The 288,358-nt window shown below is 43.3% G+C and overlaps 5 protein-coding genes across 10 annotated transcripts in view; 2 read left to right on the forward strand and 3 right to left on the reverse strand.

Moving 5' to 3' along the window:
- The first annotated feature begins 10,151 nt into the window (after positions 1 to 10,151).
- Positions 10,152 to 132,974, forward strand: LOC129812577 (ribosomal protein S6 kinase 2 alpha). Of its 3 annotated transcripts, XM_055864246.1 has the most exons (22): positions 10,152 to 10,872; positions 25,038 to 25,085; positions 96,084 to 96,200; positions 99,297 to 99,378; positions 104,000 to 104,080; positions 104,308 to 104,387; positions 108,452 to 108,558; positions 109,526 to 109,563; positions 110,499 to 110,641; positions 114,783 to 114,853; positions 115,733 to 115,821; positions 116,004 to 116,068; positions 116,876 to 116,978; positions 117,220 to 117,350; positions 122,334 to 122,459; positions 122,887 to 122,976; positions 123,120 to 123,278; positions 123,611 to 123,772; positions 125,124 to 125,200; positions 125,362 to 125,479; positions 126,073 to 126,210; positions 131,017 to 132,974. In XM_055864246.1, the coding sequence occupies exons 1-22, from the start codon at positions 10,810 to 10,812 to the stop codon at positions 131,137 to 131,139; spliced, it is 2,211 nt and encodes a 736-aa protein (XP_055720221.1). In that variant the 5' UTR covers positions 10,152 to 10,809; the 3' UTR covers positions 131,140 to 132,974. The 3 variants fall into 3 exon arrangements, with proteins under 3 accessions (XP_055720221.1, XP_055720220.1, XP_055720219.1); XM_055864245.1 differs by lacking the exons at positions 10,152 to 10,872; positions 25,038 to 25,085 and adding an exon at positions 90,179 to 90,326; XM_055864244.1 differs by lacking the exons at positions 10,152 to 10,872; positions 25,038 to 25,085 and adding an exon at positions 91,588 to 92,004.
- A 7,605-nt stretch (positions 132,975 to 140,579) lies between these two features.
- LOC129812580 (TMF-regulated nuclear protein 1-like) lies at positions 140,580 to 177,449 on the forward strand. Of its 2 annotated transcripts, XR_008753030.1 has the most exons (2): positions 140,580 to 142,599; positions 177,015 to 177,449. XR_008753030.1 is itself a non-coding variant. In XM_055864251.1 (1 exon), the coding sequence occupies exon 1, from the start codon at positions 141,096 to 141,098 to the stop codon at positions 141,648 to 141,650; it is 555 nt and encodes a 184-aa protein (XP_055720226.1). In that variant the 5' UTR covers positions 140,580 to 141,095; the 3' UTR covers positions 141,651 to 148,441. The 2 variants fall into 2 exon arrangements, 1 of the variants encoding a protein (XP_055720226.1); XM_055864251.1 differs by lacking the exon at positions 177,015 to 177,449 and having other exon boundaries at positions 140,580 to 148,441.
- On the reverse strand, positions 158,757 to 213,001 carry LOC129812579 (arf-GAP with SH3 domain, ANK repeat and PH domain-containing protein 3-like). 3 transcript variants are annotated; one of them, XM_055864248.1, is made up of 26 exons: positions 212,648 to 213,001; positions 206,392 to 206,464; positions 194,992 to 195,137; positions 189,294 to 189,368; positions 188,411 to 188,460; positions 185,858 to 185,981; positions 184,459 to 184,544; positions 183,915 to 183,990; positions 181,317 to 181,403; positions 180,965 to 181,074; positions 180,116 to 180,185; positions 179,507 to 179,594; positions 177,506 to 177,554; positions 176,469 to 176,635; positions 175,944 to 176,077; positions 175,699 to 175,790; positions 175,408 to 175,594; positions 174,549 to 174,634; positions 173,657 to 173,772; positions 165,541 to 165,608; positions 164,633 to 164,740; positions 163,601 to 163,805; positions 163,030 to 163,315; positions 162,280 to 162,496; positions 161,370 to 161,497; positions 158,757 to 161,034 (listed from the first exon to the last, which is right to left on the reverse strand). In XM_055864248.1, exons 1-26 carry the CDS (start codon positions 212,807 to 212,809, stop codon positions 160,986 to 160,988), a joined length of 3,039 nt encoding a protein of 1,012 aa, XP_055720223.1. In that variant the 5' UTR covers positions 212,810 to 213,001; the 3' UTR covers positions 158,757 to 160,985. The 3 variants fall into 3 exon arrangements, with proteins under 3 accessions (XP_055720223.1, XP_055720222.1, XP_055720224.1); XM_055864247.1 differs by having other exon boundaries at positions 161,366 to 161,497; XM_055864249.1 differs by lacking the exons at positions 158,757 to 161,034; positions 161,370 to 161,497 and having other exon boundaries at positions 162,370 to 162,496; positions 163,149 to 163,315.
- Positions 213,002 to 227,983: 14,982 nt separating this feature from the next.
- LOC129812581 (transcription factor E2F2-like) lies at positions 227,984 to 249,766 on the reverse strand. Its single transcript, XM_055864252.1, has 6 exons — positions 245,362 to 249,766; positions 233,163 to 233,265; positions 232,711 to 232,930; positions 232,073 to 232,352; positions 231,009 to 231,243; positions 227,984 to 230,739 (listed from the first exon to the last, which is right to left on the reverse strand). The coding sequence occupies exons 1-6, from the start codon at positions 245,623 to 245,625 to the stop codon at positions 230,468 to 230,470; spliced, it is 1,374 nt and encodes a 457-aa protein (XP_055720227.1). The 5' UTR covers positions 245,626 to 249,766; the 3' UTR covers positions 227,984 to 230,467.
- Positions 249,767 to 278,838: 29,072 nt separating this feature from the next.
- Positions 278,839 to 288,358, reverse strand: part of LOC129812582 (saccharopine dehydrogenase-like oxidoreductase) — a 17,548-nt gene continuing 8,028 nt past the window's right edge. The window contains exons 3-12 of the mRNA XM_055864253.1: positions 285,574 to 285,654; positions 285,256 to 285,385; positions 282,980 to 283,029; positions 282,707 to 282,837; positions 282,515 to 282,632; positions 280,241 to 280,360; positions 280,084 to 280,140; positions 279,859 to 279,970; positions 279,692 to 279,773; positions 278,839 to 279,604 (exon numbers count right to left, since the gene is read on the reverse strand). Coding sequence (XP_055720228.1) covers positions 279,514 to 279,604; positions 279,692 to 279,773; positions 279,859 to 279,970; positions 280,084 to 280,140; positions 280,241 to 280,360; positions 282,515 to 282,632; positions 282,707 to 282,837; positions 282,980 to 283,029; positions 285,256 to 285,385; positions 285,574 to 285,654 — 972 coding nt within the window. The 3' untranslated portion in view covers positions 278,839 to 279,513. The remainder of the gene's footprint in view (positions 279,605 to 279,691; positions 279,774 to 279,858; positions 279,971 to 280,083; positions 280,141 to 280,240; positions 280,361 to 282,514; positions 282,633 to 282,706; positions 282,838 to 282,979; positions 283,030 to 285,255; positions 285,386 to 285,573; positions 285,655 to 288,358) is intronic.

Consider the following 288,358-nt stretch of genomic DNA (forward strand, 5'->3'; position numbering starts at 1 on the left):
AAGTTGTCCTCGGTAACGTAATTTCCAAAAAATCAGCAATGGAATTTCTGCAATTGAATTTGGCTACAATGGGAAATCACAGTGGTCACAAACCACAGTTGGGTTCACAAGTTTGGACAGCAGAGTACAGTACAGTAAATAAAAGTAGAGTATAGTACAGTAATGTAGAGTAGAGCACACTATAGTTGAGTACACTAATGTACTGTACTGAACTCTACTGTACTGAACTATACTCTACTTTACTGTACTTGACTGTACTGTACAGTTGTGGCCAAAAGTTTTGAGAATGACACAAATATACATTTTCACAAAGTCTGCTGCCTCAGATTGTATGATGGCAATTTGCATATACTCCAGAATGTTTTGAAGAGTGATCAGATGAATTGCAATTAATTCCAAAGTCCCTCTTTGCCATGCAAGGATCTGAATCCCCAAAAAACATTTCCACTGCATTTCAGCCATGCCACAAAAGGACCAGCTGAAATCATGTCAGTGATTCTCTCGTTAACACAGGTGTGAGTGTTGACGAGGACAAGGAGGCTGGAGATCACTCTGTCATGCTGATTGAGTTCAAATAACAGACTGGAAGCTTCAAAAGGAGAGTGGTGCTTGGAATCATTGTTCTTCCTCTGTCAACCATGGTTACCTGCAAGGAAACACGTGCCGTCATCATTGCTTTGCACAAAAAGGGCTTCACAGGCAAGGACATTGCTGCCAGTAAGATTGCACCTAAATCAACCATTTATCGGATCATCAAGAACTTCAAGGAGAGCGGTTCAATTGTTGTGAAGAAGACTTCAGGGCGCCCAAGAAAGTCCAGCTAGCGCCAGGACCGTCTCCTAAAGTTGATTCAGCTGCGTGAAAGGGGCACCACCAGTACAGAGCTTGCTCAGGAATGGCAGCAGGCAGGTGTGAGTGCATCTCCACGCACAGTGAGGCGAAGACTTTTGGAGAATGGCCTGGTGTCAAGAAGGGCAGCAAAGAAGCCACTTCTCTCCAGGAAAACATCAGGGACAGACGGATATTCTGCAAAAGGTACAGATATTGGACTGCTGAGGACTGGGGTAAAGTCATTTTCTTTGATGAATCCCTTTTCCGATTGTTTGGGGCATCCGGAAAAAAGCTTGTCCGGAGAAGACAAGGTGAGCGCTACCATCAGTCCTGTGTCATGCCAACAGTAAAGCATCCTGAGACCATTCATGTGTGGGGTTGCTTCACAGCCAAGGGAGTGGGCTCACTCACAATTTTGCCTAAGAACACAGCCATGAATAAAGAATGGTACCAACACATCCTCCGAGAGCAACTTCTCCCAACCATCCAGGAACAGTTTGGTGACGAACAATGCCTTTTCCAGCATGTTGGAGCACCTTGCCATAAGGCAAAAGTGATAACTAAGTGGCTCGGGGAACAAAACATCGATATTTTGGGTCCATGGCCAGGAAACTCCCCAGACCTTAATCCCATTGAGAACTTGTGGTTCAGAAGTTATTAATTGACAGCATGCCAGGGCGGATTGCAGAGGTCTTGAAAAAGAAGGGTCAACACTGCAAATATTGACTCTTTGCATCAACTTCATGTAATTGTCAATAAAAGCCTTTGACACTTATGAAATGCTTGTAATTATTCCTCAGTGTTCAATAGTAATGTAATGGATTTGAAATGGCTAGCTAGTTAGCGGTGGTGCGCACTAATGGCCTTTCAATCGGTGACGTCACTTGCTCTGAGACCTTGAAGTAGTGGTTCCCCTTGCTCTGCAAGGCCCGCGGCTTTTGTGGAGCGATGGGTAACGATGCTTCGTGGGTGACTGTTGTTGATTTGTGCAGAGGGTCCCTGGTTCGCGCCCGGGTCGGGGCGAGGGGACGGACGTAAAGTTAAACTGTTAAATTGATGCTGTTGACCCGGATCACTGGTTGCTGCAGAAAAGGAGGAGGTCGAAAGGGGGGTGAGTGTAACGGAGGTGAAATGGCTAGCTAGTTAGCGGTGGTGCGCGCTAATGGCCTTTCAATCGGTGACGTCACTTGCTCTGAGACCTTGAAGTAGTGGTTCCCCTTGCTCTGCAAGGGTCGCGGCTTTTGTGGAGCGATGGGTAACGATGCTTCGTGGGTGACTGTTGTTGATGTGTGCAGAGGGTCCCTAGTTCGCGCCCGGGTCGGGGCGAGGGGACGTACTAAAGTTAGACTGTTACAGTAACATCTGACAAAAAATATCTAAAGACACTGAAGCAGCACACTTTGTGGAAATTAATATTTGTGTCATTCTCAAAACTTTTGGCCACGGCTATACTGTACTGAACTCTACTGTAATGTATGTACTAAACTATACTGTGCTGTGCTGCACAGAACAATGTATTTTTATTTTACTAGGTAAGTTGACTGAGAACACTTAGTTACAGGGGTGAGGATGGGGGATGAATGAGCCAGTTGGAAGCTGGGGATAATGTACTGTACTGAGCTCGCTCTATTGTGCTGTACATTGATGTCCAAACGTGAAACATAGATGTCTATGATTGGTTCAGATTTGGTCATTCAAATAATACCCAGTGTGTAGAATAATACCCAAGTATGCAAAGGAGGATATTGCATATTTATACCTTTATGTACTTATTTAGGATACATCACTATGAAGAGAATAACGTTCATATCCATAATTATGCATTTCTGTGTAGTACAGATCAGGGACCCATGATGAAATTCGGTTACCGCAATTCCGTTACCAGGTGTAAAAAGAACTTCACTTACTGTAGTTTAATATCCAAAAGTGTTTTGTTTTTTGTCAAAGTCAATGTGTCATGTCGTAGAAGTCACTCCATTCTTTCTGTATACATCATTGAATCTTAATTTGGAGCAGATATTTAACAGAGCTTTTGGAAAATGTGGACACAAAACATTTAGGGAGATTTTAGTGAAATTCTGTTACCAAACTTTGCATCTGAACAGTTCTTCCAGAAAAATTGTCAGTGCAAATTGATACAAGTAGTTCTTGTGCATAGAGTTGTATGGTTTGTTAAACTTTGAAATTAATGGTTTTTTTGGGCATTTATTTTAAGTGAAAATTCTGTTACCATGGAATTGCCCCTCTCTGCTCCTTTCTCTTGCTATTCTACCCATCACTGTGTCTCTATCCACCATGCTTTTCATCAATGTCAACTCCAATTGAAAATGAAGTTAAATAACAATGTCAGCTTTTTTCCGGTTACCATTCTATCTAATTTGCAGACCGCTGTTTTTAGACTCAAACCTGCCACTTAGTCTGTCTCAGTACTCAGTCCAGACATCACGCACTAGTCCCCTGTCTCAGAGAATCTGGGCTTAAGGCAGCCACACTCTCTCACACACACACACACACACACACACACAAACACACTCTATCTCAAACACAAACACACACACGCCACCACATACACTCTCTCGCTGTTTCACACACACATACACAGCAACACACACAGGCGCACACACGCACACAACCCCCGCTCCCTTCTACCAGGGTTTCCCCTGAGCTGCCACAACTGGCCTTCACCTTGTGATGTCACCACCACTATGCAGAGACAGAAATCCCAACGGGGGGGCGGGGGGGGGGGGGGGAATACAGACCTGAGTTGTGTGAGTAAATGGAACTTAATTCCATTTTTTTGCAGTTTTCTTTCTATGCGTATTCTGACCGTGAACCGTAAGCATGTGAAGACGTTTGGGGTGGAGATCACAGAAATGGAGTCGAGGCAGAGGCGTCTACAGATACGCTGTATTCTGACCTTGACTTAATTCCGCCACCTTTACACATGAGGGAACTAGGAATAAGGTTGAGCTAGCTATTTTCTCCGATAAGAATGACACCATTATTCATACACTAGAATTTATCATTTAATAAGAGCTATTAGGTAAATGGTTAGTTCTAATCAGTTTGGCGACGGGGATGATGATACTCAAACGCTGAGAAAGGTTGGTGATTGCGTTAGATTATTTTATCTTATGATCACGTTTTTTACCTTTATCTTTCGCATTCATGGAGATGAATGTGAAACCAGTCAAATGGAAGCAAACTGAACATTTGATCAAAACATGACAGGTAAATATTTCGGCCTCTCTTCCACTGTGAAATAGGCTATAAATAGCTGTGCCATTAATCTGAATTGTAATTGTATGGCCTTCTAAATTTGAGGGGATGGAATTTGAAGACCCAAGCTAAATTTGCTACTGTGGAAAGCCTTGCGCAATGATCATCCGAACCTACTGAGTTGATTTGTGCGCTCTAGAAGGTTTTAATTATATACAGTTGAAGTCGGAAGTTTACATACACCTTAGCCAAATTCCCTCTCTTAGGTCAGTTAGGATCACCACTTTATTTTAAGAATGTGAAATGTCAGAATAATAGAGAGAATGATTTATTTAAGCTTTTAGTTCTTTCATCACATTCCCAGTGGGTCAGAAGTTTACATACACTCAATTAGTATTTGGTAGCATTGCCTTTAAATAGTTTAACTTGGGTCAAATGTTTCGGGTAGCCTTCCACAAGCTTCCCACAATAAGTTGGGTTAATTTTGGCCCATTCCTCCTGACAGAGCTGGTGTAACTGAGTCAGGATTGTAGGCCTCCTTGCTCGCATACACTTTTTCAGTTCTGCCCACAAAAATTTCTATAGGATTGAGGTCAGGCCTTTGTGATGGCCACTCCAATACCTTGACTTTGTTGTCTTTAAGCCATTTTGCCACAACTTTGGAAGTATGCTTGGGGTCATTGTCCATTTGGAAGACCCATTTGCGACCAAGCTTTAACTTCCTGACTGATGTCTTGAGATGTTGCTTTAATATATCCACATCATTTTCCCCCTAATGATGCCATCTATTTTGTGAAGTGCACCAGTCCCTCCTGCAGCAAAGCACCCCCACAACATGATGCTGCCACCCCCGTGCTTCACAGTTGGGATGGTGTTCTACTGCTTGCAAGCCTCCCCCTGTCACGTTCCTGACCTGTTTTCTGTTGTTTTTGTATTTGTTTAGTATGGTCAGGGCGTGAGTTGGGGTGGGCAGTCTATGTTATTTGTTTCTTGTTTAGGTTCATGGTTAATTAGCCTTATATGGTTCTCAATCAGGGGCAGGTGTTTGACGTTTCCTCTGATTGAGATCCATATTAAGGTAGGCTGTTCTCACTGTTTGTTTGTGGGTGATTGTCTTCCGTGTCAGTGTTTGTACCACACAGGACTGTTTCGTTTGTCTAGTCTGTTCCTGTTCGTGCGTTCTTCGTTTTTTGTAAGTTCTCATGTTCAGGTCGGTCTACGTCGTTTTTGTTATTTTGTAATTTATTCAAGTGTACTTCGTGTTTCGTCTTGTCTAAATAAATTCATCATGTATTCATCACCCGCTGCATTTTGGTCCGATCCTTGCTCCTCCTCGTACGAGGAGGAGAACGATTTAGACGCCCGTTACACCCCCTTTTTCATCCAAACATAAGGATGGTCATTATGGCCAAACAGTTCTAATTTTTGTTTCATCAGACCAGAGGACATTTCTCCAAATAGTACAATCTTTGTCCCCATGTGCAGTTGCAAACCGTAGTCAGGCTTTTTTATGGCGGTTTTGGAGCAGTGGCTTCTTCCTTGCTGTGCGGCCTTTCAGGTTATGTCGATTATAGGACTTGTTTTACTGTGGAAATAGATACTTTTGTACCTGTTTCCTCCAGCATCTTCACGAGATCCTTTGCTGTTGTTCTGGGATTGATTTGCACTTTTCGCACCAAAGAACTCATCTCCTTCCTGAGCGGTATGACGGCTGCGGGATCCCATGGTGTTTATACTTGCGTACTATTGTTTGTACAGATGAACGTGGTACCTTCAGGCGTTTGGAAATTGCTCCCAAGGATGAACCAGACTTTTTTCTGAGGTCTTGGTTGATTTCTTTTGATTTTCCCAACTCTCAATTGACTCAAATGATGTCAATTAGCCTATCAGAAGCTTCTAAAGCCATGACATCATTTTCTGGAATTTTCCAAGCTGTTTAAAGGCACAGTCTAGTGTATGTAAACTTCTGACACACTGGAGTTGTGATACAGTGAATTATAAGTAAAATAATCTGTCTGTAAACAATTGTTGGAAAAATGACTTGTGTCATGCACAAAGTAGATGTCCTAACCGACTTGCCAAAACTATAGTTTGTTAACAAGAAATTTGTGGAGTGGTTGAAAAACGAGTTTTAATGACTCCAACCTAAGTGTATGTAAACTTCCGACTTCAACTGTATATGCCCGTACTTTTCTCTATTTTTTACAATTTGTATCATGTTTAATGTTAGCCACTATTGGTAGCCACCCTCAGAAATACCCACACACATTTATAACTGTCACTTTAGTCATGGTTTCTTTCAATTTGTAGCCTACATTTTGCATCCTTCCATTTCATTGTTTGTGGAACTTTCTTTCCTTTGACTTGTCCGTGTGGTTGTTGCTGAGGGTCGGTAGCAATATTGGATAATATTTAATTGCAAGTTGTGCAATAATTTGGGACGTGGAGCTCATTTGAATCATTATGGAACACAGACCAAACCCAGCAGTTTAAACCTGGAGCCTGGCGCACTGCTCACGACGACTGGAGTGTTGTCATCACAGTTCCATAATCAGACCAGATTAGGGTAGATTTATAGGACTATTGTTCAACCACTATTGTACACTTTTCTCCCCTTCCAAAATGTAATGGATTGAACAGCTGAATATGGCAACTTTCAGGACGAATTAAACCACTTTATTTATTATTTGCCAATATATTTCATGCGTAATGGCTCTCCAAACCTGTTATTTTTATTATGTAGGTTCATAAATACTTTCCTAACCCTAAATAATCTACAATATCAGATCATTTTTTGATCGAAGAAAAAGAGACGAATATGCATATTTTTATGGCTTTCTTTCATTGATCCCTAATATTCAGAACCTGTTCTCTCGATATACTGTAGGCTATTCTTGTGAATCTGTCAAGAAAATTACAAATAAAGATACACCGTATTTAAAGGGATGGGTTAAGATGTACTGAAACCCCTATTGAATGAAAACTCCATGAGGAAATCTGTTGGCCAACAAGTGGGAAGGTTTTCTTTGTGTGAATCGGCCCCATAGACCCTTATGGCTACCACTGTACACAGATATGCTGCTTTAAAACAAACCATGACCTTCATCGAGCTGTTATACAAAAATGTATAATTGGACAGAATTGAATCGAGAAAATGATTTGCATTTTTTTATTAGGATTAGCTCTGAGATTGAAAGCCATAGTCTCTGCTGGTTCATACTGTAAAGACTGATAGTCCTTCTCTATACATACAGTAGCATGCAGCATCAAAGAATCAAAACGACTTATTTTTCGTTACAAAGTGTGCTTCTCAATGCACAACCACACTGACACTTTATTTGATTAGATTAGCGGGTGTTAACTGGCATGTTGTCATAGAGCAAGACATGACATTCAGCTTCACATCGCTTTAGGCAGGTGTGTGCGCGTGTGTTGCACTTTGGATGCCAGACCAGGGGGAAATAAAGACCGATACAGTAACCGTTTCAACAGAGTTGTGTAGTGAGGGAAAGGTAGACCACTGAGGGAGTGCCTGTGGGATTCCCTTGGCGTCTGTTTCTGCTCTGTGTCAATAATCACTGGGACAAATTGGTTCATTCGAGTTTGGGGAAAAAATTGAATGCGACACAGCCTGTGTGATGGATGACACCCCCTAAGTGGCGTTAGTGTGTCCTAATCCGGCTAAGAGCAATTTGTAATGGATCTGTCTTGTTGGAAGAAAAACAATCACCAAAGATGTTGGATAAAGGAAGATGTCTTACTTATTGAAAGAAATGGTCACAGTTCTGGTCTACTGTAAGGGGTAGCTCTCCCACAGACACCAATGCGACAGCAGCTGGGTCTGATCCACTTAGTTCATTGACTGTATATGAACCAGAAAAAGGGGGCCAGTGAGATGTCTTGCTACCTTTTCAATCTCTGATGTGCACCCCTTTGGGGTCCCAAGGACCGAGTTTGGGAAACCCTGGAGGGGATTGTCATATTTAGGAGGCCTTGACAAATGATTGAATAATTCGTACCATGCTGTATCAATTGTTGTGATTTTTTTTCTTCCAAAGCTCTCCGACACATCTTGGAGGAAAAAGAGTTGAATATAATAAAATCCTTTGGAAACTATAGTTCAATGGTTTTGTACATTTAGGCTGCCACTTGAGACATAACAGAACTGTACAATCTGCACTAAATAGATGTTTGTGGTCAGAGATGCAGGAACATGCCATACAATATACAGCATATTGTAATTTTATTTTAACTAGGCAAGTCGGTTAAGAACAAATTGTTATTTTCAATTACGGCCTAGGGACAGTGAGTTAACGGCCTTGTTCAGGGGCAGAACGACAGATTTTTACCTTGGGGATTCGATCTTGCAACCTTTCGTTTACTAGTCCAACACTCTAACCACTAGGCTACTTGCCGCCCCAATTTGGTGTGATACTTGAGGGTTTCGCTTCCATGGTAGTTATGCTATGAAAGCTTAATATGCAATTACAGCAGACCGATATCTTGATACAGCACATTCAGCACATGTAATAATTTGTCCTTTGTCCTGTCTTGTATCAGTGTAAAGAACTCAATGCATATACAGCCACATTGCGTAGCAACAGTTGAGCATGAGAATAATTATTTCAGCTCAAGGCTGGTACAACGTTTTATTACATAATGGCTAGTGTGTGTGTGTACGTGCGTGGACATGTTTAATTATACTTGTAAATTCCCCACAAGAATAGTAAACAAACAAAAATGTAACCAACTGGGGATGAAAAAGGCTATTTCTAGAGGGTTTAGGGTTAGGGGTTCAAGGTTAGGTTTATGGTTAGGTTTAGGATTAAGGTTAGGTTTTGGGGTTAACTTTTTGGGCGACCCAACCAAATTCACATAGAAATGTGATTTATAGATCTCTCATTGAAAGCAAGTCTAAGAAGCGATAGATCTGTTCTATGTGCGAAATGTCTATGCTTCCTGTTTTATAAGATTTGTTTTTGTGTCTTTTACTTTTGGTTTTGTACACCAGCTTCAAACTGCTGAAAATACAATATTTTTGGTTATGGTAAATATATTCACAGCAGTTTAGATGGTTAAATTATTCTCTACACTATACTTCCTTGTTTTTTCACATAAACTTTAATTAGGCAAGCTAGCATTTTAGGATTTTGAAAGGGAATTCATTGTGTGTACCCACAAGGTTAGTTAAACAAGACTGTGTGCGTGAATGGCTTAAATTGAGAATACATTAATAGTGAAAGTATCCATCCTAATTTTTGTCATACTGTAGATCTAGCCAGCACCTGCCTCTATGGTGGATGCTGTCTTATTGCCAATAGTAATCAAATTCAACCTGGAACAATATCCACTCAGCCCAGTCAATGGAGTAGATGGAGAGGGAAACAAAGCAGAGCACTATTCTCTCCAACCTGCCCTCTGTATGAAAACACTTTGTGGCAAATGTTGGTGGTTTCCAAAGAACCCACTGGGCACAGACGTCAAGTCAACATCTATTCCACGTTGGTTCAACGTAATTTCATTGAATTGACGTGGAAACAACATTGACTCAACCAGTGTGCCCAGTGGGAAAAAAAGACCTAAACAAATGCACATAGGCCTATACATTAACACAATGGCCCTCGACTATGCACAGATCAATTGATACACCACACTCAAAGAAATTGTATTGAATTCTTATGCTTAAACGTAAAGTATCAATCTGGTTTCCTTCAAACCCAAATGCAACATGTACCATGTCTTTTTGAAGGGACATTGATAGACAAATTCAATATCTTTAACGTCATTATATGACACTATAAATGAGTAAAATTGAGGGGAAACGTTTAGGGTTAGAATTAGGGTTAGGTTTAGGATTAAGGTTAGGTTTTGGGGTTAACTTTTTGGCATGATACCTCTGTGCTCTTCTTCTTGTTCTCTTTCCCTTCTTTTTTTAGCATCATACTGAACAAAATTATCTTCAAAGTCTACCAACATTTTATTTGATTAACGTATACAAGCGCAAATGGTGGGCTTTTGGCGCATTACGTAGGCCTATGCATAATTTGCAGTTCAACCAGCCTCCAGGGGATGGCGAAAATACGGTTGGGCGGACCGACCAAGAAGGGGCTGGATGAAATCCGTCTGGAGTCTGACAATAATTGGTCGAGTTGATACGCTCCATTCTGGAGGATGAACCAGCGGACAGAACGAAGTCCCGCTCCGAGGAATCTCTCAGAAATACAGAGGAAAAGAGAAGCTGTATGCCTATAATATAATAGGCTGCATCGTCGGTTAATTAGGTTACATGGACACAAGAGAAGGCTAATTATTTCGGCGGAGGAATATAATTGCATAGCGATAGCCTATTAAGCGGCTTGGAAGCGCACAGTCGCAGCCAGCACCTCTCTTCTCGTCAAATCTGAACGTAGGCTACCCATGTAAAGGGGTTCGTTTTTGCTCAAAGCCTCCAGTTGTTATTATCAATTGTGTTGTCGTGCTTATTGCTGTTGGAATTGCATGTTTCTGAAGAGGTGGTCATTATACGACGTCATTTTGAAGGGATTATATTAGTTTGTAGTCAACGGCTGCGGAGTGCGACTGGATGCACGTCTTGCATCGGGGATTGAAGTGATAGGCTACATCTCAACGGACCGGACTTCAAATTGTGAATAAACAAGACCTTGTCCAGGGCAACGCAACCTCAATCTAAAACCCAATAAATCTGGGCAAAGTCAACTTGTATTTCGGCCGCAGAGGGAGAAACTAAAAACCTGCAGAATGCCTCTTGCACACCTTGCGGAACCCTGGCCCCAAATGGAGCTAGTTACACTGGACTCAGAGGTAAGGACACCATTGAACAGTTTGTTAAAATTACTATTTTCATTCCGCGTGCCAAAAATATCCGTCGGCTAAACTTTTCCATTCTGATTATTGTTGCTCGTGTAAATACATTTGCCAAATGAATTCCCAAAATGCAATAGGTTTTTGACAGGCAATGCAAAACCGGTTGTTCTTTAATCTGGTTGTTAAATTGGGGATGGTGTAATTGCTTGCAAAGCCTGTCGCATGCTTCGTAGTATAAACAGTTCACGCATATATTATGACGATGGTTTGGAGTTCGGCAGGGTTTTTTGTCCTGTGAGTTTGCACACTACATTTTTTTGTTGAGACAAGTCGAAGTTCTGTAGTGCCCCGTCGTCGGTGATTGGTCAACAGTACTAGTAGAAGTGGGAACTATGGATGGGACTCTTCAATTAAGTGTTTGTCATTAAACAAGAGATGACTAGTTTATAGGCAAAAAAAATAAACACTTGAGAACTACTGCACCAAACATTGCTGAAGACCAAAAACGTCAAATCAAGAAATCTGTAATGTTATCTTCGATTAATTCAGACTTTAGAGGAAGTGTTTGCCGCCTGTGTTATTGTTATGTCTCAAGAGGGACACACAGTAATATTGCTGCTTTTCTCTAGTTTCAAGTGAATATATTTTAAGGGCGTATGCGAGGCACGGACGTTCACTAGTATGTGGGCGCCTTTATTGCATTCGCTCTGGAACCGGTTTGCCTTTCTGGGTGTGAGCCAGGTGCCCCGTTTTGGCCGAGGGCGCAATCGGCTAAAGGTGGTGAATAGATGTCTCACTCAGGACTTTAATCGTTTAAAAAAATGGCTGGCTCTCCCATAGGCACCAATGCCATAACAGCTGTGTCTCATCTGCTTAGTTTATTGACTGTATATGAACCAGAAAACATGTCTCTCTTCCGTCTCTTGAGTCGCTCAAAACGAAATGTGACGTAGGTTAAGCACGTGGAGTAATAGGATTCTGTTTTCACATGCAAAAGTGGTTGCTTTTGATAAAGGCATTATCTGCCTTCCAATAAATTTGTTAGAACATTCAAACATATATTTTAGGTAAAATAAATGTTGTACATTTCTTAACAATGCGTAACAGGCTGACCACACAACGCGAGCGTTGCAAAAATAAATTTAGAAATCTTATGTTATTCTATTATTGCACCCACTGCTCGTGCGTGCCAACGAGCGTCTGCGTTGCCAAGGGCTAAAATAGTTATATTTCTGACGCAGATCGCACTGCAAGTCCTGCCTCTCCCATCTCCTCATTGGTTTATAGAAGCAGGTGCCCACGTGCCATCTCCTCATTGGTTATATCCCCTTGGGTGACTGAAAGACGAACGAGGTCAGTGGAGGTAATGCACCTAATTTATGAAAGTTTCCAATCGCAATATAAAGTCAAGAGAAGAAAAAGCCTGGAAGGGAGATGACTAGAAACAATTCGGTTGACTGTTTTATGTGTGGATTAATTGTCAGAGTAGAGGACCTTGTGCATTTCAGGTAAAATAACAACTCAATGTTTATATCCCAGGACAAATTAGCTAGCAACAGCGAGCTAGCTAGCTAAATAGGACACATTAGCTAGCAAGTACAAGCTAGCTAGCTAAATTGCCATAAATGTTTCATGCTTTTTGACCTGTTCCCTAATTAATATAATTGGTTTAGTTTGTTTTGATATTTTAACCTGGGTGTCATGATTGCGTTTGGTGATGGGGGACATAATACATTTATGCACGATTGCGCACGATGGCGCACGTGCACAGCCGGTTTGGGTCCCGTGTAATGCTGCTTTGTTGACGTAGTGGCCGAGCAGTGCAGATTACTGTTCAACTTGAGATTGCGCTCCTCCCTCATCTCTTTTGCGCATTCACGTCACAGGCCATAGCCCGGCGCACTTAATCGAACTCTTTCAATGTAGCCATGTGAATGATACGTAGCTGAAGTGGGATGTGCTGAGTAGCTTATAATTTTGTGTAACTGATTACAATGTTGTATCATGGATTAGTTTGTGTCCCATTTTAACTTTTAAAAGTGTTCCAACTAGCAGTTTATGGGGGGGTGAGAGTCTGGCCATCTTTCCTCGTTGCATGTCCTGGCTTTTGAGTGCATAGTATTTTCAAATTATTTAAATTTTTACCCCTTTCTCCTTAATTTCGTGATATCCAATTAGTTAGTCTCGTCAGCCCATCGCTGCAACTCCCGTATGGACTCGGGAGAGGCGACGGTCGAGGGCCGCGCGTCCTTCGAAACACGACCCTGCCAAGCCACACTGCTTCTTGACACACTGCTCGCTTAAACCGGAAGCCAGTCGCACCAATGTGTCGGAGGAAACACGTCCAACTGGCGACCGTGTCAGCGTGCACTGCGCCTGACCTGCCACAAGGAGTTGCTAGAGCGCAATGGGACAAGGACATCCCGGCCGGGCAAATCCTCCCCTAACCAGGACGACGCTGTGCCAATTGTGCACTGCCTCATGGTTCTCCGTTGCGGCCGGCTGCGACACGACCCGGGATCGAACCTGGATCTGTAGTGACGCCACTGTGCCACTCGGCACCTGAATGTAATTATGTACTATACCACCACAGCATGTCTTCCCTGCACCACGGATCAGGGCAATTTAAATTCGAGTTTTGCTTCTTTACAATTAAATCTCTATTTGCGATGTAAATGGAATGGTCCAGACACTCTTTGCTATTTTACTGGTCTTTGACAAATTTACCCCAACCTGTGATTCACTTAATCCTCTTTGTGCAGTACGGGGACTCGGGCAAAAAACATGATACATTGTGGAAAACCCCCCCACCTAAAATATGTCCTTTTTTAGAACTAATTTAAAAAAAGCTCTCAGTATAGTGTTGCAGGTATGTTGAACACATGAAATTGTCATTCCGAACTTTATCCGCAGTGTTATATTCTATTTGGTTGCGACTTGAGCGATACCTCTCCATCCAGTCTAACAGCAGAAATAGAGATGTGGTTATGAACATAACACAATTCTGCTTTAATTAATGCCTCCTCCCAAGGAGGCTTCACCGGCTAGAGATCATTCAGAAAAAGTCTGCTCCCTTGACAAAGCTGAAATGTCTGTTCTGTTTCTCCAACAAAACATGTTTGTATACAGTTCGTTCGAGAGGAGCAGGAATTGTCAATGTGTGTTAATGTAGAGCTAGATGACTAATGCCTTTTGAATGCATCACACTGGGACCTTTCTCATCTTAGCTTGAGGCTGTAAGTCACTACTGTCACAGCACAGCTCTCATTGGCACCTGGCCCCACTCCAACCTTGCACCGACAGACAGACGAGGCCATGGTAGATTGATTGAGATGTAAAAGGGAGAGCGCTGCCCCTGATAGACGGTCACGGCTGGGTTTGGAGAGCTGGGGGTTTTATTGATTGAACAGTTGTGCTCGGGTTACTTTCCGATGGGACAAGCCAAGGTCAGATTCATGAACAGCTTTATGGCAGAGTTTGTCACGGCACTGACTGTCAAAGTACGAACTCTGTTCAGATTCTACCATTGGCCCTTTGCTATACTATAGCTGACGACGATGTCAGTTGTTTACTGTTGACAACGGATGTGCACACTATACCACTGCAGTTCTAAATAGTAGGATGTTAAATCTGCAAGCCTATTGTTATGAATGTCTAATCAGAATAGAAAGGTGATAAGCACAACATACACTGAACACATCCACTCAGAGAGTAGCTCCTCTCACCATCAGATAACAGCTGATGAGCTGCTTGTTTCCTGTCAATCAGTGTTTTGAAACCGGAGACTGTGCGACAGCTACTGATTCAGCCCAGGGTTTGTCACATAGCGCTTACTGTATGTTACCCCCTCAATTCCTATCTCCCTCCCTTCCTGTCTCTCCATTCCCATCCCTCCGCTCGTCTCCCGTTCCATGTGCCGTCACTGGATCACCACCAGGCTTCTTTAGGTCCCAGTTTGCTCCCTTCTCATCTTTGGAGCAACGCAAAACATGTACTGTATATTTACAGTATAACTTCATCTCAATATGCTGTATCTGTGTTCACACTTTCCCAGCAACTTTAATATTTTTTGTTGTTGCTGCGGAGTCATTTAAACACTAGCGCTAGCAACAAGCTCCTCACATCCACTGCAGTACACAGCTAACATGACATAGGGAAATGCGTAGTTCATTAATGGAAATGGACATTTCATGTACATTGGCTAGGACACCGAAGATGGTATAACTTTGGTCAAAACTGCTTTCAATTGTGGCAGCCCGGGCTGTCCCATGCCTCTATCAGCCATTTCTGTCATTGATGGAAAAAGGACATTTGGATATGTGGCTAAACTAAAACACAACGTCAACCTGCATTTGAAACATGAAATAAATACATCAATATATTACATGTGAGCTAATACCAAACATCTTTATACTTTAGCAATCAAAACTATTTTACAAATTACAGGTGGTCAACTCATTACAAGCCATATGGACTTACACTGAGTATAAAATAAATAAAACAACTTTCCACGATGTAGACTGACCAGGTGAAAGCTAAGCTTTTTGATGTCGCTTGCAAAACAATGTCCAACAGATTGGTTAGTGAAATGCACACTTGGCCCTCCGATTGGACCAGCAAATAGGCCTACTGGTCTTTAGGTATGTCAAAATTGCTTGAAATTGATAATTTACTTATGAAGCTTGCATTTAGACATCTTTGTTAAAATAAATGATTACTGTGGCGCAGACTCACCATCGGCACGTTTCTCCACTTGCACTCTCCCGCCAGTGGAGAGCTCTGTTCTTTTGTTGACATGTTTGTCCCTTTCAAATGTTTATATGCAAATGTGGTAAATGCTAGTGTTCGATTATTCGATCTCTGTACCGTATTGCAACACTTAGACATTTCTGTTTGATACGATACATTTTCATTTCCCATTTCTTACCCTCTGATTGGGCGCGATGTTTATTGTGCACATAAACGTTAGCAACACTCAAGAGGTAGAAATTCTGTTTATCTAATTCAATGTCTGGTTTCCTTTGTTCGTATTTCGCGGTTATGTTGGAGTTCCGTGTGTCTTTGACATGTCTGTCATTCTGGTTGTGCGTAATCAGAGCGCACCCACCTTGGTGCACATAGAAATATGGTAGCTTTGGTATCAACATGTTGAATTAGAGAGCATTATTGTTCCATGTAAAGATTATATTTCATCACCATTCATACGTCTGATTTTAAGACATGTAACAACGGATGTGGAAATTGCCTTTTACATTGAAGAAAGTTTTTATTGGTTATAATTACCAATTGGGTAGCCTAATTGTATGGTCCTCAGAGGGGCCAAGTGCTTATTATGTACCTTTTTGAGCTCCTGTTACAGATTTTGATTTTGTTTCTCAAGGGGAAGCTGTGCAGTCTTGTCCTCTACCTGTATCTGTTCAGATAGGTTCCTTTTGGGCTCTCCAAGTTGGTTTATGAATTATCAACTGATTTAAAACTGTTGCCAAATCGGTAAGGGAATTACTGCAATTGAATTGGCTGCAATGGGAAACCATAGTAGGCTGGGCGGTATCATATTAATTTGAATGTATGTTTTTGCACGATATTCCAATTGCCATATCGTTTGTCCGCTTATTCTCATGTCTTTTTGGTCTCGTCGTCTTCGCTCCTTCTGTGCTGTGTGCAACTTCACATTTTATACCGGAGATCTGTATCTCCCAGAGATGCACATGTCTCCACCCCAACAATGGGAGTTGTTGTCCCGAAGGCGGGAATGCAGGAGACAAGCTTAGGTTCAAAATGAGACCATAGAAACGCATTGGTCTTATTTTGGGCAGATTTTAGCCCTTCGCCTCTTCCTCTGGTTTACAAACACCAAGCCACTCTCCCTGCCACTCACAACAACAACAATCGATCATAAGGAAACCGAAACACATTGAGACATTTTACCGTAATATCAAATGTTATTGGTCACATACACATGGTTAGCAGATGTTAATGCGAGTGTAGCGAAATGCTTGTGCTTCTAGTTCCGACAGTACAAGTAATCTAACAATTCCACAACAGTTATCTAATACACACAAATCTAAGGAGATGGAATATGTACGCTACCGTCCAAAAGTTTGGGGTCACTTAGAAATGTCCTTGTTTCTGAAAGAAAAGCAACATTTTTTTTGTCCATTTTTAAAATAACATCAAATTGATCAGAAATACAGACTTCCGGCGCCGACCGAGATGGCCGCCTCGCTTCGCGTTCCTTGGAAAATATGCAGTATTTTGTTTTTTTGTGTTTTTTCTTACATTGGTACCCCAGGTGATCTTAGGTTTCATTACATACAGTCGGTAGGAACTACTGAATATACGATTAACGTCAACTAACCATCGTTCCTACCAGGAATATGACTTTCCCGAAACGGATCCAGTGTTTTGCCTTCCACCCAATACAATGGATCTGATCCCAGCCGGCGACCCTACGCGACGCCGTAAAAGGGGCAAACGTAGCGGTCTCCTGGTCAGGCTTCGGAGACGGGCACATCGCGCTCCGCTCCCTAGCATACTACTCGCCAATGTCCAGTCTCTTGACAATAAGGTTGATGAAATCCGAGCACGGGTAACATTCCAGAGAGACATCAGGGATTGCAACGTGCTCTGCTTCACGGAAACATGGCTAACTCAAGAGACGCTAACGGAGTCGGTGCAGCCAGCTGGTTTCTTCACGCATCGCGCCGACAGAAACAAACATCTTTCTGGTAAGAAGAGGGGCGGGGGGGTATGCCTTATGATTAACGAGACGTGGTGTGATCATCATAACAACACACAGGAACTCAAGTCATTCTGTTCACCTGATCTAGAACTCCTCACAATCAAATGTCGACCGCATTATCTACCAAGGGAATTCTCTTCGATCATAATCACAGCCGTATATATTCCCCCCCAAGCAGACACATCGATGGCCCTGAACGAACTCTATCTGACTCTTTGTAAACTGGAAACCACACACCCTGAGGCTGCATTCATCGTAGCTGGGGATTTTAACAAGGCTAATCTAAAAACAAAACTCCCTAAATTCTATCAGCATATCGATTGTGCTACCAGGGCTGGTAAAACCCTGGATCATTGTTATACTAACTTCCGCGACGCATATAAGGCCCTCCCCCGCCCTCCTTTCGGAAAAGCTGACCACGACTCCATTTTGTTGATTCCAGCCTACAAACAGAAACTAAAACAACAAGCTCCCGCGCTCAGGTCTGTTCAACGCTGGTCCGACCAATCTGATTCCACGCTTCAAGACTGCTTCGATCACGCGGATTGGAATATGTTCCGCATTGCGTCCAACAACAACATTGAAGAATATGCTGATTCGGTGAGCGAGTTCATTAGGAAGTGCATTGACGATGTCGTACCCACAGCAACGATTAAAACATTCCCAAACCAGAAACCGTGGATTGACGGCAGCATTCGCGTGAAACTGAAAGCGCGAACCACTGCTTTTAACCAGGGCAAGGTGACCGGAAACATGACCGAATACACACAGTGTAGCTATTCTCTCCGCAAGGCTATCAAACAGGCTAAGTCCCAGTACAGAGACAAAATAGAGTCTCAATTCAACAGCTCAGACACAAGAGGTATGTGGCAGGGTCTACAGTCTATCACGAATTACAAAAAGAAAACCAGCCCCGTCGCGGACCAGGATGTCTTGCTCCCAGACAGGCTAAATAACTTTTTTTGCCCGCTTTGAGGACAATACAGTGCCACTGACACGGCCCGCTACCAAAACCTGCGGGCTCTCCTTCACTGCAGCCGAGGTGAGTAAAACATTTAAACGTGTTAACCCTCGCAAGGCTGCAGGCCCAGACGGCATTCCCAGCCGCGTCCTCAGAGCATGCGCAGACCAGCTGGCTGGTGTGTTTACGGACATATTCAATCAATCCTTATCCCAGTCTGCTGTTCCCACATGCTTCAAGAGGGCCACCATTGTTCCTGTTCCCAAGAAAGCTAAGGTAATTGAGCTAAACGACTACCGCCCCGTAGCACTCACTTCCGTCATCATGAAGTGCTTTGAGAGACTAGTCAAGGACCATATCACCTCCACCCTACCGGACACCCTAGACCCACTCCAATTTGCTTACCGACCCAATAGGTCCACAGACGACGCAATCGCAACCACACTGCACACTGCCCTAACCCATCTGGACAAGAGGAATACCTATGTGAGAATGCTGTTCATCGACTACAGCTCAGCATTTAACACCATAGTACCCTCCAAACTCGTCATCAAGCTCGAGACCCTGGGTCTCGACCCCGCCCTGTGCAACTGGGTCCTGGACTTCCTGACGGGCCGCCCCCAGGTGGTGAGGGTAGGTAACAACATCTCCACCCCACTGATCCTCAACACTGGGGCCCCACAAGGGTGCGTTCTGAGCCCTCTCCTGTACTCCCTGTTCACCCACGACTGCGTGGCCATGCACGCCTCCAACTCAATCATCAAGTTTGCGGATGACACTACAGTGGTAGGCTTGATTACCAACAACGACGAGACGGCCTACAGGGAGGAGGTGAGGGCCCTCGGAGTGTGGTGTCAGGAAAATAACCTCACACTCAACGTCAACAAAACAAAGGAGATGATTGTGGACTTCAGGAAACAGCAGAGGGAGCACCCCCCTATCCACATCGACGGGTCAGTAGTGGAGAAGGTGGAAAGTTTTAAGTTCCTCGGTGTACACATCACGGACAAACTGAATTGGTCCACCCACACAGACAGCGTTGTGAAGAAGGCGCAGCAGCGCCTCTTCAACCTCAGGAGGCTGAAGAAATTCGGCTTGTCACCAAAAGCACTCACAAACTTCTACAGATGCACAATCGAGAGCATCCTGTCGGGCTGTATCACCGCCTGGTACGGCAACTGCTCCGCCCACAACCGTAAGGCTCTCCAGAGGGTAGTGAGGTCTGCAGAACGCATCACCGGGGGCAAACTACCTGCCCTCCAGGACACCTACACCACCCGATGTCACAGGAAGGCCATAAAGCTCATCAAGGACAACAACCACCCAAGCCACTGCCTGTTCACCCCGCTATCATCCAGAAGGCGAGGTCAGTACAGGTGCATCAAAGCAGGGACCGAGAGACTGAAAAACAGCCTCTATCTCAAGGCCATCAGACTGTTAAACAGCCACCACTAACATTTAGCGGCCGCTGCCAACATACTGACTCAACTCCAGCCACTTTAAAAATGGGAATTGATGGAAATTATGTAAAAATGTACCACTAGCCACTTTAAACAATGCCACTTAATATAATGTTTACATACCCTACATTACCCATCTCATATGTATATACTGTACTCTATATCATCTACTGCATCTTGCCATCTTTATGTAATACATGTACCACTAGCCACTTTAAACTAAGCCACTTTATGTTTACATACCCTACAGTACCCATCTCATGTATATACCGTACTCTATACCATCTACTGCATCTTGCCTATGCTGTTCTGTACCATCACTCATTCATATATCTTTATGTACATATTCTTTATCCCTTTACACTTGCGTGTATAAGGTAGTAGTTGTGGAATTGTTAGGTTAGATTACTTGTTATTACTGCATTGTCGGAACTAGAAGCACAAGCATTTCGCTACACTCGCATTAACATCTGCTAACCATGTGTATGTGACTAATAAAATTTGATTTGATTTTTGAAATACAGTGTAGACATGGTTAATGTAAATGACTACTGTAGTTGGAAACGGCAGATTTTGAATTGTGCTGATTAAATAAGCAATAAAATTGGCCTCCTTTAGGCTAGTTGAGTATGTGGAGCATCAGCATATGTGGGTTCGATTACAGGTGTGAATCGCCCATACATTTGAAAAAATGTATATGATTTTTTAGGCCATATCGCCCAGCCCTTGTCACAACCCACAGTTGGGTCCCCTGCTGGTGTCCTTCCTTTCACTGGCATACTGTTATGTTCAGCTCATCATTTTTATTTGTCTTTCTGTTGTCTGATGGTTATAGCAAGGCTGAACCATTTTTGGACAACCTCTCGCTCTCTCTGCCGCTCTCTCTCTCCAGTTAATGTTGCCTCTCCCGGCTCGTTATGACGCCTACCATGACACCTACCCTCTTTCCATTTACTGTAACAAGCATCCTCACCCACTGAACACTGACTTTTACGTTCAAATCTGAACCAATCATAGACATCTGTTTCACAAGTTTGGACAGCACCGTTTTGAACAGTAAAGAAAAGTAACGCACAGTAGAGAACACTAGAGTCCATATAATGTACTGTACTCAGACCCATAGACCTTTTACAAATTTTGTTAGGTTATAGCCTTATTCTAAAATTGCTTAAATTGTATTTTCCCCCTCATTACTCTACACACAATACCACAATGATAAAGCAAAAATATTTTTTTGGACTGAATATCCGAAACATATAATATACTTGCAGTGAAGCCGCTCAAAAACTACATCGTACCAGTCATCCAACAGACTCCCATTCAGAGCGACACACAGAAGCATCCAGGTTCAATGCCCGGCTCAAGGGCACGTTGACAGATCTCCCACCAGGCCAAAAAACGTGTACCCGAACTCTCCAAGATCCCCCCCCCCCCCCAGTTCTCCAATAACTGTCCCTCAACCATTCGAGATCCCTCCCACAGTCTCCCCGAAAGAAGAAAAATAATAGTAATAAAAAATACAATTAATTCCATTCCCCACCCCCAAGAACCCCCCCCAATGCACAAACCAAGAGAATGAACTAAAGACAAAACAGCAAACAACAATGCAAAAAAATAAACAAACAAAATTAAACAAAAACAAGGGACACAAAGTACAACTAAAATCATAACAGTAATGCCAACTGAATATGTTTGCATCTGGCACTATTACATGTATGCGTTTATTTGAATGAGAGAGTGTGTGTATATGCATGTGTACAAACACCTGCACGGCATCAGCCTCAGGCAAACCGGTATTAGTTGTAAAAACACTGACATTTTTCCTAATTTATTAAAATTAAGAAACATATCACATTTACATAAGTATTCAGACCCTTTACTCAGTACTTCGTAATTGCTGCCAAAGGTGCTTAAACAGTCAGTCTCGAGTCTTTGGTATGACGCTACAAGCTTGGCACACCTGTATTTGGGGATTTTTGTCCCTTTTTTTTTTTTTTTCTCAGCAGATCCTCTCATGCTCTCAGGTTGGATGGGGAGCGTTGCTGCACAGCTGTTTTTAGGTGTCTCCAGAGACGTTAGATCGGCTTCAAGTCCGGACTCTAGCTGGGCCACTCAAGGTCATTCATAGACCTGGCTGTGTGCTTAGGGTCATTGTCCTGTTGGAAAGTGAACCTTCGTCCCAGTCTGAGGTCCTGAGCGCTCTGGAGCAGGTTTTCATCAAGGATCTCTCTGTACTATGCCCTGTTAATCTTTGCCTCGATCCTGACTAGTCTCCCAGTCCCTGCTGCTGAAAAACACCCCCACAGCATAATGCTGCCCCCACCATGCTTCACGGTAGGGATGGTGCCAGGTTTCCTCCAGGCTTGGCATTCAGGCCAAAGAGTCAAATCTTGGTTTCTTCAGACCAGAGAATTTTGTTTCTCATTTGTCTGAGGGTCTTTAGGTGCCTTTTGGCAAACTCTAAGTGGGCTGTCATGTGCCTTTTTTACTGAGGAGTGTCTTCTGTCTGGACATTCTGCCATAAAGGACTGATGGGTGGAGTGCTGCAGAGATGGGAGAACCTTCCAGAAGGACAACCATCTCCACAGAGCTCTGTCAGTGACTATCGGGTTCTTTGTCATCTCCTTGACCAACGCCTTTCTCACAGACACCCATACAGTGTGACTCACAGACAGGCAGGCTCACAGACCGATAGGCAAGCGTGCGCTCTGATGGGAGCGGGCGGGCACAGGCAGATGGGCGTGCAGGCGGGCGCATGCGCAGGTAGAAAGGCACGCAGGCGAGGGGGGGCACAATACCCCATAATCGGAATGGCCGATTTTGAAAAAATATATATTTTTTTAATTAGGGCCGATTTCAAGTTTTCATAACAATCGGAAATCAGTATTTTTTTGGACACCAATTTAAATTTATTCACTTTTTTTTTTTTTTTTTTTATTTAACTAGGCAAGTCAGTTAAGAACACATTCTTATTTTCAATGACGGCCTAGGAACGGTGGGTTAACTGTCTTGTTCAGGGGCAGAACGACAGATTTTTACCTTGTCAGCTCGGGGATTCAATCTTGCAACCTTACGGTTAACTAGTCCAACGCTATAACCACCTGCCTTACATTGCACTTCACGAGGAGACTGCCTGTTACGCGAATGCAGTAAGAAGCCAAGGTAAGTTGCTAGCTAGCATTAAACTTATCTTATAAAAAACAATCAATCATAATCACTAGTTAACTATACATGGTTGATGATATTACTAGTTTATCTAGCGTGTCCTGCGTTGCATATAATCGATGCGGTGCGCATTCGCGAAAAAGGACTGTCGTTGCTCCAACATGTAACTAACCATAAACATCAATGCCTTTCTTAAAATCAATACACAGAAGTATATATTTTTTAAACCTGCATATTTAGCTAAAAGAAATCCAGGTTAGCAGGCAATATTAACCAGGTGAAATTGTCACATCCTAGAATCTCATTGTCTAGATAAAATACATTTGGAGTTGAACTGCACTCAGTGTTTTTTAAAAGTCTGATAAAATATCGATCTGCCTTCTGCACTCATAAAACCTCAGGCTGGTTTTGAGAAGCTCATTATTGTGTTTCCTAGACTTGATAGCATAACAGGTTTTCATGTTACTGTAATCCTACTTCTATCTTGAGCTCCTGATTTGTAGCAGCAGCCACAGCAATAATGTCTCACTCTTGGTCCTTTTGGCTGCCATTACACATGCAGCCCAATTCTGGTCTCTTGCCCAATTATTGGCAAAAGAGCTCATTTTGATTTGTCAAATACCAATTCATGGAATATATCAGAATCGGGCTGCCTGTGTAAACGCAGCCTTTGAGACTGACTCAACAAAACATTTCCATGGCATTTTCATTTATTGTGTAGCCCAACACACCAATCGATCTGTGAGGAAATGACTATCGTGGACAAGTAAAGATCTTTTTCTACCCTGAGACCAAGGGAAGTGCCTCGGAAAAGCCGTTTTCCATTTCCCCCCTCTTTCTTCCCAACCTCTTTATCACCACTCAAAGCCAATCGATGTCCTGGCTGGCTCTGCCGCCTGCCTGCCGTTTTGTGAGTGTTAGAAGAAAATAACTGTGTTTTGTCGTCAAGGGAAAAGAGTAGGAGAGGAAGTCTGACTTCAGCATCGCCTCGCTCTCCATTGTGACATGACCGGGAGGAAGGAGGTGTGGGGGGGGGGGGGGGGGGGGGGGGGGGGGGGGATCTGTTAGTGCGAGTCCAAACCCCTCTCTGTGTGTTTGACTGTTCTGTTTTATCAACGCAATATACTGTATAGCGAAGTCAATTCTGACTGCTATGGTAAGAGCGAGGTTGTTTAGCTTAAGAAGAAACCGGATCCTCTTTATTTTGTTTTTAGATTGAACTTCTCCAGGGATACTCTTTTAATCACCTGTGGCAGTTGGATCTTGCACAACTCCGTACTGTTGCACCATATATTCTGCTAAGGGCAAAACATTTAGTCAATTACACGTCAACCCCAGCTACCTGAAGTTTTTAAACACGGCTACTATTGGTTATTAGCCTTAATGACAGTGTGATTTCACTAGAAAGTGGCGAGGCTCAAGTAATGGTCTTCAAATGCCCTGATTCTCTTCTCGTCATGACATTTGAAGATTGTCTGCTCTTGTGAAACTACACAGCAATTATCTCATCTGGTGTTTTATCCTCTGGTCCATCCTGTGCATTGTGGGAAATAATGTGCAGACTGATAATACTATGGCTGGTAACACATGGATGTTTCCTTTTTTTAAAGGGCTCTTAGCAATGGTTCCGCTAGATGCATTGTTGGACGATAACAGTGGTTGGCCTTTTCAACAGGCGAAACCCACTGGGAAAGTGTGTTTGCAATAGATTATTGGGTTAGTCCGCTTAGGAACAAAGTAGCAGTAATGACTATGGATGCTCCAGGTTGCTATTTGTCTCACACACAGCAACTATCTTGGCACTGAAACTGTGTTTTGTCTTGTTTCTTTTCAGAATGGACAAAGCGTCACGGAGGATGGGGTCACACCTGCTGGGCACAAGGTAAGAGGGATCTTCTGATCACATCTTGTACTCGCACACACTCTCGCACATGCCCACCAATTAAACTATGCAGTGCTGAAAAGATGAAGTGCGAACTAACGCCTCTCACAAATAATAACCAATCTGCCGATTCAACGAAACCAGTAAAGAAGAGACAACTCTTGAAGACCACTTTGTTTTAGTATTTTGGTCATTTTATTTGTCTACTTTCCCCACTGGGAGAATGTTTTGCGTGAACATGCGTGCACGTTGTATGTGGCATTGGAAATCCTAAAAGAAGATCAATTGACAATGTGCTGAAGACTAAGTCAGAATGAGGCTGGGTGGGTTGACAATATTTTGTTGAGGTCTATATAATAGGGGCTCTCAGGGAAATGGAACATTGCACATTCCATATTCTTTACATGTCAGCCCACTGCTTGATGAATAAACCCTTTTCTACTTTCCTGCACATTGAGTAATCACATTTCAGTGAGAAAATAAACTCTGAAGCACACCATTCTTCTCCAGTCCTGTACTAGAGGAAAATGTAGAGCTCTGGTTTCTTTGAGTCGTTCCCCCATTTCTTTTTTCATGCAGAGAACCAAGCATTTCTCTTTCATCTCAGAAGAATATGATGGCACTCGTGATTGAGCTGAACTTCTCAATGTGTTTTTGTGACGTTCAACAGAACTCCTGTGGATTGACGGACGGCAATCTATTGTTCAAATTCTACTGTTTATCGACAGGAAAACGTGCAGATAATTACGTCCTATTACGTACGAAACATGCTGCATGAAATAGTGGATTTAATTGATTGCAAGGAATCTTAATATTGACATTATGAAATTAATTTAGCGTTCTTCTAACAGCATGGATTTCATGGCTGACTATGACAGCCTGCCAAGATGTCATGCACCAGTGGTTTTCAGTCAGTGCCAGTTGTATTGTGAAATTCAGTGCCGTGTGTGCAGTATGCTAATAAGGATGCAGACACCTCACAAGTTCTCAACTGGCAGCTTCATTAAATAGTACCCGCAAAACACCAGTCTCATCGTCAACAGTGAAGAGACGACTCCGGGATGCTGGGCTTCCAGGCAGAGTTGCAAATAAAAAGCCATATCTGACTGGCCAATCAAAATACCAGTTTAAGATTGTCAAAAGCCCACAGACACTGGACAGAGGAACTCTGCCTAGAAGGCCAGCATCCCGGAGTTGCCTCTTCACTGTTGACGTTGAGACTGGTGTTTTGCAGGCACTATTTAATGAAGTTTCCAGTTGAGAACTTGTGAGGCGTCTGTTTCTCAAACTAGACACACTAATGTACTTGTCCTCTTGCTCAGTTGTGCACCAGGGCCTCCCACTCCTCTTTCTATTCTGGTTAGAGACAGTTTGCGCTGTTCTGTGAAGGGAGTAGTACACAGCGTTGTACGAGATCTTCAGTTTCTTGGCAATATCTCGCATGGAATAGTCTTCATTTCTCAGAACAAGAGTAGACTGATGAATTTCAGAAGAAAGTGCTTTATTTCTGGCCATTTTGAGCCTGTAATCGAACCCACAAATGCTGATGCTCCAGATACTCAACTTGTCTAAAGGCCAGTTTTATTGCTTCTTTCATCAAGACAACAGTTTTCATCTGTGCTAACATGATTGCAAAAGGGTTTTCTAATGATCAGTTAGCCTTTTAAAATGATAATCTTGGATTAGCTAACACAACGTGCCATTGGAACACAGGAGTGATGGTTGCTGATAATGGGCCTCTGTACACCTATGTAGATATTCCATAAAAAATCTGCCATTTCCAGCTACAATAGTCATTTACAACATTAACAATGTCTACACTGTATTTCTGATCAATTTGATGTTATTTTAATGTACAAAAAATGTGCTTTTATTTTTTTCCAAAGTGACCCCAAACGTTTGAACGGTAGTGTAGATTGGGCAGTCAATAGAATTGAGCGATTTTTTTTTTTTTTTTTTTTTTTTTTTTTTTTTTTAATGGAGTATCAATTGACATACAGGTAGAATAGTATTGATGGATATGGCTATTTCCATGCAAAAGGACCCATAAGCGCCAATGTGAAATTCATAGGTAGGTGTATGTCAAATTTGGTGTCAAATGGAAGCTTATTGTATGTTTCCAGAAATCAAGGCATATATAGAATAAGCAAAGGCTTTCCTTTCTGATCGAACAGATGGAAATGGGTCTTAAAAGGTGTTAGAAATACATAAACACACTAATGTTGAAGTAAAGACCCCTGCCAACTAACATCAACACTTATATTTGGAGAAATGATTTGCCTTGTGTAAGTTCAAGAAACATTTCCCTGTGTCGTGAAATTCCGTTATTGGAAACCCAATGACCCCTTTTTCCACATTTTGTTGCGTCACAGCTTTGTTCTAAAATGCATTAAATAAATGTTCCTCATCAATTACCCCGTAATGACAAAGCACAACTACAGGTTTTTAGAAATGTTTGCAAATGTATTAAAAATAAAAAACTTTATTTACATATGAGAGCTCAGATGCATCCTGTTTCCATTGATCATCCTTGATGCTTCTGCAACGTGATTGAAAGCCACCTGTGGTAAATTCAATCGATTTGACATGTTTGGAAAGGCACACACCTGTCTGTATATAAGTTCCCACAGTTGACAGTGCATGTCGGCGCAAAAACCAAGCCATAAGGTCGAAGGAATTCTCCGTAGAGCTCCGAGACAAGATTGTGTCGATGCACAGAACTGGGGAAAGCTACCAAAAAATGTCTGCAGCATTGACGGTCCCCAAGAATACAGTGGTTTCCATCATTCTTAAATGGAAGACGTTTGGAACCACCAAGACTCTTCCTAGAGCTGTCTGCCTGGCCAAACTGAGCAATTGGGGGAGAAGGGCCTTGGTCAGGGAGTTGACCAAGACCCGATGGTCACTCTGACAGAGATCCTCTGTGGCGATGGGAATACCTTCCAGAAGGACAACCATCTCTGCAGCACTGCACCAATCAGGCATTTATGGTAGAGTGGTCATAGGGAAGCCAGTCCTCAGTAAAAGGCAAGACAGCCCGCTTGGCGTTTGCCAAAAGGTACCTAAAGACTCTCAGACCATGATAAACAAGATTCTCTGGTCTGATGAAACCGAGATGTGACGCTTGGCCTTCAGGCCAAAGAGTTCAATCTGGAGGAAGTCTGGCACCATCCCTACGGTGAAGCATGGTGCTGGCAGCATCATGCTGTGGGGATGTTTTTTAGGGACTGGGAGACTAGTCAGGATCGAAGGAAAGATGAACGGAGCACAGTACAGAGATCCTTGATGAAAACCTGCTCCAGAGGACTCAGACTTGGGGTGAAGGTTCACCTTCCAACAGGACAGTGACCCTACGCACACAGCCAAGACGATGCAGGAGTGGTTTCGGGACAAGTCTCTGAATCTCCTTGAGTGGTCCAGCCAGTGCCCTGACTTGAACCCGATTTAACATCTCTGGAGAGACCTGAAAATAACTGCAGCAACGCTCTCCATCCAACCTGATAGTTTGAGAGGATCTGCGGAGAAGAAAGGGTGAAACTCTCCAAATACAGGTGTGCCAAGCTTGTAGCGTCATACCCAAGAAGACTTGATGCTGTAATTGCTGCGAATCGTGCTTCAACAAAGTACAGAGTAAAGGGTCTGACTACTTATGTAAATGTAATATAAAAAATAAATAAATGTCATTGTGGTTTTGTGTGTAGATTGATGAGGAGAAAAAAAACAATTTAATAAAGTTTAGGATAAGGCTGTAAAGTAACAAAATGTGGCAATGGTCAAGGGGTCTGAATACTTTCCGAATGCGCAGTATAGTATGTGGACTCGCCTTCAGCTATTTTGGCCACACCTGTTGTTGTCAGTAGAATGGCCTTACTGAAGAGTTCAGTGAGTTTCAATGTGGCACCGTCATAGGATGCCACCTTTCCAACAAGTCAGTTCTACAAATTTCTGCCCTGCTAGAGCTGCCCTGGTCAACTATAAGTGCTGTTATTGTGATGTGGATATGTCTAGGAGCAGCAACGGCTCACCAGCGAAGTGGTAAGCCACACAAACTCTCAGAATGGGACAGCATAGTGCTCAAGCTCGCACCACAAAAAAATTAAATATCCTCAGTTGCAACACTCACTACCGAGTTCCAAACTGCCTCTGGAAGCCACATCAGCACAATAACTGTTTGTCGGGAGCTTCATGAAATGGGTTTCCGTGGCCGAGCAGCCGCACACAAGCTTAAGATCACCATGCACAATGCCGTGCGTCGGCTGGAGTGGTTTAACCTGTCTAGGATGAGGGTGCCGCTAGCGGCACTCCCCCCCCCCACCCCCACTGAAAAACCAGTGCCGCGAAATTCAAAAAAAATATTTGTTTAAAATATTTAACTTTCACACATTAAAGTCCAATACAGCTAATGAAAGACACAGATCTTGTGAATCCAGCCAACATGTCCGATTTTTAAAATGTTTTACAGGGAAGACACAATATGTAAAGATGTACATCTATTACCTAAAAACACATTAGCATAATCCACCATCTTTTATTTGTCCACCAACACCAGTAGCTATCACCAATTCGGCTAAACTAAGATATTTATAGCCCCTAACCAAGAAAAAAACTCATCAGATGAGTCTGATAACATATTTATGGTATGGGATAGGTTTTGTTAGAAAAAAGTGCATATTTCAGGTAGATGGCATAGGTTACAATTGCACCCACCGTCACAAATGGACTAGAATAACTACATAGAGCAACGTGTTTACCTACTTACTAATCATCAAACATTTCGTAAAAATACACAGCATACACTAATCGAAAGACACAGATCCTGTGAATACAGACAATATTTCAGATTTTCTAAGTGTCTTACAGCGAAAACACAATAAATCGTTATATTAGCATAGCACATAGCACATAGCAGCCCAGCATTGATTCTAGCCAAAGTGAGCGATAACGTCAACATCGCCAAAATATATTAATTTTTTCACTAACCTTCTCAGAATTCTTCAGATGACACTCCTGTAACATCATATTACACAATCCATATAGAGTTTGATCGAAAATGTTTATATTTAGCCACCAAAATCATGGTTAGACAATGTGAAATGTAGCCCAGCTGGTGAGAAAATGTCCTTGCGCCACTTAGACAGTGATCTACTCTTATACATAAATACTCATAAACGTGACTAAAAAATATAGGGTGGACAGGGATTGATAGACAATTTAATTCTTAATACAATCGCGGAATTACATTTTTTAAATTATCCTTACTTTTCAATACAGTTTGCGCCAAGCGAAGCTACGTCAAAAAACATGGCGTCCTAAGCCACTAACATTTTTCGACAAACACGATTTATCATAATAAAAATGTCCTACCTTGAGCTGTTCTTCCATCAGTATCTTGGGCAAAGGATCCTTTCTTGGGTCTAATCGTCTTTTGGTGGAAAGCTGTCCTCTTGCCATGTGGAAATGCCAACTGCGTTCGGGATGAACTGGAAGCGTGCCCAGCAATTCACAGCGTTTCAGAAATAAATGTCCCAAAATCGCACTAAACGGATATAAATTGCTATAAAACGCTTTAAATTAACTACCTTATGTTTTTAACTCCCATAACGAGTAGAAACATGACCAGAGTAATATTACTCCCTCCACTAATGCTTGGAACGAGTGCGGGTCGATGTCCTCCAGGCGCATTACGCAGCAAGAAAAGACTTGCTAGCTACAGGGTTTTTTAATTTATAGTGCCTGTGAACGCGCAATCGACCCCATTCAAATCGTCATCACGTAAAGGCATCCAGGGGAAGACGTAAGCAGTGTCCGTATACTCATAGCAATAACAGTGCCCTTTTAACTGACTCCAGATCAGGGGCCAACATTTCTGAAATCTGACTCCATGTCAGGGAAATTGCTGTAGAATGGGTTCTGTTCCACTTAGAGACAAAATTTCAACTCCTATAGAAACTATAGACTGTTTTCTATCCAATAATAATAATAATATGCATATTGTACGATCAAGAATTTTGTGGGAAGCCGTTTCAAAAATTACACGATTAGCATAAATAGTGACAACAGCGCCCCCATCCTCAACAGGTTAAAGCTCGCCGCCATTGGACTCTGGAGCAGTGAAAATGCGTTCTTTGGAGTGATGAATCACGCTTCACTATCTGGCAGTCCGACGGACAAATCTTGGTTTAGCGGATGCTAGGATATTTTTTCAAATAACTTTTTTTAATAAACTCAAGTCGGTTAAGAACAAATTCTAATTTACAATGATGGCCTACCCCGGCCAAACCCGGACGATGCTGGGCCAATTGTGTGCCGCTCTATGGGACTCCCAATCACGGCCGGATGTGATACAGCCTGGAGAATGCTACCTGCCCCGATGCGTAGTGCCAACTGTGAAGTTTGGTGGTTGAGGAATAGCGGTCTGGGGCTGTTTTCCATGGTATGGGCTTGGCGTTACAGCATACAATGACGCTACAGCATACCTTATAGGTGACTGTGTTCTTCCAACTTTGTGGCAACTGTTCGAGGAAGGCCCTTTTCTGTTTCAGCATGACAAAGCCCCCGTGCACAAAGCAAGGTCCACACGGAATTGGTTTGTTGAACGGTGTGGAAGATCTTGACTGGCCTGCACAGAGCCTTGACCTCAACCCCATCGAACACCTTTGGGATGAATTGGAACGCTGACTGCAAGCCAGGCCTAATCAGCCAGCATCAGTGCCCAACCTCCGTAATGCTCTTGTGGCTGACTGGAAGCAGGTCCCTGCAGCAATGTTCCACAACATCTAGTGGAATGCCTTGCCAGAAGAGTGGAGGCTGTTATAGAAGCAAAGGGGGGACCAACACCATATTAATGCCCATGATTTTGGATTGAGATGTTCGACAGGAGGTATCCCCATCCTTTTGGTCATGTAGTGTATCTTGAAGAGGGAGGATAATGTAAGTTCAGAACTAAGAAGTAGGTAGACCTACCAATTTAGTTCGTGTTTTTACTGAGATCTATTTGGTTTGAATTAAGTGATTTTAAAACTCAATTCTGTTTCCATATTTAACAATTTCAGAAAAAACGAACTATTACTGAAGTTGTATGAACTACAATGGGAAATAGTAGTCGCAAACCAGTTGGGTCACCTCCTACAGTCCTCCCTTCCACCTCCATACTGTTATGTTTAGCCCATTACAGTTTTCATACTCTTTTATCTGGTGGTCAAAGCAAGTGTTAAAACATTCTGGACAACCCCTCCCTCCCTTTCTCTCTCTTTCCAGTTAATGTCACCTCTCCCGGCTCTTACTGACATCTACCCATGAGCCCCCTCGCTTTCCATTTACTGTAACCAGCATCCTACCCTCTGTGCGCAGACCGATCCCGGACCTCCGTGGACGTTCAAAAGTAGTGGGAATTTGGTCAGTCTGCACTGGCCTCGATTTTAACCGTCCACAGACATAATTATTTGGTACGGTCCGGACCAGCTTTAATTGCAAGGTCCACAGATGTTGATTTTGACTGGCCTTGATTTGGCCCAAACATAGACGTCTATGATTGGTTCAGATTTGGTCTAGACCGAACCAGATCTGAACCAATCTTTGACGTCTATGTGCAGAGCACAGGTGAGTTAAGTATACTGTACTGAACTCTACTGTAGTGAACTATATTCTATTTTACTTTACTAAGCACTACTGTGCTGTCCAAACCTGCGAAACAGAGACGTCTATGATTGGCCAGGACCGGACTAAATCTGAACCTATCAAATTTGGTCTTGTTTCGGGGCAGAGCTCATTAAAATAATAGCCAGTTTGTAGAATAATACCCAAGTTTGCAAAGGAGGATATTGTCTATTCATACCTTTTTTTGTTTACTAATTTAGGATACGTCACCATGAAGAGTAATATCCATCATTATGCCTTTCTTTTTAGTACAGATCAGGGACCCATGATGAAATTCTGTTACTGCAATTCTGTAAATGGTTGTAAATCAAATTCACTTAGTGTAGTTCAATAACCAAAAAAGAGGGGACTCCATATTAAGGTTGACTCTCTACGGCAGGATGAAAATGACTACATCAACCATGATACTTTGCTAGTTACGGCATCTTTCACTATGATCCTTCGTGATTTTTTTTTTTGTTGGTCCCATTCAGATCCATTCAGAAATATGGCACACTTTAATGTCTGGTCTCAGCACAATTCCGTTACCATGGAATTGCCCATATCAAGACACATGGATGAAAAATCCAATCTTGATGTCAGGGACAGATAATCCTCCAGACTAAAGGCACCATCCTGTAACGGGAGCGTGGGCGAGATCAATGGGAAACCTGTTAGAATGAACCAGTCCGATAATGCATCCCGTTAAGCATACCTGGCTCCCTCTTGCCTGGCCCTCCCCAGGGACAACATAGGGAATAAATAGCTCTAGATCCAGGAATCCCAGGCAGCTATACTTTTTACAATACTGAGCCAAGCTTAGCTCTACTGGGCTGGCCTGGTTACGCACCCACCATAGTTGCTAGAACCATGCCCTCAAAAGACAATATGAAAAGAAATGATCCAAGACAGCCCAGTATTGTTGCGGTTGGCCCTAGTGCGAATTAGGCTCGGGAAAGGAAGACTGGGTAATTATCCCTAGGCCTAGAGTAGTGGTAAGTGAAAGGTCTATAATGACTCGTCTACACTCTTTCACACCATCACACTTAGCCATGCCGTCCCATTTTCATAACTAATTGGCCCTCCGTTGTCTCTACCACGCCTCCCCAGCCTGTTATTGGAACAAAGGGCTCACAGGAAAGCTGGGCTTAAGGTTGATTCCTGTTGGTGGCCTACACTATGGTAAGGAGTCGTTGGTGGCATGTTAACATGGATATAGAGCTCTTTGATAGCTGAAAGTGAAATGCATGGAAACATGCAAAGCTACCATTTTAGGTGTTAGTTTTGTCATTTAACAGACACAATTATCCATGTGAGGACATGACAGAATCAAGAGACTATGTCCAAAACAGATCAAGAGGGAACCGAGCACCGAGCCCTGAGGGACACCAGTAAAGAGACCACATGTTGCAGACGGGGAACCTCTCCACCACCTGGTAGGAGAGTCCTGCCAAGTCGAGCAGTAATCCAAGAGAGTGCAGACCCTGAGATGCCCAGCCATAAGAGGTTGGTGAGGAGGATATGTTTCTCATGGTGTCAAAGGCAGTGGACAGTAGAGATGCATTGTTCTAAAATAACTCCTCTCTAGATCTGTGCTGCCTCGTGCCCATGTTGCCAATTTGTTGGTTGGCTAATGATGGGCATATAACTTAGGGCACAATTAGAGCAAGGGTACTTTACTGACCATATATTGTGACCAGGAAAAACTCCTGGTCTGGACAATGGGTCAGGAAAAACTCCTGGTCTGGACAATGGGTCAGGAAAAATTCCTGGCCTAGTCCTTTCCTCTCTATGCAAATTGCGCCGAAGAAGCTTTGGAAGGATTTAAAATGTCTCTCTCCTGTAACTTAAAGATTTAAGGAGCTTTTATTCTAGTGCAATAGAGGCAATTAAGACATGACATCTGATGGGAGATTGGGAAATGAGCAGTCTATGAGGTCTGGGCTACTCAAGTGAAAAGCCCTATCTGAGCAGCAAATTGTATTACCTAGCAATTTTCTCTGTAGCAGGACTGAAGGGGTGTGAAATAAGCTTGAGTCATGTATTTTTGTGCATGAAGAGACAGCGTTCTGTTATGACAATGGCTTAGAAGTGTTGATTGTGTAATTTGATGTAAAGTTGGCATATCGAGTGATATTTACTACAGATTAAAAAAAAGCTTTAAACAAAAAAATCAATATAATTTCGTGTTTGTAAAAATATATATTTTTTTTACAATGAAGTGTGAATGCAACAATATGTAATGGCAACAATATCATTATTTTGAGAAAATAAATCTTAACACAGCTGCACCGTGTGTTTAGCTGCAGGGTTGGTCTGTTGCTTGGTACAGCTGGCTGGCTTTTTTCATGGTATTCAATAAAAGACGGTGCCAATGACAACCCAGGCTGTGCTGAAATGGGCTCATAATTGAATTATTCAGGATTTTATTTGATTAGTTGTTTAGCAGACACTGTTATCCAGAGCGACTTACAGGAGCAATTGGGGTTAAGTTCCCTGCTCAAGGGCACATCAACATATTTTTAATCTAGTTGGCTCAGGGATTCAAACCAGGGACCTTCCTATAAAACGCGCGCACACACACACACTTGTTTATTACTATACTTTTTGGCGACCAACAATTGATTCCCATTTAAAATCCTATTTTCCCTAAACCCTAACTTTAACTCCTAGTTCTAACCCTAAACATAACCCTAAGCCTAAAATATTATTTTTCATTTTTTTAATACCAGCCAAACGTCCTCACTTGGCTCCGTGGCTTACTATATTTTGAAGACTTCTGGTCTTCACAAGTATAGTAAAACAAAAACGCACACGCCCTCAGAGAGTCGAGAGGAAATACTTCTGTGACAAGGCAGTTTTAAATATGTCACCATGTCTGGCTGGTGCTATAAAGGTGGTCCTAAGGTGCTATAAAGAACTGTCGTCTTGTGGGTTCAAAATGAACCCATCGACTGGAATGTGTTTGGGATTAGGTATTGCTAGATTAAAAGGGCCAGTTTCCCGGACTCAGATTAATCCTAGTCCTGAACGACAAAGCACCAGTGTGCATGCTTTTTAAAATTCAGCAATAAACTTAATCTGTGTCAAGGTGACCCGTGGGGTTTCCCCTAAGATTTGTCTCACTACTAAAGTTTCTATCTCACCCCTAAGGTGTCTGTCTCGGGTTATCTTTACAGTGGATGAACCCGAGAGAACAGGAAATCTTTTTTGTATCGATGCGGTTGTATTAATATTTGATCAGGTCTGTAAGGGGTCAAGAAGATGGGAAAAGTTTCTTTCTCAATTGAATAATGCAATGTAGCTGATATTGTGGCTCAGGAACACGAGCATCCTGTTCTATTGTCGAAGGAAAATGAACAACGGGCTGTACTTTACTTCAAGGCTGTTCAACTCGTATAAGACACAAGTTATAGGCGAATTGCTTACCACCTTGTTGGTAGAATCTAAGGACAAATATACCAAGCAGTTTATTTTTATTTGTTGTTTAACCTTTCTTTAACTAGGAAAGTCAGTTAAGAACAAATTCTTATTTACAATGACGGCCTACACCGGCCATATCCTAACCAGGACGACGCTGGGCCAATTGTGCACCACCCTATGGGGTCTCTTATGACCGAAAATAACTTCTAGACATCAGGACTGCGATTACTCACCACGGACAAGCAGAATCCTCTTTTTCCTTTCATGACTCTGACGAGCCCGACGCGGAGGATACACTGCTTCCTCGGTAACAGGCCCCGATCCCCGTGATCTGCGTTAAGAGGCGGAGAAAGAGGGGGCGAAGGTCGGGCTGCCTTCTGAGAATTCGTAGGAGATCGAACAAACTCCCACTTCCCTCCATTCTGCTAGCAAACGTGCAATCTTTGGACAATAGAATCGACAAGTTACGCGGAAGATTAAACTACCAACGAGACATTATAAACTAACATCTTATGCTTCACAGAGTCGTGGCTGAATGACGACAACATCAACATACAGCTGGCTGGTTATACGATGTACTGGCAGGATAGAAAAACAGCATCTGGTAAGACAAGGGGCGGCGGTGCACGATATCTAAGTAAGTCTCGAGCAATTGCTCGCCTGAGGATCTCATGATAAGCTGTAGACCACACTACCTACCGAGAGTTTTCATCTGTATTCTTTGTAGCTGTTTACATACCACCACAGTCAGAGGCTGGCACTAAGACAGCATTTAATGAGCTTTATTCCTCCATAGGCAAACAAGAAAACACTCACCCAAAGGTGTGTGAGGCTCCTAGTGGCTGGGGACTTTAATGCAAGGAAACTTAAATCCCTTTTACTACATTTCTAGCAGCATGTTAAATGTGCAAGCAGAGGAAAAATAACTCTGGACCAGCTATACTCCACACAGAGACTCACACACAAAGCTCTCCCTATTCCTCCATTTGGCAAATCTGACCATAATTATATCCTCCTGATTCCTTCTTACAAGCAAAAATTCAAGCAGGAAGCATCAATGACTAGATAAATACAAAAGTGTTCAGATGAAGCAGATGCTAAACTACAGGACTGTTTTGCTAGCACAGACTGGAATATGTTCCAGGATTCCTCCGATGGCATTGAGGAGTACACCATCAGTCATTGGCTTCGTCAATAAGTGCATTGATGACGTCATCCCCACAATGACTGTACGTGTATACCCCAACCAGAAGCCATGGATTACAGGCAGCATCCACACTGAGCTAAAGGCTAGAGCTGCCGCTTTCAAGGAGCGGGACTCTAACCTGGAAGCTTATAAGAAATCCTGCTATGCCCTCCGACGAATCAAACAGGCAAAGCGTCAATACAGGGCTAAGATCAAATCGTACTACACCGGCTCTGATGCTCGTCGGATGTGGCAGGGCTTGCAAACCATTTAGACTATGAAGGGAAGCACAGCCGAGAACTGCCCAATGACACAAGCCTACCAGACAAGCTAAACTACTTCTATGCTCGCTTCGAGGCAAATAATACTGAAAAGTGCATGAGAGCACCAGCTCTTCCGGAAGACTGTGTGATCACGCTCTCCGCAGCCAATGTGAGTAAGACCTTTTAAATAGGTCAACATTCACAAGGCCACAGGGCCAGACAGATTACCAGGACGTGTACTGCGAGCATGCCCTGACCAACTGGCAAGTGTCTTCACTGACATTTTCAACCTCTCCCTGTCCGAGGCTGTAGTACCAACATGTTTTAAGCAGACCACCATAGTCCCTGTGCCCAAGAACACAAAGGTAACCTGCCTAAATGACTAATGACACGTAGCACTCATGTCTGTAGCCATGAAGTGCCTTGAAAGGCTGGTCATGGCTCACATCAACACCATCATCCCAGAAACCCTAGACCCACTCCAATTTGCATACCGCCGCAACAGATCCACAGATGATAAAATCTTCATTGCACTTCACACTGCCCTTTCCCACCTGGACAAAAACACCTACAATACCGTTCAAAAGTTTGGGGTCACTAAGAAAATTACTTTATTTTTTGGGGTCCATTTTAAAAGAACATCAAATTGATCAGAAATACAGTGTCGACATTGTTAATGTTGTAAATTACTATTGTAGCTGGAAAGGCTGATTTTATTTATGGGATATCTACAGAGGCCCATTATCAGCAACCGTCTCTCCTGTGTTCCAATGGCACGTTGTGTTAGCTAATCCAAGAAGGCCTATTCTTTAGACCAGTTGAGTATCTGGAGCATCAGCATTTGTGGGTGCGTTTACAGGCTCAAAATGGCTAGGAACAAAGAACTTTCTTCTGAAACTCATCAGTCTATTCTTGTTCTGAGAAATGAAGGCTATTCCATACGAGAAATTGCCAAAAAACCGAAGATCTCGTACAATGCTGTGTACTACTCCCTTCACAGAACAGTGCAAACTGACTCTTACCAGAATAGAAAGAGTGGAAGGCCCTGGTGCACAACTGAGAAAGAGGACAAGTACATTAGGGTGTCTAGTTTGAGAAACAGACGCCTCACAAGTTCTCAACTGGCAGCTTCATTAAATAGTACCTGAAAAACACCAGTCTCAATGTCAACAGTGAAGAGGTGACTCCAGGATGCTGGCCTTCTAGGCAGAGTTGCAAAGAAAAAGACATATCTGACTGGCCAATAAAAATAAAAGATTAAGATGGGCAAAAGAACAGACACTGGACAGAGGAACTCTGCCTAGAAGCCAGCATCCCGGAGTCATCTCTTCACTGTTGACATTGAGACTGTTGTGGACTACAGGAAAAAGAGGACCGAGCACGCCCCCATTCTCATCAACGGTGCTTCAGTGGAGCAGGTTGAGAGTTTCAAGTTCCTTGGTGTCCATATCTCCAACAAACTAACATGGTCCAAGCACACCAAGACAGTCGTGACGAGGGCACGACAAGACCTATTACACCACAGGAGACTGAAAATATTTGGCATGGGTCCTCAGATCTTCAAAATGTTCTACAGCTGCACCATCATCGAGAGCATCTTGACTGGTTGCATCACTGCCTGGTATGGCAACTGCTCAGCCTCCGACCGCAATGCACTACAGAGGGTAGTGTGAACGGCCCAGTACATCACTGGTGCCAAGCTTCCTGCCATCCAGGACCTCTATACCAGGCGGTGTCAGAGGAAGGCCCTAAAATAGTCAAAGACTCCAGCCACCCTAGTCATAGACTGTTCTCTCTGCTATCGCACAGCAAGCGGTACCAGAGCGCCAAGTCTATGTCCAAGAGGCTTCTAAAACAGCTTCTACCCCCAAGCCATAAGACTCATGAACATCTAGTCAAATGGCTACCCAGACTATTTGCAGTGCCCTCACCCCCTCTTTACACCACTGCTACTCTCTGTTGTCATCTATGCATAGTCACTTTAATTAATTCTACCTGCATGTACATACTACCTCAACTAACCGGTGCTCCCGCACATTGACTCTGTATCGGTACCCCCCTGTATATAGTCTCGCTATTGTTATTTCACTGCTACTCTTTAATTACTTTTCTCTTATTCTTATCTGTAATTTTTTTTTTTAACTGCATTGTTGGTTAGGGGCTCGTAAGCAAGCATTTCACTGTAAGGTTGTATTCGGCGCATGTGACGAATAAAATTTGATTTGATACAGCCCGGGATCAAACCAGGGTCTGTAGTGATGCCTCTAGCACAGTGACTTAGACCGCTGCGCCACTCGGGAGCCCTTAGTTGCTTTGTAAGAGGTGGGGGAAAATGCCATCCCCACCAACGTGTTTTGTCTGTGTGTGGGTGCATGTGCGTCTCTGACTTTCAGTCATAGCTTTCAGGCGTAGAGGGGGCTTTGGCGTGGTAATGATTTTTCCATTGGTGACAATTAGATTAGTAAAGTTCCTAATGTTGTGTAATGGGCCTTTTAGTTTCGATTGGCTCTGCTAGCCGGACCCTGGCTGTGTTTTTAAGGCTTGACTGCCTGCTGCAGTTTAGTGAGAGCCGGGCCTTTTTGATATCACTTTCCTCCAGTCAAGTGAGAGCCCTTTGAGGTCACACAGCATTTAGAAATGCATGTGGGCCGGGGCGCAGTGCCATAATTTTTTTTCAGCAGCCTGGCCCATTTTGTGGTAGTTTGTCAGCAGAGTCAACGGGGACCTCTGGAGTGCCTGCCTCTCCACATTGGGATTAGAGTATACAAAACCGAGCAGGTTGTGATCCCACGTTCCACAGAATTTCCACTGAATTGTCTCCATCAGGATTAGCTTCGCGTCTGTGTGTCCTCGCGTCTGTGTGTCTTCCTGGCATGTATGAAAGTCTTTACAATTTGAAGGCTCCGGAAAGCACTCCCCATATGGGTGTTTTTGCATTGAGACATTCTGTTGGTGATTTAAATATTTACAAGTATGATGGGTTGATTGTGTGTGTAGGTGGGGGATTGGAGATTATATGATTTTCTCACTGACCTTTGGGTCTCCTGTGGGGGCCATGTGGTTGGATGTTAACTCTGGAAATAATCCAGGCCTGCATTCATAATGTTAGTCCCCAGTTAGCAGCCCATTGTGTGTCACTAAATCAAATCAAATTTTCCGCATGCGCAGAATAGAAGTGTAGACTTGACTGTGAAAAGCTTACTTAAGAGCCCTTTCCTGACAATGCAGAGTTAAAAAGTAAGAAAAATTTGCTAAATTTAAAAAAGGAAATAGTAACACAATAACGAAGCCATGTACTATATACAAAGAGTACCGGTAATATGCAGGGGGATGAAGTATGAGGTAATATGTACATGTAGGTAGGGGTAAAAGTGACTAGGCAATCGGAATAAATAATGAACAGAGTAACAGCAGCGTATGTGAAAGTGTGTGGGTGGCGTCAATATGCATGTGTTTTGAGTGTCAGTGTAGTATGTGTGAGTGGAGTCCAGTGAGTCAACGCACATAGTCTGTGTAGCCATTTGATTAACTGTTCAGCAGTCTTACGGCTTGCGGGTAGAAGCTGTTCAGGAGGTTTACGAGCTGTTTTCTGTTTTTTTTTCTCCCCTTTTGATCTGAACTTTTTCTGTACATAATGTTTCTGCCAACGTTTCCTATGAACGAAAAGCGCCTCAGAACAGCGATCGCTAACCTCGATTTGGATGAGGATTTCTACTTTGAGTCGGTGGCGAAAGACATGGAGGCTGTCGTGTGGGATGCCTGACAAGACAACATGGGCGAGTGGATAAACCGGAGCTACCCTCCGTTCTATTGTCGAACGTGTAATCACTGGAGAATAAACTGGACGAGCTCCACTCGAGACCATCCTATCAATGTGATCTGAGGAACTGTAATATCCTACGTTTCTCAGAGTCGTGGTTGAACAAGGACGTGGATATTATACACTACCATTCAAAAGTTTGGTGTCATTTAGAAATGTCCTTGTTTTTGAAAGAAAAGCACATTCTTTTGTCCTTTAAAATAACACAACATTTATCAGAAATAGTGTGGACATTGTTAATGTTGTCAATTACTTTTGTTGCATGGAAATGGCCCAACATTTCTTTTTTATGGAATATCTACATGGGCGTACAGAGGCCCATTTATCAGCAACCATCACTCCTGTCTTCCAATGGCATGTTGTGTTAGCCTTTTTAAAATGATTAACTTGGATTAGCTAATTGATCATTAGAAAACCCTTTTGCAATTAAACTCAGCTAAAAAGGAAACGACCTCTCAATGTCAACTGCGTTTATTTTCAGCAAACTTAACATGTGTAAATATTTGTATGAACATAACAAGATTCAACAACTGAGACATAAACTGAACAAGTTCCACAAACATGTGACTTACAGAAATTGAATAATGTGACCCTGAACAAAGGGGGGGAGGGGGTCAAAATCAAAAGTAACAGTCAGTATCTGGTGGGGCAACCAGCTGCATTAAGTACTGCAGTGCATCTCATGCGCTGCACCAGATTTGCCAGTTCTTGCTGTGAGATGTTACCACATTCTTCCACCAAGGCACCTGCAAGTTCCCGGACATTTCTGGGGGGAATGGCCCTAGCCCTCCGATCCAAAAGGTCCCAGACGTGCTCAATGGGATTGAGATCTGGGCTCTTCGCTGGCCATGGCAGAACACTGACATTCCTGTCTTGCAGGAAATCACACACAGAATGAGCAGTATGGCTGGTGGCATTGTCATGCTGGAGGGTCATGTCAGGATGAGCCTGCAGGAAGGGTACCACGTGAGGGAGGAGGATGTCTTCCCTGTAACGCACAGCGTTGCGATTGCCTGCAATGACAACAAGCTCAGTCCGATGATGCTGTGACACACTGCCCCAGACCATGACGGACCCTCCACCTTCAAATCGATCCCGCTCCAGAGTACAGGCCTTAGTGTAATGCTCTTTCCTTCGACGTTAAACACAACTCCGACCATCACCCCTGGTGAGACAAAACCGCAACTCGTCAGTGAAGAGCACTTTTTGCCAGTCCTGTCTGGTCCAGCGACGGTTGGTTTGTGCCCATAGGCGACGTTGTTGCCAATGATGTCTTGTTAGGACCTGCCTTACAACAGGCCTACAAGCCCTCAGTCCAGCCTCTCAGCCTATTGCGGACAGCCAGCACTGATGGAGGGATTGTGCGTTCCAGATGTAACTTGGGCAGTTGTTGTTGTTGCCATCCTGTACCTGTCCCGCAGGTGTGATGTTCGGATGTACCGATCCTGTGCAGGTGTTGTTACACGTGGACGATCAGCTGTCCGTCCTGTCTCCCTGTAGCGCTGTCTTAGGCGTCTCACAGTACGGACATTGCCATTTTATTTCCCTGGCCACATCTGCAGTCCTCAGGCCTCCTTGCAGCATGCCTAAGGCACATTTACGCAGATGAGCAGGGACCCCAAGCATCTTTCTTTTGGTGTTTGTCAGAGTCAGTAGAAAGGCTTCTTTAGTGTCCTAAGTTTTCATAACTGTGACCTTAATTGCTTACCGTCTGTAAGCTGTTAGTGTCTTAACGACCTTTCCGTAGGTGCATGTTCATGAATTGTTTATGGTTCATTGAACAAGCATGGGAAACAAGCAAGGGGAAACCCTTGACAATGAAGATCTGTGAAGTTATTTGTATTTTTACGAATTATCTTTGAAAGACAGGGTCCTGAAAAAGGGACGTTGCTTTTTTTTCTGAGTTTGTTAGCACAGCTGAAAACTGTAGTGCTTGTTTTAAAGAAGCAATAAAACTGGCCTTTGAGTAGTTGAGTATCTGGAGCATCAGCATTTGTGAGTTTGATTTACAGGCTCAAAATAGCCAGACACAATAAATCAAATGTTTTTATACAGTGAAGAGGCAACTCTGGGATGCTGGCCTTCTAGGCAGAGTTCCTCTGTCCGGTGTCTGTGTTCTTTTGCCCTTTAAAAAAATATATATATTTATTTTTATTGGCCAGTCTGAGATATGGCTTTTTCTTTGCAACTCTGCCTAGAAGGCCAGCATCCCGGAGTCGCCTCTTCACTGTTGACGTTGAGACTGGTGTTTTGCAGGCACTATTTAATGAAGCTGCCAGTTGAGGACTTGTGAGGCGTCTTTTTCTCAAACTAGACATTCTAATGTACTTGTCCTCTTGCTCAGTTGTGCACCGGGGCCTTCCACTTCTTTCTATTCTGCTACGGGGTGGACCTTTCTTAACCCTGACCATCAATGAAAACCCAGCAGTGAAGAAAAAACACACACTATTAAATAGAACACAATGTGTATCTAAGGAAAACCGTCCAATGTATGCACAACACAGAATATTTCTCTGGAGAAGAACAGCATACGTCTCTCCTCTCTTCCCTCAATCTTCCTCCATCACATCTCTCTCTAATCGGATGGTAAATCCCTGCATTTTTGCACAGTGTCTTTTTTTGTCTAGCGTGTTTTGTGTATGTTTTGCATTGGCTGCCTGATTTTTAGCTCAGTCTTTTCCCCTGGGCAGCAACTGGCTTGAGTGCCGTTTTGAAAGCCGGACCTGTAAATTTCCCCAGGATTTCACCTCACTCTTTTCAATGGAAACGAAACCTCCCAAACATCTGCTTCTTGATGTTTAATCAATAGTTTCTCCTCCAATTAATTGAACTTTGTTACATTTTGGTCTCAAGTGGAAGTCCAACCTCTTGGTTCGACTCTCACATCTTCAAAGTCTTCTCATGTGTCCAACCTTTTGGTGCTCCCCTAAGACAGTAGAGGACATTAAAGGCCACTGTAGTTTATCAACAAAGCACATCTGTCCCTATGAAACCCCTTGCACTCTATAGGAAAGCAACCAGGAACTGCTCAAGTCTTAAGGGACTGCAGTGCCTTGATCGGTCAAGACAAGCACTCCCTGCTGCTTTAACCTTGTAGAATAGAATTTAATTGAATTGAATCGACCCTCCGTGGGAACATTTATTGTCACAGAGGCTCAAAAGCATTACAGACATGTGCACGCCGCTTATAGTGAGTGCTGTTCTAGTGATCAACTTAAGGTGATCAAATTGGCCTGCGCTGATATGATTACAATGTGTAGAGTGCACTGCACTATGCTTTAGACATTGAGACATAGAGGGTTTTTCTCTCCCCTGGTCACGTGGCGTGTCTGATGTCATGCGGCGTAACTGTGAGCCAAAGCTATGTGGCCCACGAGTCGGCGTCGGCAAACCTCAGGAGGAGAGAGAGAGAGAGAGGGAGGGATAGACATTTTCTGGTCTAGGATCAGCTGGGGATGCACAGCCTCTCCAGCTAGGCTGTCCTCTGGTTATGCTGTCTCCAAGATCTCCACTACGGCTGCTTCAGGAGGCGTCTGTGGAGTGTCTATATGTGGGTGTATTTTGTGTGTCACTATGAGTAACTTTCTGCTCTTCTCCAGGATCTACAACTCCTGCTTTGCACTGAGAGCCACACTTTATTTGAGAAAGTGTGCATGAGTGTGTGTTTAAAAAAAAAAAAAAAAGCTTTTTAGGTTCAGCGAACCTTTGCCTGATGGTTACGATAGCTAGAGGGCAGTTAGAAGAGTGAGAAATGTAGAATCTCTGCTCTCACCCCCTGCTGAGCTCTCTCAGCCTAAATGGTCTCGCCAGAGGTGCTGTTTATGTTTAACGTTCTGTCTGCTCTGTTCATATCAACTCTGCTCTGTTAGTTCGCAGATTTCACCAAGTATTTGCACCCCTTTCAGCGATGTTTAGCTAGTCAAGTTGGCGATGGACCGTAAATCTGCCTTGCCACCATGTGCTGCAGTCAAAAGCTATTCCTCTGAGGCCTGGGTTGTATTCATTATGGCACACCGTAGCAACATATTTGGCAAAAGAAATAAAACAAATTCTATTATTTGTCAAGTCCAGGTAGTCTCTCCCTGATTCAGCCCGTTTTCTTTTGTTTGGTTCCTCGTGAATACGACCCCAGATTAGGTGTGAACGCGCCTTTGGGCGCAAGAGCAGAGCCAACCACTTCCATTCCTTCATAGTTGAGGAGAGTGGTGGGGGTACAGAATGGGATTCTCACCAAAAAAGAGATTGAGGAGTGAAACCAGAATGAGATTGCTGGGCGCTCCCCATCTTGGTGTCGTCATCTTTAGCTGTGAACACACACACTTTATCATGCAGATGTTTTCACGGCAGTTTAGAGTGGAGGTCAGGATAGTGATTGTGTGACATTGTGTATCTAGATTGGAATTCCAAGGAATATCCTTGTGGAATTCTGGGAAGTTGAATCAGCCTTGAGGGCCATGTCAGGACAAATCATTCCACAGAATATTTTGCCCTGAAACTGAAATTCCACATGACAAATACGACCTTTCCTAATCTTAGCTTTAGCTCTGTTACTGCTCACTGTTTTTCAGAATATTTGACTAGGTTTCTTTTGGCTGTGCTCGCATGCTCTAGTATAAACACTAGGCTTGAACGTAGCCTATGGGAATTGGGCAGCTTGGCTGACCTTCTGACCTATCTTCCTCAGTTTTCAAACACACTAAACTGATGTGAAATACCAGCATTCCAGTTGGAGAGTCAATCCAAAAAAAAAAAAAAAATTAAATAGGCCTGCACTGTAGGTACGCATGGCCTTGGCTGGAATGCTGGTATTTCACATCAGTTTGGATTTAGGGCTGTTAGGGTGACCATATTACCGCCAAACCGGCGATCACGAGTCATGATGGCAGTCAAATTCCATCTGACCGTTTAGTCACGGTAATTAGGCTTCTCAGCTTCGCAGCTCTTATGCTGCTGATGGTCATTAGTAGCCAACTGCCTGGGGCTAACTGCCTGGTACTCCGCACTCTATTGTCTCTCTAATCATTCTGACATCGATGCAAATGTAATCGAAACTGTAATCAAACGCTTCATGGGGGCTCACGTTGCACAACATTTCTATAGGCTATACAGTTGAATGAGAAAACAAAGTGATGGCATCTACTAAAAGAGGATCCCATCAGCTTTCTATAGGCTAGGCCTACTATTTATTTCTCAACCGTCCTAATATTAAGCACGTTGCTTCTCTTTAAAACAGGAGTATAGCCTACCTGGCTGGCATGAAAATGAACCACAGGAAAAGCGTCCTCCATTTGCTATTTAAGTGCACAGATGACATGTTTTTCTTTCGCTGCCCCTGTTTCGAGACAAATTTCATACATATATATTTTATTTAGACTCTAAGAGATGAAATCAATAATAGTGGGATGGGTGACTATTAACCTATTCCTTGCGAAGGATTATATTATTCCTTGTGAATGATGCCCAGCTCAAGGCAAGAAACGGTGTATGCTTTTTATTGTGACTGTTTCGAATCATAGTTGCACACCTCATGTAGCCTAGACCAAAGGCCTATATGTTTTGATAAGGTTTGTGTGCGTTTGAAGTTTGGGGAAGATCATTTTCACCTTAAAAATGCACCTTTTTTAATAAAAGCATTACATGCATAATTGCATTTTGTGGTCACTTTTGAGAATGGTGTTTTCCTGCTAATGGAACATTTGCGCTTATAGCCTACTGCCGTGTGCGCATTGCTGCCCTTAAAATGTGAAGAAATAACCTAATAGTTTATCAACATTTTAAGCTAAAGGTTCTCATGATGCATCAGGCTCATTGCTTAAAACTCGTGGTTGCATTACTTTGGGATCTATCACATCCCACACCTGTCCCGGACTATGTTTGGAATATGTATTTCTTGCATAGAATAGGTCAACGTTTGCACTATGGGGAATAGTAGATTGACATAGCCGAGTGCTTTTGCTGTTCGTTAGGTCTACTGATCAAGTAAATGTGGACAGTTCATCCAATATCTTCGATATGCACCTCGGAATTGGATAAGGATGTGCGCAGTTGCGTCCCCGATGTGTCTGTAGCATGTAGCCTGTGAGAAAGATGCGATCACGGCAGCCCAAGGGCACAATGGCCACTGGGCGCAAAAGGCATGGATTTTTTGTGCGGGGATTACGGCCACACGAAGGGGATGCAACTGTTTGAATGATGTCTGTGAGTATAACAGAACTTGTATGGCAGGCAAAAACCTGGAAGTGGGAAATCTGAGGTTTGTAGGCTTTCAAGTCTTAGCCAATCCAATATACAGTGTCTATGGGGTCATTTTGCACTTCCTAAGGCTTCCACTAGATGTCAACAGTCTTTAGAACCTTGTTTCTGGCTTCTGCTGTGAAGGGGGAGAGAATAAGAGCTGATTGACTACGAGGTCTGGCAGAATGCCATGAGCTCAATCAGGCGCGCACCCGTGAGCGGTAGCTGCATTGATTCTATACATCGTTTGACATGTTTCTACGAACTGTAATGCAACTTTTTGACTTTGTCTGGCCTGCGCCTCGTGAATTTGGATTTGTGAACTAAACGCGTGAATAAAAAGGAGGTATTTGGACATAAATGATGGACTTTATCGAACAAAACAAACATTTATTGAGTAGCAGGCAGTTTAATTTGGGCACGATTTTCATCCAAAATTCCCAATGCTGCCCCCTAACCTAGTGAAGTTAAAACGGTGTATAATACTTGTATGTTTGAGGAATTTTAATTATGAGATTTCTGTTTGAATTTGGCGCCCTGCACTTTCACTGGCTGTTGTCATATCGGTCCCTTTAACGGGATTTCAGCCGTAAGAAGTTAAAGGAGGAACCACTGTAGCTAGCTAGCACAAAGTTTGACATTCTTTTTCCACGCAGTCAGACAGAATTAGACTTTGGTCTGCTCTCTGAACCCAGTGATGGCCTGGAAGGAGCCAACACTGTGAGAAGGCATGGGTGATGTTTACAATGCTAATACACACATTAGTCAAACATGACGTTGTATGGTCACTGCTTCTCATTTATGGCCTGGTTTTAGTGCCTTACAATCACATTGTTGAGACGCATTTTAGGTCAGAAGTTCAATTTCATCCAAAATAAGAAATATTTAATTTAATTGCATGCTATATCTCAGATGGCACACTAAAAAGGTTAAACTAATGATGATGCTCCACTCATTTAAATGAACATTGCATTTGCATCATAGTCTTTTAATCCAACGAATTGAATTATGTCACTGATCACACACTTTATTTTTCACTGCGTCTGTGTGTGCACATGCTTTGATACAGGGCTGGGCTGTGTACCATATTTTACGATATAGCGGTATTGATGCATGGACTGGTTTGGGTTTTTACTTGACCTTCTATAACGGTATTTAAATGTGATACATATTTAAATGTTTGGTTTGTTAAATGTGATATGCCATGTGTAGCATCCCACTTGTTTAATAGTTTACTCCGCTACTTGAGTTCTCTCTCTCGCTCTCTCTCTCTCTCTCTCTCTCTCTCGCTCTCTCTCTCTCTCGCTCTCTCTCTCTCGCGCTATCTCTCTCTCGCGCTATCTCTCTCTCGCGCTATCTCTCTCTCGCGCTATCTCTCTCTCGCGCTCTCTCTCTCTCTCGCTCTCTCTCTCTCTCTCAATCTCCCCCCCACATACCGTTTTCCACACAGACCTTGTTCTGCCCCGTCACTCAAGGAGCACATTTTGTTGTTCCTCAACCAGGGGACGCTTGCGTTCAGGTCTCTCAAATATATTAGCTACATGAAGTTGCTAAGAGAACATTCCATGTAGCCAAAGATTATAGGGTTTGTCATGCCAAATAATGTCCCCCAGACAGTGTCCCCGCCTGCATCACAATGGGATTCGATAAACTATTCACACCATTGATATAGCAAAGGATGTTATGACCAAATGTCAAATTTTTGCAATTTACAACTTAAATTAAGTTATTTTCATCCCCGCTATTTTAGCTTTTATTTTACCTTTATTCAACTAGGCAAGTCAGTTAATAACAAATTCTTATCTTTCCATCCTTATGGCAGCAAATGCAGCGAACTCTTAATGTGACTTTGTGTGTTCCCAATACTCCTTAGGTGGCACTGCTAGCCAGACAGACTGGCAAACCAAAATTGAGGGGAACGATCAGTCTTGTGATAAGCCTCTGGCTGTTCTTTATTCAGGAGAGCTGTGAGTTGACTGTTAGTCCTATTCACAGAGCGTTGTCTCAAAACAGATGGGGTCGAGTGTTTGCAACAGGGCCATGAGGGGTGGATGCACCGCCACAGGCTTTAATACTCACACATGCGTCAGAGCAGAATAGTACATGAGGGTCTGTCTTGAGTAAATGTGTGTGTACAGTAGTGCCTGAATGGAGTCTGTGTGTATTTGTGCGAGAGCGCTCTGCCTTTCTCAGCTAAGCAGATGACTCACAGATAATGTGTGATAGGATAACCCTTCTCCACTCGGCTTGGTCTGTGTCTCCTGGAGCTTTGGTCTCCTAAATGTTTAATATCTCAAACTGGAGTCTATTACAGAGGAAGAGCCCCAGCAGTCAACACACTGCAACATCTCAACCCATGAACTAGACCTCTATCACTGCTTTTATCATTCATCCTATATTCATATGACCTCAATCACCCCATTACCTCATGAATAACCTCATCTCTCTCCTTCTCTCATCCCTCTCTCCTCCCATTTATAAACAGGTGCTAAGCCCCTCTACAGGCTTGTCTCAGCAGGCATCGCATTACATAGCTTTCATTTCATTTCCTGTGATTAACCGAGCTTGCTGCCAGGACCAAGAGGGCTGGGGCTTTGGGGTTCCCGCTCACGCTGCACTTTAAAAGCATGCACACAGACGCACATTTTAGAAAGGGGAAGCGGAAGGAGCTAAAGAGAGCGGGCCTAGGTGGCCAGTGTTCCCGGAATATCAGAACATTCCTTAAGCTAGTAAGGGGATGTTCCGTTAAGGACAGACTAAGGGTGTTGGAGACCTCTGCCTAAGTCTGGTATAAACCTGAGATCGGGTTGGCTGAGATTGGACATAAGAACCTGAATATGCTTATCAGTGGTTGTCTCTGTCGTGTGAGTGAGTTGCGTGCGTGCATCTGTGCTTACTCAGCAGAACAGATTTATATTCTTCAAGCTGGGTCATGACGTTCCCTTAATGTCGTCATTGCCACAGCTATGCACTCTTGGCTGACGTTCACCCGTTACTTGAGTTATGCTCCATAAACTCCTCGTGCAGTGTTTCATTTTGGAGAGCCGCAAAGCGGATGTAAATGTTCTTTGCTCAGATCGTGAACTTTTTGCCTTGGTCTGACATGCTCTGGGCCGTGCACTCTGACCTTATGTGGTTGAAAATGGCTTTTCAGTGTAATTCTATCCATCCGATGTGAGGTACTGTATATTCCGTCTGAGACTGCCATGGTATAAATATTCTCTATTTATTTGTTACTCCTTTTTCTCCCCATTTTCGTGGTATACAATTGTCTCATCGCTGCAACTCCCATGCGGACTCGGGAGAGGCGTCCTCTCTGAAACACAACCCAACCAAGCCACACTGCTTCTTGACACAATTCCCACTTAACCCAGCCGCACCAATGTGTCGGAGGAAACACCGGACACCTGGCGACGGTGTCGGCGTGCACTGCACCCGGCCCGACACAGGAGTCGCTGGTGTGCGATGGGACAAGGACATCCCTGCCGGCCAAACCCTCCCCTAACTCGGGTGATGCTGGGCCAATTGTGCGCCACACCATGGGTCTCCCGGTCGCGGCCGGCTGCGACAGAGCCTGGACTTGAACCCAGAATCTATAGTGGCACAGCTAGCACTGCGATGCTGTGCCTTAGACCACTGCGCCACTCGGGAGGCCCGGTATATTTTCTGCAATCAAGCAGTGTTGTACAAAACAAGTTAGTGATTTGGATCGTCTTTAACCAATCAGAGTTTTAAAGCCAATGACTTTCCGAAACCACATGCTTTATCCACGTGTACAGGCTCTAACCAACCCATTTGTTTCTGGGACCAATATGAATTAGGGCCGGGATGATACCAGTATCGTGGTAAGGAAACAAAACACGAAGCGGATGAACTTCTTTAGGAAAACAGCCCTAATGTTGGAAACAAACAGTATGTTGTCATCCAGAGGCGCATTTATTTATTTTCCAAGCTATAGCACACAGCAATTTACATACAGCGGGTTTTTAAAGGACCAAAGAGTTGCTTTGTGTGTTTATTTTTGCCATGGATAGAAAAAAATGGTGGTACTGGTATCGTCATAGCCCTAGATTGAATGTGTTTGCATTCAAGTCGTCGTCGGGGAGGAGATCAAATCCAGACTCGAGGACGCGAAACGTTAGTGGGCGTGCCGTTTGGCCCGGAGCGATGTGGACGAGTAGCCTGGCAAAAGTCTCTGCCCTTGTCGGAGAGAACTCCTTGAGCAGAGATGTTCACCGCAGCGACAATGCTAGTGCCTTCTCGTCGAGGACAATTGTCCTCCTCCTTCCACCACTAAATAACTCCTTCATTATCTGCCCTTCGTAAAGACATTGTGATGAATTACACAGCCAGGCTGGAACAGGGGAGGAAGAGATGTAGAGAGTGGGCGGACAAAGAGAGGAGGAGGAGGGAAAGCGGTAGACTGGAATGTGAGAGGTAACTAAAAAGGGCTCGCGCAAGGGCATCGTCAAGCACCGGTGCCTTTTCTCATTTGTTGTACGTCCACTGCGGCCTGACGGATGGCGCTTGGCAAGAGCGCTGAGTTCGATTGATAACATGGTCCTGATATGATTAATAGCACGCTGCTGCAGGACGAAACAATGGCCTTTTAGTGACGTAGCAACAGCGGTGGTGCATTCCTGTGTCACGACACAGGGTTTCCCTCTGCAGTGGGGGTGGGGAGGTATCACAGACTGTTCCACAGCTGTAGGATGACATCCTGTAACCAATGGTGATAATGATACTTAGACATTTGACCAATGGCCTTCAGTGACGCAACTGGTCATTCCTGAGTCACGACATGAGATTTTCCACCTCTGCAGCGAGGCTGCTGTAGTATCAGACTGGCCATGAATGGAGAGGAGATATGGCAATGACATGATACTTTATCGTCTGCTTGCACCGAAATTTGCCTTGCATCATATGCTCCTATAGCACAAGGACAACAAAGTTAATGCATGATGTAACTATTAAAGGACAACTTGGCAGGTGGATGAGTTATAATAATAGGTGTGGGCCTCTTCAGTCTGTGACCTCTCAATGATTCTAAAGGATATGAGACCAGGAAGGGACGGTCTTTTGGACTGTTTGGACAGTGGACACATCCAGTGTTCGTCAAGTTACTTTGCTACAGTAACTGCTCATGCTAGCCACTGTAGCCACTAATTTGAGTGTCATGTTATATCACAATAAATGAGCATTGTTTAAACAACTGTCTAGTCTAGCAACAGATGATGTTGCAAGCGATATACACATGGGGAAGTAATCAGGAGTGTAATATTCTCTCATGGGCGTGCATTCTAGTCACCTTTTTGTATTTGAGTCCAGTGCCACAGGAGATGGTATGATTCTGTGTGCACGATCGTTGCCTTTACGGAAACACTCGACACGAGTCGGGTATGTGCGAGACAATTAGCTGAAAGCGATTTGCTTTTCAAAACCGTGTTTATTTGACAGCTCTTCGTCACTGTGAAAATGTTAATGTCAAGATTTCTCTTCAAATGTCCGACATTTGCTTGGGTAGCAAGTCCGACATTTACTTGTGTAGCCATGGCTGTATGTACAGGCAAGGCATACAGGGAGGGATTGATGGTGGGAGAGAGTGCTAGGTTTAAGTTACTGCGAAGGCCTGAATTAAGTAGAGAGAAATTCAGTTTTATTTTTTTCTTTTTTTACTAGGCAAGTCAGTTAAGAAATTCTTATTTTCAATGACGGCCTAGGAACAGTGGGTTTAACTGCCTTGTTGAGGGGCAGAACGACAGATTTTTACCAGCTCAGGTGGTCTTGCTACCTTTCGGTTACTCGTCCAACGCTCTAACCACTAGGATACCTGCCGCCCCGAGTTTGTCTGGACTTTATATGAATTAAGAGCCAATAAAAGGATGTGGCCATAAACTGAGAACGTAGCTTTTTTCCCAAGAAACGTAACAGGAGTTGACAGGCAAATGAAATTATCAGAGCAAAGATTGATACAGAAAAAAACAAACACAACTGTTCTGTTCTGAAACCAAATGCAGGGTTATTTAGCACCAAATTTAGCACTAAATGCAGGGTCATTTAGCACCAAATTGAAGAAAACGGGCTGAAACAAGAAGGGACTACCTGAACTTGTCCAATAAGAAACACAAAACATGTTTTTGCCTATTGTTCCCTAATGAACACAACCCATGTGGTCAAACTGTTTATGGTTTTCCATGTCTAGCTAACCACTGTATAGGGCTCTCTCACAGCAGCCATTGTGACACAACAAGCTCATTGTCTCCAGTGTATTCACTGCCAACATCATTCATAATATTTAGCCATTCTAAATGATCAAGAGTCCCTCAGGAGGAAAGAGTGCCGATGGGCCAATTAACCTGTGCCATAGGTGAGGAGCTGAATCCCTAAACAAAAGCAGATTAACCAAACCAATAGGCCTGTATTCAGACGCGAACACACATACATGCAGGCAGGTGCAATGTGCAAACAAATTAAATTGTTGCAGGTAAGCACATGAGCGGGCATGCGCACGCCCTAATCCCACGTCTCTCTCACACACGGTGGCTTTTGTAATTTTTTGGGGGGTGTTTACGCCCGCTTTTCGGATCTCCAAGATGAAATGCAGTATTAGAGTTTATGGAGCATAACTCAGGTAATCTGTGAACGTCAGCCAAGCGCCATTGCGGGAACTCAATTACGACAATAAGGGAACCTCATGTCCCAGCCTGCCCTGAGGAATATAAATCTCTTCTGCCGAGTAAGCACATGCGTGCACCACACACAGGGCTCTTTCAGGGTTTATAGGTGCCTTCTACTCCTTTTTCCAACTAGTGCATTAGCGAATGTATTTTCCTCATCCACTAGTTCTATGAGAATATTCACTGCATACTGAGGAATTGAAGTGGAGTGCTCAATCTGGAGACTTCAGCAGGGTCGAGAGGAATAGAAATTGGCCGCAGCAAATCGCATACATTTTTACTAAGAAGTTGACATTTTGTCAAGGGTTCACGTAATCCATCAAAAAAATGTATTCTTGCGACCTACTGTATCTTGAATGCCTTTGATGCTCAGCAGGGACACACAGTGTCTAAAATTGTAATATTCTACAAAGGGAAAATGCACTTTAAGCCTTACATGCTCTCCTGAGCCATCAATGTGTGTGTACAGAGATGTATTCGTGTGTGAACACTCAAACTGTGGACTGAAATATAGAGCATCAACCACAAAGTGACTGTGTGTTTGTGTGCACTTACACTCATTTGCAGCCATGATGGCTATGCACTACCACCACTGTGGACATCAAGAGCAGCACAATTCCCTTTTATGTTTCAACTGTGGATGTTATTCCACAGTGAAGCTCATCAGGATTCATAGGACTTCAAACCCCCAGGAAGTCAGCAGGGGATGGCATTAATGACTGCACCACCACAACTGCCAGGGCTACCACTGGGGACTGCGATATTCCAAATAAATGCATCCTTCTGTCCTCCCTTCCTTGAGGGATCTGTAAGTGAGTGGACAGGTGAAGACATCCTTACAACTCCCTTGCTTTCATCAATCTTACCATGTTAGATCAGTGGCTTTACTCAAGGAAATAATGAAAGAAAGGTGACTTAAAGTATTCAGACTGGGCCAGAGACTGACTCGATGCAATGAATGAATAATACTGTATGTAGCGATAGATAGAACAGCGGAATTAAATTCAGTATGAGTCGTCAGGCAACATCGACTTGGCTTTGAAAATAGTTTGCTAGCAGAGACACATTATTTTTTTTCCCTTTTAGCTAGGCCAAGTGAACCCCTTTAAAAACCTTGACAATGCAGTGTAAGCCTTGACGATACAATTGCTTACAGAATGTGGAGAATTGCATTGCTGATGGAAGAACCAGATTGAACTAGAATGCTGATAAAATAACTATAATTATTCTTGGGTGGCTCTTGTTATGGCAAAAACCTTTGCTCTTGAGCTTTTCCCTCTGGCAGTCTTTAAACATACACTTGTCACGGAAAATATGTCTGCACTTTAGTCTAAAGTAGGGTTGAATGGCGGGAACCCAGTTGCCGAGCTATACCGGGATTTACCGCCCTAAACCGATCCCTTTGTTAGGGATAAATAACTGAGAAACCCGGTAAAATATAATTAAATTATTTATATGAACAGCATGGTGTGAAATTCTACTGTTAAATTATATGCAATGTCTAAATTTGCCTTTTCTACAGGCTTTGCATGATGAATCAACTCTCAGGGTGGGCACAGACAGGCCATCTCAGTATGGAGCGCAGTTCACAATAGCCTGAGAGGGGCTGGACTGGTGGCTTGTAGGCCTATTGTAAGGCAGGTCCTCACCAGACATCACCGGCAACAATGTCGCCTATGGGCACAAACCCACCGTTGCTGGACCAGACAGGACTGGCAAGAAGTGCTCTTCACTGACGAGTCGCGGTTTTGTCTCACCAGGGGTGATGGTCGGATTTGCGTTTATCGTCGAAGGAATGAGCGTTATACCGAGGCCTGTACTCTGGAGCGGGATCAATTTGGAGGTGGAGGGTCCGTCATGGTCTGGGGTGGTGTGTCACAGCATCATCAGACTGAGCTTGTTGTCATTGCAGGCAATCTCAACGCTGTGCGTTACAGGGAAGACATCCTCCTCCCTCATGTGGTACCCTTCCTGCAGGCTCATCCTGACATGACCCTCCAGCATGACCACCAGACATACTGCTCGTTCTGTGCCTGATTTCCTGCAAGACAGGACTGTCAGTGTTCTGCCATGGCTAGTGAAGAGCCCGGATCTCAATCCCATTGAGCACGTCTGGGAACTGTTGGATCGGAGAGTGAGGGATAGGGACATTCCCCCCAGAAATGTCCGGGAACTTGCAGGTGCCTTGGTGGAAGAGTGGGGTAACATCTCACAGCAAGAACGGGCAAATCTGGTGCAGTCCATGAGGAGGAGATGCACTGCAGAACTTAATGCAGCTGGTGGCCACACCAGATACCGGAGGTGGGACCAAGTCATTGTTTATGTTTTAAGTCACAAGTAAGTCTCAAGTCTTAACACTCAAGTCCCAAGTCAAGACAGGCAAGTCTCAAGTCCTAAACTTTGAGTTTCGATTCCTAAACAAGTCATAATGTGCTCTTCACCAAATGTAATACTATTTCATATTTTTAACGAGTAATAGTTAGTATATTACATTTACGCAAATCATGAATGCTTTTAAAAATATATATATTTATTACTTTCCAAATAAATTTTATATTTCCATGGAAATACATGGGTAGACATGAGAAAGACCCCCCCCCCCCCCCCAATAACGATCGACTATCGCTATGGTGTGCAATCGGGCGACGTAGGCTTGTACACAATCACCCAACCTTAACACACACACACACACACACACACACACACACCCTCTCTGTTTGTGGTTACAGTAGGCTAACGTATGTCAATGGTTTTAGGAACAGCAGTAACATCAGGCAGGATTTAGGCTAACAACTGCCTAGCCAGTTGTAGCTCAATCTTGGGTGCAATGATCACGTTCTCGCGCTGACTGACTGTGTGAAGGCTCATTGATTTAACGTTAGCCTACATGCTACACTAGCAAAGTTATAAATTATATAGCTGTCGGCTATATTAGCTACGATTTACCGTTCTTTGTGCAGCTTCAAATGTCGAACAAAGTCGGAAGTTGTGGCTCCTCCGTCTAACTTTCTTACTGCATGTTTTGCAAGTTGCAATCGTTTTTTTTTGTTGACACAGTGTAGTCTTTATATCCGAAAATAATCATTGTGGGTATCATCTTTCCAAGGGCTCCATCTGAATTCACCCGCCGATGTTCCTCTGCACTGCGCAACTTTTTCTCAGCTGGCACAATTTGATTGGCTGCTGTCCGATTCAAACTGTAATCCGTTAAATGAAGAGTTGATGTGCTGCACACTTTTTAAAATAGCATAATTTTTGATATTTGCCCCTTGGGGAGGGTATCAAGTCAGTTCGTGTCAAAAGGTTCAGGAGTCATTGGTGAAAGTCGAGTTGTAAAGTCATCGTATTTGTGACTCGAGTCCACACCTCTGCCAGATACTGACTGTCCACCCTCCCTTTGTTCAGTGACACATTATTCCATTTCTATTAGTCACATGTCTGTGGAACTTGTTCAGTTTGTCTCAGTTGTTGAATCTTGTTATGTTCCTACAAATATTTACACATGTTAAGTTTGCTGAAAATTAACGCAGTTGACAGTGAGGACGTTTCTTTTTTTGCTGATTTTTATATATATATTATATTTATAATTTATTTATTTATTTATAATCAATAGCCCTATATATGTACGAGTCTACCTAATTTTCAAGCAATACATTCATTGCAGTATTAGCCTTATATTTAGCTAATTAAGGATGGGTTATTCATAATAAGCTTTTAACTTATAGCCTCTCGCTTGCGCAATACGCAAACACATGTGCTCCGCTGGCCTCTCCTTAATAAAATGCTCCTTAAGTCTTGGACTCCCATGCAGGAAAAGCTAGACTATCATAGCGTGCTGGGCATTATTTTTTTGAGCATTTCTTATACCAATAGACTATTTGAAGAGGGACGCAAGCTCTTTTTGTTGTTGCTGAAAGTGAAATACATCAGTCAATAGAACTCACGGGTAGTTTGAAAGAACAGCGAACGCGCGATGGCGATAGGCTAGCAGTTATTTATTCATTCAGACCCATAGCCGTTCAATTTTCGGGAAGAGAAGTGAAAGCCTTCTGTGTCTAATTTCTAGTTCTATAGTATTCAAGGATGGTATTAGAATGAGGAAGATAAGGACAACGAAACATATTCCCTTTCACGTTTGAAAGCGAGGAAGGAATGAAGGAAAAATAGAGAGCAAAAGAGGACGTAGGCTAATTAACATTAACATTAACACCCCTAGACGTTATCCACATTTTGTTAGGTTACAGCCTTATACTAAAATTGATTAAATAGTTTTTTTCCCTTATTAATCTTCACACAATACCCCATAATGACAAAGCAAAAACAGGTTTTGCATATATTCATATCTTTTACTCAGTACTTTGTTGAAGTACCTTTGGCAGCGATTACAGCCTTGAATCTTCTTGAGTATGACGCTACAAGCATGGCACACCTGTGTTAGCGGAGTTTCTCCCATTTTTCTCTGCAGGTTCTCAATCTGTCAGGTTGGATGGGGAGTGTTGCTGCACAGCTTTTTCAGGTCTGTCCAGAGATGTTAGAACAGGTTCAAGTCGAGGCTCTGGCTGGGCCACTCAAGGACATTTAGAGACTTGTCCCGAAGCCAATCCTGCATTGTCTTGGCTGTGTGCTTAGGGTTTTCCTGTTGGAAGGTGAACCTTTGCCCCAGTCTGAGGTCCTGAGTGCACTGGAACAGGTTTTCATCAAGGATCTCTCTGTACTTTGCTCCGTTAATTTTTGCCTCAAACCTGACAAGTTCCCAGTCCCTGACGCTGAAAAACATCCCCACAGCATGATGCTGCTGTAATGCTTCACCGTAGGGATGGTGTCAGGTTTCCTCCAGATGTGACGCTTGGCATTGTCCAAAGAGTTCAATCTCGGTTTCATCAGACCAGAGAATCTTGTTTATCATGGTCTGAGAGTCTTTAGGTACCTTTTGGCAAACGCCAAGTGGGCTGTCGTGCCTTTTACTGAGGAGAGGTTCCGTCTGGCCACTCTACCATAAAGCCCTGATTTGGTGGAGTGCTGCAGAGAGAGTTGTCCTTCTGGAAGGTTCTCCCATCTTCACAGAGGAACTCTAGAGCTCGGTCAGTGTGACCATCAGTGTATTTTTATTTTTTTGCAAACATTTTGAAAAACCTGTTTTCACTTTGTCATTGCTGAGGATTTAAAAAAAAAATGTAATCCATTTTAGAATTGGGCTGTAACTAACAAAGTAGGAAAAAGTCAAGGGGTCTGAATACTTTGAAGGCACTGTATGTTATGAAAAGTATTAATGAATCAGCATAATAATTATACAAATGGGTCCTATTGTATTTCAAAATTAAAATCAAATTCGCTAGCCTATACTTGTAACTTTTTTATTTTTTATTATTTATTACAAAAACACAAGGAAGGGGTAACATTAAAGTAATAGAACATGAAGGACAAACAATACAGCATCAAGACATGTATCAGTCTTTCCGCAACAGAGCCATCCTTGTGTGAGGGTGCGTGTGCATGATAGTGATATAAAATGTCATTGTTTCCATTTTCATGATCACAATCTGGTGACACCTGATTTCAAGAACCCCCAATACACCAACAACCAAGAGAATGAACTAAAGAGAGAAAAGGTAAAGACAGAAAACGACAAACAACAATGCAAAAAAAGATATATACATTTTAAACTAAGGATATAAAAGACAACTGAAATCATAACAGCAATGCCTACTTTATATGTGTGTGTGCATGTCTGGCACTATTACATGTATGTGTGTGTTCTTGTATGTGTTTATTTGAATGAGAGTGTGTGTATATGCATGTGTACAAACACCTGCACGGCATCAGCCTCAGGCAAACTGGCATTAGTTGTAAAAACACTGCCACTTAGTGTCATTCAAATGTACTTTTATTATGTTTTATTATGACTTTTTTCTCCTTTATCTTTTGACCATCATTCTCTCTCACACACAGCAACTCCACTCCCACTTGTCTCCAATTACACATACCAACCCTCAGCTTCCCTCAGCCCATCCCATATATCTCTGCTGGCCACCCACTTTGTGTTTCCACGCAACACATCTTTCAACTATGCTATGATGTTTTAACGTACAATTTCAATCTATCGAATAGAATCTACAGATTGCGTGTTCGAAGATAAATACTTTTACTAAGAGTATTAGTCATTGACTGACCCGGTCTCCAGATCTCCTAACAGTACTATTTCAAGGGTCAATTTTATATCAATGCTATGCATTTTCAGCCATTCCTGAACCTGAGATCAGAAACAGGCTACCTGAGGGCAATACCAAAATAAATGGTCTATTGATTCTGTATCCTCATGACAAAATCTGCAGAGCTTCGATGATTTTATACCCCAAATATTCAACATTTTGTTGGTGGCAAGAATTCTATATAATAATTTTAGCTGAAAAGCACGAAGTCTTGAATCTTGCGTTGTTTTATATCAACTCATACCATGGAATCGGTACATCAAAAATCTCTTCAACTATTTTGCAATTTGTATTGCACTGTTGTCAACATCCTGGTCCTCAAATGAAACTGGTATACTTTCCTATTTATGCTATTTTTATTCCTCTGCCAGTTTTGATACTTTATATTGGGCAGACAGACCAGTTCCCTACCTCCTCCCGCTGCCACCGGCCTCCTCCATTTTTGGGTAATGCTGTAATCAACTGGTTGTACTCGTGGATTGAGCAGACCTTCCCGTACAATTCTGATAACTCCATGAAGGACATAACTCTACCATTACAATATCATTTAAGAACAAAATAGCCTTTTCAAACATCTTTCCCATAAATACAGGTATTTTATCAACCAGCACATTTGAGTTCATAATATTTGTTGTAATATTTGTTTTATCTTTTCAGGGGGATGAAATTGTAGTCAGCTCTGCAATGCTTGTTTGAAAAAGAGAGATACTTTGAAAAGTATCATTTTCAATTAATCGAAAATGAGACATGTCAATCTGCATTAAGGCAATTTTTTAACAATGGATGAGCTTTTCTTATTAATCTACTTGAGAAACATTTAGGGTTCAAATAAAACATTTAAATGAGTGAAGCTTTTAGAGAGGTTTAGTGCTTTTATATTTCATAATCTCAACCCACCCTATTCATTATATAGAAAGGCTTGTTTTATCTTGTCTGGTTTAGTGTCCCAGATGAAGCAAAATATTTTTTGCTCATATGATTTGAAAAACGAATCATCAGGAGTAGGCAGCACCTTAAGAAAGTGAGTAAACTGAGATATGACTAAGGAGTTAATAAGGGCAATTTTTCCATAAATAGACAGGTATTTACCTCTCCATGGTTGCAGGATCTTGTCTATTTTTACAAGTTTTCTATTGAAATTCATTGTGGAGAGCTTATATCTTTTGTGATATAAATACAGAGTATGTCTACTTCACCATCAGCCCATTTTATAGATAAGCTGCAAGGTAAAGGATCCAATATGTAATATTGTACACTTATCATAATTAGGTTTTAGTCAAAGTTGTCTAGATCTTCAATGAGACATTGCAAGGATCTAGCTTGCGGACTTAATATAAAACTTGAGTCATTGACATACATGGACACCTTTGTTTTTAAGCCTTGGATTTCTAATCCGCTAATGCTGTTATTGGATCTGATTTTAATAGCTAGCATTTCGATGGCCATAACGAATAGATATGGTGATAGCGGACACTCTTGTTTAACTCCTCTTGACAATTCAAAACTCTCTGAGAAGTAGCCGTTATTTACTATTTTACACCTGGAGTTGCTGTACATTATTTTTACCCATTTTATAAGAGAATTACCGAAATTGAAAAATCCAGGCATTTATAAAATCCAGTCTTACTTTATCAAATGCCTTTTCAAAATCTGCTATAAATACCATTCCTGGCTTCTTATATGTTTCATGATGTTCTATTATTTCTAGTAGTTGTTGTATATTATCTACAATGTATCGTCCGTGTAAAAAAAAACTGTCTGATCAGGCTGAACAATACCTGGTAAAACCCTTTTAATTCTGAGTGCAATGTATTTTTTCATCACAACACTGAAGTGTAAGGGGCCTTTTTTAGATAGACCCATATTTGCCATCTGGGTATTGTTTTAATAATAGAGAAATCAGACCTTCCTGCTGAGTACCTGACAGACTACCATTTCTATAGGAGTAGTTATTAAAACAATCTAACAATGGAGCTTTCAATATATCAAAAAATACTTGATATACCTCTACCGGTATGCCATCAAGCTCTGGGGTTTTTCCAGACTGAAAGGATTTAATAGCCTCAAAGTTCTTCCTCTGTAATTTGGCCTTCGCACTGATCTTTCTGTACATTTGTTCATTTTCCATTTTATATTATTTGGAAAGAATTCCTTACCGTAAGCTACGTTCAATGGGAGAGGATGAGATGGAAAAAAGAACATCTGCATAAAATAATTAGCTACCTCTTTTAAAATATAATTTGGAGAATCATAGATGACTCCGTCTTCAGTAACGAGTTTCTGCAAAAAAAAATTGTTAGAGTTCCTGTATTGGAGATTCAGGAAGAATTTTGTGCATTTTTCTGCATATTCCATCCAGTCTGCTTTATTTTTGTAATAGATTACGTTAGATCATTCTTGAATAAGTTCCTCAAGTAATTTTACTTATTTTGTATCTCTGTAGTATCGTTTTTATTGCTATCTACCTGTACTATTAATTCATGGATTTCCCTTGTCAGTCTTCTCTCTTTAGCCAGAAACTGCTTTTTATTATTGATGAATATTGAATTGAATGACCCTGAAGGTACATAAAGGTATCCCAAACAAAAAGGGCATTTGCTGAACCTATATTATACTGGACAAATTCAGTTATATATTTTTTGGCTTAGTTAAAAAAGAATTTATCCTCCAGTAAACTTTGAAATTTCCAATGTCCACGTGGAAAATCTACTAGAGTAATGTGAATGCCAATTAGATGATGATCTGATTGCATTCTGTCTCCTATTAAAACTTTTTAAACCTTTGATGCAAGAGAGAAAGAGACAAGAAGGTAGTCAAGACGACTAGCTTGTTTAAGTCTCCTCCATGTATATCTCACTAGGTCAGGGTTTTTTAGTCTCCAAATATCCACTCTTATGTGTCCATAATATTTGTGATTTTCTTAAGGGCACGGTAATGATAGTTTGTAGAGTGATTACCTTTACGGTCCATTGAGGTACTTAACACTATGTTATAGTCTCCTACCATAATGATTAGATAATTTGTTGCCTGTAAGTTCAATAAATTGGTATAAATGTTTTCGAAGAAGTGTGGATCATCCTGATAGATTAATGAGCCAAATCTCTTTTTCGTCCACTTTCATATTCAAAAGGATCCACCTTCCTTGCGAATCATTCCTGACTATTTGCACATTCAGATCAACATTTTTCTTAATTAATATCATCACACCCTTTGAGTTCCTTTGTCCATGACAGAAAATTATTTCACCACCCCATTCCTTTTTCCACTCAACTTCATCTAAGGATGTAGAGTGAGTTTCCTGTAAACAGTATATGTTATATTCCTTTTCTTTTAGCCATGTAAAGACTGATCTTCATTTTTTATAATTTGCCAAACCTTTACAATTATTACTAGCTATACTTATTTCACCCCTTACCATAACTAGATACTATTCTCAGGCTAAATTGACCATAATTAGTGCTTGTAAAGTTACTGCAATCAGAGGTATTATGACGGTCAAAACTAGAGCTTTCAAATGTCTGATATGTAGAATTCAGGAAATAGGTTCTCGCAGTATTTGTTTTATTCCCTTGCCTGTTTGTCTGTGAGCCAATGACACAGATATTAGAAAATTGAGACAAATTATGTGTGTAACAAATCTGAGTAGGTTGACTGTGTGATGTCCAAATAAATAATAACTCTGCCAATTTGCATGATTGAGTGTCTGTGTGTGTAACATGTAGTGCGTATAGCCTTAATATTCATAATTGTAAATCCATATCGTATCACCATCACCATATAGTTGCATCATCATTACCTTTAACATAATTGAAAAACACATCCCAGCATTTCCATAGCAATTGACGTTTCACCTGATCATGAAAGAGACCTTGCATAACTCTAGAGACGGCTTCACTACAGTACAAATGTATTCCGTATAATATGTTTTTATAAACCAATGCCAAACAGGCTGATCAAGGCAGTGTCATCAGCGAACTTAACGAGGTGTCTGTCAGTATGGGAACTAGTACAACTATTAGTGTACAAGATGTACAGGAGTGGGGACAAAACACATCCCTGAGGAGAGCCTGTGTTGGTATTGCGTATGTCCGACACTTGAAGACCTATTTTGACTCGCTGTGGCTCAGAAAGTCCAACAGCCACAAAACCCCCCATCTAAGGAGATGTCCCGAATGAGTCTCTGTGCCAGAATGTAAGGCTGGATTGTGTTGAAGGCAGAAGAAAAGTCAACAAACAGAACCCTGACATGGGATTTGGCACCCTCTAGTTGTCTTTAGACCATGTTAAGGAAGGTAAGAATGGCATCATCATCATGTTATCAGTATTCAGTAGGCTACGTCTTCATTCAGCGGATATGAGAAGTAGCATTAGGTTTGATGCTTAAACAAGCCTGATGTTTTCTGTTGTGTACAGTGACTTCAGAAAGTATTCATACCCCTCGACTTATTCCACATTGTTGTGAAGGCATTTTTGTCTTGCTCATCTACACACAATAATCCTTAATGACAAAGTGAAAACATGTTTTTAGATATGTTTGCAAATGTATTAAATTCAGAAATATCAGATTTACGTAAGTATTCACCCCTGCGTCATTACTTTGTAGAAGTTCCTTTGGCAGTGACTACAATTGAGTCTTTCTGGGTATGTCTCTAAGAGCTTTCCACACCTAGATTGTGCAACATTTGCCTATTATTTTCTAAATTCATCACGCTCTGTCAAAATGGTTGTTGATCATTGCTAGACAACCATGTTCAGTTCTTTCCATAGATTTTCAAGCTGATTTAAGTCAACTGTAACTCGGCCACTCAGGAACATTCACTGTCTTCTTGGTAAGCAACTCCTTGTGTTTTTAGGTTATTGTCCTGCTGAAATGTGAATTAATCTCCCATTGTCTGGTGGAAAGCAGACTTAACCAGGTTTTTCTCTAGTATTTTGCCTGTGCTAAGCTCCATTCCATTTTAATTTTAACTTGAAAAACTCCCCAGTCCTTAATGATTACAAACATATCCACAACATGATGCAGCCACCACTATGCTTGAAAATATGGAGATTGGTAATCAGTAATGTGTTGTCTTGGATTTGCCCCAAACACAACACTTTGTATTCAGGACAAAAAGTGAATTGCTTTGACACATTTTCTGCAGTGTTACTTTAGTGCCTTGTTGCAAAAAGGATGCATGTTTTGGAATATTTGTATTCTGTACAGGCTTCCTTTTTACTCTGTCAATTATGTTAGTATTGTGGATGAACTACAATGCTGTTGATCCATCCCCAGTATTTTCCTATCACAGCAATTAAACTCTAACTGTTTTAAAAGTCACCATTGGCCTCATGGTGAAATCCCTGAGCGGTTTCCTTCCTCTTCGGCAACTGCGTTAGGAAGGACATCTTTGTAGTGACTGGGTGTATTGATACACCATCCAATAGGTGCTTATTGCAAGGCAATTGAAAACCTCCCTGGTCTTTGTGGTTGACTCTGTTTTGAAATTCACTGCTCGACTTAGGGACCTTACAGATAATTATATCGGTGGGGTACAGAGATGCCGTAGTCATTCAAAAAAATATGTTTAACACTATTGCACACACAGTGAGTCCATGAAACTTATGTGACTTGTTAAGCACATTTTTACTTTAGGCTTGCCATAACAAAGGGGTGAATATACTTTCAGCTTTTCATTTCTTATACATTTTTAAGCATTTCAACAAACATAATTCCACTTTGACATTAAGGTATTGTGTGGAGGCCAGTGACAAATCTAAATGTAATCAATTTTAATTTCAGGCTGCAACACAATGTGGAAAAAGTCAAGGTGTGTGAATACTTTCTGAAGGCACTGTATATGAGGTTAGATGGAGATATCAGCTGGTTCCATCATCTCAGTAATTCTAAATAAATAACCCCAAACCACCCATAGGCTTCACCCACTCTCTCTCCACTCTCCATCCATCTGCTGCCGAGTGATGGTTGTCATGGTTACCGAGTCTATTTCTCAGCACCACAGTACTCTTTAAGTGTTTTTATTATTTTTGACAGAACAGCTGGAAATGTATAGGGGGAGACCGATAGTGGGGCAATAGACAGAGGGTGGCAGAGACGGGTCTATAACCCCCGATGCCAGGGGGCATATGTTTGCCGGAGTCGGGGGCTTAGATAGCTACACTTGCGCTGCAAGGTAAAGGCGCTTTCTCACACGCTCGTGCGCACACAAACCAGGGGGCATACATGCAAGATCACACCGACAGACATGGAAGCTCTGCTTCTAGCTCCTAAGCAACTTGGTAGTATTTTTTGGGGGTTGTTATTTGTTACATATTAGCCCAAAATATTTTTGGTGTTATTATATACAGCTGGAAATAACTTTTGGATATCAGAGCGGCAGTAACTCACCAGCATTACGACCAGGGATCCTTTGTTCGTACCCCCCAGGGCAACTGAACTTATTCCATAGGCTTCTCCAAGACGCCGCCAGTGTAGAAGAGGTATTCGTAGTGGACTTCTAGTCCGACTCAGGAGGCGTGCACACCGTCCACCGCTTCCGAGTAGATTACTTGAGAATGTTTCGCCTCTGTCTACTTTATTGTCCAATCTCAGGGCGAGGATATCCTTCCAGAGAGATATCAGGGACTGTAACATACTCTGTTTCACGAAATCATGGCTCTCTCCGGATATACTGTCCCCGTTCATACAGCCAGCTGGGTTCTCAGGACATCGCGCTGACAGGAATAAAGAACTCTCTGGAAAGAAGGAAGGCGGTGGAGTATGTTTCATGATTAACCACTCATGGTGTGATTGTGATAACATACAGAAACTCAAGTCTAGAATCGGGTGAACCTCACAATCAAATGTCGACCGTATAACCATCCCAAGAGAATTCTCTTCTGTTGTAGTCACAGCCGTGTGTATTCCCCCTCAAGCTGATACCAAGACGGCCCTAAAGGAACTACACTTGACAAACTGGAAACCACATATCCTGAAGCCACATTTATTGTAGCTGGCGATTTTAACATAACTTCATTTTCCTCAAATTTGCTTTATCAACGCATTGACTGTAGTACTTGCGCTGCTAAAACACTTGATCACTGCTACTCGGCCGGGGTGGCTACAAGGCCATTCCCCGCCCTCCCTTCGGGCATTTCAGATCACGACTCCATTTTGATCCTTCCTTCCTATAGGCAGAAACAGGAAGTACCAGTGCTAAGATCTATTCAACGCTGATCTGACCAATCAGAATCCATGCTTCAAGATTTGTTTTGATTACGCGGACTGGGATGTGTTCCCGCTAGCCTTCTAAAATAACATTGATATATACACGGACATGGTGACTGAGTTTGTCAGGAATTGTATAGGCAATGTTGTTCTCACTGTGACTATATTAAAACCTACCCAAACCAGAAACCGTAGATAGACGGGAGCATTCACGCAAAACTGAAAGCGCGAACCACTGCATTTAACCATGGCGAGGTGACGGGGAAATTGTCAAATATAAACTGGAGTTATTCCCTCCGTAAGGCAATCAAACAGGCAAAATGTCAGTACAGAGTCGAAGTGGAGTCGCAATTCAATGGCTAAGACACGATGTATGTGGCAGGGTCTACTGACAATCACGGATTACAAAGGGAAAACCAGCCATGTTGCGGACACCGACATCTTGCTTCCGGACAAGCTAAACACTTTCTTGGCCCGCTTTGAGGGTAACACAGTGCCACCGACGCGGCCCGCTCCAAAGGACTGTGTGCTCTCGTTCTCCTTGGCCGACGTGAGTAAAGCATTTTTAGCATGTTAAAACTTGCAAGGCTGCCGGCCCAGACGACATCCCAAGCAGCGTACTCAGCATACGCAGACCAGCGGGCTGGAGTGTTTACGGACATATTCAATCTCTCCCTATGCCAGTCGGCTGTCCCCAATTGCTTGCAAGAAGACCACCATTGTTCCAGTTCCCAAGGTAAGCAATGATAACTGAACTCCATGACTATCGCCCTGTAGCACTCTTGTCATCATGAAGTGTTTTGAGGCTTGTTAAGGATCATATCACCTCTACCTTACCTGACACCCTAGACCCAGATCAATTTGCGTACCGCCCAATAGATCAACAGACGATGCAATCACCATCGCACTGCACACTGCCCGATCCCATCTGGACTATCCCATCCCTCAGCCTTCAATACCATAGTACCCTCCACGCTCATAATTAACACAAACAGTGTGGTGAAGAAGGCGCAACAGTGGCTCTTCAACCTCAGGAGCCTGAAGAAATCCGGCTTTGCCCCGAAGACCCTCACAAACTTTTACAGGTGCATAATTGAGAGCGGCAACTCCATTGCCCGCAACCACAGGGCTCTCCAGAGGGTGGTGCACTCTGCCTGCCCTCCAGGACATCTACAGCACCCGATGTCACAGGAAGGCCAAAAAGATCATCAAGGACATCAACCACCTGAGCCACGGCCTGTTCACCCCGCTACCATCCAGAAGGCGAGGTCAGTACAGGTGTATCAAAGTTGGGACAAACACAGCTTCTATCTCAAGGCCATCAGACTGTTAAATAGCAATCACTAGCCTGCTACCACCCGGTTTCTCAACCCTGCACCTTAGAGGCTGCTGCCTTTTATACATAGACATCGAATCTCTGGCCACTTTAATAATGGAACACTAGTCACTTTAATGTTTACATACTGCTTTACTCATTTCGTATGTATAGACTGTATCTTAGTCAATGCCGCTCCGACATTGCTCGTCCTAGCATTTCTATATTTCTTAATTCCATTCTTTTACATTTAGATTTGTCTATTGTTGTGTGTTAGATACTACTGCACTGTTGGAGCTAGGAACACAAGCATTTCGCTACACCCGCAATAACATCTGCTAAATATGTGTATGTGACCAATAAAATGTGATTTGATTTGAAACGCAGAAACGCCGTCCTGCCCCTCTCTCCTACAATACCCATTCACATAAGTCCTCCCCTAGTCTGTTTCATAGGGCTTTCCTACCTCATTCATATATCACCGTCCTTTAGTCACACACACGCTGTAATGATGTAGCGCTGCCCAGCCAAAGGAGGCTAATTATAACACTTGTCACTATTTGAGATACACTTCCTCATATCAACACCAACCAACACATCCAACGTTTTCCTACTGTAGTCTGTCGTGACAAAGTAACTGACTGTAACCTTCTCTGTTACAAAGAGAAATGTTCTGAGAGCCAGCAGTTGCCATAGTTTCTTTCCGAAGAGATACAGGCCAGCATCTTTCCTTTGATTTTTTTTTTCTCCCATTGAGGTGTTCCATACATCTCATCTATTTGGGGGCATTTACTCTCTGCAGTCTCTGGCTGTGTCTGAAATTGCATTATGTTCCCTAATATAATGCACTACTTTTAGGCTTGCCCCATAGAGCTCTGTTCAAAAGTAGTGTGCATTATGTAGGGAATAGGGTGCCATTTCAGACTTCCTCCTCTGTTAGATGTTTCCCTCTGATCCCTAGTATCATGTGATGGATATTGTCTTTTTTTCTGAGAGTGACCCTTTTCACACCACTGAGCCCAACCTAGCTGATCTGTACACTTCTGTTGGTTGGTGGAACAGGATAGGACAATATATCTGAGCATTTCATTCTGCGGTGCAGACCAGAACCAAGCTGCTGGCTCATGTCTTTTCACATAGTTGCTTCAATCGTGCGTGCTGAAAAGAACTATGGTGGAACGGAGGCCAGCTCAGTAGAGCTTGATTTTGTTTTGGTTCGGCTCAGTAGTGTGAAAAGCTTCAAGTGTCTCTTGGCTTCTCTGGGCATCAGGTGGTGGTCTGTGTGCATGACCTTGAGCTGAAGGCAATGTGCAGCTCGCTCTGAGTGACAGACAACCTGGTTTAGGCCGGAGCCTGGAGACCATGGTCACAATGCCCACTTCTATTTTAGCTCCTACAGTGTGGTCTGGCTCAGCTGGCCTCTGTTCCAAGTCTTCACTATTGGTGATGTTGTGGCTGCTTTTTTTAACGGAGGCCGACTGCATTTGAAATCAGACTTGGCCGAAGCTTTCTTCCCTTCAGCTATCGTCCTCTAGTCTATGCCGTCCTCAGGCAATTCCGATTTTTCCATGTTGTGTACATGCTGGTGTGTGTTCTTTCTTTCAACTGTCATAGATTTATACGCCAGGGCGTGCCCAAGAGCACACTACACTGACCTTTGACCCAGGTTGCTGTGGCAGCAGCACTATTGTAGGCAGAGAAGCACTAACTAAGGCTAGACACTTTATCTACAACCAACTGTAGTATCCATAATGGGTCTTTATCGGGTCAATGTACAGATCAGGCACTGGGCGATTCCACGCTAGCGGGAGCACAAATGTTTTTGGTATCTCAGATTTGTTCTGTCAGTTCTCACATGGAAACTTCACAGAGAGGAAGGATGTTTGACATGCTTTTTACATTTTGTATCACAAACCGTTTATTGAGAAAATCCTGAGTGGCCATTTTAGGCCCTTTTACTAGACCAATACATGCCTACTGTGAGACTGTTCTGTGAACTCTACATGATACAGACAACATCTTGATGTCATTATACTCCTTATAGTGTGCTCTAACATATGGAGTATGTCTAGATAAACATTTTTCAGATACATTTATACAACATTAAAAAGAATATATATATATCAAAAATTAACCTTATTTGTTTTATTTTAAGATACATACAGGATGGGCTCTCTGCAAAGGTCTGAATTTCTGATCAATGTTATGAACACCACCAACACAGTGTATGGTAAATGGATTCAAAGGGAACTCCATCTGCTGGTGAATTGCTGAATATGCAATCCTAAAGGAGGGCTGTGATTGGTTAATGACCCATGTCAATTTACGTGTATAAAATGGGTCATATAATTAAGAGCCCACTCCTGAAATGTGATGTAATTGTAGAGTATAATGTTCTGAACAATATCTATAAAAAATAAGCTACATCGAAAAGGGTAGTTGAGATTCATATTTTTTATGTTGAATAAATTTAAAGTACAAATGTGTTTCAGAATCTAGACATACTCCACACTATAAGGAGTATAATGACACCAAGATGTTTATATCATGTACAGTTCACGGATCATAAGGTCTTAGAGGAGGCAGGTATATGTCTAAAAATTGCCTAAAATGGCCACTTTTCCCCAAACATTTTGTGATACAAATGTAAAAAGCATGTCAAACATCCTTCCTCCCCATGAGGTTTCTATGTGAGAATTTCCAGAACAATTTGATATACAAAAAATCCACTCCCACTAGTGTGAAATCACTCACTTTGTATATACACTGCTCAAAAAAATAAAGGGAACACTTAAACAACACAATGTAACTCCAAGTCAATCACACTTCTGTGAAATCAAACTGTCCACTTAGGAAGCAACACTGATTGACAATGCATTTCACATGCTGTTGCGCAAATGGAATAGACAAAAGGTGGAAATTATAGGCAATTAGCAAGACACCCCCCAAAACAGGAGTGATTCTGCAGGTGGTGACCACAGACCACTTCTCAGTTCCTATGCTTCCTGGCTGATGTTTTGGTCACTTTTGAATGCTGGCGGTGCTCTCACTCTAGTGGTAGCATGAGACGGAGTCTACAACCCACACAAGTGGCTCAGGTAGTGCAGTTCATCCAGGATGGCACATCAATGCGAGCTGTGGCAAAAAGGTTTGCTGTGTCTGTCGGTGTAGTGTCCAAAGCATGCAGGCGCTACCAGGAGACAGGCCAGTACATCAGGATACGTGGAGGAGGCCGTAGGAGGGCAACAACCCAGCAGAAGGACCGGTACCTCAGCCTCCACCTCCGCCTGCATGCTCTGGACACTACGCTGACAGACACAGCAAACCTTTTTGCCACAGTTCGCATTGATGTGCCATCCTGGATGAACTGCACTACCTGAGCCACTTGTGTGAGTTGTAGACTCCGTCTCATGCTACCACTAGAGTGAGAGCACCGCCAGCATTCAAAAGTGACCAAAACATCAGCCAGGAAGCATAGGAACTGAGAAGTGGTCTGTGGTCACCACCTGCAGAATCACTCCTGTTTTGGGGGGTGTCTTGCTAATTGCCTATAATTTCCACCTTTTGTCTATTCCATTTGCGCAACAGCATGTGAAATGCATTGTCAATCAGTGTTGCTTCCTAAGTGGACAGTTTGATTTCACAGAAGTGTGATTGACTTGGAGTTACATTGTGTTGTTTAAGTGTTCCCTTTATTTTTTTGAGCAGTGTATATACTGAACAAAAATATAAACGCAACATGTAAAGTGTTAGTCCCATGTTTCATACACACAAAAAGTGTATTTCTCTAAAATGTTGTGGACAAATTTGTTTACATGTTAGTGAGCATTTCTCCTTTGCCAAGATAATCCATCCACCTGATCCATCCACCATCCAGGTGTGACAGATCAAGAAGCTGATTAAACAGCATGATCATTGCGCAGGTGCACCTTGTGCTGGGGACAATAAAGGGCTACTCTAAAATGTGCTGTTTTGTCACGCAACATTGCCACAGATGTCTCAAGTTTTGGGGGAGCATGCAATTGGCATGCTGACTGCAGGAATGTCCACCAGAACTGTTGCCAGGTAATTTACTGTTCATTTCTCGACCATAAGCTGCCTCCAACATCGTTTTTGAGTATTTGGCAGTACATTCAACCGGCCTCACAACTGCAGACCACGTGTAACCACACAAGCCCAGGACCCCCACATCCGGCTTCTTCACCTGCGGGAGCGTCTGAGACCAGCCACCCGGACAGCTGATGAAACTGCGGGTTTGCGCAACCGAAGAATTTCTGCACAAACTGTCAGAAATCGTCTCAGGGAAGCTCAATTGTGTGCTTGTTGTCCTCACCAGGGTCTTGTCCTGACTGCAGTTCGGCATTATAACCGACTTCAGTGGGAAAATGCACACCTTCAATGACCACTGACATGCTGGATAAGTGTGCTCTTCATGGATGAATCCCGGTTTCAACCATTTTGAGGAGATTGCACTATGTGGGCGAGCGGTTTGCTGATGTCAACGTTTGAACAGAGTGCCCCGTGGTGGCAGTGGGGTTATGGTATGGGCAGGCATAAGCTACGGACAATAAACACAATTTGGATTTTATCAATGGCAATTTGAATGCACAGAGATACCGTGACGAGATCCTGAGGCCCATTGTTGTGCCATTTATCCGCCGCCATCACCTCACGTTACCGCATGATAATGCACGGCCCCATGTCGCAAGGATCTCTACACAATTCCTGGAAGCTGAAAATATCCCAGTTTTTCCATGGCCTGCATACTCACCAGACATGTCACCCATTGAGCATGTTTGGGATGCACTGGATCGACGTGTACAACAGCGTGTTCCAGTTCCCGCCAATATCCAGCAACTTCGCACAGGCATTGAAGAGGAGTGGGACAACATTCCACAGGCCACAATCAACAGCCTGATCAACTCTATGCGAAGGAGATGTCACGCTGCATGAGGCAAGTGGTGGTCACACCAGATACCGACTAGAATCACTTTTGGCAGTGATTGCAGTCTTTCTGTGTAAGTTTAAGCGCTTTCTACACCTGGATTGTGCAACATTTGCCCAGTAATATTTTATATATTCTTCATGCTCTGTCAAATTGGTTGATCATTGCTAGGCAAACATTGTCAAGTCTTGCCTTAGATTTTCAAGAAAATTTAAGTCAAAACCGAAACTCGGCCACAGGAACATTCACTGTCTTTGTGGTAAGCAACTACAGCGTAGATATGTTCTTGTGTTTTAGGTTGTGTGTACTGCGGAAAGGTGAATTAATCTCCCAGTGTCTGGTGGAAAGCAGACTGAACCAGGTTTTCCTCTAGGATTTTCCCTGGGCTTAGCTCAATTCTGTTAATTTTTTTATCCTGAAAAACTCCCCAGTCCTTAACGATTACAAGCATACCCATAACATGATGCAGCCACCACCATGCTTGAAAATAGGAGAGTGGTACTCAGTAATGTGTTGTATTGGATTTGCCTCAAACACAACACTTTGTATTCAGGACAAAAAGTGAATTGCTTTGTCACATTATTTGCAGTATTACTTTTGTGCCCAGTTGCGAACAGGATGCATGTTTTGGAATATTTTTTATTCTGTACAGGCTTCCTTTTCACTCTGTTAATTAGGTTAGTATTGTGGTGAAACTACAATGCTGATCCATCTTCAGTTTTCCCCTTACAGCCATTAAACTTTAACTGTTTTAAAGTCACCATTGGCCTCATGATGAAATCCATGTGCAATTTCCTTCCTCTCCGGCGACTGAGTTGGGAAGGACGCCTGTATCTTTGTAGTGACGGTGTGTATTGATACACCATCCAAAGTGTAATTAATAACTTTACCATGCTCAAAGGGATATTCAAAGTCTGCTTTAAAAAATATATATATCTACCAATAGGTGCGAGGCATTGGCAAACTTCCCTGGTTTTTGTGGTTGAATCTGTGTTTGAAATTCACTGCTCGTTTGAGGGACCTTACAGATAGTATGTGCTGGGTACAGAGATGAGGTAGTCATTCAAAAATTATGTTAAACACTATTATTGCACACACTGAGTCCATGCAATTTATTATGTGACTCACTTGTTAAGCACATTTTTTATTCCTGAACTTATTTAAGCTTGCCCTAAGGTTGAATACTTATTGACTTAATATTTATTTTTCTATTCATTTGTAAAACATGTGAAAACCGCAATTCCAGTTTGACATTATGGGGTATTGTGTATAGGCCAGTGACACATCTCAATTGAATCCATTTTAACTTGAGCCAGGAACACATTTTTTGTTGAAAAAGTAAAGGAGTGTGAATCATTTCTGAATGCACTGTAACTTCGCACTAATCTGGGAGGTGTAAGGCACCAGGTAGAGGGTTGTACTGGACTGTATATGGAGGCGGGGCCAGGTGGGGAGGAGAGGCACGGTATTAGGGGAGTAGGGATTTGACTCTGGTATAAAGCAGCTGGTCTGGAATCTTTCGGACAGTGGAGATGTGAAATAGTGTTTCTTGGATAGGTGTGTGTGTGTGTGTGTGTGTGTGTGAGACTTGGGCTATGGGAGGGGAAATTGTGTGTATGCGTAAACTGTGCATATGATGTGGCTGAGGGACATGCGTGATGAGAATAGCAGGCTGCTGTTTGTATGCATATTCCGTAGTAGTCCTTGTGCTCTGCATAATACAACATTTCTGCAGCATTCAGCCCCTAGCTTTGTGATAATCTCATTGTTTACATTACTGACATCCTCCTCTCCTATCGACCTGTCCTATCCTGCCACTCCAGACATTACACCCTCCTAATGCCCCCTCTTAACCATCCCTTCCTCTGGTCTAATGTTACAGCTCTATTCCTGCTACCACTGCTACTATTATTAATGTCACCGATGCTACTACTTCCGCTAACGCTAATAGCCTACTACTAGCCAAATCAGCATTTCCTGTAACCTAAGGAGCTAACGTTAATGGCTAGTAGCTGAATTGCTGCTTTTTGCAGTTTTTGCGTTGTCACCATTTGAAATGAACCTAATAGCAGTTAGCCCTAGCTAACTGAAGATACTGTTGCTAGCATTAGCATAGCATTGCTCTGTTGTCATTTATGGTGGGTACAACTGACATTTGTGTGTGTCTTCCTCTGCTGGCGGCTGATTTGTGTGAGGACATGCTGTGGGATATGAACTCCCACGATGGGCATTAACCACGCGAGTGCCAAACTCTGAGGTCACAGTGCAACCGCATAGCTCTGAGTCTCGTCTCTTCTTGTTTTAATCAGACACACTTTCTGCAAAGCCCCTATATTTTCACCTATCTATTGTTGTCTCCATAACCCTATCAGTCTTTGTTGCTTTTTTCTGTCTCTCTCTGTGTTGGCCACTATAATCAAATATGTTTCAGTTCTGTCTATGGGATAAACAAGACTTGGAAAGTTCGAGATGGTGGAAAGCACTAGGTATTAGTGTGGTAAATAACTTGACAATAAAGGTTGTACAGTAGTAGTGCTGTTATTCCATGGAGGTGTAGTGGGTGGTTGAAGTGTGCCATTTTTTTTCCTCAGTTATTAAAAGAGTGTTTATTATGTTCGGGACCCGAAGACTCTTCTTCCTGTAATGCCTACTGTAGGCACACTCGCCTCAGCCAAAACCTCCCCCTCTACGATTTTACCTCTCTCTTTCATCCTTCCCACCATTGCTCACCTCTCCACAGTTAGCCTTTGTGCAATACACCTGAAACGGCAGGCCATTTTGACTCGGGACCTGACGATGCCTCACCCAGCACCACCAATGGATTTCATTCAAATCTGTGCTAAACACACAGGTGATGTCAGAGCCTCTCCCTTTCTCTGCTACGTTACACCCCTGTCAATCATGTCTCTCACTGCTGGGCCTGGCAGGAGGTAGAGATGATGGAAACAAAGACAGGGGGGGGAAAGGGAAAGAAACACCGAACCCCTCTGCTTGAACAGTGCTCCACTCTCTCCTGAAGAGCGGGACGGCGGAAGATTGGGAGGAAGAGAACAGGAGGGAGAACGAAGGGAGGGAACAAAAAAGAGCGACAGAGTGGGAGACTGAGTCCCCTGTTCATCGTTCGTCACCTGAGTGATGGGGCCGGGGGGCTCTGGCCTGCCTACACAGCCCAGGCTATCCAGGAATGCTACTGTACACACATACATACAGCCACCAGGGCTCTACAGTGCTATCATTTTGGGGACATACAGTATGCTCCCCCTTCCCTTCCGAAATATTTTTCTATGCTACCTGGAATTTTTATTTGTGAGCACCAGTGTCCCTAGAAAAATCACCCAGATAATTGTTCTAGTGATTACTTTGCTGTACAGCAGCCTCTGAATACATTGAGTGCAGATATTCGTGCTATAGGCCTAGTGTAGGCTATATCTGAATCCTATCTCAATCTTAAATATCTGTTTTTCTATTGCCACTTAACCCTTTATGTTGTAATTGCTGGCAATTCTTACCATTAATACCTCAAATATTTTTCATTGTGCATTCAGTACTACCGAACGGTGTTCAACGTTTAATTAAACCGAATAGGTACTGTACTGAATGACTTGTTGATTATGGTTGCCCAGAGGGTGATTGTCTATGGTGTGCTGCATCAGGATTCTGTTATCACCTGAACTCTTATGTGGTCGGGCAACTTCCTCCAAATTGTTAAGAACTAATGGGCCCACCTCTGTGTCCATTTGTAGTAGCTAGCTGAACCAAGTTTTCGATGCATGCCTCCACACGGAAGGAGAGTCATCGTTTTCAGCAGCGTTAGCCAGCACTGCCAAATGTCTGGCTGCGGCTCGCCTGATTGCAGCCATACTACTTGCCAGGAGAACTGGGTTACTGTAAGCTACCTACCGGTTCTAAATCCCTCAAGTGTGTGTGATATTGATCTAATAATGGTGTGTAAGGGAAAAAAAACAGACATTTTAGGTACAACCCCCCATTATCATATTGGAGGGAAAAAATACAGACAAATATAAACTAATAAATATATACAGTACCAGGCAAAAGTTTGGACACCTACTCATTCAAGGGTTTTGCTTTATTTTCACTATTTTCTGCATTCTAGAATAATAGTGAAGACATCAAAACTATGGAATCATGCAGTAACCAAAAAAGTGTTAAACAAATCAAAATATACTTTATATTTTACATTCAAAGTAGCTACCCTTTGCCTTGATGACAGCTTTGCACACTTGGCATTCTCTCAACCAGCTTCATGAGGTAGTCATCTGGAATGCTTTAACAACAGTCTTGAAGGAGTTCCCACATATGCAGAGCACTTGTTGGCTGCTTTTCCTTCACTCTGCAGTCCAACTCATCCCAAACCATCTCAATTAGGTTGAGGTCGTGTGATTGAGGGCAGGTCATCTGATGCAGCACGCCATCACTCTCCCTCTTGGTCAAATAGCCCTTACACAGCCTGGAGGTGTTTGTTAGGTCATTGTCATGTTGAAAAACAATTGATAGTCCCACTAAGTGCTAACCAGATGGGATGGTGTATCACTGTAGAATGCTTTGGTAGCCATGCGGGTTAAGTGTGGCTTGAATTCTAAATAAATCACTGACAGTGTCACCAGCAAAGCACCATCACACCCACTTCATGCTTCACGATTGGAGCAACATGCGGAGATCATCCGTTCACCTACTCTGCGTCTCACAAGACACGGCAGTTGGAACCAAAAATCTCAAATTTGGACTCATCAGACCAAAGGACAGATTTCCACCTGTCTAATATCCATTGCTCGTGTTTCTTGGCCCAAGCAAGTCTCTTCTTCTTATTGGTGTCCTTTTAGTAGTGGTTTCTTTGCAGCAATTTGACCATGAAGGCCTGATTCACGCAGTCTCCTCTGAACAGTTGATGTTGAGATGTGTTTGTTCCTTGTACTCTGAAGCATTTATTCGGGCTGCAATCTGAGGGGCAGTTAACTGCCGATTTCTGAGGCTAATAACTAATGAACTTATCCTCTGCAGCAGAGGTAACTCTGGGTCTTCCTTTCCTGTGGCGGTCCTCGTGAGAGACAGATTTATCAGCGCTTGATGGTTTTTGCAACTGCACTTTTCGGATTGGATGACCTTAATGTTTTAAAGAAAATATGGACTGTTTCTCTTTGCTTATTTGAGCTGTTCTTGCCATAATATGGACTTGGTCGGTTACCAAATAGGGCTATCTTCTGTATACCACCCCTACCTTGTCACAACACAACTGGCTCAAACTCATTAAGAAGGAAAGAAATTCTACAAATGCACTTTTAACAAGGCACACCTGTTAATTGAAATGCATTCCAGGTGACTACCTCATGATGCTGGTTGAGAGAATGCCAAGAGTGTGCAAAGCTGTCATCAAGGCAAAGGGTGGCTACTTCGAAGTATCTAAAATATATTTTGATTGGAAAATAAATGAGTAGGTGTGTCCAAACGTTTGACTGCTACTGTAAATGAATGTATGAATAATTACATACCACATTTTAAACATAGATATGTGGAGGAAAATGTATGAATTTGCCTGCTCATTTATTTATTTGTGTTTTCATTTATCTATTTGTGTGCATTTATTTATTTGTAATTATGGCGGTTTTGGTCCTCCAGACACATGTGCTCCTTGTAAAGAGTCAGCACAGAGCACTGCACACCACCTCTGTAGTGATGCTACACTCATCTAGGGCGTTTTGAACCCAAACGATGAAATCACGACGCCACACACCTTAAGGTAAAGTAGGCTTACTGTGTGTGTGTGTGTGTGTGTGTGGGTGGGAATCAGGATCAGTTTGATTAATTTTCAACATTACTGAGTCAACTGGGCTGTAAGCACTGAATTGCGTGTGTTCAAGTTTTACTGCTCTCGTCTGAACCAAACGAAGTGAACTCAGCGTTTCCGAGGGGTGAGGGAGTTCGCCTTGATGTGGTAACGACTGTGGTTTTGGCATTTTAATTCAGTAGCAGTCCCATGCATTTATTGCTGTATGATCACAGAATTATCACAGGCATCAGAAGCTGCTATTAGTTCAACTGTGAAAGCATTACTTTGAAATATGTGTATGGTATAATTTACTCTGTTGCGTGTGCATGCATAAACATGTGTATCAATGTCAGGCAGTATTACACTGAACAAAAAGAGAAACGTAACATGTAAAATGTTGGTCCCATGTTTCATGAGCTGAAATAAAAAATCCCAGAAATGTTCCATACGCACAAAAAGCTTATTTCTCTCAAATTTTGTGCACAAATTTGTTTACATCCCTGTTAGTGAGCATTTCTCCTTTGCCAAGATAACCCATCCACCTGATAGGTGTGGCATATCAAGAAGCTCATTAAACAGCATAATCATTACACAGGTGCACCTTGTGCTGGGGACAAAAGGCCTCTTTAAAATGTGCAGTTATGTCTTAACACAATGCCACTGATGTCTCAAGTTTTGAGGGAGCGTGCAATTGGCATGCTGACTGCATGTATGGCGTCCTGTGGGCGAGCTGCTTCCTGATGTCAACGTTGTGAACAGTGCCCCATGGTGGCGTTGGGGTTATGGTATGAACAGGCATAAGCTACGGACAACGAACATAATTGCATTTTATTGATGACAATTTGAATGCACAGAGATACTGTGAGGAGATCCTGAGGCCCATTGTTGTGCCATTCATCCGCCGCCATCACCTCGTTTCAGCATGATATTGCACCTGATAGGTGTGGCACCATGTCGCAAGGATCTGTACACAATTCCCGAAAGCTGAAAATATCCCAGTTCTTCCATGGCCCGCATACTCACCAGACATGTTTGGGATGCTCTGGATCGACGTGTACTACAGAGTGTTCCAGGTCCCGCCACAATCCAGCAACTTCGCACAGCCATTGAGGAGTGGGACAACATTCCACAGGCCACATGGCTGGAGTTTGGCTGTTATCTCCCCCCCCCCACCTGGGCTGGGCTCCAGTGTTTGTTTAGACTATTAGGTCCAGAGTGTACACTGTGTGTGAGGTTCTACAGATGTTACACACTCCAGAGGCCAGAAAAAAAAGGAGAAGGGAAGAGAGAGAGAAAAGAGGCATTGCACAGAGAAAGGGGAGACAAAGGCCAGTGTCTATCAGACAATCTGGCACCCGGCCCAAGTGAACCATCTCATCCTCCCTTTTCTTCTCCTCCACTAGACTCCTTTCTTTGTCTCTTGTCCCTCTCTTCTTCTCTACCAGGCTGCCTTTTGTATCCTCCCAAATCTTCTCTGTTTTTATGTGATCTTCTCTCCTTTACCTGGCCAGGGCCTGTATCCACAAAGCCTCTTGAGACGGAGAGCTGGGATCAGACCCCCCCCCCCCCCCACCCCCCTGTCCATGTCATTTGATTCATTATGGTCTAAAAGGCCAAACAGAACCTGGATCATCACTACTACTCTGAGAGGCTTTGTGGATACGGGCCCTGGTGTCTTTTAAACAGCTTCTCATCTGACACAGCCTAACTCACCGAGATCTCACTTTCTCCTTTCACTGTCTTGCACTCTCTCCCTATCACTTTTCCTCCCTTGTGTGCTCTCTGCCCTTGGCTCTGTCCTCTCTCTCTTGCTCTCTCTCTCTCTCTCATCACTCCATCTCTCATTGCCCCACCACACTGAAGTAGTTATGTCATAGATATATATGATACTCAGGAAGGGGACTTTGTTGAGCAGGAACAGTAGGACAGAGAATAGAACTACACTGCCCTCGTGTGGTCACTACTGTGCAATACATCAATCGGTCGACATTGATTCACAAATGGTTTCTTTGCTGCTTTGGGACTCGGACAAACGCTATGCCACTACGTTTCAAGTGAATCATTTCACTACCGCTAAACAGTGATACTTTCACTGTGGTTTTGATGTGAAAGTGTTTTATTACTGAATGTGGAAGTGATTTTGAAGGGTGTAGTGTCTGTTAAAAACACATTAAAGGGCCACATCAGAGGAATTGCCGCACCTATTTCGAGTAATTCCTGTCCTAGAGCAGAAATTCTTGTTTTTAGGTTCCACCTTGAAGAATGACGCAGGCTGCTAATACAGTGCATTCGGAAAGTATTCAGACCCCTTCACTTAAAAATATATATATATATATATGTTTTAAAATAAGGCTATTCCATTTATTTTATTTTTATTTTTTACCCTCATCAATCTACACACAATACCTCATGATGACAAAGCAAAAACATGTTTTTAGAATTTTGGGCAAATTTACATATGTATTCAGACCCTTTACTCTACTTTGAAGCATCTTTGGCAGCGATTACAGCCTCAATTCTTCTTGGGTATGACGCTACAAGCTTGGCACACCTGTATTTGGGAAGTTTCTCCCATTCTTCTCTGCAGATTCTCTCAAGAAAGGTTGGATGGGGAGCGTCGCTGCACAGCAATTTTCAGGTCTCTCCAGAGATGTCCGGGCTCTGGCTGGGCCGCTAAAGGATATTCAGAGACTTGTCCCAAAGTCACTCCTGCGTTGTCTGAACTGTGTGCTCAGGGTCATTGTCCTGTTGGAAGACGAACCTTCGCCCCAGTCTGAGGTCCTGAGCGCTCTGGTGCAAGTTTTCATGAAGGATCTCTCTGTACTTTGCTCTAGTCATCTCTGCCACTGAAAATGATCCCCACAGCATGATGTGGCCACCGCCATGCTTCACCGTAGGGATGGTATTGGCCAAGTAATGAGCGTTGCCTGGTTTCCTCCAGACCTGATGCTTGGCATTCAGGCCAAAGAGTTCAATCTTGGTTTCATCAGACCGGAGAATCTTGTTTCTCATGGTCTGAGTCCTTTAGGTGCCTTTTGGCAAACTCCAAGCGGGCTGTCATGTGCCTTTTACTTCCATCTGACCACTCTACCATAAAGGCCTGATTGGTGGAGTGCTGCAGAGATTGTTGTCCTTCTGGAAGGTTCTCCCATCTCCAAAGAGGATCGAGCTCTGTCAGTGACCGTTGTGGTGGAATATTCAATTCAAGTGAGAGACTTGGTAATTTCTTCAAACAATCGTCTTTATTCAATAGCGATTAATTATTGCAATTGTGAAACCGTCGACACAACAGTCTTGCCTGTTGGGACGAGAGCCTACCCTTTAAAGACCATGCTGTTCCTTATATACCCGATACGAAGACTTCTCAGTCATAGCTGGTTCAACACCTCCCATATAGATTGGAGGCACCATTCATCCTGTGGTCACATGCTTCTGGTGTTGTCTCCCAGATGCCAGGATAATCAGGAATACTGAGGCCTTTGTTCTGTTCCTCCAGGCTATCTCTATCTCGGTGACACCCACCACATCTGATCTATGGAATGCCAGCTGTAGGTTTTATCACCAAGCCATCACTTAATCAGTTGCCAGCCCAAGCTCCATAAAGACGTCTCTCAGTTAACTCAGAAAAGAAGAGCGAGAGTCCTTCCTAATAACCTCACTCTATTAAATATAACAATCATTTGGTGCATAAATATAACATAATCTTGTAATCCTGCTAACACACCATCGGGTTATTGGTCACCTCCCTGACCAAGGCCCTTCTCCACAGATTGCTCAGTTTGGCTGGGCGGCCAGCTCTATGAAGAGTCTTGGTGGTTCCAAACTTCTTGCATTTTAAGAATGATGGAGGCCACTGTGTTCTTTGGGACCATCAATGTTGCAGATTTCTTTTTGTACCCTTCCCCAGATCTGTGCCTTGACACAATCCTGTCTCGGAGCTCTACGGACAATTCCTTCAACCTCATGGCTTGGTTTTTGCTCTGACATGCACTGTCAACTGTGGGACCTTATATAGACAGGCGTGTACATTTCCAAATCATGCCCAATCAATTGAATTTACCACAGGTTGACTCCAAGTTGTGGAAACATCAAAGATGGTCAATGGAAACAGGATGCACCGGAGCTAAATTTCGAGTCTCATAGCAAAGGGTCTGAATACTTATGTAAATAAGCTGTACTGTTTTTATTTTTAATAGTTTTGCAAAAATTTCTAAACACCTGTTTTCACTTTGACATTATGAGGTATTGTCTGTGGATTGAGGAACATTTTTATTTAATCAATTTTAGAATAAGGCTGTGGGAAAAGTGAAGGGGTCTGAATACTTTCCGAATGCACTACATATTCAGGAATTGGGGGTGGGAATGTGTTGATTTCCACGTGTAGCAGACAACAAATAGGGCACTGACTGAGAGCTGTCAGTGTAAGTAGCTAGCATGCTAACCTTAGCCAGCTAATGGAAGTTATTAGCACCATTTCAGTTAAGTTGCATACTGTAAGTCAGGTGAAAATAATAATTCCAGAAAAAGAGAACCATCCTACCTGTTATGAGTCTCAGCGGTGCCTATACGTGCTGTTGACATGCTGAGGGTTAACGTTTTTTCTGACTCTTGCCGTTTCTAAATTCAAGTGAAACTATTGGATTCCAGACTTCATTAATATTTGGACATGCACACGGACATGATCAAATCGCTATATTTTTTGTTCTCTCCGTTGTCATTTCAGCACGCTAGCTAGCTATATATCACAATGCTTTATCTAAATTGCGGTCGCTAATCCGCCATAGAAAGAATCTAAACTCCGGTAATATGGATAGCCTAACTATTGAACTGTTTGGATTGAAGCAGTTTTGTTTTGCATGACCCGGTTCCCCCGAGTGGGTGGGAGACTTCTCTTTAGGATCAATGGAATGGTGGAAAAATGTGCAAATACTCTACACCTGGGCCATGCAAAAATGAATTTGCATAAAACTTTAGTAGTCAAAACCATTCATCTTGGGGCGATGGGGGAAGCGGGGTTCTAGAAATCAATTATATCGCGCAATTTTACCATTTCTAAAAAGATCATTTTTTTAATGTAGACTAGTTCAACAATAAGTGCAATTTGACAAATTATCTAATGGCTTATGAAAATTTGCTGGTAAAAAAGAGGAAGTGCAAAAACATTATTTTGCACCCCTTATTTTAATTTGCTCCGTGAGAAGTGTAGGGTCGTCACAGCCAGAAAGTCATAAACCCTCTTAATTTGAAATTTTTCCTTCTTAAAATCTGATTTTAAACCAAACTCAACTTCACCTTAAATTAAGACCAAAAAGCAAATTTTTGTTTTCATGAATTTGATATAGCCACTTTTGACCCAAAGGCCACAGAGAAAAGCTGTTTGGCTCTTGATGACTCGTGAATTGGAGGAACTTTGCATCAGATGTTTCTAATTAATTAAGTCACAAATTCAGATTTATCCCTTCAACCCTAAAAATCTATTAGACTTTGAATAAGAATTTATTTACATTGTTGCGAAACATCATGGGTAGGCTCTGGCCATCTTTCAGCTCAAAAAAGTGGATTTCTACTGGTGTGGGTGTTTTTAAGTGAATTTGTACCAGACTCATTTAGGACTCACACACCTATTGAGTTGTATTCTTACCTCTTCTTGTCATTGTATTTCAACCAATTCCATCTCACACTAATTCAAGGTAATGTAAGCCGCCAGGGATTCTGTATTCAGAAAGAAATGCTTAGCTTCACGCCACTTCAGGTCTTAATGGAAGGCAAATTACATTTCAGCACCAAAATCTTTCATCCAGCCTGTCGACATGCAAGTCATTTCCTCTCCTTCCTTTTCTTTGCTTATTCGTTGCAGAAGCAAACAGAGTTTAGTGCAATGGATCATGACCTTTCAGTACAGATATTGAATGAGAAGTAACCAAAACGGAGCGCACTGACTTGTTCAGTGATACAACAACACTATGCACATGCTTGTAAACTAATTTACCAAGCCTGAACTGTGCGATACAGTAAGGAGTTGTAGTTTTCAACAGGCCAATATTCGACATAGTTTAGTGCAGAAAACGTAGTAATGGACTACAATGACCACACTCCATTGCGCGTCCCCTGAAACTTGTCCGGTCTGTGTAGAGCAGACACGGAGACTTACCATGCAGAGCCTTTCAATCTGATGTCTACAGTGGCCGTGCAGCATTTACTGCGATGAGGCCTCCACTCGTAGTGTTTCAGTGCTAATCTCTATAGCCATCCATCTTAATTACAAGCCACAGGCTAAATGAAAAGACAAGACCTTACCTCTTCTTGAGATTTTGGAGTCCGTTTCCCGGTGCTTGACATAGGAGCTCAGCCAAGATAGCATGATGTAAAAAGACTGCACCTTTGCCAAGATAATCCAGCCACCTGACAGGTGTGGCATATCAAGAACCTGATTAAACAGCATGATCATCACACAGGTGCACCTTGTGCTGGGGAAAATCAAAGGCCTCTAAAATGTGCAGTTTTGTCACACAACACAATGCCACAGATGTCAAGTTGAGGGAGTGTGCAATTGCAGGCTGACTGCAGGAATGTCCACCAGACCTGTTGCCAGAGAATTGAATGTTAATTTCTCTATCATAATAATCGTTTTAGAGAATTTGGCCGGACGTTCAGCCTGCCTCAACCGCAGACCACGTGTAACCACGGCAGCCCCGAACCTCCGAACCTTCGCATGAATCTTGGTTTCAACTGTACTGGGCAGATGACAGACCACATGTGGGCGAGCGGTTTTCTGATATCAACGTTGTGATCAAGAGTGCCACATGGTGGGGTTATGGTATGGGCAGGCGTAAGCTACGGATAATGAACACAATTGCATGTTATTGATGGCAACTTGAATGCATAGAGATACCGTGACGAGATCCTGAGGCCCATTGTTGTGCCATTCATCCGCCGCCATCGCCTCATGTTTCTGCATGATAATGCACGGCCCCATGTCGCAAGGATCTCTACACAATTCTTGGAAGCTGAAAATGTCCCAGTTCTTCCATGGCCTGCATACTCACCAGACATGTCACCCATTGAGCATGTTTGGGATGCACTGGATGGACGTGTTCGACAGCGTTTTTCAAGCTCTCGCCGATATCCAGCAACTTCGCATGGTGGTCACACCAGATGCTGACTGGTTTTCAGTCAATATCAGATTTGACAATACATCAATCATGACAGATTTGACAAATATCCACTTTGTTAGATCAGATTTGATGAATGTGTGCCAATCATCTAGCGTCCTTCTATCCCCCACGGTCTGCATTCCATTGACCTCTCTACCGCATCTATCCCCATTACCGCCCCGATCTCTTTCCAGGAGTTCAAACTCATTTTCGTGTCTTTTGAAATCCCTACACATCATCAAGATGTTTTATTTGTGACTTCTTCTGATAGCCTTTCGTCAAAGTTCTGCAAGTGAGTTTGTGTACCGCCCCCCCCCCCCCCCCCCCACCTACGTCGACCAATCATGTCAATGCGGCGCTATACGGAGCCCTCCGCATTGTTAAAAAAAAATTGCGAGGCTCACGGCATCGCACTCTCCCTACAGAGCCTTTGGTCAGCATTTCCCGATCAAGCATAAATTGGCGTAACGAGAAGAAAGCACACATGATCGAAAGGGATAGAAAGCAGTTGATCTGATTGATAGTTGGTATGCATTATTTACTTGAAAGAACTATTAAAATAGTGATTTTGTCAGACAGCATAGGCAGCAGCTCTATAGAGATGAGATGTTGGTTTGGAATGAAATAATAAAGCCATCGAGTAAAATAAAAAATGTATTCAAGTAATGTGAATAAATGATTGTTAGGAAGTGATAAGCAGTACTTCTATTGTTTTATTCAGTGTTACAGCATTCAACCCACATATTGCATAGTGCATTTAATGTCAAGAAAATAATCGAAATCGAAAACTGTGATATCCTTTTTTTATAGTCTAACCGGACCGACCTTAAAAAGCACAAATCGTGGGGTGGCGCACAATTGGCCCAGCGTCGTCCGGGTTACGGGAGGGTTTGGTCGGCATGGATGTTTTTGACCCATCTCGCGCTAGCAATGCACGCTGACGCGGTCGCTAGGTGTACGGTGTTTCCTCCGACACATTGGTGCAGCTGGCTTCCGGGTTAAGCGGGCATTGTGTCAAGAAGCAGTGCGGCTCGGCTGGGTTGTGTTTCGGAGGACACATGGCTCTCGACCTTCGCCTCTCCCGAGTCTGTATGGGAGTTGCAGCAATGGGACAAGACTGTAACTACCAATTGGATACCACTTTTTATTTTAAAGCGCTATTCGCTCAGCACTTTTAACTTACAAAAAAAGTGGGTGATATCTTGCTTCTCCTGCAGATATTCAGTGTTTCCGCTCTGGCTGCATTGTGGGGCTGACTTTATTATCTCAATTATTTTGTACAGGGAACAGGCAAAAACTCTGAGTAAAGATCATAGAGTGCCAATAAATGGCACTGAGTTCTAAGATACAATTATGTGGTAAAGGTCCTCAATCAGTTAGTACATGTCTGTTGTTCCTGCCTGCTGCTTAGCAACACAGCACAGCAACAGTGACTCTAAAGAATCCATCCCTTCCTCTTTTTCACCATGGCTTTCTCAAGTCGAGGCCGTTATGGTCCAACACGATGTAGAAAGAAGTGTCTGCAGTGCTATTTGATAAGTGGTTTGTGGGTACTTTTATACGTGTGTGTGCATGCGTGCTTATTACATGGTATGTGTTTGTCTCTTTCTGGTCATGACTGAGTTTAGTTTGCTGTGGCTTCCATAGGAAGTCACTTTGTTTCCTCCTCAGATTATCTGCAATAAATCAGTCTTCTACCGGGGTGACATGCTCTTTGCATTTCCCCATTTTATGTGTGTGTGTAAGATTAGCTTATTGCCCCATTCTGAGTGTCTCACAGTACATGTCGAAGTCCTAGACAGTGTGACATGGGAAACTCCGGTTGACAAGATGTGGAGGCACATATTTCGCACCAAACAGGGTTTTCGTGTGCCCCTGGCAAGTATCACACCGTGTGTGTGTGTATTGCTTGGCTGTGTGTATTGCTTGGCTGTGTGTATTGCTTGGCTGTGTGTGTGGTGTATTTTAGGAGCTAAAAAGGGTGTTTCAGTGACCTGAGAGGGAGGCGTAGGAAACGCATCTGGCAGTAGCCTCTGACCTTGACCGAACAACGTATTCTTCCTGACTGTCACAGTGGAAAGGCAGAGGCCAGAGTACAGTCATAAATAGACTCTCCTAGAACCTCTGACTTCAAAATAAGTTGACATTTTGTTATTCATCACTTGTGTCTGAGACTTTCTAGAATACATGAACATGATGACTGAGGAACTATAAATTGTCGCTAAATGTTTTAGTAGTTATACCATTCGAGAGTCACTGGTTTGATATCTTGTTTTTTGGGGGTGAGGTACCCAGCACCACTTTGAGCAGATTTGTCTTGTCTCTGGGGAATTTTACTCGTTCCATCTCTCTACAAAGAACTTAAATTACTTCTAGTCAGCACAGTGTGCAAACGCCTATTGAGTGTTCTGTCAGGTGAAATGAACTAATTTACAACTTGGCTTAGGAAATGGGTTGTAGCCTTCTCGGGAAGAGACTGTGAAACAATTGTCTATATTCGCTGTTGGCTTTATGTGTGTATGTATCTATTTTGTGTGTGTTAACGGAGAAAGTGGGTGGACAGGACGCACACTCACTGCCCCTCCACTGTGTCCATGTGTGTGTCACTTATTTCTAGAGCCCACAACTCCTAGCCTAAAATAATGCCTTTATTGGTGGCTAACCCAATGTCATGTGGTAACATCATACAAAAAACATATCTTGTTTTTCTCCTTCCATCGCCTCGACAACCAACCTTTGCTGTAAACGCTGCATGTGACGAGTCCTATATGGGTCACGTCAATTCCGAGCCCAACCCGACCCACTCGCATAGAACGGTTTCGAGAGCCGATCCGTAACACGACAAATAACATCAATTTATTTCATGTTTTTTTCTGACTCCAGAGTAGTAGGCTATTATTCGCCTCCCTGTTAATTTGTCTGCAGGTCTTTTCAACATTTGGATAGAAGGAAACTATTCCGTGAATTAAGGGTGATATGGCTATCTTATTACATTATTACATCTTATTACCTTTACATTCAGTATTGTTTAGATAATCAAATAGTTTACTTAACTTTTCAATTAAACTATTCCAAGAGTCGCATATAGGCTGCAAAAAAATGTATTTATTTAGTAGGCTCTACTCAAACGTTTACCAGCCACCGGTTTAAAATTGATATGGCCTGCCTTTGGTCTAAATGACCGAAAGCCTGAATTAACATAGTAACGAACCGTTCCACTCGCCAGCCGATTTCTTTGCGGGTCAACTGTGCGGAACCACGGATATCTTACCCGATGCAACACTCTGTGACATACAAACCTGAAATCCTTCTCCCTGTGACACCTTCCAATCAGGACCGGTCCCATATTACCTGGGTAGAGAAGGACTTTGCCAATTTCAATGCCAAGGTAAGATTATTCCTCACTCATTGGCTTTAGCTCACTGCCAAGTCAGTACACTCTATTCCTCTATTGCTTTGCTGGGCTAAATCAATACTGTCAACAATGCTAGCATTTTCCGCGACTAAATTACTGTCCGTCTGACTCGAATGACCAGAGAGCTATTGCATTTCGCTCGGTAGTCCATCTGCCTCGGTGTGGCTGTCTGAGAAGAGAATGTATTTCTTTAGAAGAATTGGCACCTTGCTCGCATCTTGGCTCTAGAAATGCACTCTTCAACATCAGTTTAAAATCCCTGTGGATTTTCTAAGGCTATTGTCGCATAGCTGCATGTACTTGATAGCTACCTACACAAATGGCTAGCTAGAACAAAGTGTTAAGATAAAAAATAAAAAAAATAATGAACATTTCAAAGCAATACAAATTAAAGTTGTCCCGACAGCATCTACAGAGGGAGCTACGAGCCGTGTCGTCGGTCATTTCCCAGCAGCATCAGTAAAACGGCAGATACCTCAAGCTTTATTGACTCTCCTTTTAAAGTGTCTCTTAGTCCAGGACTAGGCTCTGTGTGTGTGTGGGAAACCTGCCCAAAATGAGTTGTCTTTATCACCTCGCGAGCTGATTTATTACTGTTATGAAGACAGTTGATCTGTATTACAGTAGCAGTGAAACACTAAGATGTCTTGATCGGGTTATAGTATCTAATATGCAGTCTTGGGAGCCTGCAAAAGAAAGTGACTTAGCAAGTAGATGGAGACTTTGAGTGAAAGTGTCCTGTGAAGCTAAGAGGAAGTGTGTATTGACTCATATAGACACACAGTGACGATGTGTTTTGTAGGGATGTGGAAGGCCCTCTTCTCACACAAAGACAGGGGTAGAGACGAGGATGGCAGGAAAGAGGCTGTAAGAGATGCTTGTCATCAGGCTGTAAAAGTGTCCCGGTCTCCGCTCTCTCACTTTTCTTTCCCCCTGTCTCTCTTGCTGTCTGGGTCATGGTGTTGGCAGTTAGGGAGGCGACACCTCGTCACTCTACCCGCTCTGTGACCATAGCCAAAGGGAAACGGGGGCAGAGCGGCGCATGATGGGACGGGAGGGGCCGCTGACCTGTCAGTTCCAGCAGGAAGGAGGAGATTTATCATCTGTGACATCGACTTCAGAGAGGAGGGCTGAGGATGAACTGTCTCTCTCTCTCTCTCTCTCTCTTTCACACACTAGTTGTGTGGTTTCTGCATACAGGTCTCAGAGCAGACTCTTTGTTCCTTCCTGCCTCTCTCTCGCTCTCTCTCTCTCTCTGTGTTCAGCAGTAGTCAGAGCTCTGTGCTTTCAGAGGACAGGACACACAGAACTAACAGAGTTTGCTTACATACAGAGAGTACAACTTTCACCCCATCTTACCATGCAGTCTACCAGTCTGGTATGAGAGTGGGGACTCTGTCCAGAGGTAGGGAGGTTGGGACTGGGATGGGGTCTAGGCTGGCAAGGCGATGTTGAGATGGAAAAGGACAGGAGGAAGTTTAAAGTGAGCCGCTTGCTGACCCTCTACCTCTTCAGGAAGCACCATAACAAGGCTTTGGCCAGCATCAGCGCACCACAGACACAGATTGGCCATGGCACCTCTACAGAGAAAGAGACAGGCTATGAGACAGACGCCTTCCATGCAGACAGTCTCAACAGGACCCAGTGGAAGGTAATGTGGTCTTCACACTGGGGAGAATGGTCATGCAATTAAGTGAATTTTCGACTTAAGATGAAGGCTTCGCCCCATACAGAATTAGATCTTCGCTTATTGTCATATGATTGTGTGTGGACTATGGCGCAGGAAATGTGCAAAAGGTGTGTGTTAGTCCGGATGTGTTGTCAGTGTTTCTCCTATATTAATTTAGCAGCGGCGGGGTGCTGCTTTTTTTTCCAAAATAATTTTTGGGATGGTGAATGACAAACAATATAAAGTATGTAGAAAGGTTAATGGAGCTACTCAGCATAAAAAGTAAAAGTCTTCTCACTGTCAACTGCGTTTATTTTCAGCAAACTTAACATGTGTAAATATTTGTATGAACATTAGATTCAACAACTGAGACATAAACTGAACAAGTTCCACAAACATGTGACTAACATGAATTGAATAAGGTGTCCCTGAACAAAGGGGGGTCAAAATCAAAAGTAACAGTCAGTATCTGGTGTGGCCACCAGCTGCATTAAGTACTGCAGTGCATCTCCTCCTCATGGACTGTACCAGATTTGCCAGTTCTTGCTGTGAGATGTTACACCACTCTTACAACAAGGCACCTGCAAGTTCCCGGACATTTCTGGGGGGAATGGCCCTAGCCCTCACCCTCCGATCCAACAGGTCCCAGACGTGCTCAATGGGTTTGAGATCCGGGCTCTTCGCTGGCCATGGCAGAACACTGACATTCCTGTCTTGCAGGAAATCACGCACAGAACGAGCAGTATGTCTGGTGGCATTGTCATGCTGGAGGGTCATGTCAGGATGAGCCTGCAGGAAAGGTACCACATGAGGGAGGAGGATGTCTTCCCTGTAACGCACAGCGTTGAGAATGCCTGCAATGACAACAAGCTCAGTCTGATGATGCTGAGACGCACCGCCCCAGACCATAACGAACCCTCCACCTCCAAATCAATCCCGCTCCAGAGTACTGGAGTTCTTGCCAGTCCTGTCTGGTCCAGCGATGGTGGGTTTGTGCCCATAGGCGACATTGTTGCCGGTGATGTCTGGTGAGGACCTGCCTTACAACAAGGCCTACAAGCCCTCAGTCCAGCCTCTCTCAGCCTATTGCGGACAGTCTGAGCACTGATGGAGGGTTTGTGCGTTCCTGGTGTAACTCGGGGAGTTGTTGTTGCCATCCTGTACCTGTCCCGCAGGTGTGATGTTCGGATGTACCGATCCTGTACAGGTGTTACACGTGGTCTGCCACTGCGAGGACGATCAGCTGTCCGTTTTGTCTCCCTGTCTGGCTGTCTTAGGCGTCTCACAGTACGGACATTGCCATTTATTGCCCTGGCCACATCTGCAGTCCTCATGCCTCCTTGCAGCATGCCTAAGGCACATTCACGCATATGAGCGGGGACCCTGGGCATCTTTCTTTTGGTGAAGTTATTTGGATTATTACGAATTCTTTGAAAGACCGGGTCCTGAAAAAGGGACGTTTCTTTTTTTTTTTGCTGAGTTTATGACGAAATGTGTAGAATTGCAGGAAATTAGCTTTAAAAAAAAGTAACTGCCCAGTGAAAATCTCACTTTTAAATGTTAATCGCGGGTGTTTATCATTGTTATCTTCACAGGTGTTCATTGTTACCTTCACAGGTGTTCATTGTTACCTTCACAGGTGTTCATTGTTACCCTCACAGGTGTTTATTGTTACCTTCACAGGTGTTCGCCATGCTAACTGCTTCACAGTATGTTTGGTTATTTGCAACCTAAACAAAGATAAATATTGATAGTAGTATTAACGTATGGTTCTTTGTCTTGATTTGTTACGAAGGTACATTATTTTATATTTATTGCAATAAACCACCCTAGCGTTAGGAGACGTTATATACAGTGGGTTTGTGAGGGTTTTTACTTTAAAGAGATTAACTTGACACAAGTTAGGGCTCCCGAGTGGCACAGCAGTCTATTGCCGTGCTAGAGGTGTCACTATAGACCCTGGTTCGTTCCCAGGCTGTCTCACAACCGGCCGTGTACGGGAGTCCTATTTGGCGGCGCACAATTGGCCCAGCGTCGTCCGTGTTAGGGGAGGGTTTGGCAGGGGGTGTAAGCCATCATTGTAAATAAGTATTTGTTCTTAAATGACTTTCCTCGTTAAATAAAGGTTACATGAAAAAATAGGTGTTATTGTTGTCAGTTTAAGTGGTTTAGCAGTGTGGTAGAAGTGTTTGGTCAGAAGTGTTAACCAATTGTCATAGTTCAGGTATCTTTACCTCAACAGAAAATGACTCAAGTAAAAGTGAGTCACCCAGTAAAATACTACTTGAGTAAAAGTCTAAAAGTATTTGGTTTTAAATATACTTAAGTATCCAAAGTATACATCTCTTCAAATTCCTTATAAAGCAGGTGGCACCATTGTCTTTTTTTTTTATTTTTTATTTTTTATGTATGGATAGCCAGAGGCATGCTCCAACACAGACATAATTTACAAAGCATGTGTTTAGTGAGTTCGCCAGATCAGAGGCAGTGGGGATGACCAGGGATGTTTTCTTGACGAGTGTGTGAATTAGACAATTTTCCTTTCCTGCTAAGCATTCAAAATGTAACGAGTACTATTGGGTGTCAGGGAAAATGTATGGAGTAAAAAGTGCAGAATTGTATTTAGGAATGTAGTGAAGTAAAAGTAGTCAAACATATAAATCGTAAAGTACAGATACCCCAAAAAACAACTTAAGTGTTTTTACTTATGTACTTTACACCACTGAGTGTTAGTGTTTAGTGTTAGAGTTCCACCCTCAGTAGTAGGACTTCTGTCCACTCAAGGTGGTCTTGGTTGGTTCACTTCACATGGTTACTACCCTGCCATGCTTTAATTCTGCATACGGTCCCGTAAGGGGCCTGGGGTTGGTTAATTTTCTTGAGTAATGTCTAACTCTAAGCAAACGTGGGTATAAAGTACTGTATGAAGGCAATGTATTTGCTCAAGGACACAGACTGCAGATGCAGTTCAACAAAACAAAGGTTGGTCTGTGTGTACTCGGGTTGGGTGGTATCCAGATTCTCATACCGTTTCTGAACCATACTGGGGGTATACGGTATTAGCGGAAGTGCACACAAGGGGCACTAATGGGAAGGGGAAAAAAAGTCTCTGCTGTAACCAAGACACTTGATCTTGACTTCTATGTACTATATAAACGATATATCGCCCAAGCCTATTGTGTGAATGTTCCGTTGTAATTGCGGTACGATACAGCTATTTAGGATGTTTTGGGTAAGGTGAAGTAGGCCTCAGCTCAAAAGCAGCCTCTTTGCTACAACGCTGGTGTTAAAATCTAACTATTTCAAGCTGTGGCTATGGTTACTATTCTCAATGTCATTGACAGTGCTATCAGTTTGTTTCCAGGGAGACTCATAACACAAACGTACATCGGGGTTGTGAACTTCCCGTGGTTAATTTTCACAGGGTTTTCTGTCTACTCTCGTTTCCTCTCTCCATCAGTCTGCGCCCAGATGTTTTCTTCAGTAGTTGAGAGCGTTGAACTCGTCTTAGGATGAACCCTGCGTGTGTTACTGCTCTGTATCCTTCGAAGGAAACACACTAGCATTGGATAGCACTGTTGCACCAAGCCATTTCCTCTCTCTCAACTAAGCTCTCTCGCTTTCTACGCTCTCTTGGCTACACCTATTGTTTTCAACCCTCTTTTCGGTTGGCTTCTCTGTATCGTCGCTCGAATGTACACACACTTTAATCAGGACACACCCTTGTGTGAGAGAAGCGTGACCTCCCGGCAACTTTCTAAATATTCTTCATCTTTATGTGCTAAAACGTCTGCTAGTTTCCTCACTGGTCCATTTGGAGAGATCCAAGAGAGACCGCTTTGTACTAAAGGACAGGCGGCCGAAGTTCAAATCGGTGTATTCAACCTCAAAATACACAGTCACTTGAAAACACGCGCATTGTATCATGGTTAAGATCAGACGGGTTGAAATGTTTTCGCATTGTGTAGATTATAATCGAGCTCGGAAAGGTTCCCTCCGCCCACTATGCTGCGAGTATCATGGATAATGGACGTTCTCCCCCTCTGTCTCTCTCTCTCTAGGAGGATGACATCATCAAGGAGATTAACATCACCCACGTGGTCAAGGAAGGTTCGGAGAAGGCCGACGCTCGCCAGTTTGAGCTGCTCAAAGTGCTGGGCCAGGGTTCCTTCGGCAAGGTAAGACGTCACCCCTCTAAGGTAGCACATGGCCTTCGATCAAATACCCCCCTCATGACAGATCTGAGACGTGGTTCACATTGCAATATACACATATACACAATATACACAAGTATATCTTTTGTTTTGAACGGTCATCTCATGTCTCGTGTTTTGAACGGAACAACTCATGTTGCTGATGACAGCACTTGACCGTTGAAAGCTTAGCACTACAGTCAATATACTTAATAATTTGCCTCTAAATAAGCGTGGCAAAAAAACGGTTTCCTAGGAAACAGTTTCCAAAATGCAGTGTTCAATCTCCCCAAAGTGTTGTTTCTTATTGTGTTTGTGGACAGATCAAAAAAAGCGTATGCACCATAATTAAGAGGTTTTAAAGCCTGTAGGATGCAAGAATCCATTTACATTTTGTATGGTCATTGGTATGGTTTGAGATTGTTCAGGCGTTCTCTGGTGCCACTATGTTAGTAATCCACACCTGGATTAGCCTGAGACGCACACAAACATGTAACCGATGTGAAAAATGACTAGCTAGTTAGCGGTGCGTGCTAGTGGGGTTCAATCGTTGACGTCACTCGCTCGGAGACCTTGAAGTGCTTGTTTCCCTTGCGGAGTTTTTGTGGCGCGATGGGTAACGATGCTTCTTGTGTGACAGTAGACGATGTGTTCAGAGGGTCTTTGGTTTGAGCCCAGGTTGGGGTAAGAAGAGGGACGGAAGCAACACTGTTAGACACAGACACACACACACCTGTCATTCAGCTCACTGCTTCACCCACTCCTCTAGCATTGTGGCACAGGAAGTGGTCTAGATTAACTTTATTTAGACCACGTGAAACACATTATTGACAAATCCATTCAATGTTCATTGTAATTAGTTCAGTTAGTATGTACAGAACCAGTCAAAAGTTTGGACACTCATTCAAGGGTTTATCTTTATTTTTACTATTTTCTACATTATAGAATAATAGTGAAGACATCAAAACTATGAAATAACACATGGATTCATGTAGTAACCAAAAAAGTGTTAAACAAATCAAAATGTATTTTATATTCTTCAAAGTACCCACCCTTGGCCTTGATGACAGCTTTGCACACTCTTGGCATTCTCTCAACCAACTTCACCTGGAATGCTTTTCCAACAGTCTTGAAGGAGTTCCCACATAAGCTGAGCACTTGTTGGCTGCTTTTCCTTCACTCTGCAGTCCAACTCAACCCAAACCATCTCAATTGGGGCGGCAGGTAGCCTAGTGGTTAGAGCGTTGGACTTGTAACTGGAAGGTCGAATCCCCCGAGCTGACAAGGTAAATAATCTGTCGTTTTGCCCCTGAACAAGGCAGTTAACCCATTGTTCCTAGGCCGTCATTGAAAATAAGAATTTGTTCTTAACTGACTTGCCTAGTTAAATAAAGGTAAAATAAATAAATTGGGTTGAGGTTGGGTGATTGTGGAGGCCAGGTCATCTGATGCAGCACTCCATCACTCTCCTTCTTGGTCAAATAGCCCTTACACAGCCTGGAGGTGTGTTGGTTCATTGTCCTGTTGAAAAACAAATGATAGTCCCACTAATCGCACACCAGATGGAATGGCGTATCGCTGCAGAATGCTGTGGTAGCCATGCTGGTTAAGTGTGCCTTGAATTCTAAATAAATCACAGACAGTATCACCAGCAAAGCACCCCCACACAGTAACACCACCTCTATTTTTCACGGTGGGAACCACACATGCGGAGATCATCTGTTCACCAACTCTGTGTCATACAAAGACATGGCTCTTGGAACCAAAAATCTCAAATTTGGACTTATCAGACCAAAGGACAGATTTCCACCGGTCTAATGTCCATTACTCATGTTTCTTGGCCCAAGCAAGTTTCTTCTTCTTATTGGTATCCTTTAGTAGTGTTTTTTTGCGGCCATTCGACCGTGGAGGCTTGATTTACGCAGTCTCCTCTGAACAGTTGATGTTGAGATGTGTCTGTTACTTGAACTCTGTAGCATTTATTTGGGCTGAAATTTCTGCGTCTAGTAACTCTAATCAACTTCTCCTCTGCAGCAGAGGTAACTCTAGGTCTTCCTTTCCTGTGGCCGTCCTCATGAGAGCCAGTTTCATCATATCGCTTGATGGTTTTTGCGACTGCACTTGAAGAAACTTTCCCTCATTGACTGACCTTCATGTATTAAAGTAACGATGGACTGTCATTTCTCTTTGCTTATTTGAGCTGTTCTTACCATAATAGGGCCATCATCTGTATACCACCCCTACCTTGTCACAATACAACTGATTGGCTCAAATGCATTAAAGGAATAGAAATTCCACAAATTTACTTTTAACAAGGCACACCTGTTAATTGAGTGTGCAAAGCTGTCAAGGCACAGGATGGCAACTTTTTGAAGAATCTCAAATATAAAATATATTTTGATTTGTTTAACACTTATTTTGTTTACTGCATGATTCCATATGTGTTATTTCTTAGTTTTGACGTCTTCACTATTATTCTACAATGTAGAAAATAGTCAAAATAAAGAAAAACCCTTGAATGAGTAGGTGTGTCCAAACTTTTGACTGGTACTGTATATAGACAAACCAACTCCATGTTAACTCATATTCGTTCCATTTAATCTCCCATCAGACTGCAAGATCAGAAATAGCAAAACATAATATCTGTTTGAGCTCATTGCTCTTGATGTCTGGTCATTTCAAAATGGATTGTGAATGTAATAAATGTATAGAGAGTGAACAATATGGAAGTTAAACCTAACTAGCACAGTATAATAGATGTTTACCTAGCAGTTTATGGAACATTGTCTATCATTTGATGGTATTTGCATGTCATTTGCAGTTCAAGAAAATCCCCATGGAAAATCAAAGACCAAGGTATTTTGTTTATTGAGAAGGAGTTCTACCAATGAACATTCCCCTTGTCAGTCCCATAGGTTTGTAGCCTAATGCACTGGATTGACCATAGAAATAGAAATACCTATGTATACATTCAATATGGCTGCCGGTCCCTCCGTCTTAGAGCATAGACTTGAGTTGGAATGTCCCTTCTAGTTCTTCATTTTCTATGGGATTGAGAGTTGGATCTTGTGTTGCCTGCAGGTTTTCTTGGTGCGGAAGGTAACGCCTCCCGACAACAACGAGCTGTACGCCATGAAGGTCCTGAGAAAGGCCACCCTCAAAGGTACACACAAACGTTTGTTTTTACTACCCTTGATTCCCATTAAAAATCCTGTTTTCCCTAAAGCTAACCCTTAACCCCAAACCCCTAAACCTAACCCTGAAATTGCTGTTTTCCTTGTGGGGACTGGTAAAATGTCCCCTCCCTGTTCGAATGTTCTTTTTATTTTACTATCCTTGTGATATTATATATATATATATATATTATAATAATATAATATAATTTATATATATTATATTATACTTCTGGTTAGAATGGCGTCGGAGGAGATGGCTGATGTTTTATGGGCTCCTAACCAATTGTGCTATTGTGTGTTTTTTTTGCGTTATTTGGAACTTATTTTGTACATAATGTTTATGCTACCGTCTCTTATGACCGAAAAGAGCTTCTGGACATCAGAACAGCGATTTAATAACCTCGTACTGGACGAAGATTTGTTCTTTAACGTGTCGGACGCAAAGGATTTACTTCACACGCCGGATAAGGCCCAAATCCCTGTCATTCGCATGAAGAAGACAGAGATATAGGGGACGTAGGTCGCGGGTGCCTTGTAAGGAACCGACGGCAAGTGGGTAATCCGTCTCTACCATCCGTCCTATTAGCCAACGTGATTGGATAATAAACTGGATGAGCTCCGTTCAAGACTGTCCTACCAACAGGACATTAATAACTGTAATATCTTGTGTTTCACCAAGTCGTGGCTGAACGACGACATGGATAAAATACAACTGGTGTTTTTTTTTTCATACATCGGCAAGATAGAACAGCTGCCTCCGGTAAGACAATGGGTGACGGTCTGTGTCTTATTTGTCAATAACAGCTGGTGCACGAAATCAAATATTAAGGATGTCTTGCCTGAGGTAGAGTATCTCATGATAACCTCATGACTCTCTTTTTTTCAATTGTTTTTAAAATAATAATTTAACCTTTATTTATAGGCAAGTCAGTTAAGAACAAATTCTTATTTACAATGACGGCCTACCGGGAAACAGTGGGCAGAACGACAGATTTTTACCCCGTCGGCTCAGGGATTCAACCTTTCGGATACTGGCACAATGCTCTAATCACTAGGCTTCCTGCCGCCCCAAAGTAGATGTCAGAAGTGGGATTTAACAAGAAAGTTTTCGGAGCTGTCTATTTACCACCACAAACCGATACTGGCACTAAGACTGCACTCAACGAGCTGTATAAGGCCATTAGCAAGCAAGGAAAATGCTCATTGAGGCGACACTCCTAGTGGCTGGGGACTTTAATGCAGGGAAACTGAAATCCATTTTACCTAATTTCTACCTACATGTTACATGTGCAACCAGAGGGGGGGGGGGGGGGGGGACTCTAGACCGCCTTTAATACACCCACAGAGACGCGTACAAAGCTCTCCCTCGCCATCCATTTGGCAAATCTGACAATAACTCTATCCTCCTGATTCCTGCTTACAAGCAAAAACTAAAGCAGGAAGTAGCAGTGATTCGCTCAAGTCTGTAATACCAACATGTTTCAAGCAGACCACCATAGTCCCTGTGCCCAAGAACACCAAGGTAACCTGCCTAAATGACTACCGACCCGTGCAGTCATATCTATAGCCATGAAGTGCATTGAAAGGCTGGTCATGGCTCACATCAACACCATTATCCCAGAAACCCTAGACCCACTCAATTTGCATACCGCCCCAACAGATCCACAGATAATGCAATCTCTATTGCACTCCACACTGCCCTTTCCCAGGAACACCTATGTGAGAATGATTTTCATTGAATACAGCTCAGCGTTCAACACCATAGTGCCCTCAAAGCTCTTCACTAAGCTAAGGACCCTGGGATTAAAACAGCTCCCTCTGCAACTGGATCCTGGACTTCCTGACGGGCCGCCCCCAGTTGGTAAGGGTACGTAACAACACATCTGCCACGCTGATCTTCAACACAGGGGCCCCTCAGGGGTGTGTGCTCAGTCCCCTCATGTACTCCCTGTTCACTCATGACTGCACGACTCCAACACCGAGGTGGAAAAAGTACTACATTTTCATACTTGAGTACAAGTAAAGATACCTTAGTTATTTTCCTTTTTTATTACTTTTTTTTGACAGACATGGGCACACTCCAACACTCAGACATCATTTACAAAATAAGCATTTATGTTTAGTGAGTCCACCAGATCAGAGGCAGTAGGGATGACCTGGGACCTTCTCTTGATATGTGTGAATTTGACCTTTTTCCTGTACTGCTAAGCATTCAAATTGGAACAAGTACTTTTTGGCGGCAGGGGAACATGTCTGGAGTAAAAAGTCCATTTTCTTCAGGAATGTAGTGAAGTTAAAGTAGTAAAAAATATAAAAGTAAATTACAGATACCCCAAAAAATGACTTAAGTGGTACTTTAAAGTATTTTTACTTAAGTACTTTACACCACTGCTCCAACGCTATCACTAAGTTTGCCGATGACACAACAGTGGTAGGCCTGATCAGCGATGAGACAGCCTATAGGGAGGAGGTCAGAGACCTGACCGTGGTGCAAGAACAACAACCTCTCCCTCAACGTGATCAAGACAAAGGAGATGATTTCAGGACTACAGGAAAAAGAGGACCGATCACGCCCCCATTCTTATCGACGGGGCTGTAGTGGAGGAGGTTGAGAGCTTCAAGTTCCTTGGTGTCCACATCATCAACAAATGAACATGGTCCAAGCACACCAAGACAGTTGTGAAGAGGGCACAACAAAACGTATTCCCCCTCAGGAGAGTGAAAAGATTTGGCATGGGTCCTCAGATTCTCAAAAGGTTCTACAGCTGCACCATCATCGAGAGCATCCTGACTGGTTGCATCACCGCCTGGTACGGCAACTGCTCGGCCTCCGACCGCAAGGCACTACTGAAGGTAGTGCGTGCGGCCCAGTACGTCACTGGGGCCAAGCTTCCTGCCATCCAAGACCTCTATACCAGGCGATGTCAGAGGAAGGACCTAAAAATTGTCAGACTCCAGCCACCCTAGTCATAGACTGTTCTCTCTGCTTCCGCACGGCAAGCGGTACCGGAGCGCCAAGTCTAGGTCCAAGAGCCTTCTAAACATAATCTACCGCCAACCCATAAGACTCCTGAACATCTAATATAATGGCTACCCAGACTATTTGCATTACCCCCCCCCCTCCCTCTTTTACACTGCTGCTACTCTGTTATCTATGCATAGTCACTTTAATAACTAACTACATGTACACATTACCTCAATTATCTCGACTAACCTGTCATACTTTAGCCCAATTTGGTAAAATACCAAGTCTATAAAGGCTGAGGGAAGCTGAGGGTTGGGATGTGGAATTGGAGACAAGTGGGAGTGGAATTGCTGGGCGAGGGACAGAAAGACGATAAAAGTTTTTAAAAATTGTGTCAACATTTTATTTATTTTTTCCCATTATTTGTAAGGTCTGCACATTGACTGTACCGGTACCCCCTGTACATAGCCTCGCTATTGTTATTTTACTGCTGCTCTTCAATAATTTGTTATTTTTATTTTATTTTTATTAACTGCCTTGTTGGTTAAGGGCATGTACGTAAGCATTTGACATGTACAGTACCAGTCAAAAGTTTGGACACATCTACTCATTCCAGGGTTTTCTTTATTTTTTACATTGTAGATTAATAGTGAAGACATCAAAACTTTGAAATAACACATATAGAATCATGTAGTAACCAAAAGTGTTTGACAAATCAAAATGTATTTCATATTTTAGATTCTTCAAAGTTCCACCCTTTGCCTTGATGACAGCTTTTTGTTATTTATTTTTTCTTCCTTTTTTCCCTTCAGTTTATTTTAGTAAATACTTTCTTTACACTTATTTTTCTCAACTGCGTTGTTGGTTAAGGGCTCTGAATGTAAACATTTCACCTGTTGTATTTGACGCACGTGACTTAACACTTGATTTGTTTTTCTCCTATCACGGGAAACGACACTGAGGCTACACATTCACGGGATTGAAAACATGTTGTGAACTCACTGAGGCCTCCCACATCAAACGGACCCTGCTTTGGCACAAAACACGAGCGGTTGTGTTCTTAGCGAGGGCTCGTTCTCACCTCTTTCATTTGCAGACGTGTCGTTTTGCACTTGCTACTCCATGTGTCCGTTTGCTTTAAACTTTGCCCCCCCCCCCCCCCCCCCCCCCGCACTGTTTGTTTTGATCTTGTTTCAAGGCTTTGAGAGTGAAAAGAAATCACCCATTTTTCAGTTGGTGTGTAGCTGTTGTGTGCTGTGGTCTGCTGCTGTGGGATCTACTCTACACTAGACGTCAACACCCTGACAGTTTCATAGATTAGCGTTCCAATGTAATTGTGTGGTGAAAATTGGTCAAACTTTGGTTTCACATGGCACTCGACAAAGGATATTTTCATTATTTCTGTTTGTTAGATGAATCGATTGAACCATTTTATGGCCTTCAGACAAGCATTGATTATTTGGTGTTTTGTATTGAATATATCCCATTAAAATACCAATGGTGGCCTGCTGGTGTTGATTCAGGTCATGTCTCAGCCTTAGGCCCCTGGTTCCAAACCCATCTGTTACTGAGCCAAGGCTATAGTAAGGTTTTGAGCTAACCTCATGACAGCGCTGACACGGTGTGCCCCTCACCTCCCACAGTGAGAGACCGAGTGAGGACCAAGATGGAGAGAGACATCCTGGCAGATGTCAACCACCCCTTTGTGGTCAAACTCCACTATGGTGAGTAACAACCAGAGAGAGGTTCAAAAAGTGAAGTATATGAGAAAGAAAAGCAGGTCTGGTGATAACGCCATGACACCCTACAGCTATTAACGTCGCTCGGTGTCAGCGCTCATCAAGGGCAGTCATTTCATTGAAGGGTAACAACTTTGGGTGTTCTAGGTTTGTCAGACAAATTGACTTTTAGCACTACTCCTAACCACATGTTTGTGTGTATGTGCATCCAGCATTTCAGACGGAGGGAAAGCTCTATCTGATCCTGGACTTTCTGAGAGGAGGCGATCTCTTCACCAGGCTGTCGAAAGAGGTGTGTTCTTAGTCTTATTCCTGATGGACATTTTATGTCTCGTTCTCTCTAATCATAATCCTGTCTGGACTCATATACGTTTTTTTCTCTCTCGCTCTCTCTCCTCTGTCTCTCTCGCTCTCTCTCCTCTGTCTCTCTCGCTCTCTCTCCTCTGTCTCTCTCGCTCTCTCTCTGTCTCTCTCGCTCTCTCTCCTCTGTCTCTCTCGCTCTCTCTCCTCTGTCTCTCTCGCTCTCTCTCCTCTGTCTCTCTCGCTCTCTCTCCTCTGTCTCTCTCGCTCTCTCTCTGTCTCTCTCGCTCTCTCTCTGTCTCTCTCGCTCTCTCTCCTCTGTCTCTCTCGCTCTCTCTCCTCTGTCTCTCTCGCTCTCTCTCCTCTGTCTCTCTCTCTGCTCTCTCTCTCTGTCTCTCTCTCTGCTCTCTCTCTCTGTCTCTCTCTCTGCTCTCTCTCCTCTGTCTCTCTCTCTGCTCTCTCTCCTCTCTCTTCTCTCTCTCCGCTCTCTCTCTCTCCGCTCTCTCTCTCCGCTCTCTCTCCTCTGTCTCTCTCTCTCCGCTCTCTCTCTCTCCTCTGTCTCTCTCGCGCTCTCTCTCTCTCCTCTGTCTCTCTCGCGCTCTCTCTCTCTCCTCTGTCTCTCTCGCGCTCTCTCTCTCTCCTCTGTCTCTCTCGCGCTCTCTCTCTCTCCTCTGTCTCTCTCGCGCTCTCTCTCTCTCTCCTCTGTCTCTCTCGCGCTCTCTCTCTCTCTCTCCTCTGTCTCTCTCGCGCTCTCTCTCTCTCTCTCCTCTGTCTCTCTCGCGCTCTCTCTCTCTCTCTCCTCTGTCTCTCTCGCGCTCTCTCTCTCTCTCTCCTCTGTCGCTCTCGCGCTCTCTCTCTCTCTCTCTCTCCTCTGTCTCTCTCGCGCTCTCTCTCTCTCTCTCTCTCCTCTGTCTCTCTCGCGCTCTCTCTCTCTCTCTCTCTCCTCTGTCTCTCTCGCGCTCTCTCTCTCTCTCTCTCTCCTCTGTCTCTCTCGCGCTCTCTCTCTCTCTCTCTCCCCTCTGTCTCTCTCGCGCTCTCTCTCTCTCTCTCTCTCCTCTGTCTCTCTCGCGCTCTCTCTCTCTCTCTCTCTCCTCTGTCTCTCTCGCGCTCTCTCTCTCTCTCTCTCTCCTCTGTCTCTCTCGCGCTCTCTCTCTCTCTCTCTCTCCTCTGTCTCTCTCGCGCTCTCTCTCTCTCTCTCTCCTCTGTCTCTCTCGCGCTCTCTCTCTCTCTCTCTCTCCTCTGTCTCTCTCGCGCTCTCTCTCTCTCTCTCTCTCCTCTGTCTCTCTCGCGCTCTCTCTCTCTCTCTCTCCTCTGTCTCTCTCGCGCTCTTTCTCCTCTGTCTCTCTCGCGCTCTCTCTCTCTCTCTCCTCTGTCTCTCTCGCGCTCTCTCTCTCTCTCTCCTCTGTCTCTCTCGCGCTCTCTCTCCTCTGTCTCTCTCGCGCTCTCTCTCCTCTGTCTCTCTCGCGCTCTCTCTCCTCTGTCTCTCTCGCGCTCTCTCTCCTCTGTCTCTCTCGCGCTCTCTCTCCTCTGTCTCTCTCGCGCTCTCTCTCCTCTGTCTCTCTCGCGCTCTCTCGCGCTCTGTCTCTCTCGCGCTCTCTCTCGCGCGCTCTCTCTCTCGCGCGCGCTCTCTCGCGCGCGCTCTCTCGCGCGCGCTCTCTCTCGCGCTCTCTCTCTCTCGCGCTCTCTCGCGCTCTCTCGCGCTCTCTCTCTCGCGCTCTCTCTCTCGCGCTCTCTCTCTCGCGCTCTCTCTCTCTCGCGCTCTCTCTCTCTCGCGCTCTCTCTCTCTCGCGCTCTCTCTCTCTCGCGCTCTCTCCTCTGTCGCGCTCTCTCCTCTGTCGCGCTCTCTCCTCTGTCGCGCTCTCTCCTCTGTCGCGCTCTCTCCTCTGTCGCGCTCTCTCCTCTGTCGCGCTCTCTCCTCTGTCGCGCTCTCTGTCGCGCTCTCTGTCGCGCTCTCTGTCGCGCTCTCTGTCGCGCTCTCTGTCGCGCTCTCTGTCGCGCTCTCTGTCGCGCTCTCTGTCGCGCTCTCTGTCGCGCTCTCTGTCGCGCTCTCTGTCGCGCTCTCTGTCGCGCTCTCTGTCGCGCTCTCTGTCGCGCTCTCTGTCGCGCTCTCTGTCGCGCTCTCTGTCGCGCTCTCTGTCGCGCTCTCTGTCGCGCTCTCTGTCGCGCTCTCTGTCGCGCTCTCTGTCGCGCTCTCTGTCGCGCTCTCTGTCGCGCTCTCTGTCGCGCTCTCTGTCGCGCTCTCTGTCGCGCTCTCTGTCGCGCTCTCTCCTCTGTCTCTCTCCTCTGTCTCTCTCCTCTGTCTCTCTCCTCTGTCTCTCTCCTCTGTCTCTCTCCTCTGTCTCTCTCCTCTGTCTCTCTCCTCTGTCTCTCTCCTCTGTCTCTCTCGCTCTCTCTCTCCTCTGTCTCTCTCCTCTGTCTCTCTCGCTCTCTCTCTCCTCTGTCTCTCTCGCTCTCTCTCTCTCGCTCTCTCTCGCGCTCTCTGTCGCGCTCTCTGTCGCGCTCTCTGTCGCGCTCTCTGTCGCGCTCTCTGTCGCGCTCTCTGTCGCGCTCTCTGTCGCGCTCTCTGTCGCGCTCTCTGTCGCGCTCTCTGTCGCGCTCTCTGTCGCGCTCCTCTGTCGCGCGCTCTCTCTCTCTCCTCTGTCGCGCTCTCTGTCGCGCTCTCTGTCGCGCTCTCTGTCGCGCTCTCTGTCGCGCTCTCTGTCGCGCTCTCTGTCGCGCTCCTCTGTCGCGCGCTCTCTCTCTCTCCTCTGTCGCGCGCTCTCTCTCTCTCCTCTGTCGCGCGCTCTCTCTCTCTCCTCTGTCGCGCGCTCTCTCTCTCTCCTCTGTCGCGCGCTCTCTCTCTCTCTCCTCTGTCGCGCGCTCTCTCTCTCTCTCCTCTGTCGCGCGCTCTCTCTCTCTCTCCTCTGTCGCGCGCTCTCTCTCTCTCTCCTCTGTCGCGCGCTCTCTCTCTCTCTCCTCTGTCGCGCGCTCTCTCTCTCTCTCCTCTGTCGCGCGCTCTCTCTCTCTCTCCTCTGTCGCGCGCTCTCTCTCTCTCTCCTCTGTCGCGCGCTCTCTCTCTCTCTCCTCTGTCGCGCGCTCTCTCTCTCTCTCCTCTGTCGCGCGCTCTCTCTCTCTCTCCTCTGTCGCGCGCTCTCTCTCTCTCTCCTCTGTCGCGCGCTCTCTCTCTCTCTCCTCTGTCGCGCGCTCTCTCTCTCTCTCCTCTGTCGCGCGCTCTCTCTCTCTCTCCTCTGTCGCGCGCTCTCTCTCTCTCTCCTCTGTCGCGCGCTCTCTCTCTCTCTCCTCTGTCGCGCGCTCTCTCTCTCTCTCCTCTGTCGCGCGCTCTCTCTCTCTCTCCTCTGTCGCGCGCTCTCTCTCTCTCTCCTCTGTCGCGCGCTCTCTCTCTCTCTCCTCTGTCGCGCGCTCTCTCTCTCTCTCCTCTGTCGCGCGCTCTCTCTCTCTCTCCTCTGTCGCGCGCTCTCTCTCTCTCTCCTCTGTCGCGCGCTCTCTCTCTCTCTCCTCTGTCGCGCGCTCTCTCTCTCTCTCCTCTGTCGCGCGCTCTCTCTCTCTCTCCTCTGTCGCGCGCTCTCTCTCTCTCTCCTCTGTCGCGCGCTCTCTCTCTCTCTCCTCTGTCGCGCGCTCTCTCTCTCTCTCCTCTGTCGCGCGCTCTCTCTCTCTCTCCTCTGTCGCGCGCTCTCTCTCTCTCTCCTCTGTCGCGCGCTCTCTCTCTCTCTCCTCTGTCGCGCGCTCTCTCTCTCTCTCCTCTGTCGCGCGCTCTCTCTCTCTCTCCTCTGTCGCGCGCTCTCTCTCTCTCTCCTCTGTCGCGCGCTCTCTCTCTCTCTCCTCTGTCGCGCGCTCTCTCTCTCTCTCCTCTGTCGCGCGCTCTCTCTCTCTCTCCTCTGTCGCGCGCTCTCTCTCTCTCTCCTCTGTCGCGCGCTCTCTCTCTCTCTCCTCTGTCGCGCGCTCTCTCTCTCTCTCCTCTGTCGCGCGCTCTCTCTCTCTCTCCTCTGTCGCGCGCTCTCTCTCTCTCTCCTCTGTCGCGCGCTCTCTCTCTCTCTCTGTGTCTTGTATCGTTTCCAGGTGATGTTCACAGAGGAGGATGTGAAGTTCTACCTAGCAGAGTTGGCCCTGGGCCTGGACCACCTGCATGGCCTGGGCATCATCTACAGAGACCTCAAACCTGAGAAGTAGGTGGAGCCTCAGCGAAGGGCAGCTAGTCCTGGCTAGCTTAGCGTAGCAGCATCACACATCCTTGCATTGCCTTCCTAATATAATAATAAATGCCATTTAGCAGACGATTTTTATCCAAAGCGACTTAACCATATGTGTGCAAACTGAGCATATATTTTACGTATGGGTGGACCCAGTATCATTGTGATGAAAGTGCCATGCTCTACCAACTGAGCTGGAGAGGACGACTTCCTGAGACCTGGGGTGTATTCACTAGGAACCAAACGGAAGCAAATAGAACTAATTCAATTTGTCCAGTAGAAACTCTTGTTTTCATAGCAAAACACAACCGATTGCAACTGTTTGTACTAAAGATTACGCCCCTTATATGCTATGCTATTGTAGCCCCGACCCACAAATGTCTGGGCTTTGGAGTTCTTTTCTATAATGAGAGGGAAATTGCGATGCAGAGTGCTTCTCTGTTGTCTCTTATAGACGTCGCTATATCCATTTTATATAGAAACCAGGAAATGTCACTGCAGTGTAATTTAGCTCCATAGCTATAACATGAATGAACCCCCATCAGAACTGAGAGGACTGAATGCACAACAAGAGCGATCATCACGTCTGGTCTTGAACAATGGGATCTTAACATGACATATGAGAGGATGAGAAAGCTAGTATGCACAGACAGATTACACACGTTTTATCTCTTGTGGCATATACAATTCTGATACACTGAATTCACTGAGAGGGGACATGTTGCTTTGGCCATTACATAAAAAAATATTGTGAAGATGTGCTACTAAATGCTTTTTGTTTTGTCTACAGAGTGTTTTTTGAACTCTTAAGTATTCTAGACTCTTAATGCCAGGTTATTTGTACCAGTCTGTGGTTGTGACAAAAACATTTTGTCTACCTCTATCCCAATATGATAGTCCTACACACCTCACACTAACACCTCTTCTCATTTATATTTTCTAGCATTCTACTGGACGAAGAAGGCCATATCAAACTCACAGGTACCCCCCCACACACACACACACACACACACACACACACACACACACACACACACACACACACACACACACACACACACACACACACACACACACACACACACACACACACTTCCCTCCTCCTGTTGACCTTCCTCCATTAGTCAGTGAGTCGCCAAAGCCTTATCTGTCCCCGTGTAGATAACTTCTCCGTGTGTGAGCCTATATATCATTACCTAGAGGTTAATTATGTTTCTCCTGCATCTTATCAACCCTATAATCGCTCTCTCCTCTGTCGGCTGTTTACCTTTTGGGAGTTCACGCACGTACACAAGCATCAACGGTGACCTTGAATATATGTCACGGTGCGATGTATTAACGTCACACGGGGAATATGAATTATGAGGCCTTTGAATACCCGCACGAGTCACGGAGGCATCAGGAAGTGTTACAGAAAGTTTCCCCTGATAATGGCCCGATATAATCCCCCACTATATAGGGAATAGGGTGCCATTGCGGACGCACCCTGGGCCCTAGTTGTAGGCTATAGACTAGTTATAGGTCAGGTCATATGGTCAGGAACAACTCCTGGCCATATCCATAAAGCATAGTGCAAATCATGTACTCTATTCCTGTACAGGTGTAGGATCCTAATTTGATCATCCTGCACAACAGGAAACACACACTTGTAGTGTATTGAAGGTTTCTAAAGTTAGCGATTTCCACTTTAAAATTTGACTTGATTTACTCGCCCCTTCCAAAAATGTTGATTCATTAAAATCAACACAATAATTCACATTTACTGTTGCTGCAGGATTATTTTCCTGCTGTGATTAAAACTGGTCAAATGAAGATCCTACACCTGTATGCCTGCCTGTCCACTGTGTATTCATGATGCGTGTTTATAATAGTACCGGTAGTTGAATAGTGACTGACTTGTGGTGTTTACACCCCAGATTTTGGCCTGTGTAAAGAGGCCGTTGACCATGAGAAGAAAGCCTACTCCTTCTGCGGTACGGTGGAGTACATGGCACCAGAGGTGGTGAACAGGCAGGGCCACATCCACAGTGCAGACTGGTGGTCGTTTGGGGTACTGATGGTGAGTCGTCGTATCTAATTTCAAATGGAATGTTATTAGTCACATGCACGTACATATACAGGTGTAGACCGTACAGTGAAATGCTTACTTACAAGCCCCTAGCCAACAACGCAGTTTTAAAAATACGAATAAGAAATGAAAGTAACAAGTAGTTAAAGAGCAGCAGTAAAATAACAATAGTTTGACTATATACAGGGGGTACCGGTACAGAGTAAATGTACCAGTATCGACCGGTTAGTCGAGGTCATTTGTATATGTTGGTCGAGTTATTAAAGTGACGATGCATAGATATAACAGAGAGTAGCAGCAGCGTAAAAGAGGAGGGTGCAAATATTCTGGGTAGGCATTTGATTGGATGTTCAGGAGTCTTATTTTTATTTCACCTTTATTTAACCAGGTAGGCCAGTTGAGAACAAGTTCTCATTTACAACTGCGACCTGGCCAAGATAAAGCAGAGCAGTGTGACAAAAACAACAACACAGAGTTACACATGGGATAAACAAACGTACAGTCAATAATACAATGGAGAATTCAAAAGGCACTCGCACCTGCAAAAAGATTGCTCAGATGTGCATGGTAACAGTTGGACAAGATGAGGGGGAAAAGGAAACCGCACACTGCTCTTGATGGTATCACTGATCTTCAATAAGCTTCCAGTTGAAGTCGGAAGTTTACATACACTTAGGTTGGAGTCATTAACTCGTTTTTCAACCACTCCACAAATTTCTTGTTAATAAACTTTGGTTTGGCAAGTCGGTTAGCACATCTACTTTGCATGACACAAGTCTTTCCAACAATTGTTTACAGACAGATTATTTCACGTATAATTCACTTTATCACAATTCCAGTGGGTCAGAAGTTTACATACACTAAGTTGACTGGGCCTTTAAACAGCTTGGAAAATTCCACAAAATGATGTCATGGCTTTAGAAGCTTCTGATAGGCTAATTGACATCATTTGAGTAAGGCTTCAGTGATTTTTGCTATTCGTTCCAGTCATTGGCAGCAGAGAACTGGAAGGAAAGGCAGCCAAAGGAGGTGTTTGCTTTGGGGATGACCAGTGAAATATACCTGCTGGAGCGCGTGCTACGGGTGGGTTGCTATGGTGACCAGTGAGCTGAGATAAGGCGGGCTTTACTTAGCAAAGACTTATAGATGACCTGGAGCCAGTGGGTTTGGCGACGAATATGTAGTGAAGGCCAGCCAACGAGAGCATAGAGGTTGCAGTGGTGGGTAGTATATGGGGCTTTGGTGACAAAATCGATGTCACTGTGATAGACTGCATCCAGTTTGCTGAGTAGAGTGTTGGAGGCCATTTTGTAAATGACATCGCCGAAGTCAAGGATCGGTAAGATAATCAGTTTTACGAGAGTATGTTTGGCAGCATGAGTGAAGGAGGCTTTGTTGCGAAATACGAAGCCGATTCTAGATTTAATTTTGGATTGGAGATGCTTAATGCGAGTCTGGAAGGAGAGTTTACAGTCTAACCAGACACCTAGGTATTTGTAGTTGTCCACATATTCTAAGTCAGGAACCGTCCAGAGTAGTGATGCTGGACGGGCGGGCAGGTGTGGGCAGCGATCGGTTGAAGAGCATGCATTTAGTTTTACTTGCATTTAAGAGCAGTTGGAGGCCACAGAAGGAGAGTTATATGGCATTGAAGCTCGTCTGGAGGTTTGTTAGCACAGTGTCCAAATATGGGCCAGATATATACAGAATGGTGTTGTCTGCGTAGAGGTGGATCAGAGAATCATCAGCCGCAAGAGCGACATCATTGATAAATACAGAGAAAATTGGCGGCCCGAGGATTGAACCCTGTGGCACCCCCATAGACTGCCAGAGGTCCAGACAACAGGCCCTCCGATTTGACACTGAACTCTATCTGAGAAGTAGTTGGTGAACCAGGCGAGGCAGGCATTTGAGAAGCCAAGGCTGTTGAGTCTGTCGATAAGAATGGGTTGTGACAGTCGAAAGCCTTGGCCAGGTCGATGAAGACGGCTGCACAGTACTATCTTTTTTCGATGGCGGTTATGATATTGTTTAGGACCTTGAGCGTGGCTGCGATGCACCTATGACCAGCTCTGAAACCAGATTGCATGGTGGAGAAGGTATGGTGGAATTCGAAATGGTCTGTGATCTGTTTGTTAATTTGGCTTTTGAAGATTTTCGAAAGGCAGGGCAGGATGGATATAGGTCTATAACAGTTTAGGTCTAGAGTGTCTCCCCCTTTGAAGAGAGGGATGACCGCGGCAGCTTTCCAATCTTTTGGGATCTCAGACGATACGAAAGAGAATAGGCTAGTAATAGGGGTTGCAACAATTTTGGCGGATAATTTTAGAGAGGGTCCAGATTGTCTAGCCCAGCTGATTTGTAGGGATCTAGATTTTGCAGCTCTTGCAGAACGTCATCTGTCTGAATTTGGGTGGAGAAGCGTGGGGGGCTTGGGAAAGTTGCTGCAGGGGGTGCTGAGATGTTGGCCGGAGTAGGTGTAGCCAGGAGGAAAGCATGGCCAGCCGTAGAGAAATGCTTATTTAAATTATCGATTATCGTAGATTTATCGGTGGTGACTGTGTTTCACCTCTTATTCTCCATGGACTTTACGGCGTCCCAAAACTTTTTGTAATTAGTGCTACAGGATGCAAATTTCTGTTTGAAAAAGTTAGCCTTTGCTTTCCTAACTGACTGAGTGTATTGGTTCCTGACTATCGCGGGGGCTATTCGATGCAAATGCAAAACGCCGCAGGATGTTTTTGTGCTGGTCAAGGGCAGTCAAGTCTGGAGTGAACCAAGGGCTATATCTGTTCTTAGTTCTACATTTAAGATGGTCAGGAAAGCACTTTTTAAAGAGCAACCAGGCATCCTCTACTGACGAGATGAGGTCAATATCCTTCCAGGATACCCGGGCCAGGTTGATTAGAAAGGCCTGCTCGCTGAAGTGTTTTAGAGAACGTTTGACAGTGATGAGGGGTGAAGGTTTGACCGCAGACCCATTACGCGCGCAGGCAATGAGGCAGTGATCGCTGAGATCCTGGTTGAAGACAGCAGAGGTGTATTTGGAGGGCAAGTTGGTCAAGATGATATCTAAGAGTGTGCCGTTGGTTACGGATTTAGGGTTGTACCTGGTAGTTTCCTTGATAATTTGTGTGCGATTGAGGGCATCTAGCTTAGATTGTAGGACGGCCGGGGTGTTAAGCATGTCCCGGTTTAGGTCACCTACCAGTACGAACTCTGAAGAGCAGCAACGGTGACAGACTTGTTTCTGGAAAGATGGATTTTTAAAAGTAGAAGCTTGAATTGTTTGGGCACAGACCTGGATAGTATTATGGCTTGGGGGTAGAAGCTGTTTAGAAGCCTCTTGGACCTGGACTTGGCGCTCCGGTACCGCGTGCCGTGCGGTAGCAGAGAGAACAATGACTAGGGTGGCTGGAGTCTTTGACTATTTTTATGGCCTTCCTCTGACACCGCCTGGTATAGAGGTCCTGGATGGCAGGAAGCTTGGCCCCAGTGATGTACTGGGCCGTGCGCACTACCCTCTGTAAGGACTTGCGGTCGGAGGCCGAGCAGTTGCCATACCAGGCAGTGATGCAACCAGTCAGGATACTCTCGATGGTGCAGCTTTAGAACCTTTTTGAGGATCTGAGGACCCATGCCAAATCTTTTCACTCTCCTGAGGGGGAATAGTTTTTGTTGTGCCCTCTTCACGACTGTCTTGTTGTGCTTGGACCATGTTCGTTTGTTGATGATGTGGACACCAAGGAACTTGAAGCTCTCAATCTCCTCCACTACAGTCCTGTCGATGAGAATGGGGGCGTGCTCGGTCCTCCTTTTCCTGTAGTCCACAACCAACTCCTTTGTCTTGATCACGTTGAGGGAGAGGTTGTCCTGGCACCATACGACGTAGTCTCTTGGGTCATATTCATTAGTCCACAACATAGTAAAACGCTTTGCAATTGAAAATGATCATTAGCTGTTCAGGTAGTTCCTGTTTGTCTGTTTTCTTCCATTTGAACACAACCCTTGTAATGCAGACAATCAAACAAACATGAATATGATGTGTGTGTTTGCGTCAGAGCCCTAGAATAGAAATGAATGTCAAAGGCATGGGGGTTTTAAAAATATGGTGGTTGTATTTGTTTCACAGTTTGAGATGCTGACTGGATCGCTACCGTTCCAAGGAAAGGACCGCAAAGAGACCATGAACCTGATCCTCAAGTAAGTAGACACAATCACAGGCTAGTGTCTGTATGCAGTTAACCCTCTCTTCCCCGGACGCCGATGACGTGGATGTCGATTAAGGCAGCCCCCCCTTACCTCTTTGATTCGGGGGGGGTGAGTTAAATGAGGAAGACACATTTCAGTTGAGTGCATTGTTGTACAACTGACTAGGTATCCCCCTTTCCCTATTCCTTAATTATCAGGGCCCGTATCCACTAAGCGTCTGAGTCGGAGGGCTGATCTAGAATCTGTCCATATAATCCTTTTCATTATGATCTAAAATAAAAATCCAGCCTAGGTCAGCACTCCTACTCTGAGACACGTTGTGGATATGGGCCTAGAGCTCTACTACACTAAACAAAAATATAAACGCAACATGTAAAGTGTTGGTTGTGTGAGCTAAAATAAAAAATCCCAGAAATGTTACATACGCACAAGAAGTGTATTTCTCTCAAAATGTTTTCACGACTTTGTTTACATCCATGTTACTGAGCGTTTCTCCTTTGCCAGGATAATCCATCCACCTGACAGGTGTGGCATATCAAGAAGCTGATTAAACTGCATGATCATTACACAGGTGCCCCTTCTGCTGGGGACAATAAAAGGCCACTAAAACGTGCAGTTTTGTCAGACAACACAATGCCACAGATGTCTCAAGTTTTGATGGAGTGTGCAATTGGCATGCTGACTGAAATTGAAATTTGAAATTGTTGCAGACTGCATTTATATTTTTGTTCAGTATATTTATTTAGCCTGGTTGAACCAGACCAGCTGCGTTCAGGAAAACAATTGAGTTCAGGAAAAGCAGCGTTGAATCTGGATAAACAAGTCTACTATTTATTAGCCTTTTGGATATAACAATGTCTCCCCCTGCAGGGCAAGATTGGGAATGCCCCAGTTCCTGAGTTCAGAGGCCCAAAGTCTCCTCAGAGCTCTGTTCAAGAGGAACCCCACCAACAGACTGGGTGAGTAGTCCGTAACAATACAGTATGTACTTGCCCACTAGCTAATGACAAGCTTATTGCAGTGGTTGTTCCACTAGTAGAGTAATTACTTTGGTATAATAAGGCCTATTTTATGTTAAGCATAGAGCTTTTGCATAGGTTCTATGCAGTAATCCATACAAACGGTGTGATTGGTTGGACAGGGTCGGGGGCGGACGGTGCAGAGGAGATCAAACGCCACGCGTTCTTCTCCACCATAGACTGGAATGTGAGTGGCACCTCTTCTGACACCGTGTACTACATTTCTATCAGGGAATCAGATTATCATTCAATGAGCATTTTAAAAGGAGCCATGTTCTTCAGTAATTCCCAGGTCACCATTGCTTTAGCCAGGGGTGAAAGTAAACTGGTCAGCTACGGAGTACCGGCAAAATAAATAGTGGAGGTACGCTGGACCGATAAAACATGAGTCAATCACAATCATTTCCACAAAAATGTCAAGAAACCTGTAGGCTATTACACCATTTATTATTACCGCCTGTCAGTTCAATGAGAAATTAGCAAATGGAGTTGAAACGGGTGCTATACGCTCCAAAATGCGGTGTGGTTCGACGTGAACACTGAATGAATTTTGCAAAGGCAGAGATGACTCACCAAGACGTGCACGAGCAGCAAGACGCATCAATCAGGCCACAAGAATAAGCCTATTATGACAATTGCCGAATGTCATGACACGTTTTGGTGTTTTGCAACCGATGTCTCTTTCTATTCTGTACATGGCAGGTGCACAGTGCACTGTTTGGATGCTGGGATTAGTTTAGAGTGGAGGAACAGGCACAGGGAGCCTACTTTTTGAAGTGATTTGTTTGACAATCAGATGAAAAGCATCATGACTGGTTGGGTTTATACCACATTAGGTAATGCTGTAAATTTTTACAGTTAAAAGGGACATTTATCCTATTAGGCCCATAAAATAGCTTGTGCACACAAAGGTCTCGTACCAGTTAGAAATTTAAGTCTACAGGACTTTCACCCTTGGTTTTAACCCCTTCAGAAACTATTTTAACCCTTTCAGAAACTGTTCCGGCGAGAAATCCATCCCCCGTTCAAACCGGCGGTGGCCCGGCCGGACGACACCTTCTACTTTGACTCAGAGTTCACCTCCCGCACACCCAAAGGTAAGAGGTTAAAGTTGACAAGAGTAACTTGTCCTAGCATGACAACAGGTCTGACTGAATCAGACCACACTCCATCATATCAATGATAATGAAATATGAAAGCTGTAGCAATCCTAAAATGGTTGCTGTTTGTATGTTGCTTACATCGCCTTGGAGCAAGGCAGTCTATTGTGAAGTGTGTATGCGTGTATGTGTGCGCCTGTGTATATGACCGTCTGCTCTCTCGCTGACCTCTCCCCAGACTCCCCAGGCGTTCCACCCAGTGCCGGAGCTCACCAGCTCTTCCGGGGCTTCAGCTTTGTCGCCCCGGCCATGCTGGAGGAGGAGGGATCATTGGAGCCTGCCAAGCCTGCACCACACCCAGTGGTTCAGGTCAGCTGTCAGTCACAGATGGGACAAAGCCACTCAGCTCCTCCCATATCTCCTATAAGAATAATAGAAGGTTACATATATTCCCACAAGGGACCATTTTGTTTCAAACCAAATTCCAAGAAAGTATCCAGAGAGCTCTCCCACACACAGCCAGGTTTTGGGGCCAGTTTCCAGGTTCAGATAGTTTTTTAGTCCAGTGTAAGGCTCTATGTCAACAGAGTTTTTCCGTTGGGCAAGCTTTTCAAATCAAATTTTATTTGTCACATGCGCCGAGTACAACAGGTATAGATCTTACCCGTGAAATGCTTACTTACAAGCCCTTAACCAACAAAACAGTTTTTTTTTTTATTCACTAAATAAACTAAAGTTAAAAAAAATCTAGTCTGTCCAACCTTTCTGAATTCTTAAATATTTTAGCTAAGCTTTTAGGATTGTGTAATTATGTGTAAATATCAAACATATATGTTTATTTTGAATAATGTGTATATAAACTATGTAAATACAAATTATTTGATTTATGTAAATTTCATGAATACTGTATATGTCTATTTTGAGTTTATAAATCAAAAAGTAACAAGAAATGTACATAACAATAACGAGACTATATACAGGGGGTACTGGTACTGAGTCAATGTGTGGGGGTACAGGTCAGTTGAGGTCATTTGTAAAGTGACTATGCATAGATAATAAACAGCGAGTAGTAGCAGTGTAATAAAAGGGGGGTGGGGGGGTCAATGTAAATAGTGCAGGTGGCCATTAGATTAGTTAGGGTTAGGGTTGCCAGGTCTCTGACCTCCTCCTTATAGGCTGTCTCATCGTTGTTGTTGATCAGTCCCCTCCTGTACTCCCTGTTCACCCATGACTGTTGTGTCACAGCAAACTTCATTTTGGTGTTGGAGTTGTACTTGGCCACGCAGTCATGGGTGAACAGGGAGTACAGGAGGGGCCTAGGGATTCTGGCATGATGGTGTTGATGTGATCACACAGTCATCCGGAACCACTGGTGCTCTCATGCATGCGTTGGTGTTGCTTGCCTATAAGCGAGCGTAAAAGGCATTTAGCTCGTCTGGTAGGCTCGTGTTGGGTTTCCCTTTGTAGTCTAATAGTTTTCACATCCGACGATCGTCAGAGCCGGTGTAGTAGGATTCATTCTTAGTCCTGTATTGACGCTTTACCTGTTTGATGGTTCGTCGGAGGGCATAGCAGGATTTCTTATATTCAACCAGATTAGTGTCCCGCTCCTTGAAAGCGGCATGCTCTAGCCTTTAGCACAGTGCGGAAGTTGCCTGTAATCCATGGATTCTGGTTGGGAAATGTACGTACGGTCACTTTGGGGACGGCGAAGTCGATGCACTTATTGATCAAGCCGATGACTGAGGTGCTATACTCCTCAATACTACATGATTCCATATGTGTTATGTCATAGTTTTGATGTCTTCACTACTATTCTACAATGTAAAAAATAAAGAAAAACCCTGGAATGAGTAGGTGTTCAAATGTGTTCAGGAATAATCCAATTAACCTAAATAGCATCGTAACAGTAATCAAAATGCAATCTATACGCATGTACACTGGAAGAATTTAGACAAGATATACTAAGAATGATATGTACAGCAGTAGATATTACATTGAGCTATGTCAAGTGTGTGTGTGTGTGTGTGTGTGTATATATATATGCGGTGTGTATAAACAGTAGTGGTGCGTGGGTAAAATCACTGGGGAAGCCAAGCCAGGAAAAAATTGCCATATTACAAACCATGTGTTGTGATGATAGCGTTGTTTGCACTGCAATCTGTTCAGTCATATACCTTGCCTTGCCACCGTGATATATATAGGCCTAAAGGCCGAGACAAGAAGACACAGTGGCAGTAATAAATACAACCACACCTTTGTTTCATCACAAAACCCGAGAGCAACCTCTATCCAGTGTAGTCCACAAAGCATATTGCATGTAACAAACAGTTACATGACCTACAGGTCAAGCAAGTTAAAGTTTTCAACGTTTTCGGACTGCTAAACAACTATTGATGTAGAACCACGGAGAGTTTCACTGCAAGTCGCAAAGAAAACAGGAGCTGCCACCACTATTCCAACCAGCACCATTTCAACTTTAAGATTTCATCATCATCAATGCTTAGTCAACTAAAAGATACCAAAAATGATTTAGTCCAGTCAACATAAGATAAATAGTTTGCTCGGAAGTATTGAGACAGTAACACTTTTTTTTTTTTTTTTTTTTTTTTTTTTTTGGCTCTGTACTCCAGCAGTTTGGATTTGAAATGATACAACGACTATGAAGTTAAAGTGCAGACTTTCAGCTTTAATTTGAGTGTATTTTCATCCATATCTTGTGCGCCAGGACCATTCACAGTTGCGCTCACTCAGTTTAGCTCAACGCTGATTGGCTACTATTTTATAAAAAAATGTATCAAGGGAGGCCATATGCTTGATGGCATTCAATGCTGCGGGCGGCAACAATATCATACTCGTTTTGACCAGACAGCATTAGATAGATGGGCTACACATACTGAGATAGAGGGGTGCTGTTTTGCTCGTTCTGATGCTTTTTGCGATACAAACTGAAGGAAAATTATGAAACAGACACATTTTTATTTATTTTTTTGTCCATTTTTGGGGCAAGCCTGGCTTCCCTTGGCATCCATGAATACACCCCACTGAAACAGTATAACTAAATACAAAGAATAAATATTAGAATGAGTTATGTCTGGAATGCAGTATTTACAGTAAATACTCAGTGTGAAATGGGAAGTGTCCAGTGGATCAATGTCTCTATGACATGGGACAACAGCGTTGGCTATGTCTGTAGGTGCGTGTGTTTGAGTATGAGGTGTGTGTGTGTGCATCACCTGGTAGATGGCTAGTGATGGCTGTTCAACAGTCTGATGCCTGGTAATAGAAGCTGGGGTTTATTCTCTCAGTCTTGGCACTGACGCACCTGCGTTGTCTCTGTCTGCCAGACGGTAGCCGAGTGAACAATCCGTAGCTCGGTTGACTGAGGTCCCTAATGGAATGGGGTGTGGCTGTGTGGACGAATATAAAAAAAAAAAAATAATAAACACATTGATTGTTGTGTTTGTAAAGCAGTTGTAGCCTTGCTACGCCATGATGGCAGTCAGAAGTCTTTTGTCCTCGTCGTGTCCCGTGTATAAATTGTGTATCTTTTTATAATTTTTTTTCTGAGCATATATTTTTTTCTTAACCTCAACATACTCTCCTGCAATCCGCCTATGAATCTGCGATTTTCTTCACTTTTGAACCAAAACCCCCAACAGAAGCTAGCCAGCTAACTAGCTAATAGTCATCTAGCCACTGCTAGCGGTCATCAGCTACCTTTTAGCCCGGACAACTCGAGCCAGTCTGCACAGCGCGACTCAAACCAGAGCAAATCGGATATATTTTTCTCCGGATTCTTACCACAAGCTCTGAACCTTTTCACCTGGATCATCGCAGCTAGCTAGCTGCTATCCGCGTGGCCACTCCTGGCTAACGTCTCTGTTCCGAAGCAAGAACCAACTAGCCTGGAGCTAGCATTTGCTAGGCCTATTTCCCGGCTAGCCGAAGAGGTCCATCAGCCACTCCTTGGGCTACAATACCTATTTTGCCAATTGGCCTGGACCCCTGCCTAGCTCTTGCTGCTGGTGATTCTTTGATCCACCTCTACGCAGACGACACCATTCTGTATACTTCTGGCCCTTCTTTGGACACTGTGCTAACTAACATCCAGACGAGCTTCAATGCCATACAACTCTCCTTCCGTGGCCTTCAACTGCTGTTAAATGCAAGTAAAACTGAATGCATGCTCTTAAACCGATCGCTGCCCACACCTGCCCGCCCGTCCAGCATCACTACTCTGGATGGTTCTGACTTAGAATATGTGGACCACTACAAATACCTAGATGTCTGGTTAGACTGTAAACTCTCCTTCCAGACTCACATTAAGCATCTCCAATCTAAAATTAACTCTAGAATCAGCTTCCTATTTCGCAGCACAAAGCCTCCTTCATTCATGCTGCCAAACATACCCTCGTAAAACTGACTATCCTACCGATCCTTGACTTCGGCGATGTCGTTTACAAAATAGCCTCCAACACTCTACTCAGCAAATTGGATGCAGTGTATCACAGTGCCATCCGTTTTGTCACAAAAGCCCCATATACTACCCACCTCTGCAACCTGTATGCTCTTGTTGGCTGGCCCTCGCTTCATATTCGTCACCACACCCACTGGCTTCAGGTCATCTATACGTCTTTGCTAGGTAAAGCCCGTCTTATCTCAGCTCACTGGTCACCAGCAGCACCCACCCGTAGCATGCGCTCCAGCAGGTGTATTTCACTGGTCACCCCCAAAGCCAATTCCTACTTTGGCCGCCTTTCCTTCCAGTTCTCTGCTGCCAATGACTGGAACGAACTGCAAAAATCACTGAAGCTGGAGACTCATATCTCCCTCACTAGCTTTAAGCACCAGCTGTCAGAGCAGCTCACAGATCACTGCACCTGTACATAGCTCATCTGTAAATAGCCCATCCAACTACCTCATCCCCATGCTGTTATTTATTTGATTTATTTTGCTCCTTTGCACCCCAGTATCTCTACTTGTGCAGAAGTTGCATCTATTGCATCTATCACTCCAGTGTTTAATCGCTATATTGTAATTAATTTGCCAATATGGCCTATTTATTGCCTTACATCCCTTATCCTATCTCATTTGCAACACTGTATATAGACTTTTTCTATCGTATTATTGACTGTATGTTTGTTTATTCCATGTGTAACTCTGTTGTTTGTGTCGCACTGCTTTGCTTTATCTTGGCCAGGTCGCAGTTGTAAATGAGAACTTGTTCTCAACTAGTCTACCTGTTTAAATAAAGGTGAAATAAAAGAATATATAAAAACATAAACTGTGTGTGAGATGCTGTGACCAATACAGTAGCACTCATTTCCCTATGTTTTCTGTTTGCTGCAGCAACTCCATGGGAAGAACCTGTTGTTCAGCGATGGCTACGTGCTGAAGGAAGACATCGGCATGGGCTCCTTCTCTGTCTGCAAGCGCTGCGTCCACAAAGCCACCAACACCGAGTACGCCGCCAAGGTCAGAACACGCACAGACACACACACACACACACACACACACACACACACACACACACACACTTCTCTGTCTGCAAGACCCGCGTCCCCAAAGCCACCAACACAGAGTACCCCGCCAAGGTACCAAAACATACCAGCCTCCCTCTCTCTGGGTGTATATCCTGAAATATCAAGCAAATCACTCTCCCCAGTCCCACACGTTTTATTCGTCCATCTTGTGGGGTGCTGAATCATTGTGAATACAGTAATTGGACATAACTCTCTAAAATATACATTTTGAACAATTTATGTAGAGTAAGTTATTCAGATCTGTCTTTTTGAAGAGTGCTGTTCTAATCCTTTCCTATCTCTTGTCTCGCACCGTCTCAATCACAATGGTTTCATAATGGGGTGTTTATAATGGCGCCTGTTTTATTATGCACTACCAGGTGATTGACAAGACCATGACGGACCCCTCAGAGGAGATCGAGATCCTGCTGCGATACGGCCAGCACCCCAACATCATCACCCTGAAGGATGTGAGTGTACACTGACACACACACATGATCATCACCCTGAAGGATGTGAGCACACACACAATCATCACCCGGAAGGAAGTGAGTACACGCACACACACCTGCACAGACTGAATCATCCTTCATGTGTTCCTTCCATCCGTCAGGTGTATGACAATGGGAAGCAGGTGTATCTGGTGACAGAGCTGATGCGAGGCGGGGAGCTGCTGGACCGGATCCTCAAACAGAAGTTCTTCTCAGAGCGCGAGGCCAGCTCCGTGCTCCACACCATCACCAAGACTGTCGAATACCTCCACGCACAGGGGGTGAGACAACGCTCTACACACATACTGTAACATACTGCTGAATATGGACTTGAATGGACTTTGTCTTAACAAGAGTTTCTAGATATTCCTTTTTCCTATGTTGTAATATTCTTACTTTAAAAAAATATTTGTCACAGTATTAACACTCGAGGCAAATAATGTACAACCAACATTGTATCTCCAAAATGTCCATTGGAAGTAACAGTTGAAGATTTATTTTTGTTAATATTTGACCCTTACTAAGTTGTCTTTCAATCCTCTCTCCTTCTCCCGCTTCACATCTACCTCTCCTTCCCCTCCGTTCCTCATTTCTCCACCTCCCTTCTCTCCAGGTGGTCCACAGGGACCTGAAGCCCAGTAACATCCTGTATGTAGATGAGTTGGGGAACCCCGAGTCAATCAGGATCTGTGACTTTGGTTTCGCCAAGCAGCTGAGAGCTGACAACGGCCTACTCATGACCCCCTGCTATACCGCTAACTTCGTAGCCCCGGAGGTAAGGCCCGGGACTGTGTTTGTGTGTGATGACGATTATGATTAATACCTGTATACCACACATTAGGAAAACCTTCCTAATATTGAGTTGCATCCCCCCTTTTGCCCTCAGAACAGCCTCAATTCGTCGGGGCATGGATGCTGGCCTTGTTAACTCCAATGCTTCCCACAGTTGTCGATTTGGCTGGATGTCCTTTGGGTGGTGGACCATTCTTGATATACACAGGAAACTGTTGTAGTTCTTGACACAAACCAGTGGCTGTGGCGGTCATGACATTTTGTCAGCCGGTTATTGTCTCCAGGCCTCCGCATACAAGCCGCTGGTGCATCTACATTTTTAAAAAGTATAATAAATCAATTGAACATACAATAAATCCATTATTTATTTTAGGCAGGTCTAAAGAAACATTATTAAGAAAATGTATTTTATTCGAAGAGCTTAGGAGTTGGCCAACTGTTATCAGGCTGTAAGGCTTGTTATTTTAGCAGACAAGATATGCCATTATTTTATTTTATATGATTTTCTATTAAGAAGAATATAATTGAACTTAGCTGAATAAAATAGAAAGGATATTTTTCCCATTTTGGAGTGAGAATGCACATATGAAGTGGCTATGTTGAGCGTAAGAGTAATAATTTGAAACGGGTCCTATAGCCTACGCTAGATTTAGAGTTGCTTGGCAACTTCAGTTGTGAATGATACAAACCATAGAAATCAAAAGATACACTATATATACAAAAGTATGTGGACACCTCTTCAAATTAGTGAATTTGGCTATTTCAGCCATACCAGTTGCTGACAGGTGTATAAAAATGGATCACACAGCCATGCAATTTCCATAGACAAACATTGGCAGTAGAATGGCCTCACTGAAGAGCTCAGTGACTTTCAATGTGGGACCGTCATAGGATGCCACCTTTTCAACAAGTCAGTTCGTCAAATTTCTGCCGTGCTAGAGCTGCCCCGGTCAACTAAGTGCTGTTACTGGGAAGTGGAAACGTCTAGGAGCAGCAATGGCTCAGTTGCGAAGTGGTAGGCCACACAAACTCACAGAACGGGACAGCCCCTCTGAATGGCACACATACACAATCCATGCCTCAATTGTCTCCAGGCTTAAAACTCCTCCTTTAACCTGTCTCCTCCCCTTTATCTACACTGATTGATGTGGATTTAACAATTGACATCAATAAGGGATCATAGCTTTCACCTGGATCCACCTGGAAAGAGCAGGTGTTCGTAATGTTTTGTATGCTCAGTGTAGCGTCCTTGTCAAATTCTAGAGCGTATAGCTTTACCCCGGTGATGCACGATAGCCAACATTGTGACGTATTGCTCTATCTGTGTGTTCCAGGTGTTGAAGCGTCAGGGCTATGACGAGGGCTGTGATGTTTGGAGTCTGGGTGTCTTGCTGTACACCATGTTGGCTGGGTGAGGAACACACACACACTACATACCACTCATACATCTGTGCACTATATTCCACTCCGCAGGGCATCTACATCCAACAAAATGTGATTTTGTCACTCGCGTGCATACACACTCTCTCATTTGACTTGTCCCACGTGCTCCCTCCCTCCCTCCCCCTTCAGCTTCACTCCGTTTGCCAACGGGCCCGAGGACACTCCAGATGAGATCCTGAGCAGGATAGGAAGTGGTCACTTCACCCTGACCGGAGGCAACTGGGACGCTGTGTCGGACGCAGCCAAGGTACAGTAGGACTGACTGGGACTTTCTGGGAGACTTGAAGTGAAACAATAGTGGTTTAGTTTGGATTTCAAGGATAGAGGTGTACAGTATATAATGACACAAACCCATCAATCCGGCCTCCCGAGTGGCGCAGTGCTGCATCGCAGCACTTGAGGCGTCACTACTGACCCAGGTTTGATTCCAGACTGTCATAGCTGGCCGTGACCGGGAGACCCATAAGGCGGTGCACAATTGGCCCAGCGTCGTCCTGGTTAGGCGAGCGTTTGGCCTTCCGGGATTTCCTTGTCCCATCGCGCTCTAGCGGTAGTGGCATGCCGGGCGCCTGCTAGCTGACTTTGGTCGCAAGCTGGATGGTGTTTTCTCCGACACATTGGTGCGACTGGCTTCCGGAATAGCGAGCAGTGTTTCAGGGGTCGTGTTTCGGAGGACGCATGGCTCACGACCTTCGCCTCTCCCGAGTCCGTAGGGGATTTGCAGCGATGGGACAAGACTAACTACCAATTGGATCACGAAACTGGGGAGAAAAAGGGGTAAAAGTACAACAACAAAAAAAACTCATTTCTTCCTTCCTGCTGTGTGTTCTTTCTCTATAGGACCTGGTGTCTAAGATGCTCCACGTGGACCCCCACCAGCGGCTGACGGCCATGCAGGTCCTCAAGCACCCCTGGATCGTTCAGAGGGACAAGCTGCCCAACAGCCAGCTGCAGCACCAGGACGCTAAGCTGGTCAAGGTACTGGATTGATACTATAATGTACACTATGCTGTGCCCACTAGGAAATCCAGGGTTGGGAGTCAACTCCATTCTTGTTCACATGGTGAATTTCTATTTCTATTGGACACAGCTGACAATGCCATTACAGTCCCGAAAAGTATATTCCGGAATAAAGCAATGTGACCAAACTTTTTATTTTAAAGATATATTTTATGCTTTATTGGATAGAGGAGAGACAATGGGAAAGATGGATAGAGAGTGTGCTGAAGTGGTCATGGGCCGGATTCGAACCCATGCTGCAGCGGTATATGTGATCCGGAGGCAGCGGTTTAGTCCGTTAGGTTACCCTTTACAATTGGCTCATTCATCCCCCTCCTCTCCCCTGTAACTATTCCCCAGGTCGTTGCTGCAAATGAGAACGTGTTCTCAGTCAACTTACCTGGTAAAATAACGGTAAAATAAAAATAAATAAAATATAAAAACATTTTATGTCATTTTACTTAACTGGAAACTTTAGTGAAATATTTAATACCACACAAATTATCGAAATGACAGGCTACTTTGACACTGACGGAGAAATACAAAACAGCCTTGTCTTGAATGCAACAAATAGCGGAGACAAAATATTGTACAATATGAGGAGGAAATTATAGTCCTAATCAAGTTCAAGTGTCACTCACCAGTGATGCTGTTCGCTCAATAGGCCTACAGTTGAAGTCGGAAGTTTACATAGGTTGGAGTCATTGACCCATTTTTCAACCACTCCACAAATTTCTTGTTCACAAACTATAGTTTTGGCAAGTCGGTTAGGACATCTACTTTGTGCATGACACAAGTCATTTTTCCAACAATAGTTTACAGACAGATTATTTCACTTAACTCACTGTATCACAATTCCTGTGGGTCAGAAGTTTATTAAGTTGACTGTGCCTTTAAACAGCTTGGAAAATTCCAGAAAACGATGTCATGGCTTTAGAAGCTTCTGATTGGCTAATTGACATCATTTGAGTCAATTGGAGGAGTACCTGTGGATGTAATTCAAGGCTACCTTCAAACTCAGTGCCTCTTTGCTTGACATCATGGGAAAATCAAAAGAAATCAGCCAAGACCTCAGAAAAAAACTCCAAGTCTGGTTCATCCTTTGGAGAAACTTCCAAACGCCCGAAGGTACCACGTTCATCTGTACAAACAATAGTACGCAAGTATAAACACAATGGGACCACTCAGCCGTCATACCGCTCAGGAAGGAGACGCGTTCTGTCTCCTAGAGATGAACGTACGTTGGTGCAAAAAGTGCAAATCAATCCCAGAACAACCACAAAGGACCGTGTGAAGATGCTGGAGGAAACAGGTACAAAAGTATCTATATCCACAGTAAAACGAGTCCTATAATCGACATAACCTGAAAGGCCGCTCAGCAAGGAAGAAGCCACTGCTCCAAAACCGGCATAAAAAAAGTCAGACTACGGTTTGCAACTGCACATGGGGACAAAGATCATACAAAGCCCTGCCTTCAATCCTATAGAAAATTTGTGGGCAGAACTGAAAAAGCATGTGCGATCAAGGAGGCCTACAAACCTGACTGTTACACCAGCTCTGTCAGGAGGACCGGGCCAAAATTCACCCAACTTATTGTGGGAAGCTTGTGGAAGGCTACCCGAAACGTTTGATCCAAGTAAAACAATTTAAAGGCAATGTTACCAAATACTAATTGACTGTATGTACATTTCTGACCCACTGGGAATGTGATGAAATAAATCATTCTCTCTGCTATTATTCTGACATTTCACATTCTTAAAATAGTAGTGATCCTAACTGACCTAAGACAGGGAATTTTTACTGGGATTAAATGTCAGGAATTGTTAAACTGAGTTTAAATGTATTTGGCTAAGGTGTATGTTAACTTCCGACTTCAACTGTATTTGGGAATTTATAAAATATGTTGGGAGCCTACAAACATACACGTCTAATTTTCAGCGAGAGCCATTTGCTTTCCAACCCGTGCTTTTCCCACAATTGTATTAAAAATATTGCGAAAGGCCTGTTTAGTTGATTGATAGCCTATTTGCAGCGTGTTACCGACTGTAGGGTATGCCTTGTGATTGGGCTACATTATACAATCCCCAGCTATTTATTTCTAGCAATATCTATCAGAGCAGAGAGTGGGAGAGGGATCATAGAAATGTAATTTCATTCTAGTTCTATGAGATATACAGGCGCTTTTCTCTCACCAGACTTCAATGTTGCACAAATCCCTGGCCTGGCCCAACCGTAATCATTTCTCAGAATATCAGGCGCTGGCTGGAAATACGTTTTTTTTTACATGACATTTGGGCAGGATAATTAACGAGGAGGCATCTTAATACACTCTGATTGCTTTTATTCAAATTGCCTTCTCTTTCAAGTTAAAGATGCAATGTGTAACTTTTTGGGAGACCTGACCAAATTCACACATGTGAGTTTATAGATCTGTCATTCTCATTTAAAGCGAGCATAAGAAGCAGTAGATATATTCTATGTGGGTTATTTCTATGCTTCCCAATATTAAATTTAGTTTGTGTCTTTATTTTCAGTTTTGAACACCAACTTCAAACAGCTAAAAAATACATTTCACATCGGTTTAGATGGCAAAATGATTCTCTACGCTGTACTAGAATTTTAGAAGCCAGGGCCTCCCGGGTGGCGCAGTGGTCTAGGGCACTGCATCCCAGTGCTTACTCCGCCACCAGAGTCTCTGGGTTCGCGCCCAGGCTCTGTCGCAGCCGGCCGCGACCGGGAGGTCCGTGGGGCGACGCACAATTGGCATAGCGTCGTCCGGGGTAGGGAGGGTTTGGCCGGTAGGGATATCCTTGTCTCATCGCGCTCCAGCGACTCCTGTGGCGGGCCGGGCGCAGTGCGCGCCAGCCAAGGGGGCCAGGTACACGATGTTTCCTCCGACACATTGGTGCGGCTGGCTTCCGGGTTGGAGGCGCGCTGTGTTAAGAAGCAGTACGGCTGGTTGGGTTGTGCTTCGGAGGACGCATGGCTTTCGACCTTCGTCTCTCCCGAGCCCGTACGGGAGTTGTAGCGATGAGACAAGGTAGTAATTACTAGCGATTGGATACCACGAAAATTGGGGAGAAAATGGGATAAAAAATTAAAATTAAAATAAAAGAATTTTAGAAGCCAGGAAATGGCAGAGCGATTTCTGCATAGTGCACCTAAATTATCTTTCATGCCACAAGATGTACCGGATCCGGTCAAATAGGTTCCGGAATGCAACTGTCGTAAAGAGGTGCCAGATCCTGTGTGTGAATGCAACTGGAACTTCTTATGGCTGCAATCCCGTCACCGGGATCAATATGACAGCAGCCAGTGACAGTGCAGGGCGCCAAATTCAAAAAACAGAAATCTCATAATAAAAATTCCTCAGACATTCATGTGTCTTATATCATTTTAAAGGTAATCTTGTTGTTAATCCCACCAAAGTGTCCGATTTCAAATAGGCTTTTCAGCTAAAGCACCACAAACGATTATGTTAGGTCACCACAAAACCACAATAAGCACAGCCATTTTTCAAGAGAAATATAGCAGTCACAAAAAGCAGAAATAGAGAAAATTAATCACTAACCTTTGATTATCTTCATCAGATGACAGTCATAGGACTTCATGTTACACAATACATGCATGTTTTGTTTGATAAAGTTCATATTTATATAAAAAAAATCTGAGTTTACATTGGCGCGTTAGAATCACTAGTTGCAAAAACATCAAGTGATTTTGCATAGCCACATTGTTTCAACAGAAATACTCATCATAAATGTAGATGATAATACAAGTTATACACATGGAATTATAGATATACCTCTCCTTAATGCAACCGCTGTGTCAGATCTTAAAAAAAACTTTACAGAAAAATAAACCATGCAATATTCTGAGACGGAGCTCAGAACAATAGCCAAATTAGCCGCCATGTTGGACTCAACAGAAACCAGAAAATACATGATAAATGTTTCCTTACCTTTGAACTTCATCAGAATGCAGTCCTAGGAATCCCAGGTCCACAATAAATGCTTGATAATGTCTGTTATTTATGTCCAATTAGCTACTTTCGAATTGTTTACCAAACGCCCTAACAAGTCTCAAAGCGCGTCCACTAATGTGACGAAATGTCCAAAAGTTCCGTTACAGTCAGTAGAAACATGTCAAACGATGTACTGAATCAATCTTTAGAATGTTGTTAACATACATCTTGAATAACATTCCAACCGGAGAATTACATCGACTTCAATTGACCGATGGAACGGAGCTCACTCTCACGTGAACGCGCCAGTTCAATGCGTGGGCACCTCATGGAAGTGATTACTAATTCCTGTCTCCTTCAGCCCCCCCTTCACATTAGTAATCAGACGAAGTTCTATTGACTGTTGACATCTAGTGGAAGCCGTAGGAAGTGAAAACCCATCCATATCTCTCTGTATTTTCAATGAGAGCTTGGTTGAAAATCTGGCACCCCAGAAAATATCCAAACAGGAAGTGGAACTTCTCAGGTTTTTGCCTGCCATATGAGTTCTGTTATACCCACAGACATAATTCAAACAGTTTTAGAAACTTCAGAGTGTGTTCTATCCAATACTAATAATAATATGCATATATTAGCAACTATGACATAGGAGCAGGCCGTTTACTCTGGGCACCTCTGTGCACCTTTCATCCAAGCTACTCAATACTGCCCCTTCAGCCATAAGAAGTTAGAGGTGCCAGATCCTGTGTGTGAATGCAACTGGAACTGTTTGTCCTCCAAACTGATATCTTGACATTGCACTACCTCTTCTCTTCTGACAGGGGGCGATGGCGGCCACCTACTCGGCCTTGAAGAGCTCCCAGCCCACGCCAGAGCTGAAGCCCATCGAGTCTTCGTTCCTGGCCCAGCGACGTGTCAAGAAGCTCCCCTCCACCTCTCTGTAGAACCATGTAGACCCCCAGACTCTAGCTAGAACAGCCCCAGTCAGTCCGTACAGCAGTAAGTCACGGGACTGAAGAGACAACCTCAGTTTAACCAGCCAAGGACCACTGACTGTACTCTGCTGTAGTCACCTCCCCCTGCCGGTGATATCAGTCGTCTCAGTTTCCTCCTCGATAGGTGTGGTCACTGGCTGTCAATCACACCTGGACTAGTGACAGGACATGACTGGGGATAAGGAGGCAGTGGGGTAGCGGCAGGTTTTGACAAATGTGTTCGCAGTATATTTTGGATAAGAGTTGTGTGCGAGCCTTGAGTTTGCGAGACAACCTGCTACCGCAGAGGACGTGGATGACCGCTGTTGATGTTTTGGTAGTGTTTCTGTTCTGCTGTCGTTTTGATTGGCTCTCCCCTCAGCATCGTTGTGATTGGCTGCCGCTCAGCTCTCTGCACGTCCGTCTTTCTGTATGTCTGTTTGGTGTGTCGCTCTCGCTCCAGTTGATCAGCTTTACGTAGTAGTAGGCTACTGCCAAATTGATTTGTTTCTTGTTTTTCCCATTGGGAAAGCTTGAAGGGACTATGGCACAAAATGAGATCAGTTTATTGCTATCATTTTCCTATTTTGTAATGACCATTCAAATGAACAAATATTTTGCCATAAATGAGACTATACCAGAAGTAGCAATTCTGGGTAATGTAGTCGCCGCTAATGTTTTTTTTCCCAAGCTGAGTGTCTCGCTGTCCATTTGCATGACTTAGTGAGTCCAGTCCTAGGGAAAGTTGCAGGAAGTTGTTTGCATGGTATGGTCCAGTGTGGCGTCATGTCGCTTTGTCCTTCTCTTATCTACACTTTTCTTAGTGACCTTGCCGATTCTGAGAAAGAAAAAAAAATAAGATTGGAGATATGTCCAAATATTTTTATTGTAAAAAAATGAATAAGAGTATCTGTAATGCCCTAAACAAGTTGGCATGTTGAAATCTATATTCCGTTTTTCCCCCATTTGTGTTTTCTTCTTGGATATGCATATTTTGAATGCTTGTCTGTCTTGTGTTCACTTTTGTTGTTGCCTGTTATGTTTTGTTGTTCGGTCCAAAGAAAGTGGTGATAACATTTTGTAAAAGGTATGTCGAGCACACGCTGTTGGAGGGTCCACGATGGACTCTTTCCCACAATCCTCCTCTGTTTCAATGTTAAGTATGGTGAGATTGATTGTCGAAACGATTGTACTGAGCACTCAAATGCACTCTCTTAAAGTCACTGTAAAGCATTGGTTTTCATCTTCTACTCAAACAATATTGTTTGGGCTTTTCTGATTTGAAATTGCCTGTCTGCTGGTTTTAATCAGGCCTTAAGTGAATGGCCACAGGTTATTTTTGTCTCCTGTTCAGTTTGACTCTACTACAAGGGTAACGGTCTTTAAACACTATTGTGCCAACCTGAACCAAGCTGCGCCGGCTCTGCTATTTTAACCAGGCCAGCTCAGTACGGTTTGGCTCGGCAGTGTGAAAAGTCCTGGACTTCCATCAAGTTCTTTCTCTATTTTACTTAATCATAATAACTTCTGGACAAAATGATCATTGTATTATTTGCTGTATTGGAATAGTACACATTTGTGGCTAAGTTTAAGTAGCTTGTAAGGTAACTTGACCTACAGCATACGTTAGATTCCGTAAGCTTCTTTAGGCTTGACCCTTAGATATCTGAAGCATATCTGTCGAAAGGAGGTTGGTGGGTCAGGATGGGGTACAGGGGGTATTTCTGCCATTGCAGCAGTGGGGATTCGGGCCTATAGGGTATTAAAATGAGATTCCTTTCTATTAAAAAAAGTATCTGCGCTGATCAGACTGCTTTGTCTCTTATTGTCTGCATGTATGCGTACATTAATAATAATATAATACAAATAACAGGGTTGCACTCAATTCAGGAATTCAACATGTTCCTATATTAGTCTGTCAGTGTCTTTATTTTCATACACTTTATGGACCACCTTTAAGTGTAGTGTGTCCTTAGACCCTGTGCTGTAGTGATGGATGTGAGTGTTCCTTTAAAACACCTAGGGAACAGTGTGTTACGCAAGCAGAAAAACACTGCATCTCACTGCCTGTCTGCAGCACATGTAGCACACTTTCATGTACTTCCCAAACGTCCTCCAATGCACTGACTAGCTCCTGTGATGGACGTCTGCTGCAGGCACACACATGCACGCTTAGGCAGCTTTTAGCATAGTAACACTTTCCTCTTCTATAACACATTTGTGTACTTGACCACACGCTCCCTGAAAACAGACTACCATCCGCTCATTAAAATACGCAAACTCTTACTCGCATACAGTACCTCCACATACTTGCCTAATTCCTACCTCCTTCACAATGGCCAACAAACCCTACAATATTCTGTTCAACATCAAATAGAAAAGCTAATTCATTCTAAACACAATGCTATTTTTCAGAGAAGTTAACTGACTTTTAGCATGTGTATAGAGAAGGGTACTCATATTGTTCTTCACGGACTCATGATTGGTTCATATAAATAGATAATATGATAGTTGGAGCTGTATTGTTGAACATGAATTGTTATTGAAAAAAACAAACTTGCTATATGGCTTTATATCACATGGTTGGAGAATTATTGATCCTATAAAACCCAGAGAGTGTTCTTCAATGGAAGCTACTCTAACATATACGGTGCATTCGGAAAGTATTCAGACCCCTCGACTTTTTCCACATTTCGTTACGTTTCTGCCTCAGCAATCTACACACAATACCCTATAATGACAAAGGTTTTTAGAAAAACATGTAATTAAGTTATTTCTAAGTATTCAGACTGTTTTCTATGAGACTCGACATTGAGCTCAGGTGCATCCTATTTCCATTGATCAACCTTAATGTTTCTAAAAACTTGATTGGAGTCCACCTGTGGTAAACTCAATTGATTGGACATGATTTGGAAAGGCACACACCTGTCTATATAAGGTCCCACAGTTGACAATGCATGTCAGAGCAAAAAACCAAGCCATGAGGTCGAAGGAATTGTCCGTAGAGCTCCGAGACAGGATTGTGTCGAGGCACAGATCTGGGGAAGGGTACCAAAACATTTCTGCAGCATTGAAGGTCCCCAAGAATACAGTGTTCTCCATCATTCTTAAATGGAAGAAGTTTGGAACCACCAAGACTCTTCCTAGAGTTGGCCTCCCAGCCAAACTGAACAATCGGGGAAGAAGGGCCTTGGTCAGGGAGGTGACCATTAACCCGATAATCACTGACAGAGCTCTAGAGTTCCTCTGTGGAGATGATTGTCCTTCTGAAATGTTCTCCCATCTCTGCAGCACTCCACCAATCAGGCCTTTATGGTAGAGTGGCCGAACAGAAGCCACTCAGTAAAAGGCACGACAGCCCGCTTGGAGTTTGCCAAAAGGCACCCTAAAGACTCTCAGATCATGAGAAACAAGATTTTCTGGTCTGATGAAACCGAGATTGAACTCTTTGGCCTGAATGCCAAGCGTCACGTCTGGAGGGAACCTGGCACCATCCTTACGGTGAAGCATGGTGGTGGCAACATCATACTGTGGGGGTGTTTTTCAGGGGCAGGGACTGGGAGACTAGTCAGGATCGATGCAAAGTACAGAGATCCTTGATGAAAACCATCTCCAGAGCATTGAGGACCTCAGACTGGGGCGAAGGTTCATCTTCCAACAGGACAACAACCTTAAGCACACAGCTAAGACAACGCAGAAGTGGCTTCGGGACAAGTCTCTGAATGTCCTTGAGTGGCCCAGCCAGAGCACGGACTTGAACCCGATCGAACGTCTGGAGAGACCTGAAAATAGCTGTGCAGCAACGTGACAGAGCTTGAGAGGATCTGCAGAGAAGAAAGGGAGAAAATCTCCAAATACAGGTGTGCCAAGCTTGTAGCGTCATACCTAAGAAGAATCGAGGCTGTAATTGTTGACAAAGTTGCTTCAACAAAGTACGGAGTAAAGGGTCTGAATACTTATGTAAATATAATATTTTATAAATTTGCAAAAAAAATAAATGAGGTATCGTGTGTAGATTGAGGAAAAACAACATTTTAATCAATTTTAGAATAAGGCTGTGTAAACTAACAAAATGTGGAAAAAGTGAAGGGGTCTGAATAATTTCCGAAGGCGCTATCTACAGTGCGGTGTCCCTCAGGGCAGTTGCCTTGGGCCATTACTCTTCTCAATTTTTACAAATGATTTGCGTCTGGTCTTACACAAAGCTAGAATGTCTATGTATGCGGATGATTCCAAACTCTACATGTCAGCACCCGAAGCAAGTGAGCTCACTGACATTTTTAATAAGGAGTTAGTATCAGAATGGGTGATTTAATAATAAACTCATCTTAAATACATCTAAAAAGAAAAGCATTGTATTTGGTTCTAAACATTCTCTAAGACTTAAACCTCAGCTGGAGTTGGACATGAAGGATGTGACCATTGAGGAATGGATGGTCAAGTCACATTGGCAAAGTTGTGAAGACGGGGAGGGGGAATGTCTGATTTTTGACAAATCAACTGTACTAGTTCAGGCTCTGTTCTTGTCCCATCTTGATTACTGTCCGGTAATGTGGTCAAATGCGTCAAAGAAAGACCTAGCAAAGCTGCAGCTGGCTTAAAACAGAGCAGCACACCTTGCCCTTAAATGAACGTAACTAACAAACATGCATGCCAGTCTTTCCTGGTTGAGAGTTGACGAGACATTAACTGCTTCTCTTCGAGTTATGATAAATATTACTGTGATGATAAATTCCAGATTATCTGCATAATCAAATAACATTCAGCTCAGACACCCATATATACTCCATAAGACATGCCACCAGAGGCCTCTGTCTCCAACTCTCTCAAATTCACGGCAATGCAGAATTTTATACAGAGCCATGATCGTATGGAACTCCCTTCCAAATCCTCAAACAGAAAAATGACCTTTTTTAAGAAAATGATTATACAACTCATGGAATGGTGGGGACTGTGAGGGGACACGCACACAATTTTTGTTGTATTGTTTGTATATCATTGTACACTGCTCAAAAAAATAAAGGGAACACTTAAACAACACAATGTAACTCCAAGTCAATCACACTTCTGTGAAATCAAACTGTCCACTTAGGAAGCAACACTGATGGACAATAAATTTCACATGCATTCACATGCACATTTGTGGCCTGCTGGAGGTCATTTTGCAGGGCTCTGGCAGTGCACCTCCTTGCACAAAGGCGGAGGTAGCGGTCCTGCTGCTGGGTTGTTGCCCTCCTACGGCCTCCTCCACGTCTCCTGATGTACTGGCCTGTCTCTTGGTAGCGCCTCCATGCTTTGGACACTACACTGACAGACACAGCAAACCTTTTTGCCACAGCTCGCATTGATGTGCCATCCTGGATGAACTGCACTACCTGAGCCACTTGTGTGGGTTGTAGACTCCGTCTCATGCTACCACTAGAGTGAGAGCACCGCCAGCATTCAAAAGTGACCAAAACATCAGCCAGGAAGCATAGGAACTGAGAAGTGGTCTGTGGTCACCACCTGCAGAATCACTCCTTTTTTGGGGGTGTCTTGCTAATTGCCTATAATTTCCACCTTTTGTCTATTCCATTTGCACAACAGCATGTGAAATTTATTGTCAATCAGTGTTGCTTCCTAAGTGGACAGTTTGATTTCACAGAAGTGTGATTGACTTGGAGTTACATTGTGTTGTTTAAGTGTTCCCTTTATTTTTTTGAGCAGTGTATTTTAAGTGTGTGTGTGATTGTCCTTGTCCATTAGTCTATCAGTGTTTTGTTACTTGTTTGTGTTTTTGTGTGGCTACTGCTTCTGCAAAACCAGTAAATAAGCAAATAAACAAACACTCTCTCTTCCTCTGTTCGTCTTTCTCTCTCTCACTCACATACCAGGGGGCTCTGTGCTCTTACCTTGACGTCCGTGTACAGGCAATTCACACTGCAGTAAATGAACCCTGTCCAACCGAACCCATACTAACACAGACTTTTCTAGGTTCCCGGTATTAATTACAGCACTGTACACGTATCTTTCCATCTGGCGCTTATTACATTACCCTGGTCTCCTCCATCTGAAAGCATCTAGTCAAAAGTAGTGCACTATATAGGGAATATGGTGCCATTTGGGACAAACCCTGGAAAATGCTGCATTGCCTCATTTCATCTGCGGTTGTAATGGCGGGCAGGTCTGTTCATTAGGGCAAACCGTAGCGACACGTTTTAAACAGAAATAGAAACAAGCATTTCTTATTGGGCCAGTATAGATAGTACTTCCCTGTTTCACTCCATTTCTTAACATTTTCTTTCGTTTGTGCCTACTGGACACAAGTCTGTTTGATTTAGAGGCAGCACTAGATAGAAGCAGGAGCGTCAATGTGTCTGATAGTCGTAAAAACGCAGAGTGAAGGCTGCCTCTGAGTCTTCCTCTGTCTCTGCGTGGGCGGCAGACCTTGGAGATGCTCTGATTTAAAAAGAGGCAGAGCGTGTTAACACCTCTCACTCCAAAACAGTGGAGTTGAACCTATGAGCGCAAGACTGTCTTTTTGGTTGAAAATATGTATTTTCAACATGTTGTGTTCACTGGGATATTTGATAATAGTGTGAACATCGACTGAACAACCTGATGTAATGGGTGTTTTATGAAGTTGGTTTTTACCCTTACGAAAAAAGATTGCAGTCAGAGTGCAGTATAACTGCAGTTCACTGTAGTATAACTGTAGTTAGAAGGCAGTATAACTGCAGTATGCTGCAAATACTGCGTCCAAAATACCACAATCGACTGCAGTTACTGCACGTTTAAAACTGCAATCTTTTTTTTGTAAGGGTAGTTCTCATTATGGCTGATGTGAGCTCAATTCTGATTGTGCCTCTGGAAAGATTTTGTTAGAGCTGTGGTACTGCGCGCACGAGCACAAAAAAACTGAAGATTGACTATTCTCTTTCAGCGGGTATCTCAGTTTACAGCTCCTCTGCAGCCCAGCCCGCTAAAGTAAAAGTAGACCATATTCTCTCTGAAACTATGCTATGCCTTATGAGCAGAAGACGTTGACAAGACTTATTTTTGGTTGCACCCTGCAAATGAGTCCCCTGTCCCTACCTTACCCGTGGCTCTCTCCCCCCCAATCCCCAGTCTGACCTCATGATGATGTAATTGACCCTTCGCTAAGCCCCGCCCCCCTTGGGTACTGTTGCAAGCTTGGACAACATTTTCACGGGAAGCCCAATTCCCCCATTCTAACCACTGGTGAAATGTCCTCACAATGATCTCAAACTGTGTTTTTAATACTCTATGAAATTAAACACACACTACCCCTTACTAATCAGGAGACTCTCGGGTATGTTGTGGTGGACTGTCATTACGATTGCTTTATGTGAACCTGGTGAAATGAAGGTTGTAGCCACTGGATGGCTCTGATTGCGCTGTCACCATGCAGCCAAAGTTACTAACCACTTTAAGAGCTAACTAGTGTTCTCTCAAATTATAATTTGGGATTTGAAAAATAATCCAAGACTCTGCATTTCAGGAATCGCAGTAGCAAGTTCTCTTGGTGCACTGTTAAATTATTGAGCCATTTAAAAAATGGGGATAAACTCTGTTTTCATAATGGCTTTCATGTGTTTCAAACGTGAGCTTTTGTCCGAGATGTTGGACTCGACGACAGTTGCTATCCATTGAAACACTGCGATTGGTTGCCCAAAATTCTGTGCAAGGGTCAATTCCCTTTATCCAGCAACTGACAAATCACTCCCTCCCCCTAGCACAAACACAACATAGGCAGAGGAGATTAAACTAATCTGGGACAGAGGGTCTGTGTACGCACAGGGAGGGAATGATGGAGGGATGGGTAGTTTCATAAGGGATTGAGGACAGGCTTTCTGTGTTTTAGTGGAGCGAAGGGAGGGAGGGGGAGAGATGATATCTGAGATGGGAGAGAAACCCTGTAATTCTGTAATGCATCCTGAATTATCATATCAAGAGCCTTGTTTTGCATGTGTGTGAGAGCGTGCGCCAGTCTTTCATAACAGGACAGGGTTTGCATTACGTATCCCTGGCTTACAAGTCACGGATGGACACAGTTGTTAGTAGCAGTGTGTCTGCGTATGCGTGCTTTTGAACTCTTGGCAACCTGTCAGTGGGTTATATGAGGAACCCTTCTTGGAACTATGTTGTGCGACCAAACAGTGGCAGCATCCCAAACACTAAACTAGCTATAGCACGCCAGGGTTGGGGTAAGGAAAATTGGAATTGACCCCAACCCTGCAGCATGCACACTGGAAAACCCCACCAATCTCTTGCACTGTCTCATATATACGTATAGTACCAGTCAAAAGTTTGTGGAAGCCAGGTAATCTGATACATCACTCTTCTTCTTGGTCAAATAGCCCTTACACAGTCTGGAGGTGTGTTGGGTCATTGTCCTGTTGAAAAACAAATGATAGTCCCACTAAGCGCAAAACAGATGGGATGGCGTATTGCTGCAGAATGCTGTGGTGGTTAAGCGTGCCTTGAATTCTAAATAAATCAGTGTCACCAGCAAAGCACCCCCACACCATCACACCACCTCCTCCATGCTTCACATTAGGAAATACGCATGCGGAGATCATCCATTCACCTACTCTGCGTCTCACAAAGACATGGCGGTTGGAACCAAAATCTCAAATTTGGACTCATCAGACCAAAGGACAGATTTCCACTGGTCTAATGTCTATTGCTTGTGTTTCTTGGCCTAAGCAAGTTTCTTACCAAATAGAGCTGTGTTCTGTATACCACCCCTACCTTGTCACAACACAACTGATTAGCTCAAACGCATTAAGAAGGAAAGAAATTCCACAAATTAACTTTTAACAAGGCACACCTGTTAATTGAGATGCATTCCAGGTGACTACCTCATGAAGCTGGTTGGGAGAATGCCAAGAGTGTGCAAAGTGGTCAAGGCAAAGGGTTGGCTACTTAGAAGAATCTCAAATAAAAAATATATTTGTATAACACTTTTTAGGTTACTACATGATTCCATATGTGTTATTTCATAGTTTTGATGTCTTCACTATTATTATTATACAATCTAGAAAATATAAAAATAAAGAAAAACACTGGAATGAGTAGGTGTGTCCAAACATATATAAATGACAGAGAGAGAAAATAGTTCAACCTTGGGTTAGAGCAGCTGGCTCGATCAGCTAGCTAGCAGGGGAATAGACCAAATGGTACAGGGGTGTCTGATCATTTCAGGTGTGTGTGTGGAGGGGAGGGGGGGGGACAAATGACCATTGGATAAGGGTCTGAGACGCACTGAGTGAAGTTTGTCATCTTGGAAGAGCTAGTTCAACAAAAAAAAAGAATTTCAGCGACAGGCGGTGAATGATAGGACGGGGGAGGAGGAATAGTGGGAAAGAGCGATAAATCAGTTTGGGAAGGTGAGGGAGAGAGAAACTCAAATGTGAACGACACCCCACCCTCCTCCACTTGCCATCTGATGCTGAGACTGTGTTGCTATGGGCAACGAGCCGAGCGGGATAGAGGAGGATGGATTGAGGGAAGGAGGGAGGGTGGAGAGGAGAGACCGACTCATACAACATACACACTAAGCCAACCACAGACAGGAGAGGAGCTAGGATAGAATCGCTGAATGTGTTATCCCTCTCTTCCTTTTCCTGTTGAAGTAGGCTAAGAGCACCGGAGATAGCAACACAAAGGACATCGAGGGGGCAGAGCCAGCAGAGGGGCAAGCAGCCAATCGGCATTCAGCATGAAGCAAGCAACCAATGAGGGGCGAGTGGACTCCTCCCCATGAAACGCTTTACTGAGCTCCGATCTCTTATTAATGAATGAAGATGCTCTGAGGCAGCACGCCACTCACTGTGCTCCCACAGAATACTAGAATCAACAACAGCAGCACAGACTGACGCACGCACCCAGCCGTGAAGAAAAACCTTAGACAAGCGCCTACCATGGACGACATGGACTCCCACCTTCACCCTGAGGCCTCAGCACCCCCTCTCGCCGTCCCTTCCCTCCCTTTCTCAGCCATGTCCCCTTCCCCCCTCGGCACGCTGGCCCTCCCTCTTCCATCGCCCGCCACACGACGCTCCATCTCCATGGGCGACTTCCGGCGGGTGACGATGGCCTTGTATGGCTCGGAGCCCCCCTCGACAGCCACCACGGCCCCCTCCTCCAAGATGGTGACCCCCAGCTCCAGCATGGAGTTTGAGGCAGCCCGCCGGCGCCTGCTGGAGATGGAGGAGCGCCAGCGTGTCATCCAGGAGATGGAGCGGCGCCTGGAGGAGCTCCGGGAGGTCTTCGTGCGCTCGGAGCAGGAGGCAGTGGAGCATGGCGAGGTGGTTACCCGCATCGCCTGCGCTGCCCAGCAGGGGGAGATGTACACGGCTGAGAACAGCCAGCGGTTCAAGAAGGGCCTGCGCTTCAAGAAGCACCGGCCCACGATCGTTTTCTCATCCATGCTAGGACTCCGCACGTGCCTGCCCTGGCCCGTCAAACTCAAATGACCCCCATCAACTACAGACCACCACCTCTTCAGACCATTACCCCTTATTGATGTACAATCCCCGCTTGAGCTCTTGTTTGTTCCTGGAGGCGGGCCCTCTATGGACTAAAAACCGCCTACTAAACATCTGAGTTAGTTTGGCAGCCATTGGACTCATATGGTACATCTGTGAACCCAAAAGGTTATTGTACAAATGCAAAGATGTCATTGCTTGATGTGGTTGGTAGATTCTTATTTTCTGTGCTTTATGTGTTGGGAAAAGGGAAAAGATTCAAGGTGCAAGTCTCGGAAGAGGCTACGAGAGGGAGCAGGCATTGGACTGTGAGGTAACATGGAAACGATTCATTTTCTCTGTGCCTCATGATATGCAGAGAGAGAAGAGGGTTATATAACAAAGCGGGGCTTATGGGATGGGGGAGAGCGTTGAACAATCTCCCTTTCCAACCTACTGAATTGAGAAAAGGGGAGCGAAGGGCAGTTGAGGATCGACAGAGAAAGGGGAGTCAGAAAGCGTGGGTGGTAGAGGGTCATGCTCAAGAAGGGAAACGTGCCTTGGCATTCCCCAGCAAACTCCCTATATCTCTCAGCCCAGTAATCTTTTGAGCTGTGAAAGCCAAGTCCCCAGTGGAGTAATCGTCGGCTCTCTCGGGGCGAGAGAGAAAGTAGTTCCTTCTCAGATGCTTCCACCTGTGGCCTCTTCTAGCTCTCTCTCTCTCCTTTAATCCTTCCAGAATGTATTCAACAAACATTATGTCCTCGGAGACTGAGGATTCAAGAACAACTTGCTTTTCTGCTGCATTTATTTCAGTCGGACCTGAGCGATGGACAATGGCGCTGATGCAAAACTATGTTATTTTGATAACGGTAGAGCTGGGCTCTCAATGCTTTCGAGGTTGACGGAATGTTTTAGGGTTGCAATAGCCATGCCATGGCCAGAGAGACAAGCAAAGGTAGGATATATACACCAAGGTTACAGACTAGCTGAGCCAGGGGGTGGATGTTTGTGCTGACGTCTAACGTTTCTAGCTCTCTGTGTTGCTGTCATGGCAAACGGATGGCCGAGTCAGTTCTGTGAAAGATGGAGGGTTCAAAGAGGCAGCCAGAGAGGAGACAAATTAGCAAATATAGCAATTTAACGTTATTGACGTAATCGCATTGGTACCCATTGCAATTAATGCCCCTTTTCATAGGGAAAAAACTGAGGATGGTTCAAGGATGGGTTTGTGTGACAGTGTCTTTGAAGGTACATGTAGTAATCTTTTTGAAAGTGTTAGATGTTTCTCGTGCACGGCACTTTATCTGTGTTCCATGTAGGTGACCTGGTTCTACAGAGATAGGCCTAGAACAGAACACACTCGCATGATTATTTGTCCTATTTCTTCTCCTTCCTCTCCTCGTTCCATTCGTCTTAGGTAACCATTTCCCCACCCCTTTGCTTTAGCGGCAGTGTGTGTGCGTCGAAAGCACAGCCAATTCACTAGGGGGATCTATTTATGGCAATCGTAGGTTATGGCAGACAGACAATGTCTGTGCTACATAAATTGGAAGTGTGTGTGTGTGCAGATGAGTGCAGTATCTAGGACAGCTTCTGCTCTCCATGGATTGTTGAAACTGATGCTACAGAGCAAATATTACATCAAATTCAAGGAGTACTGATGTTGGGGTAAGGTAAAGTTGTAGCTGATACTGTTTCAATGCTCAGTCATTTGATGTATGACATGTTGGCTGGAAACAGGAAATGGTGAGGACCCTTTTTAGCTAACCATATTTCATAAGAACTAACCTGTCATAGGTGGGCAGAGAAAACACTTCCAGGTAATTGGCTTCTTCACAGCGCGGTAATTGTTTCCCATTATCATTCTGATCAAAAGCTCCATCAAGGTTCTTAGTAGGCAAGAAGGGAAGTGTTTCTGGTACAATTCGATAGGCTAGTTTAAATTGTTAAGACATTTGGCAACAAACTCTTGCTCTTGTTGGAGCATAAATTGTTGACGTTTTAAATCAATGTCTTGTTTTGGTGGTATTAGGATTTCTGCTGCTTCCAGGTTGCTGTTTAATGTTAGAATAGCTTGGGATTGCTTGAGCAGCCTGGTCTCAGTGCCAGACGAAACATACTTTATGTATTTCTGAGCACCTCCAAGACGTACACTACATGACCAAAAGTATGTGGACACCTGCTCGTCAAACATCTTATTCCAAAATCATGGGCATTAATATGGAGTTGGTCCTACGTTTGCTGCTACAACAGCCTCCACTCTTCTGGGAAGGCTTTCCTCTAGATGTTGAACATTGCTGGGGGGACTTGCTTCCATTCAGCCACAAGAGCATTAGTGAGGTTGGCCACTGATGTTGGGCGATTAGGCCAGGCTCGCAGTCGGCGTTCCAATTCATCCCAAAGGCGCTCAAGGGGGTTGAAGTCAGGGTTCTGTGCAGGCCAGTCAAGTTCTTCCACACCGCTCTCGACAAACCATTTCTGTATGGGCCTCGCTTTGTGCACGGGGGCATTGTCATGCTGAAACAGGCATTGTCATGCTTCCACAACCTGTTGCCACAAAGTTGGAAGCACAGAATCATCTATTCTTTGTATGCTGTAGTATTAAGATTTCCCTTCACTGGGACTAAGGGGCCTAGTCCGAACCAAGAAAAACAGCCCCAGGCCTTTATTCCCCCTCCACCAAACTTTACAGTTGGCACTATGCATTAGGGCAGGTAGCATTCTCCTTGATTCCGTCAAACCCAGATGTGTCTGTCAGACTGCCAGATGGTAAAGCGTGATTCCTCAATCCAGAGAAGGCGTTTCCACTGCTCCAGAGTCCAATGGCGTCGAGCTTTACACCACTCCAGCCGATGCTTGGCATTGCGCATGGTGATCTTAGGCTTGTGTGCGGGCTGCTCGGCCATGGAAACTCATTTCATGAAGCTCCTGACGAACAGTTATTGTGCTGACTTGCTTCCAGAGACAGTTTTGAACTCGGTAGTGAGTGACAGCCAATTTTTACACGCAACAGTGGTCCCGTTCTGTGAGCATATGGCCTCACAATAACAGCACAGTTGACTGGGGCAGCTCTAGCGGGGCAGAAATTTGATGAACTGACTTGTTGGAAAGGCGACAAGCTTAAGTACGGGCCATTCTACTGCCAATGTTTGTCTATGGTGATTGCATGGTTGTGTGCTCGAATGTATACACCTGTCAGCAACGGGTGTCTCTGAAATAGCCAAATCCACTAACTTCAAGGGGTGTCCACATACTTTTGTATATATAGTGTATTGCACTTAATATTGGTTTAGTTACTTTATTCAGAAACAAAGGAAGGAGGTTGGTCAGGGAGGATGGCTAGGCGTAATCTGCGACCGTCTAAGAATCCAAAGGTTGCGTGTTCGAGTCTGGTCGGTGACAACTGTAGCATTTTAGCTCAATCTAAACTTAACCCAATTCACCTAACCTGGTATGTCAATTCACCTAGCCTTTTGTCGTTTTAGTTCCCCTAACCTTTTACATAAATGATCCACCAACGTTAGTTCTCCCAGTAATTCTCCTTACTTATTATGGTGACCCAAAAAGCAATCTGGTCTCAGAAAAAGATGTGTAATAAGTTACGTCATCCAGTTCGTATTCTAATGCACAACTGGGTAAGACGTATGAAACTATATGTCTCTCAATTCTTATATTGTACGACCGTTCTTCCATTCATAATGTAACCTAAAAGAACATAAATTGAGTATTAGGGACATCTTGCATAGGTACATTTTCTATCATGTCTTCAGATGAGTCGACCTAGTGCACGAAATATGATCAAACCTCGCCATTGTAGTTTACAGGACACAATACCTCACTTTCAGGTTATATAGGTTGAAGTGACATGTGACGCCCATAGGATACTTGCTTAGCCTATTGGTCCTTTCTGTCCTCCTCACAGCGTTGGTGATATATGTGACTGAATGGGTGGGCGTATAACACGAACGTCTAGCAACCCAAAGATTGTGTGGTTGAATCTCATCACGGGCAACTTTAGCATTTTAGCTGATTAGCAACTTTGCAACTACTTACTACTTTTTAGCTACTTTGCAACTACGTAGCATGTTAGCTAACCCTTTCCCTAACCCTAACCCCAACTCTTTAACCTAAATCCTAACCATAAGCCTAACCCCTAAAATAGCTAACGTTAGCCACCTAGCTAACATTAGCCACAACAAATTGGAATTCGTAAAATATGAGTTTAGCAAATTCCTAATAATATTGTATGAATTGCAATTCATAACATACCACAAAAATTATAATTCGTAACATCATACAAAATGGATGATGGACATCCGGGACATTCCAATTAGTATGATATGTTACATTTCGTATGGTACGTATTAATTTCTGGATTTACATTTGCTATGTTACGTCTACCCCTGAGTCCAGGTTGAGGCAAAGTGCACAGGTGATGGTGATTGGAAAGTATTTATCGCTTTATTTACGAATATTTATTAGTCTGTTGATTACAAGGGCTATTTAGCTTTTTTTTAAGCTAGGGTGTTGAATTACAACAGACAATGAACCGATGGAGCAGTCTATATGCATTCTCTACTTTTTATGGTCGACCTACGCATAGGACATATTTGCTTAGTTCGTGAATCATAGTCCATAGCATAGGCTTACATCTTGATATATTAGGGTCAGTTACTGCCTGCCTGCTTATGTATCTATCATACCAAACAGAGACGAGCAAAATACCTATTATAGTAGGTTGCATATATTGTGTTTTATGTACATATTAGGCTATTACATTATACTGAATATACTGGAACCCTAAAAATGGTTCTTCATAAATGCCTTATGCAATGTATGTGTGTATATAATAGTGTGATGATGAATTCATGACCATTGTTCTATCGTTGACAACCTCAAGCAGATCAGTCTTCAGCTTGGATCACTTTAAACCCAATGCCCTCTTTTTGGCATAGCACCTTTTTTTTGCTATGAAAAACAACGTTTCCCAAAGAGCTCTGGGCCCACTTGCAGAATGAATGTAATGTTAAAATACTTTTCTCACTAGATATTGTTCCCTTCACCTGTTTATGCCTGTGGTTGAAAATAACCTTCTCTGTCTGAGTATCTTCTCACTAAACTTTTTCAAAACAATCTTCCTTCAGGATTATCAAAATGTTCTTCCCTCGTCTCTTGTTGCAACCTCGTCTTGCTTCACAAGTGAGTTGCAGGGACAAACAACTTAATGACAAAAGACTTGGAGACCTGAAGACTTGTGCAAGCTTCCGAGCAAATGTCTAAGCTTTAGCTCAGTGGATTAATGGCACGGCCTGAGTTCCAACCCTGGACCTTCTAAGCCAACCAAAATTGTCCTAACTTGTTTAAGATAATTATACAATATCAGGCTTTTATGGACAGAGTACTGAAATCAACCACAGGTCCAAAACAAGCTTCCAACAATGTAGAATTCTTTATATGAATGTACTTCTCTACTGTGTTTAATAATTAATTTGTGATGTTAAAGTGTTTTGTTCTGTTAAAATAAGCGAAATGTATTTTTATTTTTTCAAAATGTTTTTTTTTTTCCTAACAGGGTTTAATCTGTTTAATTACAATTATATAGAACGATATCCTTTACTATTAAATGACCATGTTGACCTTGAAAATAAGTTTAGGTATATTTGAAGCTCTACTGATCAAATGTGTTCTCTCCTTGCGTTGATTTGAAATAATGCAACGTGCTCGTTGCTTTGTATAAGGGGTTTGCATTACGTAACGGGATCCATGAATTTTGCTCATGTGAAAAATTGCTTGTATTTACATCGAATTTGACATGAATTCCCTAGCGCAGAGCTAACATTTTGACATTGTTCAGGATGTTTTGTATGTACTCTGTTCTGACGGAGAGAATGGGACTTGCATACAGCTGGTTTGAAGAGAAAAAATATCAATTGAGGCCGAGTCTGAAATGTGGTAGAATATGGTACTTTTTCCTGGAGACAGTGTGAGAATGCTTATTGCTTACCCATGCACACATTCCATATGTCCTCTTCTGCTGGGAATAGCCACAGTAACGGTTATATAAATGATCAAGTTTAAGTCAGCTTTTACATTATGTTGGGAATGTGTCGAACGCCAGGGCGCATTTCTCTCTCTCATTCTCTCTGGAGAAGTGACGCAGTTGTCCTGTCACGACTGGGAAAGAGAGTGGGTGGTCATGCAAGTCACATCGGCGCAGCAGAGCAGTGAAGCCTGCTCAGCGTAATTGTAACGGCTCTTGATGTAATGAGACACTGCAACTAGCAGAGAGGAAGGGTAATTGATAACATGAGACACCACCATATGCCAGAACACCGCTAGGACCATCAGCAGAATGTGAGGTGTAATAAGCAAACGTGACGTGATATAAGATGTACGCCATATTGAACTTGAGTAGGTGTCACGGTGATGAACGTGACTGATATTATGGGAGTTGAGTGACCACATTGACCAATTGGATGTAAGATCTTTCACTTGTGTATTCAATAGATTGTCTCCTCCTTGGAATGTCTGATATCTGGTGTCCTGGTTCTTAATCTGTCCTAAAGTGAAGGCTTTTAGTTCTTTGGTACGCATCACTTTGCCTGTACTGTTCATGCTGAAGAATGTTTGTATTGGTTATGAGCTGAATGAGTGATCCATACCTTCGCTAACTGGTCTGAATGTACAGAGAGCCTGTGATGTACTGTACAATAAACTTTGACATTAAATGTCATCACTGTGTTGGGCCCTCATTGCCCACCAATGACAGTCAGACACTAATAAATGGTGTAGAATTATAGTGATTTAGTATTTATTAGGATTCCCATTGGCTAGTGCCAAGACTCTTTCTGGGTTTCAAAGAGGAATAAAACAATTGCATCACAACAGCCTACGTCGTAAATAAAACAATGCGTCCCTCAACTCTGGACCTCGAAGCCAGTTCCACTGCCCCCACCACGTGGGTGGTATCAGGTAGAACAGAAAACCAGCAGGCTCCAGACCTCGTAGGGTAAGAGTTGAATACCCCTGCAATAAATCATACATGACATTATTACTCTAATATATAAAAAAAAAATACAAAAACATTTACAATATTACAATGTGTGTGTGTAGACTGCGTGTAGACTGCGTGTGCTTAAGCGTGTCTCTTCACAGTTCCCGTTGTGCCGTGAGGGATTTTATTGATGTTTTAAATCTGATTTTACTGCTCGCTTGAGTTATTGATGAGGAAGAGTTCCATGTAGTCATGTATATAGTTTTCTGTTTCCCAGAGTCTGTTCTGGACTTGCGGACTGTGAAGAGACCCCTGGTGGCACGTCTTGTGGGGTATGTATGGGTGTCTGAGCTGCGTGTTCTCTTTGAACAGACAGTTCTGTGCTTTCAACACATCAACACCTTCTCAAAAAAGACAAGTATTGATGCAGTCAGTCTCTCTTCTACTTTGAGCCAGTAGAGATTGACATGTATGTTATTGATATTAGACTTCTGTGTACATTTAAGGGCCAGCCGTGCTGCTCTGTTCTGAGGTAACTGTAATATACTCATGTCCTCCTTTGTAGCACTTAACTATATAACTGGGCAATAAACCAGGTGTGATACAACTAGGGCCTGTAGGACTTGTTTGGTTGATTGTGATGTCAAGAAAGCAGAGCAGCACGTTATCATGGAAAGACCTCTCCCCATCTTAGCTACTGTTGCATCAATAGGTTTTGACTTTTGGTTTACAATCTAGGGTTACAGTAAGCAGATTAGTCTCAACTTGTTCAATTGCCACATTAATTACAGGCCGATCCCAATTTAGGAATTTATGCCTTTCCTACACCAGATTTCCTACACACTTCTCAGTATTTGGAATTCAGAATTAACGTATTCAGTCATGTAAAGTGCTCTGCAGGCTTGGCTACCTTGCAGGCTCTAAATACATTTCATTCAACTGCTGAAAACCCTCCCACTTGCTGGCCAACAGATTCTCGTGGAGTTTTCATTCAATAGGGTTTTCAATACACGCATCTTAAGCCTTCCCTTTAAATACGGTGTACCTTTTAGTTCGAATTTTGTTGACAGACTCGGTTCAGAATATCAGGGATCAATGAAAGAAGCCATCTGAATATATGTATATTCGTCTCCGTTTCAGCACCAATTGCTAGACAAAAAAAATACTTGGATTTTGTAGATTATTTAGGTTTAGTAAAGTATTTATGAATCATTAAAAAAAATAAAAACAGGTTTGGAGAGCCTTTACGCACAAAATAAAGAAAACGGTGGTTTGTGTAGTGTACAATAGTAGGCTATACCCTCATCTATTGCCTACACTAACCATGGCCGTGTCATCACAGTTCCAAGTGTTGCGCCATGCGTCGGTTCAAATTTACAGCTTGGTCTGCTTACCGCTCCATAACGATTTAATTAGCCTACAATGTATATATTTTTTTATATTATAAAATGTTAATGACCCTCAGCAAAACCACACGGCAATGACAGCGTTTACAGAGGAAGCAAATTAAAGGTTAGCAAAACAATATAATTAAATGGAAAGATAATGTGGACTGTACCAAATGAAGGGAACTAACAGTAAATAGGCAGTTAAACGTGTGGTTATTAGGTCGACTGACAGTCGATACTGATAGTGGATCATATTTAACGTGATTGATTACTTAGTTAATTAGATTACTTGTTGTTATTACTGCATTGTCGGAACTAGAAGCACAAGCATTTCGCTACACTCGCATTAACATCTGCTAACCATGTGTATGTGACTAATAAAATTTGATTTGATTTGATTTGATTTAACGTGATTGAAATAGGAGAGAGGAAGTCAGGGTAGCCTATAATTAAGACATGCGAGAGTGCCCATCCTTGCAAGTTAAAAGGCCGTACAGTTTCAAATTTGACATAACGGCACAGCATTTCTTAAGCTTTATTGTGGAAAAGTTGATATGCTTCCGTTTGCTTTCATGTGAATTGTAGAAAAGGCCCATGGAGTTGGTGGAAGAATCCTTTAATTCATGGCCACTTGCTCAGCTGGACTAGCAGCGCTTTAATTAGGTCAGGTGGAAATGTCCGACAGATCTCAACTCATTAAAAGTATGAAATCGCCAGATCTCGCTGCTTTCTCTTCCTTAACTCCGTCTAATCCAGACGTTCTGTGCGTCCATGAATCCACCGAATCTGTTACCTTTCATCTGAACTATGTTGCGATCGGGAGAGCGGGCCACCAGTTATTGTTTATAGTTGTTACCGCGGAGCGTGTCTTGGAGCGCACGCTTCAAACCTATTATGTAACGTAAATGGTCAATGATCACGGCTCTACAGATCATCACAGGCCAATTATGCCATCGATATATGGTTAATATGTAATGAAATGTACATATGAAGACAAACTTGAAAGGGTGAAATATGAAACGTCATTGTTTGCTGAACTGATCGATTCTGATATCAAACTGATGGGGGTTATAGATTGAATAACCGACCACTGATTTGTATTCTTCTTCTCATTATTATGATGAATAGTTACTAGCCTAAAGACTCAATGATGATTCCAATTGACTTCTTATTGAACTGAATTGCTGAATTACCTAATTATGTTAATAATGAATGATTTATGATTTGATCTTTGTGATTATGAATTTGATTGGATACGTGTTCTTCAGTTTCCATCGTTGCAGTACAGACTACTCAGTAAATATACCACTTTATGGTTAAAGGAACTCCTGCCTCAGTCTCATCCATTCCGTTGTCCTCTGACCCTCTTCACTGTCAGTCATCCTACCTGTCCAGCTACCCGCACAGATTCCACTAATCTTTCATGAATGGTTTCACATTTGTCTCCAGTGATTATAAGGTCTAAAACGAGTGTCATTTATATTTACAATCCCCTTCTCCAAACAGATTACTCATTTACCTAGCACTTATCAAGTTGTAAATTACAATGCATCGAGAATGGTGTTATTTCTATCGGAAAAAAATAAAGTAGATGCTTTTTCCACTTGAAACCGGTAGGTCCACTAGACCTTGTTCATGGTTTCCTCACATGTAAAGGTTGTGGAATTATTAGGGAATTAAGTCAGAACACTGTGCATCTGTAGACAACTCCACCACACCGTAATCTATTTCCAACCTAATGATTAGCATGCTATTCTCATGCTTAAGTTCAAGGTCAGAATACGCATTGAGAGAAAAGTACATAAAAATGGAATTCCATTTACTTGCGCCTAACTCGGGTCGGAATCGGGCCCTACAAGATGTACATGAGGTTTATCGAATTACATTTTTTATATATTTAAAACTAGCTTATTAGTAGCCACCCATTCTAAAACTGACTGCAGATGTTGAAGTATCGCTACACTCGCATTAACATCTGCTAACCATGTGTATGTGATTTGATTTGTCTAAGGGCTCTATTAAAATTAGATCCGCTTCAGCCGACATTCACATAGCGGTTGTTTTGGCGGCGGCAGAGCTGGAACTGTGTAAGAGCTGCCTAGTGGTTAAAGCTTTGGGCCAGTAACCGAAAGGTTGCTAGATCAAATCCCTGCGCCGACAGGGTAAAAATCTGTCGTTCTGCCCCTGAACAAGGCAGTTAACCCACTGTTCCTAGGCTGTCATTGTAAATAAGAATTTGTTCTTAACTGTCTTGCCTAGTTAAATAAAGGTCAAATAAAATTCGCAATGATTTCCCTTGCAGTGGTAGCTGCTGTGTATAATGTTAAGTCATCAGTGTACAAAGACACACTGGCTTTGGCCTCCCGAGTGGCATAGTGGTCTAAGGAGCTGTGCCACTAGAGTTTGTGGGTTTGAGTCCAGGCCCATGAGACAGCTCACAATTGGTCCAGCGTTGTCCGGGTTTGGCCGGCAGGGATGTCCTTGTCCCATCGCACACAAGTGACTCCTGTGGCAGGCAGTGCACGCTGAGAGTCCGTACGGGAGTTGCACCGATGAGACAAGACTAACTCCCAATTGGATACCATGAAAATGGGGTACATTTTTTTTATTATTTTTTTAAATAAGACTGACTTTACTCAAGTCTAGTGGAAGATAAAATTTGAAAAATACTTTGAAGTATGCCTAACTCTACCTGGTTTACTTTAGAGAGGTATCCATTAAAGAACACCCTCTGCGTAACACTCGCTCCGCGACATGGCAGAGGATGTAAAGCAATAACATGTTTTTTAAGCAGCAGATTATGATCGATAATGTCTAAAGCGGCATTGAAGTCTAACAAAAAAACAGCTTCCACAATCTTCAATTTATTTCTGCCACTTATCGTTAATTCGTGTCAATGTTGAGTGCCCTTTCAGCTTGCTGAAAGTTAGTTGTTAATTGAATGAATACTCCAAGGGAAAATATTGGCCAGCAAGTGGGAGGATTTTCAGCAGTTTAATGAAATGTATTCAGAGCCTGCAAGGTAGCCCACCTGGGTGATGCACGGGAGCCATTTTGTGCCAGAACACTCACCAGCTAGAGAGGTATATGCCAATTAGGAATGAGGTTGATGATCTGGTGGGCATGATGGAATTGGGCCAGTTTGGGAATTTAGCCATGACACCAGTATATATATATATATATATATATATATATATATATATTTTAATGAAAAATACTGATCTGAGTAATACAGAGCCTGTGCTGGATTTTATTATGAGCTGGTACTGTATATATTACATCATTTTTAATGTCCTATATGATAGGATGATTTATGATACAGGATGCCATTTATGAATGTACAGTTTTACATACAGCATGACAGTTAAGCCGCTAACCTGATACACTGTACAGCACATCCAAGGCTAAGCCATGTGGCTAACGTCTGATGCCGTCGTGGGTCCTGTGTGTGGTTCACCCAGTTAAACGTACACACACACACACACTTATCACTGGTCCAGGATCATTTTAGCCTTCTAGAGCATAATTAATAAGAGTACATGGACAGGGATCAGCACAATATGGGCCCTGGCCTAATTCCTGACTCAACACAACCCTGACCCTCTTTTCCTGTCTGTTGCCTGAGCCAGTAGTGATCTAATACCCGTCACTTGGGCCTAGATTCAGACCTTTAGGTATACTTTCCGGGAGCCGCTTGTGGATTTGAAAGCTCTTACACAGTTCCAGCTCCGACGCCGCCAACATAACCGCTATCTGGATGTCGGCTGAAGCGGATCTGATTGAATAGAGCCCTCACATTTTATTGGTCACATACACATGGTTAGCAGATGTTAATGCGAGTGTAGCGAAATGCTAGTTCTGACTATGCAGTTAAATCTAACAAATTCACAACAACTACCTTATACACAACAAATGTAAAGGGATGAATGAGAACATGTACATATAAATATATGAATGAGCGATTGAGTGCGGCATTGGCGAGATGCAGTAGATGGTGTAGAATACAGTATATACACATGCGATGAGTAATGTAGGATGCGTAAACATAAAATGGCTTTATTTAAAGTGACTAGTGATACCTTTATTAAGTCTGTGGCCAGAGATTTGAGTCTGTTGGCAGCAGCCACTCTATATTAGGGATGGCCGTTTAATAGTATGATGGCCTTGAAATAGAAGCTGTTTTTCAGCCTCTCGGGCTCCCAGCTTTGTTGCACCTGCACTGACCTCGCCTTCTGGATGGTAGCGGGGTGAACAGGCAGTGGCTCGGTGGTTGTTGTCCTTGATCTTTTTTGCCTTCCTGTGACATCGGGTGCTGTAGGTGTCCTGGAGGGCAGGTAGTTTGCCGCCGGTGATGCGTTGTGCAGACCTCACTACCCTCTGGAGAGCCTTGCAGTTGAGGGCGGTGCAATTGCCGTACCAGGCGGTGATACAGCCCGACAGGATGCTCTCGATTGTGCATCTGTAAAAAGGTTGTGAGTGTTTTAGATGACAAGCCAAATTTCTTCAGCCTCCTGAGGTTGAAGAGGCGCTATTGCACCTTCTTCACTATGCTATATGTGTGGGTGGACCCTTTCAGTATGTCCGTGATGTGTACGCGTAAAACTTTAAACCTTCTCCACTACTGTCCCATCGATGTGGATAGGGGGGAGCTCCTTCTGCTGTTTCCTGAAGTCCACGATCATCTCCTATGTTTTGTTGACGTTGAGTGAGAGGTTATTTTCCTGACACCACACTCCGAGGGCCCTCACCTCCTCCCTGTATGCTGTCTCGTCGTTGTTGGTAACCAGGCCTACCACTAGTGTCGTCTGCAAACTTGATGATAGAGTTGGAAGCGTGCATAGCCACGCAGTCATGGGTGAACAGGGAGTACAGGAGAGGGCTGAGAACGCACCCTTGTGGGGCCCCAGTGTTGATTTTTATTTTATTTAACGAGGCAAGTTAGTTAAGAACAAATTCGTATTTTCAATGACGGCCTAGGAACAGTGTGATGGCGATTGCATCGTCAGTGGACCTATGGGGGCGGTAAACAAATTGGAGTGGGTCTAGGGTATCAGGTAGGGTGGAGGTGATATGGTCCTTGACTAGTCTCAAAGCACTTCATGATGACAGAAGTGAGTGCTTCGGGGCGATAGTCTTTCAGGTCAGTTACCTTGGCCACCATTGTTCCTGTTCCCACGAAAGCTATCTTGAAGCATGTGGGGACAACAGACTGGGATAGAGATTGGTTGAATATGTCCGTAAACACACCAGCCAGCTGGTCTGCGCATGCGCTGAGGACGCGGCAAGGGATGCTGTCTGGGCCGGCAGCATTGTGATGGTTAACACGTTTAACGCACGTTGGCCACGGAGAAGGAGAGCCCACAGGCTTTGGTAGCAGGCTGTGTCAGTGGCACTGTTTTGTCCTCAAAGCGAGCAAATAAGTTGTTTAATTTGTCTGGGCGCAAGACGGTGTCTGCGACGGGGCTGGTTATCTTTTTGTAATCCGTGATTGACTGTAGACCCTGCCGCATACGTCTCGTGTCTGAGCCGTTGAATTGCGACTCTACACTGACACTTAGCTTGTTCGATTGCATTGCGGAGGGAATAGCTGCACTCTGTATTCGGTTGCGTTTCCGGTTGCCTTGCCATGATTAAAAGCGGCGGTTCACGCTTTGTTTCACGTGAATGCTTCCATCAATCCACGGTTTCTGGTTAGGGAAGGTTTTAATGGTCACAGAGGGTACGACCTCGCCGATGCACTTGCTAATAAACTCGCTCAGAGTCAGCGTATACATCAATGTTGTTGTCTGAGGCTATCCGGAACATATCCCAGTCCACGTGATCGAAGCAATCTTGAAGCGTGGAATCGGATTGGTCGGACCAGCATTGTATTGACCTGAGCACGGTGTTTCCTGTTTTAGTTTCTGTCTATAGGCTGGGAGCAACAAAATGGAGTCATGGTCAGATTTGCCGAAGGCAGGGCGGGGGAAGGCTTTGTATGCATTGCGGAAGTTCGAGTAGCAACGATCCAGAAAGCTACCACCTCTTGTCACGCATTCGATATGCTGATATAATTCAGGAACTATGGTTCTTAGGTTAGCTTTGTTAAAATCCCCAGCTACAATAAATGCAGCCTCAGGATGTATGGTTTCCAGTTTACATAAGAGTCCAGTGAAGTTCTTTCAGAGCCGACGAGGGATCTGCTTGGCTGTGACTATAATCGAAGTGAATTCTCTTGGAAGATAATGCGGTCGGCATTTGATTAAGGAATTCTAGGTCGGGTGAACAAAAAGACTTGAGTTCCTGTATGTTGTTATGATTTACGACTCGTGGTGTAATCACAAGGCATACAGCCCCGCCCTTCTTCTGACCAGAGAGATGTTTGTTTCTGTCTGCACGATGCATGAAGAAACCAGGTGGCTGTTTCGACTGACAACATATCCCGAGTGAGCCATGTTTCCGTTAAACATGTATGTGTTAGAGTGCAAATACGAACCTGTGCACACGCAGTTAGAGCACTCAATAAAAGGTTGTATCCCTCACACAGGCTGTGTATAATGGTAATCCCTGTACTAGGTGACCGGAGCTGTACTGTATTAATCCTAGGGGCTTTGGCTGATGTTTGCGGTGGATGACAGAGTGGTTGGAAGGTAAAGTAGGGGTGGAGGATATTTGTGTTTTTGTTAGGGGTAGGTTGAGGGATGTTATACACATTTAATTGAGTGTTCCGTTTTAAATACATTTTCAGTGATTGTAATGGTCAACATGTTTTAGTGAGAGCTTTATGAATACATGCAAGCTATTATTAGCTTGTTACTCTCATCTAATGTCTAGTTTACAAAACTATTTGTCTTATTGGATGTTTTCCATAAAACTACAGTCTTATACCGTCAGTATTTCGATTTATACGAGTGTGCATCATGAGGATGAGATTTCTAAGCAAATCAGAAAAACAATTGAACTATTTTTAGTTCCAGTATCTATTACATGCAATCCATCTCATGCATTCTGCTCTACACTATATTTTTGGATACTGAAGGCCATGAATATTTTACATAATTCCCTCTGTTATTTATGACAAAAGTTTCATGCATCAATACATGTACAGTGGGGCAAAAAGGTATTTAGTCAGCCACCAATTGTACAAGTTCTCCCACTTAAAAAGATGAGGCCTGTAATTTTCATCATAGGTACACTTCAACCATGACAGACAAAATGAAAAAAAAATCCAGAAAATCACATTGTAGGATTTTTTATGAATTTATTTGCAAATGGTGGAAAATAAGTATTTGGTCACCTACAAACAAGCAAGATTTCTGGCTCTCACAGACCTGTAACTTCTTCTTTAAGAGGCTCCTCTGTCCTCCACTCGTTACCTGTATTAATGGCACCTGTTTGAACTTGTTATCAGTATAAAAGACACCTGTCCACAACCTCAAACAGTCACACTCCAAACTCCACTATGGCCAAGACCAAAGAGCTGTCAAAGGACACCAGAAACAAAATTGTAGACCTTCACCAGGCTGGGAAGACTGAATCTGCAATAGGTAAGCAGCTTGGTTTGAAGAAATCAACTGTGGGAGCAATTATTAGGAAATGGAAGACATACAAGACCACTGATAATCTCCCTCGATCTGGGGCTCCACACAAGATCTCACCCCATGGGGTCAAAATGATCACAAGAACGGTGAGCAAAAATCCCAGAACCACACGGGGGACCTAGTGAATGACCTGCAGAGAGCTGGGACCAAAGTATCAAAGCCTACCATCAGTAACACACTACGCCGCCAGGGACTCAAATCCTCCAGTGCCAGACGTGTCCCCCTGCTTAAGCCAGTACATGTCCAGGCCCGTCTGAAGTTTGCGAGAGCATTTGGATGATCCAGAAGAAGATTGGGAGAATGTCATATGGTCAGATGAAACCAAAATAGAACTTTTTGGTAAAAACTCAACTCGTCGTGTTTGGAGGACAAAGAATGCTGAGTTGCATCCAAAGAACATACCTACTGTGAAGCATGGGGGTGGAAACATCATGCTTTGGGACTGTTTTTCTGCAAAGGGACCAGGACGACTGATCTGTGTAAAGGAAAGAATGAATGGGGCCATGTATCGTGAGATTTTGAGTGCAAACCTCCTTCCATCAGCAAGGGCATTGAAGATGAAACGTGGCTGGGTCTTTCAGCATGAACACACCGCCCGGGCAACGAAGGAGTGGCTTCGTAAGAAGCATTTCAAGGTCCTGGAGTGGTCTAGCCAGTCTCCTGATCTCAACCCCATAGAAAATCTTTGGAGGGATTTGAAAGTCCGTGTTGCCCAGCAACAGCCCCAAAACATCACTGCTCTAGAGGAGATCTACATGGAGGAATGTGCCAAAATATCAGCAACAGTGTGTGAAAACCTTGTGAAGACTTACAGAAAACGTTTGACCTCTGTTATATACCCTTTGTTGGCAATGACAAAGTATTGAGATAAACTTTTGTTATTGACCAAATACTTATTTTCACCATAATTTGCAAATAAATTCATAACAAATCCTACAATGTGATTTCCTAGATGTTCTTTTCTCATTTTGTCTGTCATAGTTGAAGTGTACCTATGATGAAAATTACAGGTCTCAGTCATCTTTTTAAGTGGGAGAACTTGCACAATTGGTGGCTGACTAAATACTTTTTTGCCCCACTGTATATAATGTAAATCCATTCTGAAAGTGACCAAACTCTCCATAATACAAATATGGAACACAGCATAAAATCAGATGTTAAGTCTTCTTTAATGATTGCTAGTGGAGCTTAAAAATCACATGTGGAAAGGACAAAGAGTGCAAAACATACTATATTACAAATAGTTGCTAATAATGAAATGACAGAAATGTTCCATTATATTGATAACGTAAGATAGAACTTCACAGAAACCATGTGATAATGTCTCAACCGTCGAGATCGATTCGGGATCTATAGATGGTCAACGATACGAAGACATGGAAGAACAAGTGCCTTCACTTAGCTCGCCATAAACTCCATTAGTCCAGTAATGTCAAATCGCTTTCTTCCCTTGCTTCCTCTCCCTCACAACCCCTGATCCGATAGTACCTATAAAAGAAAAATGACAGAAGACGCAGCCCTATTCAAGCTCACGGTCCAAATTAAAGTGTATATAGGGCCCGGGGGGGCTCCAACACACCTCTCATTCCTCTGTCTGTTGGGTAGAGTCAGTAGAGTGCACTGTAGACTGACTGGGCCCTTTGGGCTACCACCTAGTCCAAACCCCATGTCTCGTTGCTCCACTGGCACAGATAAGTTCATAGAATTGAATTGATGTTCACAACTAACAAGTATCATTTACATGAGAGCACGTGAGTAGCGGGAAGATGAGAAAGTTTGGTACAGTATGTAAAGATAATGCATCGAATCTGATACTCAGCAATTTTACAACACTGGGTGATATAACTGTTGCATATAAAATGTTTCCAACAACAGATGTGGTTTTTTACAACAGAGTGCAACGTGCACTCAATGGTTTGCCCTCATTTTCCAGTCCGTCCCTGGATCCATGCACATTCAAGCGATCACGCAGTTCTCCGCTTGTATATTCATTGGCAGTGACTCGATCTATAGAACGCTAAGCAAACCTTCAACAACCCCCTGTCGAACTACAGGAATGCAAACAGGCGTAGAAACACCTGCACAGCCAAAAAAGCTACAGATCCCCGTCTCTAAAAGGGTTGTATTGTGGTCTGTCCTACGAGAGCCCATCATCCCCCATAGCAGGCATAGTTTCACTTGTGGACAGATAAACCAGCTGTACAAGACACTTAACAGTCAGATCTCATACTGAGCTTTTGTTCCCTATTAGTGGCATTAAAAGCGCTTATGAAATTGTATTGAGACAGTCTTCTGCCGGATTCCTGGTGCATTAGAGTAAGTAACAGACAACATTTTGCAACGCATACGAACATTTCTTATTTGATCAGTTCATTTAGTCTTCTCCTGTTTCAGTCCATTTGGTGCCTACTGAATATCCAGCTATGTGTATTTCACTGCAGTGACAGTCTCTTCCTGTCCCCTGCCAAACCATGCGTACTGTGTAGAGACTCCTCTGCATCTGGAGACTGGAGGAAACTGAATCACACAGGCTCCAGCCAGACCTCCAGTCGGTGCTGGAGTCTGGTCCCAAAACCAGCTTAGGGGCTGGGGTTCCATTTCAGAGCGGCAGCCTGAGAGCCCCGGAGGCCCAGGGAGACAGGCTGGCAGCCACAAAGGCACTTTGTCTGGCTTTCAGTTCCAGGTCGTTCCAGCCCCAGACATCAACGCCACCGGTCACTGAGCAGGTATTCATTCCATCTGGCTCAGAGTCCCGACAACTGTGAATGACATGGCATGAATCTCCTAGTCTCTTTAGTTTCCAGGAAGGCAGTGGACAACGTAGGCTATTCATCCTCTTATACAGCACATGTTCTCTCTTCTCCAGACTCCAGTATAGTGCAGTATGTATGCCATTGACAAGTAATCCAACAGTTACGCTCACACACATAGGCCGACGCACGCACAAACACACGCAGCAATTCTAGCTCCTCCAACAGTTATGTGGCTGGGAATGTAGTTATCATTTTCCGAGCCGTGAGTTGTGGTAAACACCATTTAATACTTGTGTGTTTTACAACTGGAGCGGTCGAAGGTGGAGGGAGGCTTTTCTCATCCCGCTTTTCTTTTAGGGTGGCATTCCTCCCTGTGCTTTGATCAGTTAAAGCCTAGATTACACTCTTTCATTTTATAGTGACTTCCTTAAGTGCACCGTCTGTATATACAATTGAGTGTATGCAGATTATATAGCCCTTGGATCACAGCACATCAAAGTTGAGAATATCGTTAGAGCCTTTTGGTTTCCCAGGTAAGTGGCGCAGTAAGCGTTAGGGTAGGGCGTAGGGCGTAAGGGCGTAGGGTTATTCCATGGCTAGTCAGTCCTCTAGTTTATGGACATAGTTCACTGGGAATGTTCCACTTCTGGATGGATAGCCCTCGATGTGGCCAACCTGTGGAAACAAATCAAGATCAATAACCAGATAGACAGAGAACACGGAGGGAAATATTGAACATACAGGGAAATTAATGTAAGGCCTCTCTCTATGCCTAGGTATTTTTTGTCTTTATGCTGAACGTGATAAAGAAAAAAAAAAGTTTTCTTCCATGATAAGATGTAGCAAGAGATTTATCTCAATGAGACTAAGTAAAAAATAAATAAAAAAAAGAGCTAGGTTGGAAGACAATTAACCAGCTGAACTTTGTGTTAAACCTCTCTTTAAAAAAGGAATTAAAATATAAAACAAACGCATAACGGTAAATAAGAGGTTTATTTCTACTCACCCACCAGTGGGGGTCCTCGGTGGCTGTGACTACGATGACCTCATCCTTGAAGAAGGCCAGCTGGTCCGAGCTGACAGCTCTGCAGTCCACCAGCGCCTTTACCTTCTTCTGTGTCGGCCGGCTCTTAGATACCTCACACACACAGACGCACTTTACAGACACAATCTCATACAGGCATACAAGTATGTACCAAAATGCCTACTTGCTGCATGTGGAGTATAAGCAGCCAATGATATCCATGTCAGTCTTTTTCGGGTATATTCTATTGCTCATATTTTCACAGCTGTTTGTTTACTCGCACCCACTAGCAATTGCTAATAAGCCGTCCTCAACAGCCTGATATGTGATAAAAATCTGAGGCCCGCACCCAACCCATAAATATAGAAAATGCACTGTACCGTTCCCTTTTAATCTCTTGAAGATTTATTGAACAGTGACGTTTTCTTCAACATTTATTTGGAGCGTGTACATTTAGGCCCTAATGGCCTAAGAAATACAAGAAAAACCTTTACGTAGCCTATAGATCTGAACTTGACAGGATTTATACATTTTGGGGTTCTCTCTTTATCCAACCCGCTCACCACCCACCCGCCCTTCATCCACACAATATTTAATGACCATACACCCGCCCGCACCGCAGATATAACAGCGGGGACTGCGGGTTATGAGTCAACCCGCGCATCACTGTATAAGCACTTTATGACATCTGCTGATGTAAAAAGCTTTATAAATCAATAAATTTGATTGATTAATATTTTCTCATACAAAAACGTTGTACAGCAGTTATACGATGTTAGAACACATACTTCTGGATTCTGGAAATTAAGCAGTTTTTCTATATATCCAGGTGAACTCATGGACAATTTCTTTTTTACGTCTCTGCGTGCATGCTAGCAGTAGCCTATTATATGTACCATGGCATTTCTGCGAGGGCGCGGGGCGGGCACAGTGATGGGCGAGGTGGTGGGTGTGGCTGAAGGTGTGGAGCCGGGGGCGGAGTCGTTAGTCACGAAGCTGCAGTAGAGCTCCTCCTGACTGCCAAGTGCCACACAGCTAGGAGAGGTCCCGGCTGTGGAACACTTCCCTTGTCCTCCACTATTGGTCCTCCTGTACGATGTCGTCTTCTCTGAGCTAGGTGGCGGAAGAGGGGACATGTTGGTAAAACACTCATAAGGACTTCCCCTACTCACAGATTCATCCCTATGAGCAAAATACGTTGGTTGAAAAGAAGTATTTTTGGTTGACTGCTTTTCAACGTCTTGTGCTTACTGGGATAGGACACATTGTATACATGAAATGTCAAGTGTACTGTACATGTATGCATGTTACGCAAAAGGCTATGCTATTTCTATCATCAATCACATTCCTTAGCATTTGACATTGAGAAAGCAGGGGTTCATTGGGGACATTACTGTTAGAGAGTAGGCTGGATTTTAATCGTTTACTGACTACCTCGAAGGAAATTCACTAGGTGCCAATAGAGGGCGCTGTAAGATAAAGTAACTGTGCCCTGTGGCGTGCTGTCCAAAAGCGCACAGCAAAACAAAAGCTGTATTCCCCAAAACAGTTCTTGGGATGGGAATTATCTTTCTCAAAAACAAAATGTTTGACGCTTCTATCAGGAAAAGGGCTTTTAAAGTAAAAAACGTCTTGCTATTTATTACCTGACGGGTCCTATGTGGTTCTGAGGGGAGCTGGACTTGGTGCTGCTGTCTAAGGCCCCAGACCATGAGCCACTATTAGCCTGACCCTCCCATGCTGCGGTCGGTCTCTGTCCCCTCACCTGACCCCCCTGGCCGTGGGGTGATCTTGGTGGCCGCCCCCCCTGGGCCTGACCCTCCAACATGGGGGACGGGGGGCTGGACTGAGGGGCAGGGTTAGAGCAGCAGCGCCGGGGGGATTTGCGGCCCCCGTCCTGGGTGGACACAGATATCTGGGGGTCCGAGCGGCCTGGAGGTGGGGAGAGGGGAAGACGGTAGCAGGTGAGCAAGAGAGGCACAGGAATCGACTTTGTTTTGTATGGCAGTCTCTTTCTCAATTAGTTCTTCCTTGATTCCTTGCATCCTTGCCTCCTTTTCAAAAGGTGAGGAAGATACGAAGGAAGCGCCTCAAATACAGTTGAGAAGTAGATGCGAGGAATCATGGAAAGAGAAATTGCAATCGAGCCCTCATTTCAGTGTTTGGAGATCAAATGGAAACAGATAAGGTGTGCGTGTGTGTGTTTCAGAGGCTCACCTCTCATGATGGCTTTAGCGGGCAGCGGCGGTGGGGGCTTAAGGACGCCAGATGGGGCACTGTTGGCGGGGGGGTTACGGTACAAGAAGTCCACATTTTCGTAGGTCTTACACGCCACAGGGGCGTTGGCGAAGCTCCAGCGGGAGGGCGAGGCACCCACGTTATAGGGCAGGGATGAGCGCAGGTTCCTGGGTAAAAGGCTCACCTTGGGGGAAGAGGGGGAAGACATTCATTGTTTAATGACCATAGAAGCCTAGTGCCCACCCTTACCCCTAGACACTTGGATCTGAAAGGTGTGAGCAATATGGTGAACATTCCACCTCGCCTACCTGAGGCTTCCTTTATGGCAAAGTATCTGGCCCGGTTCGAATACTTCAAAGACACAACCTTCCGTCATTGTTTCCTCGAGGTAAGGACAGATTTAGAAGTGATTGGATAGGTGAAAGCAAAGTGACCACTGCGTTACTTCCACCAATCCAACCACTTTAGATGACTAATTACTTAAGGGAAACTTCTGAATGAAGGATGTATTTCTAAAGTAACCCAACAAGGCATCTGGCTCTCACTCACCTGCTCTTGCATCGCCCCATGACTAAGTCAAGCGTAATAGTGAGCGATAGGAGCAGAGTGACTCAGAGGGAAATGCTAAAACCCTAGTGCGGGGGTAGGCAACACTGATCCTGGAATGCTGCAGGATTTGTTCCAACTAGGCACTACACCTGACCAACTGAGCTCATAAATCAGTTCAGTAATTGGCCAAAATTCAACACACCTGGTCTTCCAGGTCGCTAAAAAAAGAAAAACATGAGGTGCCTGCCGCACTCCACGACCAGGGTTTCCTACCCCAGTGTATTGGTTGTAGTGGTTAGTGGTACAGTGTGTATGCTTGCCCGCTCGTCCAGGTCGTCTTCGCTAGGTGTGTGTTCGCGCGTGTGTGTGTGTGTGTGTGTGTGTGTGTGTGTGTGTGTGTGTGTGTGTGTGTGTGTGTGTGTGTGTGTGTGTGTGTGTGTGTGTGTGTGTGTGTGTGTGTACCCTCTCATCCAGTTCATCTTCGCTGTCGTACAGGTCCTGGCTCTGTGTCTCCCACATGTACTCCACATGGATTTGACTGTTGAACTTCCCACTCTGGGCCAGCTCCAGCTAAAATACACACAGACACACGTCAATCATGCAGCTACAAATCCATATTTCACTCCGAGTACAAACATACAAGTCATGGTATGCTCCCATCAGTAGTGATTAAATGCATTAAATACTTGAATATCATCCAGAAATTGAATTCACATATTCAAGCTTTGGGGCAACTGTTAAAACCACTGAAACTGTAGTCTCGGAACCAATCTCACGTGTGCTGGCCACCTACTTAAATCTGTCACAAAAGAGGGTCAAGTTCAATAAATTCCAACTCCAACTCTTTTCACTTTGGAAAATGTGTATTTGGAATTGTAACTTGGCTGAATTGACTGAAAAAAAATTGACCCCAACCTTGACTGAAACAGCAACTTAAGTATCTGGTAACTTGGCTGATCCCTTTTTCAACAGGAAATATTAGATACAGTTGTCCGGTTACACACCCAAGGATAAGAGGACAGGAACTGAAAACGGACAACACACACTGTCCATTTCGTTCATCATGGACTTTACTATGAGTATTAAGCGACGAGCTACTTGTGACAAATAATCTGAGACCGAGCATGTTGTTTATTGTGCCGTAATGATAGGAAGGCAGGAAATTGAACAGGGTATGAGCAGGTTTAGCAGGGAGCCTGTATTAGCACTGGGAGTTGACTGTAAACTAAGGGTCAGTGGATGTGTCCCAAATTACACCCATTTCCCGATGTAGTGCACTAATTTTGACCAGGGCCCATAGTACACAACTTTTGAGTCCTATGTGGAATAGGGTGCCACTTCAGTCACAGCTAGTGTCAGTCATGTCTTACCAGTTCTACACACTGGGAGTGCTGCAGTCTCCTGGCGATGTCCAGGGCTGTCTCTCCTGATGAGTTCACTGGATAACGAGAGAGAGAGCAGATATATCACAGTTTGTTTAGTCTCTCACACACACAGAAATATAAACAGCAAGCTGAAATAAAAAGATCCCAAAAGCGTTCCAGACGCACAAAGCTTATTTCTCTCAAATTTGGTGCACAAATTTGTCTACCTCCCTGTTAGTGAGCATTTCTCCTTTGCCAAGATAATCCATCCACCTGACAGGTGTGGCATTCCAAGAAGCTGATTAAACAGCATGATAATTACAGAGGTGCACCTTGTGCTGGGGACAAAAGGCCATTAAAATGTGCAGTTTAGTCACAAAATGCCACAGATGTCTCAAGTTGAGGGATCGTGCAATTGGCATGCTGACTGCAGGAATGTCCACCAGAGCGGTTGCCAGAGAATGTAATGTTTATTTATCTACCATAAGCTGCCTCCGTCGTTTTGGACATACTGGCAAATTCTCTAACCGGCCTCACAACTGCAAACCATGTGTAATCACGCCAGCCCCAGGACCTCCACATCCGGCTTATTCACAAGCGGGATTGTCTGAGACCAGCTACCTGGACAGCTGATGAAACTGTGGGATTGCACAACTGAAGAATTTCAGTACAAACCGTAAGAAACCGTCTCAGGGAAGTTCATCTGCGTGCTCGTTGTCCTCACCAGGGTCTGCTCACCTTAGATGGCCACTGGCACGCTGGAGAATGGTGCTCTTCACAGATTAATCCGTTTCAACTGTACCGGCAGACAGTTGTATGGCGTTGTGTGGGCAAGCGGTTTGCTGATGTCAATGCATGCCCTATGGTAGCGGAGTTTGGTTATGGTATGGGCAGGCATACGCTACGGACAACAAACACAATTGCATTTTATCGATGGCAATTTGAATGCATAGAGATCCCGTGATGAGATCCTGAGGCCCATTGTCATGACAATCATCAGCTGGCATCACCTCATGTTTCAGCATGATAATGCACAGCCCCATGTCGCAAGGATCTGGACATAATTCCCAGAAGCTGAAAATGTCCCAGTTCTTTAATTGCCTGCGTAGTCACCAGACATGTCACCCATTGAGCATGTTTGGGATGCTCTGGATCGACATGTACGACAGCGTGTTGCAGTTCCCACTAATGTCCAGAAACTTTGCACAGCCATTGACGAGTGGGACAACATTCCACAGGCCACAATCAACAGCCTGATCAACTTTGCAAAAGAGATGTGTCACGCTGCTTGAGGCAAATGGTTACACCAGAAACTGACTGGTTTTCTGATTCACACTATCTGTATTCCTAATCATGTGAAATCCATAGATTAGGGCCTAATTATGATATTATGTGTCCCCAATTGGTAGTAACAGTCTCGTTGCAACTCCCGTACGGACTCGGGAGAAGTGAAGGCCGAGAGCTTGTGCCCTGCGAAACACAACCCCGCCAAGCCGCACTGCTTCTTGACACTATGATTGCTTAACCCAGAAGCCAGCCGTACCAATGTGTCAGAGGAAACACAGTACACCTGGCGACCATGTCAGCATGCATGAGCCACAGGAGTCGCTAGGGCGCAATGGGACGAGGACATCCCGGCCGGCCAAACCCTCCCCTAACCCGTATGACGCTGGGCCAATTGTGCACCGCCTCATGGGTCTCCCGGTCGCGTCTGACTGAGACACAGCCCGGTATCGAACCAGGATCTGTAGTGACGGAGCTAGCATTGGATTGCAATGCCTTAGACCGCTGCGTCACTCAAGAGGCTTAATTTATTTCAATTGACTGATTTCCTCATATGAACTGTAAGTCAGTAAAATCTTCTAAAAAAAAAAACATCAAGCACTATGATGAAATTGGCTCTCATGAGGACCGCCACAGGAAAGGAAGACCCAGACTTACCTCTGCTGCAAAGGATAAGTTCATTAGAGTTATCAGCCTCAGAAATCGTCAATTAACTGCCCCTCAGACTGTTACTTGAACTCTGAGGAGCAGGCACATCAATTGTTCAGAGGAGACTGCGTGAATCAGGCCTTCATGGTCAAATTACTGCAAAGAAACCACTACTAAGGGACACCAATAAGAAGAAGAGACCTGCTGGGGCCAAGAAACATGAGCAATGGACATTAGACTGGTAGGAATCTGTCCTTTGGTCTGATGAGTCAAAATTTTTGATTTTTGGTTCAACTGCAGTGTCTTTGTGAGATGCAGAGTAGGTGAACGGATGATCTCTGCATGTGGTTCCCACCGTGAAGCATGGAGGAGGTGGTGTGATGGTGCTTTGCTGGTGACACTGTCAGTGATTAATTTAGAATTCAAGGGACACTTAACCAGCATGGCTACCACAGCATTCTGCAGCGATACGACATCCCATCTGGTTTGCGCTTAGTGGGACTATCATTTGTTTTTCAACAGGACAATGACCCAACACACCTCCAGACTGTGTAAGGGCTATTTGACCAAGGAGGAGAGTGATGGAGTGCTGCATCAGATGACCTGGCCTCCACAATCACCCAACCTCAACCCAATTGAGTGGTTTGGGATGAGTTGGACCGCAGAGTGAAGGAAATAAAGCCAACAAGTACTCAGCATGTGGGAACTCCTTCAAGACTGTTGGGGAAATGTTTCAGGTGAAGCTGGTTGAGAGAATGTCAGGAGTGTGCAAAGCTGTCCTCAAGGCAACGGGTGGCTACTTTGAAGAATCTCAAATATATTTAAATTTGTTCAGTATTTTTTTGGTTACTATATGATTCCATATGTGATATTTCATAGTTTCGTTGTCTTCCCTATTATTCTACAATGTAGAAAGTAGTAAAAAAATTAAAATATAAAGGTCCCTGCACTGTCAAGTGAGGGACTTTATTGTTCGGGCATGTTGTCCGGTCCTCTGGCAGTCTCTATGGGGGTACCACAGGGTTCAATTCTTGGGCCGACTCTTTTCTCTGTATATATCAATGATGTTGCTCTTGCTGCGGGCGATTCCCTGATCCACCTCTACGCAGACGACACCATTCTGTATACTTCTGGCCCTTCCTTGGACACTGTGCTATCTAACCTCCAAACGAGCTTCAATGCCATACAACACTCCTTCCGTGGCCTCCAACTGCTCTTAAACGCTAGTAAAACCAAATGCATGCTTTTCAACCGTTCGCTGCCTGCACCCGCACGCCCGACTAGCATCACCACCCTGGACGGTTCCGACCTAGAATATGTGGACATCTATAAGTACCTAGGTGTCTGGCTAGACTGCAAACTCTCCTTCCAGACTCATATCAAACATCTCCAATCCAAAATCAAATCTAGAGTAGGCTTTCTATTTCGCAACAAAGCCTCCTTCACTCACGCCGCCAAACTTACCCTAGTAAAACTGACTATCCTACCGATCCTCGACTTCGGCGATGTCATCTACAAAATAGCTTCCAATACTCTACTCAGCAAACTGGATGCAGTTTATCACAGTGCCATCCGTTTTGTTACTAAAGCACCTTATACGACCCACCACTGCGACCTGTATGCCCTAGTCGGCTGGCCCTCGCTACATGTTCGTCGTCAGACCCGCTGGCTCCAAGTCATCTACAAGGCTATGCTAGGTAAAGTGCCGCCTTATCTCAGTTCACTGGTCACGATGGCTACACCCACCTGTAGCACGCGCTCCAGCAGGTGTATCTCACTGATCATCCCTAAAGCCAAAACCTCATTTGGACGCCTTTCCTTCCAGTTCTCTGCTGCCTGCGACTGGAACGAATTGCAAAAATCTCTGAAGTTGGAGACTTTTATCTCCTTCAACAACTTTAAACATCTGCTATCCGAGCAGCTAACCAATCGCTGCAGCTGTACATAGTCCATCCAATTTACCTACCTCACCCCGCTTACTGCTTTTATTTATTTACTTTTCTGCTCTTTTGCACACCAGTATCTCTACTTGCACATGATCATCTGATGATTTATCACTCCAGTGTTAATCTGCTAAATTGTAATTATTCGATTTATTGCCTACCTCCTCATGCACACATTGTATATAGATTCTCTTTTTTTCTACCATGTTATTGACTTGTTTATTGTTTACTCCATGTGTAACTCTGTGTTGTTGTCTGTTCACACTGCTATGCTTTATCTTGGCCAGGTCGCAGTTGCAAATGAGAACTTGTTCTCAACTAGCCTACCTGGTTAAATAAAGGTGAAATAAAAATAAATAAAAATAAATAAATATATACACAGGTGTGTGCCTTTCCAAATGATGTCCAAATCAATTGAATTTACCACAGGTGGACTCCAATCAAGTTGTAGAAACATCAAGGATGATCAATGGAAACAGGATGCAGGAGCTCCATTTTGAGTCTCATAGCAAATGGTCTGCTGAATACTTATGTAAATAAGATGTGTTTTACTTTTAATACATTTGCAAACAAACATTTCTAAAAAACAGTTTCCGCTTCATCATTATGTGGTAGCGTGTGTAGATTGATTTGATTTTAGAATAAGGCTGTAACAACAAAATGTGGGAAAAGTCAAGGGGTCTGAATACTTTGAATGCACTGTTTATATGAACTAAAATAAACGCTACATGCAACAATTTCACACAGTGTCATGTGACTTACTAAGCAAATTCTAACTTATTTAGGTTTTCAATAACAAAGGGGTTGCATACTTATTGACGCAAGACTTTTCATTTATAATGAATTTGTAAACATAAAAATAAATACAAATCCACTGAAATGGGGTATTGCATGTAGGCCAGTGACAAATGCATACAGTTGAAGTCGGAAGTTTACATACACCTTAGCCAAATACATTTAAACTCAGTTTTTCACGATTCCTGACATTTAATCCTAGTAAAAATTCCTCGTCTTAGGTCAGTTAGGATCACACCTTTATTTTAAGAATGTGAAATGTCAGAATAATAGAGAGAATGATTTATTTCAGCTTTCATTTTCTTTCATCACATTCCCAATGGGTCAGAAGTTTACATACACTCAATTAGTATTTGGTAGCATTGCCTTTAAATTGTTTTACTTGGGTCAAATGTGTCTAGTAGCCTTCCACAAGCTTCCCACAATAAGTTGGGTGAATTTTGGCCCATTCCTCCTGACAGAGCTGGTGTAACGGAGTCAGGTTTGTAGGCCTCCTTGCTCGCATACACTTTTTCAGTTCTGCCTTTGTGATGGCCACTCCAATACCTTGACTTTGTTGTCCTTAAGACATTTTGCCACAACTTTGGAAGAATGCTTGGGGTCATTGTCCATTTGGAAGACCCATTTGCGACCAAGCTTTAACTTCCTGACTGATGTCTTGAGATGTTGCTTCAATATATCCATATAATTTTCCACCCTCATGATGCCATCTATTTTGTGAAGTGCACCAGTCCCTCCTGCAGCAAAGTACCCCCACAACATGATACTGCCACCCCCGTGCTTCACGGTTGGGATGGTGTTCTTTGGCTTGCAAGGCTCCCCCTTTTTCCTCCAAACATAACAATGGTCATTATGGCCAAACAGTTCTATTTTTTTATGTATTTTTTTGTTTTATCCCCTTTTCTCCCCAATTTTCGTGGTATCCAATCGCTAGTAATTACTATCTTGTCTCATCGCTACAACTCCCGTACGGGCTCGGGAGAGACGAAGATCGAAAGCCACGCGTCCTCCGAAGTACAACCCAACCAAGCCCCACTGCTTCTTAACACAGCGCGCCTCCAACCCGGAAGTCAGCCGCACCAATGTGTCGGAGGAAACACCGTGCACCTGGCCCCCTTTGGTTAGCGCGCACTGCGCCCGGCCCGCCACAGGAGTCGCTGGAGCGCGATGAGACAAGGATATCCCTACCGGCCAATCCCTCCCTAACCCGGACGACGCTAGCCCAATTGTGCGTCGCCCCACGGACCTCCCGGTCGCGGCCGGCTGCGACAGAGCCTGGGCGCGAACCCAGAGACTCTTGTGGCGCAGCTAGCACTGCGATGCAGTGCCCTAGACCACTGCGCCACCCGGGAGGCAAACAGTTCTATTTTTGTTTCATCAGACCAGAGGACATTTCTACAAAAAGTACGATCTTTGTCCCCATGTGCAGTTGCAAACCATATTCAGGCTTTTTTATGGCGGTTTTGGAGCAGTGGCTTCTTCCTTGCGGAGTCGTGTTTCAGGTTATGTCGATATAGGACTCGTTTTACTGTGGATATTAGATACTTTTGTACCAGTTTCCTCCAGCATCTTCACAGGGTCGTTTGCTGTTGTTCTGGGATTGATTTACACTTTTCGCACCAAAGTACATTTATCTCTAGGAGACAGAACGCGTCTCCTTCCTGAGCGTTATGAAGGCTGCGTGGTCCCATGGTGTTTATACATGCGTACTATTGTTTGAAAAGATGAATGTGGTACCTTCAGGAGTTTGGAAATTGCTCCCAAGGATGAACCAGACTTGTGGAGGTCTACAAGTTTTTTTTCTGAGGTCTTGGCTGATTTCTTTTGATTTTCCCATGATGTCAAGCAAAGAGGCACTGAGTTTGAAGGTACACCTCCAATTGACTCAAATGTCGTCAATTAGCCTATCAGAAGCTTCTAAAGCCATGAAATCATATTCCGGAATTTTCCAAGCTGTTTAAAGGCACAGTCAACGTAGTGTATGTAGATTTCTGACCCACTGGAATTGTGATACAGTGAAATAATCTGTCTGTAAACAATTGTTGGGAAAATTACTTGTGTCATGCACAAAGTAGATGTCCTAACCGACTTGCCAAAACTATAGTTTGTTAACAAGAAATTTGTGGAGTGGTTGAAAAACAGGTTAATGACTCCAACCTAAGTGAATGTAAACTTCCGACTTCAACTGTGTGTGTGTGTAATATATATATTTGCAAGTTGCAGGGACTTGATTTTTTAATGACTACCTTCTCTGTACCCCACACATACTATTATCTGTATGGTCCCTCAGTCGAGCAGCGAACTTCAAACACAGATTCAACAAAGACCAGGGAGGTTTTCCAATGCCTAACAAAGAAGGGCACCTATTGGTAGTTGGGTAAAAATTCTAAAAGCAGACATTGAATATCCCTTTGAGCATGGTGAAGTTATTAACAATGCTTTGGATGTTGTATCAATACACCCAGTCACTACAAAGATACAGCCGTCCTTCCTAACTCAGTTGCTGGAAAGGAAGGAAACCACTGAGGGATTTCACCATGAGGCCAATGGTGACTTTAAAACAGTTAGAGTTTAATGGCTAACCTACTAACCTAATTGACAGGGTGAAAAGGAAGCATGTATAGAATAAAAATATTATAAATCCTGGATCCTGTTTGCAACAAGACACTAAAGTAATACTGTAAAAAATATGTCAAAGCAATTCACTTTTTGACCTGAATACAAAGTGTTGTGTTGTATTGGATTTGCCCCAAACACATTACTGAGTACCACTCCATGTTTTCAAGCATATTGGTGGCTGCATCATGTTATGGGCATGCTTGTATTCATTAAGGACTAGGGAGTCAGGATAAAAAATATCTACAGTATGGCAAAATCCTTGAGGAAAACCTGGTTCAGTCTGCTTTCCACCAGACACTGGGAGATTAATTCACCTTTCAGCAGGACAATAACCTAAAACACAAGGCCAAATCTACACTGGAGTTGGTTAACAAGAAGACATTGAATCTTCCTGAGGGGCAGAGTTACAGTTTTGACTTAAATATGCTTGAAAATCTATGGAAAGACTTGAAAATGGTTGTCTTGCAATGATCAACAACCAATTTGAAGAATTTTGAACTTAACAAATGGGCAAATGTTGCACAATACAGATGTGGAAAGCTCTTAGAGACTTACCCAGAAAGACTGTAATCACTGTCAAAGGTGCCTACAAAGTATTGACTCAAGGATGTGAATAGTTATGTAAATGAGAGATTTATGTATTTAATTTTCAATAAATGTGCAAACATTTATTAAAACATGTTTTTACTGTCATTATGGGGTATTGTGTGTAAATTACTGAGAATTTTTATTTAATACATTTTGAATTTAGGCTAGAACACAACAAAATGTGGAATAAGTCATGGGGTATGAATACTTTCTGAAGGAACTGATAGATTGTGTGTACCAGGTACCTGTGTGGAGGACAGCCTTTCCTTTGAGCAGCAGTTTGAGGCACTCTGTTTTGTGGTGCTGGGCGCTGTAGTGTAGAGCAGTGTTCCCCTCTCGAGTCCTCTTCTCTAGACAGCCACTGTTATGCGGGGATAGTTGGAGTCAATGACATGCATGTAGGCCTATGGCTTTGGTGGCTGGTGTAGGTAAGACACTACTAATGGTCAGTGCTGGTGACTAGGGGGTCACAAATTAAAAAATTCCCAGATTTTCTAGAAATCCTGCTTGTAAAATCTCAGTAATCAGGCGGGAATAAGCAGGAAATCCAGAATTCTCCAACCAGGTTCAGGATGGTGCAATGTTACAGAATATTCAGGTAGAAATGTGACCAGATCTGCTCTATATCTGAATTTCTATCTGCAGCGTTTTAAACATTTCACCTTACTGAATACACCACTGGGTTGTTTCTGAGCATGTTATTAGCCGTCAAATACTTGCTTCCCCCTTCCTTGTTCTCCAAACTCCTTTTAAAAGCTGTTGGAGGTCTGAAGGAGTGACCTTGGTTCCTCTCCTCCAAACCAAGGCACTTTGAGAGGAGAAAACGGACGAAGCGCGGATTTGACGGCAGGTAACGTTTTCCGATACAGCCCTCGTGCTACTATGTATAACTGAGATGAAAACGTGCCGTAAGTGGTTAACTCCACCAATGGCGCTATCGAATTGGGATCCTTTTCTATAGCTCAATTGGTTTCTACGTTGTCAAGTGGGCTATCGCGCGTGCTAGCAAGGCAGAGGGCCCCCGGGTTCGAGCTGTGGGACGGACAGGTTCCCCTGAGGGGGAGGAAACAGAGACTGCTACGCTAGCACACTGACGTCAGTTCCATATGTATTGAGAGCCCTGGGGGACTCGCTCACCTGTTCTGAATGAGAAAGTCCACCAGGGATAGAGAACTCCTGTCCTCCAGCCTGACAGCCAAGTGAAGAGCCGTCTCTCTCAGATCCTAGACGAGATAAACTCATTAGGCACTGTCCACCCACTGTGTATGTGTGACAATGAGCGTAAAACAGGGTGTGGTGCTCCGCTCAGCACTCTGAACCAAAAAGTAGAAATAATAAATTAGACCCTGCCAACACACACACGCAAAATGTGTGGATGTCAGTGCTATTGCACACCTTTCCTGAGTGGAAAACAGCAGATGGACAAATTTGATAAAAGACAGGAGAGGGAACGTAACATTGTAACCAGAGAAGAGAGGAGATGACAAGATGAAGGGGTGAAAGATCGGAGAGCGATAGATTGATTACAGAGAGAAAAGGGAGTGGTAGACTAACCACCCACTCAGATACTTCATACAGAAACAGAGGCATTTACCATAAAAACATAGGGACATTAATGCTATTACGTGTAGAATAATTGGAGTCTATTTTGGGACATTGCCTCCACAGCAGTCTTCGGAGGAAAACAGCCAGCCATAGAACACCGTAAGAGTCAACTGGATGAACCAAGCCCATAGAGGAATGTTGTTAAATGGAGCCTTCCAGCGTAAGCTACTTGTTTAAATCATATAGGGGGAAGACCAGCTGCCTTTTGAGACCAGCTGCCTTAATGATGCCCGCCAGGGCACACACTTCAAAGCATCCACTGGGAAGTCATCTTCAGAACTTCGTACTTGATCCTACATGTTATATGCAGTGTTTATGTTTATACTCTGTGTGCCTACCTGTCTGTCCAACTTCCTATCCTCCTACCTGCCTGCGTCTCCTATAACAGTACCTGTCCTTCAGGCTGTGCTAGCGGTTTGGCCAGGTCCTCTCCCTGGGCGTATAACTGCAGCAGGGCGGCGAGGTCCCGGTTCCTCACGGCATCATACACACGCCACGGCTCACCCTCCTCCCTGTCCCTGCGCAGCACGTAGCGCCGCTCGGCATACTTAGCCACAATGTACTCCTTCCTGGCATTCCTAGTTTCACCACGGGACACACACACAGAGCCATAGGTATTCAGAAACGGGAAACCTATCCAATGAGAACATGACTGCAGCACAAGGCCTTATAACAAACTCACATGTCACTCTGGGGTAGAGGTTTGATGGAATCATTGGGAAGACTGGCCTCCATGATGTCATTGAACCGTGTGTTGCCTATACTGACCGCCAGCTGTGGACAGAGACCGTAGGAGACAGACACAACTTAAGACTGTGTTAGCCGGCTGAGCTTAGATGATCTCCAGAGGTCACAGAACTACCTACACGACAGAAGCACTTGTTGAAGTCTAGAACTTGTGTGTGTGTGTGTGTGTGTATGTGTTACCAGTAGTTCTGAGGTGCTTAGCATGTCCAGTGTGAGGGACTGGATCCTGGAGTAATGGACTCCCAACTCCCTGTGGATCCCAGAACACTCTATGCATGTCAGGATGCCCAGGTTAGTGGAGAGCCAGGTAGGATCTGTTAACACGAGGAATGGAGTCAGTGCATTAAAATACTGGGATTGTCATGCTGTTACTCAATGCACACAGAAACTGTGATGGTACGAGCAAAACTGTGTTTAAAATGGCCGCCCACATTTAGTAAAGCTTCACATTTTTGTCAGGGACGGCATAGGCATTAGCGTGCACAAATGTGTCTCTGTATTAAAAGTAGGAGAAGATAATATACAGTGGACTCTATACTATTTAGGGCCAGGAGTTTTTCCTGATCATGAGGCCTGACCAGAAAATAACTCTTGGCCCTTGGTATAGTCTCTAATTGGACCCAAAACCTCTGGCACTATACCCTCTTTTTAAGTCTCTCTCTGGCCATGGCCTGTACCCTGGGCTTTCTTCCCCTCCAGTCTCACCGTGGGCTCCACAGTCGGCGCAGGCCTCGTTGCCGGGCATGCGTCTGAGTTCGCTGATGACGGCCCTGGCCAGCTCTTGCAGCCCGGAGTCCTGGAACTGCGGCTGGTCCCCTCCCAACGCCGTGTTCAGGGCTTCCTCCTTACTGTTCTGCAGCACTGACACCCAACTGTAGGGGGAGGGAGAGAGGAAGACAGACACACAGAGACACGCGCAGACAGAGGGAGACAGACGGAAGGGGTTAAACAATGCAATGTAGATTTACACAATATGCATTGTCGTACAAGTTGTTATTTTTGGATACATCTTTTTGTTTTTAATGGAACTACATCTACATTTGAAATGTTTATTTAAATGGAAGTACTTTAATGTAACCAAATGCACTTCAAAAGCACCCACCTGCCCACATCAGCCGCGTGTCTAACACAAGTATAGAATTATACTGTACCACAGCTATAAGCTTGGCACGTTTACACCGCAGTAAACCCCATTCAGGGCTCTTCTTTCTCATCTCCCCCCCCCCCTCCTTTTTCTTGCTTTCGTTTCAGCCAACCCTCCCTCCAGATGAAAGGCAGAATCTGAAGCCCACACAGAGAAGTGGAGAGAAACCCCCCTACTGGCTCTTCGGACTCCAGAGGTCCCCACCCCAAAGCAGCTGGGCTCGCTCTTTCTTTATCCTTCCTTTTTATCGTTCTCGGACAGCCCTATTCTCTCGATACATTGACCCTCCCTCTCACTTGGATTCTGTGTGTCTCAAATTACACTCTCTCTTTCTGAAGGTTTCTGTCATCTGCTTTCTGTAACTTCACTATCCGTTTCTTTCCCCCTCTCAATTGAACTCATTTTTCTCTTTCTGAAAGAAACATTGTATCCGTTTCTCTCAATGTCCCTCTAATGTAACTGTATCCCTCTACGTTGTATCTGTCTCTCTGAAAGAAATCATATATATATCTATCCATCTCTCACTCTTTTTTTTTGAATGGCTCAATCATGGAACAATGCTCGTCTAGAATATGAGGGACTCCAGTGCTGTGCTTACATCATGCATTCCTGCTCGTCCTCGGCTTGGAAATGGTAGGTCCGATTGCCTGGAGAGGAGAGACAGAGGAAAGATGGGTGTGAACGTAGGAGGGAGAGGAGAGATGAAAGAAGAAGGAAAGGAAAGCTAGAGAGAGTGCAGGAGGCTACATACCAAGGGATATATTACAGGGGGAAAACCTGATCCACAGGCAGAGAGAGAGAGAGAGAAACCGCTGCACCTGCTTTCCATTACATACACACTAGAGGTGGACCGACTGATTTTTCAACGCCGATACCGATTGGAGGACCAGAAAAAGCCGATAACGATTAAAAATCGTCCGATTTATTTATTTATATATATATAATGACAATTTTAACAATACTGAATGAACACTTATTTTAACTTAATACATCAATAAAATCTATTTAGTCTCAAATAAATAATGAAACATGTTCAATTTGGTTTAAATAATGCAAAAACTAAATGTTGGAGAAGAAAGTAAAAGTGCAATATGTGCCATGTAAAAAAGCTAACGTTTAAGTTCCTTGCTGAGAACATATGAAAGCTGGTGGTTCCTTTTAACTTGAGTCTTCAATATTCCCAGGTAAGAAGTTTTAGGATGTAGTTATTATAGGACTATTTCTCTATACCATTTGTATTTCATATACCTTTGACTATTGGATGTTCTAATACATACTTTAGTATTGCCAGCCTAATCTCGGGAGTTGAAGTCATAAACAGCGCAATGCTTGAAGCACAGCGAAGAGCTGCTGGCAAATACAGGAAAGTGCTGTTTGAATGAATGCTTACGAGCCTGCTGCTGCCTACCACCGCTCAGTCAGACTGCTCTATCAAATCATAGACTTAATTATAATAACACACAGAAATACGAGTCTTAGGTCATTAATATGGTAAAATCCGGAAACGATCATTTTGAAAACAAAACGTTTATTCTTTCAGTGAAATACGGAACCGTTACGTATTTTATCTAACGGATTGCATCCCTAAGTCTAAATATTGATTTTACATTGCACAACCTTCAATGTCATAATTATGTAAAATTCTGGCAAATGAATTACGGTCTTTGTTAGGAAGAAATGGTCTTCACACAGTTCACAACGAGCCAGGCGGCCCAAACTGCTGCATATACCCGGACTCTGCTTGCACAGAACGCAAGAGAAGTGACACTTTCCCTAGTTAAAAGAAATTCATGTTAGCAGGCAATATTAACTAAATATACAGATTCAAAAATATATACTTCTGTATTGATTTTAAGAAAGGCCTTGATGTTTATGGTTAGGTACACATTGGTGCAACGACAGGGCTTTTTTCGCAAATGCGCTTGTTAAATCACCTGTTTTGGCGAAGTAGGCTGTGATTCAATGATAAATTAACAGGCACCGCATCGATTATATGCAACGCAGGACAAGCTAGATAAACTAGTAATATCAACCATGTGTAGTTAACTAGTGATTATGTTAAGATCGATTGTTTTTTTATAAGATAAGTTTAATGCTAGCTAGCACCTTACCTTGGCTCCTTGCTGAAGTCGCATAAACAGGTAGTCAGCCTGCCACGCAGTCTCCTCGTGGAGTGCAATGTAATCGGCCAGAATCGGTGTCCAAAATGCCGATTACCCAATTGTTATGAAAACTTGAAATCGGCCCTAATTAAATTGGCCATTCCAATTAAATCGGTCGACCTCTAGTACACACGGGTTTCGATAAAGAAACTAACACCTATATGCAAACACACAGGTACATATGCACGCGCACAAACTGCAACATTACAAATTAATCCCATTAGGCATCACTGCAATTTGTTCCAAGGGTATAAAACATAACTGGTGATAACTTATAACTATAAACATTGGGTTAAGGTCCATACAGTTGCAAGGAATTTGATATTTTTTTTAGCCATTTTTTTTTTTTTTTTTTTTACACGTGTACAGCTCAGCCCATAGGTATGTGGACAGAGGTGAGGGGTCAGGGGTGAGAGGTCAGGGAGGGGTGAACCTACGTGTGACCAGGTCAAAGGTCCTTCTCTCCTCGGGGTTGGGGCGCACCTGACAGGTCAGAAGGTTGAGCTTAGCCGGTGGTCGGTTTATCTGTGGAACCAACGACACTGGGGTCAATTTCTCACTCTAGGGTCGACCAGAACCGTACCGGCTCAGATATGGTATTTTCACATGGTCTTTTCCAGCATGGTTCCAACACCTATAGTACATGCAGGGCAGCCCAGTACAGCTTGGCTTAACTCAGCTTGGCCCTCTACATCAAAATGCCATCGAGATAGAATTCCTTGAGAAATCCACAAGAAAGGGGACGTGAAAAAGTCCAGAGAAGAGTCCTACTTGATACCAGACTGAAAAGCTATTGAGGGGTATATTTCGAGGGCATCAGAAATCTGTTACCTGATTTAAAAAGTTACAGGTGGTCAGGTATACAGTAGTTGGAGGATTACTTTTGGCAGTGAGCTTTACTGTATGTTTTATGGGGTACAGGAAATGAGACGGTGAGAGATGTTGGTTGCGTCCCAAATGGTACCCTATATGGTGCCCTGGTCAAAAGTAGTGCATTATATAGGGAATATGGTGCCATTTGAGACGTAGCCATTGTCGAGTCTCACCGTGCTGTGGGAGATGGTCAGACAGCCGTACTTGACTCCGCACTTCCTCTTCTGCCACACCTTCCGAATCCTGGAGGAGATGCAGAGAAGGAGAGCGAGGAGGAGGGAGAGAGCGAGAGACAGACCACAGTCTTAGTCAGGCATAACTTACTGTATATCTACCATCAAGCTCACTCATTTGTTGGAATACAAGTTTCCCAACTGATTCCCCCCCCCCCCATGGTATTACACTAATCTAATGCTCTGAGAACAAGGAGAGAGAGGGGCAAGAATAGAGACATAGGCCTGCTTTTGGACTTCCAGACTTCCTTACTCTCCCTCCTCTACCCCCCCCCCCCCCCCCCCCCCCCCCTCCCTTTCTCTCTCTGCATGACATGGCTTAGCTAGAGGAGCTGGATCCACTCATCCGGCCAGGCCTCTCAGCCTAGATCCAAACCCCAGAATAATGGAGACCAGCTGAGGCTGACATGGCACGGTGATTCCCAGCCTCTCCATCTCAATGTCACGCTCCACACGGCTACATACCCCTTATTAAATGACAGCTTTGCATACTCTTGGCATCCTCTCAACCAGCTTCATGAGGTAGTCACCTGGAATGCATTTCAATTAACAGGTGTGCTTAAAAGTTAATTTGTGGAATTTCTTTCCTTCTTAATGCCAATCAGAAGACAGCCCTATTTGGTAAAAGACCAAGTCCATAATATGGCAAGAACAGCTCAAATAAGCAAAAAAGAAACGACAGTCCATCATTTCTTTAAGACATGGTACGTGGACTTGGAGCCTCGTTGTCAGTGTATATACATTGTCAGTATATTTATCAGTGACTTGACCTTTTCCACACAGACTCACCCGTCACTCCTCTTCTGTAGGAAGCCTGACTTCTCTGTGCCGTACTTCTTGTTGCCTTGAGGTTGGTGTATGCTGTATCCGTTGCCCGAGTTCTTTCTGTTCAGGTATTCCTATCACAAAACAGTAGAGTGACTTAGTCCCAGAAAATTGTTTTAGAACAATATTAAAAGCAAGATAGACTACTGTTTATTGAATGACACTGGAACAACAAATAGGTAGCACATTCCTATTGAACAAGCAGAGGTAGTCCCTTCTCTGTTTCAGTCCATTTTCTTCCGTTTGGTGCCTAATGAACATGGCCCAGCACAGAATGTGTAGAGGTGTTTGAGTTCTGTAGGGGTGTAAACCATACTTCTTTCCCCTCCACCTGTAGCAGCAGCCTAAGGGAGTCTCGTAGCTGAGAGAGCTGTCTCACTTCCTCATCCTGGTCCTGTCGTACCTACAGCACACAGAAAAACACAAAGGACAGATCAGAGTGTTAGCTAAATACAATCTACTGTATCGAATACTAAACACATTGATTCCTGGCGTTGATTGCAGCTTTGGACACAAAACCAACTTTCTTCCAGAAAATAGTGGCTGTGGGATGGGATGTTGTGTGGACAGATATAAAACCAAGTTTTGCATAACGTTGCAAAATAAAGTGTCTACGGTGCTAGAACATTGGAACACTCTTTGGTTTCTGGGGCCCCATCTTAGTCTGATCTCAGATCCGTTTGTGCCGCCTTGCCAACTCCTAGACCGCACAAACCACCAGGCTAGCCTAGTACCACCCCTATCTGCCTGTCGCATTAATGAATCATGAAAAAGGCCAAACCAGTATATTTTCGTAATACTTCCTTGAACATGAGAAATAGCGAGCCTGAGCTTGGCCCCTTTCAGAACACGAATCACCGATACTCATTAAAGTCAAGTGTCCGTTACTAATACTGTGCCTGATGGGCCACTAGACAAAACATCTAGTGGCCCTTTTGAGTACTTCAGATTATCACAGGTGTCTGTAATAAACTCACACAGAGGGCCAGAGATTATCACATGTAAAATATATGACAATTAAATAAGATCATTTTTTTTAAATTAAAAATAGAATAACAGCTTTACAACATCCTAAATATAAACCAACTTAGTGAATACAATGTGTGTTTAATATGAGTGTTTCAGCAAGAAATATCCTTTATATTTACACACCGATTTATTTTACTATGTCAAAATGTATTAGTTGTCAATGGTCAATGGTGGCAGTTGTGAAAAAAGCCAAAAGTTGGAAGAGTTGCAGAGCTGCAATATGTTTTGGGCGACCTGACCAAATTCACTTAGAAATGTGTGTTATAGATCTGTCATTATCATTGAAAGCAAGTCTAAGAAACGCCATTTCTATGATTCCCGTTCTTAAGTTTAACTTTTGGTTTTGTACACCAGCTGAAAATACAATATTTTTGGTTATGGAAAATAGATTTCACAGCGGTTTGATGGTACAATGATTCTCTACAATATATTTGCTTGTTTTGTCAAACTGAAATTAGGCAAACTATTATAATTTTAGCAACCAGGAAATGGCAGCGCGATTTCTGCATAGCGCATCTTTAATAGAAAATTATGTAATTGTTGAATAGATAATCTTTTCATTAATTAGGCCATTTTCTCTTGAACCATATGGTCTATCTACTAGACATAGAAATATGAACACAGATAAAGTAATACTATATGAATACATTTTTAAAAAGTTATTCAAGTATAAATTACCAAAGTTATGATAGATTTTGCCATAGATTTACTGTTAATTACCAAAATGAATGAGGATTCCAGTAACTTTGATAAATTACCGGTAGCTTTGCAACCCTATGGCAGAGAGAGGGAGACCGAGAGGGAGAAAGAGACAGCCAACACACATGCGAGAGAGTTAACCTTAGCTTAGATAAGCAAATCTAGGTCATTAGGCCTACCAGGCTCTCCACCGTACATATTCAGCTATCATTTCCACATTACTGTCAGGTAACCTAGTTTGGTTGTTGGGGGAGGGGGTAAAGGATTTGGAAACCTGTCTGGGTGGTTATAGTGGAAGGGGAGTGTGCTTCCATTGAAATTGGGAATTGCATCAAATAGCAGCCTGTGGGTTGGGAAAGTCTGGGAGGAGAGAGAGGAGAGAGAGGGTTAAGAGGTTCGGATGTTAAAGAGGAATTTGACTGTAGCTTACGCAACTGTTGTCTGTCTATGAGATTTAGTTGCCTGCTAGCGATGTGTTCTGTTATTGTGTCTGGGCTTCCGTAGGCAGTTGGAAATCTGTGTGTGTGGGGGGGGGGGGGGTTGTTTATGTACGTGCTTGCGTGAGCATCAGACAGCCTGCTAGACACACACGGAGATTAGCCCTAAAACCTAACCTTCCACTAACCCCATTCGAAACAGACAAGGGTCTCACCGTTTCAGATTGATACAGTTCCGTGGCTATGACTAAGTTTGAAATAATTCAACCCTCAGACAGCTTCACTGCCAAAACAACCACCGGTACAAGCTGTAGTATAAATGGTAGTCACCATAGAAATGTCATCTAGATTACAGTTCTAAGGTAGTCAACGTGGTAGAGAAGACATGGTTCGTATCATAGTTTCAGAAAGCAGGTCAGCAGTTAGAATAGAATCTGACCCTTGACCCAGACAGTAAATCTGTGCTGACTGACTTGCATTCTAGATAAGATAGCACATTCAAAACAAAGGTGAGGGAAATGCATAGAAATAGATTTACTAGTCAACATACTGGGAAATGTGCCAGTAGTTATTTTGTTACGACTGGCCCTCGATAGGATTGTGGACATTCCAGTTAAATCCTCTCGTGGACGGAGAGACTGACTGAAGTAGACAAAAGGTAGTAACGTTCCACTTAAATCCTCTCGTACAGGCAGGCGAAACTGGCTGACAAACAGACAAGTAGACAAAACACATAAAATACTTATTACCGTGTGGACAGACGAAGCCAGCTTCTCCACAAAGGGACTAAGGTTCTCGGCAGCTTTCAAGCCGTCCTGGAAGAAACTGAGACGAGACAACAATGCCTTAACACTCAGGTACATGACCCACCAAAACACGCACGCAGGCACACAGGTTTTAAGAGCTCCTAGCATACCAAGTCGAACAAACACTACATATGCAACAAATAGTTAAGTACCGTGGCAATAGCTAGTGAACGGAAGACAAAACTGAGCAGCCACAACATTTTACACCAGAAGCCAAAGTAACATTCCTGACGTAAACCCTTTGTGGTGCTACTCTGTGTAGTAGCTGGGAAACTCAACAGTAGGTTGCATATGAAAGCCATATGCTTTACCGTAAGTCCCTTAGATACTTCCATGCCAAACTGGCTATGATATTTTCTTTTACACATTATCCTCTCAAGCACAGTTCCACTAACTATATAATAGACTATAACCGGGCCAATGCAGTCCAGCTCAACTTGGTTTGGCGTGAAAAAGGGCATGAATGCAGCATAGAAGGAGAACTTACTTGAGCTGGGCCTGAAAGTACTTGATGAGACTCTGGAGCAGGTCTGGACCCTGGCGCACCTTCAGTTCCTGGATCTTTAGCAAGTACTGGACAAACCAGAGGATGTAGCGTTAGTAACCATGGTTACAGAGCTTAGGTTTCAGTTAGGTTCCGAAACTGTCAGTGGTTATAGACCACAATTAAGCTGTGCATCATTTTACTGATTCAAATCAGTCACTCTTTAATCCTGGTTTAGTGTATATTTGAATAGGGCCTGGAGTTTTTCCTGACCTGACTAGGAAAAAGTCCAGGAATTCGTGGTCACGTCATGGTCAGCAAAAATGCTGGACCTTAACATAAACAAGTCTTTCCTCTGTTGAAGACGGTATGGTTTTCAGGACTTAGCCCAAACATGAAATAACAGAACCATTTCAGGGTGTGTTTTCTCCCTGATCCATTTTAACTGTTTGAAGTCTGTTGCTTTATAAAAAAATATATATAATAAAATAAAAAGGTAGGAAAAAGCATTTGGAGCCAGCTGTAGGAACTCGCTGCTGCTTGTGGAAGGAATGACTGCAGTCTGCTTCGTCTCTGCTCCATAAAGACTTGTTTAAAGCCATCTGTCTGCGGCTTCATTAGGCAACAAACGAGAGAGGATTTATTTTTTTTAAGACAGAAACTTACAACCTTGATTTATCCTATAAGAAATATTTGTTCTGTTGCGTGCCCTGATGAATAGGACCCAGGCGAGAGCCTTGGAGGAAGGGGAATAATTCCCCTCTTCTTCTCCTCCATCCATCTCAGCAGCTGACCTCACAGAGAGAGTGCAACTAAAGAACAAATTCCCCTATACTCGTAAAGTGTAACTGTGAGCTACAACCTTGACTGAGCTTAGGAGTCCAATGGTACCGATTCCAATCTGTGCTCCACATTTTACATCGTCTGCCACCCCCACCTTGATCTAAGCTGTGCTGTTCAGGGGAGAAGTTGTCCTTATGCACAGATCTAGGATCCTAATCAACTCAAAATAAGTCATTTTCACCATGATAAAACTGATTCTGATACAAAAAGGTTTTCTGGTGAGTGTTTTGCATTGGTCTGTGTCAGGTATTGTGAAAGTCCGTTAGGTGCGCGCCTGTAATTGCTATTTGTAGTGGACAAAATAGCATATTTATTTGAATGAAGTATTTCAAAAGCCATGGTATATCCTTGTAGGTAACAACATCACAAGGATAAAATGTATAGTAAAGCTTTTTAAATTGTCAAAAATAGGCCTACAAAAAAATGCAGACACACACTCAAGTAATCGAGTACTAAGGTCCGTTCGGATATCTGATTAGCCGTGCCCATCCCTAGTGTGTGTGTGTGTGTGTGTGTATGCGCGCACGTTTCCTGTCTAGTCTCAGCTCCATGCCCCCACCTCACACATCTGCAGCTGGAAGGTCCTCCTCTCTCGCGCCATGTCCTCCGTCACGTTGTATCCCTCAGTCTTGATCAGGCCCAGCTGCCGACTCTTCTCCCTCCTCTCCTTCTCCAGTTTCCCACTGAGAGAGAGAGAGAGAGAGATAAGAGTTTGAGAGAAATGTATGGATACCCTTAATGAAAACAAATAGCGGCAGAAAATGTAGCAGGGCAGACAAAACAGCTGCTGAGGAGACCAGGGACAGCGCTGAGAAAGTGTGTGCATGTTTGTGAGAGAAAGAGATCTGGGTGGATTTACATGATACAGTCAGCAGGTATTTCCTCTCCTAATCTTTGCTCTGTTACACATCCTATTCCTGTAACACACTCCCTTTTTTGTGGAGGTGAAGCAACCTTCATATAATTTTGAACCTTATATTAGCCAACATTCAATTTAGACCAATAGTGTAATGTCTGAGCTCAAATTTAGATTGGAAAGTGCCATGCCTCAGCAATTGAACATTATTGGATGTGTATAAATACCACTCACACAAGTTTGGACACACCTACTCATTCCAGGGTTTTTCTTTATTTTTACTATTTTCTACATTGTAGAATAATAGTGAAGACATCAACTATGAAATAACACATGGAATCATGTAGAAAGCAAAAAGCTTAAACAAATCAAAATATATTTTATATTCTTCAAAGTAGCCACCCTTTGCCTTGACAGCTTTGCACACTCTTGGCATTCTCTCGACCAGCTTCATGAGGTAGTCACCTGGAATGTATTTCAATTAACAGGTGTGCCTTGCTCAAAGTAAATTTGTGGAATTTCTTTCCTTCTTAATGCGTTTGAGCATGCGTTTCAGTTGTGTTGTGACAAGGTAGGGGTGGGTATACAGAAGATTATTTGGTAAAAGACCAAGTCCGAATTATGGCAAGAACAGCTCAAACGATCAAAGAGAAACAATCCATCATTACTTTAGGATATGAAGTTCAGTCAATACAGAATTTCAAGAAAAAAAGTTTCTTCAAGTGAAGTGGCAAAAACCATCAAGCGCTATGATGAAACTGGCTCTCATGAGGACCGCCACAGGAAAGGAAGACCCAGAGTTACCTCTGCTGCAGAGGATAAGTTCATGAGAGTTACTAGCCTCAGAAATTGCAGCCCAAATAAATGCTTCACGGAGTTCAAGTAACAGACACATCTCAACATCAACAGTTCAGAGAATGCGTGAATCAGGCCTTCATGACTTGCTTGGGCCAAGAAACACGAGCAATGGACATTAGACTGGTGGAAATCTGTCCTTTGGTCTGATGAGTGCAAATTAGAGATTTTTGGTTCCAACCGCCATGACTTTGTGAGATGCAGAGTAGGTGAACGGATGGTCTCTGCATGTGTGGTTCCCACTGTGAAAAATAGAGGTGGTGTTACTGTGTGGGGGTGCTTTGCTGGTGACACTGATTTATTTAGAATTCAAGACACACTTAACCAGCATGGCTACCACAGCATTCCGCAGCGATACACCATCCCATCTGGTTTGCGCTTAGTGGGACTATCATTTGTTTTTCAACAGGACAAGGACCCAAAACAGACCTCCAGGCTGTGTAAGGGCTATTTGACCAAGAAGAAGAGTGATGAGTGCTGCATCAGATGACCTGGCATCCACAATCACCCGACCTCAACCCAATTGAGATGGTTTGGGATGAGTTGGACCGCGGAGTGAAGGAAAAGCAGCCAACAAGTGTGCACCGGGTGGCGCAGTGGTCTAAGGCACCGCATCGCAGTGCTAGCTGTGCCACCAGAGATTCAGGGTTCGAGCCCAGGCTCTGTCGCAGCCGGCTGCGACCGGGAGGTCCATTGGGTGGCGCACAATTGGCCCAGCGTCGTCCGGGTTAGGGAGGGTTTGGACGGCAGGGATATTCTTGTCTCATCGCGCACTAGTGACTCCTGCGTCGGGCCGGGCGCAGTGCACGCTGACACGGTCGCCAGGTGTACGATGTTTCCTCCGACACATTGGTGCGGCTGGCTTCCGGGTTTGGATGTGCATTGTGTCAAGAAGCAGTGCGGCTAGGTTGGGTTTCGGAGGACACATGGCTCTTGACCTTCACCTCTCCTGAGTCCGTGCGGGAGTTGCAGCGTTGAGACAAGACTGTAACTACTACCAATTGTATACCACGAAATTGGGGAGAAAAATGGGTTAAAATAAATTAATAACAAGTGCTCAGCATGTGGGAACTCCTTCAAGACTGTTCGGAAAGCATTCCTCATGAAGCTGGCTAAGAGAATGCCAAGATTGTGCAAAGCTGGCATCAAGCAATGGGTGGCTACTTTGAAGAATCTAAAAATATATGTTGATTTGTTTAACACTTTTTGGTTACTACATGATTCCATGTTTTATTTCATAGTTTTGATGTCTTCACTACTATTTCTACAATAATACAAATAAAGGAAAACCCTTGAATGGGTAGGTGTGTCCAAACTTCCGACTGGTACTGTATATATCCTTCTGAGAGATGGACCACACAAAGAATAGGACTAAAATCCTTATAATCACTATCAACTTACACTTTGATGTCATAGTCCTTCCAGTTCTTCTCCAACTGTTTCTTCAGCTCCTAAAGAATATGAAAAAGATGGTGATGACCAGCTTGGCATCCACTCCAGACAAATCAAATAAACATGGCCTCTAGTCTACTACATATCAACTAAACTGTGGACATTCACAGGACACTGCACAGGAGGCCCCAGTCACTCCCCTTGTATAACCGCTTCAACAAAGCGGTTTTACAATAAGATCTACTGCCGGTGAATGGCTCATTATGTAGGGCCAGGGGTTTTCCATGACCATGTGACCTGACCAGGTAAAACTCCAGGTCCTATTAGTAATAGTCTAAGCCTATTTAAAACAGTGGCCCAGTTTCTCCTGGTAGAGTCACATGGTCAGGAAAAACTCCCGACCATATTTACACATTTTTGTTAATGGTACAGATACAAACAGACTGACATATTGAAAGAAGAATCGCTCATCCGATGGGATGCAACAGTTTAAAAAGCTTTCACTAATTTGCGACACCCAACACAATATGAGTGTTGGTCATAAAATGGCACTAGACAGATGTAAGTGCACAGAGCTGATGTTTTACAGGGTTGTGGTTTACTCTTAGACGAGGTGCATCTCTAGCTGACTTTACAGACACCGACTGTGGGAGGCAGGGAGAGTTAGCGCACAGTAGGTTACACAGAAGACTTACAGTTTCGTACACTACAGTAGAGCTAATCGTAGGGTCGCAAAATTCCAGGAACTTTCCCCAAAATTCCCAGTTGGAAGATTCCTGGAATAAGGAGGGGATATGCAGGATATTCGGGAACCCTACCAACCGGGCTTTCTGGAAAACCTGGCAATATTGGGAAAGTTACTGGAATCTTCGTTACAACCCTAGTTACTCACCAGTCTGCTGTCTCTGAGCTCACTCTTCAGGACGTTCTCCAGGGGGAAGGAGATGATGTTGTTCAGGTTCTGGACCTGGAAGACAGAAACAACGAGTCACATAGCTACACAAACCCCCCATTTTTGATTTACAATGATGAAATAACAAAAACCTGTATTGGTTCCTTTGGATCATATGTTGTTCCAGTTTTTTTATTGAGTCACATTTCAGGGGACGGCTTGAGGGATGGGACGGCTCCGGGTGCACCACAACGTACCAGAATTTGTACACGACCAAATCAAATGAGATTCAGATGGAATAAGTGTATTGCATACTGTATTCTGGTTACTTCCCGAGATCCTTCCCGTCGCGCATCGAATTGGACTACAGATGAACGGTGCACATTTTAGGACATCCACAACACATGAATGTCCTAAAAGATATACGCCATACAGATGAAAGTTATCGTAAAAAGTCTGTCAGTCCAGTCCTCCTCCACCTCTGCTCTTACAGGCCGATACATGATACACTACCACCTGAACCCTAACCCAGGAACAAGGACATGTCCTAAAATGTACACCATACACATGAACGCTCTGCTCTTTAAGGAGTGAAACATAATATAAACACCACCAACATGGCGCCCTGCAATCCCCTCCCTCACTCTTATCATGGTGCAGATTTGGCTCGGGACCAAAGCAGGGTGGTGACCTGCTGAATGATTAGCTCCACGGTCTATTTAGGTTTATTCTTGTTCTCTTGTTCACACAATTTTCTACCCCGTCCACTTCTGGCATCATAATACAGTACCTCTATAGAGTAGAGAGTATTACTTTATTAATCCCAATTTGGGAAATTGTTTTATCACAGCATGCATCAATGACTTACAAGGGCAGGACACGCAACAATGACCAACACACGATAAAAAAATTTTTTTAAACGATGCATATTAAAAGACAAAGGCAACTGCAGTCTCCCGAAAATAGAGCGATTCTAATGCTGTTTTCTATCCTACCCTGGCGGAAAACAAGCAACCATTGTTTAATAGGAAGACCTCAAAACAGTTTATGAATTTATAGAGGTCTGTGTCCATTTAAGCTCCTCTTGCAAAACTACATTGAACAAAATAGAAGGGCAACATGTAAAGTGTCGGTCCCATGTTTCATGAGCTGAAATAAAAGATCTGTTGTTCCAAATGTTCGAAAGCTTATTTCTCTCCAATGTTGTGCACAAATGTATTTACGGCCATGTTTGTGAGCCAAGATAATCCACCCACCACGTGTGGCGTATCAAGAAGCTGATTAAACAGCGTGGTCATTATTCAGGTGCCCCATGTGCTAGTGACAAAAGGCCACTAAAATGTGCCGTTGTGTCACACAATGCCACAGATGTCTCAAGTTGAGGGATCGTGCAATTGGCATGCTGACTACAGGAATGTCCACCAGAGCTGTTGCCAGAGAATTGAACGTTAATTTCTCTACCATAAGCTGCTTCCAACGTTTTAGAGAATTTGGCAGTTCGTCCAACTGGCCTCGACCACATGTAACCCCCCCGCCAGCACAGGGCCACATCCGGCTTCTTTACCTGCTGGATCTTCTGAGATCAGCCACCCAGACAGCTGATGAAACTGTGGGTTTACACAACCATTGAATTTCTGTCATAATCAGTCTCAGGGAAGCTTATCTGCGTGCTCGTTGTCCTCACCAAGGTCTTGACGTGACTGCAGTTCGGCGTCGTAACTGACTTCAGTGGGCAAACGCTCAACTTCTATGCCACTGGCACGCTGAAGTGTGCTCTTCACGGATCAATACCGGTTTCAACTAGCAGACAGTGTTTATGACGTTGTGTGGGCTAGCGGTTCGCTGATGTCAATGTGTGCCCCATGGTGGTGGCGTTATGGTATGGGCAGGCAGGCATAAACTACGGAAAATGAACACAATTGTATTTGATCAAATCTCAATTTGAATACACAGAAATACTGTGACGAGATCCTGAGGCCCATTGTCGCGCCATTCATCCACTGCCATCACCTCATGTTTCAGCATGATAATGCACAGCCCCATGTCGCAAGGCTCTGTACACAATTCCTGGAAAATGTCCCATTTCTTCCATGGCCTGCATAATCACCAGAAATGTCACCCAAAGAGTTTGTTTGGGATGCTCTGGATTGACAGCGGGTTGCAGTTCCCGCCAATATCCAGCAACTTTGCACAGTCTTCGAAGAGGAGTGGGACAACATTCCGCAATCAACAGCCTGATCAGCTCTATGTGAAGGAGATCTGTCGCGCTGCATGAGGTAAATGGTGGTCACACCAGATACAGACTACTTTTCTGATCCACGCCCCTACCTTTTAAAAAAAGAATTTAAGATATCGGTGATGAACATATGCATATTTGAATTGGAAATACCAATCTGCATATGTTCATCACAGATATCTTAAATTATTTTGCAGGGTGGTATGCTGCTGGAAATTAGTTAATTGAAATAAATTCATTAGGCCCTAAACTATGGATTTCACATGACTGAATTTATTTCAATTAACTAATTTCCAGCAGCATACCACCCTGCATCCCACTGCTGGCTTGCTTCTGAAGCTAAGCAGGGTTGGCCCTGGTCAGTCCCTGGATGGGAGACCAGATGCTGCTGGAAGTGGTGTTGGAGGGCCAGTAGGAGGCACTCTTTCCTCTGGTCTAAAAAAAATATCCCAATACCCCAAGGCAGTGATTGGGGACATTGCCCTGTGTAGGGTGCCGTCTTTCGGATGGAACGTTAAACGGGTATCCTGACTTTGTGGTCACTAAAGATCCCATGGCACTTATCGTAAGAGTAGGGGTGTTAACCCCGATGTCCGGGGCTAAATTCCCATTCTGGCCTTCATATGGTCACCTAATCATCCCCAGCTTACAATTGGCTCATTCATCCTCCCCTGGAACTATTCCCCAGGTCATTGCTGTAAATGAGAATGTTCTCAGTCAACTTACCTGGTAAAACACGGGATAAAAAAATATGAATAACTCTTTGAAATTGTTATATTTTTGTTCAGTGTAGTACATTCACAGTTTGATGTACCTCACATGCTGATGAAGTGATAACACTCAATTGGATAATCAAAACATCTGACCCATTTTTGTAGATGTACTAATTAACTGACTGCTCAGTGTAGGGTGGCAAAATCCCAGGAGCCTTCCCAAAATGCACAGGTTTTCTAGAAATCCTGGTTAGAAGAAGGACATCTGGAAACCTCCAACCAGTCTTTTAGCAAAATCTGGGACTTTTGGAAAGGTTACCAGAATTTTGCAACCGTAGTTCAGTGCCGAAAACATCTCCTGTACTGAAGCAGCTCTGTAGGTAAATAAAAAGACAACCATTTCCCCCTTCGGAGTTCACCTTGAGAGATTGATGCAAACTTGAACTTTTTAAAAGCTGGCTTTGTTTTGATTTCCTTCCGAGAATTGAAGAAATGGAAAGAAGGCCCTGTGTTCTGTGTAACAGTGAAACAACCCTCTTCAGAGCACGCACTCAAGACACACAGCCCCCATCCCCCACACACACAGTTTACTGTAAAAGCCCCTAAAACAAGCAGTGGTAGTGTTTTGGATTAGTTTCCTCAGTTTCCTCAAGCACTTCCTCAAGGTCCTGATGGGGAATTTGACAGCTGGGGGGGGGGGGGGGGGGGGAAAGGAGGAGTTGCCTTGTCCACTCCCAACACACGGAGGTCTGGGATGAATTATAAATCGACTATCAGTAGGGGGGGTTCCAGTTCTCGGAGGGGCGAGGTGCTCTCCTGCAGCTGTTGTATCCCCCCCAACACAATGCATGCACACACACACACACACACACACACACACACGACTCACTACTTCAAGCATGTGCACACACATACTGCTGCGACAAGAACGGGGTCTTTCCTCACCCCTCTCCCTAAACAGGGGCCCTTTGACCCTCCAGCTGTAACCACACTGCAACTCATTCAGAAATAACCCCTCTGACCACGCACGAGCGCAGGCACACGATTAATGAGCTCATGGCTTGGTTAAGTCACAGCTTAGGGATGGCGGTAGGACCACTCAGCACTGTTCATGTGTAGAGCTGCAGACATGAAGTACTATATGTGTGTGATGGAGAAGAGTTACATCAGAAATAGAATGAGTTCACATAACCAGACGGATTAGGACTATTCTACACTGAGTGTACAAAACACCTGTTCTTTCCATGACACACTGACCAGGAGAATCCAGGTGAGAGCTAAGATCCCTTATTGATGTCACCTGTTAAATCCACTTCAAAATCAGTGTAGATGAAGGGGAGGAAACAGGTTAAAGGAGGATTTTTAAGCCTTGAGACATGGATTGTGTATGTATTGCCATTCAGAGGGTGAATGGGCAAGGCAAAATATTTAAGTGCCTTTGGACAGGGTATGGTAGTGGGTGCCAGGTGCACCGGTTTGGCTGTGTCAAGAACTACAACGCTGATGGGCTTTTCACGCTCAACAGTCAGTTTGTGTATATCAAGAACAGTCCACCACACAAAGGAGTCAACATGGGCCAGCATCCGTGTGGAACGCTTTTGTACACTCAGTGCATATTTGTACATCTACCTTAGATCATTGATGGCGCTCAACTCCAAACGTTTACGGAATCACTGGCCACTTTATTAAAGTGACAAGTGTTCGATTATTAATGTTTACTTACTGCTTTACTGATCTCATATCTATATACTGTATTCTACTATACTTTAGTCAATACCACTCCGACATTGTTCGTCCTAATATTTAGTAATATTACATTTAGATGAGTGTATTGTTAGATACTACTCCACTGTTTGAGCTCGGAACACAACCATTTCGGCAACACCCCGCAATAACATCAGCTAAATATGTGTATGTCACCAATGAAAATGTTATTTGACACCTTGTAGAGTTCATGCCCTGACGAATTGAGGCTGTTCTGAGGGCAAACGGGGGGTGCAACTTAATATTAGGAAGGTGTTCCTAATGTTTTGTACACTCAGTGTATATTTGTACATCTACCTTAGGTCATTGGCGCTCAACTTCAAATGTTTATGATCTGACTGAATCTGCATTGGTGTTAGCAACAGCCTATTGTCACCTCTAGCACCTCTCTTAAGACGTCACCCAGGGGTGTACTCACTAGGAACCAAACGGAAGAAACGGTGAGGTACATACCCGAATTTGTCCAATAGAAACTCCTGTTTTCGTTGAAACATGTTTTCCGTTTGGAATAATAGTTTTGCAACAGTGGCCAACTAATGAATATGGCCTAACTTGACCACATCTGTTCTGTCACCACCCACATCCAATAAAAAAAATCTAATCTGTCTATTCTCAAAAGAACTGTTTCTTCTTAACTATACACTCCTCTTCCCCCTCTCAACACCATCACTACATCAACACCTATCACTCCAAACTCTGCAGCCATTGCCCCTCCCCTAGATACAAAAAGGTTATTCCCGCACCTCTCCCTACCCTATTCACCCCACTAATTTCCTACCCCTTCCCCCAAAGTTTCTCTCATCCCTGTTTCCAAAGTGCCTTACCTCTCCCAGACTCTTAGCCCAATCCCCTTAACCCCTAAAAATGTCTCTATTACCACTCAAAACTCTTGACGTCTTGCACCTATTTCTTCTCTCCTCCACCTCCCAAAAGTCTTACCTCAAACTTACACCCTATCCCTCCAAAGTCTCTCCCATACTCTCACCAGGTTCTTGAAGAGTGCGGTGACCTCCCTGGTGAAGACAGCCAGGTTCAGGAACCCAGTGGACACCTCGTTGTTGTCCTGGGTCAGGTGACTGTTCCCCAGGTTCTCCAGCACGTCGATGTACTGCTCCTTGTTCTCTGCGTGACCTAGAACCACAAACACACTTAAATTGTTGTTTCCATCAGCCATGACACGCACCATCTCAGATTGTTCGGAAATCTTTTCGGTAGTTAGAAACTGACACGATTAGCATTCCTGAAACTGATTTGTTTTTTTACCCCTTTTTCATCATAGCCAAAATTGGTAATTACAGTCTTGTCCCATCGCTGTAACTCCCGTACGGACTCGGGAGAGGCGAAGGTCAAGAGCCGTGCTTCCTCCGAAACACAACCCTGCCAAGCAGCACTGCTTCTTGACACAATGCACGCTTAACCCGGAAGCCAGCCACACCAATGTGTCAGATGAAACGCCGTAAACCTGCCGGCCGTGTCAGAGTGCATGCGCCCAGCCCGCCAAAGTTGCTAGCGTGCGATGGGATAAGGACATCCTGGCCGGTCAAACCCTTCCCGAGTGGCGCAGCGGTCTAAGGCACTGCTGCTCAGTGCTAGAGGTGTCACTACAGACCCTGGTTCGATTCCAGGCTGCATCACAACCGGCCGTAATTGGGAGTCCCATAGGACGGCGCACAATTGGCCCAGCGTCAACCGGGTTAGGGTTTGGCCGGTGTAGGCCGTCATTGTAAATAAATACCCTTTGTTCTTAACCGACTCGCCTAGTTAAAGAAAAAGTTAAATAAATGTAAAATAAATAATAAAATCCAGACAACGCTGGGCCAGTTGTGCGTTGCCTCATGGGTCTCCCGGTCACGACACAGCCCGGTATCGCACCAGGATCTTTGGTAACGCAGCAAGCACCGCTGCGCCACTCGGGAGGCCCTGAAACTTTATTTTGTTTAAATGTAATTAGAGCTGAGAAATTCAGCTAATTGATTGCACCCAAATTGACCCCGTTCATTTTATAGGATTCACAAATATAGTACCTAAAATCCAAATTGGACCAAATTTCTTCCAAAGATTGAGTAAGACATGAGGATTCCAGTAAAATTGTCAACACTCTACAGCAATCCCACCCCAACAACTAGTATGCAGTATCGGTTCTCTATTTTTGACAAGTTGTATGGCGCTGCAGCTTGGAGTATTGCTTCTTCAACCCTAATGCATTAAATGTGAATCTGGATGTTTTTTCCCCCCGTTCAGAGAAATTAGACATTGCATTATTTACCATAAATAAATGTTATCAATTTTGCTGGTCTCCATTTATTAAAATGGATCACAATATTTTCTTTGCAACTTTGGGTAGAAAACCAATTGCTTTTGCTCATGATGAAAGTAAATTGTGGTCAAGCCAGTCCTCCATAAAAGCAATTCCTTCTCTTAGCAACCTAATGCTTCAACCCAAATCACCTTAAAATAGTCCAACAAAGTCCAGCAGTTCTTCGAGAGGGCTATCCTTATGGTGCAATTGTCATTTAAAGATTTTTCTACAAGCCCAAAACTTTGATGGAGAAATGGGCCAGTGACTAAAAATGTAACAATCCTAATAAAATACAATTATGAACCATTGCAAACCAGTCGTATGATTTTCAATACAATTATTATAAAACATCTCTATTCGTAGAATGAAATTTACCATTAAACCCAACCCAAAAACATTGCAAAACACTGCTCTGTGTGTGTTTGGGTCCTTCCCCCACTCACTCACTGACAGTCATTCAATTAGCCACGTCAGAATTATTATTATTTTTATAAATGGTTAAGTTGCTCTAGTCAGCTATCAAGGCCAGAATTCCAACCAGGCATACAGGGCACATGCCCAGGGGCCCTGACCTCCAGGGTGCCCCCATTGATTGATTAGTCGCTCTCACTCGGATATATTAACATGGCATAAATCATGACAAAATGTGTAGAATTGCAGAAAATGTACATTTCTCTACTAGTCAAACTAAAACTGGAGAAAAAATCCCCCCCTCATGGCAAAATGAGTAAAATTGTGGCTTTTTCTTGAAAAAATGTTGCGCATTTCCTTTGGGTCACACGGCAAAATATGTAGAATTGCAGGAAATGTACATTTCTCTACACCGTCAAAAGGTTTAAGAAACCCTGGTCTAACTAATCCATACCCTTTAAGGGAATATAAATCACAGAGGGGCCATTTCCTGGACACGAATTAAACGCCTTTACAGACTGTATGATATTAGCCGTCATATGCCACGATTTTACTGCCCAAGACAACATTTCCACGTCGTAGGAAAAGTCTTAGGTCGTAAAAGATTGTCAGACATCTTGGCTCTTTCAATGTGACAGGGTCTAGGTCTGCTGCTACGTGTGGTCATAGGCTCTGACAAAGTTCTGTCAGTGTCAGATTTTCTTTGCCTTTATCGTATAGCGTGGCTGGTGTTTTACGAGTCGACCCGGTAACTGACCAATAGTAACGCGGCTGGCACGGAGTAATGCACACAATTATGATTATTGTGACTAGCCAGATTAATACATGTACATGCTGTGTAAGAAGAACAATTTCCTTAAAATCGTGTTTAGGCTACATACATCGGAAATCAGGCTGATGGGATTATGATAAACGTACAAAATCGGCAATCAAAATTCAACGTTCTACCTAAGCCACCATGTTATTTTGGGGAAACCTATTTAATTCTAAGTTCAGGCCTGTGAAAAAAAAGTTTTTACGAGCTCACTTCACTCACACATAAGCATCTGTGCTGGCACATGCACAGATCGAATACACCGCTGCAGTTGACGTAGCCTGTGTCAGTTGACGTAGCCTCTTAAGCCAAAAGCAGAATGTCACTACAGAACTGAAGTAAATACTACAATCTGGCCAGGTTGATATCAAGATTTAAAAATTTGGTAACAGTGTGACAATCATAAAAAAAGACTGAATGCGACATACAATCTGCAAAGGCCTTAAGCCTGCAAGAAGGACAAACTGAATTTATTTAAAAATGGAGGACTGGCTTGAATTGTAAGGATGACCATACAAATTATTTTCTTCAGGAGCAAAAGACCAGCAAAATACACTGCTCAAAAAAATAAAGGGAACACTTAAACAACACAATGTAACTCCAAGTCAATCACACTTCTGTGAAATCAAACTGTCCACTTAGGAAGCAACACTGATTGACAATAAATTTCACATGCTGTTGTGCAAATGGAATAGACAAAAGGTGGAAATTATAGGCAATTAGCAAGACACCCCCAAAAAAGGAGGGATTCTGCAGGTGGTGATCACAGACCACTTCTCAGTTCCTATGCTTCCTGGCTGATGTTTTGGTCACTTTTGAATGCTGGCGGTGCTCTCACTCCCTCTCACGCCCTCCATGTGCTCGCCAGAGGTAGCCTGACTGCCAATTGGTACCGAGATGAGATCCTCAGACCCCTTGTGAGACCATATGCTGACACATGCACATTTGTGGCCTGCTGGAGGTCATTTTGCAGGGCTCTGGCAGTGCACCTCCTTGCACAAAGGCGGAGGTAGCGGTCCTGCTGCTGGGTTGTTGCCCTCCTACGGCCTCCTCCACGTCTCCTGATGTACTGGCCTGTCTCCTGGTAGCGCCTCCATGCTCTGGACACTACACTGACAGACACAGTAAACCTTTTTGCCACAGCTCGCATTGATGTGCCATCCTGGATGAACTGCACTACCTGAGCCACTTGTGTGGGTTGTAGACTCCGTCTCATGCTACCACTAGAGTGAGAGCACCGCCAGCATTCAAAAGTGACCAAAACATCAGCCAGGAAGCATAGGAACTGAGAAGTGGTCTGTGGTCACCAATTGCCTATAATTGGTGACCAATTGCCTAATTGCCTATAATTTCCACCTTTTGTCTATTCCATTTGCACAACAGCATGTGAAATCTATTGTCAATCAGTGTTGCTTCCTAAGTGGACAGTTTGATTTCACAAAAGTGTGATTGACTTGGAGTTACATTGTGTTGTTTAAGTGTTCCCTTAATTTTTTTGAGCAGTGTAGATTAAAGGGTGAGGTGGCAGTAGCAGGAACAGCGGCATATGGTTGGCAAAACTTGGCATGGTGTGTGTGGCTATTAATCATTTTATTGGATTCCTCATGTCTTACTAATTGTTAGGAACAACTATGGTCCAAATCAGAAGTACGATTTTATTGAAGTTATGAATCCTATAAATACAATTTTTCCAATTTGGGTGCAATCAGAGAGATCAAATTTCAGATACATTTCTCAGATATCAAATATTATTTCAACAAATTGGTTTCAGGAATGCTAATATTTTCTGTTTCTAATCAAACTATGTCAGAACAATCTGAGATAGTGGGTGTCGAAATCCTCTTCATTGCACTTTGAGATGGAATGACTCAAGGTTATCCTCTGAAGTGTGTTTATACTCCTAGCTCACAAGAGGCTGTCTGCTATCGCTGTGCTCCAATTTCTGTAGTGTTCTTCACACTGCTTCCTTCCACAAAAATCTAGTCTCCTGATCTCACTTCGGTCCGCTAACTTTCACGATGGATTTAATTAAGAGCGCCAAGCTTCCACACAATTTAATAAAGTCTAATAAACCTACACCACCACAGTAAATCCATTATATATATATATATATTTTAGGCAGGTCAACAACAAGAAAACACACATGATATGAAGGATATGTAGCCTATTTCAGAAGAACGGAATAGTATAAGTAGACCTTATATGGCCTAGCCAGATCAGGGCCTATGGCTGTGGGCTACGCTAGATTATCTTGTAATTCCCGTAGCATTATTTTATAGTAAGAAGGATAATTGAACATAGCTGAATAAAATAGAAACAATATATTTTTCCCAATTCTTTTAAATTACCTACACAAATAGCTAGCTAGGAAAAAAAGTGTTATTAACACGATAAAAATGTATTAAAAAGACTTAAAAGAAATACAAATAAAGTTGTCCCGTAGGCATCTACAGATGGAGCTAAGAGCTGTGATGTCTGTCATTTGCCAGCAGCGTCAGTAAAAAAGGCAGGGCCTCAGGCGGCCTTAGCAGAGACACGTTGCCAAACTTTGAGCGGTATTGAGCGGTTAACAAAGAAAAAGGTCCTCCTATATGCTTCATTTACATGTATTTATGCAACTTTAGTTGTGATACAAATGTTAGGCTATATGTTTTGATTTCTAAAACATTCTAGGCTGCATGATGCAACTAATGATTTGAAAAAAGTAGCATGAAAGGAATTGCGATCTGCTCTGTTCCTTGCTGAAGGCTGCACACACACACTTCACAATTTGACAAGCACAAGATTCTCACCTGTCAAACTATTCGAAATTGAATATCGTCTTTACATATAGCCTATTAATGTGTGGAATTATTGTTATTTTAAAAAAACAAAATCAGTAGTCTCCACTTGAATAGCGAATGGAGGTTATGTGCGGTTACGTTTTAATTTGCCAGGTAGGCTACACGGGTTGTAAAGTGAATATCTGTGCCTAATTTTAAGAATTCAGCAATAAATATCGCAGCACGAAAAAGCTGGGATCATCTTAAATAGTGGCTGTCGCTGTTTCTTGCCTTTGATGCTCAGTGTGTGCAGTCTATCACAAGTGACAATATTCTCACCCATCAGACTATTCTCAATTTAATCGTGTGTCTTTACATACAGTTTATTTATTTCACCAGGTAGGCTAGTTGAGAACAAGTTCTCATTTACAACTGCGACCTGGCCAAGATAAAGCAAAGCAGTTCGACACATACAACAGAGTTACACATGGAATAAACAAACATACTTTTTCTACTGTATTATTGACTATACGGTGTGTGCAAATGAGGTAGGAAAAGGGAGGTAAGGCAATACATAGGCCATGGTGGCAAAGTAATTACAATATAGCAATTAAACACTAGAATGGTATTTGTGCAGAAGATGCATGTGCAAGTAGAGATACTGGGGTGCAAAGGAGCAAGATGCATAAATAAATACAGTATGGGGATGAGGTAGTTGGATGGGCTATTTACAGATGGGTTATGTACAGGTGCAGTGATCTGTGAGCTGCTCTGACAGCTGGTTCTTAAAGCTAGTGAGGGAGAGGAGTCTCCAGCTTCAGTGATTTTTTACATACAGTACCAGTCAAAAGTTTGGACACACCTACTCATTCAAGGGTTTTTCTTTATTTTTTACTATTTTCTAAATTGTAGAATAATAGTGACAACATAAAAACTATGAAATAACGCATATGGAATCATGTAGTAACCCCCAAAAAAGTGTTAAACAAAACAAGATATATTTTAGATTCTTCAAAGTAGCCATCCTTTGCCTTGATGACATCTTTGCACTCTTGGCATTCTCTCAACCAGCTTCACCTGGAATGCTTTCCCAACAGTATTGAAGGAGTTCCCACATATGCTGAGCACTTGTTGAATGCTTTTCCTTCACTCCGCGGTCCAACTCATCCAAAACCATCTCAATTGGGTTGAGGTCGGGTTATTGTGGAGGCCAGGTCATCTGATGCAGCACTCCATCACTCTCCTTAATCAAATAGCCCTTACACAGCCTGGAGGTGTGTTGGGTCATTGTCCTGTTGAAAAACAAATGATAGTCCCACTAAGCGCAAACCAGATGGGATGTCGTATCGCTGCAGAATGCTGTGGTAGCCATGCTGGTTAAGTGTCCCTTGAATTCTAAATTAATCACTGACAGTGTCCAGCAAATCACTGTCACACCGTCTCCTCTATGAAACACACACGCACCCCGCTAACTAGCTAGCCATTTCACATCGTCTACACCAGCCTAATCTCGGGAGTTGATAGGCTTGAAGTCATAAACAGCGCAGCATTGCGAAGAGCTGCTGGCAAAGCGCACACAAGTGCTGTTTGAATGAATGCTTACGAGCATGCTGGTGCCTACCATCGCTCACTCAGACTGCTCTATCAAATCATAGACTTAATTATAACATAACACACGGAAATACGAGCCTTCGGTCATTAATATGGTCGAATCCGGAAACTATCATCTCGAAAACAAAACGTTTATTCCGTATTTCATCTAACGGGTGGCATCTATAAGTCTAAATATTCCTGTTACATTGCACAACCTTCAATGTTATGTCATAATTACGTAAAATTCTGGCAAATTCATGTTAGCAGGCAATATTAACTAAATATGCAGGTTTAAAAATATATACTTGTGTATTGATTTTAAGGCATTGATGTTTATGATTAGGTACACATTGGAGCAACGACAGTCCTGTTTCGCGAATGCGCACCGCATCGATTATATGCAATGCAGGACACGCTAGATAAACTAGTAATATCATCAACCATGTGTAGTTAACTAGTGATTATGATTGATTGATTGTTTATAAAGATAGTTTTAATGCTAGCTAGCAACTTACCTTGGCTTCTTACTGCATTCACGTAACAGGCAGGCTCCTCGTGGAGTGCAATGTAAGGCAGGTGGTTAGAGCGTTGGACTAGTTAACCGTAAGGTTGCAAGATTGAATCCCCGAGCTGACAAGGTAAAAATCTGTCGTTCTGCCCCTGAACAAGACAGTTAACCCACCGTTCCTAGGCCGTCATTGAAAATAAGAATGTGTTCTTAACTGACTTGCCTCGTTTCATTAAAGGTGTAAAATAATTTTTTTTAAAGGCCAAAATCGGTGTCCAAAAATACCGATTTCCGATTGTTATGAAAACTTGAAATCGGCACTAATTAAAATCGGCCATTCCGATTAATTGGTCGACCGCTAGTGTGAGCCAAGGTCTGTGCGCTAACCACGGGTGTCTTCACAATATCAAACAAGCAACAGAATGCTGACTAATGTCCCTGGGGAAGATAATTAATGACCTTTAAAACTCCAGCAAACCCATCTCTTCCCAACACACACAAACCACTGCATCCCTGGCAAGAGCTGAGAGGAATAGGCCATTCTTGGTGGATGGGGTAAAGGGGGATGAGAGAGGGAAATTAAAAATAAAATACAAGGATGGAGAGTCCGCCTAACCAACCACAAACTCAGCAAAAAAAGAAACTTCCTTTTTTCAGAACCCTGTCTTTCAAAGATAATTCGTAAAAATCCAAATAACTTCACAGATCTTCATTGTCAAGGGTTTAAACACCGTTTCCAATGCTTGTTCAATGAACCATTAACAATTAATGAACATGCACCTGTGGAACGGTCGTTAAGACACTAACAGCTTACAGACGGTAGGCAATTAAAGTCACAGTTATGAAAAATTAGGACACAGAGAGGATACAGAGAGGCTGACTGAAAAAAACACCAAAAGATGCCCAGGGTCCCTGCTCATCTGCGTGAACTTGTCTTAGACCATGCTGCAAGGAGGCATGAGGACTGCAGATGTGGCCAGGGCAATAAATTGCAATATCCGTACTGTGAGGCGCCTAAGACAGCACTACAGGGAGACAGGACAGACAGGTGATCGTCCTGGTAGCGGCAGACCACATGTAACAACACCTGCACAGGATTGGTACAGCCGAACATCACACCTGCAGGATGGCAACAACAACTGCCCGAGTTACACCAGGAATGCACAATCCCTCCATCAGTGCTCAGACTATCCGCAATAGGCTGAGAGGCTGGACTGAGGGCTTGTAGGCCTGTTGTAAGGCAACAACGTTGCCTATGGGCACAAACCCACCATCGCTGGACCAGACAGGACTGGCAAAAAGTGCTCTTTGCTGACGAGTCGCGGTTTTGTCTCACCAGGGGTGATGGTCGGATTCACCTTTATCGTTGAAGGAATGAGCATTTACACCGAGGCCTGTACTCTGGAGCGTGATCGATTTGGAGGTGGAGGGTCCGTTATGGTCTGTGGCGGTGTGTCACAGCATCATCAGACTGCCTGCAATGATAACAAGCTCAATCTCAACGCTGTGCATTACAGGGAAGACATCCTCCTCCCTCATGTGATACCCTTCCTGCAGGCTCATCCTGACATGACTCTCCAGCATGACCACCAGACATACTGCTCGTTCTGTGCGTGATTTCCTGCATGACAGAAATGTCAGTGTTCTGCCATGGCCAGCGAAGAGCCCGGATCTCAATCCCATTAAGCACATCTGGGACGTGTTGGATCGGAGGGTGAGGGCTAGGGCCATTCCCCCCAGAAATGTCTGGGAACTTGCAGGTGCCTTGGTGGAAGAGTGGGGTAACATCTCACAGCAAGAACTGGCAAATCTGGTGCAGTCCATGAGGAGATGCACTGCAGAACTTAATGCAGCTGGTGGCCACACCAGATACTGGCTTTTACTTTTGATTTTGACCCCCCTTTGTTCAGGGACACATTATTCCTTTTCTGTTAGTCACATGTCTGTGGAACTTGTTCAGTTTATGTCTCAGTTGTTGAATCTTGTTATGTTCATACAAATATTTACAAATGTTAAGTTTGCTGAAAATAAACGCAGTTGACAGTGAGAGAATGTTCATTTTTTTGCTGAGTTTATCAACACATCACACGTGAACATCATGGCTGATTGAGCGGTTCTGAATCAGCCAGCCACTAACAACGAAAAGGAAGAGGCACCCCCCCCCTTAGCCTTACTGGAATGGAACAGCCCCATATGTATCCAGTTAAAGAAATCCTCCAGTGATGTTTGAACTTTTACTGTTGAAAAGAGATATCCCAAGTATAAATATAGTAAAGTACACACACTGAAGCAGTGGCATTCGAAGTCAGAAACTCTGGCATCCTTCTAGAGCTCCGACATTCTAGAGCTCCGACATTCTCCACCCCCCCCCAGAGTTTCCAGTGGTCTGGAAAAAACACCATGACCATCAGATGCAGGTACCATCAGTCCAGTAAAATAAAAAAGCGAATTATTTGGAAATTATTTCAATTTATGCTCAGCCGTGCCTCGCAAGTGCTACACCAACTGATGTATTTCGTTATCAAAGCTCAAGTTTGAAATATTATATGGTCTGAGAAGAACAATATTGGCAGGCCAGGCATACAGTCAATATGCTGTGATAATGTATTAGGCCTACAGCACAAACCTCATTCCTACAGAACTGTTTTCGTTAGGTTAATGTTTTTTTTTAATTAAGTGATGTTTGGAAAAAAATTCTGAGCGGTAGATCTTGGCTTGCTTTTTGACCCCGAAAGTGACTCAGGAAAAGGCTGGTGACCACTGCACTAAAGGGTCAAAAAAAAAATATGTTTTGAGCACAATTTCACACATTCAAAGAGTAAGGCCTTCAAGGAGTTGGTCCGATTGGAAGTTGTGATGTCGTCAGCCTCCAACCTTTGCTTGACGAACAATAGAGGAGCCATAGAGAAAAGAGGAAAGTCCCACCCCCCCCACTTGTGCCATGTCATGACATACCTAGACCACCTACTGAGATGTGCCTTTGATTAAATAAATTAGGTGAAAATGAGACTGGAGTGCCACTTTAAGAGGGTGAGAGAAAGTGGGTGTTGAGAAGGGGGTGGGGGAGAATAGTGGAGTTGGGGTCTCAACTGCTGAACTGTAGGGGCTGACAAACATTTCCCAACTTTGGCTCACTCCGACTCACATCTGACAGTTAAACCCACAAAATGGAAACCAGACTATTTCAGAGTTTGGAAAAAGTTGAAAAACAAGTCACTTTTTATATTGCATCCAAGACTCATTTCGAAACGCCATCCAAGTTGACTGATGATGCTGTTCAACATCATGTTAGCATTGTGAAACTGGTGAGTAAATTGTTTGTTCACATCAAAGTATGAAGTGAAGTTTCTTCAAAAAGGTGCCAGAATCTGACATTGAAGCTTGTACAGTATTCTTCATAGCTGGACTCAGACAATATCAGCATGCCAAACTGGTGGGTGACTTGATCATTCTAACCATCCTGCCAACAAAGCAACTATATTATAAGCCAAAGTGTGTGGTAGGTGGACAGTGGGCACACACACTCGTGTGCACACAAACACACACGGGGGCGCCCTACTTGACCTCTGGAGTCTGAACTAAACAGTGTCCGTCAAACAGCTAACATTGAGCCCATTGTCAAACACACACTGTCATTCGTCTCAGACCACAGGAGGCTGCTGATAATAATAGCTGGAATGGCACAAACGGAATGGCATCAAACACTTGGAAACTATGTGTCGGATGTAATTGTTAGCATTCCACAAATTCCGCTCCAGTTATTAGCACGAGCCCGTCCGCCCCAATTAAGGTGCCACCAACCTCCTGTGGCTCAGACAGACAGGAGTGGCTCAGTCAACACGTCCCATACAATGTCAGCCTCTGTTTCATCCACAAACACGCTAACCATAATGAGACCTCACCCCACACCCAAGTCTCATATTAAAGCCTGCAGTTATGTTTTAATATGCATTGAGTGTTTGTAATACAGTGTGTGTGTGTGGCAAGGAGCCACTTACTGATTCCAGAGCTGTGGATAGCCTTGACCATCTTCTTCATCCTCTGTAAGGTGCTCTGGTCCATCTCCATTGACTGCAACACAGAGAGAGAAGAAGAGCGTTAATGAAACATACACCGAGTGTGAAAAACATTAAGAACACCTGCTCTTTCCATGACAGACTGACCAGATGAAAGATATGATCCCTTATTAATGTCACTTGCTAAATCCACTTCAATCAGCGTAAATGAAGGGGAGGAGACCGGTTAAAGAAGGATTTTTAAAGCCTTGAGACAATTGAGACATGGATTGTGTATGTATTGCCATTCAGAGGGTGAATGGGCAAGACAAAATATTTAAGTGCCTTTGAACGGGGTATGGTAGTAGGTGCCAGGTGCACTGGTTTGTATCAAGAATTGCAACGCTCCTGGGTTTTTCCACACTCAACAGTTTCCTGTGTGTATCAAGAATAGTCCACAACCCAAAAAACATCCAGCCAACTTGACACGACTGTGGGAAGCATTGGAGTTAACATGGGCCAGCATCCCTGTGGAACGCTTTCGACACCTTCCATACCCAGATGAATTGAGGCTGTTCTGAGGGCCAAAGGGGGTGCAAGTCAATGTTTTGCACAGTGTATAGTGTCATATTGACTCCAGTCCATTAGAAGCAGGTTTTAGGAAGACAAAGGAAGAGCCTTCCCTACGGGGTAAATCCTAACTTGAGATCTGTCTATGCATGCAAATCTGGCTTTAACATAGTTACATGCGCAGACAGATGCATTGATGTCAATGGGAGATCGGAGCAAAAATGGCAACATTACACCACAGACTTCAAGTTAGAATGTCACCTAGTAGAACTGACAAAGAGCAACAGTGAAAGAAATGTAACCTGTCGGACCGTCTATAGGAAAACCGCAATTCTTTGACTGTCTAGCAGCGGTCATGGTGACCCAGAAGTTCCCACGCCGTGACTAACTTTGCGTTAACAGGTGAATCAGTGGTTAATCCGTCTAGCACCACCACGCTTGTCATCATTGGGCTGATGATGTCTCTCATGCACCAACCACCGGCCTCGCCTGTCGTTTTTCAGGTTCAACGCCCTAACGTGCGTCAACATGTAACTTCACTCTACTCTGTTTGCTTAAGAACGGGGGTATTCAAATCTTACCCTACGAGGTCCAGAGTACTGCCGATTACCTGTTCTACCTGATCATTAATTACACCCACCTGGTGGCCCAGGTCTAAATCAGTCCCTGAGGGGGAAGAGTGGGGGGAAAAGCAGTTGAACTGGCTTCGAGTTACAGACTTGAATTTTAAAGAACCTAGCTAGCTACATGGCACTCCTTTGGCACCAAAATAGTAGATATATTACAGCTAAAGTTAGTTACTGGACCAGTCGTGGTTAATGTTTATATAGCCTAACAACAGCCCTTCTCGTGTCTTATTTGTCTAATGAAAAATTGCATGGGACTTTAAACATGTATGGAAATGTATGGAGAGACTTAGAAAATGGAGTAACTCCTCCCTTACTTTCCACTGTTTCAGTAGTAGGAGGAGTCAGGGCAAGACTGTGGTCAAAGTGAAAAAGGAATGTCAAACTACTACACTTCAATGTCAAATCTGTTGACTTAAGTCTAAAAGGGTTAAGGTGATGGCTCCATTCCAATATGAGGTGATGGCTCCATTCCAATATGAGGTGATGTCACCATCTAACAAAGGAATGTACACAGTGTCCACGTACAGGTCAGACCACCATGGAGCAGTTCCAGCACACCCTGTTTAGGCTCAATCAAAAGGCTTGTTACGCTGCCTAACCCCTAGTGCAGTGTTTCCCAACCCTGGTCCTAGAGTACCCCCAACACTACACATTTTCATTGTAGCCCTGGACAAGCACACCCGATTCAACTTGTCAATTAATCGTCAAGCCCTCAATGAGTTGAATGAGGTGTGTTTGTCCAGTGCTACAACGTGTACTGTTGGGGTTACTCAAGGACCAGGGTTGGGAAACACATTCACCCCTGCTGTGGCCTGTCTGCAGCATTGAATACACACTCACAAAAATTCCCTACACTCTTGAGAAGAGCAAAACGGTTACACCCAGAAATAAAACGGTTACCATTGACACGGACTGGGTGTATGCTCAACAAACAATGCCATCTTTCCTCTATTCTATTGTATGCGTCGCAAACATTGGACACGTCACTATCACTATAGCAGTTCCCGGCTTTGGTGTGTGTGCGCTAAGTGCCTTTATGGGTGTGTGACTGTGTGTGCATCCGTACTACATGTCTATGTGTGTGTGTGTGTGTGTGTGTGTGTCAGCCTAGCAACATTTGAGGCCCCAATCTTGGCGATGTAGACGTTTTTTGTTTTTTTATGTAAAAAAAGGTGCAAAATGCAGAACTCGCTCCGCCATTTCCTGGTTGTTAAAATTCTAGAAGTTTGCTTAATTTCAGTTTATGTGACAAAACAATCAAGTATCGTGAAGAGAACCATTGTACCATCTAAACCACTGTGAAATATCTTTTCCACAACCAAAAATATTGTATTTTCAGCTGTTTTAAGCTGGCGTACAAAACCAAAAGAGGCAAAAATAACCTTACCGGGACACATAGAAATAGCACACAGACTTGCTTTCAATGAGTGACAGATCTATAACTCACAATTCTATGTGAATTTGGTCAGGTTGTCATTGAAGTTTTTAACTCTAATTTCCTGAGCTTCTACATATTCTGGCATGAAGCTGTGATAATGTTGCAGTTTTAAAGTTTGCTGCAATTCTATGCATTTTGCCATGGATAATGCTGTGTTCTTTTGCTAAAACAATAACAAAATGAATACTTCTAAATGAATAGACTTTGGAATGTTCAATTCTCCCTTAATGTCTAGCTTTTATTTTGGTGCTTGTTAGTTCAAAGATAATGGACCTAATATACACTGCTCAAAAAAATAAAGGGAACACTTAAACAACACAATGTAACTCCAAGTCAATCACACTTCTGTGAAATCAAACTGTCCACTTAGGAAGCAACACTGATTGACAATACATTTCACATGCTGTTGTGCAAATGGAATAGACAAAAGGTGGAAATGATAGGCAATTAGCAAGACACCCCCAATAAAGGAATGGTTCTGCAGGTGGTGACCACAGACCACTTCTCAGTTCCTATGCTTCCTGGCTGATGTTTTGGTCACTTTTGAATGCTGGTGGTGCTCTCACTCTAGTGGTAGCATGAGACGGAGTCTACAACCCACACAAGTGGCTTAGGTAGTGCAGCTCATCCAGGATGGCACATCAATGCGAGCTTTGGCAAAAAAGGTTTGCTGTGTCTGTCAGCGTAGTGTCCAGAGCATGGAGGCGCTACCAGGAGACAGGCCAGTACATCAGGAGACGTGGAGGAGGCCGTAGGAGGGCAACAACCCAGCAGCAGGACCGCTACCTCCGCCTTTGTGCAAGGAGGTGCACTGCCAGCGCCCTGCAAAATGACCTCCAGCAGGCCACAAATGTGCATGTGTCTGCTCAAACGGTCAGAAACAGACTCCATGAGGGTGGTATGAGGGCCCGACATCCACAGGTGGGGGTTGTGCTTACAGCCCAACACCGTGCAGGACATTTGGCATTTGCCAGAGAACACCAAGATAGGCAAATTCGCCACTGGCGCCCTCTGCTCTTCACAGATGAAAGCAGGTTCACACTGAGCACATGAGCACATGTGACAGACGTGACAGAGTCTGGAGACACCGTGGAGAACGTTCTGCTGCCTGCAACATCCTCCAGCATGACCGGTTTGGCGATGGGTCAGTCATGGTGTGGGGTGGCATTTCTTTGTGGGGCCGCACAGCCCTCCATGTGCTCGCCAGAGGTAGCCTGACTGCCAATAGGTACCAAGATGAGATCCTCAGACCCCTTGTGAGACCATATGCTGACACATGCACATTTGTGGCTTGCTGGAGGTCATTTTGCAGGGCTCTGGCAGTGCACCTCCTTGCACAAAGGCGGAGGTAGCGGTCCTGCTGCTGGGTTGTTGCCCTCCTACGGCCTCCTCCACGTCTCCTGATGTACTGGCCTGTCTCCTGGTAGCGCCTCCATGCTCTGGACACTACGCTGACAGACACAGCAAACCTTTTTGCCACAGCTCGCATTGATGTGCCATCCTGGATGAACTGCGCTACCTGAGCCACTTGTGTGGGTTGTAGACTCCGGCTCATGCTACCACTAGAGTGAGAGCACCGCCAGCATTCAAAAGTGACCAAAACATCAGCCAGGAAGCATAGGAACTGAGAAGCGGTCTGTGGTCACCACCTGCAGAATCACTCCTTTTTTGGGGGTGTCTTGCTAATTGCCTATAATTTCCACCTTTTGTCTATTCCATTTGCACAACAGCATGTGAAATCTATTGTCAATCAGTGTTGCTTCCTAAGTGGACAGTTTGATTTCACAAAAGTGTGATTGACTTGGAGTTACATTGTGTTGTTTAAGTGTTCCCTTTATTTTTTTGAGCAGTGTATATATATATATTTTTTTATTATCTTTTCTACATACTTTATCTGTTTTAGCTGTTTACACTGAAAACATTTTTCCATCCCTAAAGTGTATAAAGAAAATATATAAAAGGTTTCCGCATGCTTCCCAGCCGAAACACTTCGGAAGAGTTTGTGCATATATTATGACGACATTGTTGTTTTGAACTTCGGTAAGTTAATTTATAATGTGTTTTTTTCTCCCTCACTCGATTGTTCTCCCACAAAAATGTTATTGAAGCAAGCCGAAGTCTACGCCCCTTCGTCGGTGATTGGTCAAAATTAGGGACCTTCAGTAAATTCTTTGTTGTCATTCAACGAGAGACCCCTCGTTTTAATGCAGTTTTTCCATTTAGAAATACTTCAAACATCTTAGTTAGATGTAAAATTGCGCGACAGATGTCCTCTGCAAAAACGTCGAAATTAATGACATATTTTAAGAGTTATTTTAGATTAATTAAGACTATTTTTAGGAAGTGCTATGGCGTCTCAAAATTAACAAACAGTACTGCCGTTTTTTCTCGTTTTTCAAGTGACAGTCTTTTAAGGGAGTATGCCAGCACACTCGTTCGGTTCGCCTAGTGGACTTCAGCTAGCTTCCAGGCGAACTGAAGTATGCAGACGCCTTAACGGTTCACATTTCGGTTGGAGTCAAGGGTTGGTTTCGGTACAGCAGGAAAATGAAAATGCCATTCACAATGTTCTTTGCATTGTCTGTTGTAACCGGATTGTTATGTTGGGCTCTCAAGTTTCCATTCTGATGCTGCGTTTATAACCATGTGGGAGGTGGTTATTTACCCGTTGGACGCAATCATGTGATTTTAAACTCGTTGAGAAACACCGATTGGCAAATGGCCAACAAGCTGTGTCAACCATAAACTAAACGTACTTGGATACAAACGCACGACGACATTACCTCCTTCAGTGCCAGATGCAAACTTGTGACAGAAAGGGGGAGTCCCACTCCGGGGTAATGTGATGGGCTGTCACTGCATGGTGGTGGAAAATGGTGTTTCATAAAGAAAGTACGCATATTTTCCCGCCATTAAATAAAGTTCACGTGGAAATCGAAGCCTATACAGCCTGAATGGAGAACCTTTTCGGTACGAACCGTTCAACGAGGCATATGAATGCATTGCCAGCTGCATATAACTAATTGGAACGATAAATTGACACGACTCTATTTCGCCATCTGCTGGCCTTTTGGCTAAGGCTACACCCATTGCAAGACAAAGCTCAACGTGTTGCTGTAGCTTTTGAATTGTTTGTTATTTAACCTTTAACTACGCAAGTCAGTCAGTTAAGAACAAATTCTTATTTACAATGACAGTCTACATCGGCCAAAAAACGCTGGGCCAATTGTGCGCCGCCCTATGGGACTCCCAAACACGGTCGGTTGCGATACAGCCTGGATTCGAACCAGGGTGTCTGTAGAGACGCCTCTAGCACTGTGATGCAGTGCCTTAGATCGCTGCGCCACTCGGGAGCTTCCCAAACTTGGTCCTGCCTCCCGATTCAAATAATCAAAGTTATAGTTAGTTGGTTATTTGAATCAGCTGTGTTGCGTTAAGGTAAAATATATTTATACATAGTCTACTTTTATAAATGACAGTGAACTTGGCAAAACTGTTATGCTTGGCTAGTTTACTCACTGGAGGTTCGTCTACCTATTGGTTCACCTCCCACCACTAACTGTCAACAACAAGTTACCTGTAGACAGGTAAACAATAGTGCGCACTGAAACGCCCAGCTCACCTCTTCGACTGCCGAAACTGTGTTCCGACATTCACTCATTTTGGACTGAAAAATCGAGGTAGTCGGTGATGCCAAGTCCTCGTTTGTCAGAGCAACAAAGTCCGAAATGCTGATATGCTCCGGCATGTTGCTCTCCAAGTAAAAAGGTCCAACTGAAGACATTTAAAAAGTCGTTAAAGTTTCAAACACGCATGTTTCCGCGGGAAATGCACTGGTTCTCCTTTGTGGAAAAGGTTAAATTACCCGCGACAGCATTCCCACGTTCACAGCTATATGAGTGAAAGTTGATGGTTGTCCGATTTTTCTCACACTGCGGTGCAATTCGAGTGAGATCCACTTCTGACTACAATATGGTAGCAGCACTAAAGATGACGTCACTTTCATATGGTATTAAGAAAACCTTCAAAATAAAAAGCCCGCATTTCAAAACATTGCAAAGTGGATAACTGTTTCAAAAGATATTACATTTTTATCAATGTCGATTTTGTTGTGAATGCAAAAAATGTACATGAAAAAAAAAGTACAATGTTGAGACAGGTATTGACAATATTGGGTTTATAGCGAAAAAACGATTATTTGTGCAGATGTAATTGCGGGATTGGGAGCAGTCTGAAGGATCTGTAGAATCTATATATGGTGTCATTTCATGGGACGCTGAATAATACGCAGTGTTGCTAGTCTTTTACTACACCCATTCCATAGGCCACAACGCAAATCACTTTTAATATGAAATACATATTGGCTTATAGTGAAAAATATATGATTTCTGTCGATGTAAAAGTGGGGTTGGGAGTTTAGAATACAGTGATCTGCATTCTGGCCTATGGAATGGGTGTAGTAAAAGGCCAGTAACACTCCGTATTATTCCGAGCCCCATGAAATGACACCATATATAAATTCTACAGACCTACTGAGTAATCCAAACCCCACTTTTACATCGGCACATAGAGTAGTTTTTTTCTCTATAAACCAATATGTAATTCATATGCAGTGTATTGCATTGCATTGCAGTGAATGGAGTGAGTGGAGTAAGGAGACACCAGGACTCTCTCTGTATTAAACCCATTGCCCAACAGAACAGACCAATTTAATTTTTGTATACTCTATTGAGTAATTCCAATTACATATATTAGTATTTTATTAAAAGTGCATTTCTTTACATAGCCTTAGCTTTCAACATACCAGTATTGGTGTACACTTTCAAAAGAAAAGCTGGTGTAAATAATACAATATTAAATATAACAGTACGTTAAATTATATATTTTTTTAAGTAGTTGCAATGCTGTGAAAAATAGTTGTACTGCACTGAAGTGAGAAAAAATGTAGCATGTCTTTGTAGGGCGACTCTTATTTTGAAGGAGAAACAAATCCGCGTTTTGTGCTGCCAGCATAATATCCTGCTGCCAGGAGAACGGTATTCCACTGCTGGCTCTGCGTGCAATTAGGGAGGGAGTAATTCCATCATCACGTGGGAATGTTTGTGCTTTCTGGCATTCTGAACGAGACTCGTAAAGAATGGACCTGCAATCTTATGCCATCTCATTTCCCCTCAACTCCATGCAAACGCTAGTGTGTAGTGAAAACAGTGGACTACACAGATTAATAGGGCGTCACACTCAATAAAATCCAATGAAAGCGTGCTTGGTGGTATGCTAAAAGGGAACGGGCAGGGCCTGGATTTAATTAGAAAGTTGATGCTCATTTACTGCATTTAATTACAATTTATAAACTCTAAAATAATATTTGGAGAGCAAAAAAATACAAGCAAAAATGACCCCAGCCACACATTGGTTGCTGTAGCTTCATTCACCTCAGTCAATCTACAAACACATAGCCTATTAGCTATACAATTAGCTGCTACACATTAGCTCAAATGAACTCAGCACCGAGATTAAAAACTATAATTTAATACGTACAGAGTGATCTATTAACAGAACAAGTATTTTATTCACAAAGGTAAACAAATACTTTTGCTTTACATAACTTTTTTGTTGTTGCAGTTTTACAGTTAATTTCCTGCAATTCTACAAATTATGCCATGTTAAAGGGAAAAAGAAAAAAAATCAACTTCATATTCATCATCTCCAGCACTACCTCGACATCAACATATGTGAAAATAGCGCGTTTCTATAGTCTGTAGTAAATACGATAGAGGAAGATAAGTGTTTCCAATGTCATCAACCAATTAGTAGTAGTACTTTTTAAAGGTCAAACTAACTTTTAGCCAATATACCTATTAAGCACCTATTTCAATGCTTTCATTGGTGTATTTCACCAAATAAGTCAAATTATAGCTGTCATATTATATGGTAAACCTCGTCTCTTCACTGGAAAACCCTTTATCTCAGCCCCTCCAATTCCCTGCCGGGTATAGGTATAGTATGACTGTTGGGCCCCAGTGCAGGTGATGTGCTAGTAGTAAACCCCTATATAGCTGCCCTTGACATGAATGTTTCATCTTACATGTGTGTTTTGGAATATCCGACTCCTAATTCCAGCTATTATGCAATCTGCCAACATTTGAAAGGAATGATATCAAAGCACTTTTCCAGAAGGAAGCTACGTTTTAGATGGAAAACCTTTGGGTGCAATACACTGCAGGTTTGACTGTTTTCCAAGCACACTGCAACCATATTGAGTATGGTTTGACCTCAAAATCACATATTTTCATGTCTCCCCCGTCCCCAGTGAAAGTTGCACCCCTGCCTAACATCCAATTTGGACCTAACTTTTATTTAACTATGAGTAAGACAAAGAAATGGTCAAAAAGCCACCCACAACACCCCACACCCCACATCAATCCCACCCCAACAACAAGTATACAGTATCAGTTCTCTATGTCTGACAAGTAGTATGGAGCTGCTGCTTGGAGTATTGTTTCTTCACCCTATATAATCTATTCTCAGTGAATTTGGTGATGTTTTTTTGTTTGGTTTATGTCCCATTATACATCCTGATATTTCCAGGTTCTGACCACTAGATGGTGCTGGGGTGTGGAGGGTCGATGGGGGGCTTCTAACCATTTCTTTGGATTCCTCATGTCTTACTCATTGTTAGAAAAAGTTTGGTCCAATTTTTTTGAATATTAGATGAATCCTATAAATTCAAATTACCAATTTGGGTGCAATCAATTAGCTTAATTTCTCAGGGATCAAATTATATTTAAACAAAATAATGTTGCAGGAATGCTAATCTTATCTGTTTCTAACCATAGAAACAATATGTGATGGCAGGTGTCGAAAACCTCTTTCTTGTGCTTTTTGAGGTGGAACGACTCTTTTGAAGTTGGCATCTAGCTCTCTCTCTCTACTTCAGGCGCCCTTTGGTGTCTGCTATCGCTGTGCTACACTTTCTGTAGTGTTATTCATCATCTTTGACTTTCTCCACAGAAATCTAGTCACCTGTTCTTTCACTTTGGTCCACTAGCTTCCACCAAGGCTTTGTCCTTAGCGAACTCAGTCAGGACAATAGTTCTACACTAAGCAAAGTGAGAGAATGGAATAGGAAGGCTTGGAGTTGGAAAGTCTGTGATTATTTATTACTGTGTCTGTTTAGTCTTCAAAGTGAAGGCAATTCCCTTGCAGACAAAGTTCTGTAATCAGGAGTTAAATGAACACTGTAAAGAGTTAAATTAACAACCATTGGTTTAAAATAACAACCTTTTGGTGTTAATAACCAGAAGTGAACCAAAACCATGCCCAATATCATATTTTCCCAATCTGTTATTGCATATGCAGTGCCTTCAGAAAGTATTCATACTTTTGTTCCACATTTTGTGTTACAGCCTGAATTCAAAATTGATGAAATATATTTTTCCCGCCCATCTACACACAATACCCCATAATGACAAAGTGAAAACATGTTTTAAGAAATTTTAGCAAATTTATTGAAAATGAAATACAGAATTATCCGATTTACGTAAGTATTCACATCTCTGAGTCAAAGCAACTTTGGCAGTGATTACAGCTGTTAGAATTTATGGGGTAAGTCTCTAAAAGCTTTCCACACCTGGATTGTGCAACATTTGGCAGTTATTCTCATAAAAATTCTTCAAGCTCTGTCAAATTCGTTGTTGAATAAATACTAGACAACCATTTTCAGGTCTTGCCATGGATTTTCAAGTACAGTTGAAGTCGGAAGTTTACATACACTTAGGTTCATTAAAACTTGTTTTTCAACCACTTCACAAATTTCTTGTTAACAAACTATAGTTTTGGCAAGTCAGTTAGGACATCTACTTTGTGCATGACACAAGTAATTTTTCAAACAATTGTTTACAGACAGATTATTTCACTTATAATTCACTGTATCACAATTCCAGTGGGTCAGAAGTTTACATACACTAAGTTGACTGTGCCTATAAACAGCTTGGAAAATTCCAGAAAATGATGTCATGGCTTTAGAAACTTCTGATAGGCCAATTGACATAATTTCAGTCAATCGGAGGTGTACCTGTGGATGTATTTCAAGGACTACCTTCAAACTCAGTGCCTCTTTGCTTGACATCATGGGGAAATCAAAATAGATCAGCCCATACCTCAGAAAAAAAAATTTGTAGACCTCCACAAGTCTGGTTTATCCTTGGGAGCAATTTCCAAACGCCTGAAGGTACCACGTTCATTTGTACAAACAATAGTACGCAAGTATAAACACCATGGGACCACGCAGCCGTCATACCACTCAGGAAGGAGATGCGTTCTGTCTCCTAGAGATGAATGTACTTTGGTGCGAAAAGTGCAAACCAATCCCAGAACAACAGCAAAGAATTTTGTGAAGATGCTGAAGGAAACAGGTACAAAAGTATCTATATCCACAGTAAAACGAGTCCTATAGCGACATAACCTGAAAGGCCGCTCAGCAAGGAAGAAGCCACTGCTCCAAAAACGGCATAAAAAGCCAGACTACCGTTTGCAACTGCACATGGGGACAAAGATCGTACTTTTTGGAGAAATGTCCTCTGGTCTGATGAAACAAAAATAGAACTGTTTGCGCATAATGACCATTGTTATGTTTGGAGGAAAAAGGGGGAGGCTTGCAAGCCGAAGAACACCATCCCAACTGTGAAGCACAGGGGTGGCAGCATCATGTTGTGGGGGTACTTTGCTGCAGGAGGGACTGGTGCACTTCACAAAATAGATAACGTCATGAGGGAGGAAAATTATGTGGATAATTGAAGCAACATCTCAAGACATCAGTCAGGAAGTTAAAGCTTGGTCGCAAATGGGTCTTCCAAATGGACAATGACCCCAAGCATACTTCCAAAGTTGTGGCAAAATGGCTTAAGGACAACAAAGTCAAGGTATTGGAGTGGCCATCACAAAGCTCTGACCTCAATCCCATAGAAAATTTGTGGGCAGAACTGAGAAAGCGTGTGCAAGCAAGGAGGCCTACAATCCTGACTCAGTTACACCAGCTCTGCCAGAGGAATGGGACAAAATTCACACAACTTATTGTGGGAAGCTTGTGGAGGGCTCCCCGAAACGTTTGTCCCAAGTTAAACAATTTAAAGGCAATGCTACCAAATACTAATTGACTGTATGTAAACTTCTGACCCACTGGGAATGTGATGAAAGAATTAAAAGCTGAAATAAATCATTCTCTCTACTATTATTCTGACATTTCACATTCTTAAAATAAAGGTGTGATCCTAACTGACCCAAGACAGGGAATTTTTACTAGGATTAAATGTCAGGAATTGTGAAAAACTGAGTTTAAATGTATTTGGCTAAGGTGTATTTAAACTTCCGACTTCAAATTTATACAGTGCCAGTCAAACAAAAGTTTGGACACAGTAACTCATTTAAGGGTTTATCTTTATTTTTACTATTTTCTGCATTGTAAAATAATAGTGAAGACATAAAAACTGTGAAATAACACGTATGGAATCATGTAGTAACCAAAAAAGTGTTAAACAAATCAAAATATATTTTATATTGGGGTTCTTCAAAGTAGCCACCCTTTGCCTTGATGACAGCTTTGCATACTATTTGTCATTCTCTCAACCAGCTTCACCTGGAATGCTTTTCCAACAGTCTTAAAGGAGCTCCCACATATGCTGAGCACTTGATGGCTGCTTTTCCTTCACTCTGCGGTCCAACTCATCCCAAACCATCTCAATTGGGTTGAGGTCAGGTGATTGTGAAGGCCAAATCATCTGATGCTGTACTCCATCACTCTCCTTGTTGGTCAAATAGCCTTTACACACCCTTGTGTTGTGTTGGGTTATTGTCCTGTTGAAAAACAAATGATGGTCCCATTAAGCGCATAGGGCGGCAGGTAGCCTATAGATTGAATCCCAGAGCTAGATTGAATCCCAGAGCTGACAAGGTAAACATCTGTCATTCTGCCCCTGAACAAGGCAGTTAACCCACTGTTCCTAGGCTGTCATTGTAAATATGAATTTGTTCTTAACTGACTTGCCTAGATAAAAATAAAAAATGTTAAAAGGCGCAAACCAGATGGAGGCCTGGTGGAGGTAATTTTGCAGGGCTCTGGCAGTGCACCTCCTTGCACAAAGGCGGAGGTAGCGGTCCTGCTGCTGGGTTGTTGCCATCCTACGGCCTCCTCCACGTCTCCTGATATACTGGCCTGTCTCCTGGTAGCGCCTCCATGCTCTGGACACTACGCTGACAGACACAGCAAACCTTTTTGCCACAGCTCGCATTGATGTGCCATCCTGGATGAACTGCACTACCTGAGCCACTTGTGTGGGTTGTAGACTCCGTCTCATGCTACCACTAGAGTGAAAGCACCGCCAGCATTCAAAAGTGACCAAAACATCAGCCAGGAAGCATAGGAACTGAGAAGTGGTCTGTGGTCACCACCTGCAGAACCATCCCTTTATTGGGGGTGTCTTGCTAATTGCCTATCATTTCCACCTTTTGTCTATTCCATTTGCACAACAGCATGTGAAATGTATTGTCAATCAGTGTTGCTTCCTCAGTGGACAGTTTGATTTCACAGAAGTGTGATTGACTTGGAGTTACTTTGTGTTGTTTAAGTGTTCCCTTTATTTTTTTGAGCAGTTGTCACGTTCCTGACCGGTTTTCTGTTATTTTGTATGTGTTTGACGGTCAGGGCGTGAGTTTGGGTGGGTAGTCTATGTTGTGTGTTTCTATGTTTGTTAAGGGTGACCTGATATGGCTCTCAATTAGAGGCAGGTGGTTTTCATTTCCTCTGATTGAGAGCCATATTAAGGTAGGTGTTTTCACACTGTTTGTTTGTGGGTGGTTGTCTCCTGTGTCTGTGTACTTTGCGCCACACGGGACTGTTTTCGGTTTGTTTGTTCGTTTGTTCGGTTTATGTAGTCTGTTCCTGTTTCATGCGTTCTTCTTGTAATGTAAGTTCTTATGTTCAGGTGCGTCTACGTCGTTTGTTGCTTTGTAGTTTGTTAAAGTGTTTTCGTGTTTTTTCGTCTTGAATTTAATAAATCATGTCATCTCAAGAAGCTGCATTTTGGTTCAATCCTTGCTCCTCCTCTTCGGATGAAGAGGAGGAGGAAAGCCGTTACAGAACCACCCACCACACCAGAACCATCGCAGTGCTAGCTGCGCCACCAGAGTCTCTGGGTTCGCACCCAGGCTCTGTCGCAGCAGGCCGCGACCGGGAGGTCCGTGGGGCGACGCACAATTGGGCTAGCGTCGTCCGTGTTAGGGAGGGTTTGGCCGGTAGGGATATCCTTGTCTCATCGTGCTCCAGCGGCTCCTGTGGCGGGCCGGGCGCAGTGCGCGTTAACCAAGGGGGCCAGGTGCACTTAGAGGCGCGCTGTGTTAAAGAAGCAGTGCGGCTTGGTTGGGTTGTGCTTCGGGGGACGCGTGGCTTTCGACCTTCGTCTCTCCCGAGCCCGTACGGGAGTTGTAGCGATGAGACAAGATAGTAATTACTAGCGATTGGATACCACGAAAATTGGGGGGAAAAGGGGATAAAATAAAAAATAAAAAAATAAATAAAAAAAGCCGTTCGGGGTTATGAAGAGTTGGCTCTTTTTGGTGAGCCGAACAAGCCAGCTCACTGAAAAGAGCCGGAATGCCCATCACTAGAATGAATTACAATAACCAATCTCTGTCACTAGTGAACATAGTCCTGGGCGGTACTGGTAACTCACAAATTCCCTCAAAAGGCACCCTGGGAAATATGCAAATAAGGCTCAACACCTTATTTACATGAAATACGGTGTTGAGCGGGTGTGGTTCTTCAAATGAACCATCCCATTTAAGGTTCTTCAGAGAACCTAAAATGGTTCCACTATGGCATCGCTCTGAACCTTATTTGGTTCCAACTGGAACTTTTATTTTTAAGAGTGTACTCTGTTTCTCGATGCATGTAATGTAAAGACTCCATTGCTTGTATGATCAAAAGTTCAGACAGTCTTTGAAAGGACTACTGCTTCTTTTCATCATCAAACAAAGTGGGTCTCTTTCAGGAAAGTGCTGGCTTGAATTTTCTTGAAGTTCTACATTCTGCAGTGTACAGTATAGTGTGCTCGGACTCCACTCCATTATGGATGGAGATAGCCTAATGCAGGCGGTCCCAAAGTGGGGTCCACGAAGTACTGCAGGGAGTCCAAGGCCAGATCTCAAAATAACATTTTGAGAAGGAATATTACGAACAACAGGTTCCACGGTTTTGGCCAAGGGATCCGTGGAATAAATTTAGAGTGTATAATACAATACAATGTAATATTCTTATTCTGCAATGCACACTATACAGTGCATTCGGAAAGTATTCAGACCCCTTGACTTTTTCCACATTTTGTTACGTTACATTTTGTTAGGTTCTTGGGTATGACTCTACAAGCATGGCACACCTGTATTTGGGGAGTTTCTACCATTTTTCTCTGCAGATCTTCTCCTGCCCTGTCGGGTTGGATGGGCAGTGTCACTGCACAGCTATTTTATGATCTCTTTAGCGATGTTCGATCGGGTTCAAGTCTGGGCTCTGGCTAGGCCACTCAAGGACATTCAGAGACTTGTCCTGAAGCCACTCCTGCGTTGTCTTGGCTGTGTGCGTAGGGTCGTTGTCCTGTTGGAAGGTGAACCTTCTCCCCCAGTCTGAGTGCTCTGGAGCAGGTTTTCATCAAGGATCTCTCTGTACTTTGTTAATCTTTCCCTCAATCATGACTAGTCTCCCAGTCCCTGCCGCTGAAAAACATCCCCACAACATGATGCTGCCACCCCCATGCTTCACCGTATGGATGTTGCCAGACTTCCTCCAGACGTGACGCTTGGCATTCAGGCCAAAGAGTTACATTTTGGTTTCATCAGACCAGAGAATCTTGTTTCTCATGGTCTTTAGGGGCCTTTTTGCAAACTCCAAGCGAGTGGCTTCCGTCTGGCCCCTCTACCAAGAAGGTCTGATTGTTGGAGTGCTGCAGAGATGGTTGTCCTTCTGGAAGGTTCTCCCATCTCCACAGAGGAACTCTGGAGCTCTGTCAGAGTGACCATCAGGTTCTTGGTCAACTCCCTGACCAAGGCCCTTCTCCCCCGATTGCTCAGTTTGGCTCTAGGAAGAGTCTTGGTGGTTCCAAACTTCTTCCATTTAAGAATGATGGAAACCACTGAGTTCTTGGGGACCTTCAATGCTGCAGACATTTTTTGGTACCCTTCTCCAGATCTGTGCCTCGACACAAACCTGTCTCGGAGCTCTACGGACAATTCCTTCAACCTCATGGCTTGGTTTTTGCTCTGACATACACTGTCAACCTTGGGACCTTATATAGAAGGTGTGTTCCTTTCCAAATCATGTCCAATCATTTGAATTTACCACAGGTGGACTCCAATCAAGTTGAAGAAACATCTCAAGGAGGATCAATGGAAACAGGATGCACCTGAGCTCAATTTCGAGTCTCATAGCAAAGGGTCTGAATACTTATGTAAATACGTTTTTTTCTGTCTTTTCTTTCTTATACATTTGCTGAAATATCTAAAAACCTGTTTGTCATTATGGGATATTGTATGTAGATTGATAAGGGGGGTAAATTATGTAATCATTTTAGAATAAGGCTGTAATGTAACTAAATGTGGAAAAAGCCAAGGGGTCTGAATACTTTCTGAATACACTGTATATACAAAGGTATGTGGACACACCTTTTAATGAGTGGATTTAACTATTTCAGAAACACCTATTGCTGACAGTTGTATAAAATCGAGCACACAGCCATGCAATCTCCATAGACAAACATTGACAGTAGAATGGCCTGACTGAAGAGATCATTGATTTTCAATGTGGCACCGTCATAGGATGCCACCTTTCCAACAAGTCAGTTCGTCATATTTCTGCTTTGCTAGAGCTGCCCCGGTCAAATGAAAGTGATGTTATTGTGAAGTAGAAATGTTTAGGAGCAACAACGGCTCAGCCGCAAGCTCACAGAATGGGACCGCCGAGTGCTGAAGCACGTAGCGCGGTCAAAAATCGTCTGTCTTCGATTGCAGCACTCACTACCGAGTTCCAAACTGCCTCTGGAAGCAACGTCAGCACAATAACTATTCGTCTGGAGCTTCATGAAATGGGTTTCCATAACCGAGAAGCCGCACACAAGCCTAAGATCACCATGGAGCAGTGGAAACTGGAGTTCTCTGGAGTTCTCTGGAGTGATGAATCACACTTAACCATCTGGCAATCTGACGGACTAATCTGGGTATGGCTGATGCCAGAAGAACGCTACCTGCCCGGATGCACAGTGCCAACTGTAAAGTTTGGTGGAGAAGGAATAATGGTCTGGGGCTGTTTTTCATGTTTCGGGCTAGGCCCCTTAGTTCCAGTGAAGGGAAATCTTAGCGCTACAGCAAACAACGGTATGTTCTAGACTATTCTGTGCTTCTAACTTACTGGCAACAGTTTGGCGAAGGCCCTCTCCTGTTTCAGCATGACAATGCCCCCGTGCACAAAGCGAGGTCCATACAGAATCAGTTTGTCGAGATTGTTGTGGAAGAACTTGACTGGCCTGCATAGAGCCATGACCTCAACCCCATCGAACACCTTTGGAAGGAATTGGAACGTCGACTGCGAGCCAGGCCTAATCGCCCAACATCAGTGCCTGACCTCACTCATGCTCTTGTAGCAGAATGGAAGCAAGTTCCCGCAGCAATGTTCCAACATCTAGTAGAAAGCCTTCCCAGAAGAGTGGAGGCTGTTATAGCAACAGATGGGGGACCAACTCCATATTAATGCCCATGATTTTGAAATGAGAAGTTCGACGAGCAGGTGTCCACCTACTTTTGGTCATTTAGTGTATGTTCCTACACCTGGACAACATGGGCCTGGGAGGCTCACAGGGATATTGTTATCCACTGTGCTCTACCAATGATCCATTTTTCAACTCAATACTTCTTGTCATTTAAACTTTAAAACTGCAAAGCTTTCTCTGCTGCAACAACAAAAAATCTCTCTGCACCATGATGGAATGTGTAGAATTGCAGGAAATTATCTCTCCGATGCCAAGAGATGGGCCTTTAAAAGGTTCCTTCCCAGGGAGCCAGACTTGGTTCGTCCCGATGGCATAGTAAAACTCCTTGTATGCTATGTTTTGTCTATTTCGAGTTGTGTCCTGATTTTGAGGCGGTCCCTGATTCATTTGTTATCATAAAAAAAAAGGGACCCCGACCTCAAGAAATCTAAGAACCCCTGGCCCAAAGAACATGCCCCATGTACTGGTGAGCATAACAAACTGGTTCGGTGACCCAATTAGCTACACTCTTGTTTTCCAAAATTGTTTTCTGTGGCCTGTGTTGGCTCTGTGCGTTAGGGTTGATGTAATGCAGACATTTCAGAGACTCCCTGCCTGCCTATAACAATACCCTCCTTCAGTTACCATGCAGGGCTACTGGATGAAGCAGGGCCTTTGTGTGGCTGCTGCTACGTTTGTTGGGGTCCTTTTGTGAGACTAGGACTGAGCAAGCCGGTCTGTTCAGCCACACACACACACACACACACACACACACACACACACACACACACACACACACACACACACACACACACACACACACACACACACACACACACACACACACACACACACACACACACACACACACACACACACACACACACACGCACGCGTGCTCTCTCTCACACACACACACACACACACACACACACACACACACACACACACACACACACACACACACACACACACACACACACACATACAGAATAGCCATATAGGACTATAGGAGAGAGAACACAGAGAGAGTGTGAGATAGAGAGAGTAAGTGAGTGTGTGTGTGAGGTAGAGAGAGTAAGTGAGTGTATGTGAGGTAGAGAGAGTAAGTGAGTGTGTGTGAGAGTGATTGAGTTAGAGACAAGAAGAGAGAAAGGAAACCATTTAGAAAACACTTACAGAGGTTCATTGTCTTTTTTGTGTGTTCATATCCAAACTGCCTCTATCTACACCCTTTCCCTTTCCCTTTCTCCCTCCCTCTCTTCCTTACTATCCCATACCCACTCTTTCAATCTCCTGTACCATAACGCTCTCTCGCTCTCTCTTCCTCTGCCTCCCACAATATCACTCTCAAACGAACGCTTTCTCTTTCTCCCTTTTTCCTTCCTGTTCTGCCTTCCTCCCTCAGAACCTCCCATCTCGACACAGCGTCCTTCCCTCTGCTCAATCAGCAGCCTTCCTTCTGCAGAGAGGCAGAGGGTCTTCTAACGTTTTACTTCTTGTATTGAGGTTCTTCAGCTCTTGTTCTTGTGGAGGTCTTAGCCGTGGCTTCCAGTTAAGGTTACTTCTAAGACAGAACCCCCCGTATTCCCAGGTTTACCGTATAAGAGAGCGAGAGAGAGAGAGGAGAGGGTGCAGCAATATTTAAGATTTAAGACACTGTTACTTTAGGGAAAAGTTCATATGGACTCTTTCTTGAGAAGAAAAAAAAAACCCGGCTGAGAATCAACTGAACTGGTGTCCATTTCAAGTATTTGTTTTAAAGCACTTATTGAGAATAGCTTCTAATATGGCACGGTAGCAAAAATAAGGTCTTAGTTTGACGTGAGTGTCTACCACTGTTTTGGTCAAAACGTGTAAAGCGTCTATGAGTATGACCCACTGTGTGCAGCATTCCTCCCCTGGTGGTGGGGTCACACTCTTTTTGTCTCCCCACCCTCCCAAATACTGTGACACACATGACATCACATGACTTGTCTTCCGCTAAGGTCATCATGGCAACACCTACATGTTATGAACGGTGCTTAGAAGCTCAACTTATTTATGGATTTAGGAGTAATCCGATTAAGTCATGTCACCGTCAGTCACTGTCTCAAGGAAATCAACACCCAGCCCGAGTGAGTCTCGATCCTCACACACCTGACACTTTCAACGATGGCTGCCAATTTCATTTCAAACCAGACAATTTCCATGTTTATAAATTCAATTACATCTAGGTTTCCCCTAGTAGCAGTCTGAAGAAAGTCCGTTTTGGGTTGCGGCTAAAGTCTGGCTTGTGACAATAAATATGTTTTTTTTTATTTTTTTTATCACATTTTATTGGTCACATACACATATTTCACATGAAAATTCAAGGCTTTCATTTAGGTTCAGAATTCAAAAAAGTATGTCCATATTTGAGGACCAGTCTTTCCGAGCATGTAGCAGAATGAAAGGCCCATTCTGTAATTTACGGCTGTGAGTATCACATCTGGCCGTGATTGGGAGTCCCATAGGGCGGCGTACAATTGGCCCGGCATCGTCCGGGTTTGGCCGGGGTAGGCCGTCATTGTAAATAAGAATTTGTTCTTAACTGACTTGCCTAGTTAAATAAAGGTTCAATTAAAAAAATACTAAAAATCACAGACTCAGCCTTTAAAGTGTGACCTGTGACAGGTCTGGAGAAACCCTGCTTTTTTAACAGCTTATAGAGCAGGTTGCCAGAGGCATAGGGAGAACAGAGGCATGTTGTATGTCACACTAGTCTGTGGGTTTGCGGTGTCTGACAACCTGTTAAACACGTAGAATTGCGTTCAGCATTCACCAGCCACATAACCTAATCATAGACACCTAGGCTGCGGGCAAATATTTGTTTGGATGGGATTCAACTATTAATAATGATACATACAGTACTTGTGGGAAACTGTGTGATATTCCATTCTTCCAGATACATCTAAGTTACTCTGATCCTTCTTCATGTCAAAATGGAGCCTTTGAATCCAAATTTCTATCTACACACACCTGAAGGGCACTTTCCCTAGTTATCTGGCCTCCTATGCCAGCCAGCTTTCTAGCCTCTCCTACTATTCTCTCATACTCACAAAGGCCTATAAGACACGGCTGGTGAATGAGACCACCAGAATTAGTTTCCTTCCAGAATCACTGTTTATTTCTGGGCTTTTCCTTCTCCTTCATCCTCTCCATTGAACACCAATGGGACAAACACGCCAGGACTTGTTTCGTTAGCTGGTCGACTAGCTGCCAGCCATGGCTCAGGCTAGATTGTGCTTTCCCTTACAAGAGAATCAAAGCATTTAAGTTGAACTTCTAACTATCCTTTGATGCTTTTCATTGTCTTTGGAGAGAGAATGATAGCAGTTAGGTCTCTGCCCAACACCAATCAAATACACATTTAATCTTAGCGCTTTCTTAGCAGTGAAGGAAAGGTTTATTGGCCTGAGGTTACTTGGCTACCACGGCTGGAGAATCCCATTGTGTCCAGTTCCATCGGAACCCTTAACCTCTGACTCCTTGACCTTAGCTTCATCCACTATCTATTGTCTGCAGGTTGCCCCTGACAACCTTCGAAGTCCAAAGAATGACTCTGTGGCTTTTTATGTTTTCGTCCACCTGTCGGGGTGTAAGTTTATAGCTGCGTCAGTGTTATTGTCATTGCTCATGTTGTTCTGTTCAGTCAAGCCATGGGAATGTCACAATTCTATTGCATCAATGTGCCAAGACATGTCCTCAGTTATTGTGCCAAATTCTAACACAGATCAGATTGGATAGTGATTCCCAACTAGACGTTGTGGAGCTAAGAAAGCTATACTATATATGCTGCAGCATTACTGTAGTACATTTGTATTCAAGTCTGTTGATACTGAGGTTTGTGTTTGAATCTGTTACCATATTAGCCAGAATTCTCTGCTTTGAGGATTAATTTGAAGCTAGTCTGAACAGGATTATTTGTTCATAAAATTATAAGTGGTTCTAATAAACTCACTCTTAAGAAAACAGTTTGGTTTACGATCGGACTTGACCAAGCACACCCTGGAACGGAGTTTGCTGATTTCCAGACAGAAGAGAACAATGAGGCATCTACCATTGACCTACATTGGAGAACTGCTGCCTGCCATGAGAAATCAATGAATGATGTCATAGGAAATAGAATCGCAAGTTTACACCATGGCTTCAATACTTTATTCTTTTCAAACCAACCACAATATTACAAAATATTAAGTGCCGCATGTCAAACAAAGACAGTTGCTTTTTTACAAATCGTCAGTATTAAAAACATAAATGATTTCAGGAAAAAAAAATATAAATACAAATTAAATTCTGTACAGTTACAAAAAATTATGCACAATAAAACATTTTAAATAAACAATTTTTGTATTCAAATTGTCTACAAATCTACAACTTTAAAAAACACCCATTTCCCAACCTTCCACACACACACACAAACAAACCACACGCACACAAAATATTCAAGTTTGTTAGGACAGGACAATTGACTTTACCCGCATTGGGGAAGAGGCAGAAAACGCACCAACATGGAATTCATGCTCAAAAACGTCGAGATGGGTTTTGTTCAGTTTGGTGCGAACACAGCCCAGTCTAAAAGACAGAGGGAGAAATTTGACCATGGCGTGTAATTTCGGCTATGTCTCCCAGGTTTAAACTACCACACCAAGCCTTCATACATTTTTTATTATTACAAAAACAGAAAAAAACAAAGTGCTCTTTGTTCCCTATTATGGGTGTATGGCGAGCGTTCAACACACAAACCACCATTTAATCAAAGACTTCATCTCGTTTCAAAAGAAGTGGGAAATTAAAATAGCCCTTTAGTTCATTTTAATTACTGCCTAAATCAAAACACCCAGATGTTGTGGCGTATTATTATCCTTACTAGATTATTTCCTTGGAAATACAAGGTCATTTGTTACTATGAATTCCAGATACTACAAAACACCGATCAAATGCATCTTGATAGAGAAGCTTCACGATGTGAAACCCAGCTGCCGATTCCCAAGAGCAAAGCATGATACTCTAGTCCAGGGGTGTCAAACTCATTCCACGGAGGGCCTAGTGTCTGCAGGTTTTTGGTTTTTCCTTTCAATAAAGCCCTAGACAACCAGGTGTGGGGAGTTCCTAACTAATTAGTGATGTTAATTCATCAATCAAGTACAAGGGAGGAGCGAAAACCCGCAGACACTCGGCCCCCCGTGGAATGAGTTTGACACCTGTGCTCTAGTCAGTCACATATCGACTAGGGATCACCACGTAGATGGAGAATATCAGTCACCAAAAAGACCCTGGCTACGTCCCAAATCGTACACTATCCCCTATGACCTCTGGTCAAAAGCAGTGCGCTATATAGGGCACCATTTGGAATGCAGTTCTGCGTCTTTGGCTATGGGTCCAGAACCGCGTCTAACGAACCTCTATTACAGGGGTGTCAAACTCATTTCACGGAGGGCCGAGTGTCTGTTGGTTTGAGTTATTTCCTTCCAATTTGTGTCCAATTAAGACCTAGACAAGCAGGTGAGGGGAGTTCCTAACTAATTAATGACCTTAATTCGTCAATCAAGTACAAGGGAGGAGCAAAAACCTGCAGATACGCCATGGAATGACTTTGACACCTGTGCTCTATGATTAGATGTGGACACATTCTGGCATGGGAGACAGAATACTTCACCATCTGACCTTCCATAAAGCTTGAGGCTCGATGTAGTGACCAGGTCAGGTCCCCAATATAAACAGATGTCTTGGGAACACCCGACAACTACACCCTACCCGTACTCCTACACCTCGTTGAAACGTCACATTAAGTTAGCGCCACAGACTCCATGTTTGGTACCTGGGTCGTGATCAGTAGGGCCCTATATTTCAAATAAGTTTTGCAGCGGACAAAGGAAATCTGTGTTCTTATTGGAGACAGTAGTACCTCCCCGTTTCACTTCGGTTTTAAAACATACACTGAGTGATTCAACCTTCTGAAGCTGGCAAGTTACAGCTGACATAATACAATGCTGCCCCCTAATGGCCAAAGATACGCACTATAAACATTTAGACTTTTGAAGTCACAAAGAAACCCTGAGAGTTATTAATATAACACCCCCAACCCAAAATGCCAGAGTTTATTTTTTTGCTGATCATCAGATATGCATTAAAAAAAAAATGTGCTGTGTCTATATTTTCAAACAGCACATAGCATTTTCACACAGCATAGAAACGAGACGGACACAAACTGTCCACTATACAAATACACAAACCACAACGCCGAGAGCTTCATAAGCTGGACACACACAGCGCACAGAAACACACAGACCAGTGTCAATCCAGGCACTACCCTAAATCCAAACCCAAAAAGTATACACATGTATATACAAATGAACAGACACAAGGGGCCCGTTTTAGACAAATCATTAACGTGGAACAGACATGGCTAAAGCAAAGGTTGATGGCTTCATAGTGTAACATTTCCCCTCACCCCATACCTCTACAGAAAACACTACTCCTCCTTGAATAGGGACAGGAGTTTTCCCTTGACCAGTTATAGCCTATATTATATATACTCTGAGCCCTAGTTATTATAACTAGGGTTCAGAGTTGCTTCAGGTCAAGTAACGTGGTCGTAACTAGGCTATAATCCCATCCGCTCTCTCCCTCCCTCAGCTCTGGAGCAGGTCTCCCAGGTCGTAGGTGTCGAAGAAGTCGGACACGCCCTCGCCGTCCTCCAGCCCCCAGAGGTAGTCGTCGTGGTCGAGGTGCGGAGAGAAGCTGACGAAGGGGGCGCTGGGGTCGGGGGTGAACCCGGGGCCCGGGAGCTGGTCCTCTGTCATCTGGAGCAAGCTGGGGGGAAGGCCCAGGAGGCCCTCTACGTCCAGGAGGGTGGTGGTGGTGGTGTTTGGGAGGGATACTGACGCAGGTCTGGAGAGTTCAGCTATAGGGAGGGCGGAGAGGGAGCGAGGGTGTGTTAGCGACTGGACACCCCTTTACAACACACGGGACTGTTTAGAGGAGGGTGCAACGGTACAGAACGTACAGAGGGAAAGGTATTGTGTAGAACAGCTACGACTGTCTGTCATGTAGAATTGGAAATCGTATCAGGTATATTCATTCTATTGCTATCTGCAACGTTCAGGACTTTTCACATCACTGATGTATCAGACAAGACAACACAGCCCCCCCCCCCCCCCCAGTTCAGCTTACCTTCCATGGGCTCCTGCTTGACGTCGGTGTATTGGGGCTCCTGTTTGATAGTGGTGTACTGTGGTGGTGCCATGGCGAGGGAGGGGGTGGCAGTGTGACCCAGGGGGTGGTGAGGGGAGTCTTTCCTGGGGGTGGTGGTGTTCTTGACGGGGCTGGCATCCTCCAGGCCCTCCTCGGGACAGAGGTACACCTCGATGGGGCCGTTCTTACTTTTTAGGTAGATCTGTTGGGAGCCCTGTGGGTACAGGACAACAGGGAGATGTAGCAATGATGCACCACAGGAAGTGAGGGATAGTGAGCAGGATTGGTAATTGAATGGGCTCGGTTTCAAAATGTCAGAAGGGTAAAGTGTCTTTTTGTTATACAAGAGGATTGGCTTAGTAAGAAAGTGTGTGGCATATCCTTGTAAGGAAGAGGTACAGGGACTGACGTTAAGGTCTGAAAGGCTCTCGCCCATTGGGCAGGTCAGGAGTTTTTGGGGTTATGATGACCTGCCCGGAAATGTAAAGACGACTGGAATTCTTTGTCATTTGTTTGTTATCACTAATTAAAAATCACTTGTCCAATGGGGCAACCACAGAGCAGGCCCAACGTGCACACCCATGTCACTTGCTCCAAGTAATAGGGGCGGCAGGTAGCCTAGTGGTTAGAGGGTTGAGCCACTGTTCCCCGGTAGGCCGTCAACCTTAAAGGTTGCTGGATCGAATCCCTGAGCTGACAAGGTAAAAAAATGTCGTTCTGCCCCTGAACAAGGCAGTTAACCTTAACCCACTGTTCCCCGGTAGGCTGTCAGTGTAAGTAAGAATTTTATTCTCGGACTTGCCTAGTTAAATAAAGGTTACACATAGGGCAATCCTTGGAACAGTCACTGTGTCCTTTTTCACGTCTGCTTAAGCTGTACTTCAGCTGTTCAGTTGGCAGAAAACATTTTTCAAACGGTCAGGTACTAACTGAACTTGTCCAGTAAGAAAAGTAATTGCTGTTGTCTGTTACAAAATGTTTTACTACGGTGTGCCCAAATGAACACTACCCAGCTCTCTATCTATGACTAGATGACCACTCACCCCCGAGGACTCAGGCACCTCCAGCTTGGTTTCTGATGGGGCCTTGACGGCGATGACCGTCTGGTCCTGCAGGCTGGTTATAGACCTGATGTCCTGGTAGGTGACGTAACCTAGTTGTCCCTGGTTGTCCCCGTGTTCGGTCAACTCCTTGAGCTGGGTGCTGCTGGACGTGATCAGGTCTTCCAGGGCCTTCTCGGCCCTCTCCAGCTCTCCCAGCTCCTTCCTCAGGGCGCACGACTTCTCCCCGCTGCTGGCCGAGCCCGCGAACACGCCACCCACCCTAATAAAATTGTTTCGATTTTTATGATGAGCCACTACAGGAGTACATACATTGTACATCATGGTATAGATAGATCACGGTCAGGTGAAGTTGGAACTTTCCATACTTTAAATAAACGATTGTCTTTCGATTACAGAGCAAGGTGGACCCATCAATATATCAACAAGGAGTAGAGGCTAAGGAGTTGACAATGGAACTGGGCCCACCTCCTACAGCCGAAGAATGAGAAGTTACTTATCCTAAGTGTTGACTCGTCCTTAGTGTTGACTTGTCCTAAGTGTTGACTTGTCCTAAGTGTTGACTTGTCCTAAGTGTTGACTTGTCCTAAGTGTTGACTTGTCCTAAGTGTCCTACTCACATCCACTGGATGTTGTTCTTGGACTTCTTGCGGATGAGCTGCACGCCCTCCAGCACGTTGGTGATGTCATAGATGCGTCTCTTCTGCACCTCGAGGACCTCGGTGGCCCAGTTGAGGTCCAGCACGCCGTCAGGTGACTCGCTCAGCAGGCCGACAAACTTCTTGGTCAGCAGACCCAGGGAGGTGTCGTAGCGCGTCCGCTCGCCGGGGGACTTGGGCGCTGAGGGTCATAGGTCATACAAGAGATGGGGTCAGAGAGTGGATTTGTGTACGGTGGACTATACATATGTGAACTCAATATTATGGATTGGGAAAAGATCTACATGTAGCTTGTGTGTTTGAGTATGAAGAATGTAAGGGTGATTATGCTGTCTCGCTTTAAGCAAACCGTCACTTATTTGGTAATGAAGACAGTAGGGGACAGTCTTTTTTTCACTGATGCAGACACTCACTTTTGGGACTAGGGATTCTGGCTGTGGCCACACTCCCCTTTCCTTTGGGAGTCCTGAAGTCTGGGAGGTAGAGGGGGTCCTCCAGGTCCAGCTTCCTCTTGGCCTATGGGGGGGGGGGGGGGGGGGGCACAAAGAAGAGGAAAAAAGGGGTTAAAGACAGCTTGAGAAGGAGTATGTGTCCCAATAATATCCCCTTTCTCCTGAAGTTTGCACTCGTTCACTACTCCCCACACATGTCAAATCACTGGATGGACAACGTAGGAGGCATGGGCTAGAGAGTTTTGCACTATATATCTCCAACCAATAACTTCCTTTCAAAAAGGGGAGTGAACAAGTGCACACTTTGTGAGAAAGGACAGATTATTAGGATGCAGGGAGTCTATTGGAACCATTCCCCAGTTTGAATGCTTAACAAGTCCACTTGACATGTAACTATGTCCTATAGAGCTGTAGATCATGAGGATAGGATGGTCGCAGGCCATAGAATAAAGCCCAGCCCATCCACTGTGGTGTGAGATCTGTGCTGCCAGTATGCTAATGCTAATTGGGGCTGTTGAAAAGCGACAAGTCGTAATTGTGGTGGTGGTCTCAAGAACTGTGACAAAGGCCATAACATTCTCAAGCACTTCTAATGGGGGGAGTGTGTGTGTGTGTGTGTGTGTGTGTGGGACCGCCCCACTGCCCGCCAAACGCCACTCACTGACCACATCCCCCTGTTTCTTCTCCTCCTCCTTTCCCCCATGACCCCCTCACCCCCCCCCCCCCCATGACCCTCTCACTCCTCCTTTTCCCCCCCATGACCCCCTCACTCCTCCTTTTCCCCCCATGACCCCCTCACTCCTCCTTTTCCCCCATGACCCCCTCACTCCTCCTTTCCCCCCCATGACCCCCTCACTCCTCCTTTTCCCCCCCATGACCCCCTCACTCCTCCTTTTCCCCCCCATGACCCCCTCACTCCTCCTTTTCCCCCCCATGACCCCCTCACTCCTCCTTTTCCCCCCCCATGACCCCCTCACTCCTCCTTTTCCCCCCCCATGACCCCCTCACTCCTCCTTTTCCCCCCCCATGACCCCCTCACTCCTCCTTTTCCCCCCCATGACCCCCTCACTCCTCCTTTTCCCCCCCATGACCCCCTCACTCCTCCTTTTCCCCCCCATGACCCCCTCACTCCTCCTTTTCCCCCCCATGACCCCCTCACTCCTCCTTTTCCCCCCCATGACCCCCTCACTCCTCCTTTTCCCCCCATGACCCCCTCACTCCTCCTTTTCCCCCCATGCCCCCCTCACTCCTCCTTTTCCCCCCATGACCCCCTCACTCCTCCTTTTCCCCCCATGACCCCCTCACTCCTCCTTTTCCCCCCATGACCCCCTCACTCCTCCTTTTCCCCCCATGACCCCCTCACTCCTCCTTTTCCCCCCCATGACCCCCTCACTCCTCCTTTTCCCCCCCATGACCCCCTCACTCCTCCTTTTCCCCCCATGACCCTCTCACTCCTCCTTTTCCCCCCATGACCCCCTCACTCCTCCTTTTCCCCCCCATGACCCTCTCACTCCTCCTTTTCCCCCCATGACCCCCTCACTCCTCCTTTTCCCCCCCATGACCCTCTCACTCCTCCTTTTCCCCCCCATGACCCCCTCACTCCTCCTTTTGTCCTCTTTTCTTTAAAGAACACACAGGCAGCCTGCCACATTCCCAACCATCACATTTGACACTCCTTACACGAGGCCTCAATCAGTAGGTGACCTGACCAAGACACACACACACATAAACCACCTATACACACCTCCGATTTTGCATCACACGTATTCACCACTATGCTAAGGTCATTTTAACTGACTGCTATTATCTCACAGAACAAAATCTATAAGATCTCCAAAGCCTGTGTTTGCCTCAAACCTTATTTTCAGGGATGGCTGGACGAACCAGAGGTCACTCGTTTCCAGGTTTTAGAACTACAAGCTGGCGAGCTCTATTAGACAATGCTGTGCGGATCTGATCCCACCTCCCGTTTTAACCTTGCAACCTCAGTGGGAATGATACCTGCCAATCAACATTGTCCCTGACGCTTGGTTGTGGCTAACTCCCGTTGTTGTACAGACTAGTATGGCAAGCAAGCGATTGTGATAATGTAACTTATACCATGGAAAAGGTATAACCTACTTACAGTATATGTTTGCATCAAATGACCTTCTCCTTTAAAGTCGTGTAATGATTATTAGTGCTGAGCGATTAACGGAAATGTAGGATATTTTTCGGTTTTTAAACAACTAATCGACTGACATTTGTTCACTTATTTTGAATTCCATTTCGTTCAGTATTTTTCTGTGAGCTCAACGTACACATTGCGCCGTTTCTGTAGACAGATCTGAACTGTGCGGTGTAGTAGAAAGCTGTTGTTTCCAACAGACCAATATTCCTCAGAGTTTAGCGCAGAAAACGTGGTAATTACTACAATTCCCATAATCCATTGCGCGCCTACCGTTCTGTGTTTTTCGTTGTTGGAATATGCCTGCTACCTAAAAGAGACAGGAGAATTCCGATAGAGAGGGATAGAGAGCAGTTGCTTCTCGAGGAATCTCTACCTGAAAAAACACGATCTAAGTGATTGATAGAAGTCATAAAAGCATACAAAAACATTTTTGTTTTTGTTTTTTGTGATTTTGTCAGACAGCATAGGCAGCAGCTCTACAAAAAATGAAGGTCAAGTAATGTGAATAAATGATGGTTACTAACTGATAATCAGTAATGGGCAGTGACTACCATCATGTGACTTTTATTAGGCCCAATTGTTTTATTCGGTGTTGTTACAGCATTCAACCCACATAATGCGCGGTGCATTCAATGTAAAAAAAAAATTTAATAGAAACCGGAGACTATTTTCTTATACTCGAACTGAACCTGAACCAAGCTCAAAATACTAATCGCTCAGCACCAATGAGTATATATATAGGCCTAGTATTTGTCTACTAGTATTTGTCTTACAAAATACATCAGTGACACCATTTAGGAGATTCAGGTTGTGAGCATAGTGTTTCTGATCAGGTTGACAATGGTCTTCTAATGCATGTCTGGTTACAGTAACATCTTTAACGCACATCGTTTCCCGCTTGCTTCCAGAGAAGCGTAGGCCATGGAAAGAGAGAAATTAAAACTACAACCGAAGTCTAACAGATCTAACGTTCAAACGTTTTCTAACTTAGGATGTATGGATTTGATCCAGGTATTTTCACTGTTGAACAAGCGTGTATCACCTGCACTAAAATATGTCAGGGTTAGAATGTAAGGATGCTGTGCCTTTCTGCTGCTGGAAGAGGACTGCAGATGGTTTATTATTGTTAGACACGCCGAATCCAAAATGGGAGGTTTAAAAAAATTATGAGGTAGTTTTCAATCCTCCGGAACGCATCTTTAATAGGACTTCAGAACACCCCCATACTGCAGCAATGGTATGCCCCCACTCCATTCCAACACACTAAATTAGGACCAGATTATAATGTGCTCAGTGGCAGTGGAGGGGAACCAAGCAGAACATTGAACATCTGCCCTGGGGTACCGCATGTACTGCTGGTTGAAAACCGAGAGGGAAGTGGTGTTACCCCCCCCCCCCCACAGATGTGCGTGTGTGTGTGTGTGCGTACACACACACACACACACACACACACACACACAACTCCATAACCCCATAAATCTCGTTTTACAAACCGCACAACCACACACGCCAGATCACAGTTGGAGAGAGGGCATGTCAAATGAGACTATGCTCTGCTTCAGTGTGGCTACAGACACAACCCAGCATGTGCCACGAAGGCCACATGTCCACAAGCTACAAATCAAACCATGGTATAAACTATGTGACGCATGTCATGATCTGACGCTGCAATAGGCCTTATGGACTAAGTAAAGTCATTACAGTACAACTAGACACACAGACTACAGGGTAGAATTAAACAAATGTGCAGTTTTAACTTTCACCTAAGGTTATAATTGCACTGGTTCTCTTTTTTTCTAACCAGGAATAGGTTTGAATCCAGGCTGTATCACAACTGGCTGTGATTGGGAGTCCCAGAGGGCGGCGCACAATTGGCACCGCGTCGTCCGGGTTTGGCCGGGGTAGGCAGTCATTGTAAATAAGAATTTGTTCTTAACTGACTTGCCTGGTTAAATAAAAAAAGAGGGAAAAAAAAGGGTCTGGAAAAACTCCTCTCTCTTAGTAAAACCCATACTTTACTACAGTAGATCTGAGAATGTGAGCAGCATGTGGCTTTGAATTGAACCATGAGAGAGAGAGGGACAAAGGATGACATTGTCCCTCTGTCCTCCACCACACGTCCACCTGTCTGTCAGTGACATATGGCACAGCCACACACAGCAGGTGGCAGGGAAAGACAACAAGAGGACCTGTCTAACCCTTCTAGCACACACACACACACTCACACGTTCATTTCAGGGGTTACTATATATTGCTATTACTAGGCTAGATTATAGTCGAATTACTCTACTCGTCTTTCACACACAATCGCATCGGTTAAGATTTTCATTAGTAGTCTATCAGTAAGCCTGCTACTTATGGTAAATACAAAACAATCCATTCGTAATAATGATCAATTTATTGTCTAGTAGAGGGCTTGTTTGTTCCCCTCTAACTTGTTCAACCTGTATTAAGACATGATTTCTCCTTTTGACCAATAAAGAGGAAGGAAATGGCCAAGTGGCTAACTAGAGGAGCGATTGAGTAAAAGGTAGCACCGATCCCACTCTTAAACTCTTTTCAGGCTACCTCATGGATTAAACATGTGACCCCCTGTGTCATCTTCTGGAGACTGGTCTAAATGCAACTGGTCAATTAAACCCCAGAGAAGATGACATGTGGTGGTTAAAATGGCCGCCTTGCATTGCATCTAACTCGAATGGGCCTCCCCTTGAACATTTCACCACAGTTTTGACCTGCAGCGGCCCGGCTTAGGCCTGTGAGTTTGTGTTTGTCGTGAGGTTTTGAATGGGGAGTCAGCGCTTTGCCTTTTGGCGTGGGAAAATGCAAGGCCTATGTCAGCTAGCGTACCACAGGCGAGGGGGGAAGGAAAAAAATACAAAAATCACTCAACCACCAAATGCTAACACAAAGTTATGTACAGAGAGACACAGAACATAACGAATCACACACACACACACACACACACACACAATAAATTAAGCTAAAAGAATGTCATGCTCAAACATAGTGAGTTAACAGCTAACTACAGCAATTGTCAACACATTAGCAGGCCATTGCTGGCGATCTACTTTAAGTACATTTACATGGTCCCGTGTGGCTCAGTTGGTAGAGCATGGTGTTTGCAAGGGTTGTGGGTTCGATTCCCACAGGGGACCAGTGTGAAAAATATGTATGAAAATGTGTTTACTTATATTGACAAGAGTGTCTGCCGAATGACAAATGTATTTCAATACACCGAGTCACTCCTTCACAATCAATTCTTTATCTCCATGACACATTGTGTCATGTCTCAACCCACAGCCGTTATTGCCTCATTCTAAGACAGCGACTAAGCGTCTTCCCCCTAAACGTGCATGTAAGTTCAGCTGTCCTTCCACGCCTCGAACTCACGCCATTTCAACAGATATGACTGGATATTCCTCCAGAGGCATTTCACAAATCTGTGTCACATGAACCAAATGGTTTCAACAGACTCACTTCTAGCTACTGGTGTGTGTGTGTGTGTGCGCGTGTGTAAACCTTCTCTCTCTTCAAACGCCGGTTCAGTTACGTAGAACCTAACTGCCAAGACAAGGACAAGTTTCAATATGTGTGACAAAAAGACCGAGCTAGCCTACCGAGCTAGCCTACGTCCCTCACACATAAAAGACGGCCCCGTTCCCCATGCTACTGGGGCATGGAGCAGGCCAAAAAGAGAAGAGGGAACTCAAGATAACAGAGAGAAAGAGAGGCTGGAGTGTAAACAAGGGGCAAAGTGGGCAATCTCACAGCCCAGCACCCTGAGCCTGAATAGAGGCTGACCATGGGGTCCCAGAGAGGGGTGAGGGCATAGGCAATGATGACATGAGGTAGTGATGTGTGGGGGTGAGAGAGATCAGGGGGTAGCTAGCACGTCACCTTCAGCACTTTATTTTCTACATTGTAGAATAATAGTGAAGACATCAAAACTATGAAATAACACATGGAATCATGTAGGAACCAAAAAAGTGCTAAACAAAATTAAATAGATTTTATCTTTGAGAATCTACAGTAGCCACCCAAAGAGTAGCCACCCTTTGCCTTGATGACAGCTTTGCACACGCTTGGCATTCTCTCAACCAGCTTCATGAGGTAGTCACCAGGAATGCATTTCAAATAACAGGTGTGCCTTGTTAAAAGTTACTTTGCAAAATTTCTTTCCTTCGTTTCCACCTTTATTTAACCAGGTAGGGCAGTTGAGAACAAGTTCTCATTTACAACTGCGACCTGGCCAAGATAAAGCAAAGCAGTGTGACAAAAACAACAACCCAGAGTTACACATGGGATAAACAAACGTACAGTCAAAAACACAATAGAAAATCTATGTACACTGTGTGCAAATGTAGTAAGGTTAGGGAGGTAAGGCAATAAATAGTAGTGGCAAAATAATTACAGTTTAGCATTAACACTGGAGTGATGGATGTGCAGATGATGATGTGCAAGTAGATACTGGGGTGCAATAGAGCAACAAAAATAACAATATGGGGATGAGGTAGTTGGGTGTGCTACTTACAGATGGGCTGTGTACAGGTACAGTGATCGGTAAGCAGCTCTGACAGCTGATGCTTAAAGTTAGTGAGGGAGATATAAGTCTCCAGCTTCAGTGATTTTTGCAATTCGTTCCAGTCATTGGCAGCAGAGAATTGGAAGGAAAGGCGGCAAAATGAGGTGTTGGCCAGCCAACGAGAGCATACAGGTTGCAGTGGTGGGTAGTATATGGGGCTTTGGTGACTAAACGGATGGCATGGTGATAGACTACATCCAATTTGCTGAGTAGAGTGTTGGAGGCTATTTTGTAAATGACATCGCCGAAGTCAAGGATCGGTAGGATAGTCAGTTTTACGAGGGTATGTTTGGCAGCATGAGTGAAGGAGGCTTTGTGCTGCGAAATAGGAAGCCGATTCTAGATTTAATTTTGGATTGGAGATGCTTAATGTGAGTATGGAAGGAGAGTTTACAGTCTAACCAGACACCTAGGTATTTGTACCTGTCCACATATTCTAAGTCAGAACCGTCCAGAGTAGTGATGCTAGGCGGGCAGCAATTGGTTGAACAGCATGCATTTAGTTTTACTAGCATTTAAGAGCAGTTGGAGGCCACGGACAGAGTGTTGTATGGCATTGGTCCTATAGCGACATAACCTGAAAGGCCACTCAGCAAGGAAGAAGCCACTGCTCCAAAAACGCCATAAAAAAGCCAGACTACGGTTTGCAACTGCACATGGGGACAAAGATTGTACTTTTTGGAGAAATGTCCTCTGTTCTGATGAAACAAAAATAGAACTGTTTGGCCATAATGACCATCGTTATGTTTGGAGGAAAAGGGGGAGAGTTGCAAGCCAAAGAACACCATCCCAACCGTGAAGCATGGGGGTGGCAGCATCATGTTGTGGGGGTGCTTTGCTGCAGGAGGGACTGGTGCACTTCACAAAATAGATGGCATCATGAAAAGGGAAATTATGTGGATATATTGAAGCAACATCTCAAGACATCAGTCAGGAAGTAAAAGCTTGTTTGCAAATGGATCTTCCAAATGGACAATGACCCCAAGCATACTTCCAAAGTTGTGGAAAAATGGCTTAAGGACAACAAAGTCAAGGTATTGGAGTGGCCATCACAAAGCCCTGACCTCAATCCTATAGAAAATTTGTGGGCAGAACTGAAAAAGCGGGTGCGAGCAAAGAGGCCTACAAACCTGACTCCGTTACACCAGCTCTGTCAGGAGGAATGGGCCAAAATTCACACAACTTATTGTGGGAAGCTTGTGGAAGGCTACAAGAAACGTTTGTGCTGGTCAAGGGCAGTGAAGTCTGGAGTGAAACAAGGGCTATATCTGAACTTAGTTCTACATTTTTTTTTTAATGGGGCATGCTTAAGATGGTGAGGAAAGCACTTTTAAAGAACAACCAGGCATTCTCTACTAACGGGACGAGGTCAATATGCTTCCAGGATACCCGGGCCAGGTCGATTAGAAAGGCCTGCTCGCTGAAGTGTTTTAGGGAGCGTTTGACAGTGATGAGGGGTGGTCGTTTGACTGCGGGCCCCTTTCGGACGCAGGCAATGAGGTAGTAAGCACTGAGATCCTGGTCGAAGACAGCAGAGGTTTATTTAGAGGGCAAGTTGGTCAGGATGATATCTATGAGGGTGTCCATGTTTACAGATTTAGGGTTGTACATGGTAGGTTCCTTGATAATTTGTGTGAGATTGAGGGCATCTAGTTTAGATTGTAGGACTGCCGGGGTGCTAAACATATCCCAGTTTAGGTCACCTAACAGAACAAACTCTGAAGATAGATGCGTTTGAGTCAATCAGTTGTGTTGTGACAAAGTAGGGGTGGAATACAGAAGACAGCCCTATTTGGTAAAAGACCAAGTCCATATTATGTCAAGAACAGCTCAAATAAGCAAAGAGAAACAACAGCCCATCATTACTTTGAGACATGAAGGTCAGTCTATCTGGAACATTTCAAGAACAAGAAAAGTTTCTTCAAGTGCAGTCACAAAAACCATCAAGCGCTATGATGAAACTGGCTCTCATGAGGACCGCCAAAGAAAAGGAAGATCCAGAGTTACCTCTGCTGTAGAGGATAAGGTCATTAGAGTTACCAGCCTCAGAAATTGCAGCTCAAATAAATGCTTTACAGAGTCAGCTGTTCAGAAGAGACTGCATGAATCAGGCCTTCATGGTCAAATTGCTGCAAAGAAACCACTACTAAAGGACCCCAATAAGAAGAGACTTGCTTGGGCAAAGAAACACAAGCAATAGACAGACCGGTGGAAATCTGTCCTTTGGTCTGATGAGTCCATATTTCCGATTTTTGGTTCTAACCGCCATGTCTTTGTGAGACGCAGAGTACGGATGATCTCCGCATGTGTAGTTCCCACCGTGAAGCATGGAGGAGGAGGTGTGATGGTGCTTTACTGGGGATACTGTCAGTGATTTGTTTAGAATTCAAGGCACACTTAACCAGCATGGCTACCACAGCATTCTGCAAAGATACGCCATCTCATCTGGTTTGCGCTTAGTGAGACTACAATTTGTTTTTCAACATGACCCAACAAACACCTCCAGGCTCTGTAAGGGCTATTTGACCAAGAGGGAGAGTGACAGAGTGCTGCATCAGATGACCTGGCCTCCACAATTATTTTATTTATTATTTCACCTTTATTTAACCAGGTAGGCCAGTTGAGAACAAGTTCTCATTTACAACTGCGACCTGGCCAAGATAAAGCAAAGCAGTGCTACAAAAAACAGAGTTACATGGGATAAACAGATGTACAAACAAAAGTACAGTACAATCACCCGACCTCAACCCAATTGGGATGGTTTGGGATGAGTTGGACCGCAGAGTGAAGGAAAAGCAGCCAACAAGTGCTCAGCATATGTGGGAACTGCTTCAAGACTGTTAGAAAAGCATTACAGGTGAAGCTGGTTGAGAGAATGCCAAGAGTGTGCAAAGCTGTCATCAAGGCAAAGGGTGGCTACTTTGAAGTATCTAAAATATATTTTGATTTGTTTAACACTTTTTTGGTTACTACATGATTCCATGTGTACTTTCATAGTTTTGATGTCTTCACTATATTCTACAATGTAGAAAATAGTAAAAATAAAGAAAAACCCTTGAATGAGTAGGTGTGTCCAAACTTTTGACTGGTCCTGTATGTGTCAAACTGAAACCTGAGAGCACTCCTTGACCTTCCGTCTTGTTTTTCAACTCGGGAGTAAAACTCTTGTCGAACATTTACGAGTTAGTTGTAGTATCATCCTCACAGGAAACAGTATTTCACAGCACGCCAATCACTCAAACATCATAGCAGCAACCACTATAAATATGACACAGGTTATCTATAATGAACTATTAACTCTCTAGATTTAGCTTCCACTTGAGTGTAGGAGTGCCCTAATACAATATCAAAGTGAATATGACTAGTATGATGTTGACGTTTGACCAGTTGTAAGTATCCATGACAACCTGTGAAGCGGTCCTGTATGGCTCAGTTGGTAGAGCATGGTGCTTGCTCCGCCAGGGTTGTGGATTCAATTCCCGGGGCCACCCATACATGCATGCAAGCGTGACTGTAAGTTACTTTAGATAAAAGTGTCTGCAAAATGGCATCTATTATATAAGTATCTGTGAGTGACCCATTTTTGAGATCAAATTCTACTCCCATTTTCCCCAATGAGAATGACTTCAGCAGGGAGAAGGATAACGGCTCGTTCAGTGTAACCCAAAGTGTTTACGAGTTACAGGGCATGGCAAGAGGATGTCCTGCTCTACCACTTCTTCTGACACTTATCATTACCAGGTTTCCAGGGCAAGTATAGCCAGGCCCCAGTTATAGGCTATAACTAGTTGTAACTTGTAATCTAGCAGTAACTAGTTTTATAACAACATGTTCCTGGTCATTAAAAGTTCATGGTCCTAATCCTAAAAGTAGGATAGAGAGGGGCGATGAATGATCGCCTGACCTAGTGCCTTGGTCAGACTTGGCCTAGAATAGGAAGTAGACATTAGGACAATGGCGAGTAATACACGAAGGAAATTGCATTAGCCCAGACATGTGACGAGCCAAGTTAATGTCATTGTATTAGCGCAAAGCACAGGAGTAGTGTTCCCCTCAATATTTAGTCCTAAAGACAATATCAGCCTGGACGCACACACTGAACCCTGGGTGTGTGTGTGTGTGTTAATCAGCAACATGTCATTATCTCCCTTAAGACTACTCCTCTGTGTGTGTGTGTGTGTGTGTGTGTGTGTGTGTGTGTGTGTGTGTGTGTGTGTGTGTGTGTGTGTGTGTGTGTGTGTGTGTGTGTGTGTGTGTCATGTTTGAACATACAAATTGTGTCAGCTCCCAAGAAAAGTGAGTGATTGTCCAGCTGTGACCGGTGACCTTTGTGGATGGACACAAACAGGTTGAGCCGGGTGTATATGACCTGGCTTGGTTGGTTAGTGACAGCTGGGGGCTATGGCTAAACAATGGGTTAAGCTAAATGGCATTTTTCAGCAAATTACTTGCATTGGCTGATTGGGCATTATGAAATAAGTTCCCTGTCCAGGTGGTGCAGTTCCTCATTCATGTAAGGTTTAACTAACATGGTCCAAGTACATCAAGACAGTCGTGAAGAGGGCACGATAAAACCTATGCCCCCTCAGGAGACTGAAAAGATTTGGCATGGGTCCTCAGATCCTCAAAAGGTTTTACAGCTGCACCATCGAGAGCATCCTGACAGGTTGCATCAGTGCCTGGTACGGCAACTGCTCGGCCTCCGACCGCAAAGCACTACAGAGGGTAGGGCGTACGGCCCAGTACATCAGCGGGGACAAGCTTCCTGCCATCCAGGCGGTGTCAGAGGAAGGCCATAAAGATTGTCAAAGACTCCAGCCACCCTAGTCATAGACTGTTCTCTCTGCTACTGCACGGCAATCAGTACTGGAGCTCTAAGTGTAGGTCCAAGAGGCTTCTAAACAGCTTCTACCCCCAAGCCATAAGACTCCTGAACAGGACTTTTGCATTGCCCCCCCCCCCCCCCCCTCCTGCCCCCCCCCCCCCCCCTCCTGCCCCCTACACTGCTGCTACTCTCTGTTATCTATACATAGCCACTTTAATAACTCTACCTACATGTACATAACTACCTCAATTACCTGTACACAAGTTCCCCCGCACATTGACTCTGTACCAGTACCCCCTGTATATAGCCCCGCTATTGTTATTTACTGCTGCTCTTTAATTATTTGATATTCTTAGCTCTTACTTTTTGAACCATACATTGACATGTAGAATGAGAAATCACCCTGTGTTTGACAGTTTTTAAAATGTCAAGCACAACTCGGATGAATATTCATACCGGTGGAATGTAAGAATATTTTGCCCATAAGTTGGCGTATTGTATAGTCAGTAACGTTAATTATCAAGTGGATAACAGTAATATCGATTGTTGGTAGTTAAAAAAACATTTTTAAAAGTCTTACCGGGAGTCTGCCGGAGGGTCTGATGGGTTTAGCTTCAGGTCCATGGGGAGTTCCATAGAGGCAGTTCACCCTTTGTTCGGCCGCTGTCGTGTTGCAGATTTGGGTGAAGTATCCAGCCCGTACAGAGCTCATCGGTGAACTGCATAACCCGGTGCTGAAGAATTCGGTCTTCACTCCAGACAAAACTTTATTCTGTGAACACGACAGCCCTCCTACAGCACCTCGGCCAGACGCAGGAGAAACGCCTTTGGGCAGCCGCATCATTTTAATAAATTTAAATAACGACTGTGTTCAAATCAAAATACGTTTAGCTACTAGCAAAACACAAATATTCCAGAAAACTGTATTCACGACAGTGAATGAAAGGAGTTGGGAGTCTTTCCGATACGAACTGGAAACGATGTCTCACAATTCGTAACTAGTTTGATAAAAGTCCGAAGAATTTCATAAAAATACTATTTAGTTAATGATGTGCAAAATGCACAAGTGAAATACCTAATCACCAGAGATATCCTTTGTTTGAGTATTTTCTGAAGTTAAACGACTTGCATTGCAACCGATATTATACTTGATGTGTCCAGTTGAGAGAAAATGTAGACGTTGCCTAGCTAGCTAATGATTTAATAGCTAAATAAATAAACAACAAGTATATTTGCAAGTCCAGAATGGGCAAACTTTGAAGTTTACGTCTTGAGAAGCAGAATCCTCCAGAAATACAAAGTTTAGGATTATTCTTCAGATTTTCCGTAGAGAAGATACTGCCACGGTCCGGTTCTCTGTCCAGCTAAAAAGCTTAGCTCTTGATACAAGGGAATTGGAGTTCGGAAGAACTGCTTTTTTAGCGCCAAATTTCGTCCCGCGAAATTTGGATCTCCCGCGGTTAGAGCGCATCTTTGATTGGTCCAAAGCGACTTCGATTGTTACATTGCGCATATATTTGCATAAAACAGTTGGCGCGGGGCGTACCCAGCCTTAAAGGAATAGTATGTCTATGTGTGGTCATTTTAAATAATAACATGCTTTTATAACCTACTGATAAGCAGTACGACATGAGGAGCAAATGCATCTAGATATTATTTTATTTCCTCTCTATAGAGTAAAGTACGATTATGTAGGCCTAGTCAACCCGGATGTTATTATAGACCCGCTTCATAATATCTCCTTGTAAGAAAAACTCCTCTGAATCAAATCAGCCTTCCTTTTAGTAAACAGTGTATTTCATATCCTCAATAAAACAATCAAGTGAAGTTCTATGTGATAATCGAATGACATCTGCTTCTCACTAGTTCACAAAGAGAACAGGAATCATTCCTTGAAGACATGCCCCCCTCCCACAAGCCTCCAGATATGACACATATATATTGGCCCCTCTTATAATGCAAATTTCACATGAAGTCCTATTGCTAGTCTAGTCTGATCCCAGATCTTTGTTCTGTCTTGACAACTCCTATACTCATTGTCATGATAAACATGGCAAAGGCCATAGGAGTTGGCTATACAGCGCTCAAGAAATACAGTGAGCCAAATGTGTTGAGAAATGGGCAACTCACATCGACGAGTTGATAATGGCCTTGGCGATGTGTCTGTATAATTAGCTAATTGTGCATACATCTAGCCTGATGTAGTTGGCAGACACACTGCAGTGACTTTCCCATGCATGTGGTGACACTACTCCAGTGCATTTGGAAAGTATTCAGACAGATTGACTTTTTCTACATTTTGTTACATTACAGCTCATCAATTTACACACAATACCACACCATAATGAAAAAGCTAAAACAGGTTTTTATACATTTTTATAAAAAATGTAAATATTACATTTGCATAAGTTTTCAGACCCTTTACTCAGTACTTTGTTGAAGCACCTTTGGCAGCGATTACAGCCTCGAGTCTTGTTGGGTATGACGCTACAAGCTTGGCACACCTGTATTTGGAGAGTTTCTCCCATTCTTCTCTGCAGATTTTCTCAAGCTCTATCAGGTTGGATGGGGAACGTTGCTGCACAGATATTTTCAGGTTTCTCCAGAGCTCGGGTTCAAGTCCGGGGTCTAGTTGGGACACTCAAGGACGTTCAGAGACTTGTCCCGAAGCCACGCTTGCGTTGTCTTGGCTGTGTGCTTAGTGTCGTTGTCCTGTTGGAAGGGAAACCTTCACCCCAGTCTGAGGCCCTGAGCGCTCTGGAGCAGTTTTTCTTCAAGGTTCTCTCTGTACTTTGCTCCGTTCATCTTTCCCTCGATCCTGACTAGTCTCCCATTCTCTGCTGCTGAAAAACATCCCCACAGCATGATGCTGCCACCACCATGCTTCACTGTATGGATGGTGCCAGGTTTCTTTCAGATATGACGCTTGGCATTCAGGCCAAATCTTGGTTTAATCAGACCAGAGATTCTTGTTTGTCATCGTCTGAGAGTCCTTTAGGTGCCTTTTGGCAAACTCCAAGCGGGCTTTCGTGTACCTTTTACTGAGGAGTGGCTTCCGTCTGGCCACTCTACCATAAAGGCCTAATTTGGCGTGCTGCAGAGATGGTTGTCCTTCTGGAAGGTTCTCCCATCTCCACAGAGAAACTCTGGAGCTCTGTTAGAGTAACCATCAGGTTCTTGGTCAACTCCCTGACCAAGGCCGTTCTCCCCCGATTGCTCAGTTTGGCTCTAGGAGTAGTCTTGGTTGTTCCAAACTTCTTCCATTTAAGAATGATGGAGACCACTGTGTTCTTGGGGACCTTCAATGCTGCAAACATTTTTTGGTACCCTTCTGCAGATCTTATATAGAAGGTGTGTGTCTTTCCAAATCATGTCCAATCAATTGAATTTACCACAGGTGGACTCCAATCAAGTTGTAGAAACATCTCAAGGATGATCAATGGAAACAGGATGAACCTGAACTCAATTTCGAGTGTCATAGCAATGGGTCTGAGTACTTATATAAATAAGGTATTTCTGTTTTTTATTTTTAACACATTTGCAAACATTTCTAAAAACCTATTTTCGCTTTGTCACTATTGTGTCTAGATTGATGAGGAGGGAAAACATGTATTTAATCAATTTTAGAATAAGGTTGTAACGTAACAAAATGTGTAAAAAGTCAAGGGGTCTGAATACTTTCCGAATGCACTGTATATAGGCTATGTTGTAAACAGGAGCAAAACTACTGGTTCAAGAGGAAACTACTACATTATAAACAGCTGCAGGTCCTGTATTGAAATGTTACTCAGGGAGAGATCTTGCAGTGTGTGTGTGTGTGTGTGTGTGTGTGTGTGTGTGTGTGTGTGTGTGTGTGTGTGTGTGTGTGTGTGTGTGTGTGTGTGTGTGTGTGTGTGTGTGTGTGTGTGTGTGTGTCTCTGTGTGTGTGTGTGTGTGTGTGTGTGTGTGTGTGTGTGTGTGTGTGTGTGTGTGTGTGAGTGTCTCTGTGTGCATGCATGCATGGTGTCTCTGTGTGTGTGTCTCTGTGTGAGTGTCTCTGTGTGAGTGTCTCTGTGTGAGTGTCTCTGTGTGAGTGTCTCTGTGTGCATGCATGCATGTGTTTGTGTGTGTGTCTCTGTGTGTGTGTCTCTGTGTGTGTCTCTGTGTGAGTGTCTCTGTGTGAGTGTCTCTGTGTGAGTGTCTCTGTGTGCATGCATGTGTTTGTGTGTGTGCCTGTGATCCAGTCAGCATGCTGGGTTGTTTGCTCCCTGCAAAGTGAGGGTCTGTTAATCTGTTTCTGTGTTTGCACCCATTTGCTTTTGGCCCTATAATGATAGTGTGAAATACCTCACAATATGGGGTCCAAATAAATAGACACAAACAGGTGCTGTCAAGCTCTATTATATGCAGTTGGCCTGATGATTTCCATAATGAAATGTGTTACAAAGCCAACAAAGCAGCAGGTCTCTCATGTCTCTCAGGCTTATATCAATTCATGCTCAATTATATTACAAAAATGTATGTACAGTATAGCCCTGTGTTACATTTCCCCCCCTGCTTGGTTTATCTAGCTAAAGCTAGTCGCATTCACTATTAGTATTTATGTCGCGTTCATTCACTAGCAGTGTTCATGTCTCATTCATTCACTTGCAGTGTGTATATCTGATAACACTTTTAGTTATCAGATAGTCTACAAGTCTACAGCAGACATCGACATGCCATGGAAATACAGTATCCCCATGTTGTGGTTCCGTGAGGCATATTATATTTACACAGCAATAGCCCAAAGCATAAAGAGTGATACTATCTACAGACCTGTTTCAACACGTTTAAGCTAGTTTAATTGTATCTCATTTACTGAGCTTTTACACTTCTTCTCTTGTAGTTCTTCGGCATTCAAGTTCATGACTGAGTGTGGGCAGGGGAAGGGAGGGGATGACAGATGGTTAATGTGACTCGTTATTGTTTTCTTTGTACTCCTCTGTCAATATAAATGAAATCAAATCAAATTGTGATCACAAATAAAATAAAATAAAGATTATCTAGGTTTGGCTGTTGTTTAGTAAAAAAAAAAAATCTAATGTATACAGGCCTTTCGGGTGCCTGCGTTCCCCGCCAATTTAAACTAGCCTACAGCTACTAATATTTGAGAACAATGATTAGATAAATGAGAACAAACAGACATTACATTAATTTACATACGAATTCTATGTTTTTTATTATTAGATCTCCATGCTGGCCATAAACTGCTGAATGTGGTGCTCCTGGGGGCTGGAGAGCTAAGTGACAAGAGACTGGACACATCATTTAGCCTACCATGCCACCTGCTGGCCAAATACGGCATCTAGCACAGCCATTGGCCCATCATAGGCACGCAACACACACAACAATGGCTGTGTTACAGAGGCAGCGAATTTCTGATATTTTTCCACTAATTGGTATTTTAACCAATCAGATCATCATTTGCCAATAATTGGGAAAAAGATCAGAACTGGGCTACCTGTGTAAACGCAAGCTAATGGGCCTGAGACAGCAGTGTCCAGAGGGATCTAGTACAAAGCAAGATCAATGACTTAGCAAGCTAACTTGCCAAAATATTCTGAAATAACGTTTTATTTTTTTAGAAAGATATGCATGAAACGGGCATGGTCTACTTGAGTCAAACCAAAACACATATCTATGTTTAGGTTTCTTAATGAACCAGAAAATCAATAGTTATTTCAACCTTTATTTAACTAGGCAAGCCAGTTAAGAACAAATTCTTATTTACAATGCCAGGCTACCAGGGAACAGGGGGTTGTTCAGGGGCAGAACAACAGATTTTTACATTGTCAGTTTGGGGATTCAATCCAGCAACCTTTAGTGGGGAAAATGAAGTTATTATCTACCTCTATACTGGGCCTCACGCAGTGGTTCAGCGTACTACTGTGTAGTGGTCGAAAAGGACCAGATACAATATAATATAATAGCATGTGCTTAACTGACCTGTTCTCTTTAAAAAATATACATTTAATGTTACTTTTTTAACCAATGTGTCATTCTCAATCGATCTATTAGGGTGCTCTTAAAAATGTATTTAATTACTTTCCATATGCTGTTTACCGTGTGTAACAGTATAACTTTAGTACGTCCCCTTGACCCGACCTCAGGCGCGAACCAGGGACCCTCGGCACACATCAACAACGGTCGCCCACGAAGCATCGTTACCCATTGCTCCACAAAGGCCGCGGCCCTTGCAGAGCAAGGGGCAACACTACTTCTAGGTTTCAGAGCAAGTGACGTAACTGATTGAAACGCTACTAGCGCGTACCCGCTACCTAGCTAGCCATATCACATCCGTTACACCTGCAAGAAATATTATGTTCATGATTTTCATCAGGCATTACATAAAGGTTCCTAAAACACTTATTTAGGTTGTGGGAGAGATAAGAGATATATTCCCAAAACACAAAATATGCTCAATTGTGATGACATTCATACATTGTTTAAGTTAGGTTGCACAGGATTCCCTTAATGTTGTAAGAATTAAATAAGTCTGTTTTTATTACATTCATAGCATATTTGTTTTAGGTTTAACATCATATTCCATTGATATTCTAATATTTTACCTTGTCTTGGAGTACCTCAGAACATTTCAAAAATGTTATATTTAAGCTTTACTTAACATTACCACAACATTCTCAGCATGCAAATGTGTAGCTCCTTACAACATAAGTAAGTAGATTGGAATACATCCCCATTAAGTTTTTCCACAGATTTCATGGCAATTTTGATTTGAGGGCAGTATCGTAGGTGATACAGAGACACAAGGCATTTGTACTTTGGACAGTTGAACAGCTTGTAACAACCTGCAAATGTTGTGTTTAAACACACAATGTCTGGATTTGTAGCCAGATCTTTAACCCTCTGTGCCACCTGGGATCAGCTGTGTGTTTCTGTTTCCTTTTCAATCAAATACGGTCAATCAGAACACAGAACACAATTTCTAAGTTATTTCGATGCTCCCATCTTCTTCATATGCTGTGTACTTGTAACACTGTATTTGATTATTTTTTTTCTTTCCGTCATCCCTTTTGTTGAAAGTCTTACGAAATGTGATTTTGAAATTAAGAAAAGGTCAAATTGTTTTCTTATTTAGTTTGAAGGTTCTGAGTATGTATTTAAGAAGCATATGAATACACAAGAATACAGGTTATAATATTTTACTGCAGTGGGCTAAATCAGGGTCACACAGAGTGGTAGTCTTAAACAAATCTACTTCGTAGTCTTGGTAGTCTGAAACAAATTTACATTGAAACAAAAGTGTACACCTCACACACATTGTTATGGGCTTTTAAAAAAGAGACACCTGTACCATGTCAGATATGTATTTAATTTTGAGTTTGCATCCCAATATTACACTTTATATCCATCACAGAAGACTGAAATATAATGAAACCATTTGACATAGAAAGACCGGATTTTCTGTGTAATGTTTTTTTTTTTCTTTTATGAATTATAAAATGAAAAATATGAATAACATTCCACCCATGAGGCCACTAGTTCATTTGACTACCAGAAAGAGGTACAGGAATCTCTAACCAACTAAAATCACATACAGACAAGTATAAAATTGTACAGACAAGTATAAAATATACATATATAAATGGGAATAAACACATGACATAGAAAATAAAAATATTGACATTTAGGAATTCAAAATGCATCTAAATATATTTTGTTCTGTCTATGGAATACATTAAAAAAAACATGTACATTTTTTTACATGTGTATAAAATATACTTGTCTGTACAGTAAGTAAATGCAGGAAATCCAAAATGCACAAAAATATGTTTTTGTAATGTCTAAAATAAAATATATGTGTATAATATATACTTGTCAGTAAGTAAAACAATGCAGAAGCAATAAGCATTGTAAACGATGATAGAACACATCAAATTAATGTGAACATGTGGACACAAAGGAGAGATTTAATTAAAAGATCATCTTTTAATAGATTTTTAATGCTGAAAAAATCTATGTATGGCAAATCCACTCTGGGCAAATGGCCTGTTGGTCAAAAATAAAAAAATAGTTTATTAACATAGTAACATTCTTGCTACTTCAGCCATTTGCTATGTTAAAGTAAAATCTCAGTTAATGATGAATGAATAAAATTTGGAAGGATTTTTCAGAGTCATACCTCAGTAGGGTAGAGTGTCAGGTGGCACAACCATTGGTGCCATGAGGTCAAAGTGTGAAGGAGGGAGCAAGCCAGAGAGCTGTCTAGTAAGCAGTCCAGGCCCATGGCTTGGAGGCTTTGCGTTGGTCCTATCATTGTAATTCATTGTAGGGTATCTGCTGCCCCATAGACCTGTTGGTAGTTTTGGAAGGTGTTAGCAGGAGATCACCAGGGACATCTATGATTGGCTGACACAGTCTTGGTTAAACCACATGTATTCTCTAAAGCAATATTCACCTGCTTTCATAGAGTAAGGACTCACTCCTTTGGGGACACTGCCAGTGTTCCCCTGATATCCATATGTCCCCATCGGTGGAGGTGGTGGTACACACTTGTTCTGTAAAACACATCAACACATTTTCCAAATTGTTAGTAATATTATCACAGTTGAAATACAATGGTTGTTCACTGTTTTTAATTGAATTGAATTTAAGTACCTCAGCCTTGGGCTCAGTTTTGTTAACCCATCTGTGCAGAGTTGGATCCCAGACAATCTGAGGAAGAAGATATTAGCAATGTGAAGCAAGCCAAAAAATAATAATAAAAAAATCCACTCAATTGTCTCTACATAGAATATAGTGTTAAGAACCAGTTCCTTACAGATCTGTCTTTGTCCTCAGGTAGATGAACCTCCTTCTTATTAGCTCTTCCACTCCCAAAGACCCAGCTGAGCCAGCCTCCACTGTTATTGTGAACAGCAGGGGTCTCGGGCTCAGCCACCGGCCGGCTGCCAGTCTGGAACTGAGGGTTGGCATCGGAGTGTTCCGGCTTGGTGATGGACATCATAGCAGGATGCTCAACATATCTAAGTCGGACATCTGTAATAAGTGGGAGAAGTCAGGCCACTCTGCTCATGTCACCATACAGAACAATTACTGGCTGACAGGTAGGAACGTCTCGCTCTGATACTCTGTTACAACCGAATCTTAACCTACACGCAGTCACAGGGATTACTGGGAGGTTACTCCAGGACTCTGCAATCGCATTGTTTTGGTTGCAAAATCAACAATTCCCTGCATATTATGTGAGGGCTTACAAATTTGACCAATCACCAAACTATTTCTGCATAAAATAGTCACATCATCACAATATTATCGCATTGAACTGACCCATTACCACAGTACAAAAAGAGGGCTCGCAATTTCAACCAATCACCGTACATTTACTGCATAATATGGTTCAATCAAGCCACATGTCAACACAGTTTTGTCCCTTGTCAGCGCATTTTTTGCAACAAATTGGACAAAACAATTGCATATTGCTATGCAAAATGTCGTAATTGTCGCTGCAAAATCTAGCATATTTAATATTTTAAAAAAGCCATGCGAAATCCTGGAGAGATTCAAGGAAGTATGAAAATGTATACACTCACTACTGTAAGTAGCTCTGGATGAGAGCGTCTGCTAAATGACTAAAATGTAAAAGTAAAATGTAGCTAAACCTGTGTTATGTAGAAAATGTATGAAAGTATTACAGATATACAGTCACATGAGCCATACATTTAACCTATCACAACTTATTATCAAGCTATCACTATGGTAATTTCTTTACTAATTAGGTAAGGTTAAGTGACCTCTTCTCTTGGAATAGAAATCCACAGGTGGAGGACATGCTCCACCATCCATTTTCCACAGTGGTGCCACCATGGGGATGATGGGAGGTGGTTGTGGAGGATTGTTTTCATTCATCACAGGGACACTGGCTGTGAGGAGGATCTCATCCCTCTCTGCAGGGACACTAGCCTTTGGGACAATCCACTCCCTGTGCGCAGGGACGCTGGCCTTTGGGAAGATTCCCTTCCTCTGCGCAGTGACACTGGCTATCAGGAATCTCAACTTCCTTTGTGCAGGGGTGAGTTGTGATGCTCTGAGGAGCTTATTCTTCTGATAGTAGCTGATGGAAGAAGCTGCTGGAAGAATCCCCTCCCTATGTGCAGGGATGAGGCCTGATGCTCTGAAGATCTCCTCCCTCTGCGCAGTGATGCTAGCTGCTCGGAGAACCCCCTCCCTCTGTGCAGGGACAATGGCTGACTGGTGAATCTCCTCCCTTGGTGCAGGGACACTTGATGTTTGGAGAATCCCCTCCCTCTGTGCAGGGACACTGGCTGTGAGGAGGATCTCCTCCCTCTCAGCAGGAACACTAGCCTTTGGTACAATCCCCTCCCTGTGCGCAGGGACGCTGGCCATTGGGACGATTCCCTCCCTCTGCGCAGTGACACTGGCTGTTTGGAGGATCCCTTCCCTCCGTGCAGGGATGAGGCCTGATGATCGGAGTATCTCCTCCCTCTGTGCATTGATGCTGGCGGCTGAGAGAAACCCCTCCCTCTGTGCAGGGACACTGGCTGTTTGGAGGATCCCCTCACTCTGTGCAGGGACACTGGCTGTTTGGAGGATCCCCTCACTCTGTGCAGGGACACTGGCTGTTTGGAGGATCCCCTCACTCTGTGCAGGGACACTGGCTATTTGGAGGATCCCCTCACTCTGTGCAGGGACACTGGCTGTTTGGAGGACCCCCTCACTCTGTGCAGGGACACTGGCTGTTTGGAGGACCCCCTCACTCTGTGCAGTGATGAGGCCTGACGAAATGAGGATCTCCTCCCTCTGTGCATTGATGCTGGCTGCTGAGAGAATCCCCTCCCTCTGTGCAGTGATGTTGCCTGACGATCGGAGGATCTCCTCCCTCTGTGCATTGATGCTGGCTGCTGAGAGAATCCCCTCCCTCTGTGCAGGGACACTGGCTGTTTGGAGGATACCCTCCCTATGTGACGGGATGAGGCCTGACGCTCGGACGATCTCCTCCCTCTGCACAGCAACTTCGGCTGCTGTGATGATCTGCAGGTATAATATAGAGCATATAGTCATTCCCTAAAAAATCAACCACTTGGAATCTATAACGTCATTGGGTCGGCAGCGTAGCCTAGTGGTTAGAGTGTTGGACTAATAACCAAAAGGTTGCAAAATCAAATCCCTGAGCTGACAAGATACAAATCTTTCGTTCTGCCCCTTAACAAGGCAGTTCCTAGACCTTCATTGAAAAAAAATATTTGTTCTTAACTGACTTGCCTAAGTAAATAAAGGTTAAAAAAAATTACACATACACTGAGTGTGTTAAACATTAAGAACACCTTCTCTTTCTGTGACAGAGTAATCAGGTGAAAGCTATAATCCCTTATTGATATCAATTGTTAAATCTTCTTCTCAGTGTAGATGAATGGGAGGAGACAGGTTAAAGATTGATTTTTAGACAATTGAGACATGAATTGTGTATGAGTGTCATTCAGAGGGTGAATAAGCAAGACAAAAGATTTAAGTCCCTTTTAACAGAGTATGGTAGTAGGTGCCCGGTGCACCGGTTTGTGTCAAGAACTGCAATGCTGTTGTGTTTTTCACGATCAACAGTTTTCCCTGAGTATCAAGAATGGTCCCCCACCAAGGGGTGACAACTCAATAGGAAGGTGTTCTTAATGTTTTGTTCACTCAGTGTAGATCAATCCATAGCATATACTTTCATTTGTATGTGTGCTGATACTGTAAATACACAAATTATATTAATGTTATCTACAATATATTATAATACCGTAAGCCTCCCTGCTGCAGGGGCATTTCCTCCTACAATTTTGAGTTGATTTTCTTCACTTTAGCAATATTTTGTATCTTTGTTAATTTTCACATTTATTGTGTTTGGAATGACACTGTTACTACAGCATTTGATGTAAGTATGTAGGACAATTACCCATAATGCTCACTGACTGAACATTCAAAATTACCATGGCAATTATTGACGCATTCACATGCCATCGGAAACTTGGAACCTCAGAGTTAAATGAATGTAAGTTATTAGCGTAGATCTTCCTACTGGTTGATTCTGATACTTCACAAGTGGGAAACTTGAAATCATCATTCCATAACGAGTTAGCGAGTCAGAAATGTCATAATTTCCTAGTTCCGACTTGAAGGGCCTTCTATGATGTAGGGCAGGTCAGTAACCAAATTATTTAACTGTGCCCAGTCGCACACAGACTTTTATGGTCACACAAGTTGCCACCAGTGGATTCAAAATGAGTAGCCTAACAATTATTTACATGGTACCAGGTACATTTGCAACCAAATTATTTTTCTGTGATAAATCAATAATAGTTGCACACATAGGGTAACAGTGAGCAATGAGCAAGATAACTATAGACGGGAAGTTGACAATAGCTTATTATTAGTGTAAATAAATTGTATTTCTATGGTTGCAGTCCTCAAAGATTGAATTGCATTGAATTGAATTAATCAGATCCAATGATTTACCGCCAGTAGGGTGGGGTACCGCTAGTCATCATTATTATAATCACCATCTCAATCCATATCACCATACCATCATAGACCTATTCTTCTGTATCTGAGACTCATCTGACACTACCTTAGATATGGCAGTCTGCAACTCAATACACTGCCCCTGCATGGTGTTCAGCGTCCCCTGCATGTGGTTAATCGACTGCTTAACATCGTTCATCAGGATCTGAATCTCATGCCTGCAAGAAATCAGGTGGTTCAACATACTGAGATGACGAGAGGCTTCAGACCATGCCCATTGGACCATCTTTAGGATTCTTTCTCACTTAACACCAATCTTATTAGGAATGTAACTTTGTGCATATGATGTTACTATAGTGTTATTTAGAAGAAAAAATGTGTACTTTGTCAAGTGCCAAAAGGATGACGGGTTGTCTCCCTGCTCCAGTGAGCTCTGCTGGCAGGTCTTGCTCACTGTTGGAGGAACGGGAGCCAAATTAGAGGAAGAATATCTATGGTTATTGAGCAATGAAACATTCATGGCATAATGAGCACTGTGAAAAGAACATTCATGGCACTGTGAAAAGAATAACAACAGCTGGGGTTTACTTTCTCAAATTTAGATAATGTAATACAGTCTTTAAACCCATCAGAAATGTAGTGCTTACCTCCATGAAAATATTGGCCCCTGTTATTTTGGGCAGCACTGTCCCAATGTTGACAACTAGTTCCAACTTGTGATGAGAAGGTCTTGATGAAACGATCAAGTCAACATTTTGTTAGACATTTCAGAGATAGCATTAACAATTGTACATGAGACAGTGCTTCCAGATATTGAGGTATCTTCCTTCTGAGGTATGTCAAAAAAATCTGGTGTGTGAGTACTCACATGAAAGGTATCCATGATTCTTGATTAAGCCAATCATGTATGTGATTACCATCCTATGGATCAGGAGCTGGAATTATTGCTACACAGCTTTCAGGCGACTTTATGTCTTGGACCTGGATGAGTAATTGAAATACAAGTAATATTGTGAATTTGTGATGCATAATTGCCAATTTAATTTGGAATAATCCATCAGTTATTTGTTTTGACCGTCAAAACAACTAACTCTTAAGATTAATCACTTGACTTGAGTAACTTGACTTGAGTAACTTGAGTTGACGGAAATAGCAACTTTATATTCTGACCTGATTTGTGCAATGACTAATGTATAATCTATGCATGTTATTGGCTCATCATAGTATATAGCATAGGGTGTCATAGTCCAAAAACAGCATTGGCCATTGGACTGCTCAGTCAAAACAACTAACTTTTACGATTAATCACTTGACTGGAGTAACTTGAGTTCGGGAACTAAAATAGTAAAAGTAGGCTATAGTTTGACTCATATCCTTACCTGGGACAAGCGTATCTAAAAATTCTATCCAGTCGTGGGTGATGATACCTTTAGGCAGATATTGTAAAGTGGCTGTTCCACTGGATATCTTAAGGTGAATGCACCAATTTGTAAGTCGCTCTGGATAAGAGCGTCTGCTATATGACTTAAATGTAAATGTAATGTAATAAAAGCGCGGTACGGTTTGAGACACGCTCGGTATTGTGAATCTGTCACACTGAGATAAAAGCACGTTTTCATTTATAATTTACGTTGTAGAATGACCTGCAAGCCAATCAGAATCGAGTTTTAAACAATACCATGGTTTCCATGGAACGTCACAAACATATTCGGCCACTTGCGTCACAGATTACAGTCACTGAACATGGGTTTAATAGCTATATTGGCTATATGTACCGTATATGCACATCGTATTGAATTGAGATTACATTTACTGCACCACTGAAACTATTTAGCCTAATCCTATGAGGATCATATGTCAAATGTCAGAATCATGGCACATGAAAACATAATGAAATTGACTGCAGATTATAAAATTCACTGTGACACAATAAACCCACTTTGCATCAAGGTTTTTTCCATGTAATTTCGATGAAATTACGTTGAACTAAAATGGAATAAAAATGTAATTGATGTATGTGCCCATTGGGAAGAGATCAATTCGAAATGATTGAATACATACAGTATTACAAAGAAAGAGGTAAAGAAATTTCTTCGAAAAACTTTTGAAAAAGTCTAATTTCCCTGGGCCGCCCATACGTAAAATGTATGTACGCATTACTGTAAATCGTTTTGGATGAAAGCGTCTGCTTTCAAATCTCTGACTCTCACACATAGTTACAATCTCGCGATGTTTAATTCTGGCGCTTTTACGTTTGCGGGATTTTGTTTAGTAAACGATGCGCAGGAGAGCTACATGAAATCAGCGACATTCCAAATCGAGCAAAAAGCTTCAAATTATAAGTCCATCGTTTACTTGAACACATCACACATTTGTTCTGTTTCGTTTCTCTGATCTCTGAAAAGTAATTTAGGTTTTCAGTATTCTTTATTAAATAATATCTGGAATAATAGTTTAATTTCCATTCCACTAGATGGCACTATCCCCTATGCTACTCCCTGTCAGGGGTCTGAGGATTCTGAAACAAAATAGTCTAGGCTCTTGAAACGCATCGGTGCGTTGGTAGATGTGCTGTACATTGTTATAAACACTTATTACACTGCTATAGACTTTTATTATCAATGTAATTCACTGTTATAAACACATATTACATTATAAATGATGATCCTGTGTAGAGAATGCCGATCCCACCACCAGGGTTGTGGGTTCGATTCCCGGGGCAACCCATACGTAAAATGTATGTGCAAATGACTGTAAATCGCTTTGGATGAAAGCATCTGCTAAATGGCATATATTATGATTACATTGTTTAAACAACAGGCCTACAATGTGAAAGTCTATTGCTTTTTCAAATGAATATTTGTGTTGGAACTTCACATCAGTTGGAAAGGCAGCACATGTATCTGTTTATGTTACCCTTCCAATGAGCTTATCATATAAACTACAACGCGAAAAGTACAGTTCACTTCACTTTTAATCATGTCAGCACAGGTAACAGCCGTCTACAGACTTTCTTCAGTTTTTCATTCTTACTTTTCCCAATTCACTTAAACTATATTTCTTTATTTCCCATGGGCTTCACCAGAGTACCCCCTAGTGGCTGGAATACAACTGTACTAAGACCCATTACAACACCCCCCTGCAAAAACGAAATGTTGTCCCAAACATTTCACCAGCCTCAAAACAAACAGAAGATGTAAGTAGTGGTCATGAGAACAACAGAAAAAACTGGCCTAACAGCCATATAACTATCTAGACATGTCCAGTCTGCCTTTATGGGCAGACGCAACCCCCACTAAATATTATCACACTGTGATTAGTAAAGGTAAACAAGAAAATATATACACATCAGAACATCTCTAGTTGGTATCCTGATAAGAGCTTGGCAGCCCTAAAGTGTTATAGGTTTGAATGTCTCTGGGCCTCCTCTGCCGGGCTGAACGGCGGGGAACGATCATGGGTGACCCCAATGAATCAGTGTCCACTTCATCATGAGATGATTGAGTCTCTGAGCCCTCAGCTGTTTCCATATTTACCCCTGTCCTTCCGGGCTCTCTCTGAGGACTGGCTGGCACTCCTTCACAGTGAAGTTTGTATCAGTCTGACCCCGTTCCTCACTATTATCTGATACTAGTTGTGTGCTACTCTGTCTGCTCTCTTTATCCCTACGTGGCCTATTGATGAATACTGGATAAGAATCCTCATCTGAGATCTCAGACTCAGCGCTCTCCCCATTTTACTGATTTTGCTGGGGTGGACCTCTACTGGGAGTTTCAATAGGTTCCTCAAATGGTAGGGAATTACATGACATGAGCATATTGCGGTGCAGAACCCGGGCCCTGCCTGTACCCCTCTCGGGTTTGACCTCATAGACAGGGCTGTCATCACCTTTCCTGGTTACCACCACATGTATTTGGTCCTCCCAGTGTGATCTTAGCTTTCCCGGCCCCCCACGTTCTGACATGTTCCTCACCAGTTCACGATCCCCTGAGACCAGAACCAAGCTCATTTTCTTCCGATCGTAGTAGGCTTTTCCCTTTGCTGTTGATTTCTCCATGTTTCTACTGGCGATGTCATAGCCTTCAGCCATCTGTTGCTGCCACTTCTTAGCATAATCCTGGTATGATTTCTCCTGTTCCTTTATCTGTAACCCAAAGACAAGGTCAACAGGTAGCAGTGGAGCCCTTCCAAATAGCAGGAAATACAGTGAGAACCCAGTAGCATCACTGCTGGTACAATTATATGCATGAATGACCTTGTTCAGATAATCCCCCCAGTTGGCCTTTTTCTCTTCATCTAGTGTGCGCAACATTGACAACAGTGTACGGTTAAATCTCTCCACCGGATTCCCCTGTGGATGATATGGGGAGGTTCTGGAATTGGCTGTTCCCGTACAGTTCTGCAAGGCTCTGAATAACTGATTTTCAAACTCTCTTCCCTGATCATGATGGATTTTTGACTCAAAGCCAAACTTTGGGAAAAAATAATCAAAAAGCTTTTTTTGCTGCAGTTTTCCCTGACTTATTTCTGGTGGGGTAGGCTTGTGCAAGTTTTGTAAAGTTATCTGAAATAACTCAAATGCACTCGTAGCCCCCTCTGCTTTTCTCCAAATGCACATAGTCAATTGAAATCATCTGGAAAGGAGCTGTAGCTCGTACATGTTGCATTGGGGCCCTAGTTATTACACTGGGTTTCTTTTGTTTGACACACTTACATACTTTGGTGATAAAGTGTTCAATGTCATGTTGCATGCGCGGCCAATAGAAGCGTTTTCGTCCTAAGTTCAACACTCTTTCTGTTCCTAGATGGGCCATTTCAGTGTGTAAGTACTTGTAAAATCAGTGTTCTATACTGATTTGGTACCACAACTTGTTCCTTTTTGCTGTTTTCCTTTGTAATAATCCATCTGTTGAGACACGGAGCCTGTTCCACTTTTGCAGTAACTGTTTGACTTTGTATGAGTCTTGTTGACATTCTGTTGGTTTAGGCTTCGTCCTTTGACTTTTCAGTTCCAAGATTCTCGATATGGCCGCCTCCTTTAACTGAGCCTGCATGATATCGTGTGGAGACAGTCGGTCTGTAACTGTTCCACCCCACCATGACAGCTCATCTTGCACTGATGGCCTTAGTGTGACTGTGGATATCCACATTACACAGTCATTCTGTTGTGTCTGAACATTATTGAGTGTTGCTTTTACCATTTCAAGTGAGTGTTTCTCTGTGCATTCTTCCATGTAATGTTCAGCATGCAAAGGAGAGCGTGACAGAAAGTCTGCGTCAGTGTTTACCTTTCCAGGACGATACTTCAGTGTGAGATTAAAGTCAGACAGCGATGACCGGTGGCATTCAGTCTTTCTGTAGTTAGTACATCTGTCAAGGGGTTATTATCACTGTACACTGTCACAGAGGGAGCATAAAATAGGTCATCTCGGAACCGCTCAGTCACTGCCCATTTGAGGGCCAAGAATTCCAGTTTCCCGCTATCTTGGTACTTCGCTTCCCGGATGCTGGGGTCTCTGACTTCACTGCTAGTCATAGAGACATTTAGCATGTTGTGAAAAGTTCTGTACATAACCCCTATAGTACCCTAGAAACCCCAGTAGTTTCCTCAGCTCTCACGTTTGTTGGTGGCCTGTTTACCAGTTCTTGCACTGCTACAATTTCTTTAACATCCATTCTGTAACCCTCAACAGAAATGATTTTTCCTAAATAACAGACCTCATTCTTGAATAGGTCACACTTATCAGCCCTGAGTTCAATACCCCATTTATTTCGCTGCCTGAGTACCTGATGGTCATCTTCCACATGTTGTTCAAATGACTGACTAAAAATAAGAACGTCATCCAAATATGGTATACAGATTCTATCTCTTATCCCATCTAAACTTTCCTCCATGCTTCGTTGGAAGGCAGAGGGACTGTTTGATAAGCCAAAGGGAATTCTATTCCATTCATATAAGGCCCAAGGGGTGCTGAAGGCAGTGTATTTTCTGGACTCCTCTCCCACAAAGCCTTGGTGGGTTGCCTTTCCCTTATACTGTTCTGGTGGGGCGCTCAAGATGGCGACATGAGAGGCTGAAACATTCCTAGCTGAGGAACAATTTTAGGGTTCTCACAAAGTTTATAGTTTTAGACTGCAGTTGCAATTTGGGGTTTTCCTCCACCAAAGATGATATCTAACCATACAATGTAGCTATTTTGAATAATTTTGTAATTAATCAAACCATTGAAATAATTTTTTTACGATTTCCAACGAACAAGCTAGCTATCGAAAAGTTTCAGTGTTGTGTAATAAGTTATCCTGCTAACGTCTTCATAGCTAGTAGCATGGAATCAGGACATGACCAAACTGTTGCTGAAATAATGGATGTTGAAACTTCCAAGGAGAAAATAGGCATTGTTGAAACTCACTCATATGCTTGCAGTGTAAAAAAGGGTAGTGAATGCGATTCATACATGAATACCCCAACCAAGGAGCAACTTCCAAAGAAGCTGAGAAGTGAACCATCAATGAGCCAGCTACAGGACAACATCGTCCGCATCCTCACGGCTAAAATCAAAGAGAGCGCAGGTGACATCATGAATTGGGTGTAAAAGAACACTGTCAATATCGTTAACCTGAAGAAATCGACTCTGAAGCAGCAGAACGCAACATTGAAAATTCAGGTTGCAAAGCAGGAGAAGAAACTCACTGAAATGGAGTCAAAGGTAAACGAGAATGACCTTTACAGTAGATGGAGTCTTCAAATTTATTGAATAGCAGAAAAATCTGACGAGAACATCAAAGCAAGAGTGAAGGACAAGTGATCATGAGATTCATCTCCGGGACAGCGAGGGATATGACATGGAAAAGTGCAAAGAAAAATGACTATTTAAAGAAGAACAACCTGAGGTTCAAGGAGGATCTGACAGCATTTGACAAAGAAGCCCGGAATCGTCTGTGGTCGATGATTGAGAGAAGGAAGGAAAAAGTGGCTTTTGTTAATGGAAGGGAAATTCACGCTGACGCCTAGTTTGTTGACTGCTGGACTTATCAAGTGAGTTGTGCAGGACTGAGTTTTATTTGCATCTGGTAAAACTTTATATTTCTTGAGGAATGAGCATTGTTTGTGTCAGCCAAACTTTTTTTTATATATATATTGTTTTTATGGCGGAAATTTGCACTGACACTTAATGTTAGCTTGATGCCCTATTCGTTTTTACCAACCTATGGTACAATGTTATTTGCAATTGTATAAAAAGATATATATATATATGTCAACTACTTGCGTGGTGCAATGGACTGTTTTTATTTGCAACTATTAATAACTTTTGTTTTTATGAGAACCCGAGTCATGTGAACGTATACAAGTTTAATATTCTTCATATAGTCGCTATTTTAAAAGGCAACTTTAAGGGTCATATATTGAGTCATGAAGCAGATAATACAGGGAGATGGATTATACTATTAGTGTCACGAATCCCGTTTCCTGAGTCTGTTTTTTGCCTGTGTTCTGTCCTGGAGTGTTTTTTCCGGCGTCCTGGAACGCACCCTGTCTGGTTGCCGGGCAATGTAGCCAGTTGGGAGAGTTCTGATTACCCGCACCTGTATCCCATCAGCTATCTGCACACCTGGTCCTGATCATCATCTCTCCTCTTCTTAAGCCCGGACCTGACATCCATTCCCTGCCGGATTGTTAGCCATGAACAGTATGTTGTGCCCACGAACCAGCCTCCAGTTGATAGAGTTTGTTTTGTTGTTTTGTATGTCTTGCTTGCCTTTAACTTACCTCCGTTTGTTCTGTCTACAGCCATTTACCCGGAACCCATATCCCATCCCTGTCTGCTCGTCGCCAGTTTTTGTTTATCCCTTGGATCTGCCTATCCAATCCCATCAACACACCTCCGCTGCCCGCTCCACCACCTGGAACTATCTACCTCCACGTTCTCATTTATTAATAAATACTCACCATCTTCATACTCACCTTGTCCTGGTCTGCTTCTGGGTCCAATTTTGGTAAACCCTGACAATTAGATGTCAACCACGTTCAATTCATTGTTGTAAATACGTATGCTTCCAATAACAAGTCAATTAACTGTGTTTTATTTAGAGACATTGAGAGGAAAATAATTAAAATGTCTAAATTTCCATTGGCCAAAGTAATATGGGGTGGAGATTTGAATACAGTATTACATGATAATCTAGATAGATGGCCTCCTAAGGATAGCAATTATGTTTGTGAGATAAGGCATATATGTCTCGGTTAGGTGTTCTAGATATTTGGAGACATAAGAACCCAGATAAGATTATGTTTACATGGAGTACCAAAGATGTATCTATACAATCCCGTATTGATTTCTGGCTGATATCTGAAGATATGGCTGACAAGGTTGATAGTCTCGATTGAACCATCTATTTTAACAGACCACAAAGGGATCTCAATAAAGATAAATATGCATGGTTTGTCAACAAAAAAAAGTTAGTAAAGGTTACTGGAATATGAACAAGACTTTACTAAAGAATTAAGTATTTAAGAAGGAAGTAGCAGGAATTATTGATAAATACTGGAATTGTGCCTGTGTTATGAATACGTTTGGAAGTTACTGGGAGCTAATGAAATTTGATTAAGGCTTTTGGCTATTTCAATGGGGAAAGAAATTGCTTGTGCCAAGAGAGAGAAAGAATATGACATCATAAAGAGAATAATGGATTATACTAAAAAAAACTGAACTAACTAATCAGGAATTACTGGAGCTATCATCATTGCAAATGCAGTTAGACTGTATCTACGAGGAAAAGGCCCGGGGAGCGTTTGTAAGATCAAGACGAAAACGGATGGAAGAGGGAGAGAGAAATACAAAATATTTCTTTAATTTAGAAAAAAGGGCAGGAGAAAAGACTTCCATATGTAAATGTATGATTAATAATACTCCCAATGAAAATCCAAAAGAAATCTCTCAGCATGTTGCCCAGTTTTATCAGAATCTGTATACATCATCCCAGCCAACTTCCAATATGGATATTTTCTTAGACAATGTAGCAAACATTGCTAAAGAAGATAGATAATGATTTCAGGGATTTTTGTGATGAGTTATCTGCAATTGAGATAAAATACTGTTGTCAGGTTTTGGCCAGGACTGTTCTGGTTTTTGTCACTAGATGTCCCCATTGCACCTTTTTTGAACCTTTTGTTTTTTCATTGCTCTTTTATTGTTTGCACCTGTGTGTCGTTCCCTTGTTTGTATTTAAACCCTGTGTGTTCCTCAGTTCTTTGCTCAGTGTTTGTATGTTAGCTCCCAGCCCCAGCCTTTTTGTGGGAAACATATATTTCTCTTATTGGATTTTCCAGAGGTTCTCTGGTTTAGTTCTTGTGTATTTTTTGAGTAGTCTTTTGAGGTTTGTTTTTCCCTGCTGTTTTTACCACTTTGTGGAGTTTCTTTGTATTTTGGAGGATATCCTTTTTGTGCCTCTTGGCTTTATTTTGGACGTGGTGGATTTATATTCTTTGCCTGAAGATCTTGTCCTTTTATTAAATCATTATCTCTAGTACTGCTGAGTCTGCCTCATCTTCTGGGTTCTGCCAACAATTAGTGACTTTCTCTCACCGGGTTCTGACAACTGTATTAAAAGCCTTAAGGACAATAGGTCTCCTGGAAATTATGGTTTAATAAGCGAGTTTTATAAAGCATTCAATGATAAATTGATTCCTTTCATTCTTGCTATGTTTCAAGAATCAATAGAAAAAGGGGACTTACCGGCTTCCTTAAAGCAAGGTGTAATTACTTTGATTCCCAAACCTAATAAGGATACTCTTTATATAGACAACTGGAGACCCATTAGCCTGTTGAATAATGATGGGAAATGATTTGCCCTTGTATTTGCTAAGAGGTTGAAACAAGGCTTGCATCATATAATTGATGAAGAACAATCTGGTTTTATGGATGGTCGACACATTAGTAATAATATCAGGTTGATCTTAGATATGACTGACTATAATGACCTCATCCTTGATGATAGTTTTCTTATGTTTGTTGATTTGTATAAAGCTTTTGACACTGTAGGACATGAGTTTATGTTCAAAGCAATACGTTTTTTGCAGTTTCGTGACTTTTTTGAAAGCAGTCCAAACTTTATATAATGGTTGTACTAGCTCTGTAAAATTAGCTCACGGGACATCCCAAAGATTTGATATTGGCCGTGGCATTAGGCAGGGCTGCCCAATTAGTCCATTTTTATTTTTATTGGTTACTCAAATTATGGTTCTTCATATCAAGAAAGGGAATTTTCAAGGTGTTTCAGCACTTGGCAAAGAATTTATACTATGTCAACTGGCTGATGATACCACCATATTTCTAAGAGACAGGAATGAGGTTTCTAAAGCAGTTTCCTGTATTGAAGACTTTTCCTTAGTTTCAGGTTTGAACATTAATATCAATAAGTCAGGCTTATTTCCACTCATCGATTGTGTTTTACAGGAAGTATATGGTATCCCAATTAAAGATAAGGTTACGTATCTTGGAATTGTTATATGCAAGGATGAAAAACAAAGGAGTGAATTGAAGTTTAACCCCATTATTGAGAAAACAAAGAAATTTAACCCGTGGTTGAAGAGAGATATTTCGTTTTACGGTTGGGTTTTATTATCCAAAGCTGAAGGGTTATCCAGATCGGTTTATGTCTGGTTATCACTTGACTTACCCCGTAAAATTGTAAAGGACTTAGGTAAAATTCTTTATAATTTTATTTGGAGGAACAAGCCTCACTATCTGCGAAAAGATATTCTCACTAATACCCAAGAACAAGGAGGTCTTGAGGTTTTAGATTGCAATACTCTAAATAATACTTTTAAAATAAATTAGATTCTGAAGTATGTTAAGAACCTGAACAGTATTTGGAATGTCTTCCCTAAGTATTTATTTGACTCTGTTGGTGGTTTAGAATTTTTTCTTCGATGTGCTATTGATCAAATCCCAGTAAAGTTGTCCAAATTCCATAAGCAGGCAATTTTAGCTTGGATGTTAGCGTATAAACACAATTTTCCCCCTCACAGATACTTTATATGGAACAACAAAGATATACGATTTAAAAAGAAGTCTCTTTTTTTCATAACTGCTTTGAGAATAAAATTATTTTGGTTGGTCGGTTACTGAATAAGGATAGATATCTACTCTCATATGGGGAATTTCTTGATAAGTTTAAAATTCCAATAACCCCGAAAAAATATGCAATTGTTTTTGATGCGATTCCAAGGGGGGTTGTGTCTCTTTAAAATTCCTGTGTGGTTGATGTAAGTAACATAGATTTATATGAAAATATATTCATTGGCAATATTAATATCAAAGGTAAATGTAGTAATTAACAAATTAGGAATATTGTTTATGATACTACAATTCCCTCAGAAAGATTCTTTTGGTCAAATATCAATGGTGATATACAATGGGGGAAAGCATGGAAAATTGCTAACAAATATTGTATCAGTAACAAAGTAAAGGAAGTTTCATTTAAAATGTTACATAGAATTTATCCTGTGGAACATGTTTTGGAAAGATTCAAGCTGAATATTGAATATAACTATGATTTCTGTGGAATGGAGAAGGAGACCATTTTGCATTTGTTTTTTGCCTGTATTTATACACTGCTCAAAAAAATAAAGGGAACACTTAAACAACACAATGTAACTCCAAGTCAATCACACTTCTGTGAAATCAAACTGTCCACTTAGGAAGCAACACTGATTGACAAAAAATTTCGCATGCTGTTGTGCAAATGGAATAGACAAAAGGTGGAAATTATAGGCAATTAGCAAGACACCCCCCAAAACAGGAGTGATTCTGCAGGTGGTGACCACAGACCACTTCTCAGTTCCTATGCTTCCTGGCTGATGTTTTGGTCACTTTTGAATGCTGGCGGTGCTCTCAATCTAGTGGTAGCATGAGACGGAGTCTACAACCCACACAAGTGGCTCAGGTAGTGCAGTTCATCCAGGATGGCACATCAATGCGAACTGTGGCAAAAAGGTTTGCTGTGTCTGTCAGCGTAGTGTCCAGAGCATGCAGGCGCTACCAGGAGACAGGCCAGTACATCAGGAGACATGGAGGAGGCCGTAGGAGGGCAACAACCCAGCAGCAGGACCGGTACCTCCGCCTTAGTGCAAGGAGGTGCACTGCCAGAGCCCTGCAAAATGACCTCCAGCAGGCCACAAATGTGCATGAGCCTTTTTATGTCTCTATTTGGTTTGGTCAGGGTGTGATTTGGGGTGGGCATTCTATGTTTTGTTTTCTATGATTTTGGTATTTCTATGTTTTGGCCGGGTATGGTTCTCAATCAGGGACAGCTGTCTATCGTTGTCTCTGATTGGGAACCATACTTAGGTAGCCCTTTCCCTTCTTTCAGTGTGGGAAGTTGGCTTTGTTTGTGGCACTATAGCCCTTAAGCTTCACGGTCATTTTTGTATTGTTTATTGTTTTTGTTGGCGTCATACCTAAATAAAAGGAAAATGCAAGCTTACCACGCTGCGCATTGGTCCAGTTCTTTCAACGGCATGACAATCGCTTACAAAATTCATTACATTTCGATTCCCTGGTGCAACTAGGTCAGTTTAAAACCCTGATGATAAATGAGTTCACAGAGATGGGCAGTTGTTGTGATTGATTCATTTTAATAATTTGTTGATGATGCCTGTGATGTTCTAATGTAATGTACTTGTGATTGTATCTTGTTGTTCTATCTTGTATCTTGTAGTTTTAACTTGTATTTTATGTCCTCAGGGCACCATTGAAAATAAGACCCTGGTCTCAATTGGGCTTCTCTGATTAAATAAAAGGGCTTCTCTGATTAAATAAAAAGGGCTTCTCTGATTAAATAAAAAGGGCTTCTCTGATTAAATAAAAAGGGCTTCTCTGATTAAATAAAAAGGGCTTCTCTGATTAAATAAAAAGGGCTTCTCTGATTAAATAAAAAGGGCTTCTCTGATTAAATAAAAAGGGCTTCTCTGATTAAATAAAAAGGGCTTCTCTGATTAAATAAAAAGGGCTTCTCTGATTAAATAAAAAGGGCTTCTCTGATTAAATAAAAAGGGCTTCTCTGATTAAATAAAAAGGGCTTCTCTGATTAAATAAAAAGGGCTTCTCTGATTAAATAAAAAGGGCTTCTCTGATTAAATAAAAAGGGCTTCTCTGATTAAATAAAAAGGGCTTCTCTGATTAAATAAAAAGGGCTTCTCTGATTAAATAAAAAGGGCTTCTCTGATTAAATAAAAAGGGCTTCTCTGATTAAATAAAAGGGCTTCTCTGATTAAATAAAAGGGCTTCTCTGATTAAATAAAAGGGCTTCTCTGATTAAATAAAAGGGCTTCTCTGATTAAATAAAAGGGCTTGTTTAGCCACATACACTTCCCATTTGTGGAAGCTGAACAAGGTTTACTGCTGCATTCCTATCCATGAGAACAACTTCACTTTTTAAAAATAGGATTTAAAGCCTACAGTATATTAGATTGAAGACAGGAGAGACCATGGCTGCATTTGGATTCTGGAATATAATAGCTTAAAAGTTAAAGAAAGATAGTACATTTTAGCCTATACTCTCGTTTGCTGTAGGGGCCTGTTTAGCCAACACATCAACCACCTCATTCTGGGCTGGGACCTAGCAAATGGGTAAACCATTTCAATTCCTGTCTTTATAGTTGAGCCCCACTTTTACGTTTGTGGAAGCCTGAACAAGGCCTTCCGCTGGACTGCTATCCATGAGAACATCACTTTAAAAAATATGATTTAAAACCTACAGTATATTAGTTTAATGACAGCAGAGACCATGGCCAAATTCGGATTCTGGAATGTAAGAGGATTAAATATTCAGTTAAAAAAATATCCCATACTCCCCACCTCTTCAATTACTGACCAGTGCACGCGATAAAATTGCCTCCCCTTACTACTAACATCCCACTCCCTTTGCCAAAGATCGTAATCACAGCCGTATATATTCCCCCCCAAGCAGACACATCGATGGCCCTGAACGAACTCTATCTGACTCTTTGTAAACTGGAAACCACACACCCTGAGGCTGCATTCATCGTAGCTGGGGATTTTAACAAGGCTAATCTAAAAACAAAACTCCCTAAATTCTATCAGCATATCGATTGTGCTACCAGGGCTGGTAAAACCCTGGATCATTGTTATACTAACTTCCGCGACGCATATAAGGCCCTCCCCCGCCCTCCTTTCGGAAAAGCTGACCACGACTCCATTTTGTTGATTCCAGCCTACAAACAGAAACTAAAACAACAAGCTCCCGCGCTCAGGTCTGTTCAACGCTGGTCCGACCAATCTGATTCCACGCTTCAAGACTGCTTCGATCACGCGGATTGGAATATGTTCCGCATTGCGTCCAACAACAACATTGAAGAATATGCTGATTCGGTGAGCGAGTTCATTAGGAAGTGCATTGACGATGTCGTACCCACAGCAACGATTAAAACATTCCCAAACCAGAAACCGTGGATTGACGGCAGCATTCGCGTGAAACTGAAAGCGCGAACCACTGCTTTTAACCAGGGCAAGGTGACCGGAAACATGACCGAATACACACAGTGTAGCTATTCTCTCCGCAAGGCTATCAAACAGGCTAAGTCCCAGTACAGAGACAAAATAGAGTCTCAATTCAACAGCTCAGACACAAGAGGTATGTGGCAGGGTCTACAGTCTATCACGGATTACAAAAAGAAAACCAGCCCCGTCGCGGACCAGGATGTCTTGCTCCCAGACAGGCTAAATAACTTTTTTGCCCGCTTTGAGGACAATACAGTGCCACTGACACGGCCCGCTACCAAAACCTGCGGGCTCTCCTTCACTGCAGCCGAGGTGAGTAAAACATTTAAACGTGTTAACCCTCGCAAGGCTGCAGGCCCAGACGGCATTCCCAGCCGCGTCCTCAGAGCATGCGCAGACCAGCTGGCTGGTGTGTTTACGGACATATTCAATCAATCCTTATCCCAGTCTGCTGTTCCCACATGCTTCAAGAGGGCCACCATTGTTCCTGTTCCCAAGAAAGCTAAGGTAACTGAGCTAAACGACTACCGCCCCGTAGCACTCACTTCCGTCATCATGAAGTGCTTTGAGAGACTAGTCAAGGACCATATCACCTCCACCCTACCGGACACCCTAGACCCACTCCAATTTGCTTACCGACCCAATAGGTCCACAGACGACGCAATCGCAACCACACTGCACACTGCCCTAACCCATCTGGACAAGAGGAATACCTATGTGAGAATGCTGTTCATCGACTACAGCTCAGCATTTAACACCATAGTACCCTCCAAACTCGTCATCAAGCTCGAGACCCTGGGCCTCGACCCCGCCCTGTGCAACTGGGTCCTGGACTTCCTGACGGGCCGCCCCCAGGTGGTGAGGGTAGGTAACAACATCTCCACCCCGCTGATCCTCAACACTGGGGCCCCACAAGGGTGCGTTCTGAGCCCTCTCCTGTACTCCCTGTTCACCCACGACTGGGTGGCCATGCACGCCTCCAACTCAATCATCAAGTTTGCGGATGACACTACAGTGGTAGGCTTGATTACCAACAACGACGAGACGGCCAACAGGGAGGAGGTGAGGGCCCTCGGAGTGTGGTGTCAGGAAAATAACCTCACACTCAACGTCTGTCACGCCCTGGCCTTAGTATTCTTTGTTTTATTTATTATTTTAGTTAGGTCAGGGTGTGACATGGGGAATGTTTGTGTTTTGTCAGTTTTGGGTGATTATATGGTAAAGGGGGTGTTGGGTGTAGTGTATGGGTTTGTGTTGAGTGCATGTGTCTAGCTGTGTCTATGTTGGTTTAGTTTTCTAGGAGAGTCTATGGTTGCCTGAATGAGTTCCCAATTAGAGACAGCTGATTTCTGTTGTCTCTGATTGGGAGCCATATTTAGGGTAGCCATAGGCTTTCATTTGATGTGGGTAATTGTCTATGTTATACGTTTGTAGCCTGTGTGTGCACTACGTTTGATTAGCTTCACGATCGTTTATTGTTTTGGTTAAGTTCTTAAGTGTTTTGTTTCGTTTTGTCTTCTTCTTAATAAAAGGAAGAGATGGCTTATTTTCCAAATGCTGCGTTTTGGTCCGTCAATCCTCCACACGATCGTGACAACGTCAACAAAACAAAGGAGATGATTGTGGACTTCAGGAAACAGCAGAGGGAGCACCCCCCTATCCACATCGACGGGTCAGTAGTGGAGAAGGTGGAAAGTTTTAAGTTCCTCGGTGTACACATCACGGACAAACTGAATTGGTCCACCCACACAGACAGCGTTGTGAAGAAGGCGCAGCAGCGCCTCTTCAACCTCAGGAGGCTGAAGAAATTCGGCTTGTCACCAAAAGCACACAAACTTCTACAGATGCACAATCGAGAGCATCCTGTCGGGCTGTATCACCGCCTGGTACGGCAACTGCTCCGCCCACAACCGTAAGGCTCTCCAGAGGGCAGTGAGGTCTGCAGAACGCATCACCGGGGGCAAACTACCTGCCCTCCAGGACACCTACACCACCCGATGTCACAGGAAGGCCATAAAGATCATCAAGGAAACAACCATCCAAGCCACTGCCTGTTCACCCCGCTATCATCCAGAAGGCGAGGTCAGTACAGGTGCATCAAAGCAGGGACCGAGAGACTGAAAAACAGCTTCTATCTCAAGGCCATCAGACTGTTAAACAGCCACCACTAACATTTAGCGGCCGCTGCCAACATACTGACTCAACTCCAGCCACTTAAAAAATGGGAATTGATGGAAATGATGTAAAAATGTACCACTAGCCACTTTAAACAACGCCACTTAATATAATGTTTACATACCCTACATTACCCATCTCATATGTATATGTATATACTGTACTCTATATCATCTACTGCATCTTGCCATCTTATGTAATACATGTACCACTAGCCACTTTAAACTATGCCACTTTATGTTTACATACCCTACAGTACTCATCTCATATGTATATACCGTACTCTATACCATCTACTGCATCTTGCCTATGCCGTTCTGTACCATCACTCATTCATATATCTTTATGTACATATTCTTTATCCCTTTACACTTGCGTGTATAAGGTAGTAGATGTGGAATTGTTAGGTTAGATTACTTGTTATTACTGCATTGTCGGAACTAGAAGCACAAGCATTTCGCTACACTCGCATTAACATCTGCTAACCATGTGTATGTGACTAATAAAATTTGATTTGATCCCTTTTGCCCAGATGAAGGACCTGAATTCCCTATGACCCAGCGGGACCTGAATATCTACACCCTCTCTCCTCACAGCACTCTTAGCCACAACATTGGCCTTCTCATTACCCTCCACACCTACACGGGTGGGAACCCAGCAAATGCTTACCACCACTCCCATCCTCTCCAATCCCATTAACATCACCACCATCTCCACAAACAAGTTTCCCCTATCTGACCTGCCCGTCTTCACACTACTCAACACTGCAGCTGAATCAGAGCAGATCACCAGTCTGAGTGGTTTCACCTCCTCCACCCATCTCAAACCTAGAATCATGGCCATCAACTTGTCCGCATACACTGACACATAATCGGTTACCCGCTTACATACTCTAACATTGAAATCTGGGATATACACCCCTACCCCCACCCTACCACTGACTGGATCCTTTGAACCATTTGTAGACTGTATATCGTTAAAAAAACAAAAACAATTATCTATCTATCTCTCCACACACCGTCTCACATCCTCACTCCATTCTCTCCTGCCCTCAATCATATCCACATCTACACGTGGTTTCCGAAACAGCCACGGAGGAACGTTCCCCAATGCAATTACCAGCCTTCTCTCTCTCTCCCCCAGTCCATATTCCACCACCTTCTGCCCAATTGTCCACCAGTACACCCTCTGCTTACCCACTCCTCTGTCCCAGCATTCCCAAGTTGCCGTGACCGCAGGATGTCCTTCTGAACTCCCTTTCAACCTCACCCAGTATGCTAATAAAAGTTTGTCCCGCCTTATCCTCAGTGGTAGTTCCCCACACACAATCTCAGGGCCCTTGACTGTATCCTATCCAGGCGCTGTGGTACCGTTTTGGCTGCCGATCCATATACAAAGCACCCATAATCCAACAATGACCTGATCAATGCCTGGTACATATACTACACTGTTTGTCTATCCGACCCACCAACCATATCGGTGGCGGAAGGTAGCCTAGTGGTTAGAGCTTTGGACTAGTAACCGAAAGGTCAGCTCAAGGATTTGATCTTGCAACAAGGTAAAAATGTCGTTCTGCCCCTGAACAAGGCAGCTACCCACTGTTCCTAGGCTGTCATTGAAAATAAGAATTTGTTCTTAACTGATTTGCCTAGTTAAAATAAAAAATATCCTGCCACTGCCGGGTTCAGCAGTGGCAGGATCCTACACTCAATATGTCTCTTCCATGTAAGCCTCTCATCAAACCACATACGGTACTCAACTGCTTAAACTCAGACACCCTGACCGTATATTTGCAACCTAACATCTTTAACCTTCCTCCTAGAATTCACCATAAAGCAGGACCTTGTTACAGATATCCTAAACCCACGTGTGGAAGATTGGGCTCTAACAGCTTCCTGCATCTTCCTCATCAGATATTTCACATTCCCACCTCACTTCCATACAGACCCATCATCTGCATTCTAGGCCACATCCACTCCTTAAAACACTACATGACCAAAAGTATGTGGATACTTGCTCATCGAACATCTCATTCCAAAATCGTGGGCATTAATATGGAGTTGGTCCCCCCCTTTTCTGCCCTAACAGCCTCCACTCTTCTGGGAAGACTATCCACTAGATGTTGGAACATTGCTGCAGGGACTTGCTTCCATTCAGCCACAAGACCATTAGTGAGGTTGAGCACTGGTGTTGGGCGATTAGGTCTGGCTCGCAATCGGCCTTCCAATTCATTCCAAAGGTGTTCGATGGGGTTGTGGTCAGGGCTCTGTGCAGGCCAGTGAAGTTCTTCCACATCGAGTAAGAAGCATTTCAAGGTCCTGGAGTGGCCTAGCCATTCTCCAGATCTCAACCCCATAGAAAATCTTTGGAGGGAGTTGAAAGTCCGTGTTGCCCAGCAACAGCCCCAAAACATCACTGCTCTAGAGGAGGTCTGCATGGAGGAATGGGCCAAAATACCAGCAACAGTGTGTGAAATCCTTGTGAAGACTTACAGAAAACGTTTGACCTCTGTCATTGCCAACAAAGGGTATATAACAAAGTATTGAGATAAACTTTTGTTATTGACCAAATACTTATTTTCCACCATAATTTGCAAATAAATTAATAAAAAAATCCTACAATGTGATTTTCTAGATTTTTTTTCTCATTTTGTCTGTCATAGCTGAAGTGTACCTATGATGAAAATTACAGGCCTCTCTCATCTTTTTAAGTGGGAGAACTTGCACAATTGGTGGCTGACTAAACTTTTTTGCCCCACTGTACACAAGCGTATACATACAGGAGACAGCCCTTACCCCTGCTCTGACTGTGGAAAAAGTTTCAAAACATCAACTGGATTAAAATTATACAACAGAGTTCATACGGGAGAAAAACCTTACCGCTGCTCCGACTGCAATAAGAGCTTCTCTCAAGCAGGAAATATTGGCGAAGCATCAGCGACTACATACTGGAGAGAAACCATATTACTGTTCTGACTGTGGGCATAGATTTTCTCGATTAGCACATTTAACAAGACACCAGCAGATACATACTGGGGAAAAACATTATCACTGCACTGAATGTGGGAAAAATTTCAGCGCAATGAGTGCTCTTAAATCACATCAGATGTTACATACAGGAGAGAAGAGGTATGGCTGCTCTGACTGTGGGAAAAGGTGTGTTACCTCAGGAAGCCTAATCTGTCACAAGCGCATACACACTGGAGAAAAACCTTACTGTTCTGACTGTGGCAAGAAATTCGCAAACCGCAATTCCCTTGTAGCACACCAGCGGTTGCACACAGGAGAAAAACCTTATCACTGTCCTGACTGGGAAATCATTCTCTCAGCACAGTAACCTAAAAGCACACCAGCATATACACAGGAGAAAACCCCCACTACTGCTCTGACTGTGGGAAGAAATGTATCTCCATGAACTACAATCACACCAGAGGATACACACTGGAGAGAAGCCATAATACTGCTCTGACTGGGGGAAGTGTTTCGCCCACGCTTCAGGTTTAAGATCACATCAGAAAATACACACTGGAGAGAAACCATAACACTGCACCGAGTGTGGGTTGGGATTCACTTAATTAGTAAATTTCAAACAACACGAAGGTGCATACTGGAGAGAAGCAATACTTCTGTCCTGATTGTGGAAAACACTTCAATACGTCGCAATATCTTACTCTTCATCGTAGAGCACATACAGGAGAGAAGCCCTACCATTGTTCTGACTGTGGGAGGGGTTTCACTTTCGCAGCCAACTTGAAAGAGCATCAAGAAAACATACACAGTGTATGAAAGATCATGGAACTTAAACCATTGAGTCAAGTTATCAAACTCACAACCATGGATAGCCTTGACAAGAGCAGTAAAGTCCCAACTGTATGCTTGTATAATATACTTTACACGCCATATTCAGAGATCACATATGCAAAAGGGGAAAACAATTAATATTGGATACGTTCCCTGAAAAATAAATATGCAGTATTGCTATCAGAGTGCAGATTCTGGTACTTCTGAAGATCAAGAGCCTAATAGTAAAGACGTACTACCTTTTAAATGGTGCAGTAACACAACCAGGCATTTTTATGATTGTCAAACAAATCAACTAAGTAGGCTATACCTGGGCACGTTCGTCAACAAAAAAATGATTCCTGTATCTAAAAGTGCACCCGCCCTTTGGAGGCAATTAACACAAGTGTAATGACACACTTATAGCCGGAGTTGATTGATGTATCCCTCTGTCCCAGCCAGTCATTTGACTGTTTACCTCAAACCACACCGAACTGAAGCTATACCACCCATTTAAGTTAATTCGCTAATTTCTCATGCGGTAATGATAAATGGTGTATTAGACTGTTTTCTTTCCATCTTTGTTTTAATTATGATAGACTCATGTTTTACCAGTATGCCATACTGGCCCTTTTATGCCGGTAATCACCCGATTGAATCTGAATGGCACAACCGAAGGGAGATGATTGTAATAAAGATTGTTAACCGTTTTCAATTCTGATGTCTGGTGTCTTCTTTCCCGGACTAACCATTTCCAGCATTCCAATATCCTGTATGCACATTCAAGTATTTGAAAATGGACGTACGTTCATCAACACTGCTTCACATTTATTTCAATATACCTCAACACTTGAAATAGTTCTGAGCCAACTACATCAAATATTAACTGTAGAGACAAAATAAAGCCAATGTCCCCGCGTTTGCGGAGACTGCATTCACGGCAAACGCTGCACATGTCGGCTCCATCTGAAATTACCTCAATTCTTCTGCAATACGGATTGAATACACCCTTAAGAGTTGTCAGACTGGGACCTCAAACTAAACTTTGACTGGTCAAGTGAGAAATCAGACACGAGGCTAGTATATTTCAGTAGTGTTGGTTTTATTCAGCCAAGTAGAGAAGACCTACAGCCCTAGGAGAACAGAACCTGTCCAACACACGCTCAGTGAATCACAGAAGACACTGCAAAGTTGTGGAAAGGATCATTCCAGCTTTGTGTGTATGTAGTACCCAAACAACCATTTCTAACAAGCAGCAAGCACTACTTTGTTGATCAATATAATTTTGTTGCACATTCCTTAAAACAGATCCTGCTGAACTATATTTGATGACAGCACGCCATCGTTCAAAGGAGGAATTTCTGATCCTCTTGAAGGTAGGTTTCAGACAGTGCTTGGAAATTGAGGAAGGACAGAAGCATCATAATGCAGTCAAGCTTTTGAGAGAAACAGGCACTAAGGCATTTCTCTACTGAGCCATGACAAACTGCCCAACCGTTGGCGAGTTAGTTCAAGCGGAGGCACCATTATTTGACAAGAAGGAAACTGTCTCTTTAAAAACTAGTCACAGACAAGCAGAAGGTCTTCATTATTGGGCCATGTTGGAAGGAACCCCCCCCCCCCCCCAAAAAAATCTGACTTTAAACACTGAAACATCTAACCCTAATTTACGCTGATTAACTAAATGTTGCCGCTAGCCAAGTTTCATTTTGCAGCGTGACCATCTAGTGATAAGTGCTGGGGGTCAGGGGTCACACATTAGATGACAGAGAACTGGATGCCATGCTTGTTGAGACGCTCCACCAGCTTAGTTTTGGCAAAGGTTGCTCCTGGGGTGTACACACCTCCCCTAAAGAGAGAGAGAGGAGGTTGAGATCACATGCATCAGATGTAATACCATAGCCGCACAAACACTACCCTGTGTGTGTGACCTCACTTTTTGGGGAGGGCTGTGGGCTCATTCAGGATGGTGATAGCGGCCTGTACCATGGCGATGGGCGTGGCCACGTAGCCCGCCTCTGAAACAGGGAGAGAAGCATTGTGTTAACCCCAGCATTACGTGGAGGAGGGGTTGGACTAGTGCGTTTGTGTGTGTTCAAGTACCTGGTCCTTGGACTAGTGTGCGGATCTTAGCATTGGGTCGTCCCTGGCTGGGGTCCTGTCCCTCAGTGTAACCTTCTCCGTAGAAGGCAAACTTGAAGGACGAACCCTCCATCTGAGTGACACAGAAACACACCAATCACTGACTAGAAGGACCAACCATCCGAGTGACACTCAAACACACCAATCACTGGCAATTTTGCAAACGAGATATTCATAAAACTATACCTGCTTTCTTGTCGGTCCATCCTTGGAGAAGAAACCAAAGGAGAAAAATTCTGGATACTAAAGACAGAAGAGGGGGAAAAAAATGGTAGTGAGAGAGGTTTGAGGTTTTCATTTTGTGTGTGTGTATATATCAATGTGTGTGTGTGTCCTTGTTCACCTTAATCAGCAGGTCTCGTCCAAAGCTGAATTTGACCAGGAACCAGAACATCATCCCAGCGAATAGCATCTTGACAATGTTTGCCACACCTCCTACTCCTGCATACGCACCATACTGGACCTGGGGTCACACAAAAGGCCAAACGGGTCACAGAGGTCCATTTCTCAACTGGGTTTGGACATGAGAGCCACATCACACTACATTTGCAGACTGCCCAGAGAGAGAGTGAGCGAGAAAGGGGGGGGCTGAAGCTCATTAGCTAGAATTTGAATTGCAAGAGGGCTGGTCCCACAAGGGAGGAAATGTAGGGAAAATTGCACGGCATAGCTTCAAGAAAAGTCGCTTTCAAACCTAGGGAATTCATGGCTAATTGAGGTAAAAGTCATTCTGCTCATAGATTATCCTCTTAAATGTAACTACATCATTTGAGACAACTAGTAATGCTGTATACTCCATGAAAGGTTAATCTCACCTTTCAGGTAAAAATAGTTAAATTGCTGAGGTGTAGTCACTTGAACATAAGCTCAAGTACACAGTACATATATTTTACTGTATATGACATATTTCCCATTGAACAAAAATGTATGAATAAGGCTTGAAATTACATGTTTTCTAAATATAGTATTATCAAATTATAAAAGCACTAACTATAAGATTTAACCTTCCTTAGAACTGTGAAATACATACTTGCATGTTTAGTGTTAGAGAAAATGTGCATATATTCTAAAGATTTCGATCAAAACATCTGCCCCCATCGCTATGAACGTCACAGAGCTGTAGCTTGGCATCCTGAACTCATTAGGAACTCGCCTTTCATCTCATAATAATCTTGTCCATCTATGACAAACAGAAAATGTTTAAAATCTAGGGATTATTTTAGATGAATGGCTACAAATCGATCTCAATGTGCTATAGTGATGAAACCACTCTCCCCTGCTGTGCTACGATGTAATGATTCCAGGCATGTGCTTTGTCAGTGGCTGTGACGTAGGGCTCAGCAAGAAGTTGATGGACAGTCGGAAAAGAGAATGAAATGGTAGGAGGGACATCCCAGCTTCAAGTTGTTTCAGATTTCACATCCTCCGTCACACAGGTGCAAAAAAATATACTACCGTGTCTGTGGGAACCAGGGCTATCGTTTAGTCGTACCTGGTTACAGAACCACGCAGGTCCCCTAAACAGGGGACTTTACACCTAAGATTATGTATGTAGTAACTACACATTGAACCCAAAGCAGGAGGTTTAAAAAATACTTTCTTATTCGTACCAGAGCATGTGTTTCTTTGACTTGAATGACGTTGTAAACAACTGCCAACTTCCCAGGACATAGACATGTCTTATATGGGCAGAAAGCTGAAATTATTGTTACTCTAACTGCACTGTCCAATTTACAGTAGCTATTACAGAAAAAAAGACCATGCTATTGTTTGAGGATAGTACACAACAAAACATTTATTACGGCAACTGGTTTGATATATTCACCTCTGAAGGGAAATAATGAACTTATTCAGTAATCTTTCTCTGATTTGTCATCCTGAGGGTCCCAGAGATAAAGTGTGGTGTAGTTTTGTTTGGAAAAAAATCTGTTTTTATATTCAAATGTAGGAACTGGGGTCTACAGTTTGACCCCACTGCTGTCTCTGGCTCCACACCCACACTGCCCGGCCATCTAGATGTGTGAAGGTTAGTTAGTGTATTTTCTGTAGGGAAGCTAATGATCCATCATGTTTGACATTCCTGGGAGTGTTTAAACTTTTTAATTTTTTTATTACCATAGCATTTTTGTATGTTCTTTATAGTTATGTAGTTGAAGACGTATCAATTGACCAATTCGGCACATTTATTCATTTCACATTTTCACAAACTTCAAAGTATTTCCTTTCAAATGGTACAAAGAAAAAGCATATGCTTGCTTCAGGTCCTGAACTACAGGCAGTTAGATTTGGGTATGTCATTTTAGGCAGAAATTTAAAAAAAGGGTCCGATCCTTAAGACGTTTTAACATAAATAAGGCTTACATCAACAAAATGTACTCATTATCCCTTGTAATGACATTTGGAGCCAACATAATTACATTAAATACATACAAGTCATCACCCCATGCCCTAGCTGTGATGCGCACACAGAAACCCAAGATTTAGTAGGCCGTATTCTATTTCTCACGTTTAGACAGAGCCACATCCCACTGAAATGGCACTGTGCTCATGACAAGAACACAAACTGCTCTCTATGTGTGTGTGTGAGTGTGTGTGTGTGTGTGTGTGAGAGACCTACAGGTGTTTCCTGGTGTTCCTCCAGCAGAAAGCGTTGAGACCTCTTCACCACCGAGGGGTCGGTTCCCATGAACGGAATCGCGTACTGCTGAACCTCATTACTATAGAACAAGGCACTCCTACACACAATGTAAAGTTAATTCAATATCAAATAAACACACGTGCAAGCGCAAACACACACGGCTCCCTGTACCTGCGTTTGATCTTTGAGCCCACCACAGGGAGAGGTTTGTGTCCAAACTTCTTCCTGAGGCTCCGCAGCTTCCCGCTGTCAGCAAAACCATAAATGGCCGACTTCCATGTCCCGTCATTGATAGAACCACCCTGAGACGGAGACAGAACGGAGTACCAACACACTTTTAAAAACAGATTCTTACAAGGATGAGGCAGGGATTACAATGATTTACTGTTTACAGGACAAATGAGGCCAGGGCAGTGTGCGGGTTTATGGGTAATGTAGTCTTACCTCAGGTCCTGTGCTGGCTGTCAGGAAGCTCTCTAGCGCCGTGAGTGTCCCTGTGATGAGAAAAACACAACTGTGACACACAAACACCCGATGGAGAGCACACACATACATACACAGCTGAAGTAAACTAACCTCAGGGAGATTTATAGATTGCAAAATAGTTGGGAAGAGATTTGCAATGTACCGATTCCATGGCACATGGTTTATGAACAGATACACAAAATGACGGCAGATTCAAAACATTGAATTTTTCTATTTAAATTTTGCAAGATTCTTGGGACCAATAGAATGTCATATATATATATATGGGGGATACAACCATCCCAGCTCTGCAGATTTTGTTGCGAAGAGACAGAATCATTCAATCGTTTGTTTTGGTACAATTGCTGGAAAAATCACTTGTGTCATGCACAAAGTAGATGTCCTAACCGACTTGTCAAAACTATAGTTTGTTAACAAGAAATTTGTGGAGTGGTTGAAAAATGAGTTTTAATGACTCCAACCTAAGTGTATGTAAACTTCCGACTTCAACTGTGTGTGTGTGTGTGTGTGTGTGTGTGTGTGTGTGTGTGTGTGTGTGTGTGTGTCCATCCATACATCCATACACTACCAGTCAAATGTTTGCACACCTACTCATTCAAGGGTTTTTCTTTACATTGTAGAATAATTGTGAAGAAATCAAAACCATGAAATAACACATCTGGAATCATGTAGTAACCAGAAAAAGTTAAACAAAATCAAATATATTGTTTGTTTGTTTTTTTAGATTCTTCGAAGTAGCCACCTTTTGCCTTGATGAAAGTTTTGCACACTCATGGCATTCTCTCAACCAGCTTCATGAGGAATACTTTTCCAACAGTCTTGAAGGAGTTCCCACATATGCAGAGCACTTGTTGGCTGTTTTTCCTTCACTCCGCGGTCCAACTCATCCCAAACCATCTCAATTGGGTTGAGGTCGTGTGATTGTGGAGACCAGGTCATCTGATGCAGCACTCCCTCACTCTCCTCTGTCAAATAGCCCTTACACAGCCTGGAGGTGTGTTTTGGGTCATTATCCTTCAGAAAACCAAATGACAGTCCCACTAAGCGCAAACCAGATGGGATGGCGTATCGCTGCAGAATGCTGTGGTAGCCATGCTGGTTAAGTGTGCCTTGAATTCTAAATAAATCACAGACAGTGTCACCAGCAAAGCACCCCCACACCATCTCACCTCCTCCTCCATGCTTCACGGTGGGAACCACACATGCAGAGATCATCCGTTCACCTACTCTGCGTCTCACAAAGACGGCGGTTGGAACCAAAAATCTAACATTTGGATGGATTTCCACTGGTCTAATGTCCACTGCTTGTGTTTCTTGGTCCAAGTAAGTCGCTTCTTGTTATTGGTGTCCTTTAGTAGTGGTTTCTTTGCAATTCGACCACAAAGGCCTGGTTCACGCAGTCTCCTCTGAACAGTTGGTGTTGAGATGTGTCTGTTACTTGACCTCTGATTCATTTATTTGGGCTGCAATTTCTGAGGCTGGTAACTCAATGAACTAATCCTCTGCAGCAGAGGTAACTCTCGGTCTTCCTTTCCTGTGGCGGTCCTCATGAGAGCCAGTTTCATCATTGCGCTTGATGGTTTATGCGAATGCACTTGAAGGAACTTTCAAAGTTCTTGAAATATTCCAGATTGACTGACCTTCATGTCTTAAAGTAATGATGGACTGTCTTTCTCTTTGCTTATTTGAGCTGTTCTTGCCATAATATGGACTTGGTCTTTTACCAATAGGGCTATCTTCTGTATAACACCCCTACCTTGTCACAACACAGCTGATTGGCTCAAACGCATTAAGGAAAGAAATTCCACAAATTAACAAGGCACACCTGTTAATTGAAATGCATTCCAGGTGACTACCTCATGAAGCTGGTTGAGACAACGCCAAGAGTGTGCAAAGCTGTCAAAGCAAAGGGTGGCTACTTTGAAGACTCTCAAATATATTTTGATTTGTTTAACACTTCTTTGGTTGCTACATGATTCCATATGTTTTATTTCATAGTTTTGATGTCGTCACTATCATTCTACAATGTAGACAACAGTAAAAAATAAAGAAAAACCCTGGAATGAATAGGTGTGTCCAAACCTTTGACTGGTACTGTATACAAAAAAAATATATATGGGGGATTGGAAATGATGCATATAATTACATTGATGGAAGCTACCATCTATCTGCAATATTAAAGCTGATCTACCCCCTAAAATATTTGTATAAAAACCCTCAGGGAGAGAACACACCTTTGAACTGGTCCCTGGTGTAGAGGACTCCCATGTCTGCAGGTATGGAGTCGAAGCCACACGCCCCCACAATGTACACTCCTTTATCAGCTGCTTGACTGTCGTAATTCAACTGCATACTCTCTAGGAACTGCACACACAAGTAACAGGGAACAGCATGGATCCAGCAGGCCTCCCATTTCACCTAGTGGTTGTGTGTGTGTGAGAGATATTTCTTCCAACTATCAAGTCTTGTCAGCTCTACAGGAGTGATGGAGTGTAGGGATCAAGGTTGACTAGGGATTGAAGCCTTGTGAGTGTGTTATGTTGTCCACTTACCTGGGGTTCTCCACAGATGTCAATGCAGTGTGCGCCGTTCTCCACGCATGCCTTTACCACAGGCTCGCCCCAGAACCTGTACTACACACACACACATATAAATATGAACAAACATAAACAAAATCGCTTCCAAGGTGCTTGTGTCACTACAGTATAATTTCTACTCCAATATAATTTATTTCTACATTTTGTATTAAGGCCTTTCATGTCATGTTCAATGTCTGGTCACTGCTGGACCATGCCACTGTGTGTTACAGCTATCGCTTTTCTGGCTAATCTAGTGTGAACCGAATACAGTTCTCAATTTGGCTTTCCTTTCAAACCTCCCCTGAAACGCTCTGGTGCCCCCCTGGGGAGGCGCACCTAGGGCTGTGGCGGTCATGACATTTTGTCAGCAGGTTATCGTCATGCAAGAGACTGCCGGTCTCGCGGTAATTGACCGATAACATGAACAAGTTTAACCTCTCCAGGCCTCCAGGTATACAAGCCACTGATGCACGCCTTTGGAACATCTACATTTAAAAAAGTAATACATCAATTTACACTGAACAAAAATAAGAATGCAACATGTAAAGTGCTGAAATAAAAGATGCCAGAAATGTTCCATATGCACAAAAAGCTTATTCCTCTCGAATTCTAATTGGCTGGTCTGACTCTACAGTGGGTGGGCATTGCTCCCAAGTGGGTGGGCCCATGGCTGCACGATAGATTAGGGCCTAATTTATTTATTTGACTGATTTCCTTATATGAACTGTAACTCAGCAAAATCGTTGAAACTGGTGTATTATACAAAAATATGAACGCAACATCACAGTAAATTCATTATTTATTTTAGTCAGGTCTAAAGAAACTATTATGATATGAAGAAAATGTGAGTTGACCTACTCTGTGTTATCTGGCTATTCTCCATGCCATAGGCTGAAGGCTTGTTCATTAAGCTGACAAGATATGCCTATAAGTACCGTGCCATTAGTTTATATTACAGGATTTTAAAGTTTGCTGAATAAAATATGATCTTTTTCCCATTCCGGGTGAGTGAGCATGTTGAGCGTAAGAGTGACCATTTGAAACAGGTCATATACGCTAGATTTAAAGTCATTTGGCAACTTCAGTTGTGAATGATACAAACCTTAGAATATCTTAGAAATCAAAACATATATGGGCTGCATGATGCCACTATAGGCTACTGATGATTTGACAAAGTCGCAAAAAAAGCTTGCGCTCTGTTCCTTGCCTCAGGCTGCACAGCTGTTCTCTCATCAAGTGATCATATTTTCACCCATCAGACTATTCTCAATTTCATCTTGTCTTTACTAATTAGTCTCGATTTAGAATGACCCATTATGAAATGGGCAGGAACAGTGGCAAGGGGGGGGGGGGGGGGGGGGAAGACATGTCATCCATACGCACGCCAATAGCGAATTGGAGTCAGTATTTCAATGATAACGGGTAGGCTGCTTTGGTTTTATAGCGGAGCTGTGCTTAATATGAGCAAATGAGTAATAAATATAAAACAACACTTCACTCCACGCATCAACCACTGAGGAGCACGCTCTCGCTGAGCAACAGGTCATTTCCCGCCCAAACTCTAAACCATGGGCTCGCCAACCCCGTTTGCTTCATTTATTAAGAAACCAAATGAAATCTGATCGGGAACATCGATAGTAACAGGTTTTCACTAAAATGTTGACAGCCCCTCTGCACGCTCGATACATTAATAAAGGAGAGAGAGGAGGGAGGAGGTGGATATGCATGCTGGATCAGATATTTTGTATAGTTGAAAAAGTAATGTGTCACCCAATTAATTATGAAAATGTAAAATTATTAAATACAAATTCCCTGTAGGCTAAGCGTAAGCCGCCCTGCACAATCAATAAACTAACAGCATCGCCTAGTGCTATACGTTATATCCCATACTCGTGGATAGACATTTTTGAAAAAATAGCATAAGGTAACCTGTCCATCCAGTATGCATAATAACAGTCCACACTCAAAGGCCATTACTTGAATTTGTTGAATTTTGGAGCATAGGCTAGACCAATTATGTGCCAATGTCATCTTAAATCAGTTTGTTTTATGTTTTCTGCCATGCCTAATATGTGGTAGGCTATGTATTGTAGAACAGCGCCATCATAATTTGAATGAAGTTTTTTTCTGGGGTGAGGGCTCATAAACCTCTGTATCAGCTCTAATATGGTAAGAAAGCCTCCATTTCATTGCGTTTGGCTTTGAAACAACATCCACAACCATGTTTTACACTGTTTCAACATGCTGTTGAAATTCTTTCTATAAATGATCAAAGCCTCTCAGATTTGTGCATAGGGTCCATTTGGGATTGGGACCTGTCTGTTCTGAACAATACATTTCTATCTGAATTTTGTGTAACGTTGCACTTTCCTGAACAGGCCCCAGGATGTGTTTGAAGAAGGTAGGGAGTAGATAGAAAGTGAGGTGATGATCAGACATGACAACATTGCCCCCTACTGGTGGAGATGGGAATAGACACTTCACTTCATCCAGAGTTCTGTGGTGAAGCTGCGTATCACAATGACAGGGATTCTACCACACCCAGTCACACCTACAATGGCTGTGTGTGTGTGTGTGTGTGTGTGTGTGTGTGTGTGTGTGTGTGTGTGTGTGTACAAGGTGCACTGGTGATAGCCACCATAATCATTGCAGGTGTTTCACAAGCTGTGAGGTTATGGCCTTACTGCTATCAGGCCACTATCTGTAGCCCCATGGCACAACAGGAGAGCAGAGTGGTGATCAGGTCTGATATCAAGAC

This window comes from Salvelinus fontinalis, chromosome 16 (genome assembly GCF_029448725.1).
Source record: "Salvelinus fontinalis isolate EN_2023a chromosome 16, ASM2944872v1, whole genome shotgun sequence".
In the NCBI taxonomy this organism is placed as follows: domain Eukaryota; kingdom Metazoa; phylum Chordata; class Actinopteri; order Salmoniformes; family Salmonidae; genus Salvelinus; species Salvelinus fontinalis.

Coding starts and splice junctions, on each gene's coding strand:
- LOC129812577 (XM_055864244.1), top strand. CDS start 91,810: ATGGAAAAGGACAGGAGGAAGTTTAAAGTGAGCCGCTTGCTGACCCTC. Junction 96,201..99,296: donor GCCAGGGTTCCTTCGGCAAG/GTAAGACGTCAC, acceptor TGTTGCCTGCAG/GTTTTCTTGGTGCGGAAGGT. Junction 125,201..125,361: donor CTGTACACCATGTTGGCTGG/GTGAGGAACACA, acceptor CTCCCCCTTCAG/CTTCACTCCGTTTGCCAACG.
- LOC129812580 (XM_055864251.1), top strand. CDS start 141,096: ATGGACGACATGGACTCCCACCTTCACCCTGAGGCCTCAGCACCCCCT.
- LOC129812579 (XM_055864247.1), bottom strand. CDS start 212,809: ATGTCTTCAGTTGGACCTTTTTACTTGGAGAGCAACATGCCGGAGCAT. Junction 185,982..188,410: donor AAGGACTATGACATCAAAGT/GTAAGTTGATAG, acceptor TCTCTCTCTCAG/TGGGAAACTGGAGAAGGAGA. Junction 176,636..177,505: donor GACGAGCAGGAATGCATGAT/GTAAGCACAGCA, acceptor CTCCCCCTACAG/TTGGGTGTCAGTGCTGCAGA.
- LOC129812581 (XM_055864252.1), bottom strand. CDS start 245,625: ATGATGCGGCTGCCCAAAGGCGTTTCTCCTGCGTCTGGCCGAGGTGCT. Junction 232,931..233,162: donor CAGAATCCCTAGTCCCAAAA/GTGAGTGTCTGC, acceptor TATGACCCTCAG/CGCCCAAGTCCCCCGGCGAG. Junction 230,740..231,008: donor CAAGCAGGAGCCCATGGAAG/GTAAGCTGAACT, acceptor CCCTCCCTATAG/CTGAACTCTCCAGACCTGCG.